Source organism: Sorex fumeus, unplaced genomic scaffold (genome assembly GCF_029834395.1).
Source record: "Sorex fumeus unplaced genomic scaffold, SorFum_2.1 ptg000002l, whole genome shotgun sequence".
NCBI lineage: Eukaryota > Metazoa > Chordata > Mammalia > Eulipotyphla > Soricidae > Sorex > Sorex fumeus.
Window position 1 is genome coordinate 4,826,517 of NW_026606059.1, and position 288,358 is coordinate 5,114,874.

General features: G+C 41.6%; 1 protein-coding gene and 1 non-coding gene across 2 annotated transcripts; both read left to right on the forward strand.

The window, feature by feature from the left end:
* Positions 1 to 9,959: 9,959 nt before the first annotated feature.
* Positions 9,960 to 234,224, forward strand: RP1 (RP1 axonemal microtubule associated). The gene is made up of 29 exons (XM_056112482.1): positions 9,960 to 10,523; positions 12,740 to 12,908; positions 39,062 to 39,225; positions 40,729 to 40,815; positions 45,330 to 45,462; positions 47,841 to 47,992; positions 52,692 to 52,770; positions 54,464 to 54,539; positions 55,199 to 55,275; positions 55,379 to 55,410; positions 55,570 to 55,699; positions 71,224 to 71,327; positions 73,295 to 73,471; positions 74,208 to 74,420; positions 81,889 to 82,066; positions 89,714 to 89,842; positions 99,069 to 99,268; positions 101,391 to 101,477; positions 109,916 to 110,048; positions 110,942 to 111,093; positions 115,601 to 115,755; positions 131,511 to 131,569; positions 131,874 to 131,918; positions 147,297 to 147,460; positions 188,084 to 188,303; positions 212,642 to 212,796; positions 219,590 to 219,668; positions 229,849 to 229,930; positions 234,146 to 234,224. Exons 1-29 carry the CDS (start codon positions 9,960 to 9,962, stop codon positions 234,222 to 234,224), a joined length of 4,074 nt encoding a protein of 1,357 aa, XP_055968457.1.
* On the forward strand, positions 135,713 to 135,786 carry TRNAI-AAU (transfer RNA isoleucine (anticodon AAU)). Its single transcript has one exon. It is a non-coding gene; the product is annotated as a tRNA-Ile (tRNA).
* Positions 234,225 to 288,358: the final 54,134 nt, after the last annotated feature.

Here is a 288,358-nt window from a genome sequence, read left to right on the forward strand (position 1 = left end):
GCACAATGGCCAAAAGAGAGGGGAGAGAGAGAGAGAGAGAGAGAGAGATTGACACAGAGGCAGTCTTGCTCAGGGGAGGGGGAGTTGGGAGTTGGGGGCTGGTAATGAACAACTAGTAAGAGAAAAGCTGTGAAATGTGCATTGGTGGAAGGATGAGTGTTGGAACACTATGACTGAAACCCGATCATGACCAGCTTTGTAATGCCAGGGTCTATGTCAGGGTGATTCAATAAAAATATTTAAAAAACAATTTCCTCGAGGCAGTGTACTAAGGACATACCATGGAACATTTACTTCAAGTCACTCTTTCTACTGGATGTTTTCAATAACTGATTTGAAATTTCAAGAACCGTATCAATCGAGGGGAAAAACTTTAAATCTATTGTCTACTCATGTAATTATTCTAAATAGAAGCTTTTTGCTTTATTGTTAAGTCAAAATATTTAGGAATGATTATTTGGGGTTATTGGTATAATTGTATAATTAGCTTAATTATACAATTAGAGAATTACTTCATTTTCTTTCACCAATAATGAAAGTAGTGTTTTCTTAAACGGTGAAATCAAATAAATTCCTTTATATTATCTTGAATCCCTCAAGGGAAGAGGTGAGTTGTCCCTAATGGATTTGCTTTATTATCCATTTCTTTGGCCCAGTGGTGGGTGTTGCTCAGGTGGCCAGAAGATCTGGGGATGGAAACTCAGGCTCCTGCAAGTCAAACTTGTATTCAGCCTGGGAGCTATCTCTGAAGCTTAAGAAAGTCATTTTTTAAAATTTTATTTTTATTATTATTATTTTTTATTAGTGAGACATCATGAGGTACAGTTGTAGATTTACAAATTTTTGTGCTTGGGTTTCAGTTATACAGTGATGGAGTACCCATCCTTCCACCAGTGCCCATCCTCCACCACCAAGGGTCCCAGCATCCCTCCCACCCCCCATCCCCCCATCCCCCCCTGCCTCTGTGGCAGGGCATTCCCTTTTGTTCTCTCTCTCCTTTTGGGTGCTGTGGTTTGCAAAAGAGGCATTGAGTGGCAGTCATGTTTGGTCTATAGTCTACTTTCAGCATGCTTCTCCCATCCTGGGAGGATCCTCCCATCACCCTTTATTTGGTGCTCCCTTCTCTATCTGAGCTTCCTTTTCCCCTAGCACATGTGGCTGACCTCCAAGTCGTGGAGCAAAATTCCTGGTACTAGTCTCGGCCACTCCTGGGTGTTAGTCTCCCATTTTGTTACTTTATGTTCCCCAGATGAATGCAATGTTTCTGTGTCTATCCCGTTCTAGAAAGTCATTTAGGAGCGATAGCACAGCGGTAGGGCGTTCGCCTTACAAGCGGCCAACATGGCCGACCCGAGTTCGATTCCTCCGCCCCTCTCAGAGAGCCCGGCAAGCTACCGAGAGTATTCGATATGCCAGACACAGTAACAACAAAGTCTCCAATGGAGACGTTACTGGGCCCGCTCGAGCAAATCGACGACCAACGGGAGGGCCTTTACCTTTACCTTTACCTTAATTTTTGTAACTACATATAGAAGTCTCACCAACTGATTAGAACTTAAAAACTCTAGCAACTAAATATATGCTTTCGTCAAACAATAAGAATGAAACATAAATTTTTGTATAGCTTATGAATTTCCAGAATATATGGAATTCTACTTCAATAACACTTTTCTCCATAAGAATGCAACAGAAATTCCAGAAGTTTATTATTATTCCCCTCTGCATTAATTGAGTCATTTGAATTTTAATTCTATTTAGATCAGTTTCATCTGATCAGTGACTGATAGCAATAGACAATTCCATTGTGACTGGAAGCCTAATTTTAATCTCACTATACCCCAACTATATTTAGATCTGGACTATATTACAGCTATAGATCTATGATTTCTATTTTGTGCATTTAATTATATGAGCAATAATACCTACTCTTTCATAATTCAACTCAGTGATCCCAAGACACAAATTACCTTGTCTACTTAAATTTTTCTAATTTCTCTCTCTTGTTTTGATCTTCCCTACCAACCTTCAGTACCATATTCATAATGACTTTTTGAATAGCACTATCAAAATATCTTTCTAGGATCTCAAAGTAGGCATGCTAAAAATGGAAAGAACTTATTCAAATGCTGACTTGACATTCTCTTTTTTCACATTGTCTATTATTGTTAATGATGCCACAATTTAGCCAGGCTTGAAAAATTTAGTTAACCGCTCAAATGAGGCATAGTAAGTGTTCAATAAAAGTGAAAATTTCTACAATCCTTCTTTGTCTCTCTTGCTTTATGCAGTTTTTGCTGAAACGTGCTTGATTCTGAATTCTGGTTTCAGTAGATTATTCAATTAATGCATTAAATAAATTACTTCTCTCCTTGCTTTTCACAACCAACCCTATTGCTAAGCCAGTCTACCTCTGAAATTTTGGGGAAATATTTCCAATTCTTTCTATTTCTGTTCTTATTACTCTAAGCCAGGCCCTGGACCTTTAAGCAGATCTGGTTAAAGAGTCAACACACAATTTCTGTCACCTCTTATTTCTCCAACCCATCTGCCACAGCAGTGCCAGGATATATTTTATGCTTGATGATGTCACGTCCTTGTCTTCATATCTTCAGCACATTATTATGCTCTATAGAATATACTTAAAGATCCTTTAGTTTGGCGTTTTTTGGTTTTTTTTTTTCTTTTTGGGTCGTCACACCTGATGATGCTCAGGGGTCACTCTTGGCTCTGCACTCAGGGATCATTCCTGGCGGTACTCAGGGTACTATATGGGATGCTGGGAATTGAACCCGGGTCAGCAGTGTGCAAGGCGAATGCCCTACCCGCTGTACTATTGCGCCAGCCCCTTAGTTTGGAGTTTTTCATCCTCTACAATATGGTCTCATCATGCGTGCTGGCACCAACATTGGAAAGCAACATCCTAAAGTGCTGAAGAGGCTTTACTGTAAACTAATTGTATCCTTTGGTCACTTACTATTTTCTCACCCCTGTATTTCTATTTGAAAAGTAAGGATAACAACAGCGTTTACTGCATAGAAAATTATAGGATTTTTATAACACACTATACATGACGCCTAGCACAAAGTAATCCATCAATCCATTACTAATTATTAATCAGTTCCATGACTACCACGGTGACAGCTTCTACTATTACTTCACCACCACCAGTACTACTGCTCCAACTACTACCACACTTCTACTTTGCTGACGTGTAGAGAAATTGATGTTTACTCACGGAAGTTGGTTTCAGTTCAGTGGTAGTTGGTAAATTTTAGAAATGAGGGGCTGGAGTGGTAGCACAGTGGGTAGGGCACTTGCCATGCTGGTGGCTGACCTAGATTCAATCCTCAGCATCCTGTCTAGTCCCCTAAGCCCTGTCAGGAGTGATCCCAAAGTGCAGAACCAGGGGGAAGCCCAGAACAGAGCGCAAAGAATGATAAAATGTCAGTCTCATCCTTTGGAAGCACAGAAACACCATTTTTTCTCTTTAGTAAGAGACTTGTGACTATCTAGGAGAGAAGTTATCTGGAATTGGCAAAGTACTTTCTCTCGGGAATTATACCAGGAAAGCAAGAAAATATAAGGTCAACTCAAAATCTGGAAGATTCCAGAAGTGGGAGCATGTTGGAACCTGGTTTGTTTCTGGTTGTGGTCCTCTTAGGGTGAATTCTGACTGGTGGCTACCATCAGTTTGGATTAAATTAATTGGCTGTACTCAATCCCTCAGAGGATATACCAAGAATAAATTCTAAGATATTAGTTTGTCTGCACAGAACGAGCTGGTTATTTATCCAGTGACATTTATGTGAATTATCCAAACAATTTAAAATATCTTTTTCTTTACGTGGAAACTTTCAAGATCTGGTGAGTACAAGACTATTTGAGACCTTTATTTGAAATGACCTGTCTAGCTAGTTGTACTTTCTGTCTACATTACCTACTTGTATTCTATCTTGTACCTCTGGAAAAAAGAATATTGTTGGTAATTATATTTTACTCAGATTCACTAGAAACCCTCATAAGTTTATACTTAAGTAGGAGGGAACTTTAGTACTTATACTTATCTTAATTTGTATAAGTTATTTTATATGTATAAGATAACCTTTTTTTATGGTTACAAAGGCACTATTTACTCACTTGAGAATTTTTTGCAGTAAATTACAGAAGAAGGAATCTGTTTCAACAATTCAACAATATTTGAATTCAACAATAATTCCACTACCACAGGAAGTAACTGTGTCATTTTTAATGAAGCTCTACCTTACTCCCATTACAGAATCATGGATGATATCTGTGAGATAAAATAATTTTTCTTGCAACATCAAATCTGTCAGGTGCCACAGAATTAACATTGTGCGTATATAACTCTTCTTACTTTATTTTCTATTTTATACTTCCTCTGAGTTGTGTGTATTGCTACTATGTGGTCAAAAATGAAAATGTAATTAGTGGAATGGTGTGCCTATAAATGACGGCTTATAAATCTGACTTTTCTTTTTGTCAAACAAGAGATGGAGAGAAAATTCAGTCCTTTAGTAAGGGCAATTACTTATTCAGTTCTCAGCATCCCAGACTTCTAGACTCTAATGCTGAGACTCACGTCGGCGGAGATGAGTAGAACCATGGCAGAGACTAGGGAAGCAAAGGGTTTTTAGAAACGCGCTTCCGTGAGTAAGTCAGAGGCAGAAGGGCAGTGCTGGCCGATTCCAGTCTCTGTGGCACACAGAGACACAGGGCCAGGGAATAAGGAGCACCGAAAGATACCAAACTCTTAGTCCCAGATCACGAGCCCGCAGCTTCACAGCAGTGGGGGCCCGCGTGGAGCAGTGCAGGGTCGGCAAGAAGGAATACGGGGCTGCTGATGGCTTTGGTGGTGCTGAGGAGTGTCACTGTCCATGGAGACCCCTAATGATGTGACTGAATTGCAACAGGGGTTTCCTTCTTCGTTTTAATTAATTAACTAATTAATTAATTAAGTATTTGGGGCACACCCAGCAGGACTTAGGGCTTCTTCCTGGCTCTGTATCAGGGACCACCTCTGGAGGGACTTGGGGCTGCTGAGGATTGAACCCAGGCTGACAGCACGCAAGGCAAACACCCTACCCGCTCTATGATTGCGTTTGCCTCGTGCTCACTGTTCTTCGTCAGTGAATCTGTTTCTTCCTTGGGGCTTCTCTCCTCTGCCTCTCGGCCTCAGACACCTCAGCTTTGCAGACTTTGGTCTCCAGATGAAATCTCTTCCTGGCCCCACCAGCCCCTCCACCATGCCCCCAGGCCCCAGATGTGCACAACCCTCAGCTAATATTCCTCAGTTGTGCTACTGAATGACTGTGACTTCCACGGAGGATACAGAGATGCATACAACGATGTCACGGCAAAGACTGACCCACTTCCCCTGGAAAGGTTGTGACCTGCACCCTCTTTCCCGATACAGTTACTGAGCTTAGTAAGGCACAAACATCCTTTTTTTTTTTTTGCTTTTTGGGTCACACCTGGTGATGCTCAGGGGTTACTCCTGGCTTTGCACCCAGGAATCACTCCTGGCAGTGCTCAGGTCGGCCGCATGCAAGGCAAACGCCCTACCCGCTGTGCTATTGCTCCAGCCCCGGCACAAACATCCTTTCATTCAATGGTGAAACTGAATCTTTACCAACACACACACACACACACACACACACACACACACATACACACACACACACACACACACAGAGCTTCCTCCAGGACCTTTAAGGAGCAAGCAGAGATCCTCACACACTTATTGTCTTAGTGTTTTGTTGTCAAACACTGTCAAACACTGTCCTCCCGTTGTTCATCGATTTGCTGAGCAGGTCCAGTAAAATCTCCATTTTGAGACTTGTTGTTACTGTGTTTGGCATATTGAATATACTCTCAGTATATACTCTTGCTGGGCTTTTCGAGAGGGGCAGAGGAATCGAACCTGGCTCGGTGGCCGGCCGGGCTGGCTTCGTGCAAGGCATGCAAGGCAAACGCCCTACCGCTGTGCTATTTCCCTAATCCAGTGCATCTATCTCGCTGAGGCAGGTACTTGTTCTGCAAATTGTTTCCCCACTGCTGGGCTTCAACGAATGACCCCACCCAGTAGGAAGCTAAAACCGAGAGCTCAGGGACAGCAGAGGTAAGGCAGGGACTACGAGGTCTCCTCTTCTCTTCAACCCTTTGTCCTTCTCCTGGTTCAGCATCAAATCTTCCTTCTCCTGGTCACTGTCACTGTCCTCCCGCTGTTCTTCGATTTGCTCGAGCGGGCCTAGTTAGGTCCCACCTTATCCCCTTCCAAAACAAAACCCCTCAGCGTCGGCTGCTCACTTTCTCCTCCATGTAGTGGTCCAGCTCAACAGCCTTCAGAGAGCACAAGCAGAAAAACCACCGAAATAAAAAGCTTCACAATGCATTTACTTAGAGATAAATATAATTTTCCTAAGATAGGTAGAGAAATGTGTCTGTAAAACTATTCACAGGCTGGGAATTGTGTCTTCAAAGAAACTATTCACAGGCTTGGCAACAGAGCATCTATGTAGGGTAACATAGGTGAGACCCCAGGTTTGATCTCAGCACGGCAGCCGGATCAAACCCCGCACCTAAAACAAAACAAAAACCCCCCAAACAACAGCAAAAGCTCAAAACCTAAGAACAACCAGAAAACCCATTCACATAAAATGTTTTCAAATAAATGTGTAAGAGAGCCCTTTTAAAAAAAAATTTCAAACAAGGGAAATCAGCATTTTTTAAAAATTCATAAATATGTTGCAGAAAAATGAGATTAATTCTAGTTTAGACTCCTTTGCTGAGCACAAGGAGGAATGTTGGTTTTCAGCCTCATGTTTCTCTCAGTCTTGTCAGATATGGGATCTTGGGATAGTACTTGCAGGGAATGTATTATGCTCTCCCAAATTCCCTATATCATGGCAACGATTCCTTAGAATGGAGGCAGTTTCATGCAGACATTGTTGTTTTTTTTTTAAGTCTTGAAGTCAAGTCAAGTCAAATATAAGTTTTGAAAAATGGCTTACAATTTTGATCAAAATTTAATTTAAAGTTTTTAATTTTAGTTGTTGGGACTTGATAATTGATCAGCACACAAATTGTTAAAAAAGCACTTGCAAATAAAACAAAGTCTATGCCAACTTGCTTTTAGATCTGAGATGTGCTTTTCTTGCAGAATGAGCATTGGTTTTTAGAGCTCCTGAATAGATACTTCTGAAATGTATGATACCTTCCAACATGATTATGTTCATATCAAATGGCTCTGACATTTTTTCTTTTTTAACTTTTAAAAAAATTTTTATTAGTGAGACGCCATGAGGTACAGTTGTAGACTTACAAAATTTTTGTGCTTGGGTTTCAATTATACAACGGTCGAATACCCATCCGTCCAACCAGTGCCCATTTCCCACCACCATAGATTCCAGTATCTCTCCCACCCCCCATTCCCCCCATTCCCCCATCCCACCCTGCCTCTGTGGCAGGGCATTCCCTTTTGTTCTCTCTCTCCTCTTGGGTGTTGTGGTTTGCAAAAGAGTGGCAATCATGTTCGGTCTATAGTCTACTTTCAGTATGCCAGAGAGCCCGTTTTCAAAAGGTAGATAGATAACAGTAGAATTCGAAAGTTCTTTATTTAAGTATGGAATTAACTCATCCGTCTTAGGGTTGGAAAGAGCGTGGGGATTAAGCAGCTTTTCCAAGGTCAGAGTGTAGTTCCGGTCAGTGGAGGATGAGAAGGTTGTCTTGCCCACTCTGTTGCAAGATGGGTTCCCAGCTCCTGATGTATCTTACTACAGTTGCCTTTGGTGGCTTCAGTACTATAATTACTTTCTTCCACTAGGGGAGGAAGTAGGGAAGACATATTTCCAGGGTGATCTTTGAATGCATTTTCCTAAATTATACATAAAGACTTCGAGTCAGCTAAGGGATAGATGAAGAATTTTAGCTAACAGCTTGCAGACTGTTAAGTGGGTGATTTGGGCTGGATTTATCGCTGACTTCTACTGACAAACATGCCTTTTTCTTCTCTGTAATAGAAGAATGGCATGTCTCTAGTTGGTTCAGCCTTGTTTCAAGGCTGCAGGGCACTCTTAATCTGTCAAAGACACTAATAAGTATGTGGATTTAAAGCAATGTAGTGGCCACCATATGCTCCACGCGCAGACAAGCCCACATAAGCCGTCCACAAGCCACTCAGCTGTCAGTCACTGAGAAATGAAAGAAGGAAACCTCCAGGTTTGGCAGGAAATGGCTCTTACAATCCCTTCCTGAAGATTTTGTTTTAAAATCATTCTGGAGGGCTGGAGAGAAGGACAGGGCCAAATAGCACATGCCATGTGTGTGGCCGACCCCGGTGGTCCTTCAAGCATTGCTGAGTGTGGCATCCTGAATACCACCAGGTAGTGACATTATCTGCTGCCCCCACAGGGCACTCCTGCCCCGATTCCTCAGCCCTCTGCATTAAACTACAGGTTCAGTTGGTCAAGAATCACCACTAGAGCACCATGGTGCCTTCCAGTCTCCACCCTCCTCTAGACCGCTCTGGGAGAACCAGCTTAGGACAATGCTGTCATTCATTCAACTTTTGTGTAAGGCAGCATTTCCCAAAGTAGGACTAGTACTATGTTAAAAGATTTATCTGCGAAGCAAACATCTTTCACTCTTAATACAGTCCTTGTTTAAGGATCGATATGACACAGTCTTACTAGAATTTAACATTGGGAAACTGTGTGAGAGATGAACTCTTGGGTACCATTCAAGAGATACTGAATTTTAACATTTTTTTCTTTTTGAGTCATGCCTGGCAATGCTCAGGGGTTACTTCTGGCTCTGCACTCAGAAATTACTCCGGGTGATTCTTGGGGGGCCATATGGGATGCCGAGGATCAAACTCTGGCCTGCCGCATGTAAGGCCAACACCCTACCTGCTGTCTTATCGCTCTGGCCCTGAGGTTTAATTTTTTTTTTTTTTTTGCTTTTGGGTCACACCCGTCGATGCACATGGGTTACTTCTGGCTCATTACTTCTGGTGGTGCTCCGGGGGGGGGGGGGGCATATGGGATGCTGGGAATCGAACCTGGGTCGGCCACGTGGAAGGCAAACACCCCACCAGCTGTGCTATCGCTCCAACCCCGGGTTTAACTTTTCGCATCCTCACTCCTCCACTTTGTGCTGGACAGTTCCCTGCAGAAGGATACTGATCCACTGCAAAATCCTCTTTTCTTATGGACTGATTTCTGATTGGTCTTTTTTGTTTGTTTTGTTTTGTGGTCACTCTCATCGGTGCTCAGGGCTTATCCCTGGCTGTGCTCGGGATATGTTTTATCCTCTGTTCTCTCTCTCTCTCTCTCTCTCTCTCTCTCTCTCTCTGGCAAATGAGAGGTGGTCTTCTTTAGTTAGGTCACTCTTGGCAACTAGAAAGATCCACTAATTTGGTTCTGCTCCCAGAACGTCTCACACTGGGCCGTGTGTACTACAGGAATTCCTTTTGTTTGGTTTACAAGTGTGTCCTCATGTAAACAGATGGCGCAGTGACTCTATTCCACAAATTGGCTTTGAATGACCACTTTTCAGTTATAAATACAGAACTATAAAACCCAGCGATGATGCTTGTGCAGTCTTCCAAGGCAAGTATATATCTGAATATATACATGAACTTACTGACATGGGCCCTTATTCGTGTCTTTTGAGTACCATCTTTGAATTGTAAATAGCCTTATTGAACTTCTGCCCATATTCCTTCCTGCAGCTCCCTTAAAACTAATTTTCCGAACAGGCCGTTATAAAGAAAGAATGAAATCCTGGGAGTAACTAGAACGTCACACTGGACTGACTTGCATGAACGTTTTTATTTTATATTGAAAAAAAAATAAATGTTTTTAATTTAATTTAATTTTTTTTGGGGGGGTGCAGTTATCTGGAAATGAAAACTCTTCCTCCCTCTCAGGTCCTGCAAAATGAGCGACGCCCCTTCCAGGGGCTGTTCCACGCCCCGCCGCCTTCCCTCGGACGCGCCAGTCCCGACCCCGCGCGCGCCGGGGGTCGCGCAGCCCGTGGTGGCCAAGCGGATCCGCGTCTACAAGAGCGGGGACCCGCACTTCGGCGGGGTCCGGGTGGTGGTCAACCCGCGGGCCGTGAAGACCTTCGAGGCCCTGCTGGACAGCCTGTCGGGGAAGGTGCCGCTGGCCTTCGGCGTGCGCAGCATCAGCACCCCGCGCGGCCGGCACGGCATCACGCGGCTGGAGCAGCTGCAGGACGGCGCGTCCTACCTGTGCTCGCCCGGCCGCCAGGTGCGGCCCCCGGACCCGGGTCCCGCGCGCCCGCCCCCTTCGCGCGCGCCCCTGGCCGGCCCGCCGCGCGCCCCGGCCCGCCTGCTGGTCTTCAGGAACGGGGACCCCCGGACCCGGCACGCCGTGCTCCTGTGCCGGAGGGCCACCCGGACCTTCGACGCGCTGCTGCAGCACCTGACGGACGTCGTGCGGTACCCGGTGGCCAGGCTCTACGCCACGGACGGGAGGAAGGTCGGTCCCTGGGGCGCGCGGGACGGGGCTCTGCTGCGCCCCGGGCCTGGGTGCGGTGCCGGAGTGCCAGGCGGGGAGGGTCTGGGCGCCGGGGTGTGCCAGGCGGCGAGTGTGCAAGTGTGCATCCGAGTGTGCATGTGTGGCAGCAGGCATGGGTCCATATGCACGCTAGCGTGTGTGTGTGTGCACATCTGCCAGTGGGTGTCCGTGCGTGCGGGTGTGAATGCCTGCTCTGCTCCCTCTTGCTCAGGTGTGGGCCTTCCTGGTGGACGCCAGGACACTAGGACATGCCGATTGATTTTCCCTGTCCCAGTCTGAGCACTGCTCTAAGCCTGTCGTCCTTCTTGAGGAGGGGTGGCAGATGGTAACACGCTGGGCCCTGGGTACTCCGAAGCATTTTCCGGGGGTCTCTTGAGGAGGATTGGGGCTCGGCCGGGGTAGCCACAAGAATGCACATTTCTGCCCTGGTGTCCCCGTCACACCGGTTCCCTGTTGGCGGAAGGTGGACTTTCAACCACTTCTGAGCCCCTGTGTGGGTTCAGGGCCTCACCCTGCACCCAACAGGGTAAGGAAGTGCCTTGCAGTGGAGCTAGAAGCCCTTCAGTCCTTCAGTTCTTCAGGGTGGGGATGGGGGAGGCCTGGGGGGGGAGAAGGAGCGTGCAGGGTGGCCAGGGAAAGGTGCTGGACCTAGATCTGCTGTGTCCAGGGGCTGGGGAGGTAAGACTGACCCTCAGTGGGGCTTCAGAGAGAGAGACAGACAGAGACAGACAAAGAGACAGAGAAAGAGAGGAGAGAGAGACAGAGAGGGAGAGAGGGAGTCAGAGAGATAGGGAAGGAGAGAAGGAGAGAGGGAGGGAGGGAGAGAGACAGAGACAGACAAAGAGACAGAGAAAGAGAGGAGGGAGAGACAGAGAGGGAGGGAGGGAGTCAGAGAGATAGGGAAGGAGAGAAGGAGAGAGGGAGGGAGGGAGAGAGACAGAGACAGACAGAGAGACAGAGAAAGAGAGGAGGGAGAGACAGAGAGGGAGGGAGGGAGTCAGAGAGATAGGGAAGGAGAGAAGGAGAGAGGGAGGGAGGGAGAGAGACAGAGACAGACAGAGAGACAGAGAAAGAGAGGAGGGAGAGACAGAGAGGGAGGGAGGGAGTCAGAGAGATAGGGAAGGAGAGAAGGAGAGAGGGAGGGAGGGAGAGAGACAGAGACAGACAGAGAGACAGAGAAAGAGAGGAGGGAGAGACAGAGAGGGAGGAAGGGAGTCAGAGAGATAGGGAAGGAGAGAAGGAGAGAGGGAGGGAGGGAGAGAGACAGAGACAGACAAAGAGACAAGAGAGAGACAGAGAGGGAGGGAATGAGTGGGAGAGATAGAGAGGGAGAGAGGGAGGGAGGGAGAGGGAGAGAGAGAGAAAGAGACAAAGAACAGAGAAAGACAGAGAGGGAGGAAGGGAGTGGGAGAGAGAAGGAGAAAGGAAGGGAGGGAGAGGGAAGGAGGGAGAGAGAGGAAGGAGAGGGAAAGGAAAAGAGATAAGAGAGAGACAGAGAGGGAGGGAAGGAGAGGGAGAAAGAGGGAAGGAGAGGGAGAGGGAGAGAGAGAGAGAGAGAGAGAGACGGAGGGAGGGAGGGGGGAGGGAGGAGAGAGGGGACAGGCCTGCTCAGCTCTGTCTCAGATTGTCTTTCCGGTGGTCTCTGGGTTTCTGGGGCGGGAATCCCACTCTCTCCGCTGGGTTAATTCTGGAAGGCCGTGAGCAGGAGAGCAGTGGCTCTCTGTGGGGAAGGGACTGGGCTGTCTAGAGCTGAGGCTGAGCCCATCACCAGAAGAGAAACAGGTGACCCTAAAATAATTTGAGTCTCCGGGGAAGAGCGTGGCCGGGTCAGTTCCAGGAATTGCACAGCCGGCAGCAACTGTGAGGTGGGACAGTCCTGCGGGAATTAAGCTGGGCGCCTCCATAGGGGGCTCTCAGGAGCTCTGGGAATGGTCCACCCAGGGTTCTAAAGGCTCTGCCTCGACCCCCTAGTGCGCTCTCCCCAGGGGTCACTAGCTGGGAAGGAAGTAGCCTCTGTCCAGTGCGGTGGGACTTCAGTTGTCTGCGTCCAGACCTGCTGCTGTTGCCGATGACTGTCAAGTCTGGAGTTCCCGGAGGAGTCGCCGAGTTATGAGATTGTCCAGGGGAAGGAGCAGACCCCCCTTTTCTTCCTTCCTCCTGAACCCTGTTTCCTCCAGGTCCCTAGCCTGCAGGCCGTGCTCCTGAGCTCCGGGGCTGTGGTGGCAGCCGGCAGAGAACCCTTTAAACCGGCCAACTATGACGTCCAGAAGTACCTGCTCCCTGCGAGGGCACTCGGAGTCACTCCCCGAGCGTTTCCCAAGGGGAATGCCAGGCCCGAAAAAAAGAGTAAGTTCCTCATCCTCTTTTACATCTGCAGAAACAAAATTCTCTGCTCAAACTACCCCTTTCTTCACCATCCAAGAGAAAACGGGGGGGGGGGGCGGGTTAAAGCATCCCCACGGGAAGCTAGTCATAATTATAGCTGAGAAGAGTCTCACACATGATCTGATCATGTCTAAAGCTCAGCAGCGTATGTTTCAATTGATGCATTTTGAAAAAAAAATCGCACATACTAATTATTTTAAAAATAAAAGGCGCCCCCATTTCTTGATTGGAGATGAATTTTATGGAATGTGCGTCAGTGACATCGCTGGTAGTTGCAGAATTTTTCTCTAAATTGTACTTGCAAGAGCAGAGCTGAGCTCAGCAGGTTTGTAGAATGAAAAATAAAAGAGTCTCTACATGAATATGCCATTTTCTGAAGTTATTCCTATGAAAATCCCAGGCCCTTTGATTTATGATTTAGTTTTTTTTTTTTAAAAGAAGGGGCTCATAGCTTTGCGTGCAGGAGGCCCAGGGTAGATTCCTGGCCTTGCATGGTTTCCCTCAAGCACTGCCGGGATGACCTCCAGGTGTGACTCAACCCCTGACTCCTCAAAAAAAAAATTAATGTAGCCAGTAATCTAGGCACATACCTTCTGGGGAAATGTTGCACAGTGGGTTGTGATCTTTTGGGTAGGAGGAGAATGCCTTGATGCCCAGGTTAAATTTCCTGGGAATCAGGGCTCACGGGACCCAGTAGGTGAGCTCTGTGATCAAGTAGTGATTGGCATTTGTACCTGAATTTCAGTTCTTGTTTTACTTAGATTAAAAAAAAATAATGTGAGTTTTCACAGTAATTCCTCTATTTTATGCAGAAGTGGGCAAAACTCATCTATTTATTGTTGTCATTTATTCAGTAAATAATATATAACATTAACTTTGGTATTTTGTAAGCAGTTATGTCAGATATCTACTACACATGCAGTGCAATTCTACTGCAGTCACTGTTCTATAATAATTTTGTTGCTTGTGTCTGACAGAGGATTCTGAGTATAATTTCCTTTTTGTATCTTCAGAGAATTTTAGGGTTTTGTTTTTACTTAAATTATGAGCTTAAACTTGACATTTAAGTTACAATTTTGATAAAAGTGTGCCAGAATAAGATACACTATTTCTAGGTTTATACCTGAACGTAAACTCCTCATAAGGATTTGATATGAGAACTTAATAAGTACAAGTAGTCTGATTATCTCTGGAAACACGTTAGATATTGGGCCTATGTTAGCTCATTCTCTTTTGTGCCTTATCTTAAATGAGCTATTGTATAAAGTTGATGTTAATTATAATAATTTCTAGATTAAGCTAACATTTTAAATAATTAGAAGAATACTTTTGCTTAATGCTATTGATGTCTCTTTTGGTCATGCCTCAGAAAATAATGTATAATTTTACTTTGAGTTAGTAGCAGCACTTGTGTAGATTCCAAATAAAGTCTTTTAATTTTTGTTGGAGTCTTTAGCCATTTCTACTGTATACCTTGCTTGGCAAAATTACCTAATAATCAAGTGCGTTAGATTAAAATTCCATAACTCTCCTCATTGAAGTAGATTTTTGAATTCTATTTTAAGAGTAATTTGTAGAAATATACCAGGTCCTACACAGAATTCAATAGAGTGGACATAAATAAATATATTAGTACATTTTATTATTAAACCTAGAAAATAAAGTCTTTGTATACTAATTATTTTTACTTTTTTCCCTTTTCTGCATCTCCTATTGGATATTTATAATTTTCTCTCTTCCATGCTGTGTTTTGTTATGGGATATCTTTCATTCTTAAAATCTGAAAGTGAGCACATGTGTGTCCTCAAGCTCAAAACCCCAGACTTTCTCCGTTTCTCCTGGCAAAATGAATAATAATGATGGCTGCTCAGATCATTCTTTTGCTTCTGAAAATTATTTGGCCTTAGAAAAAGAAGATTCTCAGAATTTATTGATAGGCCCTTCTGAAGATGATATTGAGAAATCAGTTATTTTTAATCAAGATGGCACGATGACAGTTGAGATGAAAGTTCGATTCAAAATAAAAGAGAAAGAAACCATAAAATGGACAACCACTGTCAGTCGAGCCGAACTTCCTAATAATGATGAAAAGAGTGAGATAAATAGTTTCCCAGGAAGAACAGGTGATGGATCACCTGGTTTTAAGATTGCAGCTTGCTCCTTGTCGCCAGTTGTTCCGCCTCTGGAGAAAGGCGGTAACCAGGCGAGCAGTTTGACAGAGGAGATGAAGACTCAGGTGGCCGGGCCAGAGGGAGCCAGCTGGGAGAATTCTGCTGTGGATGCAGACGCCATCCAGGGAACTGAGGCTCAAGCCAAGCGCTTTTATAGGCCTCCTACTCCCGCGCTGAGGAGAGTGAGACCCAAGAAGCCTCTGATAGGGAGTGTGACCGTCGTATCCGAAACGGAAATTCAAGAGAAAATGATTGCACAGGCCCAAGGAGAAGACAAATCCGAGTATCACATGTTCACACATTCTTGCAGCAAAATGTCGTCGGTATCTAGCAAACCAGTGCTCGTTCAGATCAAGGGCGGTGAGCAGGTGCAGTCAACCTTCGGAAGAAAACGGGAAAGTGGCGGGCTCGAGTCAAGCGTGGTAGGTGCTGGCGTTATGGGGATGAGTCGGGAGCTGTTAGAGCTGTCCCAGTTGAAGGGCTGTCCACTGGCAATACCAGGAAAACCAGCAGTGGAGGAAGGTATAAGTGACAGTATGGCACCAGACGACCCAGGTTGTATCAAGGACTTCAAGACTTACGGGAGCGGTGATGATACGTTCAATCCCGTCTTGGCAGACGCAACTCATTCTTCAAGTGGCAACTCTGGAGTTGACAGAGCTATTCCTGAAACCCCAGGTCCAGTAGGATTCTCTACTGTCACCTCAACCGTAGACAGACTAATTCGGGAATTTGAGCAGTGTAGTTTAACAACACTTCCCAAAAATGAAAAGCAAATGTCATCATCTGTTACCGACCAAGCAAACACGAGACATCTGCAACAAATGAAAAATTCCAACTACTGGAATAGGAAAATTGCCTGCAAAAAAGTCCCCGGTAGAAATGACAGATTAAGCAAAGGAGGTAGAAACATTCAAGGCACTGTACTGTCTGAGTCAGAGAGTGCCCTTAAAGGGGGGACACTTTGTGAAGGAGATTTCCATTCAAGCGATATGGTAATTGAATCGAGTGATTTTTGTTCCCCAAGTAATCCCAATACTGTGAATTCCAAGAATTTTCATAAAAAAGCTTTAAATACTATTCAAAACCCCAAGATGCAAGGACTTCTAGCCAAAAGGAAATCTAAACAAGTCAATAAAATAAGCTTCGGAGGATCTCCAAAAATAGAAGTTGGTCAAAAAGACAAAGTGTTTCCTTATAAAGAATTGAAATATTGCAAAAGTGCATTTGAAAATAAAAAATTACTCTGTGCTTTTAGCTTTCTTGAGCATAAACCAAATGTGTTTTGTGGGCCTTCAGCTCAAGCAGACATGCCTTCTCGCTATTCTTGGGGAGTGGTAAAGAAGAGTTTAGTTTCAAAAGTTAACGACTCCCACATAACTCTTAAAAGCCAGAAAAAACAGAAAGGGGATAAGTTAAAATCAGCTACCACTGCAAAAAGCCAGTACGCTGCATCTAGGTCAAATTCTTTGGCTTCAGACCGAGCTCTTTTTCCCGAGGATAGTGCCCATAACTCAGTCCAAAATTATATACAGAGATGGTTGCAGAACGTAGATCCACATTCATCCTTACAACAGCAAAAACCTGCTCCCTTGTACAAAAAGGAAAGTGGTTTTCCAGAAAATAATTCCCACGCAAGTTCTAGGAAAGGAAAGCAATTTGTCATGGAAGGTAAAAGCCAGAGAACTAAAACGGCCAGGTTGGTAGGAAGTAATCCAGGAGAAGAGATAGGTAGATCTTTTGAGAAGTCTAACAGTGAAGAACTTCCTGAAGAGCTCTGTGAAAGCTGTGTTGGATCTCTGACTGAGGCCGACTTACTTTCCCTGCATCAACATTGGGCTTGGCCACAGTCAGTTCTTGATGATCACAGTGCTGCAGGTAGAGTATCTGGTGAAAAGTCAGGACCAGTGGTAAATCTTTATCAGGAAACCAACCTAGCTACAAAAGGGCTAAGAGTGGAGACTGCTACTCAAGTCGATCTCCTTGAAGGAGGTGCCCCCAGAGAACTCAGATCAGCCCCACTGCCTCAACAACTGCCAGTCGCAGTTCCTGGTGATCACTGGACTCAAAGTGGCATCGTTCAACTGCTTGGTTCCTTTGCAAATGTTTCCTTCCCTTCTCCACTGTGTGGTCCATCCACTAATGTCCTTCTAGCGTGGCTGCTGGTTCTGAAACTAAGGGGAAGTATGAACAGCATCGGTAAAGGCAGTGCTCATCCGACTGCTGATAGGACGTCGGAAATATTGGCCCTGTTGGAGGTTCTCAAGCACATTGCTGTCACGGAGGAAGCGGATGACTTGAAGGCTGCTGTTGCCAAGTTAGTGGAGTCGACCACAAATCACTTGGGACTCGCTGAGAAGGAACAGGACGCGGTTCAGACAGACCCGTCTGAAAATGGCTCAGTATCCAACATGTCGGAAGTTACAAAGTGCACTGGAAATGAAAAAGCACAGAACATCTCTTCAGATGAAGATGACTCTGCCAGTGCAGGGTGTGTCCTTCAAGGCTATAATTCAGACGTAACTTGTTCTCCTGGTGTGATGGACAGTACTAACACGATTTCCTCTCCCACAGAGACACAGAATCCTCGGGACGTTTCCCTGCCTAATGATGCCAATACATTGCAGCAGGCCTCCACGAACAAGGCTGATGTTCCAGGAGAGTTTTGTTTACTTCCTGATGCTGGGACTTCCCAGGAGGACTATGAAGAAAGCCATACTGCTAAGGCATTTTGCCCAGTGGGTAATTCCCATAGTCCCACCAAAGACTGCAACACCATCGACATTTTAAATTTTGGAGAAAATACATATCTAGATAATTCGGAACTGACTCAGGAGTTAGAAAGAGATGATGAGATTCAGAAAGATCTAAATAGTTTGGAGAACTGTCAGTGTGGACTTGGCTTTAGCACTGTGGTCTCCCATGAAAATACCAGTAATTTCAGTTGCTGTGACTTCTCCCTTAAAGCCATGGAATCAGAATCTCATAAGGAACAAAGTGTTGAAAGTGAATTTCAAAATTGTTCCTTAAAGAAATTCTGGGATAAAAATGCATGTGTGTCCTTTGATAAGGAACAGTCAATGAATTCTGAAGAACCAGGCTCAATAACTAACAGAATGACATCAAGTGAAAGAAACAACATTCCACAATGGGACTCTTCTGAAGAGTTAGAAAACCAGGATAGTGATATATTATGCAATATAAGGGATTACCTAAGAGAGCAAGCCACCGAAGAGTCAGTTCACCAAGAGGCAGAGGCTGGTAAGAATTTGGAATTGATGGAAATCCCTAGTAGGAACATTGCAGAAGACACACGGAGTGGTGTCATGTACGGGGCAATCACCAGGAGGCTAGCAACACCACCATCCTTAATGTTTTGCTATGATTCCAAACAAAATACCAAAAAGCAGCTTATTGAAGGACGAACTGAAATGAAATTGAAAATGATGGGGGGAACCATGGAAATTGGAAGCCTTTCAGAGTTCTCTCCAGATCTTGCAACATGCTTCAAAAACCCAATGAATCCTGATTGGTTAGTCTCTAGGCAAGACAATGAGAAGCAACAGCCACGTAAAACGTCCAGTGATGGTCCCAAAGACCCGAGTGGAGTGATGACTCAGGAGAAAGAATACAGCAAAGGCTTTGTTAAAAAGACAATAGAAAAACTTTATGGTAAAGCAGATGTTACGAAACCACCTTTGTTTTGGGGATCTCTACACAGAGCTCAGGTTTGTCCACATAATCCTCTGGAGTTTCCATGTGCTGAGAAAGTCAGCCTTTGTGACTCTGAAGGCCAGGCATTTGACTCTTCTTTACAGATATCAAGCAGCTCATCTCTGTTGCAGAAATCCCAGGGAGAAAGACAGGTTGCATGCGATTTTAACGATGAAAGAGCCAATTATGAGAGAGACATAGTAGAACATGGTACAAAACAGGATCATAATAACAGAAGCCCACGTGGCGCAGAGGACGGGATTTTGATTGACAGAGGCAAATGGCTCCTGAAAGAAAATCATTTGCTAAGACTATCGTCCGAAAATTCCGGCCTGTGTGGCAATGCAGATACTGTGTCGATGGACACACTAGCTGATAATACCAGCAATGAGGTGCCATACTCGCATTTTGGAAATTTAGTCCCACGCCCAAGCATGGCCGAACTGTCCTCAGAACTGGAGGAACTCATTCAACCTCTGGAATCGAAATGTCGTTATTTTAACATGCCTCCTTACAGTGACTCTGAGACCTCTCACCAGGATTCAGCAAGCGTTCAAAATAAATCATTTGCTGAGGAGAGAATACCAAATGACTGTGCTGAGGAAAAGGGTGAGCCCAGACCGGAAAGGGTGTGTACATCAGTGACTCATATCTTAACTTCTGGCAACAAGGTCCATCCAGTGTCTGATCACACTGTTAAAAACCAACCAGTACCTGGTAGTAATGTACTTCCTGGTGCGTTTCAGGAAGGTGATTCTTTGGATAAACTCTATGCTATCTGTGGTCAACATTGCCCAATATTAACTGTTATTTTCCAGCCTATAAATGAGGAAGACAGGGGATTTGCCTATGGTAAAGTATCAGATATTGAAAATTCCTTGGGTTTCCACTTATGGATGAAAATAGGTTCATATTTATCAAACTCAAACAAAAATATGTTTAGAGATGAGAATAATAAAGCAAGTAAGAGAAAACCATTTACTGATAATCATATTAGCAACATGCTTGATTGGTTTTCTTTCAATAACACATTTGATTCGATGGCTAAAAGGGAGAAGTTCAGAAGAACTACCTTCTTGAAGTTTGAGGAAGAAAATAATTTAAAGAGATTTAAGTCATATTTAAAGAAAAAGTTTTGTGTGAATTTCTTGGACACAGCATTGTTTTCTGTGGATGACGTGAATTCAATGCACATCAACAAATCAGGCTCCAGTTGTCAGGGAAATGAAATATTTGAAGTGGTTGATGAGAATAACAACACATTAAATAACAGATTCCAGAGCCCAGGAACAAATCTCAACCAAATTGTAAGCGAAAATATCAGCTATCATTTCTTCTTTGAGATGCTTGATCAAGGCTTTCTATTTTGTCAAGTTGCGATATCATTGAATACGGGGAACACCAATATGTTTAAATATTTTATATATTTTAGGATGAAAATCTTTCCTCTGGGGAGAGTAAAACCAATGAAACATCGTCAGTCTTGAAAACATTATTGTGAAAGGAGATTTATAATCTCAATATTAGCACACTCTTAATTCGCCAGTACATTCTCCCCTTCCGCCCCATAATAGTATGAAAAAGCACAAGGAATAGATATGGACCTGATGATTTAATAAGAATTTCCTACTTCTTTGTAAATCTACAACTTTAAAAAAATAAAATAAAATAAAGGGGAAAAAAAAAAGAATTTCCTACTTCTTCAAAATGAACTTACCCAGACAGATTTCTCTTAGATTATTTAATTTGACATACTTCATTCTTCTGTTCTTAATTTTTCTAATTTACACAGTTTCCATTATTCCCCAAGTATTTTTGTGTTTTGTTTCCTGGACATAAATAGCATTCTGGATCAGTAATTTCTCTCATGGGTCAACATAGATGTCCTAAGTACAAAAGTATATATATTATGTGCACATATATTTATGTAATGAGTTCAGAGAAGAATGCAGGTTGACTATATTGTTGAACAAATTTGACAGACTCATGTGAACTTTACTGATTTGATGAAGGTATAAAAGTGACATGTCCATAATAGATTTCCAGTGCCCGATATTGAATCTTATTTACTTAGTGTATATGCGAAATGAATTTGAAAGTATCGCCACAGGACAGGATTCATCAGTTTCCTCATGATTGGAAATAGATACTGCATTACAAATAAATATACCTCTCTGATACTTTGCCTACAAATTGCTATTTTATAAATATTAGTAAAACATCAGGAAATTTCAATCGGTTCAAAAATGTAACAATTTACATTCTGAGAATTACATTAATGGGAGCTTAAATTTTATAATTTGTAAAATAAAAGATAAAGGTGATTTTAAAATTCTCAAAACTGAAATAGATCGATGTGAAGAGTAACTTGACAGATTTCTTTCTGTTTTCACCTGCATAATATAGGTTAGAATTAAATATGAATAAAAACATTGTGCCTAGAATGATAAGTACATTTGGTTAAACTGTGAATTGTGTGTTTTGAATTTACTTGGGGCACTTTGTAATTAAACCAGGAAAAATTTAAGATACTTTGTATCATGGTATAGTATCAATTTTTATAAAACATTGAGATCTTGAATGTTGTCTGGAACTGACTCAGTGTATGATGAGGAATGTTCTTGGAGTCTTTGCACATATGGGAGTCTTCGTAAGATAAAATGGGTATTGAGGACCTAAGTGTAATGAATTCATCAAAGATGACCTGCTATTTATTTCACCGGATGAAGACTACCTCTATGTATAGAGTGCTTGTTCATCCTGAGTAATGCGATCTTCTAATTGAACAATTTCAGGGGTTACTCCTGCCTCTTTGGTCAGAGCAAAAAGCTCTTACTCCTGGAGGTGCTCGGGAAATCCTATGGGATCCTATGAAAATTATCAAGTTCATGTTAACACCTGTGACTAGCAGTGACATAGTTTGGCAAAATGAAAGGTCTAAAATTGTGAAGAAATAGTAAAGAGAATAATTAATGTGAATTAATTTTCATGGGAATTCATTTTGTGCTCCCTGTAGGAATTGGACTCTGGTCGTCTTACAGTTTTATTTAATCATTTTTATTTAGTCTCTTCATGGAGACTGGGCTACAGATAAGAGATGTCCAAGCAGGAGGCAAAGTCCTTCAGTGGCGCATAGGAGGTGTTGTGTGAAGATTTGGGCAGCATCCTTTGTATCATGGTATAGTATTTGAAAATTAGTGCTGCAGGTGTTACTGGAGAAATGTGCAGGGCTGTGTAATAGACTTATTTAAAATGAACATGGAGGGGCCGGAGCGATAATACAGTGGGTAGGGCATTTGCCTTGCATGTGGCTGACCCAGGTTCAATCCCTGGGATCCCATAGGATTTCCCGAGCACCTCCAGGAGTAAGAGCTTTTTGCTCTGACCGAAGAGGCAGGAGTAACCCCTGAGCATCGCTGGGTGTGACCCAAAAAGCAATAAATAAATAAATAAATAAAATTAAATGAATAAAATGAATATGGACGCCTTGAGTTCTGGGACTGGGAACCATATCCTGTTCATGTGTGTATACCATGTGTTACCTGGGATAGGGCAAATACTCTGGAAATGTGTTCATTGACAAGAGTGTTGAAGGCAATTGTTTTTTATCTTATTAACGTCAGACCTGGGCTGGAGTGATAGCACAGAGGGTAGGCGTTAGCCTTGCACATGGCTGACCCGGCAGACCTGGTTCGATTCCTCCGCCCTTCTTGGAGAGCCCGGCAAGCTACCGAGAGTATCTTGCCCGTACGGCAAAGCCTGGCAAGCTCCCTGTGACGTATTCGACATGCCAAACACAGTTTCACAATGGAGACGATGAAACAACAAGTTTCACAATGGAGACGATACTGGGCCCACTCGAGCAAATTGATGAACATCGGGAGGACAGTGTTACAGTGATAACTTCAGACCTACAGATATTAAAATACTTTCAAAGATATCCAGGGTAGACCTGTTTCTGATGTTTACGGAGCAGTATCTTCACCGTCTGTAAAAATGACTGTGAAATGATTATTTTCTTTCAAAGGACCTGCCCTCCTAATAAGTTAATAAGATTAAAAAAAAAGACGTCCATAAAAAAGTCATATAAACGAAAGTTAAAAAAAATAAATAAAACTTTAGCGTTTAGAATTTTTAGGAATGTTATCCAGACTCTGACTCTTATTTTAGAAATGCCAGAGGCGAGGCGCTGGACTGCAGACTCAGAAGCCTCGCAGAGGACCAGGCGAGGGCTTGGGGGTGGGGGTGGGGTTGAGGGGGGAGCCGGAGGGTGCAGTTCCTGTGTACGCCACCAGATGGCAGTTGTGCAATGCCTTGGCAGAAGCTCGGCTGCCCTTGGGAAGGTGTGTCCAGTGAGTGGGCTTCTGGCATCTGCTTCAAAGGAAGCCGCGTGCCCAGTTGCGTAGTTGTCTTACAACTCCTAAACCCAGAAGGAACTGCAGTGCTCAGAACGAAAAGAACGATCTGGGGCTGGCTGGAGTTTTAAGTGTGTTGTTGAAAACCTGTGATGGACAGTTAGGAACATGCCCAGCCAGTAAGAGGAGTGGGTGCACTTGGCAAACGCAGACTTCAGCGTGACTTTCATCAGATGAGCTGAAAGGAACGGAGGAGGCTGATGCTTCACATCTGGACGCTGCTTCCCCTATTTTTCTTTTCTTTTCTTTTTCTCCCTTGTTTTGCATTGAGTTTATGTCTTCATTAGCTTTCTGCCAGGTTTGTGTAGACCATGGAAATCAACTGCTATTTTGCCTGGTACCTTCCAACCTTTTCCGTGACTGTACTGCCTTGTCTTGGTTTATTAGACAAACCTGGGGAAAAAACCTGTAAAAAATCAGTGTGTTGTGTTTTATCCAGGAACGTTGAAACACTGCTGTTACTTCTGATCAATGATACATGGTTTCATTTCAGCCTCAGTGTGAACTTTTGTACAACAAAAAATGTGAGTTTTGTCTTAAAAATACATTGTTCTCCAAGCCATGGAATAAAATTCCTGGTACTAATCTCGGCCACTCTTGGGTGTTAGTCTCCTATTTTGTTACTTTATGTTCCCCAGATGAATGCGATCTTTCTATGTCTATCCCTTTCTTTCTGACTCATTTCACTTAGCATGATACTTTTCATGTAGTACCACTTGTATGTAAATTTCATGAATTCATTTTTTTCTAACAGCTGCATAGTACTCCATTGTGTAGATGTACCAAAGTTTCTTTAACCAGTTCTCTGTTCTTGGGCACTCATGTTTTTTCCCAGATTCTGGCTATTGTAAAGAGTGCTGCAATGAACAAACAAGTGCAGATGTCACTTCGACTATACATTTTTGCCTCTCTGGGATATATTCCCAGGAGTGGTATTGCTGGGTCAAATGGGAGCTCAATTTCTAATTTTTTGAGAATCAGCCACACATGCTAGGGGAAAAGGGAGCTCAGATAAAGAAGGGAACACCAAATAAAAGGTGTTGGGAGGATCCTCCCAGGATGGGAGAAGCATGCTGAAAGTAGACTATAGACCAAACATGATTGCCACCCATTGCCTCTTTTGCAAACCACAGCACCCAAAAGGAGAGAGAGAACAAAAGGGAATGCCCTGCCACAGAGGCGGGGTGGCGGGAGGGGATGGGGATTATAGGGGGGTGGGTGGGATACTAGGAGCATTGGAGGTGGAGAATGGGCACTGGTGGAGGGATGGGTACTTGATCATTGTATAACTGAAACCCAAGCACAAAAATTTGTAAGTCTACAACTGTACCTCATGGTATCTCACTAATAAAAGTTAAAAAAATTAAAAAATTACCAGAAGTTTATTAAATAAAAGAATAGAAAGTCTAGAATTAGGCCCACATATAAAAAAATCATTGTTAGTAGCAAGGATCGACTGTTGAGAGTGGAGGGGTGTGACGAGAAATGACAACAGTCAGGAATCAGCAATGATCCCAACGTAAAACTCAGTTTGGGGCTGGTGGCTGCAACTCATTATTTGGGGGATGGGGTGGTAGGGCTAGAGGTTCCCAAGCAGTTCTTGGGGTCTTGGGGGCCATTCTTGGTGATTCTCAGTCAACCACGCTGGATGGCTCTGTGCTTGGGCCACGGGGTGTCCTTGGCGGTGACAGGGCTTCCTTCGCTACGTGCTCCAGTGAGCATGCACACCGTCTTGAACTGGGATTCGAGATGTCTGTCCTTTTTTTAAAAATTTATTTATTGACTCACCATGAGAACAGTCACAAAAACTTTCAGCTCCAGTCTCTGTCGGTCATACAATGATCAAACACCTGTCCCTTCACCAGTGCACATTTTCCACCACCAAGATCCCCAGTATAACCCTCCCTCCCTCTCTCTCTCTCTCTCTCTCTCTCTCTCTCTCTCTCTCCGTTGATCACATTCAGTATTACAACAAAAGACCCAACACTGTTATTTGGAATTTTCCCCAACATTCAGACCTGCCACAAAGACATCATTAGATAATTTGTTTTCTATTGCTGATTAGGAAGAGCATATGGTGTCGTGTGGCCACAATAGCGGCCACGCGAATTTGGATTTCTGATGTTTTAGTAATAAACCTAGAGGGATTATTGCCAGAAGCCCCTGGTTTCCGAGATTGCTATGTGTGCCTCTGGGAGATGCCTGTCCTTGACATAGAGCTATATCTCCAAACAAAAAGAAAAAAAATTGGGGGCTTTGGACTACTACTTGTGAACTCTGTGTTGCTTAATTGCCCCAGACGGTGCTTGGGGGGATTAATTCAGGGTCAGCTGTGTTCCAGGAAAACACCTTAATCCCTTTCTTACCTACCTGGCCACTGCCAACAACATATCTTGAATAGAAATGAAGTGAGTGAACCGTGCATTTTGCTTTCAAGATTTTCACACAGGTGTTGCCGCCTTGGCACGAACTCATCAAGTTTCCTTGCCTAGAAAATGGGGCGCTCACTTTAAGGTCTTTAGGAGGAGCTAAAAGATTGGGAAATGATCGTAGATGACGATTGTAAAGCTTTTGGCATCCAGCTCGGCACACAGTGCTGAATATCATTTTTGTTCATGTTTGGGCCACGCTCAGTGGTGCTCAGGGCTTACCCCTGGCTCTGAACTCAGGGAACAGTACTGGTAGGACCCTATGGAATGGTCTATACGGAATGCTGAGATCAAGCCTGGGGTGGCCACGTGCAAAGTAAGTACCCTACTGCTGTACTATTGCTCTGGCCCAACAGTGCTGAATATCTTTCAGCTAATCCTTTTTAAATGGGAAATTTATTGCATGCACTTCCATGAGAAAATGGGGACAATATGGTAGCCCCCAAAGTAATGAACACCTACCTTCCCATAGGAATTCTGTCTCCAAGTGTCAGCACCCACCCCTTCACACTGATGATTTCGAAAATGGGTGGAGAGCAGGAGGAAATGACCTACTAGGCAGAAGATGAAAAGTGCCCCATCCTCTCCCCATATGTCTGCTACAAACTTAATCAGTTTAGATAATTGGCTACATTTGATACTCTTAAAGAAGTTGGTGCTTCCCCTCTGTGTTTAGTTGCCAGTACTGGAAAAAAAAAAACCCAAAAAGCCAATATCCCCAAATCGTAAGACACAATAAAATCCATCCCTCCAAGGGCAGGGAGATGGCTGGACGTTCGGAGCATGTACTTTGTGTGTGTGTATTTCTGGGAACCCCAGTTCCAGCAGTGCTCCACTTTCTTCTGCCCCCTCCTCCACCAAGCACCAACGGTGTGACTCCCAAATAAAAAATGTCCTCCCAAAGTTGGTTGCTTTTCTAATCAAGAAGGTAGGATGCTCAGATATGCGAAAGAACTACAATTTCGACCATATTCTTAAGATCCTTTGCAAAGGTGACTGATACTTTGAATCCTTTGAACCCTACTTAGCGCCAAATATTTTTCTGGGTGCTTTATAGGTATCCTAGTCTTCACAATACTCCCTTGGGTGGTGGTTATTACGGCAGTATCTTACCTGGTGGGAGGAGGCCAAAGCTTGGGACTGTGCTTTATAGCATTCAAGAATTTTCTTGGGTCGTTTCAAGGAGCTCCACTTTCAACATATAAAGGCTTTATTTTCCAAGGACGTGTTATAAGGTCTTATAAAATATTTGTAGATAGCAAACTAGAGTATTCCTAAAATCGCTCTTTAAAACTAACAACAAACTCCACAAGGATAGTCTTAATATGTTTGATGGTTTAAGGTAGTACTATTGTTCTGAATGTAAAAAATCACGGTCACGGTCCTCCCATTGTTCATCAGTTTGCTCGAGTGGGCCCAGTAACGTCTTCATCGTGAGACTTGTTGTTACTGTGTTTGGCATATCGAATATATCATGGGTAGCTTGCCAGGCTTTGCCATGCAGGCTAGATACTCTTGGTAGCTTGCCGGACTCTCTGAGAGGAGCGGAGGAATCGAACCCGGGTTGGCCATGTTGGATGCGTGCAAGGCAAATGCCCTACCCGCTGTGCTATTGCTCCAGCCCGAATGTAAGCAATAGTTTTTTTAATTTTACTTTTAAACTTTTTTATTAGTGAATCACCGTGGGGGTACAGTTACAGACTTAAAAACTTTCGTGCTTGAGTTTCAGTCATACAATGATTGAGTACCCATCCCTCCACCAGTGCCCATTCTCCACCACCAATGATCCCAGTAGCCCTCCCCCCATCCCCACCTCCCCTCCCCCCCACCCCCAGACAGGGCATTCCCTTTTGTTCTCTCTTTCCTTTTGGGTGCTGTAGTTTGTACTAGTGGCCATTGTGTTTGATCTATAGTCTCTGAATGTAAACAATATTGAACATAGATTTTTAACTGCACTATAGTGGCTGAGTTTAAGAAATGGAATTCTTTCTTTCTTTTTTTTTTTTTTTGCTTTTTGGGTCACACCCGGCGATGCTCAGGGGTTACTCCTGGCTCATGCACTCAGGAATCGCTCCTGGCGGTGCTTGGGGGACCATATGGGATGCTGGGAATTGAACCTGTGTCAGCCATGTTGGCTGCGTGCAAGGCAAACGCCCTACCCGCTGTGCTATCGCTCCAGCCCCAATGGAATTCTTTCTAAAGGATATTACATCTTCTTCACTAACGTTGGAGTTGCTTAGTATACCCTGATTTTAGGTGAGCTCAGAACCCTTTTATTTAGCCTATAGTCAAGCCAAAATAATCTAACACAAAGCTATTTGACAATAAAGTGTTGACCATCTTATGAATTTATTGAATACTATATCGCATGTGAAGAAAACAGAATTGACTTATGGGTTCTCATTAACTTACACAGTTAAAAGCACACTGGCCTTAAAGAATGTTTGAAGTATTGAACTGAAATTAATAGTGGGTTGGTGGCTGTGCTGAAGTGATGCTGTTTTCTTTTTTTTCTTATTTGCCAGGTTTCTTTTTTATTTTTTCTCCCATATATTACAGATTTCTCTCTTTCTCGCTGTCATTTTTATTGTGGAGGTGGTAATACCTATAAACATAGATGAATAGAGCTAAATCTCTTGAAATTCCACAAAATTGAAAAACCTAGGGTAGGTTGATAAAGTAAATTTTCCCCCAAAACGATATCTTTCTTTTTTTTCACAGGTATATAAATTTATAATGTTCTGGATAATTCTGTGCCTATCTGTTTTAAAAGTTACATGCAACAGATGAGAGTCAGCTATTGTAAGAATGAAGATAATTAAAAGCATTTGAAGGGAGAAAAATATGAATAGGTCTATAAATGTAGGATAGTGTGTTTTATCCTAAGAAAGGGAATCTTGGCTTTATGTTAGAAAATGTTGGCTGCATGCAAGGCAAATGCCCTACCGCTGTGCTATCGCTCCAGCCCCGTATTACAGTATTAGCCCAGTATTACTGTATTAGCCCAGTATTACAGGTACTACTTAGGTAAGTATTACAGGTACTACTTAGGTAAGTGACTCTGTTTTCTTGATCACTGTGTGGCTGGTTGAGAGCTGAGATTCACTGCCCCAGTTGTCCTGCAAACTGTCATCCTGGGGAAAGAGCCAAGTGGAGAATCTGAAGCACAGTTCCCCAGAATGCATATCACTTACATTCCATTGTGATGTCAAAAAGCGATTAAGAGGAAGAAAGTTGTGTATCTGTAAATGTCACCTTTGTCTTTATGTATATTTCTGACATACCTATCTATATCTCTATATATTTGTGTATATCAATGTCTACTTTTCAATTTGTCCGGAGGTTAGAATAATAGAAAAACAACAAAAGATGATGGCCTGTAAATCATTGAGTTGCTTTCCCTCTTGAGAATAATCAGCTTTTACAAGTCTTTTCATCTTCTTGAGATATAGTGACACATGATGACATTGTATAAGGCATACAATGTGGAGATTTGGTTCACCTGTATTTCGGAGTGTAAGGTTTATTAATTCTTCACCTCAGATAATTACTCTTTTGTTGTTATGGCACACGAATGGGAGTCCAACTTGACTAGTAACTCCACATGTGCAAACCAAATCATTGTTGACTCCAGTCAACCATCCTTTTATTAGATTCTTCTACTTACTCATTTTGCAACAGAAAATTTGTGTCCTTTAATTAACATATTCTTAGGTTTCGCTCATCTCTTAACCCCTGACAACCATTTCTACTTTTTGTTCCTATGAGCTCAATGATTTAATATTTCATATTTAAGTAAAATCATAATACTTGTCTTTTTCTGTCTAATTTATTTTCTTTGACTCAATGTTCTCAAGATCCATCCCAATTCTCCCTCCCTCTCTCTCTCCCTCTCTCTCTCTCTCTCTCTCTCTCTCTCTCTTTCTCTCTCTCTCTCCCCCCCTTTTTGGCTTTTTGGGTCACAGTGTACCTTGGTCAAGGTATTACTTAGGTCATCTGGTTGGTGCTCGGTGATTATTAGGACTACACTGATAAGCTGTTGGGGACCTCTGGGTTGTAGCCCATCATGAGGGAACTTGCAGTGCTCTGGTTGAAACGAGTTTATAGTATGCAAGGCATGAGTCTTAATTCCTACACTTTCTCTCAGATTTTTTGTCAGTCTTTGAAATGTTAACATTCTCCTGTGTATTTAGTGATATCTCTGTATGCTGTTGATTTCCATTTCCTTGATAACTGAGGATGTTTGCTACTTATATCTTTTAGGATCTATGTTTTTTTGTTAGATGTTTGTAGTCCTGGGGTGCTAAGAATTCTTTAGATGTTTGAGGTATAAGACATTTGGATGTATGTTTTGCGCATATTTTCTCCTGGTCTATGGCTTGCATTTTTATTTTCTTACTGGTGAAACTTTCACTGGAGAAACTTTTTAATTCAGATAAACTTGAATTTATTTTTAAAAAAGTTATGTCTTTCAAGATATATCTAAAATGTCTGCCTAGTTCAATGACGTGTGTTTCTCTTACAATTTATTTGGGGAATTTCATGAGTTTTTATTTTTGTACAAAGTCTATTTGATTCTATTAAAGTTAAATTTTTATATGATGGGAGGTAAGAGTCTAGGTTAATTTTATTTCATATGGAAATACAATTTTTTTACCACTCTTTAAAAAATATTATTCTTTTCCCATTAGACGACTTTGAATTAAAAAAAAGAATAGTCTCATGGTTGAGGAAAATTAGTCAACCATGTATGTGGGGGAGATTTCTGTTCTCTTTATTGCATCGATCTTTCTGTCTATTGGTATGTCAAAACACACCGTGTTGATTGCTGGACCTTTAGAATAAGCCTTGAAATCTCACAGTGTGAATTTTCCCCACTTTGCTCTCTTTCACAATTGGCAGCTCTATGTTCTGTTGTTTCCCTCTTCACTAGACTCTGGAACTGACTAGTGACGGCCCAGCTACCTACCTTGGAATTTCCTCCCTGTGGTAGTTGAAATAGCTTTAGGATTTACATTGCTTGGTGAAAACAGAAATCACCGGAAGAGGCAGGTGGCAGGACTGTTCTTCTTAGAGGCAGCAGGTACAAGAGCCACCAAAAACCACACCTAACAGTCCTGCCCGTTGGCCAAGCAGTCTTGGACTCTCAAATTGACATTTGGCTACTTCAATGTCTGAGACCAGAAAAAAAAAATCTAGACTTTTCTGGCATGGCTTGAGAAACAGTTCTCTTCCACTAGTCCTTTATTTTATGTTACTCAGAATTTATTTATTTTATGGCTACTTCTGATTTCACGCAATCAATCTTTCTCAAACAATAGGGGTTGAGATGGAGTGATCTGCATGTTGCCATGTTTGGAACAAGGTTTTCCATGGTTTTTATTTGTGATTCTGAAATCTGGCGAAAACCAATATAAATATCCTTATTGACACTGTCCTAAAGCAGTGGCCACATCATTCTTGGGAGAGTAATCTCTCTTTACTCATTTCTTTTCATAGCTATGCATGTGAATTGTGATCACTCAGGCATGCATAGAAACAGGCGCTATAAATTTCATCTTGTGCTTCAGGAATGCTTAAACACTTTATTCTTTGAAATTTACAAAGTTAGCACCAGCAATTAACTTACTCCTTTTGTATGCTTGCCTATTAAAAATTAACATTTCTTCCCAGACCCAAAATGCTTTCACCCTATTTCAACATTGTCCAAAGTTTCAAGCATCAGAAATTTTAGTTCGAGATATAATCTACACATAATCATCTCAAAGATCACAAAATTTCTTCTTGTGATGTTTTCATATAATCTAAATCAGGTATGGTGGAGCCACAGGCTATGATCCATCTTGGACCGAAATTTCTCTCCATCTGTAAAGCTGTTAAACTGCAAACAGGTTTTCTGCGTCTAAAAGGCAGTGGAAAGCAGGCAAAGAATAGACATTTCCACTCCAAAAGGGAGAAATCAGGAGAAAAGCAAATCAAGCCCCAAGCAGTTCTTGAAGCACGGCAGGGAAATTCAGATTCCAGGGCCCTGAGAATAATCCTCAGAAGGGCTCTTGCTCTCTGCCCTTTCCAAGACAGCTCCTTCTCCAGACGGGGCTGAGTCCTCTCTTGAAGTCTGCCAGTTTGGGGAACCCACCCTTTTGACTTTCTGATTGTTTCTTTAAATTTTCTCCACTCGTAGACCCTTTCATCTGATGAAGTCAAATTCTTTGAAAGTCTTGTTGGTGTTGTGTCTGGGCATCTACAATTTTTTTTTTAGAAATGTTATTATTTATTTGTTTGTTTATTTTATTTTTGAGTCACACCCGGCGATGCACAGGGCTTACTCCTGGCTCTGCACTCAGGAATTACTCCTGGCGGTGCTGGGGGACCATATGGGAGGCTGGGAATCGAACCTGGGTCTGCCGCATGCAAGGCAAACGCCCTACCTGCTGTGCTATCGCTCCAGCCCCCACAATTTTAAAGAAAAGAATTCTCCAGAAATTCTTCCTGAATAATATCTCATCTCTTTGCTTTTGCTGAGTGGGACGTTTGGACTCAGAGTCCTCTGTCTAAACCATTTAGCAAATATTAAACATTTCTGCCACTCCAGGGCCCTATTTCCAGAACCTGAAAGATACATGGACAGTTTGAGAATTTTCTGAATTATCAAGTGCTGCTTTTTTTTTGTTTGTTTAACAATTCCTCCCTCAATTTGTCTCCTTCCTCTTGAAATTTATCAAAAGCACAAAAGATAAACCAGTCCACACCTTGACTTTGATTGGAAATCTCACAGTGAAACATCTGTTTCATCACTTACAAGTTCCTCTCCTCACCGAGAAATAGCAAGGTGTAATTCAGCCCAATTCCCTGTGGCTTTATGTCATAAATGGGTAATTAATTTTGCCAAATGCTTTTTGGGAGGGCATCTGTTTGAAATGATCACGTTATTTTATTCTGTTAATGTGATGCATCACATTGATTTTTTTAATTTAAAAAATTGCCAAGGTGTCAAAAATCAGATGGGCTGGTCACGTAATGAGATTTAAAGACGACCGCTGGACTAGAGCTGTTACCCACTGGATTCCACGGGATGTCAAAAGACCGCGTGGCCGCCCACCTACCAGATGGTCAGACTTCTTCGTGAAGATCATGAACGATCGGTTTGAGGCCCTTCATGTTCCTGGAGCGAACAGATGCCATTGGGCTACACTAGCATGCGACAGGGACAAATGGAGACGTTACTGTCGCCCACTCGAGCAAATCGACGATTAACGGGAAGTTAAGTGATTAAGTGATTAATGTGATGCATCACATTGATTTTTTTTTTAATTTAAAAAATAACAAAAACGCTTTCCTGGCCTAAGCCTAAAGCTGCATATGGTTAGCCTAATTTAATAATATGTCATTAAAGATATTTTCATTGATGTTCATGAGGGTTATGACTCTTTAGTTTTTCTACTCTACCTTTGTATGATCTGTTGTCGGGATATTGATTATCTTATGCAGTGAGTTGGGAAGTAGCCCAAAGGATTTATGTAGGGTTGACATTTTTTCCTTAAAGGTTTGGTAGAGAATTCACGATCTGGGGCTACAATTATTGGTAAAAAATGTTTTAACTCCAATTAAAAAATTTAAGGCTGGAGCGATAGCACAGCGGTAGGGCGTTTGCCTTGCACGCAGCCAACATGGCCTACCCGAGTTCGATTCCTCCGCCCCTCTCGGAGAGCCCGGCAAGCTACCGAGAGTATTCGATATGCCAGACACAGTAACAACAAAGTCTCCAATGGAGACATTACTGGGCCCGCTCGAGCAAATCGATGATCAACCGGAGGGCCTTTACTTTACTTACTTACTTAAAAAATTTAAGAATATATATGATTTTAAAATTGTCGATGTATTTTTACCCATTATGGAGAATTAAATCTTTTATCAAACTACTCGTCAACTTCTTTTTTGTGTGTGTGTGTGTTACACCCGGCGATGCACAGGGGTTCCTCCTGGAACTGCACTCAGGAATTACCCTTGGCGGTGCTTGGGGGACCATATGGGATGCCGGGGATCAAACCCGGGTCGGCCGCGTGCAAGGCAAACGCCCTACCCACTGTGCTATTGCTCCAGCCCCATTACTTGTCAACTTCTTACAGCTTATTTTTTTTCTCTAATCCTTTTACTCTCCCCTGGAGCCCAACCTTTCTTTCATGTTCTGAGAGGGTTTAGATATTGAGAAGGTTTCAAATGTTGCTTCCACCACCCTTTCCTGCTTTCATGATACTGAACTAGCTGGGCTAGGTGCTTTACAAATTCCCCGAATCCAGCTCATTATTTTCTTTGTTTCTGTTTTACAAAGATTATGTCACAAGGTATCGTACCGTTTTGTTAAATTTCTACAGATTACTTTTTTGCCTGCTTTTTAAAAAAAAAATCGTGATCATCGTGATGGATTTAAAAAATAAACTTTGGGGGTAACAAATTCTATTAGCTTTATTTACCTGGCCTCACTTGATTAAAACATTAAAATATTTTAGATATGTTATTTAGATACATATATTACTACCTTATATATTGCTCTCTTAGATATACATTACTACCTTATAAAGATTGTTAATTGATAGAGAACAAACACAATTATTTTTCCATGACACTGGGTAGCTACTAGTGACTGCATGACTTACATATTGACTGATTATAAGTTATAAACTAGAAGATGAATTTTAGTTCATATGTTAGATTTTAAAGGCATTTTTAAAACATCCCTTCCCAAGGTCAAGACTTTAATGATTTAAAGAGATGCGAAAACCAATGGTATCATATTTCATTATTTTCATTTATTTCTACTCCTATACCTTTCATTATTCTCCATTTTACTTGTTGGAAAATGCAATTTCTTTTCCTATTGATTTGGTCCTTGTACATTTAGCAAATATTGATTTTCTCCTGGACTCTTCTACTTCATTTTGAAGAAAGCAAAAGTTGGGGTGCTTTATTTCATTTTATTCAAACAAGCAGTAACGTACTAGTAATTCTACAGAAAATCACCTGAGCTCTGTAGTGTGTGATGGCAACTTTACTGCTTCTGCCTTTGTTAAAAACAGACTCTCATCCTCCTTTAATTCTTCAAAATTATTTGCATGCTCTTAGTCAACCGAGGTGATTTGGTAGCCTATTATAGACTTTACCATGTGAGACAAATAAGATAGACTTTCTTGCGTTAGTGCTAATTAAAAAAAACACATTAATTTAACTTGAATTTATTGAACAGTAAGACTTTAAGTCTAAAATTTGCACAGCTAAGATGAACTGGGAGTGATGTTACCCAGGCAGCCAAAGCAGGTATTCCTGGCTACGCTCCTGATCTCAAGAACCAGTAATAACTATTCAAACACAAGAAATGGCAAGAGAGTTTGGACAGCGAAGGGGTTGAAGTGCTCACTGCCTCAAAGAGAGGAGGGCAGAGTGCGCTAGATTGGGAAGAGAACCTTCATTACCCTGGCTGGCCCTGGGTCCCTAGAAGAATTGAAACAATGGGTGTTGGAGTGATAGTACAGCAGGTAGGGTGTTTGCCTTGCACATGGCCAACCTGAGTTCAACGGGAGCCCCCAGGGCTTCCTGAGCACAAGACCAGGAGCAAACCCTGAGCACAGCTGGAGGTGGCCCCCCCAAGACAAACAAAAGAATAGGAGAAATAGAAGACAATTTCAGTTGCAGATGGCATGAATTCATAAACAAAAGAAAAGAATCACGAAGACTCAACCAAAACCTAGCGATGGCACCGGAGCCAACAAGAATGGTTATTCTAAAAGACATGAGACCAACACAGACGTGAAGGCAAAGGAGGAAAGAACTGAATTCTTGGTGGGATCATAAATGGTGCAACCTCTATCCAGCCTGGAGGATCTTCCAAAGCGTTCAAACTGCATCGACCTGGTGATCCAGTGACTCCAGTTTTCAGGATCTATCCAGAAATGAAAGCTATAACTTGAACAATACATCTGCTCACCAGTGTTCAAAGCAGCGTTATTTACAAGTCAAATAATGGAACAACTTAAGCACCCCACTGTAAATGAGTGAGTAAAAATGTAATTGTGTGTATGAAAAATGGGAAGTCCTAAAGTCTTGGTGAGGCAGCACAGTAAGGAGCTGCTCTCCCCGACCCCCACACACGACCTACCCTGGTTGATCCCCATCACCCCGTATGTTTCCAAGCCTCGCAGGGTTTGAGCCCCATCACCGCAAGCCACGCCGGGAGTGATCCTTGAGTGCAGACCCCAGAGTGAATCCTGAGCACTGCTAGATGTCAATGCCCCCAAACAAAACATGGAGGTTACTCAGCCCTTAAAAATAAAATTCCATAATTTTCAACAGCATGCATTATTTTTAAGGAATTGTGCCATACGAGTTAAGTGAGATAAGCACTGTCCTATCATACAATACTGTAAAACAAAAACAAAAGAAGATTCATAGAAAAAAGATTTGTTTTGTGGCTAATTAAGAGGAAGATTCTGGGCTAGTAATTTAGGAAAAGAGAGTCAAAAGGCGAATTTTAGTAATAGGGTAGATTAGTACTAGGAATATTACCTAAACATGGTGACTAGGTAACACTGTTGTATAGATATTTTCATTTCATTTCATCATCCTGTTATTCGTCGATTGCCTCGAGCAGGCCCCAGTAACGTCTCTTTCATCCTAACCCTGAGATTATATTCAAGGCTCTTTAGGAGAATGAGACCCATCATTGTTACTGGTATTTGGCATATTTGGTACGCCACGGGGAGTTTGCCAGACTCTGCCCTGTGGGTAGGCTACATTCGATAGCCTGCAAGTTTGTCCAAAGTAGAAATAAGACAATAAGATGTCATAAAAAAAGGTTCTGTTAAGATGTCGTGTGGCCGCAAATGCGGCCGCGCGATTCCAGGATCTGGATTTTATAGTCTCTGAGTCTTGGCCGCTGATGGGATTACACGGCGCCAGGGGGCCAGGTGGTGGGTGTGACCCCCGCCTACTGGAATTTGGAGGATCTGGGTGGAAGATGCTCGACTCCAATTCGAGTAGGCTTGGAGGTCTCGGCCCCGGAACCCGCGTGGCTTTGTCCCTCTGCCAGTACCTTCATGTGTGCGGAGAGTGGTCTCAGCATGGTGGTGGCTGGTCCTGGAGGTCTTCGGCTGCCGTAGCCCTGGTCGGGGTGGGGAGGAAAGCTCAACCTTTATATATAGATATAAGAAAGATATAAGAAAGATATAAGAAAGATATAAGAAAGATATAAGAAAGATATAAGAAAGACAAGAAAATAAATCCTGAAAGTTCTCTAAAAAGGATAATTTTCCTGCCCTGCCTCCTTTTTCCTTTTTTAACAAAGTAAAAAAGATGAATAATAGTTGAATCTACGGTGCAATCATTTCACGGGGCACGCACATCAAATATGTATCCCGTATACATATGTATACACGCTGTATCCCTTCAACTGATAGAGTTAGATGTCAATTGTTTCTCAACAAAACTAAAAAAAAGGAGAGTAATATTTACTTCCAGACTGGGCACATGAAAATCAGTTTTAAATGTAGGAAATTAAACCTCTAGTTCTGAATTGTACCGACTCACGTTCTTAGTCTGACTTTGAGAGTACGTTTCCTAATTCCTTAATACTTCACTTTTCTTATTGATCAGCTCTTGGTATCTATTCCAAAGAAACCTGGCAAAATTATCCCTAGAGATCATTTTATACTACTTCCCCTGTGCTATAATGTTCAGTTTATGTTGTGTTCATCATGAATCATCTGCTTGCGAACATGTCTTTCATTCTTCTGAGAGATATAAAGTTTACTATTTGTGGAAGTTACTACATCTATTCATCAGTAATGATAGATAGCACAGATTCTGGGCCCGGAGTTATAGTACAGCAGTCAGGGCATGTGCCTTGTATGAGCCCACCTGTGTTAGACCCCCGGCATCCCCTACGGTGCCCTGAGCATCACCAGTAGTAGTTCCTGAGTGTAGAGCTAGGAGTAACTCTGAGCAATGACAGGTGTGACCTAAAAAATAGATATTTCAGATTCCTTTACTCTATATGATTTCAATCTGAAATACATTAATTACCACGTAACCTTTTATGTTGGAAAACACCAAGAATCTTAAACTGTGTAATTCTGCAGGCCCATACTATGTGACATATATTTGACTCCATATATATGAGTACTGGAGATTTATAAAAATCCTTATGCTCCTCCACCCAGATCCCCCATCTTCCAATACGTAGGTGTTATACCTACCAACTTCCCCGGCGCCATTACACGGCCAAGACCCAGAGACTATAAAACCCTGCTCCCTAAAGAGAACAGCAGAGTCTCCTGCCTCTGCACCTGGCTGTCCTCACTGGGGCCCCTTGGAGGAGGGTGGGTTGAGTTTCCCTCCCCAAACCGAGCAGAGCCCCGGCAGCTGAAGACCTCCAGTTCCAGTCACAGCCATGCTTAAGACCACTTTCCCCACATGTTCGGACGAGCCTCACACATGAAGGAACCAGCCGAGGAGCCCATGTGTGCGGGATCCAGGGCATAGATCTCCAAGCCTGCTCAGATTGGGATGGGGCCTCCTCCACCCAGATCCCCCATCTTCCAGTATGCAAGCGTTACACCCACCAACTGCCCATGGCACCGTGTAATCCCATCAACGGCCAAGACCCAGAGACTATAAAACCCAGCTCCCGGAAGCGACATCTTATTATCTCATTCTTACTTTGGACAAACTGGCAGGCTACGGAATGTAACCTGCCCACACGGCAGAGTCTGGCAAACTCCCCGTGGCGTATTCAATATGCCAAAACCCAGTAACCATGATGGGTCTTATTCTCCTGACCCTGAAAGAGCCTCGAACGTGGCACTTTTTAAAAATCTCAGGGCTAGGACGAAGGAGACATTAGTGGGGCCTGCTCGAGGCAATCGATGAACAACAGGAAGAAATGACAGTGATACTTGATGCTTAAATGTAAGTATGTAGGAAGTTTCTAGGAGTTCAGTAATGGCAGACCCTGGGAGGATAATGTTATTACCTTAGCGTTATTATTAAAGCCCTTCTTAGAGGCTGATGGATAGCCAAGTACACGTATGTGCAACTCACATGAGTACATGCTTTTCACGTGGGGGGCCTGGGTGTGAACTCTAGAACCTCATGATCCCAGGAGCAACATTTGAGCACTGCTGGTGTGTCCTCAAAATAAATAAAACCTGTCTAAGAAATTCTCATAGTTAAAGAGAATATAGTAATTTTATCTTAAAAGGCAAGTGCAAATTCTGTGTCACAGCATTTTTCTAGGGGAGATGTAGAAGTTCTGTCTATCATGAACTCTGCCATTCTGATAGTTGTAGTTTCAGAAGTCAAGTCGCTGATGCTGTGTGTTATTTGTGCTTCTCCAGCTAGTGGTTGGAAAGTTACCATCATCACCAGTGACTTGCCAAATGCAGGTACCAGCTCTCAGATTTATATTGTGCTGTACGGACAACACAGAAGTTCAGCTCCCATATATCTCTACGGAACAGATGGGGCGCAGTTCCAGAATGGCCGTGAAGACAGTTTTGCTGTGAGTAATAAAACCGAGTAACCTATGAATTTAAGTGAATTGTTGTAACGACAACGGGTTGTTCTTTAAGAAGGAATATAGGAATGTCACACACTGAACGAGGTATTTGTTATTATAATACCGTGTGTGTGTGTGTGTGTGTGTGTGTGTGTGTGTGTGTGTGATGCACTCAGCAGTACTCAGGGATCATTCTTGGTGATGCTCAGAAATCAAACCCAGGTTGGCTGCCTGCATGTGTGTGTGTGTGTGTGTGTGTGTGTGTGTGTGTGTGTGTGTGTGTGTTTCATAGTTTGGTTTTGGGGCCACATCTGGCGGTGCTCAAGGATTACTCCTGGCTCTGCGCTCGGGGATGACCCCTGACAGTATTTGGGGCACCATATGCAATTCTAGGGATCAAATCAGGGTTTGGTGTGTTTACCGTAAGTGTCTTAACGCCTAATGATCTCTGGTCCTGTGTGATGGAAATGTACCCTGGTATACATTCATTAGCAAAAGGACATTTCCCTTTCACTTCTCCTTTCTGTTTAGTCTTTGGATATATTGGGTCTGAATCTTTAAAGCATTTGTTCTCACAGTAATTTCAAATACAGTTGTTAGATGCCCAATTGAAATTATTTTCAACTTTAAGTACATAGAAATTTTATGGAACTGCAGCTAAAATTCTCCTCTGTGCTCTGCTTTCATTGTATCCTCTCTGCTTTTGTATATAGTTTCCCCCCATTGATTTAGAATTATGGTTTAATATTCCTAGCAATTTCTTTTATGACAAATAGGCTGCTCAAATAGATTGTTTAATTTACATGCATTTATGGATTTTTGCAGTTTCTTTTATCCAGTATTGATGTCTAGTTTTACTCTTGTTAGAAAATACTTGTTATATAATTTCATTAATTTCCAAAACTCGTTTTGTGACATAACATATGGTATATCTTGTAGAATATTCCTTGTGCACGTGAGAAAAGTGTGCATTATGTGGTTATTGAGTGGAATGTTCTAAAAATAGCTGCTGGATCTAGTTGGTATATAATATTGTTAAGTCCTCTATTTCCTTATTGATCTTCTGTCTAGTTGTTCTATGCATTATTCAAACTGAGGCATTAAGGTTTCCAACTATTATTTCCGACTGCCTATTTCTCTCTACTTGTTTCTGTAAATTTTTGCATTGTGCATTTTTGTTATCTATTATTAGATATATACAGTTGTATAGTTCTTTTTAATATATATTATTTATTCATGCTATCTCATTAATAACAAAAATCCATTAATGTTTAACTTGGGGTGGCTTCCTTAGTAAATGGGTTCATGGGATATGTGATGAATCTACTCACATCTCATTTAGCATCTTGGACTTGACACTGCTTGATCTTCAGAAATAAATGTTTATGATCCTTAAATATTCTTGGTGAATTGACTGTCTTATTAATATATAATGCCATAGTATGGGCTCTCTTAAGTGTATTTTGTAAAATCACATTGAAACACACCCTCTTGGTTGCTTTCCAGATCACAGTGGGAGACCTTGGCACTCTCTCTAAGATCCGTATTGGTCACACCAATTCTGGAGCCTCCCCTTCGTGGCACTGTAAGGAGGTAAAACACGTCCCTTGCAGAACCATCTGCTAATTCTATTCAGAAATCAAACCTAAGGAATCATTTCATGTTTATTGTAAGTTAATGGAACCACGCCTGGACCGGTTTTTAGTGTATTTCTGAAAGAAACAATATTGTATGATCTTACTAGTAGTTCAATTCTAATGAATTAAATGAAGAGTAGATTAAGCCCACACGAAATTAATTCCTAATTAATTGAGGGAAGCAATTTAATAAAATAATCTCGTCACCTCTTTGCAAAGAAGAAACCTTTGGGACTCTGGATAAACTGATATTCCTTCTTGATATGATACTACTAGTGATTGTTAAGGTGAATTGATGAGTATAAATCTGCTTCAGAAGATGAACCAGTGAAATATTAATATACTTGGCTAGACTGCTGATCTCAAATTTAGGCTGCTCATGATAGCATGGTAAAAACTCTTAGGGACTTTCAGGAACAATTTTTTTTTTGGTTTGGACCACACCTGTTGACGCTCATGCATTGCTCCTGTGCTCAGGGATTACACCTTGTGATGCTCAGGGGACCCTAGGCTGGCAGTGATTTAACTAGGGTTGGTCCAAGGCAACAGAAGTGCATTGACGCCTGTACTATCACTCTTTCCCGATGACGATCATGATCATCCTGTTGTTTGTCGATTGCCTCGAGCAGGCCCTAGTAACGTCTCCTTCGTCCTAGCCCAGAGATTTAAAACAGTGCCATATTCAAGGCCCTTTCAGGGTTAGGAGAATGAGACCCATCATTGTTACTGGTATTTGTCATATTGGGTACGCCATGGGGAATTTGCCAGACTCTGCCGTGTGGGCAGGTTACATTCAGTAGCCTGCCAGGTTGTCCAAAGCAATAATGAGATAATAAGATGTCCAGTAGCTGGGTTTTATAGTCTCTGGGTCTTGGCCGTTGATGGGATTACACGGTGCCAGGGGGCCAGTTGGTGGGTGTGACCCCGCCTACTGGAAGGTGGAGGCTCTGGGTGGAGGATGCTCAGCCCCGATCCGAGCAGGCTTGGAGATCTCAGCCCTGGGACCTGCATGCCTTTGTTCCTCTGCTGGTACTTTCATGCGTGTGGAGAGTGGTCTCAGCATGGTGGTGGCTGGTTCTGGAGGTCTTCGGCTGCTGGAGCCCTGGTCGGGGCGGGGAGGGAAACTCAACCTGATCCCTCCAAGGTGCCTCGGCGAGGACAGGCAGGCACGGGGGCAGGAGACTCTGCACTGTTTTCTTCCGGGAGCTGGATTTTATAGTCTCTGGGTCTTGGCCGTTGATGGGATTACACAGCACCAGGGGGCTAGTTGGTGGGTGTGACCCTTGGAGGGGTCAAGTTGAGTCTCCCTCCCCGCCCCAAGCAGAGCTCTGGCAGCTGAACACCTCCAGAACCAGCCACAACCATGCTGATACCACTCTCCACACATATGAAGGTACCAGCAAGGAACAAAGACATGTGGGTCTCGGGGCTGAGATCTCCAAGCCTGCTTGGATCGGGGTTGAGCATCCTCCACCCAGATCGTCCATCTTCCAGTAGGCAGTGGTCACTCTTTCCCAGGAACAAAAAACTTTACATTGATTAGAGTTAAAAGTTTTACACTGATTAGAAATTTTTATTTTGATTTAAAGATTCAATAGATGAAAATTTTTACTTCCTACCAAGGCTTTCCATAAATTGCAGATCTTTATTGTTGGAAGTCACATGGGTTATCATCTGTTTTTGTGTATGGTATCTTCTGATATTTTGATATAAAATGCCAATGGGTCTTTCAGCTGCTTTTCAAAATTTGAATACTATCTATTTAAATGCCTCATTTTCTTCTCAAACCTGTCTTCAGTTTTACAATATGTGAGAAACGAAATCAATGAAAAATTTATGGAAGATAATTAATTCCTTAAAAACATATATATTTTTTAGGGACAAAGAAATAGTATAGGAGAAAGGCACTTGTTTGTACACTGCTGACCCAGGTTTGATCTCTGGTAGGGCATATGTTCAGAAAGGATCCCTTAGCACAGAGCCAGGAGCAAGCCCTGGGCACAGCCAGGTGTGGTACAAGAACCAAAGGGAAAACAAACAAAAAGCATTTTTTAATTCCATCAGCAGAAAGGTATATTTGTCAGTAATGCTATATATTTTCCATGAAAGTGGCAAAGGATACTGTTGCGAAATGGAAAACAAAGCCCAATTTATAAAAATGCAGAACGCAGAACTGAGGATTCAAAATTCAGAGTCACCACCTGGATTTTAAAAGAAAGACTCTAATCTTCCCTTTCTTACAGAGCTTTTGAAGTCTGGTATCAGATTGATCCTGAAGTGATCATATATAATAACAACTTTGATTTTTCTCTTAGGAAGATAAATGAATTTGCAAAAACCGCTAATCCTTCTGCAATCACACCTGATGGAGAGACAATCACCAGCATTAAATTTATGACGAGATTGGGATGTTGTGCTAATGGTTGAGCAATGGGATAGATTATATAATAGTGTCAAGCTAGGAAATGAGGCTGAAGGTTTCTATTGCCTTTTTTGTCTGTGGCACGCATTCTGCGTGTGATATAAATTGTTTGTGAAGGGCTGCCCTCACCTGTTTATGCCTCGATTGGGGACAAGATGCTGCTGAGTTCCAGTGTGGCACAGTACCCTGAAGTATTTGGGAACTACACCACAGAGCTCAGAGAGTTACGCAGTGCCGGGGAACTGAACCCCAGGCCTGATGTGTGCAAGCCAACACTCCAGTCCTTTCAACTCTCTCCTTCACCACAGAAACATCATCTCAATTCAAAGCATTTTTCCCTGAGCATCTTAAACACTTACATAATTTACCCATTTGGCCAAATTGAGATGCTAGATAATGGGTTGGAAATTTTCAGTTCAACTCCCGTTATATAGTTTTGAAGTTGGAAATTTAAAATGATAACTAAGTCAATTTGTGACTCTAACATCAAGGGCATTGAATAAAAATACTTGAGTCCATTTTAGCAACATAATGCAACTTTCATTCAGCTCGAAAATGCTCATATTGTTTGTAGGACCTTAATCTTCAGCCTTTTCAGTTAATTTGGAGAAGATTACCAAAGCAAAAGTTTCTATGTTGATTTATTTTGTGTTTCTTAAATTATCTGCCTTGGGCTTTAATTAAAATAATCAAATCAAATAACGATGGCAGTAAAAGCAATCTTGTAAAAACATTTCTGTGTGTTTATCAGAGAATCCTTCTAAAAGCGTTATTTCTTCAGAATTACTTTTGATATATATTTGTGAATGCAAATTTGTGTACCATACAAAACTTGCAAAAATCAGTAAGTTTAGGATCTGAAAATATGTCTTAATAACACCATTATCTTCTTCAACTGATTGTAAAGTTTAAAGATTAAGTTGTAAAGTTTAAATTGTGGCACTTTAAAGAGAATAATTTTATTTTTACTAGTAAAATAATACCTCAATGAGTACTGTTACTTTTAAAAGAGTTAATAGTAGCTTATTCATGAAAGACTAAAGTTTAGAATCAGAAATCATAACTTGAGCCTTTTAAAAAATTTTGGGGGGGAGGTTTCACCTGGCAGTGTTGCTTAAGGCTTACTCCTGGCTCTGTGCTCAGGGATCACTCCTTGTGGGGTTTGGGGAAACTGTATGTGGTACCAAGGATCAAACTGGGGTCAGCCAGGTGCAAAGCTGCTATGCTATCTCTCTGGTCGACAATGTCTACTTCTTAATGCTTTTTCAAATTCATTTGCTCCCATCAGAATTTATTAACATCTTTGTTTTACTTTAGGACACTGTCACTGTCACTGTCCTCCTGATGTTCATCGATTTTCTCGAGCAGGTCCAGTAACGTCTCCATCGTGAGACATTGTTGTTACTGTGTTTGGCATATCGAATACGCCACAGGGCGCTTGCCAGGCTTTGCCGTGAGGGCAAGATACTCTCGGTAGCTTGCTGGGCTCTCCGAGAGGGGCGGAGGATTGAACCAGGGTCACATGCAAGGCAAATGCCCTACCCACTGTGCTATCGCTCCAGCCCCAGTTTAGAACAAATGGATTAGATATAATATCTTATAGCAGGTGCCCAAATCCATAATTAATTGCCCAGATTTCATTCAGTGCTAAAGATCCAAGAAGAAAATATGTCAGTTTGAATCTTAGTGAATGAAATATAAGTTCATCCTAATATTTTATAAAAATCTCATTGAGAAAAAAATCACTAAGGGTTTGGAATCAGAAAATAATTGATTAAAAATATAAACATCTCTAAATATAAAAATAGTACCAGCACTGAAAGTTTGGGAAGAAATTGGTGTATTTAGCAGTTAAAAACAGAAAGAAGAGAAATAATTTAAATTGATGACATGGAAAAAAAACAAAAGTTATCACTTTTAAATAATATTCAATGTCTGGCTTTAAAAGGTCATTTTTTCCTGAGCTCCATAGGTTTGCTGTAAAACTTACTTTATTCCTTGACAAGGTATTCTTATAATTGGTTCACACAATTATTTCTGTCATGTAGATACAAATGTGCAACAAGAGTTCTGGAAAGCAGTTTTATATTCCCGTGCAGCGATGGTTTGCACGAGATCAAGAAGATGGAGAAATCTGCCGAGAATTTCCTATTTTAAATGAAGGAAAACCTACTCTTCCAGGTACAAATCCAACTCCGGACATTACAGACGGATGTTATTTGCTTAAGTGTCAACCTACAGGGAACTTGACAAATACGAATGTATTGATGAAATTAATAAATGACTGATCACTTCTCATTGGGGTCACCTCTGGCAGTTCTCAGGCCTTACTCCTGGTTCTGCACTCCAGAATCACTCCTGGAGGTGCTCTGGGCCCAGCTTGGAGTGCCAGGGACAGAATCCAGGTTGGCCACGTGCAAAGCAAGCGCCCTACCCACTGGACTATTTCTCTGGCCCAGGGAGGCTCTTTTCTTACCAATTATCTCTGCAGGAATGACAGCTGAAATTTTTTTTGTGTGTGTGTGTTTCTGTTGTTTCATGTACTGACATAAGGAATATGTCGGTGTCAGTAGTTAGATTTTAGGAAGTTTGACTAAAATGCCTCAATGTGGATTTCCCTTTATCATCTTTTCCTATGTTAGTTAACATTTTCCCTAGTCTTCCAATTATGAATAATTTTGGATGATATTCTGGCTACTTTTACTTTTGAAGTCTTCACAGTGTTTCCCTTTGATGTTCATGGTACTTGTGTCCATTCACCCAACTTGGCTTCTTTTTAAGCTCCTGTGTCTGAGCTCCTGTGAGCTGCTAGGGTCAGAAACATTGAGTCCAAATTGGAAAATATCCGAGAATAAAAAACAGTATTCCGACTGCTGTGTTTTATTTGTATTTTTGGGGCAATACCCACCAGTGCTCAGGACTTACTCTGGGCTCTGTGCTCAGGGATCACTTCGGTCACATGCAAGGTGCCTTATGTCCTGCCCAACCTAGCTCTTACTGTCCTTTGCTTGTATTTTAGACTTTCATTTTCTTTCTGAGCCCTATGTTTTGCTTTACTTGTTAGCATCTTCATGTAGTTGTTCCATCTATTCTGTCAAGATTTTAAAACTGTGTTCAGTGGAGAGATTGGGCGACTGAGGGTATTGCATATTTTTAAAAAAAATTTTTATTAGTGAAACACCATGAGGTACAGTTGTAGACTTACAAATTTTTCTGCTTGGGTTTCAATTATACAATGATCAAACACCCATCCATCCACCAGTGCCCATTTTTCATCACCACTGATCCCAGTATCCTTCCCACCTCCCTTCCCCCCATCCCACCCTGTCTCTGTGACAGGGCATTCCCTTTTGTTCTCTCTCTCCTTTTGGGTGCTGTGGTTTGCAAGAGAGGCATTGAGTGGCAATCATGTTTGGCCTATAGTCTACTTTCTGCATGCTTCTCCCATCCTGGGTGGATCCTCCCAACACCCTTTATTTGGTGCTCCCTTCTCTATCTGAGCTCCCTTTTCCCCTAGCATGTGTGGCTGGCCTCCAAGCCATGGAGTAAACCTCCTGGTACTATTCTTGGGTGTTAGTCTTCTATTTTGTTTATGTTCCCCAGATGAATGCCATCTTTCTATGTCTGTCCCTCTCTTTCTGACTCATTTTGCTTAGCATGATACTTTCCATGTAGTACCGCTGTATTGAGTATCTTAACAGGAACTGCAACTCTTGATTCACTTAATCACTTAATCACTTAACTTCCCGTTAGTCATCGATTTGCTCGAGCGGGCGCCAGTAACGTCTCCATTTGTCCCTGTCACGTGCTAGTGTAGCCCAATGGCATCTGTTTGCTCCGGGAACATGAAGGGCCTCAAACCGATTGTTCATGATCTTGACGAAGAAATCTGACCATCTGGAAGGTGGGCGGCCACGCGGTCTTTTGACATCCTGTGGAATCCAGTCGGTAACAGCTCTAGTCCAGCGGTTGTCTTTAAATCTCATTATGTGACCAGCCCATCTGATTTTTGATACCTTGGCAAATGAGACAGCGTCCCTGATTCTTGATCGTCGACGGATGTCAGAACTCCGGATTCGTTCTCTCATTTGAGTGAAACGTGATATTCCAAGCATAGCTCTTTCTATTCTTCTTTGGGAGACCTGAATGGCGTTCTCATCTTGTTTGCGTAGGGCCCAGGTCTCTGAGGCATATGTTAATACAGGAAGAACAGTGGAATCAAAGAGATGTGCCCGGAGCCGGAGGTTCTTTGTCCTCTTAGCTATTTCTTCGACGTTCTTGAAGGCGTTCCAAGCTGCTCTCTTCCTCCTGCACAGCTCGGGTGCCAGGTCATTTGTCATGTTGACCTCTCGACCTAGGTACACATAGCTGTTGCATTCGGAGATGGTTGTTCCGTTGAGAGTGAATGGGGCGTCAGGAACAAGGCTGTTTCTCATAAACATTGTCTTTGTAAGATTCAGCTGTCTTCTTACGAAGACAACTCTTGATTAGATATGTATATTTCCTCTATCATATTTATAAGGCAGGCACTATTAAACTTGTTTTCCTTTTGTTATCAGTGATAACATATGAAGTGCATGTGACAACTGGTGACCTTTGGAATGCTGGAATATCAGCAAATGTCTATATCTCTATCTATGGAGAAAAGGGAGATACGGGATGCAGACAACTGCTGAAATCAAAGAACTCCTTGAAATTTCTAAGAGGACAAGTAAGTGAAAGTCCTTTGTTTCTTTTAAAGGGTGGCAAAAAAGAATACGTGACAATTGCCATCTGAGTTTCTTAAGAGCATAGTTTAGTAGTATTGAATATATTCACTTTGTTGTACAGGGGCACTCCAGAAGATAATCATCTTTATAAAACTGAAACTTTGGGAGACCTTGGCCCCAGAATAACAATAATAATTTTCTTCTTCTTCTTCTTCTTCTTCTTCTTCTTCTTCTTCTTCTTCTTCTTCTTCTTCTTCTTCTTCTTCTTCTTCTTCTTCTTCTTCTTCTTCTTCTTCTCCTTCTCCTCCTCCTCCTCCTCCTTCTCCTCCTCCTTCTCCTCCTTCTTCTCCTCCTCCTCCTCCTTCTTCTTATCCTCCTCCCTCCCCTCTCCCTCCCCCTCTCCCTCCTCCCCTTTCCTCCTCCCCCTCCCCCCTTCTCCTCCTCCTCATCTTCTTCTTCTTATTATTTCTTTTTTTTTTTGCTTTTTGGGTCACACCCAGTGATGCTCAGGGGTTACTCCTGGCTCTGCACTCAGGAATTACTCCTGGCGGTGCTCAGGGGAACATATGGGATGCCAAGGATTGAATCTGGGTCAGCCTCACGCAAGGCAAACACCCTACCCACTGTACTGTTGCTCCAGTCCGTGGAATACCTTCTTTAAACAAAAATCGAGAATACTGTTCCCCTCCCTTGATTATACTCTCAGGTGCTACTGTTTTCCTGGGTTATTCCAGTGTCTGGGCCTTGGGGAGCAGTTGGTATCACTTCCTTCAGGAAACACTACTCTAGATCTGAACAACTCCCCTTTCTTCCCTATTCCCAGTCCCTTAGAACCACATACTGTATTTTGTTTCTGTGCATTTGATTGCTTTTGGTATCATCTATTTAGAATCTTTTTGTGACTATCTTATTCACTAAGCACAATGCCCTCAGGATTTATCCATGTGGCTCTGGAGAGAAGTACAGTGGGTAGGGCATTTGTCTTGAATACAGTGGGTAGGGCATTTGTCTTGAATACAGGCAATTTAGGCTTGATCCCTAGAAATTCATATAGTTACTCATGTCTTGCCAGGAGTGATTCCTGAGCACAGAACCAGGAGTAAGCCCCTGAGTACTGCCAGGTGTAGCTCAGACCTCTCTCCTTCCCCCAAAAGATTCACCCATGTACAAAAGTGATAGCACTTTCTTCTTTTTTAAGACTGAGTAGTATTTCATTGTGTATGCATATATATATGTAGAGAGAGAGAGAGAGAGATCTATTTCTCTCTATCCTTTTATTTTCCTATTTATCTGCTGATGGACACTTTGTTTTTAAATTACTGGGTATTATGAATAATGTGGCTGTGAATATGGGTGTGCAAATATTTCTTTTATTCCTTCAATTAAGTTGTCTTACTATTTAGTCACAAATTAGGTTGCTGTTTTTATGACATACTTTTTTTTAATAATGATTGCATCATTTTACAATGTCATCAGCAATGTACAAGTCTTCCATTTTCTTCATGTCCTTGTCAACCTTTGTTATTTTTTTGTTTTATGACAGCAATCATTCCTAAGAAGAGTGAGGTGGTATCTCATTGTGGTTTTGCTTTACCTGTGTTTTGTTTGTTTCAGGGTCACACCTGGCAGTGGTCAGGGCTTAACTTGGCTCTGCACTCAGGGAATCATGCCTGGTGGGCTTCAAGGGCCGTAGGTAGTTGTTGGAGATTGAATCCAGTTGATGGTGTGCAAGGCAACTGTTCTACTGGACCTACTCTCTCTCTCTCTCTCTGGTCCCAGAAGTTCTAATATTTGACGTAGCCCTCTTGGTTTATCTTTCTGCTCTTGGTTTAATATCCAAGACATTCTTTGCCAAACGCAGTGTCCTAAAGCTTTTCTCCTGTGATTTCTGTTAGGACATTTTAATTTTGAATATTTAATGTATGTTGACATAATTTTTGTACAAATGATGAGTCCATTTTTATTTTAATTTTATGTGGCATGTAATGTTTGAAGACTGTCCTTTCCTGACTATTACCAGATTAGCAACCTTGTCAATATTTTCGCCAATTATGAGGATTTGCTTCTTAGTTCCCAATTTTAGAATATGTGGTTTAGTTTTTTTCCTTTCCCTGGTTCTTGATTTATACATTTAGTTTATTCATTTGACTTTTTAAATTCATTTGTTTTTTAGTGAAAGCATTTGTAGATGTACATGTCCTTTTTAGCAAAGATGTGTTATGTCCTTTTTTTGTTATGTCCTGTTAATTTTTGGGTTGAATATTTTTTGAATGTTACCCTTTCAGGAAAATTTAGTAGGAACGAACCCCCTTATCTTTTATTTATTCCTATTAAAGTGTTGCTTTACTTTTGAAGGGCAGTTACAGCTAAGACATAATTTTTGTTTATTGGATTTTCTTTTTTTCAGTTTGAACATATTAATTGCTTGCATAATGTCTACTCAGAAATCTCATAAATTAATAGACGCTCACAAGAACATTGCAAGTTACTTTTCTCAACTTACATTGTCCAGTGCTGAAACTGAATATATTCTTTCACTCTGACTAATATTAATATATAAATAAAAATTTTTAACTGAATGAAACAAAATCTATATTTTAGTAATGACAGCTTTTTATGAACCAAATATCTTTAAATGAACAAGTCAGGATATTTTTACCACACACACACACACACACACACACACACACACACACACACTTCTTTTTCTTAGTCTTCTTTATATAAATCACAAATATGATAGCCCATTTTCCCTGCCAGTCTTTTCTGTTATTGCACAGGGACCCCCTCCAATGACAATGGGATGACAGTGCTACTTGTTATCTTGTCCCAAGCAGCATCTTTTGTTAGTGCTAATGTTTGTTATAGTTAATAAGGTCTACTTATACAGAGAGGCAATGGTTATAAACAAACATAATTTTTGCCATAAATCTTGCTTCAATGACTTAACCTCATTCGTGCCATGGATATATTTTTCTTGCAGAGTGACTTTTTTTTTTCTTTTTGGGTCACACCTGGCGATGCACAGGGGTTACTCCTGGCTTTGCACTCTACTCCTGGCGGTGCTCAGGGGAACATATGGGATGCTGGGAATTGAACCTGGGTCAGACACGTGCAAGGCAAACGCCCTCCCCACTGTACTATCGCTCCAGACCCCAGCAGAGTGACTTTTAAGGATAAAATAAAATATACTGGAAAATACTCAAAACATATAAGATGTTATGCAAATATAAAGTGGTTTTTTAAATTTTTAAAAAAATTTTTATTAGTGAAACACCATGAGGTACAGTTGTAGACTTACAAATTTTTGTGCTTGGGTTTCAGTTATACAATGATCAAATACCCATCCCTCCACCAGTGCCCGTTTTCCACCACCATGGATAATATCCCTCCCACCCCCATCCCTCCCATCTCACCCTGCCTCTGTGGCAGGGCAATCCCCTGTGTTCTCTCTCTCGTTTTGGGTGTTGTGATCAGCAAAAGAGGCATTGAGTGGCAAACATGTTCAGTCCATAGTCTACTTTCGACATGCATCTCCCCTCCTGGGAGGATCCTCCAAACACCCTTTATTTGGTGCTCCCTTCTCTATCTGAGCTGCCCTTTCCCCTAGAATGCCCGGCTGGCCTCTAAGCCATGGAGTAATCCTCCCGGTGCTGGTCTCAGCTATTCTTGGGTATTAATCTCATATTTAGATTAATTTTAACTTATATTCCACAACATATTATTACAGCATTTGAACGTGTAGCATTAGTTTATGTTTTCTTAAGGGAATGCCTTCTTTTCAATTTTACCCATATTTTAAATATACAATGCTTTGGAGCAGGAAACAAACTAAAAGAAAAAAGAAAATTTTTTGTTGCAGTTGTGCATTAGGACTTTAAAGAAATGTTTTAGTTTCTAAAATTTTTGCATTAGTATCTTTTTTAAAAAAATTTTTGTTTTGCTCTTTTGGGGTCATACCAGGCAATGCTCAGGAGGTACTCCTGGCTCTGCGCTCAGGGTGGTGCTCAGGGGCCCATCTAGGATGCTGGCGATCCAACCTGGGTCAGCCGCGTGCAAGGCAAACGCCCTGCCCGCTGTCCTATCTCTCCAGTCCCTTGCTTTAGTATCTTAAAATTATTTTAAAACTTGTTTGTGAATGATTGATAAATATTGCTAAAACAGAATCCATCATGGATACATAGGAGTTGGTTGCATTCAAATGAATTAAAACTTTGGTGTATTTTTTTTATAGGATTCTTTTAAAAATTGGATCACTGTGGGATACATGTCTACAAAGTCGTTTGCGATTGGGTTTCAGTCATACAATGTTCCAACGCCCATCCCATCACCAGTGCACATTCTCTGCCACAATGTCCCCAGTTTCCCTTCTGTCTGCTCCCAACCCCTGTCCCCACAACCTGCCTCTATGGCAGATTTTTCCTTTCTCTCCATCTCTCTTATTTTACTTTTTGGTGTACATTTTCCCCATTAATTTATACTGTTATTATTTGAAAAAATTGCCCATTGAGCATCCCAAATTTATGTTTTGATACTGAAAAATTAGCAACAAAAATGTAATATTTGTTAAGTATTATTGTTTTACTATACCTAATGTACATAGATTTTGTATTTGTTGATAATTTTTTCACATTAACTTTTACTGTCTTAAAAATAAGACTTTGAGTTCAGAATAAGTGTACTTTTTTTTTTTGCCTATAGACTGACACCTTCTCCCTGGAAACAGTGTACCTTGGGACTTTGTCTAAGATTGCCATAGGTCATGACGGACTTGGCCCAGGTAAGTGTCTGGGACTTCAAATCTTTTTTCAGTTTATTCAGGGGACATCCAGTGTAAAACAATTTATTAAACATCATAATACATTCACCTGTAAGCATTGGGTATTTAAAATCTAAATATCAGATACTCTTTATATAGTATCTTTTCATTCTTTAAAATGACGTAAACTCTTCTAGCTGTTTGTGGTGGCTGAATACTAGGAAGAGTGATGCATAAAAAAACTGTAGAAATTTGGGGCTTGTCTGCTGAGATACAATGTAGCGTTCCAACATTTGGTCTTCCTGTTGGTTGTGAATTAAATTTATAGAGTCAGCTCCAATTCATGCAAAATTCCAAGTCAACTCTATTGCTATTCTGGAGAGAGCCCAGTGACTCTGACGCATGTTTGTCAGAATATTAAGGGATTTCCCGGCTCTTACATCTGACACTAATCCCATCGTGAAGATGGACTTCCCCCCACAAATGGACATTGCTAATTTTCATTAAGCTGTCATTTTGTAAATCCTCATAAAGTTTCTCTGTAAAAATGATATTTTCCCTTGAAGGAGACAATGAGACAAATGATTCTTAGTCTGTTTCTGTTAGGATTTAAGAATTCAGTGAAGAAAAACAGCTGTAACGGTGACATTCTAGCCTGAGAGAACTGTGTGAGGAAAGACACAGGTTTTAACCTGGCAGTGATTATTCAAAGTATAACTCCTGAATTATCAATTTTATGTAGGATCTTATTAAACTTTTCATTCTTGTTGTGTAGAGATAGCACAGTGGGTAGGGCTAATTGCCTTGCACACAATTGGCCGTGTTTTATGTCCAGCACTCCATATGGTCCCCTGAACAGTGCCAGGCATGATTCCTGAGTGCAGAGCCAGGAGTTAACCTTATAGTTAAACACTATGGGGTGTGGCCAACCCCACCAATATTAAAATTAAAAAATAGTTTTTGAGGATGACCAACCATTCTGGTTTTCTGGCTACTGATTTTAAAATAAGTACTTTAAAATCATCCAAAATCCTGTATTCTGGGAAACCATTTGTCCAGGTTCAAGAGGAACATTTATCACGTTAAGTTGCCTGTCCAGTGCCACTTAGATGCATGTTTGGTGAAAATTTGAATTTTAATAGTTTCCTACAAGTATATTTTGGAAATAGAGTGTGGATCACCCATGCGATTCTTTGGAAGATGCGAGGTCAGGGTTATCAGTACAGTTCATGAAATCAAAAGCAATTGTACTTTTGTTCTATTTTCAGCGATTTGAAAAATAATATTGAAGTAGATATCATAAAACAGAAGCTTTCAAATAAGCTGTGCTTTTATTACACGTTTAAAACTCTTTCAATGCTTCTTACGGTTTTCTTCTGTTCTTCCTTTTTATTTTAAAAATTTATTATTTTTATTGGTTTTGGGGACCCTCTGGGCAGTGCCCAGGATGTACTCTTGGCTCTGCTCCCAGACATCACTCCCAGGAGGCTTGGGGAGATACTGGGGTGCATGACCTGGGTCAACTAAACACCCCACCCCACCCCACCCCACTGTCCCATTACTCTGGTCCATCTCTTATCTGAAAAATCAAAACTTAAAGAATCACAACATACACAGGTGAATGTGGAAGGTGGTCCCTCCTTTTTAGAATGCGAGTTAATACCTGAGTCATACAAAGTCACATCATGTTTTTCTTTCTGACATTTATGTTTAGGAAATGGCTGGTTCCTTGAGGATGTCGTGATTATGGATCCCACAACAAACCATGAATATGCTTTCTTCTGTCACAGGTTTGTTGGCTTTTCCACCACACAAATTCATGTTATAATTCTTTTTTTTTTTTTATTAGTGAAACACCATGAGGTACAGTTGTAGATTTACAAATTTTTGTGCTTGGGTTTCGGTTCATGTTATAATTCTTAATCAGCTCCAGATTCATGTATTTCAACAACAGTGTAGCTAACTGAAATATTCCTATTATTTTATGTTTTGTTGATAAGTTTTGTAAACATTACCTTTAGGGGATGCTCCTATTCTGAAGAAACATACTATGTTTATCAGCACACCTAGTGACATAATTTAAGATTTTTAAAAAACGTGTATTAGAGTATTTCATCTTGTTGGTTTATTTATTTATTTTTTTGCTTAATTTTGCCAGAACCAGCTTACTCCTAGCTCTGTGCCCAGGAATCACACCTGGCATTGCTTGGGCCACCATATGTGGCATCCTGGATTAAACTCGGGTTGTCCTCATGCCAGGCAAATGCCCTCCTTATTGTATTTCCAGCCTCTTCTCATGGGTGTTTAAAATCTTACCCTTTCCCCATTTTTATTCAGGTTTCCCATGCCTTTCCCCAATTCCAGTTATCTATTACTTACTATTTGAGTAGAAAATTGCTAATTGTTTACACTAACCCAGAACATAGTCTATGCAGTTTTTCTTCCACAGATGGTTGGATCAAGGGGAAGATGATGGTAAAATTGCCAGAGAACTGTATGCCAGGGACAATGGTATTATCTACGCAAGTGAGTGTCACCTACGGAGTACTTGGAAGTCCTGTTCTATAATGATTAGGGAAAACATGGTATGAGTGAAATTAATGTTTCCTTCTTTCCTCTATTTCCTCAGAACAGAAGTTAGAAGTGAACAGAAAAGAAACAGTAAGTTTTTACTTCTGTTCTACCGTTGTTTCCTGCAGGGTAATATATCACATAGCTAGTTGAAGTATTGAAACAAATGGTGAAGTTTGGTAAGGGAAGGTGACTTTTAAGTGACATTTCTGTCTCCTCTCAGAGGTTCTTGTTTGCTTTTCTGTTTAGTGGGCTGCAGAAGGCTGGAAGTTTGCAAAGGGAAACACACTTCAGTTCTACAACAGACTCACTGAGGGCTTTGTCCGTCTACACCCAGATGGCACAGTTGATGCAGTTGGAGAGAAGGCAGACAAATATGGTAAAGTTTTTTGGGCCAAGTACATGGTGCTGTGGCAGGTTTGGGAGCTGGAAGAAGACGTGTTTACAGATCCAGTGTAGTTTTCTGGCGTTTTTGTTGTTGTGGTGCTGGGAATCAAATCAAGGGCCTCATATATGCAAGGCAATGAGTTCTCCCTTATGCTAATGGTAGGATAAGATTCGCCCTTATACCAGTGGTAGGATAAGATTCTTCCTTATACCAATCTAAAATATTGCTACCATGACACAACGTGCTTTAAGTATAAGAAAGCTATCATTTTCAGAAACGTACCCCAAGGAAAAATTTATATTTAGTATCATGTAATTGAAGACTGTAGTACTGTAGTCCCATTGTTCATGAATTTGCTTGAGTGGGCACCAGTAACGTCTCCATTGTGAGACTTGTTACTCTTTTTGGCATATCGAATATGCCATGGAGAGCTTGCCAGGCTCTGCCGTGTAGGTGGGATATTCTCAGTAGCATGCTGGGCTCTCTGAGAAAGACGGAGGAATAGACTCCAGGTCGGCCACGTGCGAGGCAAACGCCCTACCCGCTGTGCTATCACTCCAGACTAAAATGAAGAAAATTATGATTGCTTATAAAAAGCAGGAGTTATTGCTTTCAATATAGCCATTTAAGAAATTAAGTTTTTCCTACTATCTACTGCCTATTCTGTTTTCAACCCTGTTCAATAATTTGAGGACTTAAAAACAGCTAAGTGCTCACTGATTATATTAGATTTTATTTCCAAATATGGTCATAAAAATATTCTCCCATTGTTAAATCAGATATTGTGTAATATCTAATGTTTACCCTACTTACACAAAACCAGACAGCACTAAGTTGAAGACCAAGACTTTATCTTCGTTGGCTCCCCAAGGCTCAATAGTACAATATCATAAAGTGAAGACCCAGTGATCAGTGATACCAATGTATAAAATAGGTGTGCTAAATGAAGAGGATGGGGGTGGAGAGAGAGAGGAGAGAGAGAAAGAGAGAGCGAGTGAGAGAGCTTAGTATCATGGAATTGGAATGCTTTTTAGACACAAGTATTCTTTAAACACACTTGTTTCTAATGGGAACTTGCCACTCCTATATCAACAAATGAGGTCGAATTCCCTACTTCACAACACCAGCATTTTCTACATGTTTTGACTTCTAGAAAGCAGATGATACTACATTACAACTTCCAAGATTTGCTGTTTTACCTTTGCTTATAGTAATCCTTGGGAGCTAGAAGTCCATGCAGGAGGAAGTCCAGAGGGGCACCAAGTAGAAAGCTCTCGTCGACCAGATTAACTGAAGAGTTTGGAGAAAATTTTAACCTCAAGTTTTTTTTAGCACCTTAATATCCTGGTCCTATAATATATGAAGCAGAATGAGCAAATTTTAAAAAGATGTAAGATAGAATGAGTAATTCTCCTTACCATAATTGACATTTTTTCAACAGGAGGTCTTTTATGTGTGATAATTATTTGCAGCATTATTTCCAATGTTATGCTCAGTGGCCCATAAATTCACACTCATGAATCAGTTTTCACATGCTTCGAAAGTGTTGTGATGAATAAATCTGACCCGTAGACTCCTTTTCAGGAAAATATTTCCAGAACATCTTTCTGAGCTATATTGGTTTTTAATTTTCACTCTGCAGAACAGTGCTATTTTTTTATTACCCTGTGCCAATCCTTCTAATTAGCTACCAAGCTGATGATAAATTTAGCTACTTCCATACTCAGAGAATTAGGAACCCTCATTTCTCTGAGAACTACTGAACCATTTCTTGAATACTGGACTTAATAGCTGACTTGCAGCATGAGAAGATCTGAGAGACTTGGGGGAACGTCATTTAATGATCAGAAGCCCTCAGCTATTAAAAATAATACCGTTCCAGCATTTACAATGACTCGCACAAACAAGTCCTCTTGTTCTAGGGAGGGAATCTAGCGAAAGCTAGTCAGTTGTAAACACCAACCTTCTAGTGACTATTTCACTGCAGGGTAAGTGTCACAAAATTTCCATTCCCCAAATTTTACACGGCTGTCTTATTTTATATTAGTATTATTAAGGTAAAGGTAAAGGTAAAGGCCCTCCCGTTGATCGTCGATTTGCTCGAGCGGGCCCAGTAACGTCTCCATTGGAGACTTTGTTGTTACTGTGTCTGGCATATCCAATACTCTCGGTAGCTTGCCGGGCTCTCCGAGAGGGGCGGAGGAATCGAACTTGGGTCGGCCATGTTGGCCGCGTGTAAGGCGAACGCCCTACCCGCTGTGCTATCGCTCCAGCCCTTAGTATTATTAAAGGGGAGAAAATTCATAACCTCAATTCCTGCTTACTTGGCTTATATTATCAGATGTGAATGTTTGTATTGAGTCACCTGACTGTCGCATAGTATCTGTATCAGAGGCAGGGCTGAGAGCGTCTGAAGGATCAACACACAGAATGCAGAGAAACTGGATGGAGAGTCACACAGGGGCCTGGCTGAGAAAACTCTCAGGAACAAAGAAGTCATCACTTCAACTCTGTGGAAGGCAGCCTGTTAAAGATGCTTTGCCATTCAGTTAAAGATTCTTCTCCTGGGTGGGAAAAGGGGAGAAACAGAGTGTGCTCTGAGAAAAGGGATGGTAGGTCTGGGACCTGAGAGAGAGAATTCCCACCCAGTGTGGAAGCCTCTCCGGTGCAGATGACTGACAGGGCGTGAGTTAGACCAGGACTTGCTAACTTGACAGACTTGGTCTTCGTTGCACAACACGGACACACTCTGGCTTCCGGGGAGCATCGTTCCCAAGGTGAACACACCCAGGAGGATGGTTGTCTCCACCCAGCACCACCCGTGAGCTGCCGCAGCCCCGTCCCACTTGTCACCCAGAATCCAGCTGAGCAGTTTGACTTCTCACAGAATTCACTTGTGCATTGGATCCCATGAATTGTAGACTCTTAGGGCTTAAGTTCAACCAACACGGGCCCAAGCACATCTGGCCCAGGCCTGGAGTAATCGTGTAGGTGAGCACTGCCCAGTTTCAGTTCCACCCAGTAGTGGGGTGGAGGAGGTGTCTCAGACACAGCACTACCCCTAAGGCTCACCGTCTGTCTCTCCCCTGTTCCCCCAAGCTCATGGGCTCCACTCTGCCCAAGTAGACCCACTTGTCAGATAATCCGCAGGGTTTTACTAGCAGCCAGATCAGAACAGAAGTCAGTCGTCCCGAAGTGGGTGTACCACATTTACGCTCCAACCTAAGTTAAAGAAAACACAGTTCAATGGGTCTGAATAGTCTTAGTTTGGTGCCTTTCCCCACCAAGCCGAAGCGACTGACAGTGGATGATGCAGAGAGGGCCCAGCTGACCCAGGGCCACAGCTGGGAGAAAGCAATGGTAAAGGTAAGGTAAATCTGCCATTCTGGATGCACAGCTAGTAGTCAAGGGCCCAGAGGAGAGTCCTGTCCATCAGGGTGTGGCTCTGAGCAGACTTTCTGAAACTGGTTTTGTGAGGGTGAGACTGATGCCATGACAATCTGCAGCCAACATTAAGTCTTAACTAGGCCTCAGTTTCTGTTTCCCCAAAGCAGGACTTGCGATTTCTGGTAACTCTCAGTTGATTAATGTGCCTGGATAAGGAATCGGGCAGTTGGGTCTGGTCGGTCATGAGGGGTCAACTGTCCCCTCCTTAGAAATTGTTACTAACCATTGCCTAATTGCTGACCACTGTTGGAATAGGGCCAATGCTAAAAATAGACCAGGATATAAACTACTTCTTAACTCTGAACCCTACATAAAACTGCTTGTGATTTGGAGTCGAGGTCCTTGTCAAGACTCCACTGTGTTGGATGAGACTTGGACCCTAGCTTGAGCTAGTAATGGCTCATGCTAGTAATATAGTTCCTTTGCTTTTGCATTATCGTGTGTGGACTTGGGCTCTCCGCAATTGGGGATTTGAAACTTGGGAACAACAGTTTCAAATTATACTACAAAGCGACAGTGGTCAAAATTGTGTGGAAGTGGAATAAAGCTAGACTCTTGGACCGATTGAACAGAATGGAGAGCCCAGAGATAAAGCGTCAGGTTTACAGACTGCTAATCTATGACAAAGGAATTTGGCGCAGCAAGAAAAGCCTCTTCAACACATGGCACTGAACCAACAAATGTATAGGCACATACAAATAAGTAAATAAAACTGGACCTGTATTTGCACCATCCACAAAAGTTAACACAATGTGTACTGGAGACCTCAAGATTAGACCAGGATTCGTTCAATACATTGAAGAAAACATAGGTAAAAATTCCCAGTATATAGACCGTAGAGGTGTCTTCAGTAATTTGACTCCACTGGTAAAGATAAAAGAATACAAAAAGTAAACAACTATGATTGTATTAAGTTTACACATTTTTGCATGGCCAAAGAAACTCTAACCTCATTAGAATAGAAAGAGTCTTCTGAATAGGAGAAAATATTTGCATACAATGCTTCAGATCTGGGTGGATCTGGGTGGATCCACCACCCAGATCCTCCACTCAGATCCTCCAAATTCCAGTAGGCTGGGGTCACACTCACCAACTGGCCCCGTGGCGCAGTGTAATCCCATCGACGGCCAAGACCCAGAGACTATAAAACCCAGACTATAAAAACCAGCTCCCAGAACTGTTGTGCCCAGACATCTTATTATGACATCTTATTATCTCATTCGTACTTTGGACAAACTGGCAGGCTACCGAATGTAACCTGCTCACATGGCAGATTCTGGCAAACTCCCCATGGCATACCCAATATGCCAAATACCAGTAATAATGATGGGTCTCATTCTCCTAACTCTGAAAGAGCCTTGAATATGGCACTTTTAAAAAAATCTCAGGGCTAGGACGAAGGAGACGTTACTGGCACATGCTTGAGGCAATCGATGAACAACAGGGTGGTTGAGATCGTGATCGTGATGCTTCAGATAAACGGCTAATATGCAAAATGTGTAAAGTACTCAACTAGCTCAACAACCCAACAATAATCCCATCAAAATATGGAAAGGGAAGATAACGACACTTCTCTGAAGAAGACATAGGAATGGCTACTAGGCATATTCACTCATTATCAGTGAAATGCAAATCAAAAGAATAATGAGATATGTCGCACTAATGATAATGGCCTTTATAATAAAGACTGGAACCAACTGGTGTGGCAAGGATACAAGGAAGGAAAACTCATTGACTATTGCTAGAAATGTGGTGTCATTTAGCCTCTGTGGAAAATGGTGTGGAGATTCCTCAGAAAACGATGAGCAGAACTCTCAGATGATCCAGAAATTCCACTTCTTAGCATTGCCTCCCTGAACACACAAAAAACATTCATTTAAAATGATATTGCACACCTATATTCATTGCAGGGCTGGAGCAATAGCACAGTGGTAGGGTGTTTGCTTTGCATGCGGCCGGCCTGGCCGAGCCGGGTTCGAGTCCTCTGTCCCTCTCGGAGAGTCCAGCAAGCTACTGAGCGAATCTTGCCCACACGACAAAGCCTGGCAAGCTATCTGTGACGTATTCCATATGCCAAACACAGTAACATCAAGTCTCACAGTGGAGACATTACTGGGCCCACTCGAGCAAATCGATAAACAATGGGAGGACAGTGCTACAGTGCTATATTTATTACAGCAGTTCATATAATAACTGGGATATGGAAATAAGCCAAAAGTTCAATGGCAGATGAATGGATCAAAAAGTTATGGTAATATAGGCACAATGCAATATTATGAAGCTGTAAGAAAAGACGCAGTTTGCTGCCATGTGACGGGGCTGAAAGGTATTGTGCTAAGTGAAATTTGTGGAGGAGAACAAACACCAGATAGTCTGACCCATCTGTGGAATATAGAGAGAAAAGGGAACAGACTTCATGGAACAATGACGATCCCTTGGACTGGGCTATACACTGCAGCGGTGAAGACTGGTGGACAACGCAGAGGGGACTGGGAGTGATCTAAGGACAGAGATTGAAGGTCACAGGCACCTTGTGGTGTGCAGTAATTTTGTACATGGACAGTCTAAACTTTGGCACAGTTCTAATCAGATCACCTGAAGTATAACGGCAGTAAAGACAAAAGATGTTCTAGAATGACATTGATTTGAAAAGATGCATGTGCACCTGTGTTCATGACAGCGCTAAGTGAATATCCAGGATATGCAAATAACCCAATTGTTCAATGCCAGGTGAATGGGCGAGCTAGGCTGTTGTGTATTTACACAATGGAGCACTGTGTCATGGTAAGGAAAGAGCGAATCTTGCAGTTTGCTGCATCTGGATGCAACGAAAGCGTGATGTCAAGTGAAATAAGTCAGGGCCAGAAGGACAACTCCTGGATGACCTCCTTCTTTTATGGTAGATAGAGAAACAATACAAGAGAATAGACCGTATCTAGTGAGGATAAACCCTTAACCTTTGATCCCAAACTGAAATTACAAAGCCGTGGACAGGTGATAGGGGAGCGGGAAGGGGGTCAGGGAAAGGAAGACGAGAGGTGACTTAAAAAAAGTGGTGAGGTCAACACCCAATAGGAGAGAGAGAACAAAAGGGAATGCCCTGCCACAGAGGCAGGGTGGGATGGGGGGGATGGGTGTGGGAGGGATACTGGGATCCGTGGTGGTGGAAAATGGGCACTGGTGGAGGGATGGGTACTCGATCATTGTATAACTGAAACCCAAGCACAAAAGTTTGTAAATCTACAACTGTACCTCATGGTGTTTCACTAATTAAAAAAAAAAAGAAAAAAAAAGAAAGTGGTGAGGGGCTGGAGCAATAGCACAGCGGGAAGGGCGTTTGCCTGGCATGTGACCGACCCGGGTTCGATTCCCAGCATCCCATATGGTCCCCTGAGCACTGCCAGCAGTGATTCCTGAGTGCAGAGCCAGGAGTAACCCCTGTGCATGGCTAGGTGTGACCCAAAAAGCAAAAAAGAAAAAAAAAGAAAAAAAAAGAAAGAGGTGAAAGGTCTTGGTCAATTTATTGGTGGGAAAGATACAGCAACCAGGTATATTAATATCATAAAAATCAACATTACTGTAACTATCTTATCTAAACTATGATAAATATTAGAAAATTCTAGAACAAAAAAGCACCCCTACTAGTACCTGTTCTGCAATCTGAAAAAATATGGAGAGAATTTTCACTTTTGTAGGAATTGGAAGAAAAGTGAGAATCACCACCTTTCTTCGATAATTTTGGCTTGCATAGGCCTCAGAGGAACATCTCATTCTGCATTGCCCTTGTGGGCGAGGGTCCAGTAGGCTGTGAATCCACTCCGGTTCTCTGTACATCCTTTCTGCCTACATTCACAGAAACCTGGCTGACTGAGCTGAAGCTGCTGTTGCTTAGGAACTGCATATCTATATGATGTGCGGTATCTTCTTCCAGTTGGCTGTCGAATGAATAACGGCCTTGAAGTCACTAGGTCATAGGAAGGACTAGAGGAAGGCATAGCCAAGTACGAGTGATCAGCATCGGACTCGATCCCCTAATTTCTCTTGAACCTGGGGCATGGATTCTCAGGCTTTCCTCATTTTACTTCAAGCAGAGAAAGAAATTGTAGGCAGGTTCCATATGGCATCTCCATTTGGCTGCCCCGGGAAAAACCAGCCTCTGAGGCGTTTCAGTGTCGGGGGGCTGCTTACATCTGTCGTCACAGGATGCCGCTCAAGTGGGGCATGTGCAGGACCCACTATTTCTGACTTCTGTGTTGTTGGGCGGAAAATGGCGATCCCAGCAAAGGCAAGCCTGAGGTTTGGCTGTCAGAACGCATGTGACGTTTAAAATTTCAGACAGTGACCGAGGATCTTCGTAAACAACAGAGCAAAACATTTATCAGAGAGAGACATTCGGGGTTTTGCTCTCAAATCAAATTTTGATTATTTCACAGGTCCAGAAGAAATCCAGGAGGGAATTTTTGTTAAAATTGCATTAAATCTACATATTCACTTTAATCGATATCTTCAGGATATTTAACGTTTTCCTTGGAGGAGTTTGTTAGAAAAACGAACAGATAGACCAGGAATCAGGAATATGATTTCAATATATTTTTTTCTGTTGTTCAGGTGAAATGTTGGTAATTGGCATTCTCGACATTTTGATTTTGTAATTGTTATTATTATTTTTGGCTTTGGGTCACACCCAGCAGTGCTCAGAGCTCACTGCTGTTTCTGCACTTATGGATCCACTCCTGGTGGTATTAGGGGATAGACTACAGAGGGTGCCAGAGATGGAACTTGGGTCAGCTGAGGGCAAGTACAGTATCACAGAGGAACCAGTTGTACTATCGCTCTGGCTCATGACTTTGCAATTAATTACAAAAGTATCACTGTAGCACTGTCCTCCCGTTGTTCATCGATTTGCTCAAACGGGCAGGGCACCACTAATGTCTCACAACAAATTGTGAGACCTGTTGGTACTGTGTTTGGCATATCGAATACGTCACGGGTAGCTTGCCAGGCTTTGCTGTGCGGGCGAGATACTCTCGGTAGCTTGCCGGGCTCTCCTAGAGGGGCGGAGGAATCAAACCCAGTTCGGCCAAGTAGGCTGCGTGCAAGGCCTTATCCGCTGTGCTATTGCTCCAGCCAAATTATAAAAGTAATGAACTTAATGTTGTGTATTTATTTTTAAGAGTTATATATTTGAATAAAACAAAACAAACACTGTCCTCCTGTTGTTCATAGATTTGCTCGAGTGGGCACAGTAACGTCTCCATTATTTTGAGACTTGCTGTTACTGTGTTTGGCATATTGAATATGTCACGGGTAGCTTGCCAGGCTTTGCCGTGTGGGCGAGATACTCTCGGTAGCTTGCCGGGCTCTGAGGAATCGAACCCGGCTCCGCCAGGCTGGCTGAGCGCAAGGCAAATGCCCTACCTCTGTGCTATTGCTCCAGCCATATATTTGAATAGGAGTTTATAAATGCCTCTTCCCGTAACTATATACAAAATTGATTAAGAAAAAATGTCTAGATCACTGACAAATGGAAAAATCTGTTTGTTTTTTTTTTTAAAAACCTATGGAGTGAATTGGGAATATGGGTTCTATACCTGAACTGAGAACCTGTGATCAGTCTCTTGTAGAGCAAGTTAGGGTGACCCCCGAGCCCTGGCTGGGGTAGTGATCAGACTCCACTCTGGGAACTACCCCACCAGTCGATGGAAGCTCAAGATAAGAACCTGATTGAATTTAGAGATAAGCTTAGCTGGACTGTGTTTCTACGGCTGGCTGGGTCAGGACAGATGAGCAGATTCCTAAAAATCTCCTTTTGAAAAAGTTAAGGATGAGTAGAGACATGAATAGTAAGTTTTAAAATTTAGGTTACAATGGAACATGTTCCTTGTACATAATATCAAATTGAATGAATGATTGAACCCCTTTACTGACGGAATTAGAACCAGAAATCCTATATTCAAATTCGTTTAGGAAAAAATACTCTTCTGTTCTCCTGTGTTCCAGTTATTGAAGAATTTCAAATTAGCTGACAATAAGGGGCTAGCAAGGATGGCCTCCACTGTGCGGTGGGGGTTCGATTTCTTGCAAGGCAAGAAATAAATGAATCAACAAATTAACTGTAGATTAATTTGTAGACCGTAGATGAACGGAGGGGATAGAAGGGTTTAAACAGATGTGTAGTCAGTGATCAGACCAAGCATAGCCAGAGGTTAAAAAATGTTAATGTAACAACAACAATGTGTGAGGATTTGAGAGTGACAGTGAGAAAGTGTGGAAGTTTCTACTGAGTTTCCAGCGAAGCAGGAGTAGGTGAACAGCTTGCTGTACTTTGGGGAGTATCTACTTCAATTTAGACAATGTTCAGGCGGTTACTGGTTGGTTAAATGTTTTCAGTTTAAAGTAAATCTCTCATTCGCCTGAGAGATCTCTTCCCCTTATGTTTAAATTTTTCTCCAAATTGTACTTTGTGGAATTCCAGTGCACACGAAAGTTTCTTTATAATGACATATTTTTCAGCTACTGAAAGACTTAGATTTCCTGAAGGTATCGCTGATTTGATTATGATTTTAATTTTTATTTATTTACATATTTATTTTAAGGGTAGTATACCACTATTTATTCAGCCATTGATTAAGCTGATTGAATTGGGTACGAACGCCACCTGATTATGATTTTTTTTTTTTTGCAATTTGTGTATTTTTTTTTATTAGTGAAACACCATGAGGTACAGTTGTAGATTTACAAGTTTTTGTGCTTGGATCTCGGTCATACCACGATCAAATACCCATCCCTCCACCAGTGCCCATTTTCCACCACCAGGATAATATCCCTCCCCCCCCATCCTCCCATTGATTATGATTTTAATAACAAGATCTTGGAACCAAGACATACTATGCTCCAGCACTGGTTGCACCACTGAGGTGTCCAGCAACCTAGAGTGGATGATGTGTATATACGGAGAAGTGGACGACACAGAGGTGGTCCACTTCTCTCTATATACACAGTGAAATGCTAAGATTATTATTTTTATAGGAAAATGGACTTGATGAAGTGGTGGAGCGATAGCACAGCGGGTAGGGCGTTCGCCTTACAAGCGGCCAACATGGCCGACCCGAGTTCGATTCCTCCGCCCCTCTCGGAGAGCCCGGCAAACTACCGAGAGTATTCGATATGCCAGACACAGTAACAACAAAGTCTCCAATGGAGACGTTACTGGGCCCGCTCGAGCAAATCGATGATCAACGGGAGGGCCTTTACCTTTTACCTTTACCTATAGGAAAATGGATTTTATTTGTTCATTTTAAAATTTTATTTAAAGCCTGGCGAGCTCCCCGTGACGTATTCGATATGCCAAACACAGTAACAACAAGTCTCACGATGGAGCCGTTACTGGGCCTGCTTGAGCAAATCGATGAATAATGGGATGACCATGACCATGAATCACCGTGAGATATAGTTACAAGTTTTTATGTTTGAGCTACAATCACACAATGATCAAACACCCGTCCCTCCACCAGTGCACATTCCCCACTTCCAATATCCCCAATAATCCCCCCAATTTTCCACCTTCCAACTGCCTCTATGGCAGACAATATTCCCCATACTCTCTCTCTACTTTGGAGCATTATGGTTTGCAATACAGATACTGAGAGATTATCATGTTTGGTCCTTTATCTACTTTCAGCACACATCTCCCATCCCGACCGATTCCTCCAACCCTCATTTTCTTAGTGATCCCTTCTCTATCCCACCTGCCTTCTCCTCTCTGCTCATCAGGCAGGCTTCCAACTATGGAGCAAGCTAGGATTACTTTTAATTAAAGTTTACTAAATTATGCTTCTAAATCAAGGACATGCTGTACGGTATCAAACTTCTCAAAGTAGAAACCTTTTTTTTAAATTTTAGCAATAAGATTTTATGTATTCAGCACATATTTATAAAATGCTTACTGTAGATGAGACAATGCCTCAGGCATAGTACTAACAACTGCAAACAAATAAAGTGCCATCCCCTTATGGAGTTATATTTTATATTCTTAGTAAACATTAAAGAACTTATATATGAAATGAATGTGTTTATATAATTTTCTGATGATGATTGATTTCTGACCAAAGAACTGATAGAATAATGCCTTTTCAAATTTACAGATATAGATTTGATACTTATGAAATAATTAAGTGAACAGGAAGATGCAAACAATGGTGACCATTAGTAATAGGATACTTTCAGTAATACTCTTCTACTTTGCAAGTTCTTCCATCATTAACTCATTAGTTCACACAATTAGTGGATCAATGGAATTGATGGAATCAGTTAATGAACAACAGTCTTTTAAGAATTGTTGCACTGATTTTACTCTATTGAGGAAACAGAGACAAATTTATATAAAATAATTTGCACAGGAACTGGAGAGATAGTACAGTGGGTAGAGTACTTGCCTTGCATGTGGCCCCTGGATACTATCTCTGTAACCACAAGTATTTCCTTGGGGTCCATCAGGAGCGACCCCTAAGCAGAGCCAAGAATGAGCCTTGAACACCACTGGCTATAGCTCAAAAACAAAACAAAACAGCAACATAAAATAATAATGTGCACTGTCACTGTCACTGTCCTCCTGTTGTTCATCAATTTGCTCGAGCAGGCCCAGTAACGTCTCCATTGTGAGACTTGTTGTTACTGTGTCTGGCATATCGAACACGTCACGGGGAGCTCACCAGGCTTTGCTATGCGGATGAGATACTCTCAGTAGCTTGTCGGGCTCTCTGAGAGGGGTGGAGGAATCGAACTCGGGTCGGACTTGTTGACTGTGCGCAAGGCAAACGCCCTACCGGCTGTACTATCGTTCCAGTCCAATAATGTGCACAAAGTTATTTAATGAATCAATTTCAGAATCAATGATTGCTCCTTGATTTTTTCTTATTTTGAAAAACCACTCATATTTATAATTTCCAGGATTATTTGTAAGCACTCATCAACATGATTTAATTTTATGATGATTCTTAATTTTTTCCATGAGAATTGATTTTATTAAATACATAAAATTGACTTTGAGATTAGGCAGAATATCTTCTTTGTGAAGTGGCCTGCCAAATTAATACTAAGTCTTTCATTTTCAGAACTAGGAATGAGAGTTAATATAGCCATTTAAATATACAATAAAATCCTATTAAAATTTTGAGTACTATAGTTAACCTCTTTAATAGACCTTATTTTTTACTTTTAGGAATTGCCTTTGTGGTTAATAGGAATAAAAATGTAAAGGTACAATTTATTCACCATTTGTTAACTCTATACGGATGTAGTTATATATAATTATACAAAGCAGTCTATATAACTCTATGTAGCACAGCTGATAAGGCTTGTCTTTCACTCGATAGACCCTGGTTTCACCTCAAGGATTGCATATTGTTTCATGAGCAATGTCAGGAGTGATTCCAGAGCACAGAGCCAGGAGTAACCCTGTGTGGGTGTTGTCTAAACGCTAAAAATAAAGAAAACCCGATATTTTGATTTTTTTCCCCTTTTGGGTCACACTCGGTGATGCTCAGGGTTTACTCCTGGCTCATGCACTCAGGAATTACTCCTGGCAGTGCTTGGGGGAGCATATGGGATGCTGGGAATTGAACCCGGGTTGGCCACGTGTAAGGCCCTACCCGCTGTGCTATTGCTCCATCCCCAACCCAATATTCTGAGAGTAAGACAAAAATATTTTTAATGGCACACAGTTATAATTCTTCTCTTTCATTATTTCTATTGTTATTGATCTCATATTATGCCTCACTTGTGAATTATACTTGGGCATACGTATATAGTAGATAGCATCGATATGTCACTATCACTATCACTATCACTATCACTATCACTATCACTATCACTGTCCTCCCGTTGTTCATCGATTTGCTTGAGCGGGCCCAGTAATGTCTCCATCATGAGACTTGTTGTTACTGTGTTTGGCATATCGAAGACGTCATGGGGAGCTTGCCGGGCTTTGCCGCGCGGGCCAGATACTCTCGGTAGCTTGCCGGGCTCTCTGAGAGGGGCGGAGGAATCAAACTTGGGTTGGCCGTGTTGGCTGCATGCAAGGCAAACGCCCTACCCGCTGTGCTATCGCTCCAGCCCTAGCATTGATATGTAGTCATCTATATATCTATTTATAGATATATAGAGCCAGGAGTAAGTCACGCATGGCCAACAAAACAAAACAAAAGAATGTGTATCTTATACTATAAAAACATTAATTTTAATTCTTATGTACAACACACAGAGGCAAACCTTATCATCTTATTAGGGGAGGAAATAACTGATGCTTAATGAATAACCGATTTTAAAATCATCTTATTTCAATATACTCCTTGGGATAAATAAAAATACCTCTTCCTTTACCCATTAAGATGATCTGGCTTGGACTCTGTGAACTAAACTAATATAAAATCAATTGACCAAAAAAAAAGCAAGGTCTTTAATTTATGCTTTGGGCTCTAGAAATATTCAAAGTGCTGGAGCTCTTAAGGCTTGGCATTCAATCAATGGTCTGATCCCACTATCACATGGTCCCCTCCCCGCCTCCAGCCCCAATCCTGAGCACCTCTTCGCAGGGAATGAGTCCTGAGTAGGATGCTAGGAATGACCCTGAAAACTGTGAACAGTGCATGCTTTGTACATACACGTGGGAGAGAATCTAGTGATGAATAAGTCAGAGGGGATTACTATCGAAAGTTGATATGGCATTTCAACACGTAGTAACTTGGAAGAGAATTGACAAGACAAACGAGAAGGACTTGGAGTTTAACTGTTGGGAGGCAGCAAGTTGGGGCGTGCGGATGAGGGTGAGTACAGAGAAGTCAGTGTGTAAGTACGTTGTTCAGGCTCTGGGGACCAGTCTCCAGGGGGCTCTTCTCCAGGTAGCATCTTCCTGCTCAGGAAGTGGGCTGGGCTCTGCCCTTCCATGGGGAATTTGAGTCTAGCAGGAGGTGAAAGATAGGGATTTCATCCTCTTTCTGTTTTTTTCCCCGTTGCCTTCAGCTGAATGTAATCCTTATGCCAGATAAGGTACGTTTAGCAGTAGCACACTCTGAGCCCCTTCAATATTATGGATACACTCTAAGGTCACATCTGTGGTGTGGAGTTTCCCCAACAGCACGCCCACCTAACTTGGATCCAAATGAAGAAACAGTAGTATTGGCGTCTCTGAAATCATGTTTCCTGCAGCCACTATTTTGATTCCTAAAAGGTTTATAATAGTTGGCCTCATTGGGGGGGAGGGGGGAGTCTTAAATAATGCATACAAGATGCTTTATCTTCTTTCTTTGGTTTGACTCATCCTTGAGAATCGCCTGTTTGTAAAAGGAAAAATGACCTTCACTTATTGCTACACGAACAGATTCCTGAAAATTCATGGTTTGTCAGTGTTAAAGGTAAAGGTAAAGGCCCTCCCGTTGATCGTCGATTTGCTCGAGCGGGCCCAGTAACGTCTCCATTGGAGACTTTGTTGTTACTGTGTCTGGCATATCGAATACTCTCGGTAGCTTGCCGGGCTCTCCGAGAGGGGCGGAGGAATCGAACTCGGGTCGGCCATGTTGACCGCTTGTAAGGCAAACGCCCTACCGCTGTGCTATTGTTAGCTAGGAAATTTCTATGGTTGGTGGTTCATGCTTGGTGATGTAAAAAAAATTACGCAGCAGAGCAGGGTATATAAAAGCAGTGTTTGTTCTCTAAGCCAAGGAGGAGACAAACATCTAAGTTAGAGACGTTAGAAAGATATAAGGCAGATATTTTCAAAATAACCCTTATTTAAAATCTTTCGGACCTGCTCTTGACACTGTGCATTGGGGTGACTTCCAGTGGAGCTCAGGGATTTGAGGCTAGGGTCTGTACCTGGGTGCCAGCAGGCAGGTCAACTACCTTAACTTCTTCACTATCTCTCTGGCCCTGACATTTTACCTTTTGGCTAATTAAAAGCATTTAACTGAGAGAGATCATAACATATACTGTTAGGAGATTTGAGTGCATAATTGACTAAGAAGAAAAGCTTTAAAAATGAATGACTTGTTAATACTTAACATGTTTTCCAGGCCTCTTTGATGTTATTTTCCACAAAGGAGATATATGCATTTTTCAAAGTCATGAGATAAGGCACCTTTCACTTGCTCTTGACAATGGCTCTGTCACTGGGATGGTACGTAGTAACTTTTATCTTTATCATACATGTGTGTATAGACACCCTAGTATTGCATTTTATGGGGAATGCGTTTTTGCATTGGGTTCTTGTTTTCAAACATAGGCAGTTTATTTTAGTTTTATTTTTCTTTTTCGGTCACACCTGGCGATGCACAGGGGTTACTCCTGGCTCTGCACTCAGGAGTTACTCCTGGCGGTGCTCAGGGGACCTTATGGGATGCTGGGAATCGAACCTGAGTTGGCTGCGTGCAAGGCAAATGCCCTACCCGCTGGGCTATCTCTCCAGCCCCTGCCTTAGCTCTTTGATTGTTTTTGGCCATGCCTGGTAGTGCTGGGGCTTACTCCTGACTTTGACTTCAGGGATCCCTCCTGGTGGTTTGAGGGGGTGGCCTGCAGGAGTCCCAGGGAGCTCACTGTCTGCCTTGTTACTACTCCATTCTCCGAGGTCTAAACATTAATAATAAAAAGGTAGGCCAAAAATGAACAATAAACCACTCCTCTGATCATGCTCAAACTTTAATGAGTTTTTATATTTATTTATTTATTTATTTATTTATTTATTTCTGTTTCTGGGCCATACTTGGTGGTGCTCAGGGCTTCCTCCTGGCTCTGAGATCAATGATCACTCCAGCACGCTCAGAGGATCACATGGGGTGCTGGGCACCCAACCCGTGTTGGCTGCGCACAAGGCAAGGGCCTTACCCGCTGTACTATGGCTCTGATTGATTCCTGAGCCTTTAAGAGAAGACACTCTGACTTCTCAAGGGCCCCTTCAGGAGCTTTATTATTAATGGGAAAAGCTCAAATTTCACCCAAATATGCTTTGTATTGCTTTCTCAGCTTAAATGTTCCCTCCAGATTGGCTGCAGGTTTCCTGTAACTGTTATGAGACCCGTGTGGTTATTCAGAAGTCTTTCACCCTGGGCCTGAGTCTCACTTAGTTGCTGATGATCCTCTCAGTTCACCCACACGGCTTATGGCTGATGTATTCATCAAACACCATGGTTTCGCAGAGTGAAGAGTTTTGTTGTTTACTCTGCTGTTGGTGACCTCCTGTCCTTGCCTGAATCATTCAAGAGGCCCACGGTGTCCATGAGACGCAACCTTCCCCCTGGGGCACTGAGAGACATGGGATTAGACTGCACACAGTATCTGGCCTCCAGCGAGTATTTGTGTTCTAGAAAACAAAACTTTTGCAAACCACACACCCAAAAGGAGAGAGAGAACAGAGGGGAATGCCCTGCCACAGAGGCAGGGTGGGATGAGGGGGATATGGGGTGAAGGGATACTGGGATCCGTGGTGGTGGGAAATGGGCACTGGTGGAGGGATGGGTATTTGATCATTATATAATTGAAACCCAAGCACAAAATATGTATGTCTACAACTGTATCTCATGGTATTTTACTAAAAAAAAAACTAGTGAAATTTGTAACTAAATTTTAACCTTTAGTGTCAAATAATCTTGAATTAGAAAGATCTGTCTGAAATGGAAAACACACAGCAGCTAAGCACAGATCAGCAGTGCATTAAATTATCCTGCCCCCAGAGGAGTTTTCCCCTGCAGTCTACCCTGGGTTCCATGAAATGCAGGAAAGAAGAAAGTCCTTGGACCAGAACAGCGTAAATCAAGCCTGGGTATCAGCAACCGCATTATACAGGCCTGGTATTGCGTGGGGCCACCCGGACACTTTTGATCCAATTATTCTCTACAGCAAGGTCTAGAAGGACAGTCCAGTGGGGCGAGTGTTCGCCTTGGAGGCAGCTGATGCGGGTTCCGTCCCTGCACCCCTTATGGTCCTCTGGTACCCGCAGGGATGAACCCCCAGAGTCAGGAGTAAGGCCTGGACAGAGTGGGAATGGCCCCCACACAAACAAAAACCACTCCCTGTAGCTAATTCAGATGAGATGGGCGCTTTCAGAGTGGTGTGGCCGTCGGTTCCTGGCTCACTCCTGGTCCTCCTTAGGCTGCCGGTGGGCCTTCGGCGGAGCTGCGGGTGCTGCACCAGCCCAGCCGCGGGGCCATCCTGGAGTCTGCACGGGCTCCCGGGCACACCATCATTTTTGATCGCCAGGGCAGAAGAGCTGATGAATCTTCAGGGGGCTACGCAGACCTTTCCAAAGAATTTGTGGTGTTTGTCAAGGTAAGCGGATGGCAGTGGTGGGAGTTTTTCTGACTAAATAGCTTCCTTCAGTTGTGCTCAGAAAAGAACTTCCACCGACTAAAGAAGCAAGGCACCCTCTTTCCACTAGGTGCCTTTGACGCCTGTTCTCATCTGTTCTACCTGAACTTTGGAGGAGAGCAGTGATGGGGGTGCAGGGATTGGGTCTCACATCCAACTAAAGATGGGAATTTTCTTCATAACAATGTAGAGAATTTTGGGTCAGAGAAATAGCGCAGGAGGAAGGCGTTTGTTTGCCTTGCACAAGGCAGGCCAAGTGTTTGATCTCCTACAATGAATAATCACCTTTCTGAGCCCCCAAAGCCAGCAGTGATCCTTGAGCCCAGGGTAAGCCCTGAGCAGAGCTGAGTGTGGGTCTCCATCCCAAACAATCAAACAAAAAGAAGGCTCGAGAACCTAACACTTGGATATCCAAAAGAAGTATATTTAACTTTTCTAACACTTATACCCTTGGTCCTCCCATTGTTCATCGATTTGCTCGAGCGGGCTCAGTAACGTCTCCATTGTGAGACTTGTTGTTACTGTGTTTGGCAGTGCAGAGCCAGGAGTAACCCCTGTGCATCACTGGGTGTGACCCAAAAAGAAAAAAAATCCTCTTAGTATCCAATGTCCACTATTACACTTCAACAATAATGATTGTCATAAATAGAATGAACCCAAAATATCATTTAATTCGATTCTGTTTGTTACTTCAAAGGGTATATTTCTCAACAGTGCGGTGATTCTGTTGGCTACAAACCTATGCCAGGCCCTGTGTCTTCGGTCTGACGGGTCCTGCACCGGAGTGGGAAGTCAATCTGAAAACTCGTACTGGAAAGTGCATAAAATCAGCTCCGGCGTTTGCATGTTTGAAAGTCTGAAGCAGGCCCGGATGTATCTGCGGATTAAGGATGGCCAGTGTGATGGAACGGTGAGCAACTGCTCAGAGCTGTGTAACATGTTTGTACTGGTAACATGCTTCCTGCTCTTCATGAGGCAGGTCCTCAAATCACGCTTCAAGGAGCTTTGAGGATGGAGACTCTAGAACAATCTTTCTCAAAGTGGGCAGAGAAGCTCCCCACCTTGTAGACGGGGCCTCGAGAATAGTCCAGGAGAAGGTAGTAACTTCATGTACTATTGAGGAGAGCTTTCTGTTTCTTCACTTAATGAATATATATCCAAGGGAGTTCCAAGTAATTTTTTTTCCTATAAAGGGGAAAATAGATCAAATACATTTGGGAAACTCTGCTCTATATTATTGAGTCCAGCTTAATATTATTTCCTCAGTAATATTGCTTCTTTTGGTGCCTGAATTTCTACCATGAAAGCCCTTAATTTTGAGTTTGGGTCACACAAAAAAATTCTAAATAATAGGTGTCACAGACATAGTACAAAAGTTTACTGCATTTTTGGAGGGAAGGGTCTTGTTTCACACCCAGCAACACTCAGGCCTTACTCCTGGATCAGCATTCAGGATTACTGCTGGCGGTGCTTGGGGAACCATATGGGATGTTTGTGAAAGGTGGCCCTATCCACTGTGCTATCACTCTGGCCCCAAGGAGTTAACTTCTTACATGCAGCTAACCCTGATTCTAGTCCCAGAATTCCAGACCTCCCTGAGCATTGCAGGTGCAGCCCAGAGATTCCTGCACAGTCCTGGATGAATCCCTGGAACATCATTAGGATAGAGCAGGCTTTCTCTGGCACTGCAGGCCCCAAGGAGTACGGCATCTTTGGGCTTTCCCAATGACAGAGTCATCTGGTGGCTGAGATCAAAGGGAGGCGCCCTCGGTCTCCTGAGCACCACTTAGGATCCCCCATGACCAAAACTGGAAAACAATCTAAATGTTCATGTTTCCTTAATGTACTGAGTGTTAGGAAAGGATATATATGGAAGATAACTGACAATATCCTTTATGAGTCTGTAATTATACTGATTCAGCTGTAGTCCGACCTTTCCACACTCACAGTCGAAGTCGGCCAGCATTTGTGCTGCTTGGCTAATGTTTGGTGTTATTAGAATGATGTCATCAGCAAAAGCAGAGGTGGTGTAGTTGCCAGCCGTCTATCTTCACTCCCATTCCTTCCCATTCCAGTTGTTGCATGACGTTCTCGAGGGTGGCACTTGAAGAGTTTCGGTGAAATGGTATCACCCTGCCAAACTCCTCTCTTGACATCGATGATCACTTCTTTGTAGAATGGTGAGATCCTGGTGGTGAATCTGTAATACAGCTCATGGAGGATCCTGATGTATTGAGTTTGAATGCCCTATTTGGCTGGGGCTTTGATGACCTCTTCCATCTCAATAGAATCAAAGGCCTTCTTTAAATCAATGAACGTTAAACAGAGCGGCATCTTGAACTCCCGAGAAACCTCAATGAGCTTGTTGATAACAATGGTTATCGTGTGGATATGGTCGATGGTGCTGAATCCTTTGCGGAACCTGGCTTGCTCGCATGGTTGTCCTTCATCTAGTGTTCTGCCAATCCTATTCAGGATGACTCGAGTGAACAGCTTGTAGATGACAGACAACAGGCAGATCGGGTACAGTCCAATGTACAGTCCTGCTGGTTTTCCATTGGGATGGAACCTTGCATTCAGACAGGTAGCGTGTGAAGAGCCGAGCCAGTGTATTGATGAGTAACGACTGCAGATTCTTCGGTGTTCGGGTCTGACCTTGTCTGGGCCGGGTGCTGTTTGCTTCTTTACCGATGAAATGAGTGTGGAATGGTTGGACTACGGCTGAATCTTACGAAGACAATGTTTATGAGAAACAGCCTCTTTCCTGACGCTCCATTTGCTCTCAACGGAACGACCATCTCTGAATGCAACAGCTATGTGTACCTAGGTCGAGAAGTCAACATGACAAATGACCTGGCACCTGAGCTGTGCAGGAGGAAGAGAGCGGCTTGGAAAGCCTTCAAGAGCATCGAAGAAATAGCTAAGAGGATGAAGAACCTCCGGCTCTGGGCACATCTCTTTGATTCCACTGTTCTTCCTGCATTAACATACACCTCAGAGACCTGAGCCCTACAAAAACAGGATGAGAATGCTACCCGGGTCTCCCAAAGAGGAATTGAAAGAGCTATTCTTGGAGTATCACGCTTCACTCAAATGAGAGAAAGAATCTGGAGTTCTGACTGCCGTTGACGGTCAAGAATCAAGTCACTGTCTCGTTTGCCAAGGTATCGAAAATCAGATGGGCTGGTCGTGTAATGAGATTTGGAGACGACTGCTGGACTAAAGCCATTACTGACTAGATTTCACGGGATGTCAAAAGATTGCGTGGCCGCCCATCTATGAGATGGTCAGACTTCTTCATCAAGACCCTGAACAATCGGTTTGAGGCTCTTCGTGTTCCTAGAATGAGCAGATGCCATTGGGCTACATTAACACATGATAGGGACAGATGGAGGCATTACTGGCACCTGCTCGAGCAAATCGATGAGTAACGGGATGTCAAGTAATCAAGTAATCAATTATACTGATTGAGTGCATATAGTCAAAGACCTCCAGGACCAGCCACCACCATGCTGAGACCACTCTCCGCACACATGAAGGTACTGGCAGAGGGACAAAGTCACTCGGGTTCCGGGGCCGAGATCTCCAAGCCTACTCGGATTTGGGCCGAGCATCCTCCACCCAGATCCTCCAAATTCCAGTAGGCGGGGGTCGTACCCACCAACTGGCCCCCTGGCGCTGTGTAATCCCATCAGTGGCCAAGACTCAGAGACTATAAAAACCAGCTCCCAGAACCGACATCCTATTATGACATCTTATTATCTCATTCCTACTTTGGGCAAATTGGCAGGCTACCGAATGTAGCCTGCCCACACGGCAGAGTCTGGCAAACTCCCCGTGGCATACCCAATATGCCAAATGCCAGTAACAATGATGGGTCTCATTCTCCTAAAGAGCCTTGAATATAATCTCAGGGCTAGGATGAAGGAGACTTTACTGGGGCCTGCTCGAGGCAATCGATGATTAACAGGATGATTTGTGATTTGTGATTTGTTGTGATTTGTGAGTGCATATAAGATCACACATTTAATTTCCTGTTAATACTCTGTTTCTTGTTGTCTGAAGTTGTGATATAATACCGTAACTCATTGGTAAGCTGAGAGATGCTCCCTCCCTGCCTCTTATCCTCCCCTGTATGACATCAGACTCTAGGGTGAAGTTTGTGTGAGCTTCTCAGACCATCCATGGCTCTTTGAGTTTCTGAATTTGTTTTAGACTAACAAGGCTGAGATTGGTGAGTTCCACTGACGAATTGGTACAGGAAAGTTAAGCAAATTTTTACTCACATTTAATATACATTCATGACCTGAAGTAATGACCCTGCAAGGATGCCTCACGTAATTTCCGTATCTGAAAAGGCAGATCCGGCTCCACACTGAGCTTTGCCCATGAGACCCTCGATGCCCCACTGCTGCTCAGGTGGTTGTGCAGTTCCTAGAATTGGCCCAGACACTGACTGCTTCTTGGGAGAGGCTCCAACTGTTTTATAGACATCTCCTCTTTGTTTGTGATTGACTCAGAGCATCTAGCATCTTAAAGACATCTCACTCCCTTTCCAGAACTGACTCCCTATCTCCTGCTCATTCACTTCCCAGAATTAACTCATCTATAGAAAGCAGAAATATCCAACCTAAGTAACCCAGAGACACACAATAAAAGATTCCACCCAAACATGCCAAGTGGGTCTCTCTCTTTGGTGGTCTCTGCTGTGTTGTCTGACCAGTGGACTCTCTCCCAGTAAACTTTGCTTCCACCTAAACCATCCTGCTCTCCTGGAAAATTGTTTTATCACCCAGCCCTTGGGTCCATGTAGGTGCAGGTTTGAGCTCCTGTTCCCTTCAAACCATCTTGAAAGTGCTTAGTGAAGTGGATGATATTAAGTCTCAAGAAAGGGAGAACCATGCTTCAGAGACATAACAAAATACTTACAGTCTTTCAACTGTTATGAGCATTGAGATGAAATATAAGCAGCATAACTCCTCAGGCCAGGTAGAAAGTATGATGTATAATGCTCAATCATCCATGAAGTAAAAGCTTCATGCTATCAACGCACACTGAAATGCACAAATTTTTCCCTTCTGGCTTGTGTAGGAATAATCAGAGCTTTGAGAAGGATGGTGTGTTACCCTGTGGCACCTGCTTTGGGGTCCGTGTGTTTAAAGTTTGTGAGAGTGGGAAGGCATAGATAAGTGTCACTGCAAACTGGGAGTCACCTGATATTGGTAATTTGCCTCCAAAGAATGTGCTTATCACTTCCTAGTTAGCTGTTTCAACTTGAACAGTCATTTTCATACTCTTTGCAGACTTTTTCTTCCCTTGGCAATCTCTGAGGCTCTCTCTGTCTCTTCCATTTTCCATTCCCCAATGTGCAGCTTAAAGATAAGCTGAGCAAATTTTCTCTACAGATGTATGGGGAAATCTTATGTTTTTCTGCTTTATACTAGGGAATCTTGCTTTCTTCTTCCTATGTACTTTTGGGTCACTCAGTCATGTATGATTAGACTGAGAATCAGTCATTGGCATTCGAGTGAAAGAATTTGGTGAGCACAGGAAGATAGACAGAAATTTACCAAATTTGAAAGAGGAGACTTATGCAGCCACAGAAGAATTATTGGCATAATCAGTCGCTAGCAAAAGATCTGAGTGTGAACCCAGTTAAGGAACTTTCTCACCATTCAACAGACAGAGCCAAACCTAAGAGTGGGCCCATGGCACATGGTCAAAGGTCCATGATAAGGAAATGGGGACACTGGTCTGCTCCGTGAGGGGACAGGGTCTGCCTACCTGGGTGAGGTGATTCCAAACACCACAGCAAAGTTTTCGCCTTCGGGATATTTTTTACAGCTGCTTTTGGGACAACTTGTCTGGTGACAAGACAGTAGAATGAATGTATCTTGACCTAGAATGTGCCCAGACAAATGAGCTAATGGCTCCCTTTGGACAATCGTGGAAAGATTAGTCAGGGTTGAAGGATTTTCGAATTTAATGCCTTTCTCCTTCAGCATGGTCCAGGTGGGTCCTATACTAGTTTTTCAACAGGATAGAGTCCATGGCTGTGGTTTCCTACACCTGCCACCCAGTGAGGTTACTGAAGACTTCCTTCATGCCTCTGCTGTGTTGCTTGTTTTGTGCGTATTGGACTGATGTAATTAGCCAGGGCTGGAGGACGCTGAGGCCATCTCTTCATGTTGCCAACCATGAAAACAAATGCTGTTTAATCTTGACTCTGGTATGTGAGTGGCTACAAGCCTCCACAGAACTCAAAAGTATCTGACTTCTACTACTTCCATTTTAGGATTCTATTTTATTTTATTATTTTTATTTACCACTGATTCAGAAGATGCAGTGATTCGGTTGTGTGATTGAAATTCTTCTGAAATTTGGTAGTGTGTCTTTTTCAATCAAAGCACATCTGCTTTTATGACTTGGAAGAAATAGCATTGATACGTGGTGATCAAACATATCATTTGCACTTTCACTGTCTGATCATGAAGTACCAGGCTGGAAGAACATCTTGAAAACAGAATGGTAGCAATCAACTCTTGTTCTTTGGATTCTTAAGAACCGCACTCTGCATATCTGGGGAAGGATCTCAGGTCCTCAAACACAGAGTCAGAACTACTGTTTGAATCACTTCCCAGGCCCCAAGAATCGTCTTAATTACCCTGGTTTGCATGTATTAAGAGCTTTGGTAGATCTCTTTACAACCTCCACAGGTATTTAAGACACATTGAAAGGTAAATGGCAGCACTTGCTCCTGTCACTGTATCTTAAAAGGCACAACAGTGCCTCAGTCCTGGTAGCTAGACAACAAACTCTTATTTTATAAATGGAATAGAGCGAAATAAAGCATTAATATTTCTAATGTGCCTGCCATTGTATATTTGAAAATATTTCTATAAGCAAACACATTTACATTTAAATCAAGTGATGCTGATCCTGTAACAAATGTTTCTATTTCTGTCACCATAAAATTGTATGCTGTAGGAGTAAATCAATTTAATAGATTTTGATGTTATAGAGATTTGAGTTAGCAACAAACAGGATGTAGTTCACTTGGGAGAATTGGAAGGTTGTTAATTTAAAGGAGAAAAATAAGCTTCAAAGCAACATGGGTGGAACTCATCACTAACCAAGAACATAAAGCAAAAGCAAACATGCAGAATTTATAGAAAAGACAAACTAAAGAGTGATCAGTAGCCATACAAGCAAGAACTTATTTATTGGTAAGAATTTAATTTATAGAAACTAGAAAAGGTGGACGGAAAAAGGAAAATTTCCTCTTATCTCTCTGGGTTCTTCTCTAGCTGTTAGCACCAAAAAGAGAAAAAAAAAAGTAGACATTAGACATTCGACTTAGTTACAACTTAATTACATATCTATAAATAACTTACTCGGATAGTAAGTTCTGGTATAATAGGAGAATTCCAGGCTTTTATTCTCCAGCTAATAAATGAATTGGGGACCTGGGGCTTCAAAGACGGGACCAGAAGATGCTCTCGTGACAAGAAGAGGCATAAAATCTCTGATGGTCTAAGACTGTCCCTGGCCAGCCTAATCTATGTGACCCCCAAGTACCATGACAATAGAAAGTAAAAGTGAAGACAAAAATACATTATATGCGCTGGAAGCACATGTGAGCACTTTCGTATAGATTTTCCCTTGGAACAGCTGTTTTTGGAGACTGCAGTGAATGTGGCTAAGCTCTGTTTTCTTAGATAATTAAGAGAGTATTTAAATGCCTAAAAGGTGATTGGCTTGAGATTGAAAATTTAATTTACTCCTAGGAATTATTTTCTAGAAATACTAACTCTAATTAGAAAAAATTTACAGCAACAAAGTATGAAAAATTGTATATTAGATGATAAGTTTTTTAAAAAAGGGATGATGTTGATTATCTGAGATGATATAGATCTCTCCTGGCATTTAATTCTATAATTATTTATTAGTCTGAATAATTTGTATGACCTCTATTTACTGGTGAAATTTTGCTGTAAGAGTGGTGAATTGGCTTAAACGTAAGTAGGCATTTGGTAAAAATGCCCCCCTTTTTATCTGAATTTTAGGGTATTTTTCTAAAGGAAGATTTCACATTTCAGTGTTCTTTATTCCCCAAGGTAGAAAGCTTTGAAATGAAGTATAGCATGTTCTGTGTTCCCTTTATTTCCACTGCTCTGTCATCCAAGTGCTTCATAAGTGCTTGTCTCAGCGAATCATAAAGTCTCTTCCTGGAACAGGCTTAAGATATGCAATTTTTGAAAATTGTTCTGTATTTGTGGAGGGATTCGTAAACAAAGCAAAAATAACTTTCCTTGAAGGGACTGGCTTTAAATTCTGCCTTGTATTTACTCATATTAATTAACTCGCTTTGATTGTAGGGAACAGGAGACATTGACTGCCACTTTAAAATTAAGAAGAACTTAGAAAATGCATCTATCAGCCTGGAATCGGTGAAGAGCCCAGGGTTGTTTGTTGGACTTCAACCTGATGGAAAGACAAAGCCAGTTGTTTATACTAAGGATGCGAATGTTTTCTTTTTTCCACAACTCATCAAATGTACGTTTACTTAGAAATACTTTCATTTAGTTTGCTTTAGTGAAGGTGCGTGTGAAATGTCTGATCGTTTCATGGCATTTTTAGCAGACCAATCTATGTTCATCTTTTTTTTTTTTTTGGCTATTGCTGTTGTAGAGGCAATGGAAGACAGGAATGGGAACCCTCAGAGGTGACCACTTCTTTCCAATTCTCCGATATTTCATATTAAGTATAGTGTTATATCTGCAATTAGCTTCCTTCATAGTGTTCAAAATGGTGTGTATGTGTGTGCATTTGTGTGTAAATGTCCTGGTTGTGTATAAGCACAGATATATGTATTTTGTTAATTGAAGAGATACCCATTTACATAGAGAGTACCTGAGGCTGAAACTCTCAGTTTCAACGCCATTACTTCCTCCTCCTTGCCCAGTTTTTCTTGAGGTATATTTACAATATTGTGAGTAGGTTTGTGTATGTAATGTTGTAATACCACACCTTTCACCAATGTGTCAGTGTCCCTCTTCCATTGTGCCAAAGTCCCCTCCCGTCCATCCCATGTCCCTTGGAAAGCTCAGCTCCATGGTCTGATTTCCAAATTCTGTATCCTCTAGGCATGTATTAGTCACTTACTGTGTTTCTTTATATCCCACATATAAGAGTGATCATGCTGTGTTGGTCTCCCTCCCCCCCTGACTGACTTCACTCATCCTGGGACTTTCCAAATCCATCCACGCAGGAGCAAATTGCAGCATTTCATCTTTTCTGATAGCTGAGTGGTATTCCATTGTGCATGTACACCATAATTTCTTTTAAAAATTAATGAACTTATTTAATAAAATTGTCATTTTTAAAATTTTTGTTGAGCTACAAAGTTTACAATAATTAAAGTTTGCTACTTCATATTTGCTGAATAATGTACCCAACGCTGGAATAAAAATGAATGGAAAAGACTGAAATGTGAAGAGTTTGAATCTGGTTTCTCTTACATCTAAGTTCTAGCCCTTTAGCAAACTGCAATAAGGGTCCAAGGACTTTATTTTAACAGTTTAAGCTTAGACTACATTTTTCTCACACACAAAGTCAATGATACAGCTCTATTATGCTCTTAAATCACCCCAAATTCAATTGACTATGCAATTTTTACAAGTATCACAGATATTTGGTCAATGAAAATCTACAAGATTTTCTTATTTAATAGATAAAGCAAATATGTTGGACTCTTATTTTATTTATCTTCTTTATTAGTCTTTGCTTTATACTGATGTAAATAGTATCCTATAGAATATCACATATATACAATGGTTAGTATATTATATTCTGCACAAGATCATTTAAAGTAAGAACCAAGGAACTTGTTTTACCATGATGGTACATCGGATCCTGTTCTTTGTGCGACCTGCATCAATACCTTGCTAGCCTTTGGTTTGCATAATCGGAATTCTGCACTTCCTGGAGGAGTCGACCTCAACTCGCTGCCACCTAGGTCTCTATTCCCTTTACCCATTGGTGTTGACTCAGGCTGGCAATTAAAATCCAGCTCAACAAAATGGGTGTGCCGTTTGTTTCTGGAGCTCTGAAGGGAAATAGCTGATATGAAAAAAAAGCAGAAAGATCCAGGGTTGAGTAGAAGAGAAGACCACAAGAAAGAGTTATAGACAGAAATGATGCTGGTAGACTCAGGGAAGAGAGCTAATGCCAAGGAAGGAGGGATGAAGAGAAAGACGAGATAGCAATAATTAGAAAGGAGACACAAAGAAGGAAGAACAATCTACGTCAGTACATGATAGATGATGAAAGGCCATGTTTACGAACCTAGGGTGTTAGTACCAGTAGAACTAAAAGACATTAAATCATTTTTTTAGGGCTCTATATGTGATCTATTATAGAGTATGAATGACTTGAATTTTTAAAAATCTGTTTTTGAGCTGTAAGATAGTAAGATAGATAAGTTAAGCCAACTGATACTGGGCAGATTAGGTTTCTGTGTCTTGTGTAATCAGGATCGCAGGAATGCCATCGCTATCTACCCTTGAGAGCTGGGTAGAGAGTAAATATAGGTGGAAGTTCTTGATGCAGTAATAATAACTAACTTTTGTGGATGATTATTTCTTGTCAGAAACTATAAAGCATATGTTCTATCATTTAATTTCATTTGGAGTAGATATTTTAAGTTTTAGATGTCTTAAGTTTTTACTTTGATTATTTGACAGTGTTTTTTTAGAAAAGAATATTCCCAGTCTGAGGAAACAGTACAGTGGGTAGGGTAGTTGCTTGCAAGCATGTGGTACTCTATGCCCCATAGGGAATGAGCCCTGAGCACGGCCAGATTAAGAACCCTAAACCAAACCAAAACAAAACAAAACAAAACAAAAATAAAAAAGAGTACCCCCATTTTTTATGAATCAGTTTATAGTTAGTAGAGCTGGGGCTAATTTTTCTGATCCTAAATTTGTTAAACGGTCAATAGACATTTATAATATATTTATATATTTATTTATTTATTTTTTTTGCTTTTTGGGTCACACTCAGCGATGCACAGGGGTTACTCCTGGCTCTGCACTCAGGAGTTACTCCTGGCGGTACTCAGGGGACCATATGGGATACTGGGAATCGAACCCGGGTTGGCCCCGTGCAAGGCAAACTCCCTACCCACTGTGCTATCTCTCCAGCCCCTATATTTTTAATTTTTATTGTGCCAACAGCACATGTAATTCTAGAAAATTTTGAAGATATGCTCATACAGAAGTCTATCCAGAGGTAAAAAGTAGTGCAAAGCAAGTGCCGTACCCACAGTATTATTGTTTTGGGCCCTGGACCTGTACTCATATATTAATATTATAAAATTTATCTGAACCATAACTTAAATCACTTAGCAACACACATGGTATTAACATAGTATTTTATGATATTAATAATATAAATATAATTATGCTACAATTTCTAATAAGCTGTATTGATGTAGTTAGCATAAATTATTTAATCAGTCCCTAATGTTGGATATTTTACTGTTTATTATTGAAAATAAAGGTTGGATGACAATTCATCTATACACATACACCCCCACACATATATTTCCTCACTGGATTGAAACTGCTTTTTGGCACAAAATACAGAATTGAAATTATTCTCCAATTCGATAATGATAGACTTTCTAATGTCAATGTTTCATTATCATTCTATCAGTATCAGAAAGAAGAAGTGTGTTTTTGCACTAGTCATTAACCCTGCGGGAGTTAACACAGAGTCTTTTTGTCCTTGTTATACGAAGTTTTCTCTCACTCTCACTTTGTGCTATCAGGCACTAGGCTTATATATTAAGTCATCCCTATGATTATCAAATGCAAATTCCTGTGCTTAGCAAGCTCTTCCTACTTGGATTAATCCATGAGGACAATTATGACATCATCTTCTGTAAGTTAAGCATTTTTGAAGATTCTACTGAATACTAGAATTGCAATGATCTCCATTTCAATTAAAAACAACAAATGGAAATCAATATGAGAACAATAGTTCTCAAATAGAAGTAAAAATATGAGATCAGTAGGCATTTTCTGTGCTTCCCAGGACCTCAAAGCTAACTACACATTCTCTCCAGCGCACATGGATCATTCCTGAGAATAGACCACATGCTGTGACATAAAAGTGTCAATTAAGTCATGAATAGTAAAAGCTTATCAAGCATCTTTTTAGATGGCAATGGAATAATATTAGAAATTAAACACAAAGAGAGCTGGGAAAATGCAAATATAGAGAAACTAAACAACATGTTATTGAGGAAATCAAAATGAAATTTAAATAGTTCTATAAAACATATGAGAATGAAGACATGAGTAATAAGAACATATGAAACACAACAAAAGCAATACCAAAAGGGTAGTTTGTAGAAATATAGGCTTACAACTGGAAATAAGAAAAAGTTTAAACAAGCAATATAATTGCACACTTTAATGAACTGGAAAAAAAATCAAATGAAACCCCAAATCAGGGAAAGAGAGAAATAATAAAAATAAGAGCATGAATAATAAGACAATGCAAAAGATCAATAGACAAGTGCTTGTTCTTTGAAAAAATGAACAAGATTGACAAGCCCTCAGCTAGATTCATCAAAAAATGGAGAAAAAAGCTTATTAAACAGTATCAGAAATGAAAGGGAAGGAGGTACAACAGATATCACAGAAATACAGATGATATAAGTGATTACTTTTATGAGGAACTTTATGTCACCAAATTAGAGAACTTAGAAAACTTTGGAAAATGTTTAGAATCATATAAAAATTGAAATCGGAAAATTGTAAGCATGATATTTAAACAATCAATGGTATGCCTCCAAATAAAATCTCAGTGATTTAACTTGTCAACCCTATCAAACATTCAAAGATGATGTATCACCTCACACCTATGAGAATGGCTTACATTAAAAAACATACCATTAAAAACAAATTCAAATGTGCATAACGAAAAAAATTATTCACTGTTTGGGGCTGGAGCAATATCACAGTGGGTAGGGCATTTGCTTTTCATGCAGCTGACCCTGGGTTCGATTCCCAGCATCTCATATGGTCCCCTGAGAACCACCAGGAGTAATTCTTGAGTGCAGAGCCAGGAATAACCCCTGAGTATTGCTGGGTGTGACGCAAAAAGCAAAAAAAAAAAAATTCACTGTTGTCTGACTGAAACTGTTAGTCCCTATGGAAAATGGCAATTTCTCAAAAATTAAATATAGAGAGACGGGTAGGGTGCTTGCCTTGCATATTTCCAACCTGGATTTGATCCTGAACATGGCAAATGGTTCTCTGAACACCACAAAGAATAATTCCTGAACTCAGAGCCAGGAATTAGCCCTGAGCCAAGCTTGGTATGATGCCAAAACCAAAACTAAAACCAACCTCCCCACCCCCCCCAAATTATAATATGATTTAGAGATTCCATTTCTAAGTTACAATCAGTTAAGTAATTACTATCACTATTAACAGTTATTGAATAATTCGGTTATATTTTATAATACAAGTTAAAATATAATGCTATTATTAACAAAATACATATATACGTGTGTGTGTGTGTGTGTGTGTGTGTGTGTGTTTGTGTGTGCACTCAGGGGAATTCTACTCTGCTAAAAGAAAAAAAATAAAGTTGGATGAATGGAATAGGGGGTAAGGCCTTGCATGTGGCTGTCTCAGTTCAATCTCTAGTACTTTGTAAGGTCCCTGGACACGGTCAGGAATGATTCCTCAACCAAGAGCCAGAAGTTAGTCCTGAGAGTGGCCTGGGAGTGGCCTAGGACGGAATCCTCTCTGCCCCCCTCCACCAAAAGAGAAATAAAACCTTAAGTTTTGCTTCATGAATGGAATTAGAGTGTCATGTGGAGTAAAATAAATCAGAAGGATTAGGATAATTATACTGGGTGATCTCATTCATATGTGGTTCGTAAGGAAGCCAAGGGAGTGACTTGGGATGTCCAAAAAAAACCAAACCTTTAAACTGTGACTCAGACTGAGGTTACCAGATAGGGTGTGTGTGAATGTGGCAGAGAGTGGGGAAAGTGTGGACATTTTATGGAGGTGTGGTATGGTAGCATTGTATTGCTAAAGTAGATAGACATTTGCACTCTTGATAACCAAAGTTAGCTAAATAAACACAAGTTTAAAAATAATGCAAGGACTTTCAATATTTAAATTAAGAAATGATCTCTATAAGGATTGTTTAAGAACATGTACCAAATAATTCTGTATCTTCAAATAAATGAAACAAAATGACTGAAAATACTGATTATTATTTCCAATCTGTAGAAGTCACTATCACCTCCTTGCATTGATATGCTGTTAAATAGTCCAATATGTTATGGAAGGCTCATTAGATATTTTGTTAATGTATGAGAATTCAAGAACATAGAGTTATAGACAGGAAGGGGTTAGAATGTCTTTCTTTTAGATTCAGTAGGAATGAATCTATAAGAATAGATTTAAATTAATAAAATTAAAGAATTTAAAATTAATGGCCAAGCTCTCATGTCATAGGAAATGCTAAATCTAAACATATATTTAGGATATATTTGAATTTGGTATATATTAGATCTATATTTGGCATATAATTTGTATATTGTTGTATAACATATAGTAACAAAGCTGTGTCTTATGCATTGATTTATTCTTACGGCATAAAGACCATTTATTTTCTCTTTGTAAATCTTGCATTTCTTACATGTAAAAATGTGGGCACATAATTATGGGTTTCTTATTGAATCATAATAAATGCACCATAAATTAGAGATTTTTCCCTCTACCAGTTGTCTATTTACCCCGATTGGACATATTTATAGTTATTTCTGATCTCCCCTTTAAAATTTTAAAGTGACTTTATTGGAATAAATTCCCAGTGTCTAAACATTGTGTGGAAAATAACAAACTGTATGGGGAAATGTTTTTGTATAGAGTTCGCTTTTTAAAAACACATTACTGACTGAAATTACATCTTATAATACTTGCAGGCTAATCCTGGGACAAGCTATTCAGACACCAGCATCGTATAGTTTTTCCTATCACACATCTCCTTAGTACTGCTAATTCTGTTATCTACACTTGTATGATCATAAAAAGCATGTTAGCATGTTTTAAAAAGCATTGTTTGCAGTCGTGTTATGAAGAACTAATTGTCATTTTATTTACTTTTAATTTTACTTAAATTTTTGTTTTCATTTGGGGGCCATAACCGGTGGTGCTCAGGTCTAACTCCTGGCTCTGTGCCCAAGGATTACTCCTGGGTGCTTAAGGGACTATATGCAGTGCTGGGAATTGAATTTGGGTTTACCATCTCTAAGGCAAGAGCTTTAATCTGCTGTACTATCTTCAACCCAGCAGAAATCTAGCTCTTAGAAGTTATTACTTGGGTAATGATTTTAGTACTGTTAAAGTTGATAGTATTAATGTACGGTATTACTGTAGCCCACCAACACCAAAATACCTATGACCACTGTGACCAATATTCACCTATGACCAATATTCGCCACTGTCCCTTATTGTCCCTATGTTTGATAAAGTCCCTAAAATCTGACAATCATAGTGAATAAATTATTACTCCTTTAAAAGCTATACTATATCAGATACTTAATAATAAAATGCAAACTAATTAAAAATGGTTAAATAGCATTCATGATAAATACTGTAAAACAAGTCTACCAAGATTGGAGTCGTCAGTTTCTGAATGACACCAGAACAGTTTTATTCTCAAGGAAAGACAGAAAAATAGCAACTGCTTTCTTCGTTTATAGGTCTTTTTTTTATTCTCATATTTCAGCAGGGCAATGTGTAGTGTTTTTTGATACGTTATTCAGTTCCCTTCTTATGAAGGAAAAAAAATTAAAAATCAAATCCTATTTAAGATCTCCCAAAAACATTTTGGATAAGTCGTTTGATTCATACTGTAGCATTAAATTACTGCTTGTATTTACAAAGCAATGGACAGATTTTGTAGGAAGAGTACTCATGTGTATTTAGTATGCCGCTAAGAATAAAACTTCATTTAGGCATTGAACTTAAAAAGAATTGATTTAGTCACTGAAGTTAAAACAATAGCAAGGCATAAACTTGCATATCTGAGCATTTGGCGAGTTTTCTGAGAAGAAACAAATGACTTTTGAGAGGATGATTTCTTTAAAAGAAATCTTAATTTCAGTTGGCAGAGAAAACCCAATGGGTATGTCTGCATCATCTAACCAAGAGCTAGGAAAGAGCCATGAATCGAAAAACCAGCAAGAAATGCCATTACAAGCTGAGACCAAAGATTCCATGCTTTCAACTGCAAGTAAGCACCAACTTTTCCTTGTCTTCTTTTGAGATCTGCCTCTACTGCTTCTTTGTATTATTTTTATGATAGAGGTTTCACGATGCCCTGTGAACTTGGGTTTAAGGGCTCATCTTGCCTTATTTAAGAAAATTTCAAAATTTCAAAATGTGTTCCTTGAATTCAGTTTAGGAACTCATACATCAAGGAATGTGATCGATTTCTTGACACAAACATACATGCATGCATACATATATTGATATTTTGAATGTTATAGTTCAGTTTTACATTGTAAAGGATGCATTTATTTTGAAATGTGTTACCAAATATTATATTTATATTGCATTTATTTTGAAATGTGTTACCAAATATTATATTGAAATGTGTTACCAAATATTATATTGAAATGTGTTACCAAATATTATATTGATCCCTTGATATCCTGTTACTCACGAATTTTCTCAAGCGGGCACCAGTAGTGTCTCCATCTGTCCCTGTCATGTGCCAGTGTAGCCCAATCTGCTCGCTACAGGAACACGAAGAACCTCAAACTGTTTGCTCAGGGTCTTGACAAAGAAGTCTGAGGTGGGTGGCCACGCGATCTTTTGACATCCCATGGAATCCAGTCAGTAACGGCTCTAGTCCAGCGGTCGTCTCCAAATCCCATTACGTGTCCGGCCCATCTGATTTTCGACACCTTGGCAAACGAGACAGCGTCCCTGATTCTTGACCGTCGATGGAGGTCTGAACTCCGGATTCTTTCTCTCACTTGAGTGAAGCGTGATACTCCAAGCATAGCTCTTTTGATTCCTCTTTGGGTGACTCGAATAGCGTTCTCTTCCTGTTTTTATAGGACCCAGGTCTCTGAGGTGTATGTTAGTGCAGGAAGACCGGTGGAGTCGAAGAGATGTGCCCGGAGCCGTAGGTTCTTCGTCCGCTTAGCTATTAAGATCTGTAGCACTGTCCTCCCATTGTTCATCGATTTGCTCGAGTGGGCCCAATAACGTCTCCATTTTGAGACTTGTTGTTACTGTGTTTGGCATATTGAATACATCACAGGGAGCTTGCCAGGCTCTGCCGTGCGGGCGAGATATTCTAGGTAGCTTGCCAGGTTCTCCGAGAGGGGCAGAGGAATTGAACCCGGCTCTGCCAGACTGGGGCTTGCAAGGCAAAAGCCCTACCCACTGTGCTATCGCTCCAGCCCTATTAAGATCAATAATCTTAAATGTAATGTTTATTCCGGAACAATGATTATGAAAAATATTTAATAATGGCATTGTATTTGTCCATTGCTAAAAATATTTTATAAGGAACTGCAGAGTAGAACCATAGGTAGGACACTTACTTTGCATGCAGCCGAACTTAGTAATCCCCAGCACCGTATATGGTTTCCTGAGTCTGTCAGGAGTGAGCCCTCAGTGCAGTGCCGGGAGTAAGGCCAGAGAACTGCGGGGTCTGGCTCAAAGCCAAAAAAAAATTATAATAAATTCATGAATGCTAGAAAATTTGCACCAAAGCCTAAATAACAACAACAAAAATTATCTCTATTTCTACATTATAGAAATGGAGACATAAATTATACTAGAGGTTTCAAATTTTAGTTTCTATCTGTAGGTCTCAGTGTACAAAGGGCAGGGACTTAATCAACGCAAGCTTATGACCTGCATTTACTGGGAATTCCTCATAACTGGCATTTAGATATTTTACTCAGTTTATTTACTCCTGGGCTGGAGCGATAGCACAGCGGTAGGGCGTTTGCATTGCAAGCCCCGGCCTGGCCGAGCCGGGTTCAATTCCTCTGCTCCTCTCGGAGAGCCTGGCAAGCTACTGAGAGTATCTCGCCCGCACAGCAAAGCCTGGCAAGCTCCCCGTGATGTGTTCGATATGCCAAACACAGTAACTACAAGTCTCACGATGGAGACGTTACTGGGCCCGCTCGAGCAAATCGATGAACAACGGGAGGACAGTGCTACAGTGCTATCTGCAGGTCTCATCTCTTTCTTGCTCTAAGGTGTAGTACCTTCCATCTATCTGACTGGGAAGTATAGTGAATAATATTTGACAAATTTCATCATTTGGATTTCATCATATTTGGGTAAATAAAATTGTGGGCCCCTGTCTGAACAATATTTTTCAAGACCCATCTTGAGAGGTAGACAGATACATTATAATGTCGCCTTTGAAAAGGTTTACTGAAAATTAGTTTATTGAGTGTGCTCACTTTTCTTTCAGAGAGTAATGGAAAATAAATATCTCTTGCTGGCAACTCTATGAAACAGTCACATCAGCTAATGGGAAGGGCAATTAGCCCTTTGATTTGCTAGATTAAATTAAGCCCAATGTTGTCTTTCTGTGGCGTGTCATGAATCCACGGAGGAGTGTGACAAATTACACTTCATGAGACATGAGAAATACATGCGTAGTAGAAGTTTTTCATGAAAGCATAATTTAATCTTGGTCAAGATGGCCTTTTCAAGCAAAATTTAACTAGCTGAAAATAGCATGCTTGCAGAAATCTCCAGCTACTTTTTTGAGTAGCAAAATGCATAAGAGAATAGCTATAGATGTATATATATATATTGTGAAATTCTGTTGGTATAGAGCGAAGGATTTGAAAATGTTACCTGTGTTTACTTTGTACATTGTGATTGTCATGTTATCAGAGCAAGCACCTCTACATAGACCACAAAATTATCACTTTTCTTTTTGTGATAGAGCTAATTTAGATTTATTCTCTTGGCAAATTTTATGTTTGATGCAATATTGTCACCTATAGTCATTATACTGTGCTTTCTTTTTTTTCACTACTTGCAAGCTGGTATCCTTAAACATCTCCCCTGCCCCCCCCCCCCCCCCACACACACACACACACACACTTCCTATCCCCATTCTCTCCCTTCTTGGCCCTTTACAACTAACCCATTTCTATTTTTCATTATTTGGACTTCTAAAAATATTCCATATATAAATCCATATCATATAATAAATTTTTTTTATCTGGATTATCTCACATAGCATCCTCAAGTTTCGTTCCTATTGTACCAAATATCAGTTTTCTTTTTCATGGCTGAATAAAATTTGCACTTTCTAATTCTTCACATTATGTGGCTGCTTATTCTATTGTACACTTACACTGTCTGTATTCACTCATCTGTTGGTAGACAATATGTTTTTTCCCCTATCTTGACTACTGGGAATAATATTGCAATAAATACAAGAGTGAATGAATCTCATTGAAAGGCTGTTTTTATACCCGGAAAGGAAAAAACTGGATGATATGGTGACTCTATTTTCTTTCTTTCTTTCTTTCTTTCTTTCTTTCTTTCTCTTTCTCTCTCTTTCTCTCTTTCCCTCTCTCTTTCTTCTTTCTTTCTAGAAACTTCTGTATTGCTTTCTTCAGTGGCTAACCCTATTTGCCTGCCAATGTGCATCTCACAGAGATCCCTTTTCTCTGCGTCCTCTCCAGTCCTTGTCCTTTTTCTGTTGAGTAAAATTATTTTTACAGCTGTGACTTGATAACTTACTGGTTGTGATTTGCATTTCTCCTGGTGGAGATTAGTAAATTTTAGGAACTTTTCGTGTTTTTGCATGTCATCTGTATGTTTTATTTGGAAAATTGCGAACTCAGCTTGCTTTTCCGTTTTTAAAAATGAATTGCATTGTTGTTATTTAATGGTATGAGCAGTGGTCATTGAGTAGTCAGAGTATCTCATTATTAACTTGAAGGCGTATATGTGTATATTTTGGATATTAGCCCCTTCTCCAATTTTATTGTTTAATTTTGAGGGGGTCAGAACCTAAATTTTCAGTTAAATAATAGCAGACTAAGTCATTTTAAACATGACAAATTGGGGACTGGAGAAATTAGTACAGCAGGGTAAGGTGCACCTTGTGTGAGCCAGGTCTGGGTTTGATCCCTGACACCCCATATGGTCCCTCGGGCCTCCCAGGAGTGATCCCTGAGCACAGAGCCAGGAGTAATCCCTGAGCATTGCTGGGTGTTCTACTCCCTCCCCGCCCCCCGGCAAATTCTTCTTGAGATTAGTTCACAATTCTACTATGTTGTGATAGCTTTGATTTAAAAAAAAATATTGTTTACTGTTTTCTTTTTACCAGCTTGTTCTTCCTCTGTTTTGCATGGATGGCCTGCATCTTAAATCAGTAAACTAATAAATTCATGAATAAAACAAGAATAGCCAAGTTAATTTTGTAGAAATAGATATTCTTATATTGCACGAGACAAAGAAAATATATTTTATTTTTTATGGTTTTATAGATTTTTAAATTAGACTTAGATAATAACCGTTGTATACTGTGCTGTCAGATATGGGACATTTTACAGTTTTGCTTTATATTGAAACTTTTAAATCATAGTTCAGGTGATATGTTTACAGTGGTGTTAACTTGTGTGGTACTAACGTACAAAGCTACTACTGGACCATCATCACCACCAGGTTCGGAGTCATTTGAGTAAATTTAGATACTATTGATTTTATTTAAGGAGAACCCCAAATTTTCTGGCAATTAATTCATGTCCTCTCAAATAATCTCCTCATTTAGAGTCTTTTAAACTGCCAATAAACAAAAAGCAACTAGTTTGATGACTCTCGAATTGATGAATTTATGATCCTAGGCTAATGGAGGGTGATTCATTTCCAGACGATCATTGCATTAGATGGAAGTCATATTTAATTGATAACAGCACAAACTTAAAAACGTTCTGTCGTATGGATTAGACTATATTAAGCAATCAATAGTTGTAACATGAGGACATCTGACAATGTGTTATGTTTATGTAAATGTTAGAGCAAAGAGAGGCTCTTGAAACTACAACTTGTTTATGGAATAAGCACTATAGCACTGTCCTCCCGATGTTCATCAATTTGCTTGAGCGGGCACCAGTAACGTCTCACAACAAATTGTGAGACTTGCTGTTACTGTTTTTGGCACATCGAATACGTCACAGGTAGCTTGTCAGGCTTTGCTGTGCAGGTGAGATAATCTCGGGTAGTTTGCCGGGCTCTCCAAGAAGGGCAGAGGAATCCAACCTGGGTCGGCTGCATGCAAGGCAAATGCCTTACCAGCTATGCTATTGCTCCAGCCCTTATGGAATAAATCAAACAAAACATATAAGACACCTATAGTTGCCCCTTAAATTAAAACAAAGTGACAATGGATTCTGGACCTTATTCTAGACTGTTTTGTTACTGAGAGTCACTTTGTCATAGTTACAATAAGTCACTTATTGTCACTTTGTTAATTTTTCTGTGTTAATTGTTCCTGCTCTTCACAGTATCCACTGTTTCAGATCTCGCTTCAGGATTTGGGTTGACTCCATATTCCCCTGCATGTGGCAGTTAGACCAGTTCCCCTCCAGTTTGTCTAATGCTGGACAAGTCCTTAATGCTGGACATGGTCCTACTCGTACAGCGCGTCTTGTAGTTTCTTGGTCAACTGCTTATTCCCAGGTGCCAGCTGTTCTTCCAGTATGCCTGCTATTTCAATCCTTTGTTCATGCTAGACATCTGTGTTCCTTGTATTTGGAATTCAGTTCTCTTCCTCTCTCTGGAAAATTCTGTTCCATACTTGAACATTGAGAAGTATGAGGTTTCCTCTATGAAGTTTTATCTGCTCTCAAGTGAATCATAGTTAACCACTTTCATGGTTAAGCACTCCTTCTTCTCTGCCACATCTGAAGCTCACGACATTTCGTTTGTTTTCTCTGAAAATTTCTGAATGTTTGAAAACCAAACATGTACATATAGATTTATAAATATGTCACTATAATGGTACAGTGTGTCTTTGCAGAGTAAGACATCATTTATATTTAAAGATTTAACTCTGTGCCATTATTATAGAGAACTATGAACTTCATACAGTGCCCCTTAAACAGTTTTCATAAATACCCTGTTAGATGACTGAGAGTTATACGATATTAATCAAATTATTAGCATTTAAGAAGTATTTTCTGACCTCGATCGCTGGTAGTCGCAGATGCACTCCTGCACTTTTCTGCAGTTTTCCCTTCACGATTGTCCTCTTACCTATGGTCTAAAGAAATTTCTTCATGATTTTCCTCTTGCCTATTGTCTGAAGAAATTCAAAGTGCATTTTTTAAATCCCTGACTATCGTTGGGTAGAAATGACAGTCAGGGAGATCAGATGTTTCTTCAAATATTCACTTTTTGCAAATTAGATTGCTTATAAAATCTTGTTGGGTCAATTCTGTTTTATCTTTTTTATAACAAATATTGACATGACATCAAGAATGATGTGGGATTAAATCTTGCTGTGCTGGAGATTAAAAACATATTTTTACAGCTTGCAATAATGCTTAGCCCTCAAGTCTTTGCTAATTCACGTGCTTCATGGGGGCGATACTTCACAAGACCACTGTGGGGGTGAGATCTCAGTAACATGGTGGTGAGTATTAAGTGCTTAGGAAGGTATTAGCACAGTATGAGATTCTCTGTCCTGGTACACATGGACACCCCTCCGTCTAGAGGATTTATAATTAAGCATTCTATCATTTAATTATTCGGCACATTGGTTCGTCTCTGCCTCTTCCCCATCTTAAGAAATACTGACTCAATTACATTGTGGGATGACAAATGTCCATGAAGTGTTCAACTGAGAGTCTAGCATATAGGAGGGCTTAATAGATAGTTATTATTATTAACACTTTTAAAAGAAAAAAATTCCTGTTTCAATTACTCCGAAGAGCAAAGAGGAAGAAACTTAAAAAAATAAATGTCACTAATCTCGGCCATTCTTGGGTGTTAGTCTCCTATTTTGTTACTTTATGTTACCCAGATGAGTGCAGTCTTTCTATGTCTATCCCTTTCTTTCTGAGTCATTTTGCTTAACATGATGCTTTCCATGTAGTACCACTTGTATGTAAATTTCATGACTTCGTCTTTCCTAACATGGCGTGGAGGCCAGCCACACATGCTAGGGGGAAAGGGAGCTCAGATAGCGAAGGGAGCACCAAATAAAGGGTGTTGGGAGGATCCTCCCAGGATGGGAGAAGCATGCTGAAAGTAGACTATAGAACAAACATGATTGTCACCCATTGCCTCTTTTGCAAACCGCAACACCCAATAAGAGAGAGAGAACAAAAGGGAATGCCCTGCCACAGAGGCAGGGTGGGATGGGGGGGATGGGGAGTGGGAGGGATACTGGGATCCGTGGTGGTGGGAAATGGGCACTGGTGGAGGGGTGGGTACTTGATCAATGTATAATTGAAACCCAAGCACAAAAATTTGTAAGTCTACAACTATGCCTCATGATGTCTCACTAATAAAAATTGAAAAAATAAAAAATTTAAAAAAAAATTTAAAAAAGGTAAAAAAAAAGTCAGGTGTCAGATAGTACAGAGAGTTTACTTTGCATGAGTCTGACTCTGGTTTGATCCCTGGCACTGAGTATAATCCCCAGAGCATCACCAGGAGTGATCCCTGAGCACAGAGCCAGGAGAGATCCCTGCCCGAACACTGCATGTGCCACATAGCACTGTAGCACTGTCCTCTCGTTGTTCATTGATTTGCTCGAGCGGGCACCAGTAATGTCTCCATTGTGAGACTTGTTGTTACTGTTTTTGCCTTATCAAACATGCCACGGGGAGCTTGCCAGGCTCTGCCTTGCGGACGGGATATTCTCGGTAACTTGCGGGGCTCTCCGAGACAGACAGAGGAATCGAACCCGGGTCAGCTGTGTGCAAGGCAAACGCCCTACCCGCTGTGCTATCACTTGTGTGACATAACAAAACAAAACAAAACAAAACAAAAAGCAAAAAGAGTATCAGAGGCTGAAGAGATAATACAGTGGGTACTAGGTTAGGCCAGGGAATATACTACAGCTTGGATGAATGATGGAATTTGCAGTTCTGTGCTGAGGTTTCTCAGAAAGCAACCTGCATATTAGGAGAGAAGATTTTCTTAATTTGCCGTTTTTTTGTCCTATTTGAAAAGCTTGTTTTAGTTCCACCTTTTTCCAATTGCGTTAGGAAAGGCAGGCAGGTTGCTTTCTGGGAAAAAATCAGCACAGAGCTGCAAATTCCATCTTCTGTCCAACATGTGGTGTCGCCTTGCACAGAGCTCACAGGGCTTAGAGCCCTGGAAACCTGTGTGGTTTTTCTGAACCCTACCGGAAGTGATCCTTGGGTCCCTGAATTCAGAGTCAGGAGCAAACCCCAACTGGGCCTGATGTGACCCAGAAACCAAAGCAAAACAAACAAAAGGAATCTTAGTTCTTCCTTAGCAGTTAATTATTTGCATTATATTTATTTTAAAAACTGTTCTTTGTAGCAGAAACGAACTCAACGGATGCTGGGTTTGTTGTCATCTTTGTTGAAATGTTTTTGAGCGGAACATAGATGTTGCCTTAGGACTGCCTGTAGTTTCAAGTTGCAGGACTAAAGGTAGGGACGTCGTGTCTCGATTTCCTTTAAACCATTTAGCATGAGAAAATTGATCTCATTACCCAAGATCGGAAATACTCCTGAAGAATCAATGTGTCACTGACAGCCAAGACAGAGTCGTTGGGGATGCGCTCAGTGGCTCACACATGCTCCAGTGGTTCAGAGGAAGTAGCTGACTGAAGAGAAGCCAAGAAGACAGCGTCTTAGGGAGGGACCTTACTTCACAGGCAACTCTTCTAAACAAGAGGGGATTAGTGGGGACTGCACTGGATGGAAAGTGTCTGTGAAACAATAGTGCTGTCATACGCCAGTCTGTATAGTTTGCACCACAGAAACGATCACATTCGTGACACTGTAGCTTCGGTACCCAAGCCTTTGGGTTGCCTTACCCCAGCTGGACCTTTTCCAGAAATATTTCAGAAAATCTTCTCTCTTGAATTTGCCATTTTTCCCTCCTATTTGAAGAACTTGTTTTAATTCCACTTTACTTTCATTATCTGGAAGGCAGGTGGGTCGCTTTCTGAACGCCCTCAGCCAGCACTGCAAATTCTGTCACCAGTCCATCCTGTGGTAGTGAGTGAAAGACTGCTCAGCATTTCAGATGTATATTGTTCTCCTTTAATTTACTTCAGGATTTCCTTTCCCTTGGCCAGAACCTTGCCGTGAGGAGACAAGCACAAATCAACTCCCTAGCGCTGTGGCAGGTTCAGCCTCCCGGCCTCGCCCTACCCCCCTGCTTTGATGTCCTTGAGCTGCGTATGACAGAGATTTCTGTCAACCCGATGCTGCATCTGATCTGTCACTGAAGCCTTTTTTCTGGTTCCGCAGAAGAAATCAGGATTTCACAGAAGAGCGAGACTTTCCTGTCAGAAGATGAGTGGAAAGTGTTAGTGCTGACAGGGAACACAGGGACGCGAGCCAATGTCACCCTTTGGGTGTATGGAGATGAAGGTGTCGCTGGACCAATCAGTCTTAGCAAGGATGACCCTGAGAAGCCCTTCCTCGCGCAGCATGAGGATGAATTTCGGGTAAATAATATTGGCAGTTGTGTTGTTCTTTGAGCATTTTCAAAGCTATTTTTACGAGTCTGTGAGTACGTGCATGCATGCATACAGGCATTGTACAAGATAAAAACAGGGTGTTTTAGAATCCCTATCAATTATCCTAGGGCTAATCAAAGGAACTATTTTTTTCTCATCTTACATAAACAAGAAATATTGTAGAAGAGAATTGCTTTCCTTATAGACAATTTGTTTTAGGTCATTGATCTGAAACTTGCCCCATAAACCATTCATCTCAGTTCAAATTATATCCAGTTATAAACCATTTAGAAATTCATCTGGCAAAGAAAACCCTTCTAAATTTTTTTGCATCAAGTTTTATATTTTAGTTGCTCAACTCAGTCGTATGGGTGTGAAATCATTTTCTTGGCATCTTCAGAGGCTGTATTCTGCCTGTGCCCATTCAAATCTCTCTCATTCTCACCTAGAGAATTTGCAGTAGTGTCATTCCGAATATCACAAGTTCCATTTCCGGATCCTCCAGGCCTTGGACAAATTTTGATGAGACCAATTACATTTCACTTTACTAGTTCACCTCACCCACAGGATAAAAGCAATATGGATTCTTGATACAATCTAAAATAGTAGTTATCCTCTCTGGAGAATATTCCCATGCACCCCAAGGCTGGGTAGAAAATAGAGTTATTGAGGCCAATGTGAGTCATCAAGAAACTAAGGCTATTTACGGCGACAGACCAAGAAATAAATCATGCCCAGCGGTTTCTAGATCTTCAAACTTGAGACTGTTGTATGGTCTTTTCAGCAACACTTAGTTTGTAAATTAGCAAAGAAGCATTTAGTAAAGAAAGGCAGATATGTCATCCTGAGGTGTCGCTCTGCTTGATGCAGTCACGCCTTTAGACCATATTCACTTCAAATAATATTTTTGAATCTTATTGTTCAGAATTTAGAGTGTTTTTTTGATGAGGTTAGATCTATAGGTCACCCCCACCAAAGAGTACTATTACCCCTAATGTGAGCTTCTGGTATGTGTATTTGTGACTGGTAAAAGCCGTCAATGTTTTCCTGGGAAAATTTATCTAGGTCCAGTCTTGGAAGAAATAATCTAGATTCTCAGTATTCATCGCACATCCCAACTGCTGAGGGTGTTAAAAATTATGGGTGACCAGTTCCATTTCCAGTGATTCTGGCTAATCTTGTCTTGGGTCAAGTGTGGGTGATAGACTTTTAGAAGTGGCCCCAGGTGATACTCAAAGCCAAAGTTGAAAATCACAGTGATAACAATAAACTATAAATCAGGTAAGCAGAAGTTCTAGCTACCAGTTGGGATCAAAGTGATTCCAAAGCCAGTTCTCCCAAATGCCACCTGAACCTGAACCAACACATAATTTTGGGTATTTCAAAACTAAGTTTACATACTCTGTGTGCAGATTTATTTGTCTCCTTTGAGTTTTTTTTTCCTTTTTGGGTCACCAGTGATGTTCAGGGATTGCTCCTGGCTCTGCACTCAGTAATTACTCCTGGCAGTGCTTGGGAGACCAGATGGGATGCCAGGGATCGCACCCAGGTCAGCCACGTGCAAGGCAAATATTCTGCCTGCTATCCTATCGTTCCGGCCCCTCCTTTAAGTTTTGAACATCTATATTTTAGCCTATGAATAAAAGAAGAAAATTTTTAGACTAGAAAGAAGGTCTGTACTCACCAACACTTTTTTCCCCTAAGGTTTGCAGAAAGAGCTATGCTTAGTTTTGATGAAAAATCTCTTTTCTTTCCTTTAAAATAAGATCTTGTCTTTCTGTCATTGGGATTTAGCATAGAAGACCTTGGCTTCTCGTGAGTAATGTGTCGCTGTTTGAAAACTGAACATATGTTTGTTCTTTATCCTACTCTGCATCTGACTTCTGCATCATTTTTGTCAGGACTTGTGATACTTCTGTCTTATACTCGGTGGAGCCCACCGATCATTTGTGGAGTGATAACAGGATCTCTGGACTGAAAGCTTCATCTCTGGAGCTTTTGAGATCTTTTCAACTACTCGGAGCAAGAGAGTGCGTTTCAGAAGATGGAAAATATTTTTAAACATGCGTCATTGAAAATTTTCTAACTTTTTCCTTTGCATTTTATTTAGGTTGAGCTAAGGAACATTGGAGCAATATATAAGATAAGGATTGAACATGATGGATCTAGTGAACAACCCGAGTGGTGCTTAAAGAGGGTAAAACTTTTTATTTTGTGCTTAACAGTTATTCTATGATGGAAACAGTTAAGTGGGCTTTATAAAACAATGAGAAAAAGAATATTTTTCTAATTGCTTATTATAAATAATGTGAACAGAAGTTTTGCACGCAGCTCTGGAAACAAGTAGGCTGTATCCTTGTGGGTCACACCCGGCAATGCACAGGGGTTACTCCTTGCTCTGTGCTCAGGAATTACCCCTGATGGTGCTCAGGGGACCATATGGGATGCTGGGAATCGAACCCGGGTCGGCCACGTGCAAGGCAAACGCCCTACCCGCTGTGCTATTGCTCCAGCCCCTGATGGTCTTTGCTTTATCATGACATCTTCATTGCCACATTTACAAAGTCAGTCTGCATTTGTGAGATAGTGCTCTGTTCTCATAAATTTACCACCAACATTAGCACTCATTGGTAATATTTACATGAACCAATTATTCCTATAACGGATGCCACACCATGATTTTCTAATTCTGTCATTGCAGACTTGGCATTCTGCTCTAGGTCAGGCACAACTTTCCTTTTTCCTCTGCTTAAAATTATTAATTGATTATAACAATGTGAACTTGATGGATTTTAATTTTGTTTGATGGCCGACCCAAGTTCGATTCCTCTGCCCTTCTTGGAGAGCCCGGCAAGCTACCGAGAGTATCTGGGCTGCATGGCAAAGCCTGGCAAGCTACCCGTGACGTATTCAATATGCCAAACACAGTAACAAGTCTCACCATGGAGATGTTACTGGGCCTGCTCGAGCAAATCGATGAACAACGGGAGGACCGTGACCGTGACCGTATTTAATTGGGATTTACCATCACTTATTTTAATGGTAAAATTATCCAAGATTTGGCCAATGGAAACAGTTTACATAACATTCATACTCCTCTAGTTTTTTTTTTCCTTCCTGGCACAAAAATATGTTTCCAGCACAGCAAATGCTCCTTTTCCCTAGTCCCAGAGCGGGCTGTTTCTTAAGGAGCTCTGGTTCATGGACAAAGGTGCTTGGAATTTACTGTTCATGTAAGACGCACAGAGAATAGTTCCTTGGTGACAAGATCCCATAAAGCAATGAAACTTCCATTCCTTTCCCAGAGATTTGCAAAGCATGCCAATACACGGTTCTGAGATGCTCTCTGGTAACGAAGTCTGTTAAGTAGCATGTCCAAGCTAAGCTCTTCAGAGGACCGGATTTTTCAGGAAAATCTATTTGCAATCTCTAGAAATCAATACTGTGTATTATTAGAGAGGTTGAGGCATTTGAAGGCCAGTGAAGGGAAAAAATACAACCAGGAGGTAGAAGCAGCAGCAGTACATGCCAACTTCATTGCTTGGCGTTTGATCAGTGGACAGGTCATGGGGATACTTTCTAAGAGAAGTTGGTGTGGAGGCATGGTGCGTGTTTGTGCTCAGCACCGGGAGAGGGCAGGGGTGCTCTCAGGGGAGAGCGAGGTCTGAGAAGGGGGGCTTAGATATTGAGAGTATCTTGCAGCATCGCGTTGGGGATTTCTGTGTCCTAAAAAATAGCAACTGCAATGGGGGTCTTATGCCAACCAGAGCCTTTCTTGCCACCCTCTTTGGATGAGAATTCTGTGCTGTTCGCAAAACAGGTAGGCTCTAGAAAGCTAAAGATTTGCAAGTCGTGGCTAGTTTGGAAAACTTGTCATAAAAATATCATTGGTTTACTTCTCGTTATAAAATTTGAGTTTGCTGCTATTGAGCCTTTGGGATAATGGGTCTCAACAGCAATGAAAATATTAACAATCTGGGGACCAATATACAGAAGCCATTTTTTACTCATTCGTACAAGTATTCCATGTGGCAGCAGTTGGGAATAAAACATTGGGGAATATGTCATATTTGCATTAAAATTCAATCGAAGTTAACACTATATAAGGTTTCATAACGTGTGAGATTTTAAAGAATCACTAGCAAATGTGTTAATGCACTCTGTTCTTCTGATTTATAGTGATTTCTGGAAGTGTTGGTCAATATGAATTTGCAAATAAACATTTTCAATCTAGGAATCTGTAGGTGAATCTTTGAGGTGTATAATGGTGTAGTTAAGCAAATATGTTTAGCCACTACAATGATACACAATTACAATAAACGAGTTTCTGCTTTCAATCTGGAAAATATAACAGCAAACAGAATGAGAGAGCAGTTGAATCATATAGCTGTCCAAACCCTAAAAACAATAGCTTGAAGTAAGAAAGTTACATCTGTATCCTAGAAGAGTCGGGAGGTTTAGTGGAAATGGAAGGACCATCCCATATGGTCCCTGAGCACTGACAGGAGTAATTACTGAATGCAGAGCCAGGAATAAACACTGAGCATCTCTGGTCTTTGATCCAAAAACTAAAAAAAAATTTAAAAAGCCTAGAATTTATTGGCCACAGTTGCTTGATCTTGTTTAGGTAGGGTCAGTTGATAAACATGTTGACGTAGTGATATTTCATTACCGTGCACTCTTACTCAGATATGTGGAGACAATTTTGTGTACATGACTACCATCTTCTGTCTGACAATTAAATTTCAGTCATCATTTTTCTCAGCATCTCATACTTGTTCTGGGAGTTTATCCTTGCGCAATATAAAGTTTTATTTATCTACGAGTGGTTGAATAATTAAGTACTTTTTATATGGTATGTATGTCTTCTAATTAATGTACCCCCACCATTTTGGGGGTCACAGCAGCCTACGTTCAGGATTACTCTTGGTTCTGCTCAGGGACCACTCCTAGTGTTACTTGGGGAACCATATGTGCTGGGGATTGAACTCAGGTGAGCGGCATCCAAGGCAAAGGCTCCATTCACTGTACTCTCTCTCCATCCCTGTTTCCCTCTTTTAACCCACTTTTTTACTAGAACCAGTACAGTCTTTGTCAAAATAGCTATCTTTTAGTCAGGAACTGAGTGGTCCTGGGCCTCCTCCACCCAGATCCACCATCTTCCAGTATGTAGGCGTTACACCCACCAACTTCCCTGATGCTGTGTAATCCCACCAATGGCCAAGACCCAGCGACTATAGAACCCTGCTCCCAGAAGCTAGACATCTTATTATCTAGTTCTTACTCTGGTGAACCTGGCAGGCTACCAAATGTATCCTGCCCACACGGCAGAGTCTGGCAAACTCCCCGTGGCGTGTTCAATATGCCAAAAACCAGTAAAAATGATGGGTCTCATTCTCCTGGCCCTGAAAGAGTCTTGAATGTGGCACTTTCCAAAATCTCAGGGCTAGGACGAAGGAGACGTTACTGGTGCCTGCTTGAGGAAATCGATGAACAATAGGATGACAGTGATACAGTGATAGTCAGGAACCAAGACTATGTTCCTTGGGTGGGAAAGAGAGCAGGATGTGCCTGGGTAGGAAAGAGAGCAAAGACCTCTCTCTCCCTTTGGGGTTTTGGTACTAAGATCAGTAGCAGCACTTTAGCATAAAGGCATATACAGTCATCTCAGATTCAAAGTATTTTCCCAGGAAATGCTACAATACCCACTATGTGAGAGAGGTTCTGCCGGAAGCCCGAGCATGCCAACGTGACTAACGTGGGGTTAGTCAGGTTAGTAACGTGGGGTTAGTTGGTCATTTGGGGCACACTCAGGAACTTGGGTGCACAGCCCTTATTTAATCTCTGCCATGACTTGTCCCTTGTCCCTGGACTCACTGGGAGTGTTCCTGGGGGATCCCAAGCACCACCAGTGTGACCTGAGTGGTCCCTCGAACCTCAGGGCCCAAAGCTCAGGCCATTGGCCTCACACTGAAAGCAGGACCGGTTGGCCATGTGCTGCCACACTTACCTGGAGGCCTTCTGAGCCATCACTCGCAACGCCTCTTCCTCACAAAAAGTCTTGTTCTCAGAGTCTAGTCCAGAACTGACCCACTTATGGACTGGCCGTGCTTTAGTTCTCTTTAGAAAACTCATTTTAACTTTCATACTCGGTGAATATGTCACTCTGATGTCTTTCTTTCAGAGATTTGCTGTAGAATCTGCACAGGTTTCTTCCATTCCCTCAGGAACTAGAAAGCTTGGGTAGTTTGACTGAGGATTCATTAATCTCAGTGTTAAAATCAGATAGGTTCATTCTGGTAGTTCAATGCTATATGTACGTAATGACTTGCATGCTAATAATTTAGCAACTTGATTGACATTTCTTTTTTTTCTTTTTTTTTTTTTTTTGCTTTTTGGGTCACACCTAGTGATGCACAGGAGTTACACCTGGTTAATGCGCTCAGGAATTACTCCTGGCGGTGCTCAGGGGACCATATGGGATGCTGGGAATCGAACCCGGGTTGGCCGCATGCAAGGCAAACGCCCTACCCACTGTGCTATTGCTCCAGCCCTGACATTTCTTCTTCTTCTTTTTTTTAATTTTTATTAGTGAAACACCATGAGATACAGTTGTATACTTACAAATTTTTGTGCTTGGGTTTCAATTATACAATGGTCAAGTACCCATCCCTCCACCAGCGCCCATTTTCCACCACCACGGGTCCCAGTATCCCTCCCACCCCCCACCCTCCCATCCCATCCTGTCTCTGTGGCAGGGCATTCTGATTTGTTCTCTTTCTCCTTTTGGTTGTTGTGGTTTGCAAAAGAAGCATTGAGTGGCAATCATGTTTGGTCTATAGTCTACTTTCAGCATGCTTCTCCCATCCTGGAGGGTCCTCCCAACACCCTTTATTTGGTGCTCCCTTCTCTATCTGAGCTGCCTTTTCCCCTAGCATGTGTGGCTGGCCTCCAAGCCATGGAGAAAAACTCCTGGTACTAATCTCGGCCACTCCTGGGTGTTAGTCTCCCATTTTGTTGCTTTATGTTCCCCAGATGAATGCAATCTTTCTGTGTCTATCCAGCTCTTTCTGAGCCATTTCGCTTAACATGATACTTTCCATGTAGTACCACTTGTATGTAAATTTCAAGAATTCATCTTTTCTAACAGCTACATAGTACTCCATTGTGTAGATGTACCAAAGTTTTTTAACCAATCATCTGTTCTCAGGCACTCAGGTTTTTTCCATATTCTAGCTATTGTAGACAGTGCTGCAATGAACAAACAATTGCAGATATCATTTTGACTGTACTTTTTTGCCTCTCTGGGATATATTCCCAGGAATGGTATTGCTGGGTCAAATGGAAGCTCAATTTCTAGTTTTTTTGAGAACGTCCATACTGTTATCCAGAAGGGCTGAACCAGTAGGCATTACCACCAGCAGTGAAGGAGGGTCCTTTCTCGCCACATCCGCACCAACACAGGTTGCTTTTGTTCTTTTGTATGTGGGCCAGTCTCTGCGGTGTGAAATGATATCTCATTGTAGTTTTGATCTGCCTCTCCCTGATGATTAATGATGTGGAGCATTTTTTCATATGTCTTTTAGCCATTTGGATTTCTTCTTTGAGAAAGTTTCTGTTCATTTTGTTGCCCCATTTTTTTTTGATGGGGTTGGATGTTTTCTTCTTGTGAGTTCAACCAGTACTTTGTATATCCTTGATATCAAGCCCTTGTGGTTGACATTTCTTAAACTAATTTAGGAATTTTAGGCTTCTGAGAAACCAAGAATCAATTTCTAAGGAAATGCTTTCTTGGGAAATAACTAATATTTTCTGTCTAGATCAACAGGGGATGCCCAGCAAATGACCTTATGGAACTTTCTATTCAGGCATTCCTGCAATTGTTTCTGTATCATTTGAAAATTACATGAAGACTGTCTGTGATAATGACACTGCTATTCCTTAAATATTTGATTTGTTTAAAATATGAGGTATGTTAATAAAAATGATTAAGGATTAGCAGTGTTATTATCACATGCAATGGCTGAATAGATAGGTCATAAGCTCATTTTCTGGGAACCCCCTGTTTTCTATACCTCTCTAAATGAAAGGTTTGGATATAATATCAGTCCTTTTTTATCCTTCCTCATCAGACTGATGCTTTCTTATGTGATATTATTTCTAATATCAAATATCTTATTTGATATTTTTATTTCTTATGTTCACATTTGGTATCTAGTAAAAGCCAGAACTCTGAGTCCTTTTGGAGAGATGAGAAGTACAGCAGCTGCTGCGCCAAGCTCAGGTGTAGCAAGAACGCCGCTTCCCTCTCATGATCAAAGGCTACCTTTGGTGGTCTGAGCAGATGCAGAGGTCTGCCATCACTAGGGTGCATGTATGGAAGGCCAATTTTTATCCGTTTCTTCTCTATTACAAGCGGCCAACATGGCCGACCCGAGTTCGATTCCTCCGCCCCTCTCGGAGAGCCCGGCAAGCTACCGAGAGTATTCGATATGCCAGACACAGTAACAACAAAGTCTCCAATGGAGACGTTACTGGGCCCGCTCGAGCAAATCGACGATCAACGGGAGGGCCTTTACCTTTTTTACCTTAAAAAATAAGGAGCGATAGCACAGCAGGTAGGGCGTTCGCCTTACAAGCGGCCAACATGGCCGACCCGAGTTCGATTCCTCCGCCCCTCTCGGAGAGCCCGGCAAGCTACCGGGAGTATTCGATATGCCAGACACAGTAACAACAAAGTCTCCAATGGAGACGTTACTGGGCCCGCTCGAGCAAAAAATAAGGCTCAGCAATACTTGTCCTGATTGTCACAAGTTGTGAGCATCAGGAAAAATGAAATAAAGCATGAACAAGTCCTTGTTTCCCACCTCTGGTTTTTGGTTCCTCTGAGTTGATGGTGTCGCATGTACCTGGTTACCTATATCAGAAGTTTTCCATTTTTTTCTTGATTATTCATTTTCTTTACCACCAAACTCCAACCCTCTGAAATCCTCTATTGACTCTCTCTAGATCCTGGACTTTGCCTTTTGTTTTATTTTATTGTCATCTCTTTAGTCTTTAGTGGGTGGGGCTGGAGCGATAGCACAGTGGGTAGGGTGTTTGCCTGCATGTGGCTGACCCGGGTTTGATTTCTCTGCCCCTCTCAGAGAGCCTGGCAAGCTACCGAGAGTATCCCACCCACACGGCAGAGCCTGGCAAGCTCCCTGTGACGTATTTGATATGCCAAAAACAGTAACAACAAGTCTCACAATGTTGACGTTACTGGCGCCCACTTTAGCAAATCGATGAACAACGGGAGGACAGTGCTACAGTGCTACTTTATTCTACACGGCTAGGTTTTCTCTTTGGTTTACTGCAAGTTTTCCAAATATCTCTCCAGCTCTTTTTGTCCTCTAATATCAAGTCTCCAAAGAGCAGCTGGAATGATTCATTAAAAATAGCAACTTGACCTTCTCTTTCCCCCTTTATCTAGTCCCTGTCCACCTCGTTCTCCTCTTTGACCTCTTTCCAAACCACTCTGCCCTTGTGAATTATGCCTCAATTACACGGATCTTCCAGTCTTAGATGGATTTCACCAATCTAAAGTATTCCCCCAAATGCTCTCAGTGAACTTGGTTTATTTCCCTTATAATGTGTTGCTTATTTGATATTTTTATTTCTGTTTGAGATCTATCCATTAGGAACTGAGAAGCAAGATAGCAGAAACGTAATACAAATCCAACTACAAGAATAGTGGTAGATGTCGGAAAACGTTTTGTGGAATAGATAATTGGTGTAAGACACTTTGGTTACTTAGCAAGTATTTATAGCATATGTGAAATAGTTTGTAAATTAAAAGTACAAAATTAAAGATCACTCATGCTTACTTGGTGCTTAAGGAGTAGAGGGTAATCTGCATGGCATTTCTAGGGGTTTCCCCAAGCTACCCCAGGCGGGGCTTTTACGTAGGTAAGAGTCATTTGCTAGGGTGGTTGCCAAGGGGGTAGAATTGGGATTGGTTGATGATCCTCTTTGGAATTCCTCTCTTTGGCATTTTTTTCCAGTTGGAACTTGTCTCAAATGGGGTTCCCGTCTTCTCTGGGTCTGTTGGCACCAGGTGAAAAGTCATATAAGGCCTCAGTTCCTGTGTCCCCAAGGTGGGCTTTCTGCAGCCTTGGGGCTGTTGGTTTTATTACATCCTAGGAATTCCACTAGAGGTTGGAGCAATAGCACAGCAGTAGGGCATTTGCCTTGCACGCAGCCAACATGGCCGACCCAAGTTCGATTCCTCCGCCCCTCTTGGAGAGCCCGGCAAGCTACCGAGAGTATCTCTCCCGCACGGCAGAGCCTGGCAAGCTCCCCGTGAAGTATTCGATATGCCAAACACAGTAACAACAAAATCTCCAATGGAGACGTTACTGGGCCCGCTGGAGCAAATCGATGAACAATGGGAGGGCCTTTACCTTTTTACCTTTAGGAATTCCACTGCCATGGCGATCCTTCTCTGTCTAGATACCTACGTCACTACTAAGCAAGAGAACTACCATGTCTGTTAACCAGCGTGGGCCATGCATTTTAGCTGAGACAGGTATACAACTCATGCCGTAAAATCTCTGAAAATCTGGAAATCTTTGTCCTTGTTCCTTCTCATCTTAGGTGACCCTGCAACATCTGAGAAGCAAGAAGGCCCTGGATTTTGTGGCCAATGTATGCTTATCTCGGATCCGAGCAGACGGGGACATTGTCTGTGAGCTTCCCGTGGTTAACAGAGGACAAGCCGTGTTTCCATGTGAGTTGCTAGTCTTCACTGCTAAACATTGCAGATGCCATTTTCTTACAGCTACACAAATTGATTCCTAAACCACATAGTTACAGAATATTTATTCTAATTCAAAGAGGATGGTTTCATCATCGATAAGTGATGTGTTCTGCATCACAGCATGAATTACTAGTGGATTTGGATTAACCATAATCGCAAAAAAAATTGCTGAGTCTCCCATAGTCTCAGGACTAAAGTTAGAGGAGAAGAAACTGTCCTGCTAGGGCTTCATCCGGCCAGGCCACTACTTCATGTCATCATCTCTCTTTTGGTATCATTCCTCATCAAATCTTACATTGTCTCAAATTTTAAGCATCGTGTAAAATAGCATTGTCATCTTTGCTACTACTAAAACACACAGTACATTTCCAGCTGTCTAATACAAAATCATGTCTTTTAAAATTGTTCAGTCTTTCTTCATTCATTCATTCATCATCCTGTTATTCGTCAATTGCCTCGAGCAGGCCCCAGTAACGTCTCTTTCATCCTAGCCCTGAGATTATATTCAAGGCTCTTTCGGAGAATGAGACCCATCATTGTTACTGGTACTTGGCATATTTGGTACGCCACGGGGAGTTTGCCAGACTCTGCCCTGTGCCCTGCCAGACTCAGTCTTTCTTAAATACCTATAAACCCTCTGGGCATTTGCTTAGGACCGTAAAATGCCCGTTTATAATGAAATCAAAACCCAAAAGGTGAAATCTATCTCTGCAGATATAGAAAGTTTAGATTCAGTCACTTCTCTCATATGTTCTGTTCCTTTGTTTTTGTGGTTTTCTTTCCTGACCCATGGTTCTGGATTCTGCTTGTCCGGATTCCAAAGTGATGGGTTTCCTCTGGCTTGTCTCTCTTTGCTTTGCCAGTGGTGAGATACCAAGTGGACGTCCATACTGGGGAACTGAAGCAAGCAGAAACGGAGTCTGAAGTTTTCCTGTGTCTCTATGGGGAGAGAGGAGATTCTGGCCTTAGGCTGCTGCGCCAATCTGACATGCCTGCAAAATTTCGAAGAGGACAGGTGAGTTTGCCCAATAACTTCCTGGTGTTCTTAGCAATCTCTCTGTAGGTGGTTGTACAAGGTGATTGGAAATTTATTTAATTTTACATTTTTAAATTTATTTATGAGGATGGCACACCTGGCAGTGCTCAGACACTACTCTAGGGTTAGTTCTTAAGGGTCTCTCCCAGCATTGCTCTGGGAATCATGTGATTGATGCTAGGTAGTGCCTCTTTCATGGTGAGCTCTGCCCTGGTCTTTTGCACTTCCTCTCCGGGCTGCTGGTTTGCAACTTAAAAAAGTATTTGCCACCCTTGTACTGTTTACTAGGGCATCTTTTCCTTATTTTTATTTATTTATTTACAAAAATTTTTATTAGTGAAACACCATGAGGTACAGTTGTAGACTTACAAATTTTTGTGCTTGGGTTTCAGTTATACAATGATCGAGTATCCATCCCTCCACCAGTGCCCATTCTCCACTAATCCCAGTATCCCTCCCACCCCCATCCCCCCATCCTACCCTACCTCTGTGGCAGGGCACTCCCTTTTGTTCTTTCTCTCCTTTTGGGTGCTGTGGTTTGCAAAAGAGGCATTGAGTGGCAATCATGTTAGGTCTAGAGTCTACTTTCAGCATGCTTCTCCCATCCTGGGAGGATCCTTCCAACACCCTTTATTTGGTGCTCCCTTCTCTATCTGAGCTGCCTTTACCCTAGAGTGTGCGGTTGGCCTCCAAGCCATGGAGTAAACCTCCTGGTATTTATCCTTATTTTTATTTTTAACTAATTTAGATTGGCTTACAATATTATGGAAATTCAGGAGTTGAGCTTAACATTTGAATATGCATGCAACTTTTAATACTCACACCATCCAAATCCCAAGCTTTTGTTATCTTTAGCACATTTTCCTGTCTTGATTCTTCATATACTTTGTTTTAGGAATTGTTCTCGAAAGAAAAATGACCCACACTACGTAGCAATGAATAATCGAACAAAGAAAAGTAGATGAAAATTAGTGATAGTGTAAGAGAATGAAAAAACGAGTTGAGATGGTATCAGGGGAAAATATATATGAATACACTCTGTTGGGGAAGGTACAAAGGTACAGAGAATTATTTTATAAAGTGAGGCCATACTCCCTGTTTCACATAGTAACACTATAGAGCTTCTTTTTTTTTTTTTAACATTTTTAACACAGCCAAATGTGTTATTTTCACACCTAAAAGTACTCACTATTTTCCTTTTGTTCTTTATGTATAAATGTCTATGTAGGTACTAAATGTTTGAGGTGTTCCAATGAAACATAATAATCCCAGTTAATTTTTAATATTTTATGAAATATGCAGAAAGTATTATATTGGGCTTTAAATTGAAGAATAAGAATTATATAAAAATATATGTGCTCCATACCTATAAGTCTTTTTCTTCTGTCATTCTCTTTGCTGTTGGATTCACATCTTGGGTTTGGGTGCTCAATGAAGATCTCATATTTGGTTGCAGTTTTCACCCAGGGGATGCAGACTTGTGGTGCCGGGAACAAACCCCCGTAGTGACTCGAGGTTGCATTGGTTGCAGCAACAGGATCAAACTCACAGCCTCAAATATGTCAGATAGATTCTCTACCAGGAAGCTACATCCCCTGGACCCATAAGGATGTATTTTTTATTAAAATAAAATTTCTAAATCAGACTGAGGCTGCAATTTCTCAAACACTGTTTTTTTAGTTTATGAAATATTTTGAAATATCCACCATCTTATTTTGGTTGTTGTTATCACTGTGGATTATGCAAGCTTTCATGAGAACAAAGAGGGAATAATAGATGTGTTTCAGATGAGGATAAAACAAAATTATCTCTAACTTTTGCTGTCATCAGTGAATTGCTAATTTTGAGCAGAAACCAAATTCCAGACAGAGATATTATTAATATGATGCTGAGTGATCAGTGGCATTTTTCCCTTTAAGGATCCTCCCTGCTTTCCTTGAGTCCCATACTCTTACCCCAGCCCTTTGTGACATATGGTGAATCTGTCATTTCTTCCCACTGCCAGCGTGCAGTACTGTGTGAAGTTACTCGCTGAAATTTCACAAGTCCTCTTCATGATGAAGCTTTCTTCAGACCACTACTGCAGGTGGCATTTACTAGAGGGTTGCAGGGTATGTTGCAGACAGATTTAAACAGGTTAGGAAGTATCATTGCAATCAGTATTTGAATAAGCGATGAATGTGGGCTTAGGGGTTTCTTTTGAAGTTTAGAGTCAGAGATATAAAAGTGCTTTCCTTCCCTGGTTCATTTTATTTTATTTCATTCTATCTTATTTTATTTTTATTAGTGAAACACCATACGTACAGTGGTCGGTTTACAAACTTTCGTGCTTGGGTTTCAGTTATACAATGAATGAATACCCATCCCTCCACCAGTGCCCATTTTCCACCACCAATGATCCCATTAGCCCTTCCACCACCCACCCCATCCCCTCCCCACCTCTGTGGCAGAACATTCCCTTTTGCTCTCTCTTTTCTTTAGGGTGTTGTAGTTTGCAATAGAGGTATTAAGTAGCCACCGTGTTCGGACTATAGTCTACTTTCTGCACGCATCTTGCATCCTGAGTGAGTCCTCCAAACATCTTTTACTTGGTGTTCCCTTCTCTATCTGAGCTGCCTTTTCCCCCAGCATGTACTGCTGGATTCCAAACCCTGAAGCAGACCTCCAGGTACTTATCTCAAATATTCTTGGATGTTTGTCTCCCATTCTGTTACTTTATATTCCCCAGTTGAGTGCAATCTTTCTATGTCTGTCCCTCTCTTTCTGGATCATTTCACTTAGCATGGTACTTTCCATGTAGAACCACTTGTATGTAAATTTCATGACTTCATCTTTTCTAACAGCTGCATAGTATTCCATTGTGTAGACGTACCAACATTTCTTTAGCCTGGTTCATTTTAGATTCCACATTTTCTGTTGTTTTCCTCAACACACCCAGTATTATAAAATGCTGAAAGTTTTCAAGTGTTTTGAAGTCAAGAAACGGGACAGTCTCTTCTAGGACCAGAATGACTTCACAGCAGCCACTCTTGCATCACTAGGCACTGATGGTTGGTTGTTAGTTTCTCCACGAGGCGTTCAGGGGTATAATCAATTGGTAGCAGCATACAAAATAGACATAGTTTAATAGTATTTCAAAAATTTTCTTTGAGCATGTGGCCAAAGCAATAGTTGAGCAGGTAAGGCGCTTTCCCTGTAGGAAAATGACTTGGGTTTGATCACTGGTACCACATTTGGCTCCCCGAGCCTTTCCAGGAGTGATCCCTGGGTGCAGAGCCAGGAGTAAGCACTGAGCAAAAAGTGGGGAAAAGATGGGAAAAGAAAAAGAAAATAAACAAGAAAATCAAGCTATGGAGGGAGCTCAGAGGTCAGGGGCACATGCCTTGCCCAGGCATGGACTGAGGTCATGCCAATTCCTGGCATTTCATAGCATCCCCAGAACACTGCCAGGAGTAACTCCTGAGTGCAGAGCCAGGAGGAGCCCTCAGCATCGCTGGGTGTGCCCATAAGCCCTCCCCCCCCCAAAAAAAAACCTCAGTTGGAATCAAGAATTCCAACTGAGCTCGTGTAGCTTCCATCTAAAATGGATGTCCAAACTGCAATGTAACTGGTTGTTCAGGCAGGCAACAGGAAACGCACCCAATGTGGTATTTGCGTTTTATCACCAGGAAGGCAGCTGGAGTTCACAGTTATGACTTATTCCTGGGCACATAGAGACTTCATGAGATTTTTTCAGCCCTTCCCTGGGTAATTTTAAGGTATTTGTTCTTAGTGACACTGTGAAAAAGTCATGTGAAGAAGTTCTTTTGGTCCAACTACGGTAGCTTTTATTTGAAGTTCCATACCTCTCTGGGAATGTCACGATGTGCATAAATGACTCTGTTTAATAAATGAAGATTGATAAATGAAGATTCTACGATGGTCTTTCATGATAAATCCAAGAATGTGCTGTGTACTGTATACAGAGGAAAATATGATATAGGAGAAGGGTTTGGAGGAAGGGAGGGAGGAAGGTAAATGGAAAGGTAAGAGAGAAAGAAAAAAATGTGTCCCCGCACACCTCCTGGTTTCTCAGCATCCCTAGAAATTAAATGTTCTGCGTGTGAGGTCATTTTTTTTGTTGGCCTGACAAGTTAATGAACTGCAGGGCAGAGTCAGGAATCCAAGCAAGAAAAAAGCACAGATGGAAACCTCTGTGAATGCAGGATTTGTTTATTTATAACACTGGATATTACTACGAGTGGAGAAAACAAAAAAGAAGAAGAAAAGCACAGCTAGAAATACATTTTAATCGATGCAAATCATTTGCTTCTTTTTCCTTTCCCGGTTACCCTTGCAGTTCCTAAGGATGGTGCATTTTCTCTTGGAGGATTTGATGCTGCTTCCGGCAGCGCTTGGCCTGTTACTGTGGCCTATACTTGTGTCTGCGACTCAGAGATTTTTGCATTTTTTCTTTTTTCTTTTTTTTTCAAATCTCCCATTTCAGAAGGACACATTTCACATCGAAGCAGTGTCGCTCGGGAAACTGCAGAAGGTGCTGCTGCGCTGTGATGCGACGGACAGATCCCAGTATTGGCACTGCGAGAAGGTCGTTGTGCGGGAACCTGGCCTTGCAGTGGAGTCCGTCTTCCTGTGTGAGAGGTAGCCAGCTCCCCGCCCTGCTCAGCAGGGTGTGCTCTGGGCCCTGGGGTGCGGATCTGTGCGTGTGCGTGTGCGTGTGCACAAGGGGATTCGTGTCATTCACTGCGTGTTCTACTCCCTGGTTCAGTCAACTCTCAGCTAACCCTTGTGAGGAAATCTTATGTAATTACTTGCTATTTCAATTCTATATGTCCCAAGAGGACCATCAACATGAGAAATTGTTGCATAGATTGTGATAATTACTAGAATGCCGTGTTATAATCTTTTCTGAAGCCAGAAGAAGCCGGGAGAGAATTCTCTTACTAGGACATGAAAAAGAGAAGCTAGTTAGAGCTGACTTCTCCAGAGTTTCACACGGGTGACTTCAAAAGGAGACTTCCTTCTTTTCAGACTTGGTTCCCCTGTGTTAAGGGCTTCATCTCCCTTATTTCATGTCCTGACATCTGAAAATTGACATCTTAGATTTTTTTCAACTTATTGAATCACTGTGAGATTCAAAATTGTTCCTGAGTTTCAGTTGTAGAATGTTTGAGCACCCATTCATTCACCCACTCGTTCACAGATTCGAATTCCCTCCCCTTGTGTCCTCAGTTTCCCTCCTGTCCCCCTTCGGCTTGCATCTATAGCAGACACAGTTCCTTTTAAACACTGTGGCTTGCAAGAGTGTTACGGAAAGGGTATCATGAGTATCACTTTACCTCCTTTCAGCTCCCAGTTCTTGTTCAGGGTGACCATTTCCCTCTATCATTGTCATATCGGTCCCTTCTCTGTCCTAACTACCCTCCTCACACGGTGACAAAAGCATCCTACTAAGGACCACTCCTCCCTGAACACAGACTGACCCGAACTCATTGGAGTGATATATTGACAACCTCTGAAAGCAAAAGTCTCAGTACTGCAGGATCTAAGTTGCCAGCTGATGTTCATTTATTGTTGCTTGGGGTATTGGTACAGGAGAGAGGATTGATTCCAGACCCATGAACAGGACTGAATAAGAGGTTTCTACAGAAAAACCCAACCCACTGTAGACTTGAGAGCAATCCATCTTGGGTTCCATTTAGAAATTCCAAATCTTCATTGCTGGGGGATAACCCTACAGTTTGCTTCCAATGATCAATAGGAAACTAGAGGATTAAAGACTTAAGTAAACAGAGAGGAGCTGAAAAATTTAAGGGTGTGGGTTTGAAAATGCCAAAACCCAATGACCACTTTTATAATAAGCAAAAAGTATGGCAAAAAAAATAAAGTTTATTTCTAAGAATTTCAAACACCAAAGCTGACAGGGAACAAGGGGAATCACTGTGGCTCTCCTTCCTTTTGCCCTTGCAGCCATTAAATTCCAGCAGTTCCTTTTCCACAGCACCTTCTGCAGGCATTTCTTTTCTGTTATCTCTTCCCCACTACAGAGTCCTTGCTGTCAAGCTGCGGTGCTGACTGGTCTTCAATTGACTTCTTTCTCTTGTCCCATCTCACCTGTTCACCACTTCTAGGATAACCCCACCTTGGTATTTCCAAATAGTATTCCCATTATTGCTCATCTTTTCCTTATTCTGTTTTTCTTTATTCTAGTTTGAACTTTATTCTGTAATCTTTTATTGTCTCATTTTGCCTTAAAACTTTTCAAGGAAAAAAAAATTAGTGTGTTTCAGAAGCATCTTATTTCTTTTGATTTTTTTTCAGCCATACCCAGTGGTATGGCTCAGGGCTTAGTCCTAGCTCTGTGCTGGAGGTCATTTCTGGGTAGGGCTTGGGGGAGCATATGAAGTGCCAGGGATTGACTCTGGTTGGCCATGTGCAAGGAAAGTGCCTCATCTGATGTACTATCTCTCTGTCCCCTTATTTTATTTTATTTTTTTAGGGTGCCTGTTTAGTAGCAGTTAGGAGGACAGAGGTCACTACAGAGGAAAACTGGCTTACATGGAGGGTCTGATGGTTTGGTGCCAAAGGTGGGACGGGGAATGAGGAAGTGAATATTTTGTGCCAGGGATCACCCTTTTTTTTAAAAAACGTTTTATTGAATCACCGTGAAATAGTTACAAGCTTTCATGTTTGGGTTACAATCACTCAATGATCAAACACCCATCCCTCCACCAGTGCACATTCCCCACCACCAATATCCCTGGTATACCCCGATATACCATTTCCTACCCTTCCCCTGCCTCCATGGCAGACAATATTCCCCATACACATTCTCTCTCTCTCTCTCTTTCTCTCTCTCTCTCTCTCTCTCTCCCTCTCCCTCTCTCCTTTGGGGCATTATGGTTTGCAATACAGACCCTAGAGGTTATTATGTTTGGTCCTTTATCTACTTTCTGCATACATCTCCCATCCCAACTGGTTCCTCAAGCCATCATTTTCTTAGTGCTGGGGATCACTCTTAAAGAAGACTCCAGCTTTTGGGGTTCTTTCTCCAGACCCCAAATCACTGTTTTAATAGTGTCATCTCTCTGTTCAAAAACCTTTATTAACCAATATTCCCCCATGAAGAAACAACCGGCATGACTGTCACTGTCGCTGTCCTCCCATTGTTCATCGATTTTCTCGAGCGGGCCCAGTAATGTCTCGAGTGTGACACTTATGATTGTGTTTGACATATCAAATATGTCACGGGGAGCTTGCCAGGCTTTGTCTTGCGGGTGAGATACTCTCGGTAGCTTGCCAGGCTCTCCAAGAGGGGCGGAGGAATCGAACTCGGGTCAGCCTTGTCAGCCGCATGCAAAGCAAACACCCTACTGCTGTGCTATTGTTCCAGCCCAACCAGCACTACATCAATAATAAAAAAACAAAAGAAAAAGCAAAAACACTTTATTCTGTTCCAATCTAAGGATTTATACTATTTAGTGCTATTTTTCTTTCTTTCTTTTTAAAATTATTTGGTGTATATGTAGTTTATTTTATTTCACTTTTCTTTTTTGCTTTTTGTGTCACACCCAGCGATGCTCAGGGGTTACACCTTGCTCTGCACTCAGGAATTACTCCTGGGGACCATATGGGATGCCAGGGATTGAACCTGGTCTGCCGCATGCAAAGGAAAATGCCCTACCCACTGTACTATCGCTTCAGTCCTGGCCATTTTTCCTTTTTCCATTTAATTTTTTATCACTATCCTTTCTGAGATCTTACGGAAATTCATCAGTTGTCACCACTTGATTGTGTTCTATCAAGAATTGCTTCGGTTGACTTTTGAAATGAGCTATTCTTTAGTCTGGAATATTTTTCCTTACTCAACTCAGGACCATAATCTTGTCCAGCCTGCAGTTTACTGTTCCAGTTTACTGTTAGTCTGAGCTCTTTGGCCAGTCTGGAAATGGTGACTGTCTCCTACCAATGTTCATTTAGAATTTGGCGTATTGGACAACTTAGGGGGAAGGGCAGCAGCTGCATTTTATTCCCCAGGTTGAAGGACTGGGGGCTGATTTTATCTGTTTTTTTTTCCCTTAGGTTTTGGTATACTTAGTCATGTTAACTCAATTGGTTTTCTAGAGTGAACCTGCCAGGGCAGAACTTTGATCTCTGTCATACGCTTCATGGCTATGCAGACTTAACACACAGTGCATGCTGCTCTCGATGTCAGTTCCCCACTACCTCCTTCCCTTACCTAGGACTCGGTTCCACAACTCTGCTTTGCCCTTGCTAGGAAGGAAAGTGATTGCAGTCCTTAATTCAGTTTTAGTGGATTGGAGCTGCAACATTTTAAATCAGAAAATATGTTAAACAGTTCAAAGGAATAGAACAGCCATGCACATATGACATGTGCTAACAGTTTATCTTCTGCACTCTGCAAGTCCCAGAGAAATGATTATCAATACTTCTCGAGACAGTACCGAGGTGAAGAACTCAAATCGCAAAGACTCTCCATCTCTGCAGTGATTGAGAGGTAAAGCAGCTCATACTTTCTCACTTCTTAAGCTTAAAGAGGGAGTAAAGCACTACAGGTTGCTTTTTTTTCAATACATAAAGACCATTCATGGTTACGTCCATGTCCCAAGAGCCCTCTTTCTGGGTAGAAGTCAAGGACAACCCTGTCGCAGGCAGATGCTGGTCTAGAAGGCTGCATTGATTCAGGAGGAATCCCGGGCAGCTCTGAGCAGCTGAGAGAGTGTGTCTCGCCAGGTTTCCGCTCAGACCAGGTATGAGAACTGGCAAAGGGGGATGAAGAGGATGAATAACGTTTCCTGGAATGTGGACAGCTAAAATATTCAGGTGAATGTACCAGGAAAAGACAATTTCAGATCTGGAGACAGTGGGATAGGGATTTGCACATGGTTGACTGGGTTTGAACCCTGACACCATGTATAATCCTCTGATCCCTCCTGGGAGTGATTACTAAGTACAGAGTCAGAAGTAAACCCTGAGCACCACTGGGTGTGCCCCCAAGCCAAAATCAATCCATGAATAGAAATCTTTAAGGAATATAAATGCATTTTCAGTCATGTTCCTTGCTACTTCTTCAAGGTACAAACATTTATCTACAGTTTGATTAGGGCAGAGACTACCAAGTGTTTGGTTATATTTTTTAAAAGAGGAAAGTATTTCATAAACAAAAAGCATAACTATAGGGATAAGATACTTTTGTACATCACAGATTCTTCCTAAGAGGATTCTCATCCCCTCTTCTCTAATTGAACACCCACATCCTTATGGTTATATCTTATTTCTATACTAATGGTTTTATTTTCCTGTCATTTTGGATATTTAATATAGACAGCACACACAGCAATGAATTTCTAGCATTTGCACACAAAGCATCCTAACTGATATTTGGAATAAGCAAAATTTGCATTTGAATCAGGTAAAGCATTCAGCAACTGACAATGACTTGAAGGCAACATTCTTATTTGCAATTTATACTTTTTTCTTGGGCTGGAGCAATAGCACAGCAGGTAGGGCATTTGCCTTGCATGCTTCCAACCTGGTTGACCCCAGTTCGATTCCTCTGCCCCTCTTGGAGAGCTCAGCAAGCTACCGAGAGTATCTCGCCCGCACGGCAAAGCCTAGCAAGCTCCCCGTGACGTATTCGATATGCCAAACACAGTAACAAGTCTCACAATGGAGATGTTACTGGGCCCATTCGAGCAAATCGATGAACAATGGGAGGATAGTGATAGTGATAGTGAGTTTTTCCTAGAACTGCCATCACAAATGACCACATATTGGTGACTTGAAACACCAGAAATAGACTTTCTCACAATTGCGAAGGCTGGAAGTCGGAAAGCCAAGCTTTCGAGAAGGATCTTGGCTTTCTCTCTCATGCCCCTGGTGGGTGGATGGTTGCCATGGTCTGGGGCCACAGTGTTAGCCGCTGCCACAATCTTACTGTTCCTGTTCTCAGCTGCAGCCTTTAAACGTTGTCAGTCGTCGCGTGACTGCTTTCTCTTTATGCATGGGTCTATGTACCTTCTCTCCAATGCTTTTTCAGTTTCTCAGCTTTCTTTCTATAAGGGCACTCATCTTTATTCTGACTCACCCTTTTCCAATATGCTTTCCTCTTAGATTAATTATTGCTGTGAAACCCAAATATCATCATATCGGACGTCTTAAGTGGGCATGATCACTTGATCACTTGACATCCCGTTACTCATCGATTTGCTCAAGTGGGCACCAGTAAGGTCTCCATTCATTCCTGTCATGTGCTAGTGTAGCCCGATGGCATCTGGCCATTCTAGAAACATGAAGAGCCTCAAATCAATTGTTCAGGGTCTTGACAAAGTCTGACCATCTCGTGGGTGGTGGCCACGTGGTCTTTTGATATCCTGTGGAATCCAGTTGGTAATGGCTCTAGTCCAGCGGTCTTCTCTGAATCCCATTACGTGTCCAGTCCATCTGATTTTAGATGTCTTGGCAAACAAAACAGTGTCCCTGATTCTTGACCGTTGACGGAGGTCGGAACTCCGAATTCTTTCTCTCATTTGAGTGAAGTGGGTTACTCCAAGCATAGCTCTTTTGATTCCTCTTTGGGAGTCCCCCCCTACCCTGCCTGTCTGCTTCCATCAACTGAGAATAGGGATTCCACACAGAATACCCACCCTACTGATACCAGATAAATACCTCACCGATGAACCTCCACTACATCCACTATCTCCACTACCCAGCCGCCGCCACGCTTCAGGACGCTTTTCAGACTGTGCAGCCACTCATACCCATCTTGCAGGTTTGCAGCACCATATTTTATAGGGTTCAAATATGGTTTGAACCATGGGAACACCTGCAAGGGCAATTAAAGGCCTCCCCAAAAGCCTTTATCCCTCTCGGAGAGCATGGCTAGCTACCGAGAGTATCCCGCCTGCACGGCAGAGCCTGGCAAGCTATCCATGGCGTATTCGATATGCCAAAACCAGTAAGTACAGTGGGTCTCATTCCCCTGACCCTGAGAGAGCTACCAATATGACAGCATGAAGAAGGATGAGAAAGTGGGCATGAGTTTGGACAAAACACTGTTCAATCCAGCACATTATTTGATTGGATCCCACAAAGCGGTAGTCACTACCAGGTTTACTAGCATCAAACTGGAGAACTCTAGGCATTTCTAGATGTTCCCACAGACATTGCAGGATTGTAAATGTGAGGCCTTGACCCCAATAGTGGAATTCTTAAGCAGAGGCACCTACATCTGTGGAGACAGTGTCATTAATGAAGATCTTAATCTGTTTGGTCTAGGGGAGTCTTGGTTTGAGGCTGGCTGATAGCATAGTTCTCCAAGCTGAAGATGAAGAGTCCCAGAGACCTCTTCCCAACCCCCAACAGGAAAATGCTGTTGATGTGAGCCTGCGGGAGCACCTTTCTTTGAAATAACTGAATAACAGTCTCACCTAAGGCAATTCTAAATGGCGTGGTTGCAAGGAACAGAAAAGTGAACTGTGACAAAACGTGGCAACAAATGCCATTTTTCTTGATTTTCAAGGGGAGCACGGGAGGTGCTTTGTCTTCTCCAGCCCAGCTGTTGGCTGGTTGTGAGTGACCTGGTGTATGGCGAGCATGAGTTGGCTCAGTGTTCTTCAGAGTCAGCATTGCAGGGGACACGTTGGAAGTACTCCAGCTTCATTGCCGATTCAAGTTCCTTACTTTTTCCCTCTTTTTTAGAGAAAGGCTGAGATAATTTCTTTTGTGCAAACATGACAAAAAAAATGTCCAAACTCATCTCCGTTATGAGTAGACATACCATCAACTAATCCTGGATGATGGTGGTAGGTGAAATGCCGCCTCCTTTTCAGGACCTTGCTCATTACTTCCTACTCCTCAATGCCTTCTTCCCCGATCGCTGTAACGAGGGTCATTGCTCTGCTAAAACATTCGTGACCCTGTCAGAATGCAAGGCAAGACAGGCCTTGCATGCTGGCATGACAATCTGGAATCATCCATGGCAGCTAAAGCAAACCTCAGGCACACACTTTGGTAGTGGCCAGGTCTGAAGTCTGGCAGACACGGTCCTTCTGCCTCTCAGCTTTCTTCTTAGCTGGTGGGTGTGATGTCATCAGGGTCCCCGGAGGATCCTTGAGCCTCCCTGCAAGAGCCTGGACTCAGCTAGGGCCCCCCCCCAGGGGTGTTACTGATGAAGGAGCATGGATTCTGTCACCTCTGACAGAAAGCCTTTTCTGAGTTCATGGTTGAACTGTTACTCCCTACAACAAAGTACACGTGTTATGAAACTGCACTTACTGTCCTCGGTTATAGTGGTGTGTTCCTGCATTGGTCCTCTTTTCTCCTCAATGCTCAACAGGTGTTCCTCAGATCACACTGCTAACTTCTCTTTTCCCCTGCAGTCCCCATTCTAGATCCTGGGGAAGTCCCGGTCATGTCTTCATTCAGTTGAACTGAAGGTCAAAATCCTAAAGAAATCATGTCAAATGAGGGATTTAGAATTAGAATATGGAATGTAGATGTTTTCAGTATATCTCACCTCACTAAGGTATGCACAAACAAAATGATCACATAGTGATCGCATATTTAATTGCTAATTAATCCCATACTAAAGTGACCCTAAGAATTAGCCTAGGAATGTAAAAAATGACTATTGTCCACCTGGTAGAAGTTCTTATGAAAATATGATTATTTGTCTCAGAATATCTGAGTCTTGAGAAACGAGGTTGGCCCATTGCTCTCAAGGAGGGAGTTTTCTCTGGTTCTGTCTCTGTGGCATCAAGTATTGGTGGGGCTGGATCTTGATGCCAGTAATTCATAAGCAGAAGCAAGGCTGCTACTCACCTTTCTGCCCTCCCATCATAGTTATTCACAAAGCATTTCCCTCACTTCACTGCCTCTGCCTGCTCTTGTGGTTCTTCAGCAATTTTACACATGAAGCTTCGTGCTTTTAGGAGTTGCAATCAAGGCCCGTCTGTGTTCTTAACTTAGAGCCAAACATAGCTTGGTGCTCAGGAAGTGTGTGCTAAATTGGTGAACGTGTGAATCAATCAAAATCAAATTCTTATACAAAGCAGGGCTGAGATTAATATGGCTTGTTCTAGTGGCAGGAAATGTAAAATATAGGGTGTTCTATCTAAATGCAGTGGTTGGGTGTGCATCCCTATCGTGGTAGAGACCTTTGACACCTTGACCATGTGGGAAAATATTAGTTTGTGGTGTCAGATTTAGAATAAATGCATGTCATTTCTCTTTCCACATTCCTACCCCTGTCTTCCAACTCTTCCCAGTAAAGGACGTGTTTCTTCCTTCCCAGGAAATTCTCCAGAGAAACCCTCTTTGACCACACGAACCTTGGTTCATATTTTGTCCTTCCCTCTCTGCTTATTGAAATTCTTCTACGTTAAGGTACAGGACAAAGTTATCCTTGCCATAAAGCTTTTTCTGATTTCCAACCAGAAGTGAGCTCATCTTTACTGCCTTTTAAATTCTCCAATTCTTTTGGTTAGTATTCTAAGTAATACCACACGTTGTATTCCACTGTTAGTAAATTAGGTCATCTTGTGTGCTAGATAAAATCCTCTTAGGGATAGAAAGTCTCAAACATGTGATTTTATTGACTCTTAGATCAAGCAAGGGTTCGATCAATATGCAAAGGAAGAAAGAAGGACAGAATGAATGTGGGGAACCAGGGATTGAGGGTGGGATTGGGAAGGGCCGATGGGAATTAATTAGAAAATTTGGAAAACGTCTTCGATATCACTGAGTCGTTATATGAGTTCTTCCCTGAACATAATTCTTCCATTAAAATGAAAATTATTTAAATATTTGCATGTTTTAAAAATAATTCAGCCTATGTACCAATGGTTTTATTTCCTTTTCTAGGGCAAAGGGAAAATGTTATAGGTAGGAAAGGATGTTGGAATTTTTATCAAGTACAGAAATATAAAATACTATTTTTAAAGAGAGAAGCGAATAATAAAAATTATCATGAGACAGTGAGCAATCATTTAACTTCACTGACTTTTTTTTCCCTAAAAGAGGCCACTATTAATCATTCCTTGCTATTCTGAGCATGCATTTGTGCTGCTGCAGATTTCAGTCTCTTCTTTGTCACTTGTGCCATTCCTTGGTTGGAAAATGACAAGTTGTGATGGTGGGAAACTGACAGAATGAGGCCCAGGAATGAGTCTTGCCCGTTTTTTGCAATGAGGATGGAGGCATAGAGGCTTCTTACGAGCATTTAGTAGTTCTTTTGTCATTTTCCATGTGAATGAGCGGTTGCCACATTTAAATTGTATTTCAGGCAAAAATGATCTCATCCTCCCTTTAATGCCCGCTTTCCCACCCAACACAGCCAAAATATTTTAGAACTTCATGCTCAAATACATCTATGTTTGTCCAATGCACAAAGACTTAGATACATTATTTCTGCATTTGTGTTTTCTAATTAATCCCATGAATGGGAACTACTGGTGATTTGAGACTATTGCTTTGCTGGTGCCTGCATAATAAAAAAGCAATTTTTTTATTTGCTTTGTATTCCATTCCCTTAATATCTTTATGTCTTTCTTAAACTATATTATTCAACTAGTTCTATCTAGTCACTGACATGGGAGCAGTCTCTGTTCTAATCCAAATAAAAACAATAACAACAATAAAATCATGCACAGTCCCCAGTGATGAGTCTCTTTTGCAGCATATTCTGGGATAGGAGTTGAAGGCTGGGTGTGAAAGTGTCTTGGCAGATCAATAGATACAGAGGAAAATGTGCCTGTGTTCAAATATGTCTCCTGCAGAGCAATTAGAACCTATTATTTGGAAATGATTCGTGAATGAAGATCTGGTAGCCATTATAAAATACCATTAAAAAATACCTATAGAATATTCTGTACATTGGGAATTAACATTTCACTCAATTTATTTATTTTTCCATTGGGGGCCATACCCTGCTATTTTCGGGGATTAGCTCTGAACTCAGGCATGACTCCTGGTAGGCTCAGGGTCTATAGGAGGTGCTGGGGATTGAACCCGGGTTGGCTGCTCCAGCCCAATGTTTTACTCATGTTGAATATTCATGCCTGTTTGCCCAATGTTTTATTTGTAATCCAGAATAACATCTGGGATTTTCAAAGTAAGTAACAGCCTGCTGGGTATTATTTAACCTACCAGTGTACTTGTAAGTATATTTTATTAAGCAGTAGTTAAATATCAAAAGTAACAAGAAAAAAATGATATGTTTTTCTTCGATTTCCCTCTTCGTCTTTGAAGCTGTGTGCCGTTAACAACTATATTATAGACACCCAAAACAAAGAACACACACAATGATCTATGTATTGCAACTAAGACAGTGGACTGAATTTGTGCGAAAAAAAAGGTATTTAGAGACTTTTCTTTTACCAAAAAAGTATGTTATATTTGATATGCCAAACACAGTAACAACAAAGTCTCCAATGGAGACGTTACTGGGCCCGCTCGAGCAAATCGATGAACAACGGGAGGACAGTGACAGTGATATCAAATAAAAAGGAAAGTCTTAAAATAAAAATGAAATCTTAAGGGGAAATACTTTCAAATGTCACTATTGAAAAGTAGGTCAAATTTAAATGCCTACTTTATTTTCCTTTTCCTGTGGAGTAGAAGCCAGAGGGCCAGAGAGGTAGTAGAGGGGTTAAGGCAGTTTCCTTGCACATGGCCCATCCCAGTTTGATCTCTACTACCCCAGGCAGTCCCCTGAATGCTATCAAGAGTGATCCCTGAGCACGGAGCCAGGAATAAGCCCTGAGCAAGATGGGTGGAACCTTAAAAACAACAGCAATAACAAAAGAAGCTAAGACTCAAAGTGGAATCTATTAAATATCTTGAATACAGTAAAAGAAATATTCAACAGAATGTAAATGAAAAATTAGGACATGATTCATTTCCCAAATATATTTGGAACTCCTAAAGCTTCCTGGGTCTGGCACATTTCGCAACTTGGGGAAATTTCTGGCTGTCATTTCTTTAGGTAAGAAATCTGCCCTTTCTTTCTTTTCTTCTGGTATCTCTGTGTTGTGAAAGTTTTCCTTTTGATGCCGTTTCAGATAGTTCTGCCATTACCGCTATTGTCTTTTTTATTCTTTTCCTTTTGCCCATTTCTGTTTTTTTTTTGTAGCGTTAATTCCTTTATTTTTGAATACTTTGATTCAGCTCTTTTGCTATTCCCATTCTGCGTTCAGCTCCTGTTCCGTATCTTTGTCATTAAAATGCTGTATTCGTTAGTTATATGATTTATTTTGGACTTTGTATCAAAATTTCTCCCACACGCTCTTTGTTGACGTTCTCTTCCACGAACTTGCTCATTTCCAAGAGTAATTCCAACTCTTGCTTTGAAGTCTTCTTCAGGGAGACTGCATCCCTCTTTCATAGCCTGCATTCTTGCCAGGCTGTCTCACTGATCCATCGTCATCTCCTCATAATGTGTTGATCCCTCGGAAGCCAGCCTGGGACTATGTTTCAGCATGTCTGTGTGGTGAGCAGGTGACAAAGTCACCAGTGACAAGCGGCTGTCAGGTTCTCATGGAGAACTGGGGGTAGGTTGGTGAACTCATGCATGTGAGTTTAAGAGGAGCTGGGGCCCAGATCCAGCCGGCAGCGGTGTTCTCTCTGGGACTGCCAAGGAGTCTCGCTACTCAAATGCCACCTAGGGAGCAGAATAGGCATTAGAATCTCTAACTAAAGAGCTATTCTTTGAGAAACGCAAGAGGTGTTTTCCCTCTCGCCGTGTATGGTTTATGAATCCGTAGAAATTATCTTAGGTATCCAGTTCTCAAACGTTTCTGAGGCTTTTAGGGCCATGTCCTTGCTTTAGTATATAATATGTTCTGAAAATTAAACAAGAAAAAACCGTAAGTCACACCAGAGATTTTCTCTCAGTGAACTAAGTAAGTGACAAGACTCTCATGTGTTTAGAACATTTGTTAATTGGTCAGCTAGTAAACCTTTGTTGCTTTCAGTGATTAGAAATTTTCTTGAGATTTTTTTTTCTTTTTGGGTCACACCTGACGATGCTCAGGGGTTACTCCTGGCTCTACCTTCAGGAATTACTGCTAGTGGTGCTCAAGGGACCATCTGGGATGCTGGGAATAGAACCCGGGTCGGTTGCATGCAAGGCAAATGCTCTACCCGCTGTACTATCACTCTAGCCCCTAGAGGAGAATTTTTTTAGAATGTAGAATTTTTTAAAGGACAACTGAAACTTTGATTTCATGAAATCCAAAAATGAGGGGCCAAGTGATAGCATAGTAGGTAGAGGACTTGCTTTGCACACAGTACACCAGTGTTTGATTTTCAGCATTTCCCTGTGGTTCTCTGGGCCCACCAGGAGTGATTCCTGAGCACAGAGTGAGGAGAACCCCCCCTGAGCACCTTTGCATGTGGCCCCCAAAACAAACAAAGAACTCAAAAAGAACAAAGCTAGACATTACAATCTAGAAGATCACCCGAGAGTCATTGACTCACTTTGTATTTTCAAGTGGTCTCTTAACCAAAAATCTCGGTTTTTCTCTCTGTCGACAAAATTCTTCTGGAATGTTCTTATCTCCCATATGTTTGGTTTGCATCTAATTTTGAGATACAAAGTGTCACTTAACCTTAACTACAATGTACCGGGAGGTCTCAGTTTACAGTGACATTTGATGACATTTTGGTCAACATTTTGAAAGAACATCAAATTGGCTGACCTGGGTTCAGACATCCATCGGTGCATCAGTCAGCTAGAATGAGAGTCAGAATCTCAGGTACAAACATTGCTATGCAAGCCTGCAATAATAGGGGGAGGTGACAATCATCCAAAAATATTTTTTACGATGCCAATTATGCACAGGGTATTGTGTTTGGCAATAGTGAAATACATGAACAACAGTAAAATACACTAACCACTTATAACATATCAGATAACAAACTTTTTTTTGGAGGGGTCAAGAGGTTCTAAATATATATATATATATTTTTTAATTTTATTTTTGAATCACTGTTAGATACAGATTTATAAAGCTGATCATAGTTGGGTTTCAGTCATACAGTGTCCCAACACCCACCCCACCACCAGGGTACATTTTCCACCACCCGTGTCCCCAGGTTCCCTCCCGCTACCCTTCCTGTCTGTCATGCAGGCACTTTCCTTCAGTCTGTCTGTCTGTCTGTTTCTCCTTCTTGGGACATTACGGTTTGCAATACAGGTACTAAGAAGCTATTCTTTACATCTTTATATCAAAGAAACATTGTAGATATCTATTTACTGCAAAATGGGATGCATAAGCCAGAATAAAACAATACTGAAGGGCTGGAGTGATAGCACAGCGGGTAGGGTGTTTGCCTTGCATGCAGCCGACCCGAGTTCGATTCCCAGCATTCCCATATGGTCCCCTGAGCACCGCCAGGAGTGACTCCTGGGTGCAGAGCCAGGAGTAACCCCTGTGCATCGCCGGGTGTGGCTCAAAAAGCAATAAATAAATAAACAAATAAATAAAATCAAAACAATACTGAATAATTAGGAAATAGGTAAGTATGAAGTCTGGAGGAGGAAAAATACTGTGGGATGATGTGGCAGGTAGAAAACTGGATCTCTCGGAGCTTTTAAGATCTGAACACGTCAGCTGAGTGCTCACTGCTCACTTACATTCGAGTCGCTGGTATCATCTGGTGACCGCAAAGCCAGTGGGCAGGCCTAGTCCCAGAGCTCAGCCTCTGAGTTTCCTGGCAGGCTCGTTCCCGCATGGGACCCACTCCTTGCTCTCTTTGGGCGCATCTTCCTGTGCAATCACCAAATGCGATCACAGCTCTGGACCACTGCCACGTTGTCTCTCCCTCTGGGACCATCCTTGCCTCTTCCAGACATCTTCAAACATCCGCTTACCATTCAATCTTCTATAACAAAGTGTTCAAGTCTCACCTCTTCACTGAACTTTCTTCTTCATTCCTTCTTCTTCCCGCTCTTGCCAATCACCATTCGTCTGTCCTCATCTCCATCTGCATCTCCACACCATTGACGCTTGGTCCTATCTTTACATATCCATTTCCTACCACACTCTGAGTGCCTTCAGTTCAGGCTTCTGGTCTCTGTTTTTCTTCTTGCATCCCCAGAAAGTGCCCTGCCCCAGGACTTTCTGTGGTTATTGAATAGATCAGGGAGAAAATGGAAGTATGTCTAAATAAGGAATAACAATAACTTTGATTATGGTATAATAGTAAGACTTATATACTAATTAATAATGTCACTGTTGCTGTTCTAGGGGCCGGAGCGATAGCACAGCAGGTAGGGCGTATCCCTTGCATGTGGCCTACCCAGGTTCGATCCCCGGCATCCCATATGGTCCCCCAAGCACCGCCAGGAGTAGTTCCTGAGTGCAAAGCCAGGAGTAACCCCTGAGCATTGCTGGGTGTGACCCAAAAAAGAAAAAAAAATAAATGAAATAAATTGGCTTCTTTAAAAAAAATACTAATAATGTCACTGTCACTGTCCTCCCATTGTTCATCGATTTGCTCGAATGGGCCCAGTAACATTGTGAGACTTGTTGCTTTTTTTGGCATATGGAATACATCAGGGGTAGCTTGCCAGGCTTTGCTGTGCGGGTGAGATACTCTCAGTAGCTTGCCGGGCTCTCCGAGAGGGGCAGAGGAATCGAACCTGGGTCTCCTGGGTTGGCTGCATGCAAAGCAAATGCCCTACCCGGTGTGCTATTGCTCCAGCCCACTAATTAATAATACATAAAATATTTTTACATCACCATTCATTTCAGCTTCACCACATCTCTGTGAAGAAGGGGATCTAGAGAAGGAATCTAGTCAGAAGGGAGCAGGAGTAGAGAGCCACATAAGTAATGACATTGGCTTGCTAAATTTAGTCCAGGTGTTTCTGCAACAAAGATGCTGTATCACAGGAGTTGGAAAGCTGCTGGATGCAATCGCTCAGGTCTTTTAATTAATCATGTTGTTAGTGGATATGTTGATATTGGTGGGATTTAACTTAGTGGGTCAAGTTCCCCTCAAGTCTTGGGGCAGGCCGTGTTATCAAGGTTAGTGCAGGTGTCAGACACTGAGTGTTTGCTTGTGTTGCAGCTTAGTCTGGGGCTATTCCAGTGGCACTGAAGACGCAGATTCCAACGCCATTGTTTGAGAACTGACAAACTGGAGAGGGAGCTAGTTAGCATACTAGGCTAGCAATTCGTATACTCTATTCTTGAAGCCACCGTTCTGATGTCATTCTTACCGTCATGTGGAGTGCACAGAAGACTGGAATGCACTTGACATTCTAAAAGCTATTTTTATAGTTATCATTTAACTTGCAAAATTAATGCAGAATCAAGCTTAATGTAAAAATTACCAAAAAATTAATTTTTCCCCTTTTCTTTCCTCAGATGGCTTCCCTTTATGTCTGCGGGCATAATTCATTCAGAAATTGAACTTTATCTGCAAGGTGAGAATCATTGAGAACATATGAAGAAAGTACAAGATAATTCTGGTACAACTGGACACCAAGGAACATTCTCCAGTTTCCCAGAATGTCCCTTTTGATTAACATTGGATTTATAGTTGCTCCTCACATTGAAAATAAATGCATATATAAAGACATATCTTGGCAATGGCGTTTATCCTACGGTAGTTAAGATCAACCTAAGGATTCACTGTGAAAGAGTTAAATTCACACTTCTTTTTTTCTCCCACTTATAATGTCATCAGACTGATCTATTATTAACTGCACTTCACTTTTATTTTTGCAGAAATGCAAATAAATCATCAACCTAAAATACAAGAGGAAGCAAATGGTAAATGTTGTTACCACTTTTCATCTTTTTCGCGTCTAAAATCTTTCTTCTTTTTCAATATTACCTTTCTCCAAAAATTTATAGTATATCCTTGTTGAGGTTAATATTGATTGAAGATAATTGACATGACTAGAGGAGCAAACATCTAATTTTAATTATATTTGTAAAGAAACTAACATGAGCAATATTAGTCTAACAGATGTTTCTACATATTTTTCTCTTCAGTAAGTATTTGGGGATGAAATCATCTTTTTCAAATGATTAATTTCTATCAAATGCAGTTTTTAATAAACTAATATTACATACTGATATCTCAGTTTTCTTTTTATGTCCAGATGAGCTTTTCCATTAGATTGTCTTCCAATCAATCTGTAACTTTGTTATGAATATTTTATGTTCTAAAGTGGAACTGAATAAACAGATAAATTTAGATTACTAATTACATACCAGTGAACAAACATTTATGTTTTTAAAAAAACGTTTTACTGTATGACTCAATTTGAAATTAGACAAGGGTTAATTAATGCTAACATTATTATATTCATAAAATTCTCTGCTGATGGGATTTGCCCAAATGCAAACACTTCATGTCCACTCCAACCCCGTTCAACTAGCTTTTGCATTTGCCGAAATTAAAAACTATATTTTTTGCTTCTATTTTAAATTTTTCTTTTTCTTTTTGTAGTGCTGGACATGAAACCCAGGGCTTCCCACCTGCAAGGCCAGTGCTCTGCCCCTGAGCTAGATCCCTGAGCTTATTTAATTTTATATATTTATTTATAAAGGAAAGCCAGTGTCTGTGTCAGGCTGTAAATAAGGGTCTAATTTTGCTAGTGATGGAGGAACTCTTAGTAATTTTCATAGGCCTTTAAAGATTTGTGTCTTACAACATATCCGTAAGTTTTTTTCTTTCTGCTTCTTGGGTCACACCCAGCGATGCTCAGGGGTTACTCCTGGCTCTGCACTCAGGAATTACTCCTGGTGGTGCTCGGGGGACCATATGGGATGCTGAAAATCGAACCCGGGTTGACGGCATGCAAGGCAAATGCTCTCTTTGCTGTTATTGCTCCAGCCCCAAATATCTGTAATTAATATGGTAAATTACCCATTATTTTCAGAACGTGGTGAGGTATATATGAATAATATAAATAATACAGTCTGACAGTTTTAAAGTGAAGATTTTAATTAAGGATGAAAAAGTTTTCAGTCCTAAATTGATAACAACCATTAAAATGAGGGAGTTTATGTAGACGCTAGTGGGACATACTCTAACAATGTAATTTTCATCAAAAATATTCCAAAATATTTCGTAATTATTTTATTTTTGGCTGATTTTTAAAACTCATGAAAATATCTTAAATTTTTATTATATATCTAGATTAATCACAGATCTTTATCATGAGATACTGTCATTATTTGTGATTGTCCCTTTTCCTTTTAACCTCATTTTTAAATTCTAAAGAATGTGACATAATAAACTTTCTTTAGATCCGTTTTGAATGATCTGTAATGACAGCCGTATTTTATGTGAGTAGTGACGTAACTTTCCTTGTCCTAAATGTTATTTAGTTGTCTGGCACACGTGGAATAGAAGCAGTAATGGTGACATTTAGAGTGAACACTGATACTATTTGCTATGAATGGTTTAAATAGTGTAATAAATCTTTGGGGGATGGCCAGGGGGGCCCCGATGGATCTTCCCCTAGCTGCCTGTGATTCGGGGCGCTCCCCCAACCGGGGCGGCCCGGGCCATGGGGCAGACGGTGGACGAAGCGAGGGCCAGGCTGGTTGGTGATCAGTGGCCGTTTATTCCATTCTTCCCACGAGCCTGCCCCAGTCTCTCTGAGCCTCCTATTCTGGTCTCACACAGCTCCTCATTCCCGTCTCCTCCTGTCTCTACCGCTCAGCTCTCTGTGCTCCATCTCGTAGCTTGGGATCTCTGTTTCTCCACATGCTCCTGTATTCTTCTTCTACATTCTTCTCTCTGTCCCCCTTGCTAGCCTCTCTGCAGTCCATCTTGCCACCCTGCTCTTTTCTCTCTCCAGCTCTTGTCTTTCCAACTCCCCAGCACTCTGGGTTGACGCTGCACCCAGTCAGGTAGCAAAATCAACATAAGAAAGTCCTTCCTGGCTGCCCCAGGCAAAATACCTCCTAAGGTGTTTTTCTCCTTGACTCAGTCCAATAACTATCAACATCTTAATACTAGTTATTTTTGTATCGACACAGTAAGAGATACCATTGAAGCTTGGAGGGCAGCTCTCCTGGGAACATCTTGCCACAGACTCAGACTACAGAGTTCAGACCAGATTAATCATTCCTAACCCTAGCAGGGTCCGAGTCTAGTTATTACTTTTTGGATCATGACAGCATTTGTCCATGACCAAGCTCTTAACTTATAGTTAAGCATTGTGACACTTTGGCCAGGCCCATCTCGATGCCAGGGTAGCACATAGCTTACCGCTTGCCCTGGTTCCATCCAGTCCCTTGTCGGGACCCTGCTTTTGGGGATGCTAAAGGAAGTAAAGGCAGCTGAGGCTTAGGTGAGAGAACAGATGCCCAGGAGGGAAATATCACTGAGAGTCACATTACAAAAGCATAGCCTATAATGTCTTCTTGTGTCCATAGAAAAAGGACATTGCTCTGAATAAACTATGCAAAGGACTTAGGGAGAAGAGAAAAATAATATTTGCAAGTCAACAGAGCACAAAGAAAGAAGTTACAAATAAACACAGAGGAATGGGAGCACTGTGATGGGAGTAACCCGATATACCTAAACTACCTGAGGCTATGAAGGAAGGACAAAACAGTGTTATCCTACAAAATATTTCAGATATATTAATTTATTTAATTCACAGGTAACCATGAGGTAGATGGCATCATTATTCCACGTCTGCAGGCAATAAAATGGAATGGCATTTTTTTTAACTTGCCTAAAGTCACATAAATGGTCCCATACATGTTTAGATCCTGAATCCAAATGGTTTAGAATGTGTATGAATGTCTTTTATGTCTTTGGATTTATTTTGTTGCATTATTTTTTTAAGAACTTGATATTTAGCCTTTAACCCTGTTGTAGACCCAACTGAAAGTATTTTTAACCATCAAGGGATTCTACATTTGTTACTATTCTTATTTATCTTTTATAAAATACCAAAAACCTTTGTGGAAATACACTTGGTTTATTGCAACGATACTTATTTTTGTCATCATTATTATTTTTTGTCAGTGGGAAGTTTTTATTTCCTTGAGAAGGAAATGTCATACAAAAGTTATTTTTTTTCTCCAAATTCTCCAGACTTTCATATATTATTTTTAAGTTGGTTTCAAAAATATCCCAGAAAGCTGGCTAGAAGCATTTGAGACCTCATTAAGTCAGAAAGTCAGTAAAGGAAAGAACTGGTGTGGATTTAGCTCTCAGTCATCCTTAGAACCCGCTCCTCCTTGAAGACACAGCCTCCGACATGGACTCAAATCTTCCTAATTCAAGGGCCTTTGAAATTCTTGAAACACCTTCTTGTGTATTTACGACCAATGCCAACCCTACCGGATCGTTATTAGTCACTTGGTGGAGTGTCTGTGGGTCAGTGTTTCAGATAAGCATCTATGAGTTTTGTGGCTGACATGTCATGGCTCGCTGCATTAGTCCCGGTACAGTCTGGAACTGGAGTGTCATGTACCAGCGGGTGTCAAAGGGACGAGAGAAGTCCATGCACAGACAAGGTTGGAACCCGTGGGAGGAAGATGAGGTCTTCTCAGCAGATGCCAGATTTTTTTTTAAAAATTTTTATTAGGCTGGCCGGTTAGCTCAGTTGGTTAGAGCGTGGTGCTAATAACGCCAAGGTCGCGGGTTCGATCCCCGTACGGGCCACTAATCCTTTGGCAGGAGCGATAGCACAGCGGGTAGGGCATTCGCCTTACAAGCGGCCAACATGGTCGACCCGAGTTCGATTCCTCCGCCCCTCTCGGAGAGCCCGGCAAGCTACCGAGAGTATTCAATATGCCAGACACAGTAACAACAAAGTCTCCAATGGAGATGTTACTGGGCCCGCTCGAGCAAATCGATGATCAACGGGAGGGCCTTTACCTTTTACCTATTAGTGAAACACCATGAGGTACAGTTGTAGACTTAGAAATTTTTGTGCTCAGGTTTCAGTTATACAATGATCGAGTACCCATCCCTCCACCAGTGCCCATTTCCCACCACCACGGATCCTAGTATCCCTCCCACCCCCTAATCCCCCTATACCACCCTGTCTCTGTGGCAGGGCATTCCCTTTTGTTCTCTCTCTCCTTTTGGGTGTTGTGGTCTGCAAAAGAGGCATTGAGTGGCAATCATGTTTGGTATAGAGTCTACTTTCAGCATGCATCTCCCATCCTGAGTGGATCTTCCCAACACCCTTTATTTGGTGCTGCCTTCTCTATCTGAGCTGCTGTTACCCCTAGAGTGTGCAAGATGCCAGATTCTTGCTGAGACTTTTGTTTCCAGGAAACCTCCTCAAGGATTTTCTGGGGAAGAAGTGTCTGCCCTGCACGCTACTGATCCCGGTTCGATTCCCAGCATCCCACATGGTCCCCGAGTACCACCAGGAGTAATTCCTGAGTGCAGAGCCAGGAGTAACCCCTGAGCATCGCTGAGTGTGACTCCTCCCTCCATAAAAAAGACGAAAAAAGCCAAGGATTTTCCCCCTGGAAAAGCACTGAGGGAATGGGTGTAATGCTTCCCACTGTCATTGTTTAACTTTTGTCACTTTGTTTCCTAATCTCAACTGGCCAGTCTTTCCATAGTCATCTGTGCTGCATTAGTTCTAGAACATTCATTCACACTTTTCTCTGGTTGAGGCAGAATGCCTAGAATTCACAAGCTAATGGGATAGAATCGACGGGACTCTTCAGTAATGCTGTGAGTTGAGTTTCTTCGGAGTTCCCAAGAGCTCTGCAGAAACACTGGTGAGGAAAGTGATTTTTAAGCATATGATACTTCAATACGTTGAAGTATCGTATACTTAAAAATCAACTGACAATAACTTTGTAAATCATAGTTCTTTAATAAAAACTTAAAAAAAATGAAAAAGAAATATTGCCACAAAGAAACTACTCTTAACCGATTTGCCTTTAGAGACTGGATATCACCAAATGTCCCCTGGGGGCAAAAAAATCTACCTTCCCTCCAACCTTGGTTGAGAACTGACTGAGAGAATAGTGACCAGGGCAAATCTCTGTGCCTTGGTTTCTTTATTGTAAGATTAAAAACAATAATAGAAACCACTGGGTAGTAATGAAGATTAGTTAAAGTAATATCTATAAAGCACCCTGGCTGTTTTAGGGAGGGGTTGGGCCATACCCAGTGGTTCTTAGGGGCCACTCCTGGCTCTGTCCTCGGGAGTTACTTGTTGATTGTGCATTGGGAACCACGTGGTTCTGAGGATTGAACCTGGGGTCAGCCATACACAAAGGAAGCAACTCAAAACTCTGTACTCCCTCTCTGGCCCTAAAGCACCTCAAAGAAAACCTGGTACACCCGATGTATCCAGTGAAAGTTCAATTTTATTGTGTTTATCTTCTTTTTTTGGAGACCACATCTAGCAGCTCTCTGGGGCTACTCAAGAACAGTGCTCAGGGGTTGCATCCTATAGTACTCAGGAGGATGTAGCTTGCCTAAGATAGAATTTGGGCTTCCTGCATGCAAAGCTTATGATCATCTGTTTCTCTGACCCTACTGTTCATTTCTAAAGATTATTTTCTCTTTTGATGATAAAATTCATCACGAGTCTTGAGTATCTGTGGGAGTTCCAGCCATCATTAGGCTGGTTCTTCTCTTGAGCCCTGTAAAGTAGAAGAATATCCTTTAACCATCCTTAGAAACAAAAAGTAGCACACACTGCACTGTCCTCCCATTGTTCATCGATTTTCTCAAGCAGGCACCAGTAACGTCTCCATTGTGAGACTGGTTACTGTTTTTGGCATATTGAATACCTCACAGGTAGCTTTGCCTGGCTCTGCCGTTGGGGCAGAATATTCTCTGTAGCTTGCTGGACTCTCCGAGAGGGGCAGATGAATCGAACCCAGGTCAGCTGTGTGCAAGGTAAACACCCTACCTGCTATACTATCGCTCCGGCCCAGAAACAAAAAAGTAATACAAAGAATTAAAGAAATCACAAGAGACTCATCCTAAAGCAATAGCAACACAAAATAATGAACAGATTCATTTCTCTTAGTGTTTTGTGGTTGTTTTCTGGACTCAAAGAGGAAGGAAAAAGGAACATTGTTTAAAACCATTTATTCTGGGGAGCACAACTATTGCTAATTCTGCATTAAATTTATCCCATCTCCTGTTAGCTGGAATATAATTTCCCTTTTGCTTTATGAATATAATAGGATTAATGATATTTGTCTCTTGGAAGAATAAAAAATTGGTGAAAAGCTCAAAATTAAAAAAAAAACTTATGATCCACTTATGAGGTTTTATTTTGAAACCCTTGTGAGTTTATACATAGAATTGTTTGAAGATAAAATTATCAAAAATTCTGACAAAGAAGCAAATTATTTTACTTACAATGTCTTTGCTAACTCTCATTTACATATATTTGCATGCCTTCAAAATGTGGGTATAAGGTCAAACGTTATTTCTACTATGTTTGTGTTATTAATAAGGTCAATATTATGTTTATTATCTTTGTGCTATTAAGAAGATTGATTATTAGGTAAATAACAGTGTCCTTGTACTTTGTAAAAAGTTGGCACTTTATCAGAAGGACTCTCCCTTTTCATGATATAATGATATATTTTACTGAAAAAATGGTATATTCTACCGAAATATTAATAATACCGTATTTTTTCCCTGCAAACATGCAGATGTTCTTTTCAAAATGCACCTTAATTCATTTAGGGAAGGTTACGATAAACCAGGATTATAGTACATATTGTGACCACAGTATATATAATATCTATATAGGTTTTGGGTCACACCAGGCCATGTTCAAGGCTTACTCCTCCTGAGCACAGACCCAGGAGTAAGTCCCAAGCAAGGCAGAATATGGCTCCATCCCCTCCATAACAAAAATTAATCAAGCAGCATTTATTTATTTAATTTTATTTTTTTATTAGCGAAACACCACGAGGTACAGTTATAGACTTACAAATTTTTGTGCTTGGGTTTCAGTTATACAATGATCAAGTACCCATCCCTCCACCAGCGCCCATCCTCCACCACCACGGGTCCCAGTATCCCTCCCACCCCCCACCCCCCATCCCACCCTGCCTCTGTGGCAGGGCATTCCCTTTTGTTCTCTCTCTCTCTGCTTTTGGGTTCTGTGGTTTGCAAGAGAGGCATTGAGTGGCAATCGTAAGATCAAAGTGGATTAAAGACCTCAACATCAGACCGGAATCCATAAGGTACATTGAAGAAAAAGTTGGCAAAACCCTCCATGACATTGAAGCTAATGGTATCTTCAAAGATGTCACGTCACTGGCCACGCAAGTGAAAACAGAGATAGACAAATGGAACTATCTTAAACTAAGAAGCTTCTGCACCTCCAAAGAAACAGTGACCAAAATTCAAGCAGCATTTATAAGCTGGGTGCATCTATAGGAAGAGCGGGGGAGTACTTACTTCATACCTAAGAGTTCCAAGTGCACTCGGTATCCCTCACAGACCTGGAGATGGATTCACTCTAGTCACAGGAAAAGACGCTCTGAAGATGCTTTTAGAGGTGCTCACTTTCAAGCTGACTTGGACACTTAGCTGAAGGCCAGATTCTCACTTGGGGATATGAAGGGTGGAGAGAAGAATAGGAGAGAGATCTTTCTGACAGACTCTAAGCAAAGACCCGGAATAGGAAGAAGCCTTGGAGGAGCGGGGAAGGATGGTGAGGGATCGTGTGTGTGAGAAAGGGCTTCCCGGGACAGAGGCAGTGCTGAGAAATTGTGGACTGCCTGCATCAGGCCGAGAAACACGGGGAACTGAGCACATCACGGGCACGTAAGCACAGATCTCTGGTAAAAGTGGCTGCTCAGATGCACCGAGAGAGACACTTGCTTTGGTCCTGACTTCTTGAAGGGGCAGAGGACAGGTGGAAGGAAGGAATGAGAGAGGCACCACCTGGATTCTGGGGAAACCCTGAGAGGGTTCTGGGACATCCAAGGATCTGGCAGACTCAGGTGTCTGATGGAAGGCATCTTGGACTTACAACCTCTCCAGTTAAGAGTGGAACAAACATTTCATATCTCCATTTATGCTGTCTCCACCCAGTTATCTTCAGGACTGTGAGGGCAGGGGGGTTGCCTGCATCAGTTATTTGGATCTCCCATTCTTTCTGGTTCTCCTATGCCCTCCCCGGCCTTCCTTCTAAGGCGACCATCTCAGGTATATGCTTGCTCTCTGCTGGGCCATCAGGCAAAGCTTATCTTTCCCATCGTTTTTACTGTGCACGGTGGTGATTTTTGGTTTTGTGATCTTCCCTCAGTATGCTCAACTTAGCAATCACAGTGTCAAACCTAACTGACAGGAATTTCTTTAGGCATTCAGTGGGCAAGTGCCAAGTCTCCGAAAACAGGTCCAGGTACAGCAGATGCTTCTGTATTCAACAGCAGGGTCAATTTTCATAGTAATCAGAATCAGATACCTACGCACCACCTATGGAATATTGTCTAAAGCCCAGTGGATTTGGGCTACACCCGGTGTTGCTCAGGGCTTACTCCTGGCTCTGCACTCTGACCTCTGTCCAGTGGGGGTTGGGGGCAGAGAATAAGACAGACAATCAGAAAAACACACAGGGACTGTCCAAGCTTTAGGGTCACCTGGGCAAGGAAGAGAGAGTCATAGCAGAGGCAATCTGTGGGAACCTTAAAGTGTGACGTCATGACAACTTCCTACTCTGTTGCCACCTATGTTATCCTCTACATCTCGAAGATCCTAAACTGTTTCATTTTGCTCTTTCCTGGGCTCTTTTTTTTTTTTTGCTTTCAATCATATTCTAAAAGACTTTAGAACTTTTGCCCAGGGGGCCTTGACTTTGTTGTTGTTGTTGTTGCTAGGGGGATGATTTCCCACAGAATATGAAGAATAAGGTAATGGTCAAATGTTAAGATCTAAGGAAGGGCTATTGAACTTTTACTAGCCAGAGGGACTTTGTCTACCAGAAATAACTGATCTGTGCCTTCTGAAACTAAACCCTCCGTTAGAGAAAGCTTTGGGCCAGGAAAGGTTAATATCTATTTAACCTGCTATCCACTTCTTCCATGGGAAATGAAACTAAAAAACATGAATGGCATGTATTAGTAAAAATATAATAGAAAAATCATTTTTGGGATGGGCATAGGGGTAGACCTAGTTAAGCACTTTGCAGGGGGCTTTGGGGCCACTCCCTGGCAGTGTTACTCTGTCTACCAGCCTAGAAAGTGCAGTGCAGGGCTGAAAGTGCTGTTGTGTATTAAGAACTCAGGGACTGTCAGGGTCATGCATCCACTAGGACCCCTGTATGCAAGGCTCACCCCCTGAACCACTGAGTTCTCTCCTAAGTCCCAGGCACGACACTTTCCTGTCACATATTTTCTTTTTTTCCCCCTTTATTTATTTAAAATTTTTTTTATTAGTGAAACATCATGAGGTACAGTTGTAGATTTACAAACTTTTGTGCTTGGGTTTCAATTATACAATGATCAAATACCTGGGGTGGGAGGGATACTGGAACTCCTGTCACCTATTTTCAAGTCACAGCTCCACTTTTCTTTGTCACACACGAAACTCCCCAAAACACAGTGCCTGGGAACAGCGATCCGTTATTATCGTTCCTCTTTCAGGAGGTTGCCATGGGCCAATGAGGGGGACATTTTCCTGGAACCTCTAGTGAGTTTAGTCAGTTGGTTCTGAACTTGTAGACAATTTAAGGTAGGACTGGGCTGGGGTTCCAAGAAACTTCTCCACACTGTCAGCTCTTGAGGCTAAGGCAGCAGGGGGGGGGGGGGGACAAGAATGGGCTTCTCGTGGGCCTTGGGTTTCCAAAGCTTGGCTCTCAGGTCAGATAAGGAACACCCCAAAAAGCGGTGTCATAGCAGGCCTGAGCTGAACCAGACTGGGCTGTGTCAGAATTCCTTGCAGCATTGTGTTGTTTGAGGATGGCGTAGACACAAAGGAGGGGAGGGGAAGAAGACTTCTCTGATTTATTTATTTGTTTATTTACCTCTTTATTTTTGGGTCTCCCGAGAGGTTCAGGAGACCTGGGAACTCTCTGGAAATTCTTGGCCTGGTCCAGCTAGAAGATCAGACACTGTCAGGGCTGGTGGATGGGGCACTGCTTGGGTTCGAGATGGTATGGGTAAGCCTGGAGGGCGTGTGAGACTTCCAGGGCCAGTGCACTGTCAGGGATTGTCGGGGTCAGGTACAAGCAAGGCGCGTTCCCCGACTCTTGCACCCTCTGGTTTCTTCTAGAACAGAAAAGCCATCACTTTGCAAAAGCGTGTGTGTGTGTGGGTGGAGAGATATCAGTGAGGCCATCTTTAAATAAGGCAGATCTGGCACAGCAAAATAGCTCTGTCTGTTCAGGCTGCCTTGTGAAACAGACCTGATATTTATGGATTCGTGGAGGCAAAACTGAAAAGTGTGACATAAGCTGGGAACTCAATGGGGGTTAATAGCTCTCCATGCTTTGCTGAAGTCGGAACCAGCGTGTGTCCCAGTGCAGAGGCTGACTTTGAGTCATATCAGTTATCTAGGGCAGGAGGCAGCAAACTTTTATAATCAGGAGCCAGATGCTGTGCTATACTTATTATTATTATTTTTTTGCTTTTCGGGTCACACCCAGCGATGCACAGGGGTTCCTCCTGGTTCATGCACTCAGGAATGACTCCTAGCCGTGCTCGGGGGACCATATGGGATGCTGGGAATCGAACCCGGGTCAGCCGCGTGCAAGGCAAACGCCCTACCCGCTGTGCTATGGCTCCAGCCCCTGTGCTATACTTTTTAAGCTTTGCTGGTCACGTGATCTTTGCTTTGGCCCTTTGCCTGGCTGTTGTGGCTTGTGAGCATCCGAAGCGAAAACATAAAATTTTGTGTTTTAAAATTTCAAATTTGGGGGAATATTATAGCAGTGACCTCTGTTTGAAAAAGTTCTGCTATAAAAAAAAAGAAAACTTTTTGTGAAAACTACATATTGAGTTTTAGTCTTTATCTGTGTTGAAATATTTAAAAGTTAACAAGATTTGGGGCTGGAGCGATAGCACAGCGGGTAAGGAGTTTGCCTTGCACGCGGCCGACCCGGGTTCGATTCCCAGCATCCCATATGGTCCCCTGAGCACCGCCAGGAGTAACTCCTGAGTGCAGAGCCAGGAGGAACCCCTGTGGATGGCCAGGGTGACCCAAAAAGCAAAAAAAAAAAAGATTCCAGAACTTCGGGGGCTGGAGCGATAGCACAGCAGGGAGGGCATTTGCCTGGCACGCAGCCAACCCGGGTTCAATTCCCAGCATCCCATATGGTCCCCTGAGCACCGCCAGGAGTAACTCCTGAGTGCAGAGCCAGGAGGAACCCCTGTGCATCACCAGGTGTGACCCAAAAAGCAAAAAAAAAAAAAGCTAACAAAAAAAAGCTAACAAGATAGGGGCCGGAGTGACTACAGATAAATAAAATCTTAATTACAAAACCATGCCTATATTCAGGGTGGATTTGTCTAATGAGCCATGATTTGTCAAGCTCTGGTGGGTGACCTCTCCATGAATAGAACGCCTAGCCTGTAAGTCATTTGCTAGTGAATCATTAGCAAATGGTATCAGTTAAGATCTATAAGTTCTGTCTATTTTAATTTGATAATTTGCCTCAAACAGTGCTTTAGAGAACTGTTGGATGTAGCTCACAGTCCTTGTACCTAGTTGGATGTAGATCACAGTGCTTGTACCTAATATGCACTCTTAATAGATAGAAATAAGCTAGCAAACGTATTGATCAGCTTCTGTTAGCACTATTTCCTTCAGCTCAAGATTTTCTAATTAATTGCATATGTACTGGTTGCAGTAGCTACCAAACAAAGATAAAATAGGGAGCGTGTATTTCAAATGCAAATTCTAGTAAATTATTTTGCTCACAAAAGTAAAACTTTTTTTTTTTTTTGCTTTTTGGGTCACACCTGGCGATGCACAGGGGTTCCTCCTGGCTCTGCACTCAGGAGTTACTCCTGGCGGTGCTCAGGGGACCATATGGGATGCTGGGAATCGAACCCGGTCACCACGTGCAAGGCAAACGCCCTACCCGCTGTGCTATCTCTCCAGCCCGAAAGTAAAACTTTTTATTTAAAACTTCTCTCCAGCTGTTGTAGAATATACCTAGATAATTTTTTGTTTGTTTCTTAATTTGGGGGGCACATCTGGTGGTGTTTAGGGTTTACTCCTGGCTCTGCACTCAGGCATCACTCTTGGGGTAGCGTGTAGAGTGCTGGGGTTCAAACCTAGGTTGGTTGCCTGTGGGCAAATGCCCCAGATGCTGGACTATCACTCTGGCCCCTATCTTGTTAACTTTTAAATGTTTCAACACAAATGAAAAATAAGCCTCAATATGTAGATTCCACAAAAAGTTTTCTTCTTTCTGTAGCAGAACTTTTTCAAACAGAGGTCAGTGCTGTAGTATCTCCCCAAATTTAAATTTGAGAGCTGACAAGAGTAATGAAACGGACGGTTCAAGGTAGATTGTCAACCATGAATTATTGCATGGTCAACAGACTTTTAAAAAGTCTTTTTAGGGACTGGAGCCTTGGTAGAGCAGTATGGCGATCACCTTGCATGTGACTGGCAAAAAGAAAAAAACCTTTCAAAATGCTGGTGAGTATAAGATAAATATTTAGACTTCAATTACCAGACATTCTCTTTGTTCCTTTGGGAGCTTCAAGATAATAGAAGTGATTTTCCGAAAGAGTTAATGGGTGACAGTTTCTTTATGCCTCCGGGGTGAAGAAGGCAGCTGAAGGAGAGGAGAAAAGAGGAACAGATAGACAGAATGTCTGATCTCATTTTCTTCTATTCTTCAGCAAAGTGAAACAAACACTAAGAAATGCAGCAGAAAACTTATGACTGCGACACATACAGCAAGCAATACAGGGCTATCAACATATTTTTAGCTCTGATAAAAATGAACTGTGTCTCAGCACAGTAAAAAGTTTAATCCTAAATGCAGAGTCTCCTTCTTTGTTATCATCTGCAAATAAATGTTTGGCTTTTGTGTGTGTGTTTGTTTTAGGACGTTGGTTCTTCTATGAGGTTAAGTGATCTTATTAAAAATTATCTTATAGAAAATATTGCATGATATCTATGTGTTTTCCAATGGTAGAAAAGAAGATTATTTTTCCCCGGCCCCACCTCCAGTGGAAAATCAACCACTGAAGACATTTCACCAGTTGTTTCGTCCTTGGCTCCTATTCTGGTGACATGCTAATTCCGAGTGGATGTACAAAGCTGTTTATAGATCAGTGGCTCATTTATTTGTCTCGATTGTAGTAAGATTTTAAAGCCCTTGCACACCTAATTCTTCTCTATGTCTCCAAGGAAATGTGATATAAAATCCCTTGGCTGTCCTTGATGACAGAAAAAGAGGTTAGGATAAGATAGAAAAGAAGATCTAAAATATGGAATGGTGGGCCAGAGAGATCGTGCAAGGATAACTTGCCTTGCGTGTAACTATAGTCCCTGCAACCCAGGTTTGAATCCCAGGCACCATGCTCAATCCCCTAAATGCTCCCAGATCTCTCCTGAGCAGAGAGCCAGGAATAACCCCAGGTGTGGCACAACTGCCAAGAAATAAATTATTTTATTTTATTTTTAAATTTTTATTAGTGAAACGCCACGAGGTACAGTTGTAGACTTACAAATTTTTGTGCTTGGGTTTCAGTTATATAATGATCAAGTACCCATCCCTCCACCAGCGCCCATTTTCCACCACCACGGGTCCCAGTATCCCTCCCACCCCCATCTCCCCCATCCCACCCTGCCTCTGTGGCAGGGCATTCCCTTTTGTTCTCTCTCTCTTATTGGGTGTTGTGGTTTGCAAAAGAGGCAATGGGTGACAATCATGTTTAGTCTATAGTCTACTTTCAGCATGCTTCTCCCATCCTGGGAGGAAGAAATAAATAATTTTAAAAGTGGAATAAAATTCTTTAATTCCTTGAGTGGTGAATCAGAGCATAAGAGGGAGATTTCCTGTAAGAATATCTGGAAAGTTTTTTTGATAGGCATCCAGTTTTCTATTTGCATGTTTCTTGCTTTCTCACATAAAAAGAAGTTGCTACCAGGTAGAAGCAGGGAATACACCCTCTTTGAATGCTATTCCTTTGGCATTTTGATGCAGAGGGTTCCGTTCAAGCTTAGCGAATGTGTTGTGATGTCAAATTTACTCAAGGAACATTTAATTAAAGTGGCTAGAGATATTTAAAAGTGTCCACATATATAAACTTCATGTAGTGTATGTATGTGGAGTTATATATTAAAAAGAAATCTCTTTGAGGAGGAGTTACTGAGAGATCAGGTGATCTGAGCCGTGGGAGGTCTTTACCATATTTTTTAAATCTGAAAAAAAACACAACAAGATAGTGTGTGCATTGCAGCACTGTTTACAATAGCTAGAATCTGGAAAAAATCTGAGTGCCCAAGAACAGATGACTGGTTAAAGAAGCTTTGGTACATCTACACAATGAAATACTATGTAGCTGTCAGAAAGGATGAAGTCATGAAATTTACATACAAGTGGTACTACATGGAAAGTATCATGCAAATGAGTCAGAAAGAGAGGGATAGACATAGAAAGATTGCATTCATCTGGGGGATATAAAGTAACAAAATAGGAGACTAAACCCAAGAATAGCTGAGATAAGTACCAGGAGGATTACTCCATGGCTTTGAGGACAGCCACACACACTAGGGGAAAAGGCAGCTCAGATAGAGAAGGGAGCACCAAATAAAGGGTGTTGGGAGGTTCCTCTCAGGATGGGAAATGCGTGATGAGAGTAGACTATAGTCCGAACAAGATTGCCACTCAATGCCTCTTTTGCAAACCACAGCACTCAAAAGGAGAGAGAGAACAAAAGGGAATGCCCTGCCACAGAGGTAGGGTGGGATGGGGGGAAGGGGAGATGGAGGGTGGGAGGGATACTGGGATCCATGGTAGTGGAGAATGGGCACTGGTGGAGGGATGGGGACTCGATCATTGTATAACTGAAACCCAAACGCAGAAATTTGTAAGTCTACAACTGTACCTTATGGTGTTTCACTAACAAAAATTTAAGGGGAAAAAAAGATAGTGTGTGCATTGGGGACTTTTGAAAATAACAAAAAATGCATTTGGGTAAGTGGTAATGAGCCCTGGCTCTCTTGTGGACTGGATTGTAGCTTCTGTTTTTCCTTTGCAGAAGGAGATTGGAGGGTGACTGTTCTCACTGGAGATCACGAGAATGCTGGTACCACAGCCACGGTATTCCTTTACGTCTATGGAGAGACGAGATGCTCAGGGCCCATTATTTTGGGGTCCGGAAGACACCAGCTGTTTACTCCCAACACCGCAGATATTTTCAAGGTGAGACCTACGCTTGCCAATTGCTGGCTAGGGTCTCCTATGAGGTACCGGCATGACATGCTGGAATTGCTTGGTTGTTCACTTTGGCCCTACCTTTGCTTTCCATTTTCTTGGTAAACATGAATCTTTTATCCTTAGAACTTTGGGAACCAGGACAAATCACAGAAAATTGATGGGAGGAGGGCTTCTCCCACTTTATTTGCATAAAGGCAACCTGGCGTGTATAGTTTGAAATGTTTAAAAATTAGAATAGAGGGACCAGAGCAATAAGACAGCAGGCAAAACACTTGTCTTGCACGCGACTGACGTGGGTTCAATCCCCAGCATCTTGTATGGTCCCCAAGCACCGCCAGGGGTAATTTCTGAGCGCAGAGCCAGAAGTAACCCCTGAGCACCACTGGGTCTGACCAAAAAAGCCAAAGAACAAAATAACAACCTGCCACCCCTAAAAATTAGAGTAGAAAAGTTTATCCCTAAATTGCCATCAAGACAAATATTTCGAGTTTTGTTTGGGAAGTGATATTTCCAGAACATTTGGGGAGGCTTCAAAATATCTGGGGGATGAGGGTATGCTAAGAATTCCTAAGAAGACCTTTGCCCCCTCCAAGGGAGTCTCGGCCACAAGGCCCAGGGAGTCAGCACTAAGAGCCACAGACATGGTGTTGCTAGACTCTGCCGTGTTGGGAGTCCCAGGTCACCTCATGGTACTTGGGGCCTGGGGGTTCTTCCGTGCAGTGCCTGAGGAAATGACTGCATGCGAGACACACGCATCTATTTCTATTAGTTTTGAATGTTTTCTTTCTAGTACTTATCCATGTCGCTGAATCATCATGCCGGGATACTACAGATACTATCAGAAAGGTAATGAAGCCTAATGGCGCCAACATAGTTGGTTGATTGGCTATAGTTCAAACTGAGAGGTTGGTTGGCTACAATTCAAATTCTGATTGTGCCACTTCCTAGCATGGTGACCTAGACAAGTTGCTTGAGTAATGTGTGCATTAATAACCCATATGTGAAAGCATTCTCAAGAGGATTTAATAAATAAACCCATGTAGAGTTGTTAGTGTAGTGAGTGGAATGTTTGAATAATGAGTGCTATTTATATTTTGGTGCATAAGTAATTTTGTGATCTCTTAGTTATGCAGGGGGCTCTAAGTGTTTCTAATGATGATTTTTTTACTGATTAAAATATTGAATATATGAAACCATAGGCAAATCAAATACTTGGTCATTACTGGACATTAAAATCTCTTTGGGGACTTTGCTATTGTAAGTACTATTTATGGACATGAACATATTTTTGGCCTAGTTTCTTTCTTTTTTCACTATGCCAGAAGTCTTGCTCTGTCCCATTTAATCTTTATATTTTGCTCTATTTTATGGAATTTTCTCTCCATTAAATCTATTTGTGCTTCTGATCTCTATAATTTGCCAAAGAGCAATAAGATCTGACGTGATGTAAATATGACTTTGGACCTAAAATATGTCACGTGACCAAGTGAGACGAGCCAAGTGATGTCACGGACACCTTGGTGGTCTTGTTGTTGTCAGAACTGTGGACACTTCCATGTGCATAAGTGGTTCATGTTGTAGGTAGCGATGTGGGACAACGCCATCATTTTATAGCATCTTCAGACTCACTCAAAGGTCTTCAGGGACACGAGATTGGCAGATGGTCTAGACAGCAGAAGGATTCTGGCTTGGAAAGAGATCTCAGGATGTTGCATTACTTTAGGTCACGCCCTTCTATAGCTATGACTATGCAGAGTGAGCTCTACAGGAACTCCAAAGTGTCAGTTAATCTCAAGCTGGAAGAAAAAAATGAAGCATCTTCCTTTGACCAAGAGAAAGATTAAAGCAGTGGTCAGTACAGCAGAAAGCTTGAAGAAAGGAAGTAGAGACGTGCTGTAGCCACAGATGTGGGACCTCACTTAATTGCTAGCTCTGCAATTTCATCCATGAACTGACGTTGACAAAACACCTGTGACTATGCCTTGAAAGCCTGAAAGTTTAATGAAAACGACTTTGCTGAAAATGGTTGAGTTTTTGCTGCCTTCTCTTTGGGGCATTCATTGTTGAATTTGTGGTTATTCTTACTTGGGTTCGGGCGAGGGAGGAAGAGCACCACAGAGGCAGCCCCTGGCCGCCATGGCTACTGTTTACTTCCAAACCTGCCCAGAGATTCGCCAAGATTTTTATGGCGTTTTTGCAAATTGAAACACTAAATACTACTCCTCATTGTTTGGGAGAAGAGAGTGGTTAAACTCTTCACCCCTGGAAAGTAGTTTCCTGCTTCTGGTTTACTCTTGTATATAGTCAGTTAATTATGTAGATGAATAAGTTTAATATTTGTTATGCACTCGCAGGACACTTGCACCGTCTTATTTATATCATTTTAGGTCCAGAAATTGAATTTCACAGTGAATTTTTTTCCTTTTAAGAAATAATTTATATCAGCAGGGGCTACAGCGCCCATGTTTGAACTGAGTCTCATCTTTTCTATCTAAATGATATGCATAATCTACTTAACATTTCTGAGCTTTAATTTTCTCACTTGTAAAATGGGGACAACAATATTTGCTGATTTCTCATGTTTACTGAAAGAGTTGAAATTTGAAGTATTTTATGTAAAGCTTCACCATTCTTGTATTTCTAGCTCTGAGGCTTTTATCATTATGGACACAAGTCCGTCTTCTAAGAGGTGGGATTTAAGATAATTTGGGGGTTGGATGGGAGCAGGGAGACAGCTCGGCAGATGGCTCAGGCGGCCGAGACAAGGTGTGTGTGGAAGTTAGTCTGGAGTTCGGCGTGGGTGGGAGCCGAGGGGCCGAGCAGGCTGGCGAGCTGGGGCAGGGCAGTGGCTGCCAGACCTACACAGGCGCATCTCTCGGGCCTCTGTGGCTGCTTAGAGTTGAGACGGGCTTGTAAACCTGTGTGTATTGGCCAGTGGGCAAGTGGTGCCAGAATTCTATCTTGATTGGCACAGTTTCTATAACTTTTTTCTTTAAATCTTTTTTCTCCTTCCTCTTTTTTATTCTTTTCTTTTCTCTTCTCTTTTCTTTTCCTCCCTCCCTCCCTCCCTCCCTTCCTTCCTTCCTTCCTTCCTTCCTTCCTTCCTTCCTTCCTTCCATCCCTCCTCTCCTTCCCTCTCTCCTTCCTTCCTTCCTTCCTTCCTTCCTTCCTTCCTTCCTTCCTTCCTTCCTTCCTTCCTTCCTTCCTTCCATCCCTCCTCTCCTTCCTTCCTTCCTTCCTTCCTTCCTTCCTTCCTTCCTTTTTTCTTCTCTCCTTCTCTCCTTCCCTCCCCCCCTCTTTCCCTCCCTTCTTCTCTCCTTCCCTCCCTCCTTTTCTCCTTCCCTCCCTCCTTCCCTCCTTCCCTCCCTCCCTTCCTCCCTCCCTCCCTTCTTCCCTCCCTCCCTCGCTCCTTTGCTTCCTCCCTCCTTCCCTCCTTCTCTTCTTTCCTGGGGTTCCTCCCAGCCATGCTCAGAAGGTCTGAATGCCTTTCCTGACAAAACTCGGTCCACTGGACAGGATGGTGCAGTTTTCAGCCCTGCAGTGCCTGGGCTTCAGGGATTGCACTTGGAACTGTGAGGCTGCTGGACACGTGGCAGTAACTGGAGTGAAACGCAAGGCCTTGCATATTAAAGGCACCTGCCTGCTTAACCTCTTTGCCCCTTCTTTTCTTTTAATAAATAAATGAGTCAATTAATCAATGAAAGATGATTCTGCTGGGTCACTGGGGATCTGCAGCATTTGCAGTGTCCTTTGAGACAGTGGACTTTCCTGTGGACAACTGGATTGTTTTCCTCAGCCATAAAATGGAAGTTTTTTGTTTTTAAGTGACATCTACAATTGGACACTAAATTTTTATGCATGAATTTTTACTAAGAAACAAGTAGGGTAGAGGGGATGTCTCTCAGTGGGAGAGTGCTCACCTTGTACATTGTAAAGTTTGCGTTTGGTTTCTTGAGGAAAGAAGGAAGGAAAGAAGGAGGGGGGAAGGAGGAAGAAAGGAAGGAAGGAGGAAGGAAGGAAGGAAGGAAGGAAGGAAGGAAGGAAGGAAGGAAGGGAAGAAGGGAGGAAGGAAGGAAGGGGAGAAGGAAGGGAGGAATGGAGGAAGACAGAAAGGGAGGAAGGAAAGAAGAAGGAAGGAAAGCCGGAAGGAAGAAAGGAGGAAGAAAGAAGAAAGGAAGGAAAGAAGGAAGGGAGGAAGGGGGAAGGAAGAAAGGAAGGAAGGAGGAAGGAGAGAAATGAAGAGTAAAGAAAGATAAGGAAGAATGAATGAAAGAAAGAAAAGGAATGAAAAAGAGAAGAAAAAGCAGTAGAATTATCATGGTAAAAGTATAAGAAACTATAGGAAACAAAACACCAAAGAACGAGAAATGTATATATATATATATCTGCTGGAGGTATAGTACAGCAGATACGCTGTACTATATCTCACGGAAATAGTATTTTGTCTGCATTGTTTCCCATAGGTTTCCCTAAATCTTGCATTTAGTCCCTGGCTCTGCATAATGTCCTCTGAGGCCTACCAGAAATTTAGCAGGAGCACAGAGCTTACACAGCGCCAGGGGGCCAGTTGGTGGGTGTGACCCCCGCCTACTGGAATTTGGAGGATCTGGGTGGAGGATGCCCAGCCCCAATCCGAGTAGGCCTGGAGATCTCGGCCCTGGAACCCGCGTGGCTTTGTCCCTCTGCCAGTACCTTCATGTGTGCGGAGAGTGGTCTCAGCATGGTGGTGGCTGGTCCTGGAGGTCTTCGGCTGCCGGAGCCCTGGTCGGGGCGGGGAGGAAAAACTCAACCCGCTCCCCTCCAAGGGGCCCCGGCGAGGACAGCCAGGCGCGGGGGCAGGAGACTGGACAAACTGGCAGGCTACCGAATGTAGCCCGCCCACACGGCAGAGTCTGGCAAACTCCCCGTGGCGTACCCAATATGCCAAATACCAGTAACAATGATGGGTCTCATTCTCCTAAAGAGCCTTGAATATAATCTCAGGGCTAGGATGAAGGAGACGTTACTGGGGCCTGCTCGAGGCAATCGACAAATAACAGGATGATTTGTATAATTTGTGTGACAGAGCTAGGAGTAAACTTCAAGCAGCCAGATGTTGCTCCCACATCTGTAGCACTGTAGCACTGTCCTCCCATTGTTCATCGATTTGCTTGAGCAGGCCCAGTAACGTCTCCATGGTGAGGCTTGTTGTTACTGTGTTTGGCATCTCAAGATACGCCACGGGGAGCTTGCCAGGCTCTGCCGTGCTCCCACAACAAAGTAAAATAACTATGAAAAGCAAATGAGTACTCTACAGAAGAACTAAATTTTCTCAAAGAAATAAGTATTTTTAAAAAAGTATTATTGGGGCTGGAGAGATAGCACAGCGGGTAGGGCGTTTGCCTTGCACGCGGCCAACCCGGGTTCGATTCCCAGCATTCCATATGGTCCCCTGAGCACCGCCAGGAGTAATTCCTGAGTGCAAAGCCAGGAGGAACCCCTGTGCATCGCCAGGTGTGACCCAAAAAGCAAAAAAAAAAGTATTATAAAAAAGATAGCAATTGCTATTTATTGTAGAACTACCAAAATATTAAAGTATGCCCTTAAATAATCGAAAGAGAAACTAGTGAATAGATAAAATGAATTGTTACTTGAACGTTTTAATTATCAAAATGTATACAGGAACCATTCTTCATCTTTTGGTTGTCATTTAAGTTAGTAAAAATAAATGATAAAGTTGTTCATATCCTGGCTTCACAATATTACCTCAACTTGATATGTTTCTTACCTTTAGCTGTATCTTCACTTCCTATGTACAACCTTAGTGTGTATGATATATTTTGTAAATCTATTTTTCTATTGGACTTGGGTAGCTAAAGCTATTAATATTTTACATGCAATTATTATATTCAGTAGTTAGATTTTGCTTTTTCCTGCATTAGTGGGATCTCTAAATAATAGGATTATGAAAATGAATATTTTGAAATTGTTATTCATTTAGATTTTTTTTAAAATACAAACTCAGCAAGACCTTAATAGTGTTATTTGTTATTATAAAATAAAGCAAAATATAAAATAAGAAACTACAAAGTGGCTCATTTTAGTGCTACATAAAATTAATAATAAATTTTAATTTTAACAAAAAGTTAAATAAGTCTCACTCTATACCATATATTTATTCAATACTTTATGGAGAAATTCTTTGGAAGATAATATGCCAACACGTTGAGTCTTTTTAAGATGCATGGATATTTAATGCATACGTGTCTTTATAATTAAAGTAGGTGTCTTATTAAGATGCTTCTTACAGTTTAGTCTAATCTATCACTTTCTTCTCTACTTAACAATCACTGTCCTCTGACTATGTTAGCACCAGCCTCATTTAAAGTAACCATTACATTTATGGAACTAAAGTCTACCACTGATTTTTGCTTTTTATTCCTCCCATTTATTTTTTCTTCCCTTTTCCCTTGTTTTTGGCTTTCCTGGATCTCATTGAACTTTTAAGATGAATCCTGTAACTGTGTTGCATCTGAGTTTTGATTTTATTAAGGCTTTGTGTCGTCTTCAGAGTAAGGATTTTCCCCTTTCTTTTCAAAACATGGTTTTCTTGCCTTTCTTCCCCCCCGGACTTGCAATTTTTAAAGAATTAAGTTGGGTGTGTTAAATAGAACAGGAGGCACCTAGGCAGAATCTGTTTGTGCTGAGAGAACTGTGCACCTTCTTGCAGCTTCATTTATTCAGAAGCGTCTTTGCAAATGTTAGCAGCAGCGGGACTGGAAGTCAAGCCCATTGTTCCCCTCAGCGTGTCACACGTCCATCTTCCTCTACCAGTACCTCTGCTTAGGATGCAGCCTAATTTGTCCCACTGTTCCGCTCTCTCTTGAGTGACTCGAGGTTCCTGTTCAGAAGGGGCTTTGTCTGTCCCCAAGTCTCCAGGCTCAATTCCGCTGTTCTTTTTTCTGAGGGCTTGTGAATGCTTTGAGGAAGGGTTGGGCTGTCTTCTGGATCTCCCAAGGGAACCTTCCTCTTGCTCAGGCCCTGAGAATCTAAGTGCCTGGCTAGGATGTTCCCAAGCGTTGCCGCTGTTCTCCAGATACAGGCTGCGTCTAGCACGTTTCTGCTCATGGGTCAAAGTCAAGCTACTTCATCCTTTCCCCCTTTTCCTTGCAGTGCAAAAGCAGCGGCTGTCCAGAGCACCCTCAGGTGCATATTTCAACAGCTCCTTCATTTGAAGATGAAACCTTCTGTGTAAAGAGGACTAGGAGAAATAAGTGTGGGCAGAGGGCTTCGGCAAATGTTGCTTCTTCCCTTCACCATTATTGGGAGGGAATCCTCCTGAGTGATATCCTTAATTTTTTTCTGCACAAATCTAGAGCATTCCTGAAGAAAAGGCTTGTCATAAGATACATAGTCTTCTGACTCACGTTCAGCCTTTGGCAATTTGTTGGAAATTTCTAGGTGAATTAATTGCCTGTCTTACATGAGATCTGTTGGCATCTGTCCCAGATAAGCAAACGGTTGGGCCTTGCTTTCTCGCTGCAAAAATCTGTCTCTCCAGATTTGGGGTTAGTTTGCATCCTGGAACCTTGACCTGCAGAAAATTCATACCTTTGACTTTGTAAAAGTTTTCTTTGCTGTGAAGGGAAAGGGTGACACTCCAACTCTCTGCATCCCTAAATTCAAGCTAAGAATATCTATATGAGTAGGCAGATTTATTTATTGCCTTTTTGTTAAGAGTATGATTTTGTAAACCATTGTCCCTGAAAAGGTAACAGTAAAATTTTAAATGTCTGTGTCTCATTAAGCCATTGGACAAATAACATATTCTTTAGAAACTTAAATTTGCCATGATCCATTTTGTCTGAGGTTGGAGAAAGAGAAATGAAAGTTATATTCAGGAAAGAATTTCTAAATCATAAAAGTTCATTATGCTTTCTCTGACAATCTTAAAAAAATTTGGTAAACTTTCTGCATATCCTGATTTAGATAAAATTATTGAGTAAGAAAATATGATTGATATTTTATAGAAACTATCAGGAAAATGCATATCAAAGTAAAAATGAGATATTCCCCCATACCTGTGAGTGGGCTACATCAAAAAGACCCAAAACAACAAGTTTTGGGAGTGGTGTGGTGAAAAAGGAATCCTCAAAAGCTATGGAGATTTACATTGGCTCAGTCTCTCTGGGAAACAATATGGCCACATCTCAAAATAATAAAACTGGGCCTATAATATGATTCCACTGTTAGATATTTAGCCAAAGAACACAGAAATAATTAACTGAAAAAATATTTGCTTGTTATGTACACTGCAACACTATTTACAATATCCAAGGTTTGGAAGCAAACCAAATATGCAATGAAAGATAGCTGGATAAAGGAGTCAGTCTGTATGTACAATGGAATGCTCCTAATCCGTAAAAGATATGGAATTGGACCATTTATCACAACCTGGATGGAATTGGAGGGCTTGTCAAGTTAACTGAAGCAATTTGGAAGAAAGAAAAGTAATGGATGCGCTCACCCTGATTTAGGATATAGAGAAGCAAGGCAAGGGGCCAGGAGAAACTCTGGGAGACTTAATCAGGACTCAGACAGTGGGACTGAGAGTACCTGAGAGGCCCCGGAGAGAAGACATCAAAGCATGGAAGAGGAGTAATGAATGGAGAAGAGAGCTGTTGGTACTTTTGTGGTGCAGTGACACATCTATTGGAAAGGAAAAATTGTACTTCTAAAATACACACCCTCATGGAAAATAACAATACCTCAACAAAAAGGAAATCACGCAACATTAAAAAGCAAAGTTTTAAATAATTAGAACAAAAGCAAAGTGAGAACTCTATTCAGATGTGAATTTGTAGTAGGAAACCCAGAAAAGCCCAATCAAATGAAGGACAGAGAAAAAAAATCTCAACAAGATTTTTTAATCCAGTTTCTCAAAGAGCATTTTAAGAATGGCTAATTGTTTTTTCCTTCCTGAGCATGGGCTCTTCTAAGGGTATTATTTATTTTGTTGTAGTTAAGCAGATGCAATCAATATTTGTAACTGTGCTGAAACCTCTGACAAGTATGGAACTATAAAATAAAAAACAATCACATTGAAGAGAAAGGATATATACTCATGGAACAGGTAGCTTGCCATAAATTTTTTGAGTTAGTACCCCATCAGCAGTGTAGATAAAAATGTTACAGGTACTTAAAGCAAGAATCTATGGCTTTCTCTTGGGACTGGCTAAGGCAAAATCTTTCATGGGTGTAGATAAGTGGACCTTTCAGCTGGGAGGAGGTTGTTCTAGAAGTGTCCTTGTGTAAAAGTCAGGTAGCTTACTAAGCTCAGGGAGAAAAGAACTTTTTTACTCTTTAGAATCACAGTTCTTTTCCCCCTGGTTTCCTTTGTACTTCTCAAATCAGCAGCAGTTATATCTGTGCTGAGTATGCCCAATATTTTCTTAAACTTGTTCTGCTACCAAGATCGCAAACTATTATAGCAAAAAATAAAATAAAATAAAATAAAAAGCTCACTGGCAACTCTGGTTTACATTTTAGTATAATTAGAGCCCAGTTTTCAATTCAATTTTAAATATTGCTTTGGGAATCTGATAGATGAAGAGGATTCTCTGCAAATTTGATCTTCACTGCCTCGTGGAGAAGATAAGAGAAAGACACAGACAACATTTTGGAGCATTGAAAAGACTAAAACGGATATTATGGAGGAACACAAGAAAGAGGGGTGGTTGCTGCCTTGCTTCACAGGAGATGGTCCGGAGTCCGCGAAGAACCCAGAGCATCATTTGAACTTCCGTACAAGAACCTGATGTTCTATGGGACATGCTGAAGAAAGATAAAGAGTCACAAAAACTATTTGTCAAATAATGGAACTACGCTATATCCACCCTCAAATGCAATGTAGGGAAGGATGCTGAGAAAGTTCCTTAAAATAATAAAATTTTTGATAAAAAATATTGGGCACTCAAAAATTTTTAGATCATCTGGATTACAGTTTTGATAAGTTTTAAACATATTTGCTTGTGGTTGGGACAGACCCAGCAGAGCTCAGGGATTAATCCTGGCACAATGCTCAGTGATTATTCCTGTTACTGTGCTCAGGGAGCACTCCTGATGGGACTCAGGAGACCATCAAGGGTGCAGGGGATCAAACCTGGGTTGGCCCCATGCAAAGCAAGCACTGTGCCATTTCTCTGGCCCAGATAATTTTAATTTTTATTAAGTTATGATTTTTGATTTTATGATGTATTATTTTTCTCTGCCAAGACTTTTAACTATCTTCTCTTACTTCAATAAATGAATTTATGTACTAATTACATATCTGTTTGGCTATTTATTAGTAGTGCTAAGCTATTTTTCAAACTAAATATCTGTATTACAGCAGAAATTTTTTCTTGACATCCTTCACTAAATTTGAATACTGGCTCCAGAATTGGATAGATAAATTAGTACTTTCAGTCTTTTCACTGATATAGAAGTTAATAAAAAAAAACAAGAATCCAGATAAAGCAAACTGATTCTGTGAAAGATGTTTTATCGAACTTCATGAACAAAATAAGCCAGCTGAATAACTACATATTAAAGGCATTTACATATTTGTCAATGCATTTTTACAGATGCCAGTAACTTTCCAAACCAGAATGCACAGGTCTACAAGTGTTCATTAATGAGTTCATTCAAACATTCAAAGACAGAACTATGCTAATTCTCTCCAACCTCTTGTAGAGGATAGGAGACTAAGTACTTCCTGACTAATTAAGTCAGAATTACCTTAATTCCAAAGCCAAGCAAGACATCACAAGAAATGAAAACTTCATTCCAATATTGCAGATGAGCATGGAAGGCAAAATTCTCAACGAAATATTAGCAAATTTATTCTAACAATCTATTAAAAGATAAATACAATTATGATCAGCTGGAATTTATCCCAGGTATAGAATGCTGATTCAACATTCAAAAATCAATTTGTATAGGGGCCCGGGAGGGAGTGTATAGGGGTGGAATGCATACTCCGTAGCGTAAGTGAGGCCCCTGAGTTTGATCCCTGGGATCACATGGCCCTTAGCACAGCCACACAGAGCCCAGATGACCCTGAGCACCACAGCACTGGCTCACGCATGGAGACAGGGATTCTACTCCCAGCTGGACATTTCTGAGAGTGGTCTTGGGTTCCTGGGCACCAACACGGAGGCTCCAACCAAACAACCCTAACAAATGAACAAAGAATCAGTTTCTGTCATCCAGTCCATCAACAGACTATTCAAAATTACATGATCATCGCATGAACATGTAAGACTTTTTAAAATTTTATTTTTTTGTTTTTTCTTTATGTTTTTAATTGAATCACTGTGAGATACTTACAAAGCTTTCATATTTTAGTTTCAGTCAGACAATGATCGAATACCCATCCCACCAGTGCACATTTTCCACCACCAATGTCCCTAGTAACCCTACTCCTTCTCCACCCCTCCCCCATATTTATGGCAAACAATTCCCCCCCATACTCTCTCTCTACTTTTGGGCATGATGGTTTGCAATACAGATACTGAGAGACCATCATGTTTAGTAACTTATCTACTTTCAGCACACATCTCCCATCCCGAACGATCCCTCTGACCATCACTGACTTAGTGATCCCTTCTCTATCCCAGCTGTCTTCTCCCTCAGTGCATGAGTCAGGTTGTCAAACGTGGAGCAATATTCCTGGCCTCTGTGTCTACTGTCCTTGGGTGTCAAAGGCTTTTCTTTTAGGAAAAATGACTGTTGACCCACTAAAACACACAATGCTGATATTACTACTTACTAGGGACAGAGGAAATCTTCTCTGATTTGCTGGACAATTTCTACAAAAGTCATAGAGTAAACATCAAATTTAATGATGAAAAACTGAAAACTTTCCCAGTGAGATCAGGTAGAAACAAACAAGAATGTCTTGCTCCAACACTCCTTTCCAATAATGTTTTGGAAGTTTTGACTAAGATGCAACCGAAATAAAATGAAACGATGGTATACAGATTAGTAAGAAAGAAATAAAACTATCTTTGATGATAAATTTAAAAAAAATTTTTGATGATAAATTGATGATTTTTTTTTGTTTGTGGATTTTTTGTTGATGATTTTTGTTGATGCTTTTTGTTTGTTGATGACAAATTTTTTGATGATAAATTGTCTATGATATGATTACCTTGTTATCAAAATGAGAAAAATGTAAATACTAAGTAGTTATATACAGCAAGGCAGGCGAGATCCAAGATTAAAGTACAAAACTCAGTTGCTTAACCACATGTCAATAGTATAGAAGTAGAATCTGAAAACACACACAGTAGTGCTCCCCAATAAAGAAGGATAAATCTAGCAACGTATATAAGATCAACAGGAGAAAAACTATCCTCCCCTCCCACCCTGCTTACTTCCAGGGGTCCCAAAGCTATGCCCCCTCCCACAGCTGCTGCCATGTAGATTCATCACTGGCTTTGCTCTACGGAGTCATGACTAATTCTCTGAAGGCTGCAAGCCAAGCAGCTAAAATTCATGGACTCACTGGTCCCCATGGCTGCAAACTCTGGGGCGCCCTGGGGAGGCAGGTGGGCTGGTACCTGCCATGCTGAAGTCAGCCAGATGCAACCACTCTCCTCTGCTGAAGCTACATCAAGGGCTCCATTTCACTGCTTCACTAATATTCTCTACAGGGATCCAAACTGTGAATAATTTCACGAGGCTGGAGTGATAGCACAGCGGTAGGGCGTTTGCCTTGTGCGCACCAGCTTGGCCAAGCCGGGTTTGATTTGTCCACCCCTCTCGGAGAGCCCGGCAAGCTACCTGTGACATATTCAGTATGTCAAACACAGTTACAACAAGTCTCAAAATGGAGATGTTACTGGGCCCGCTCAGCCAATTGATAAACAACGGGAGGACAGTGACAGTGACAGTGACTCGCTGCCCAGGCTGAGAACTCTGGTGTCTTCTCAAAGTCGGGGGAGATGGCCTTTTCCCTTCTACTTCTGGAAGTCCTGGCAGCCGTGCCCACCTCCATATTGCCACCATGTCAATTCATTGGCCCAGACGACAGGTCCTTCAAGTCTCTGAGACACCTGGGATGGCCAAGACTCTCATTACTGGAATTCCCATAGGAACACCCCATATTAGATGGGAAAATAACATAGAAGCCAACTAAACTTAACACACAAAAACAACAACATAGGGGACACAAGTAGCAACAAGCAGCATAGTAAATTTTTTTTCTTTGTGGGTCACATCTGACAGTGCAGAAGGGTGACTCCTGGCTCAGCACTCAGGGATTACTCCTGGTGTTGCTCGGGGGACCATATGGGATGCTGGGAATCGAACCCAGGTTGACCGCTTGCAAGGCAAATGCCCTACCCGCTGTGCTATCTCTCCAGCCCCCAGCATAGTAAATTTTTAGCCAAAGACTGAACCTCGTGATGAGACAGAGCGATCTTCATATAAAAATTGATTTTTATATTTATCAATTTAATATTTGAAGCTTTGTTATCTAATCGATTTAAACTCTAGAATTGCATCAATAGGTGTGGGTGGATTTTGTCTACATCAAAATTAATTTAAAAATTAAAAATAATAAGATACCCCGCATGGCAAAGCCTGGCAAGCTACCCGTGATGTATTCGATATGCCAAACAGAGTAACAAGTGTCAAAATGGAGATGTTACTGGACCCGCTTGAACAAATCAATGAACAATGGGAGGACAGTGACAGCGACAGTGACCATACAAAAAATATAAAAATGCATTTGCTCTGATAGAGAACTAAGTAAACAGAAATTACATGTTTTGGGGTAGAAATGCTTAATAATGTCATGATATCAGTTTTTCCCTTCTTGATCTGTGTATGCCATGTGATCTCAATTTTAAGAAATTGAGATTTTTGGTGGCTGGGGAGATAATACAGTAGGTCAGGTGTTTGTCTTGTGTATGACAGGCTTGAGTTTGATCCCTGACTCACCTATGGTCCCCCAAGGCTGCCCGGAGTAATCCCTGAATGATAAGTACCCTGAGTACTACTGAATGTGACTACAAAACAACAACGACAAAATAAACAAAATAACAAAACAAGAAAAAAAATCTCCTAAAGTTTTGATAATATAAACAAGCTAACTCTTATTCTGATATAAAGACACAAAAGATCAAGAATCACTTGATCACTTGACTTCCCGTTAATCGTCGATTTGCTTGAGCGGGCACCAGTAATGTCTCCATTTGTCCCTGTTGCATGCTAGTGTAGCCCAATGGCGTCTGTTCATTCTAGGAACATGAAGAGCCTCAAACCGATTGTTCAGGATCTTGATGAAGAAGTATGACCATCTGGTAGGTGGGCGGCCATGCGGTCTTTTGACATGCTGTGGAATTTAGTTGGTAAGGGCTCTAGTCCAGCTGTCATCTCTAATTCTCATTATGTGACCAGTGCATCTGATTTTTGACGCCTTGGCAAATGAGACAGCATCCCTGATTCTTGATCATTGATGGAGGTCGGAACTCCGGATTCTTTCTTTCATTTGAGTGAAACGTGATACTTCAAACATAACTCTTTTAATTCCTCTTTGGGAGACCCAATAGTGTTCTCATCCTGTTTGAGTAGGGCTCAGGTCTCTGAGGCATATGTTAATGCAGGAAGTGCAGTGGAATCAAAGAGATGTGCCCGGAGCCGGAGGTTCTTCGTCCTCTTAGCTATTTCTTCGACGTTCTTGAAGGCGTTCCAAGCCGCTCTCTTCCTCCTGCGCAGCTCGGGTGCCAGGTCATTTGTCATGTTGACCTCTCGACCTAGGTACACATAGCTGTTGCATTCGGAGATGGTCGTTCCATTGAGAGCGAATGGGGCGTCAGGAACGAGGCTGTTTCTCATAAACATTGTCTTCGTAAGATTCAGCTGTAGTCCTACCTTTCCACACTCACGGTCAAAGTCGGCCAGCATTTGTGCCGCTTGGCTAATGTTTGGTGTTATTAAAACAATGTCATCAGCAAAGCGGAGGTGGTGTAGTTGCCGACCATCTATCTTCACTCCCATTCCTTCCCATTCCAGTCGTCACATGATTTTCTTGAGGGTGGCAAGAATAGCTAACACAATATTAGAGATTAGAGGAATGTCTTCTCCTGTATTCAAGAGTCGTTGCAAGGCTATAGTAGACAGTGTGCTATTGGCAGAAGAATGGTCAAATAAATAAATGAATGAAACAGAATCGAGAATGCAGGTATAGATCCACATAAACAGTCAACTGATCCTTGTTAATGAAGTGAAAGCCGTACAGTAAGAAATGACTTCTCAATAAATGACTTCTCAATAAATGACTTCTCAATAAATGCTTTTGAAATAATTGGACATCCACATCCAAAAATTAAAAAGTGAATTTGGAACACACTTTACATTCCTCACAAAAATTAGCTCAAAATAAACGATAGTCCTAAATGCAAAACACGAAAGTTGAAAGTTCTAGGAAGTAACAAGGGAAAGCCTACACGACTTTCTGTCTGGTGCTGACTTCTTTGAGATGCACGGAAAAGGCACCATAAAAGAAATATTGGAGCAAAAGAATGAGGGTAAAAGCTAAAACTTGGAAGAAAATATTAGCAAATGACAGTCTCATGGAAGAATTTTTTTAAAATAAATCCAAAACTCAAAAAAATCGATAATGTTTAAAAATGGCCAAAGTCCTTAAGGTACCTCACCATGGATACATAGATGAAAAGTGTAAAGACCGTCCACATGACATGCCATCAGAGAGATGTAAATGAAAAGAACAGAGGTGACACCACACACCAGCTAGAGTGGCAGAGTTCAGAACTAATAATACCAAACGGTGCTGAGGGTGAGAGCAGCCAGAAGTCTTACTTGGGGATAAGAAAATGGTACAGCCATTTTGGAAGACAGCTTGGCAGCTTCTTACATCACTAAACATACTCTTACCATATGCTCCATCATTTGCATTCTTACTATTTACCCAAAGAAACCGAAAACTTCTGTGCGCACAAAAATTTGCACGTGTATGTTTATAGCACTTTATTCATAATTGTCAAAACTTAGAAGCAACTTAAAAGCCTTTCAGTAGGTGAATGGATGAAGGGTGGTACACCTAATTATTGGAACATTATTCAGTACTAAAAAAAAAAAACTTCTGCCGTGTAGGAATCTTAAATGCATTTTACTGAATGAATCTAAAGAGGATAAAGCTACATATGTTATAATTCCACCAGCACGATAATTTGGTAAAGGCAAAGCTTTCGCAATTATCAGGGGTTGGGTGGTAAGGAGGAATTAATAGGGAGAGCAGAAACAATTCTAGGGTAGAGGAACATCCTTTATGTGATTTCATAACGATGAATTCACATGATACATTTGTGCAAACTCTCAGTGCACATAACAGCAAGACTGAACTGTGCCGTGCGCTGTGAGCCTTGGGTGAGTATGACGAGTTTTTGGGTGTGGTAGAAACATCACTCAATTGAGGATTCCTGATTATGGGAGGGTTCGTGATGGGAGGACGTTGGAAAATCTTTCTACTTTCAGCTCAGAAGGCTGCGAACCTTCAACCTTCTTGATGAAAATGAAAACAAAGTTGCAGTGTAATTTTTATGCATAACATGAATTCTCTTAAGTTAGAAGGCCTTTGGAGATGTTACTGGCGCCCGCTCGAGCAAATCGATGAATCACAGGCAGTCAAGTGATCAAGTGATCAAGTGATGATAACGCATACATGCAATTTTTCATCTATCTATTATCCACCTATATGTCTTATTTAATCAAGTTTCTGGCCATCTGTTCTACCCATTTTTTGATTGGGTTGTTTCCTTTGTTGTTAAGTTCTATCAGTGCTTTATATATTTTGGATATTAACCCTTGGTCTCATGTGACGTGAGAAAATATTTTCTCTCCAATTTGTGGGTGTTTTTTTAATAACAAAATTAAAAAATTGTTGAAAAAAATTTAGAAGGCCTTACCTACTGTCTTTATACCCTGTGAAACTACAGCAAGTTAAATTTTACCCCCAAACCGCCAAACTTGGTGCAACCGGACTGTATAAGTACATTAGACATTGTATGCTTTGTTAATATATTAGTTACGATATTTGTTAATGGTACCAGCTGTGTGTTCATGTGGCAGAGCCTTACAGGATATATGTTGAGTGTTGAAAGACAAATCCTGACTCTTCTGAGTGTAGACCACCCTTATCTTCTATAGAATATTTCTGACGCAAAAAAAAAGTATTTTTGTTTTGGTTTTTCTAAACCTAGTTTTACTTGAAGATCTTAATATATATATATGTATAAATATGTGTGTGCATATGTGTGTGTTGTGTGTGTATGTTTTGTGTGTGTGTATTTTACTAATGAATCATACACCTTTAATCTCAGGTAAGTCTCATTAAACACACACAGAGTCAGCTCTCTCTGTGAGGTTACCTGACTACTTCTTAGTACAGAACTCTGCTTTTTGACAAACTGTCTGACACTGAATTTTAGGTTTAAATTTTCAGAGTTCTCATTTTTTTCACCCTACATTTATTTCATGAACATAGTTTTTAAAATTCTACACCTTGTTATATGTGTGTTTTAGAAGTTCATAATGTTTATTACCAATGATTTGATGAGTTTTTGATTAGAAAGCAGAATATTACTATCATAGAAATGGATATTAGCTTATATATTATCCAGTATTTAATTATTTGATTTTTACTGAATATTTTGTTGCCAATAATGGATTAGAAGAATGTTTTGTATCTTGAAGGAAGACCAAATCCTTTTCATCCTGAAACAACACTAGTTTTCTAAATTAATTTTTATTAGTGAAACACCATGAAGTAGAGTTGTAGACTTACAAATTTTTGTGCTTGGGTTTCGATTATACAATGATCAAATACCCATCCCTCCACCAGTGTCCATTTTTCACCACCATGGATCCCAATATCCCTCCCACCCCCATCCTCCCCATCCCACCCTGCCTCTGTGGTAGGGCATTCCCTTTGAAACAACACTATTGCTTAGGTCACTAAATGCTGATTTATGTGATGACCCAAATACACTGGAGTGTCACAGCTAAAGTTACCTTCGACATTAAAATCTGTTTTGCTCAGAATTAACTGCATCCCGCAACTGCCAAGAGAGTAAAGAGAAATACATTTGCATTCCCTTGTATCCACCAGAGAGTTGACATCTGCCTGAGACTTGAATAAATGTTATTTAATACTAAAATTGATCACTTCTAAGGGGGCATTCGTTCTCATCTTTGGAGAATGCTTGGTTGTACCATGGATTGTAACACTTACTTGGTTATTATGAGTAAGGTTCCCGTACTCAGGATTCTTAAATCTAGAAGGCATGCAGAAAATTCTATGTCCTTCATTTTTCTGTTGGGATCAATATTTTTTCCCTAACAGCATTATCGTATGTAACTAAAAATTGGATTATTTAAAGAATACTCTCAAATGAGAGAGCAGGTGGAAGTCTGTAGCTCTGATCCACAGAGTCTGTGGCCCCCACGTATTCCCAGATATAGGCTATGTTCTTTATGTTCTCAGTAGCTGCAACAAAGAACAGTCCTCATTCTACCTACAACTTCAATACGCTGAAGTTTGTATGTTCTATCTGCTAGTATCATCTGTACTACAAAAGAAATGATAAATACCACTTGGAATGCTTTTGAAAACAATGATTGATCCATGAATCTAAAAGCGATAGTTATGGAAAATATTTAAATAATTAAAAATTGATCCAATGATTATAGTCTGCTATTTGAGCTTCATTACTTAAAAGATTGTCTACGTTTTCCTGTCTTTATTTCTAAACTCTGGACAAGAACATTGGCTTCTTTTGTTGCTTTCACTGAGAAAGAAATGGAGGTCTATCCAAGATCAAGATTCATTGGACCTATTTCTAAAATTTAGATGTTCTAAAGTGTGACTGTCAACAACAATACCTTAAATTGTCGTCAACACTTCTTTTTGCTTGTTTTGAGGGCAATACCCTACAGTGCTCCAGACCTAAGTCCATTTTAGGCCTGGGGATTGCTCTTTGTGGGATTGAATCTGGGCCTTTTGCATACAAATATGTGCTTCAGTCCATTACAATATCTTCAGTCCCAAACAACTCAAATTCTTACCATAGGTTCTCTTCCTTCATTCTGCAATGAAAAACTTGAATTAGAATCATTGAGTGTTATATCAGTGTCTTCAAAGTAGCCCAATTCTTGCAGATTGTTAAAATAACCTGATCAGATAGTATCAACAATAGGAAGAAATAGTCTACCAATGGCACTTGAATGATATAAAGGATGGATTAATGTAGCATGTAAGTAGCAGAAAACTTTGTTCATGAAAGCCTTAAATTAAACCATATTCCCTCTACTTATATCAACATTATGCCAGAAATATACTGTAAACAAAGATAACTGTGTCTTTCACAGTCATTGTATTGAAATACATACATCTATCAGTGACGTGCTTAGGAAAGAACCAGTACTCTTTCCTAGTGTTAACTGTCCAAGTTTCTACCTTCATGTCAAGAACAATACACATGACATTGCTTTGATCAGGTCGATGCTGAAAATTAAGCAGCAACTTCAGCTGTATTACTGAAAGTAGGAATAAAAACATGTCATTTGCCATGCAGTGTGATAGGGAGAGCATTTTCTTCTAAATTGCAGTGTGAGAGAGAAAGCAGAAAAACGTTTGACAGTATTCCAGTTGGCAAATGGTAGCATTCTAATAAGTCAATACTGCTGAAACTTCAACGTCAAAGCTTGTCTGGAAGTGAAATAAATCAATGGAGGTGCAGACCAATGAACACAGTCACCCTTTGAAACAGAATGCACATATGTGTTTGGGGCACATATGAGTAACCTTTCAAAATAATACACACGTCTGAACATATGCTCCAGTGGAGAGCATTAAAATCACTGCCATGGTTTTACAAAATAAGTAAACATAATTTACATTTGGCACAAGTGTGAGCTTGTAATTATCTTGGAATAAAAAATACTAAGTGACATTTTGAAATGAGTTGCATGCTTATGACTGCTTCTCATGAGGAAATGGGAAGGAAGGGGATTGTTTTGATGTCAGCACACAGGTTCAAATTCCAAATATTCAGAAGGCCATTTTCTGAACATTTGGAATATTTACTTCCATTCCCTTGCATAAAATAGCTGATACTTAAGAAAACATATTCTTAAGACCCTACCTCTTTTTTAATTGTTATAATCTTTATTGTTATAATTTTATAACATTATAACCATGTTATGTTATATAACTTTTCCTTATTGTTATAATTATTACTAATTATTATTAAATGTAATTGTCAAATTGTTCTTCCCAAAGAACATTCAAATCTAACCTAAATCCTACTTGAGAGGCATAAAGTCTCTTTCATAACTTACCACAGATTGAATTAATTTTCCTCCTTTTGGAAGGCAGCAGGAAAATAAATTGACTGTTAACTACGGTTCCCAAGTAAATCCCACCAAGATCTGTGTGTTCTTTTCTCAGAAAGATAAATTTTTTGTTATTGCAGGAAATGAAAAATATAATGCTTGCCCTGTTCTTGTAGAAAATCCCCCTTCAAACATGTGCTGTCTTACTGTTTCATGTTCTCACTGGCGAAGAGAGAAGATTGTCCAGCAAGGTGTGGGAGAAGCACAGGATCACTCTGGCTAATTGTTAGAAAAGTGGGTCCCAGGCAGAGCTGCCACATGAAATACAGAGGCAGAGGGTCAAAGCCATAGGGGTCTGTTCAGATTAGTAAGCAGTGATCTGTTGCAGTTGCCTATAAACAACTGAAATGCATTTTCCTAGAGGCTGGAAGCCCAGGGTCATTATGCAAGTCTAGCTGGGTCCCTGAAGGGGCCTTCCCCGGGTGGCAGATAACAGACTGCTCACTGCTCTGTGTCTGGAAGAGGAAAAATGCTCCCTGGTGTCTTAGTAACAAAGGACACCAACCCCACTCAGGATACCATTGTTGTTCTTATGAACTAATTCCTAAAGTCATTGTGTAAGAATTTCATTATAGGAATCGGTGGTGGTGAAGGTTATAAACTTTACTGGAAAGTACAGTTTTGTAGAGAGAGCATTGAATGAGCATCGATTGAATTATCTCTGGATTTTTTTTGTACCTTAAAATTGCCCTGTTTGCTTATTTCAAAAGACCCCAAATTCAAAATAGCTTAGAGACGGGAGACGCCCTCTGATAATGACTAACGTATAATAACATTTAGTCCTATCCCCTTTGCTTTGTGGTGATGTGGAGCTGTCTTGCTTTCCTAGCCATCCTGAGAGCTTCTGGCCTGAGCCAGAGAGTCTGCCTCTGATTTCTGCTGCCTCCTTCTCAGAGGAGCTCTTGCTAAACATTTTCTAGCAATGGATCCCTCACAAATCCAGCATTATCACTGATACCACTTGTAATTTTAAGCACAAAATGTGTCATAGCTTGGCACTCTACGCTGCTTTAAGTCAACATTTTCTGTAGCTTCACAGCCTGTTCCTATAGAAATGCCGTCTCTATAACTGGGATTTTGTTGTTCATGGTGTTTCTTGGAGGGCCACGCCCAGTGATACTCAGGGTTTCCAACTGATTCTGTGCTCAGGGATCACTCTTAGCAGAACTCAGAACCAGGGCACTGAACCAGGCTCACTGCATGCAAGGCAAACACCTTATTCTCTGCATGATTTCTCTAGTCCCCCTGATACTTTAAGATTTGAGCCCATAACTGCACTATATGTTTCCTGAAGAAAAGGAACATACATTATTCTGTAAATACTGATATCCCCATACTCAGGACAGACCCTCAAATATATGTGAAATCGGTAAATCTGGTGTCACTTTTAAGAACATATTCCTAAGTTTAGCTATATTCAGCCATTTAAAAATCATGACTTAACTTATTTAAATTTGATTTTTTATTACTGTTGATGTTTCAGGATAGCCATGTTGCTACATCACTTCTGATTACAGAGTCCGTCATCTCTCCATCACTAGGTTTCCTGTCACTCCCATCACCCACCTAACACAGTTCCCAACTTGGCAAACTCATCTATTATATTAGAAAACAAAAGTATAAACCATATTCTCACTTATCCCCCCAACCCCCAAATTTCAGCTATGTTAATATCAGTTTCTTGAATTCTGGTGATAATTCATTCTTACTGATACACTTGACTTTCAGATAGATTATTTGGTATCAGTGTTTCTGTGCCTTAGAGGAGATAGTACAGCAGAAGGGTCCCTTGCCTGGCATGCAGCTCGATCACTAGCACCCACTGGGCACCCAGTTCTCCAAGAGTGAGCCCCGAGCTAAGAGAGAGACATGCCCCCTCCCCCACAAAATTAGAACTAACACTTGTTTTTTGGTGAGAATGTTATTGGACGTAATTGTAAGATGGTGCTAAGCAGAAAGTGAGTCCAACTTTGCACAACTTGCAGACCAGGAAAGTGAGTCCCAGCTCAAGCATGAACGCGAAGACTTACTGAACTCAGTTACAGCTATATCACCTCTAATGGTCCAGTAAACAAGTGTGTGTGTTGGAAGACTTCAAAATTTGGCCCACCGCCTTCTTTTTATTAAAAAATCACTTGGTCACTTGACATCCCGTTACTCATTTGCTGGAACGGGCGCCAGTAATGTCTCCGTTTGTCCCTGTCTCATGCTAGTGTAGCCCAAGGGCGTCTGCTCGCTCCAGGAACACGAAGAGCCTCAAACTGTTTGTTCAGGATCTTGACAAAGAAGTCTGACCATTTTGTAGGTGGGTGGCCACGCGATCTTTTAACGTCCCATGGAATCCAGTCAGTAAAAAAAATAAATCTACTTAAATAAACGTCCTCAAAATCTACCTTCTTACAACATGGAAAGTATCATGCTAAGCGAAATGAGTCAGAAAGAGAGGGATAGACATAGAAAGATTGCATTCATCTGGGGGATATAAAGTAACAAAGTATGAGATTAATACCCAAGAATAGCTGAGATCAGCACCAGGAGGATTACTCCATAATTTAGAGGCCAGCCGGGTATCCTAGAGGAAAGGGCTGTTCAGATAGAGAAGGGAGCACCAAATAAAGGGTGTTTGGAGGATCCTCCCAGGAGGGGAGATGCATGTCGAAAGTGGACTATGGACTGAACATGTTTGCCACTCAATGCCTCTTTTGCAGACCACAACACCCAAAAGGAGAGAGAGAACACAGGGGATTGCCCTGCCACAGAGACGGGGGGGATGGGGGGATGGGGGTGGGAGGGATATTATCCATGGTGGTGGAAAATGGGCACTGGTGGAGGGATGGGTATCTGATCATTGTATAATCAAACCCAAGCACAAAAAATCATAAATCTACAACTGTAAAAAAAAAAAATCTACCTTCTTGAGGTGAACTGACAACGTTCATCACCCCCCATTGTCCTGAGACTGACTGTCTTGAGTTCTGTGCTCCTCCCGCCCCCAGGGGGCAGTATTGCTCACTATGGAAAATGCTGATTTCCATGATTCACAGAAAATATTTTCCCTTTCTGTAACTGGACAGAGAGTCAGAATTGGCAGCAACCTCACATACGCAGAAAAGTCCAGAGCTCAGTTAAGTCACACAGATTTGACAAGACTGAATTTCATGAACAGCTCACGAGAGTATCTGAGGTGTGTGTCTAAACAATGCTGCTCTGAGTTTAGCATTTCTCTGTAGGTTTCTGCAGCCTTTTCCTTCCCGAAAAAACAGTTCTGACCCAAGACAGTGTGGCAGCTTATCTTTCATGTCATATTTTGTGTCAGCACACCTGTGCTTTCCTGCTTAATGTAGTACTATGTCACTGTCCTGTCACTGTCCTCCCGTTGTTCATCGATTTGCTCGAGCGGGCCCAGTAACGTCTCCATTGGAAATTTTGTTGTTACTGTGTTTGGCATTTCGAATACGTCACGGGGAGCTTGCCAGACTCTGCCATGCGGGCGAGGTTCTCTTGTTAGCTTGCCAGGCTCTCCGAGAGGGGCGGAGGAATCGAACTCGGGTTGGCCATGTTGGCTGCGTGCAAGGCAAACGCCCTACTGCTGTGCTATCGTAGTGGCAGTATTTACAAAACTGTGAATCGAGGCCCTGGAGGAATGCATAGGTGCAGTAAAATGGACCCAACCGTCCACTTCAACTTGTAGAAAAATGGGGAAAGGACTTCCTCTTGTCAAATGTAAGATACTTGAACTAAATTAGCTTTTACTTTGTTTAAGCATTGGCTCTTACTAATGAAACAATCGTTTCTTGGAGCGTACTAGGATATGGGTGAGCTAGCTCTTCCAGGCAGACGTCTTCACACCCACCACATTCACTGATAGGTCAGACTGTGTCTCAGTAGGCAGAAAGTGAAGGAGTAAGAAGGAGGAAATGAGGAACTCTTGGAGGTCTGCATGCCCCAAGCAGGCTTGTTTGCTTGGGATTTGGTTTGTCTTATCTTCTTATGTGGACCAGCTTAACTCTCAGGGTGTGTGCTGTGGTTATAAATGACATGCACCGAAAATCTGGCTGTCCTGAGTTAAGGTTTCTGCTCTGGAACTCAGTGGCCATGGACTTTAGGGGGAAAGATAATCTCTCTGAAATCCAATTTCTTCTTTTGCAAAATGCGAGAGTTTCGTGCATTGCAGAGAGCAGAGGCAGATTTATAACAACGTGTGAAATGTTTGGCAGAAAAAAATCTCTTTCTTTCAACAAACAACAGTTTTTGTTTGTGTCACGGTTATTAAACCAGCCAAACGCTTGAATCTTTTCTTGCTATTGGTGTTAAGATCGGGTTACTCTTGTTTTGGGGCAGGGGGCAGAGTTTGGTTGGTGTGTGATACCCGGGTTTAGGGTTTTCCGTCCGCCCGCAGAGAGACCAATTCCACACCTGAGAATGCAAAAGGCAAAGGATCTTTATTGCTGGCTCCAACTAGGGTCCGAATCTCATCCAACGCAGTGGAATCTTGACAAGGACCCCGACTCCTAGTTACAGGGGGTTTATATATGATTTGGTTACGTAAGCACTGCAACATCCGTTGTATAACTGTTTTCCCAAGAACTAACAGGAGTTTCCTAATCTGGCTGAGGTTTAGGGTATGGGGCATTATTTGATTGGCCCTACCCACCTGCCGGGCTTGGGGACTTTCCACCCTGGCGTGATTGGTTGCCCCCAGCTGGTGGTTTCAGGTGAAGCCAGGCCCGTCCTCTGGGAAATGGAAACTTAGGCCTAGTTAACTTTTCAGTCGGCCTGAGGCCTGTCATGGCAGCACTTCTGCCCTCACAGGTGGAGCTCAGGAAGAGCACTGGGGCCATACCAGGCTTCCTGCCCAGCTCTATTTGGGCACTCTCAAGGCCAAATTTGTTAGCACTGAAAGGCACGAGTGTTAAACCCAGGACTGCTCTGTGGACTGTGTGGTACCAGGGATCACACTCAGGGCCTTGCACACATTAATGGTCAGTTCTACCATTTGAGCTATCTCTCAAGCCCTAAGATCAGATTCGTTTATATAAAAAAACAAAAACAACAACAACAAGAAACACCTCAAAGCTGCTCTTATTATAATTTGGAAATAAGTTGACTTATTTTTCCGAGAAACTCATGGATCACTAAGATTAAAAATACTGCATCAGGGGCTGGAGCAATAGCACAGCGAGTAGGGCATTTGCCTTGCACGCGGCTGACCTGGGTTCCACCCCCAGCATCCCATATGATTCTCCGAGCACTGCCAGGAGCAATTCCTGAGTGCATAAGCCAGGAGTAACCATTTCATTTCATTTTTTTCATTTCATCATCCTGTTATTCGTCGATTGCCTCGAGCAGGCCCCAGTAACGTCTCTTTCATCCTAGCCCTGAGATTATATTCAGGGCTCTTTAGGAGAATGAGACCCATCATTGTTACTGGTATTTGGCATATTTGCCAGACTCTGCCCTGTGGGCAGGCTACATTCGATAGCCTGCAAGTTTTTATGACATCTTATTGTCTCATTCCTACTTTGGACAAACTTGCAGGAGTAACCAACAACAACAACAACAAAAAAACCACATCAGCCTAGGATGACGGATCAACCAACATAACTCCAAGGTTAAAAAGCGCCCAAACAACATGTCCTTGAAATAATTCAGAATAACTGTACAGTCCCTTGGAAGTAATTCAGACTCTAGGACTGTGTAGCGTAGGGCTCGCTGGTGGTTACTCTCTCCAGTGGGAATCAGCTGCATGATTTGGGTGATCATTAGAACATATAAAACCTGGTACTTCCAGAGTTCATGAGTCAATTCTGTAGCAAATAGACCCTGTAACAAGACCCTGCTGGCACGAGGCAGAGACTGGGATTCAGTTCCCTGTGTTGTCTCCTGAAGCAAGGCCCTTCTGGCTGTTGTGTTCTCAATACTCTCTCAGGTGTGCTGATACTTAACATGCTTTCAAGGGGCAGAATTTTAACTTTGTTAAGCTGACATTTGATGCTGCTCAAGTTGTGTCTGCTGCTTTGTTTCCTTGGAAGGCTTCGCCGTTGATTACAAACCGATGGTGCCCCTGGGCCCATTGAAAACAGTGGAAATTCTGCCTAAAAAGAATCTGAGCATCTGGTCCAGGCTTTTATTTTGTACTTCAGGTAGTTTTACAGCCAGGGAGAGCTCCCTCCTCCTTTGATTCCACCACCACAGAATTCAATCTTTCCTGACTGAGTTGTTTTTATAATTCAGATTAATAGAATATTTTCAAAATATTGTATGGCATACATGTTAAATGACCCCAAGACTTTGAAAAACTTTTTATTTAGATCTCAAGTCTAAATTGTCCAAAAGTACTCTTTTGGAAGCATAAGATGCATTAATTATTTTTGTTGTGTTGATGGTTTTATGAGTGCATACATATATTAAAATATCAAATTTGTATATTAAATATGTGAAGTTTTACTGTATCAGTTATAGCTCAAAACTTTAAATAATCAGGGGCTGGAGCAATAGCACAGCAGGTAGGGCGTTTGCCTTGCACGCGGCCAACCCAGGTTCGATTCCCAGCATCCCATGTGGTAAATCAAATAGATAACTTATAAGCCACTATGTAATATTTGCTCCATCAAAGAGAAGTATTCATTTTTAATATACTATCTTATGTATATATTCAATATCCATCTACTGTACTCAAGAAAATGAGCTTGATAACAATACCCCTAATGAAAGATATGAATATTGAGGCATATTACAAAAGAAGTCTGAGATTTTCTTCAAGGTCTAAAGAATCCATTTGTAGAACTGAAGGATCCATTTGTAGAACTCTTAATGACAGATAGAAGATGGGGTTGATAGCATTGGAAGCTAGTTTTCAGTCATTTAAGTCTTGGAACATTTTCACAGCTAAAAAATGTATGTGTGTGTGTGTGTGTATGAGAGAGAGACAGAAAGAGATAGAGAATGAAGATTAATAGTTCAAAGATTTTAAAATTTAAAAAACAGAAGTCTTCATTGAAATTCTATTTGTCAATGTTATTTTCAGAAAAAGAGTTCATATTTGGCTCAGTTATATCTAATTTTAGTAATGGGAATTAGCTTATGTCTAGACATGCAAATTTTGCCTTTGATTCTAGTGGTAATATTACTTCGCAAATTTCAATACAACATGAATATGAACCTGATGTGTAGCGATATATCCCAATTTGACCATAACACAGTCTGAGTGTTATAGATTTCCTGTCTTGTCAGCTTTGTGATGGCTGTTAAGTCTAACTCTGTCTGTCACAGGTGTAAATATGAAACCATGGGGGATTTAGCTTATAAGAAAAGGTATATTCTTAAAAATAAAATCTCCACTTTCTACTTAGAAACAGTTCCAATGAGAGACGGGGTTAGCGTTTAATAAAGACTCTGAGGCTGCTGCGAGATTTACTTTATGAACGAAATTTTCGAAAGATTTGCTCTAAACTGCAAAAGGAGCAAATTAAGATCACATAAAAAAGAGCAGAGGAATCATTCAAAAAGGATGTCCATAAAGAGAAATCCTTGCACAACTGGAAACACGTGGGAAAGGTAATGGTTATTAAAAGTAAGGGAGAAAGAAGAGTTTGAGGATTAGAGTTCTTGATTGGGTCAAATGAACAATACGCGCAAAGCCCACGAAAAATAGAACAACTTCTGTAGCATGACTAGACTTCAAGAAGGTTCGCCCAAGGAATTGAGGATATATTTAGATAAAGGATACAGCATGGAGTGTCAAATTCTGTACATATTCAGATTCCTCCAACCTTCCATTTCATTTGAACGCCCTAATGAAGGACACAATCTTTTATGATCCAGAATGACACTTGAGGTTTTCCATTTTTTTGGGTTTTACTTTATTTAAACTCCACGTTTTGCAAAATTGTTTATAACACAGTTGTTACAGGCATTCAATGTTCTGACACCAACTGTACCACTCTATCCTCTACCATGTTCCCATGTTACCAACCCCCCACCCCACACCTACTTCTTCACAACCATGCTGTTGTTCGTCGATTGACTCAAGCAGGCCACAGTAACATCTCCTTCATCCTGGCCCTGAGATTTTTTTAAAAAGTGCCGCATTCGAGGCTCTATCAGGGTCAGGAGAATGAGACCCATCATTGTTACTGGTATTTGGCATATTGGGTACGACACGGGGAGTTTGCCAGACTCTGCCGTGTGGGCAGGTTACATTCGGTAGCCTGCCAGGTTGTCCAAAGTAGAAATGAGATAATTAGATGTCCGCTTCCGGGAGCTGGGTTTTATAGTCTCTGGGTCTTGGCCGTTGATGGGATTACACGGCACCAGGGGGCCAGTTGGTGGGTTTGACCCCTGCCTACTGGAATTTGGAGGATCTGGGTGGAGGATGCTCAGCCCCGATCCGAGCAGGCTTGGAGATCTCAGTCCTGAGACCCGCATGCCTTTGTTCCTCTGCCGGTACCTTCATGTGTGTGGAGAGTGGCCTCAGCATGGTGGTGGCTGGTTCTGGAGGTCTTTGGCTGCCGGAGCCCTGGTTGGGGTGGGGAGGGAAACTCAACCCGCTCCCCTCCAAGGGGGAGCAAGCACAAAATCATTTATTTTATATTGCTTGTTACAATTAAATGGCTAATAGAATTATCAAAACTTACTCAGTAAAATAAAATTTATGAAACTTGTTACATCTCAACCTGAGGTCGTTACACAGCGTTGTGTTGTGAGGGTTTGATAAGTTGTTTGTTGTTTGTTGCTAATGGAACCCTCTGTGTTATTGTTTTTGTTTGTTGAGCTTAGTTGGCTTCTATATTCCTTTCACATCTTTTTTGATGTACAACTCCTGGGTGTTAGTATTGTAGAATATGTAGTTGTCACCCTAGGGTCTGTAGAACTGAGTTTACATGACAATGGGTGTGGGATGTGGGTGTGGCTACCTGGATTTCTGGAAGTACAGAGGAGTGGGAGGAGATTGTCCGGACTCAGGAGATAACACCATAATTCTCAGCCTGAAAACCGATGTACCTGGAATGTTCATCACTTTGGCATTTTGTAGAGATTGGTTGAGAAGCTGTGGGGTTGGACCACTGGCATGGTGGCATCTGTGGGGAGCGGATGCTGTTGTGTGAGACTTTTTTAAAAATATTTATTTATTTTTTAATAGTGAGGCACCATGAGGTACAGTTGTAGACTTACACATTTTTGTGCTTGGGTTTCGATTATACAATGATCAAACACCCATCCCTCCACCAGTGCGCATTTCCCACCGCCACGGATCCCAGCATCCCCTCCCCCCCCCCCAGCCCCCATCCCACCCTGCCTCTGTGGCAGGGCATTTCCCTCTCTCTCCTTTTGAGTGCCATGGTCAGCAAAAGAGGCATTGAGTGGCAATCATGCTTGGTCGACAGTCTACCCTCAGCATGCTCTCCCATCATGGGCGGATCCTCCCAACACCCTTTATTTGGTGTTCCCTTCTCTTTCTGAGCTCCCCCTTCCCCTAACATGTGTGGTTGTCCTCCGGGTCATTGAGTAAAATTCCTGGTACTAATCTCTGCCAGACTTGGGTGTTAGTTTCCTATTTTGTTACTTTATGTTCCCCAGATGAATGCAATCTTTCTATGTCTATCCCTTTCTTTCTGAGTCATTTCGCTTAACATGATACTTTCCATGTAGTACCACTTGTATGTAAACTTCATGACTTCGTCTTTTCTAACAGCTACATAGTACTCCATTGTGTAGTGTGAGACTTTGGGGGAACTCTGCTTGCTCCCTTTCCAAGGGCACACCAGAACTTTCAGCCACGAGGCTGGTGTACCCATACATTTTAGCAGGCTGGCTTGTATCTCGTCAGAGAATTAGTCGTGAAACTGAAGAGCTGGGCTGATGGATGAATCTAAATCATGACAGATGTGTGGGATGTCAACACTTGGGTATTTTAAATGAACTTTTTGCTTTCACTTTTACCCTCTTAGAATCTCCTTTTGCAGAGTAAATCTTCTAAATGCATAAACCAGATCTTGTTCTCTGCAGTTATAACCCTCCATGTGATGGAGCCCGAGGGATAGTATTTTCCACTCTATCTCCTTGACCTTCTCCCATTTTTTCCTCCTCTACCAGGATAGTCTGGAGAACTTCTGCTTCCAGTTTAAACACACCAAACTCATTCTCACTTTAGGGTCTTCAAATGATGATGCTAGCTGTCACTCGGTTTTCTCCCATAAAGTCTATCCAGCTGAATATGCTTTGGTTATTTGGATCTCAGTCTGAAGGTTACTGTCTTAGAGAATTCTTGACTTGGACATTCAATCTAGATGTCACCCACTTGGTCTTGGTACAATACATCCTTGAAGTGCATGTCACAGTCATTGGCATCTTTCTCATTTGGGTCAGTTGTGCCGCCTTTCGCATTATTGTCATTCTTGTCCAGTTGGCAATGTACATGACAAAGGTAAGTCCCCAGTTTATAAACTAGTGTCTTTTAGAGTCTAGTAGACCCTCAAGAAAGGGGGTGAAGATGGATTAAGTGAGTGGAAGAATGATTAAGAGCTGGGTGACATCAAAGATAAAAGAGATGTAGCCACATTAGGATTAATATATTGGGCATGTTTTTGGAAGAGGTTCGGTCAATGTGGAACTTTGCTTAGATTCAGGAGAACAGACTGATGAGGAACGTTTGCGTTGTCAGGATCTGGAGGACAGCCGGAATTGAAAGGAACATGCAGGGCAGTGAATAGTCTTGGATGAAACTAAACAGTTGCGTTTTGCTAATGGCAGAAACATTTGAAAACTACACAAAATGTTTGGTGACTCTGTGGAAAAGAAATGTATTGTGGAATAATTATGCAAAAATAAAACTATGTTTAATAGCGATAGCACAGCGGGTAGGGCGTCTGCCTTGCACGCAGCCAACATGGCCGACCCGAGTTCGATTCCTCCGCCCCTCTCGGAGAGCCCGGCAAGCTACCGAGAGTATTCGATATGCCAGACACAGTAACAACAAAGTCTCCAATGGAGACGTTACTGGGCCCGCTCGAGCAAATCGATGATCAACGGGAGGGCCTTTGCTTTACTTAATATAGAAGGAATGATTGCAGTTAATATTCCAAACAATTTACACAGCATTAATTTTGTTGTTGCTGTTAATTGACTCCAGAATACCTTATTATTTCATCTGTTAATTTTACTGATATTGGCACAGATACGAAGCAAAGGATTTATCTCTAAAAATAATATGCACTCTTTGCTTTAATTTCACAGACTTGGGCTGTACTGTTATAAAGTTCTGCTTATATAGGAAGCACATAATTAACATAAAATCATTTTATTTTCACGAAAAATATGGAAATAATTTCAGAATTGAGATATACTGATACTCCTCACAGAATTTGTTTCTCCTGCTGTAAAAGTTTACCAACTTAAAGGCTCATAAACAGTTTTTCTATAAAATAGGAAAAACTAAAGCATATAAAGTCAAAAGTGCTTGTCATTTTAAACATTTAAAATATGTTAATAACACGATGTTAATAACAATAGCTTAAATCACTTTCTCATGCCAGGGTCATCTTAAGCTGCCCTGCTGAAAATAAATTTGATTGACAGTTTTGAGCCAAATGTGCACTAGAGGGCTGAATCCTTAATCTACATGCTTCCCATGCAACCTCGGACCAGCGACTTCAGCTCAATTTCCTCAACTGTGAAATGGATTCAATAAACAGTGTCTTTTGCAAAATTGCAAATTGTAGTTGAAATGAGTCTTTTACTAATCATGGCCTGTTCTGACAGGACATTTCCTGTCCTCTCACTTCTGTTTACCCCCAAGAAATACTATTTCATATTAAAAAAATCCATGCAATTTATTTCAGTTGAAACTTTTTGTTCTGAGGGAAATCAAGCTCAAAACAAACTCATGAAGATTCAGTGAATGAAAAAAATATGTTGACCCCGAACACGGAGACTGAGAGCAAGCCTCCCCAAGCAGAAGGACGGCTGAGTCAAACTGAGGCCATTTAGCATTCCTTGAGGAGAGGTGGTGGGAATTGGAGCATGGGGTGTAGCTCTGTGTGAGTTCTCTTAAGTCAAGGTATGCACACTCTGGAAAAACAAAACAAAACAAAACAAAAACAGCTACCCATCCCTTCCTTGTAGGATGGTTTTAAGAGTTAATTACCGTTTGCTCTGCTTTCTCTTCAAACAAGGGGACCTTGGTTGCAGGATGTTAGGACATGTCAACTTGCAGGCACCATGGAGGAAAACCATGGGACAGAAAGGAAGAAAGTGGCAGTGTGGGGGCACATTCTGGGGGCTGGAGATGGGAAGCCCTCCAGCGGGAGTGGAGAGGACCCCATGCCACCAGTGCTTCTGGCAACCAATATCACAGAGCAGAGAGAGGGACAGTTCTCCAGGGGGAACACTGCTCCTGTCTGTGCAGGACACTTCTTAGGACACTGGTTATCCTTGCAAAAAGAAAAGAAGTCCTGGTCTCCAGGAAGCCACAGAACCGTCTCCATAAGGAGAAAATACACCCAGTCGGAGCAGGATGGAGATGGAGTAAAATTGGAAATGACTTAAAAACAACGAAAGGAGCAGCAGAGTTAAAATGTCTACTTAATCACGCCAGTGAGACATTATACAGCCAAACATTGGATCAGTGTGTGGGATGAGAGAGAATGGGAGGTGAAGGAGGAGGGAGAGAGAGAGAAAGGAGAGGAGCGAGAGAGAAAAGAGGAGGAAAAAAGGAGCTGAGAAGGCAAGGGAGAGACTCAAGAACAAAACGATAGCATGATGTTTCAGAATGAGATTTTAAAGAAAATGCATGAAAGGTGACAGAGTATGACAGAATACAGGCTTTAAATTTCTTTTTATAAATGAAGAAACTTTTTATAAATGAAGGGGCCTATCAAATTCAATACAGACCAGTTAAAAGAGACCTGAGTCCCGAACCAGCCTGTCTGCTTCTTTTGTCACTGACCCTGCAGGTGTCTGGCCAAAAGAGATGCTTCCTAACAATATAAATAACTTCACACCCAGTGAGTATTTCCACTAATTTCGATCGATTTTTATATTGTCTGAAAACTTCTGCTAAGCCTGGCTTCAGTTCCATATACTAGGACTGTGCAGTGAAAACCAGTTTGGTCATTTCCAAATTCTGCTTTCTCATACATAGACAGGAGGGCACAAATATTCATCTTTTTTTTTTATTAGTGAAACACCATGAGGTACAGTTGTAGACTTACAAGTTGTTGTGCTTGGGTTTCAGTTATGCAATGACCGAGTACCCATCCCACCACCGGTGCCCATTCTCCACCCCCACCAATCCCAGTATCCCTCCCACACCCCCAACCCCCATCCCACCCTGCATCTGTGTCAGGGCACTCCCTTTTGTTCTATCTCGCCTTTTGGGTGCTGTGGTCTGCAGAAGAGACATTGGGTGGCAATCATGTTCAGTCTATGGTCTACTTTCATCGTGCATCTCCCATCCTGGGCAGATCGTCCCAGCACCCTTTATTTGGTGCTCCCTTTTCTATCTGAGCTGCCTTTACCCCTGGAGTGTGCGGCTGGCCTCTAAGCCATGGAGTGAACAACCTGGTATTTATCACAGCTGTTCTCGGGTGTTAGTCTCTTATTTTGTTACCTTATGTTACCCAGATGAATGCAAACAAAGATTCATCTTTTAATTTGGTTGTGAGCATGATCCTGTCAGTGTCAAAGGCCTCAAGAGTTGACGATGTCTTAAATACTAAGAAAAAGAGGGAACGCAACCCATTGGGGTAGAATAGAAAAATCAGTCTCGTGCTAATTCTGACTTCGAAATGACGCACGTTCTTGTCTTTGATCACTAACTGTCCTGATAGCTGCACTTTGTATTACCTAGAGCTTACCCTGTGTGCATACTTGCTGCTTGTGCCCGTGAGAGGACCCAGGCTACCTGCTGCGAAATTTATTCCGCATCTTCAAGCAGGAATACCCAGGATTGTTCTGGACTATGCTTTTGCTGTCTTTCACTCATGCTAGCTTCAAAAACGCCAAGGGTGATGGTGAAGGACAAAGGGGGGGGAAGTTTCAGGGGGATTGTGTCGGCTGAGCAGGAATAACCCCTTTTAGAGTAGCAATAATAATCATAAGAGTTAATTGAAACACTTTGAGGCTATGAGCTGTCATGAATTAGTAATGATATTCAAAAGAGAAAAGTGAACGTATAATGCATAAAATGTAGTGGTAATACAGAGTATATATATATATATATATATATATATATATAAATAGTATATGTTTAGTTATTTATTGATTTTAATAACAATGGAGAGTCAATAAATGGGATTCTATAAAGCCCTGTGCCATTAAATTTTTTAATAAATTCATCCCCCTAAAATGATATAAACAATCTGAAAAATGCAGTAGAAAAAATTACCAAGGGAGAAGTATATTTGACTAGAAAAAGGTTATCTTCAATGTGTTTGCCAAAATTTTGGACAATTTTGATGTCATTTAGGATGGCATACATTTATTACCTGGGACATAAAAGCAAGGAACTAGGAAAAAATCATCAATATTTAATTTAAATAATGACCAAATTTCATCATTCCTACGTTTTGAATTGTTTATATATTCTGTAGATGCAAATGTATTTAAATTCAAATAACATATTTATTTTTATAAGTATCTTGACTATATGAATAGTTTTTAAATTTTAATTATGTATTTGTTCATCAGTGCAAAATATTTATGCTTGTCTGTATGGGGAGGAAATGAATAAAATGCAGAGAATCACGAGGAATTGTACTTCAGGGAATAGGAGGTGCTACACCCAAATGAGGAAGGGGTCCCACATAACTGGGCCCCCGAAGCATTTCCAACAGTCAACAGAAGCAGGGAGGTCTAGCAGTTTGATTCAAAATGGTGAATTAGCCAAATGCCTGCGAGAAGCGCGAACTAATGCAGACAAAATCTCTCATCTCCCAGGAGATGGAACTCTAGATGACCTCGCTAATTAGAACAAAATGCTGGAAAGAACACGCTTAACATTTCTTTTTCTATTTTTTTTTTTACTTTTGGCCCCTACCTGGCAGTGCTCAGAGCTTACTCCTGACTCTACACTCATGGATCATTCCTGTCAGGGCTCAGGGAGCTGTAAGAGATACTGGGATCGAACCCAAGTTGACCATGTGCAAGACGAGTGCTCTACCTGCTGTTTCATTGTTCCAGCCCCTTAGACTATTTTTATTTAAAATATATATATATCCGCAGGAAGTTGCAAAAATGATACAGAGGCATAACAAGTACTTGTCACCCAGTTTTATCCATTGTTTTCTTTATCTTACATAGTTCAGTTCATATGAATCATGACTTGACTTTGGGGCCATCAGTGTGTGTATTTATGTGTCATTTCTTTTTAGACTTTCAGATTCATATCACTCCACCACAATGAAAATGCAGAGGTGTTTGTCCTGCCACCCCCAGTTATTTTTTATTCCTTGTTCCTGTCGCGTTGGAGGCATGGTTCCTTCCCACTAATTCATTCCGCAACCATGTACTTATCTCTTCATCTCAAAAGTGGATCTAATTAACCCATGACACTATTTTATTTCAGGTATGATATTTAATAATTGTCCAGTCAAAATGATCAACACAATAATTCTACTTGACGGATCATCTTATAGAGTTAAATTATTTTCTTGCGATATGAAAATTGTATCATCTTTCATGATGATAATATTGGAGGACATAAATATATCTCCTCTCACAGACACCACAAATCTTCAGCTGCCTAATAAGGAAATGGTCTAAAATTGAAGACAAGGAGAAGGGCCAGAGCTACTCTCTTGCAGGCCGGGCATTAGTCTTTCATCTGATGACCAGGCACTACATATGTTTTTCCGAGCATCACCAGAAGTGACCCCTGAACTCAGAGACAGAAGCAAGCATTGAGGAATGCTATAGATCTCCTTAAAGATTTCAAATTTACAATTGAATATTATTAACCATAAGTCACATACTGTACATCACATCCCCATGACTTTAGATCCTGTTCATCTATTTCTACTCTGGCAATCAGCATTCTGTTTTCTGTAGGTATGAATTTAGGTTTTATTTTTTCTTTTTGGGTCACACCCACCGATGCACAGGGGTTCCACCTGACTCTGCACTCAGGAGTTACTCCTGGTGGTGCTCAAGGGACCATATGGGATGCTGGAAATCGAACCCGGGTCGGCTGTGTCCAAGACAAATGCCCTACCTACTGTGCTATTTCTCCAGCCTCATGAATTTAGTTTTTTAAAAACTTGGTTATATGCTACATATTAGAACGGTCATAGTCATGTGATCATCTTTCTCTGTCAGACTCATTGCATTCAACATATTGTACTCCAAGTCCATAAATTGTATTACAAAGGGCAGGTTTTTTTATGTTGCTAAAAAATATACCGCTGTGTACGTATAAGCATATATCCATCCACAACTTCATGCATTCATAACTTCTTTATATATCATCCACTCATGGGCCTTAGCATGTTTTCATATAGTTTTCATATAGCGTTTGCCTTGCATGCGGTCGATCTGGCCGAGTTGGGCTCTATTCCTCCGCCTCTCTCGGAGAGCCTGGCAAGCTACCAAGAGTATCCCGCCTGCATGGCAAAGCCTGGCAAGCTACCCATGACATATCCGATATGCCAAACACAGTAACAACAAGTCTCATAGTGGAGAGGTTACTGGGCCCGCTTGAGCAAATCGATGAACAATGGGAGGACAGTGCTACCTCACTGTGGAAACCACTCACCACTCAAGTGTACCGGGACTCTGTCCAGTAGGATTTGTGTCGGACAGAGGAGGAAGGATTCAACAGCTCAGCTCCACACTGCTGAGTTCTCTTTGTAGGACCCACCAAACCCAAGAACATTTTGACATTACATAGATAGAAAATTTACTACCAATGAGCATCCCCCAATTCTATGAACAAAGCCGCTATTTTCACAGAAAGAAGTAGTAGGTGACCTTCATAAGCTCTGACACAGCATCTTCCTGTGGTGATGCTGTATCAATCAAGCTGTGGGGAGAAGACCAGATATTCTCATGATGATATATTATCTAGGCATGTTAATCACTTAATCACTTTTTTTTTCATTTTTCATTTCATCATCCTGTTATTCGTCGATTGCCTCGAGCAGTAACATCTCTTTCATCCGAACCCTGAGATTACATTCAAGGCTCTTTAGGAGAATGAGACCCATCATTGTTACTGGTATTTGGCATATTGGGTACGCCACAGGGAGTTTGCCAGACTCTGCCGTGTGGGCAGGCTACATTCAGTAGCCTACCAGTTTGTCAAAGTAGGAATGAGATGATAAGATGTCATAAAAGATGTTCTGATAAGATGTCACGCGGCCGCAAATGCGGCCGCGCGGTTCCAGGAACTGGATTTTATAGTCTCTGGGTCTTGGCCGTTGATGGGATTACACAGCGCCAGGGGGCCAGGTGGTGGGTGTGACCCCCGCCTACTGGAATTTGGAGGATCTGGGTGGAGGATGCTTGACTCCAATCCGAGTAGGCTGGGAGATCTCGGCCCCGGAACCCGCGTGGATTTGTCCCTCTGCCAGTACCTTCAGGTGTGTGGAGAGTGGTCTCAGCATGGTGGTGGCTGGTCCTGGAGGTCTTCGGCTGCCGAGAGCCCTGGTTGGGGCGGGGAGGAAAGCTCAACCCGATCCCCTCCAACGGGCCCTGGCGAGGAACAACTTAATCACTTAACTTCCCATTAATCGTCGATTTGCTCGAGCGGGCGCCAGTAATGTCTCCATCTGTCCCTGTCGTGTGCTAGTGTAGCCCAATGGCGTCTGTTTGCTCTAGGAACATGAAGAGCCTCAAACCGATCGTTCATGATCTTGATGAAGAAGTCTGACTGGGCTGCCACGCGGTCTTTTGACATCCCATGGAATCCAGTCGGTAACAGCTCTAGTCCAGCGGTCGTCTTTAAATCTCATTACGTGACCAGCCCATCTGAATTTTGACACCTTGGCAAACAAGACAGCGTCCCTGATTCTTGATCGTCAACGGATGTCGGAACTCCGGATTTTTTCTGTCATTTGAGTGAATCGTGATATTCCAAGCGTAGCTCTTTCGATTCCTCTTTGAGAGACCCGAATAGCGTTCTCATCCTCCTTTCGTAGGGCCCAGGTCTCTGAGGCATATGTTAATGCAGGAAGAACAGTGGAATCAAAGAGATATGTTAACATATCTAGGCATGTTAACATAGGAAAATCAGCCTCATTTGAGCAAGGGGACTTACTCAAAATTGCACCAGTCCCGAAGAGCAAACAAATTCTCTTGTTGGTAACTGAGGTAAAGCCAAAATACCCAGTCAGAGAGGGGTTGGATGTGCATTTGGCTCTGAGGTGAAGGAAGAGTCTTTACTCCAAAGGACCTGGGTTGTGGCCTGCGTTGCCCCCACCCCTGCCAGCAGCTAGCCTGGAGGCAGAGTCCTGCAGAGCAGGGAGCAGCCTGACCAGCCTGCACTCTAGTGGGGAGGCCCTATGCGGAGAGAGCGATGAGCTGAAGCATGAAATTGGCGACCAGAAATTGGCTTTGTTTTAATTTGTTAGATTTGTGTTCATTTATTATGGCAGCAGTGGAAAAGTAATGTAGCATATAATTGCTATTTAAAAAACAGAACCACAGTCAGACATTTTCCAAATAAAAAGTCTTACTCTTGGGGCCAGAGAGATAGCACAGCAGGCAAGGCATTTGTCTCTTGCATGGCCGGCCCATGTTCCATCCCCGGCTCCCCCGTGTGGTCCTCTGCCACCTGCCAGGAGAGATCCCCGAATGCTGCGCCAGGAGTAAGTCCTTCTTGCTCTCTCTCTCCCTCTCCCTCGCCCCCACTCCCTCTATGTGTATTTCTGAATATAGTGAATGAGACTTTAGAATATTTACTTTGTCAGGTAAGCAGGTGTTTAGTGAGGTGCAAAGGAGTATAAGGCAGAATTAGTTGTTAATCATATTGCTGATACTTCAGCAAAAATGTGTCTAATGCAAATCCCTCCCTCCCTCCCTCCCTCCCTCCCTCCCTCCCTCCCTTCCTTCCTTCCTTCCTTCCTTCCTTCCTTCCTTCCTTCCTTCCTTCCTTCCTTCTCTCCCTCCCCCCTCCATCCCTCCCTCCGTCCCTCCCTCCCCCCTCCATTCCTCCCTCCTTCCCTCCCATCCTCCCATTCTCCCTCCTTCCCTCCTTCCTTCCTTCCTTCCTTCCTTCCTTCCTTCCTTCCTTCCTTCCTTCCTTCCTTCCTTTCTCCCTTCCTCTCCTTCTTTAATTTTTGTGTCACACCCGACAGTGCTCAGAGCTTATTCCTTATTCTGTGCTCAGAGATATTCCTGGCACTACTTGGAGGACTGTGCTATCGCTCCATCAGGTTGGAGCGATAGCACAGTGGGTAGGGCGTTCGCCTTACAAGCGGCCAACATGGCCGACCCGAGTTCGATTCCTCCGCCCCTCTCGGAGAGCCCGGCAAGCTACCAAGAGTATCTCGCCCGCACGGCAGAGCCTGGCAAGCTACCCGTGATGTATTCGATATGCCAGACACAGTAACAACAAAGTCTCCAATGGAGACGTTACTGGGCCCGCTCGAGCAAATCGACGATCAACGGGAGGGCCTTTACCTTTACCTTTACTTGGAGGACCATGCGTGATAGTGAGAATGGAACCAAGTGGAAGGCGAAAACATTAAGCCCTGTATTATCCCTGAGGCTCTGTCACTCTATTTCAAGCTACCTGGTTAGTCCTAGCTTAAATTCATAAGTGTGTATGACTTCTTGCCATCAGGTTTCAATTTATAAAAGTTTAATTATATAGACACCAGAAAATCTGACTTATAATTACTCAGGTCTAACTATTGGATATTTAGCATATTTTGGTACTTAAAATAAAACATTATCTTGCGATATAATAAAAGAGTTGTTGAAAAAGGATATAATGAGAGTTAGTTGGATTTATTTCTATTGGTTTGTCTATTCTCAACTGTTTCCTGCTTCACCATATGTAGAAGTATCTCAGGTATTATGAGTTATGAGAGTTTGTGGTATTATGAGAAATTAGGAGTGAGCTAGAGAAAAGGTATATATTAAATTAAAAATAAAATAATAATTGTAATTTGAAAAAATTAAATCAGAGATTTATGATCGATTTTCCCCTTCTCTTTTCCATTACAGATTAATCTTAAAGATGTTGGTGAAATCTATAAAATACGAATTGGACATGACAATAGTGGGCAGGATCCCAGGTGGTATCTGGAAGAAATTCGACTAGAAAATATAGACACAAATGAGCTGTTTTATTTCCCTGTTAATTCCTGGATAGCTGAAAATGAAAATGATGGTGATCTATGGAAAGAAATGCCCATTGTGAGAACTCACAAGGCACCGTTGCCAGGTATGATTTCATTAGTGATTTCTGTAGAGAATTTAAAATGACTGAGAGAGACTTAAACATGAAAGCTTAGCAACTTTTCCCACAGTGATTCAATAAATAAATATAAAAAAATAAATAAAAAAATTAAGGTGGAGTTCATGCCCAATTCATTCAGCTAATCAATGGCTGAATAAATAGCAGTACTCCTAAAAAAAAAAGACTGAGAGTGTCTTGAGAGATAGCTCCAGGGCTGCAGTGCTCGTGTTGCTAGCATGAATTCAGTCCTTGATCTGCATGACCTCTTCCCTTAGCATCCAATGAGGTGGTTCTGGTGGGCCCCAGTCCCACTGGGTCTAAGGAGCACTGTATCAGCAGGCCTGAGCACTGAACCATCTGGCTGATTGTCTGAGTATCACTGAGCATCACCCCTGGGCTCCCCTAGCACTGCTGGGAGGAGCTTCCCAAATTTAAATTAGTTGAAATGATTTAGATTCAAGGTCTACAGAACTGCAAAGAACCATCAGCCATGTGTCTAATGCTTACCAGGCCATATATTCTTTCAAAAACTGCTCAATTTTGCCAGTACAGTGAGTAGCTTCTACGGATCATAAACAAACTAATGGCATGGCGGTATTTCAATACAAATTCATTAATTAGACTCTGATATCAAAATTTCATATGAATTGCATTTTCCCCAAGACATAGTTTTGTTTTAACCTTTTAGAGAAAGAAAATATTCTTAGCTCTTAAATAGTTCAAAAACAATTACTGCAGAGGTGGTTGACTCTTGAGAGTGGAAGTGGATATGCAAGGGTACATACTTCTACATGCATGTTCTGCTATGTGGTGTGCCTTTGCTCTGGGCATGCTATGTTGTCAGTGCCAACAAACATGGATTTAACAACACTTGAATTTCATGAGTCGTCTTGTCATGTTTATTAAGAACGAACTCACACATTACCTTAAAATTTTCTTCCTCCATTTCTCTTTCTATCTCTGTTAAATAACCAACCTATTTTTTCTCACTGCTGTAGGGAAAATACTTTCCAAAAAAGTACCAATGGTGTCTGTTACAAATGACATAAGTTTGTGGTGTGTGTGTGTGTGTGTGTGTGTGTGTGTGTGCATGAATGTGTGGGTACGTGTGTGCACGTGTCTGTTTTCTGGGTTCTCAATACTTCTGTAATGAATTTGGGCCTTTTGTTCTTCATCTAAAGAGAAAGATTTTTCGCCGCTCTGGAAGCACACACTCTGTGTTAGTCTTGGTTTAACAATATTTATTTGTACCATCCTGAGCCAGTAACTTATCCTTTCTCTGTAAAATAGTCTCATCTATCAAACAGGGATAAAAATATGTGCCGATCATAATGCTGAAAGACACAATAACTAATACCCGAATCCCAGAAGCCAAAATCCTGTGAGTGTTCAGTTCTCAAAGTCCCAAATCCCTAAGATATATAGGAATGTTGGAGTTTTGTGATTTTTAAACTTTTAGGATCTCGACTTTTTTTTAGGGAGTGTTGGGTTACACTCAGCTGTGTTCAGGGCTGACTCTTGACTCTGCGGTCAGGGATCAATATTGGCAGGGCTTGGAGGACCATAGGAGTTACCGGGGACCAAGCCCAGGTCAGCTACATGCCAGTCACGTGCTGCCCACTGCAGTAGCTCCAGCCCAGGATTTTGACTTTTGAGGTACAAGTACTTGGGGTTGTGTCTCTTGAAATCGTGATCCAAGCTCAGGAAAAATAGTGCCTATGTCATAGGATTGTTTTATATTCATGAGAGGATGTACTTAGTCTTATGATAAGGCACCAGGAGTACTTAGTACATAGGAATCATGAAATAAATAGTAGCTCTTTTTCTCATAATATTAAGTATATTTTCAACCCTAACGTTTTCACATGGTACTCATCTAGTATCAACTTCACTATTTCTTGTATTTTTTCCTCCATTCCTATTACTGTCTCTGTGTAAACTCAAAAAAGGGGCACAGCACAGCGGCGGTGGCTCTATCTCTCCCGCCGCCCATGTTCGGTAGTCTCATGCCGCTTCCCCCACCCCGGGGAGGTCGATGCAGATGGGCAGGCAAAGGAAGGAAATGAGGGCCAGGCTGGTTGGTCTTAGTCGCCGTTTATTCCAATCCTATCTCCATCCACACCAGTCTCTCTTCTCTGCCTCTGCCTCCTGCTTCTTCCTCCCCCATGCTACTTCATTCTCCTTCTCCATCCCCCTTCATCCTCCTTCTCTGGAGTCTGGATTCTGATCCTGATCTCCTTTCTCCTCCTTCTGCTCCCCCAGCCCACTCTTACAGTCTAGTTAAATCCCAAAGCATGAGGGGTTGGGGTAATGATTACACATAGGTGCGGTCACAATCAATAGGAGTAGAATTCTTTTCCTCAGGAAAAGCTGCTCTTAGGACAGATCCTCTCTCAGCAGGACGACCCACCCAAGAGCAGAATCCCATGGGTGTGTTTCTCCTCTCCTTGTCCGACAAGCATATAAGCATATATAATATAAATCATTTTGTATGGATACAGTAAGAAATACCTTAAACTTATAGAATTGCCCTCCTAGGTCCATCTCAATCTCAGACTACAGTGCTCAGGCCAGATAGTCTTTCCCACCCCTAGCAGGATCCTAGCAGTGTTAAGCCTAAAATATTTGGAGCTATATTCCAACAGTCTCTACCTTGATCCTCTTCCCTTGAGTATAGGAGGTTAAGTGTTTGATTTCTTCATGCAATTTTGTGCCTCTATCTGACTTCTATCATTTACTCTTTCCAGAAAGATAATACTTAATCTGACTTCCTCTCCTTTGCCTCACTTGGTATTCCACTAGACTATTCCCTGCCTCCTCCTTTTCAGTAGCCAATTCTTGGCTCATTTGTTATTCCATAAGCAGGCTGGGCCTACCCAGATCTGCCCGGTTTCCATGGCCTCAGTTCTCATCCTCGGTCAGTGACTCCCTTCTCTTTTCCCTTCTGGTCAGGTTTCTTCCTTTTGTCTTTCTTCCACATGATTCTCCCTGTCACTCACTGTCTCTGAACTCACCAGGCCTGGCCCAAGAAACCAGGTTTTTCTAACCTTACTTAGAAAGTCTAATATTTTTCTCTACCAATTTATTTCTTCATTTACATTTTGCTCTTGTTCTTCTTAATCTTCTTTTCCTGTTGTTTGTGGGCCACTCTAGCATTGCTTAGGACTTACTCTTGGCGCTGTGTTCAGGGATCACTCCTGGCAGTGCTCAGAAGAGCACATGCTGCAAAGGGAATCAGATCCAGACTGGTTTAGTGTAAGGCAAGTGCACTATTCACTCAACTATTTCTCCAGCCCCTCTTTATCAGTTTCTTATTGATTAGTTTATGTCTCCATATTTTATATTTCTTAATCCCTGTTCTAAAACATGATGCAGAATATGTGACCCGTGTGGCAATAATAATACTTGTTGATTACTCCAGAAACAGCAAAAAATGCAAGACCCATCTTTTGAAAGGAGATGCATTAAGTACTACTAACTCTTCGTATTTGTTTTTATTTATTTATTTATTTATTTATTTATTTATTTATTTGGGCCACACCCAGAGGCACTTGGGGGTTGGTTACTCCTGGCTCTACACTCAGGAATCACACCAGGAGGTGCTTGAGGGACCACATGGGGTGCCGGGGATTAAACTTGGGTCAGCCTTATGCAAGGCAAACACCTTACCTGCTATACTATGGCTCCAGCTCTGTCTTTGTATTTTGAGTGTTTGTGAAATCATTTTCTCACATGAAATCTCCATCGAAACATAAACTCCAAGCTCTGTGTTCTGAACTCATCGCATCAATAACTGAAGTTATCAGCCCCGGCCCTAGGAATAGTTGCAGTTAACCTGCATTCATGAGCGGGGAGAGGAGATGCCCAGGTGCACACAGAAGCCGTTTGATACAGAAAAGGTAAAATGATCCTAGTAAATTTGGAGTTGCAGGGGTTGGAGCGATAACACAGCGGGTAGGGCATTGGCCTTGCACGCAACCAACATGGCCAACACAGGTTCGATTCCCAGCACCCCATATGGTCCCCGGAGCACCGCCAGGAGCAATTCCTGAGTGCATGAGCCAGGAGTAACCCCTGAGCATCACCGGGTGTGACCCCCCCCCCCCCCAAAGAATTTGGAGTTGCAGTTTTTACTCTGAATAGACAGAACTTACAGACACTTTTCTTACAGGCTTTGTGATTTGATGTTGCCTGGGGGCCACACCCTACAGTGCTGAGGGCTTACTCCTGCCTCTGCACTCAGGGCTCACTCCTGGTGGTGGCCAGGGGACCATACGCGGTGCAACGAATCAAATCCAGGTCGGCCACATGGAAAGGCAAGCACCTACGCAATGTACTATTTCTCTAGCCCTTAATTATGCTTTTCACCCAGTTGCTAACTTTGTTTTAAAAAAATCTATTCTAGTTCTTAAAAATATAGAGAAGGTATTTGAAATTCAAGATACCAGTAACAAGCGGGAGAAATTTTAGCTATCTCAACTTTTAGTTTTAATAGGATAAATTGTTTTAACCTTTAATTTCATCTGTATTCACACTGTACTAGATAACTACATTTATATTTCTTTTAATTGCCTATTTGACATATGTATAATTTGCTGTATGCCAAAATATGCAGTAAGCAGTTGTATGGGTTTTAAAATCCAAAGGTACTAAGCAAAAGTATATACCATCATGCTTTAAATGAATGATTTTGGGTCCACTCAACTAGAACTAGGAAAGGCTCAGAATGTCTCTCTTTTATCTTTCTGTTTATTTTTTTCCCCACATGAGCCAATGAAACTTTATTCATTAGCATTTCCCATTCAAAAGGGTAATTTCTTACCTGAAATACATCAACCAGTCCTTAAAGCATTTCTCCTAGAAAACAATAAATGTAATACACAATACATAGTAATATGATTCACTCTTTTCACTTAAAAAAATTTGTTTTTTCTTTTCACTTTTTAATGGTCATGACAAACTAATCCCTTGCCCTTTTCCTACATGGAACATTTGCTTGTGCAATGAAAAACACACACATGGGGGCTGGAGCGATAGCACAGCGGGTAGGGTGTTTGCCTTGCACACAGCCAACATGGCCGACACAGGTTTGATTCCCAGCATCCCATATGGTCCCCCGAGCACCGCCAAGAGTGATTCCTGAAAGCAGAGCCAGGAGTAACCCTGAGCATCGCCGGGTGTGACCCCAAAAGCAAAAATATAAATAAATAAATAAAGTTTAAACACACACACACACAACACTGTCCTCCCGTTGTTCATCAATTTTGCTTGAGCGGGCCCAGTAATGTCTCCATCTTGAGACTTCTTGTTACTGTGTTTGGCATTTGGAATACGCCACGGGTGGCTTGTCAGGCTTTGCCGTGCAGGCGAGATACTCTCAGTATCTTGCCGGGCTCTTGGAGAGATCTTTTCATTGCTCTCAAGGTCTATTGTGCAATGAAAAGATCGTTAAAATAAGAAAATAAAAGTAATAGCACCTTAATGCTTAGGAATTTTTGAGGGACCCAAACCCCCCGCAAGAAAGGCATAGCCTTGCCTGCTGAGTATCGAGTCTGGAAAGTATTCCTGGGGAGATCAAGAGGGTCATGTCTTTATTCCTGGGATACTCAAGAAACCACAGAAAATTAAAACCTCTGAATTGATGGACGCTTCTCTGGTTTGGGTTTGAAAGGAGATAAAAAAGAGGGACTGATCTTCAAAGTTTGAGAATTATCCATCCATTTGTCTGCACATCTGAAGATGACCACAGGAAGACCTTCAAAATGTTGTGTAGAAATATTTTAAAAATTAATACTTGGGCTGCCAGGCTGAAAGGGTCTGGACATTCTTGAGCGTTGTATTGTTTTTAATTTAGTACCGGAAAGAGAGTCGGTTCTCTGCGCTGGAGGCAATTAATTCTGTGATTTTTGCTTCTTTTTTTTTTCTTCAAAAGATTACTACAAACGTTTCAAAAGGAAAGGAATTTTAAGACAATTGGTCTATAAATCATTGCTTTTCAGTGGCTGAGCTAAACCAGTTGGTGAAACCAGAGCCATTTCCTCTTAGAGACCAGCACTGCCAAGCTAAACCTATCCACAGTTGCACACGTGTGTGAATTTATGGACAGGCATGCACACCCTTTTACATCTTCCTCTGATTTGTTTTCCACATGCTATGTTTGTGGGGAATCAAAGAGATGTGCCCAGAGCCAGAGGTTCTTCGTCCTCTTACCTATTTCTTCGACGTTCTTAAAGGCGTTCCAAGCCACTCTCTTCCTCCTGCGCAGTTCGGGTGCCAGGTCATTTGTCAGGTCATTTGATTCCACTGTTCTTCCTGCATTAACATATGCCTCAGAGACCTGGGCCCTACGCAAACAGGATGAGAACGCTATTCAGGTCTCCCAAAGAAGAATAGAAAGAGCTATGCTTGGAATATCACGTTTCACTCAAATGAGAGAAAGAATCCGGAGTTCTGACATCCGTCGAACTCCTGTCTCATGACAGAGACATGACATCTGTCTCATTTGCCAAGGTGTCAAAAATCAGATGGGCTGGTCACGTAATGAGATTTAAAGACGACCCCTGGACTAGAGCTGTTACCAACTGGATTCCACGGGATGTCAAAAGACCGCGTGGCCGCCCACCTACCAGATGGTCAGACTTCTTCGTCAAGATCATGAACGATCGGTTTGAGGCCCTTCATGTTCCCGGAGCGAAGAGATGCCATTGGACTACACTAGCACGCGACAGGGACAAATGGAGACGTTACTGGCACCCGCTCGAGCAAATCGACGACTAACGGGAAGTTAAGTGATGATTAAGTGATGTTTGTGGGGGAAAGCGCCAGCCTCTTCACTGGTTGGTCATCATTAAGAATACTTCTTTCCTTCTTTGGGGCGTGAGGGGCAGGGGCTTAGGCCCTATTTCTGGGTGCTCAGGACTTACTCCTGCTCTTGGAAGGGCTTGGGGGACCCTCCGTGGTGTCGAGGATTGAGCCCAGATCAGCTGCAGGCAAGGCAAATGTCTTACCCTGGACTACTTATTTTCACCCCCTCAGCTCGGGGAAACCATGCAGTGTCAGGAATAAGAACTCCGGGCTCTGCAGATACGTATAGAAGTAAAATTCCAAACTGAGGGGTCAGAGAGATAGTACATTTGCCTTGCACGTGGCCGACCCAGGTTCTCTCTTGACACCCCATATGGTCTTCCTGATACCACCAGGAGTGATCTCTGATCACAGAGCCAGGAGAAAGCCCTGAGCTCCGCAGGGCGTGGCCCCCAAACACACACAAAACAAAAACAGTTCGCCAAATGAATGGGCTTAATCCACAGGGTTCCATATAAGTCTGGCTCCAACTTTCTTTAGGAAATAGTGGAAGATGAGTTTTAGGGCTGCAGCAACAGGAAAATTTTTTATTATAAGTTCTGTCAAGTGCATAGACAGTGTCTCCTGAGGTTTATTTCAAATAAATAAGCATATAAGAAGGTATGAAAGAACATTCTTAATTAGAAATATCCATCCACTAGATTTTACTGAGAAAAATAGATGTCTTTCTGAAACAGTTCAAACAAGGACAGCAAGTTTTGGATACCAACAGCTTGACTGTTTCAAAGATTTCAGAAACAATCCAGCGTTCTTGAATTCCATTGTCTCTGCCACCTTACCCATGTGCCCAGGGAAACTTTGGGCTTCAGAGCAAGACAGATGCTTGGTGACTTCTTTGGAGCTCTGAGACGAGACCTAGTCTATATCACGGGCTCCCTGAGGCTTAGTCCTGTCACCTCGAAACAGGGCACACAACACCTGTCACTCACGTGGTCACCACTGGAATCAATGGCCAAGCCAGAACGTTTTTCAGAGAGAAGAAAGGGAAGTAGGGGTAACTCCCTGGGGTAGAGGACACCCTCAAGGCCTGCTCCCAGCACTCAGGTAAAAGAGGATTCCCAGAATTCCATGGATTCACTCATTTAGCTGAGCCTTTTTCTTGAACTCTTGCCTCCTTCACAGAAGACTCCCCCAAAAGGCACCTCAGAACGTGACAAGGCGGCTCTCGAACCCAGCCCCCGAGCGTCTCTGCGTCTCTCTCTCCTCTGCTCTCAATCCTCCAAAGTTTTCCCAACTTGCTCTTAGTAGAGGGCTGGAGTGATAGCACAGCGGTAGGGCGTTTGCCTTGCGTGCAGCCAGCCCTGCCAAGCCAGGTTCGATTCCTTTGCCCCTCTCAGAGAGCCTGGCAAGCTACCTGTGGCATATTCAATATGCCAAACACAGTAACAAGAAGTCTCACAATGGAGACGTTATTGGGCCTGCTTGAGCAAATTGGTGAACAATGGGAGGACAGTTTGCTTTTTTTTTTGAGTAGAAGCCAAAATTCTCTCGGTATCCGGCAACGCTTGCCTCCACTCCAGTCTCGGGCCCCCAGAAGGCAGTGGGCGGGTCAGCAGCCTGGCCCCGTGGAGCCCACCAGAGCCCGTGTTTGCCTGTGCTGGGGCAGCTCCTTCATCTGCTTTTCTCAGGGGACCTTCCTGCTCGCCTGCTATGAGCTCTGAAGAATTCCACTTCCTTCCCACAAAAGCTCTTCTGTGCCTTTGATTGGGGTGTTGGATCTGAATTTCAGATCCCAGAGATGGAGAGACCAAATTCATACATGATAATACAAACTTAAAGGAACTTGACTGCTACCTCGAGCCAGAGTCCAAGTCTCACTCAGTGAAGTCTTGACAAGGATCCCGATTCCACATCACAAGCAGTTTCTATAGGGTTCGAAGTTTCAAAGTTAAGCAAGCACTGTGGCAACAGTGGTCAGGCAACAGCTAAACAATAGTTTCCAATAACAGTAATAGTTTTATGATTACATAGGCTGCCCATTCCTTACAGTTAAAAAGAGATAATTTCTAGAGCACGTTAACTGAGGCACAGTGATTGATTGAGCCTACTTGCTGGGCCCAGAAACTTTCCCAGGTGGGTTCAGGTTGACCAGTTACACATTGTTTCATTGCTGGGAAACTGAGTCTGATTCATTTCCAGCAACTGAATCTGAGGCCTACCTGATTCTTCTCATTTCTGCCATCTTTCATGGTGTCAGTTATGCCCACTCCCAAGAGGGGCTCAGAGAGCCCTGGGGTCATTCCCGGTGGTTCTTGCTGCCTGGGGTGAGGACCCCAATGCTGCTGAGGAATTCAAGATGTTCCCAAACACGCCTATCTGCCAGATTCTGCCTTTTCAGAGGTCGGATCACCGTTTTCACCCACGACTCCACATGCAGAGTCAGCCTCAAGCTGCTGGCTCTAGACCCCAGCTTCAGTGCGGCCCAAGGGCCCTGCCCATGTTTAACGACCAATCTTGTGGACCATCAGTCTCTGACAGCATTTCCTGGGCAACTTGTTGTATCAATGTGATCGCACTACCAGGAGTGCCGAGGAAGCTTAATTCGCGGTGACCTGAGCGAATGTACTAAAACAGTTCATAAATTAAGTTAAATTACGGATTGAGCTGAGGGGTCTGTGGTAGAGAAGGAAGCTCAACCGTGCTGCTACAGAAAATCCCAAGTGCTGGGGCAGACACTCACTCTCCCAAGCTAGTGCAGGTAGCACAGGGGGCGCTCAGTGGCCCGGCAGGTGCCCATGTGCAGATCTGAGGACCAGGACCAAACACATGCCATGAGGAAGCCCACGGGTAGAAACTCCCTCTGTTTTTTGGACTGTGTTCAGGAAACATCAGCTGCAATCTCCGTTCCCTAAAAATATTGTGTGCATCTTGGCCGGAGACAGGACTGACATGTAAAACCTTAGAGTGCTTTCCCAAAATTTTGATGATCTGTATTATTTGTTAATGCCAGCCAAGGTGGGGAGAGGGTGATGTGTCTCCAGGTCGGGGAAAAGGGGCCGCAAGATCATGGTGCTGTGGTCATTTGACAGCTGGACAGCTCTGTCAAATCTGCATGCACACATGTGCACATCTGCCCGCCACAATCGCAGGGAGGCATGTTATTCCAGAGAAGGTCCTGAGGCGATGCATAACGAGAATTCGAACCACATGCCCCGAAAGCAGCAGGGAATTCTGCAACATTAGGGAAACAACTGGGAGAATGGTGTTTTTACATGACTACGTATGTGATAAACAGAGCATGTTTTTTTAGCAAATGAGAACTCTGATGGTGGAACTAAAAGAGAGTAATACGACTGGGCCACACAACACAAACAGATGAGGGTTATTTACATATTCATTTATTTTATGACTTTTGTTAAAATTAATAATATTGCATTTAGGCAACACGGTTACAAAAATGCTAACATTTGTGGTTTTCTTTTTATTCTTTTTAAAATAATTTTTATTTAATGAAAGAAACTGGGGTTTACAAAGTTATTTATAGCTGAGTTTTAGACATATAATATTTCAACACTAACCCTACCACCAGTGTCAACTTCCTTTCACCAGGGTTCCCAGACTCCCTCCACACCCTCAACCCTCAGCCTGTTCTCTGCCTGTCAACTTGACACACATTGCCAAGTTCCAGTGTTGCAGGTTAGAGCTCATGTTTTGAGAGCTATTGAGTCTGGGTTTTGGGTCTGTGGTACACCACTCACCCATACCTCCTGCATAACTGATGCCTGTTCACCCATTCCTTCCTGTTCTCTTCTCTCCCCCTTGATTTGTTTCTGTCTCTGTCTTCCCTCTAAACACTAGGGTCAAGGGTGATCGAGGCATCACCCTTTTACTACAATACGCTTGCTTATGATTTTCTTCAAAAAATGTTAAATTTTTTAAATTAAAAAATTCAAATGCACCATCATTTACAATACTATTCATGGTAGGGTTTCATGCACCACCACGTCTTTCACAGATTGTCTACTTCCCCCACAATCCTCCGAGAGTTGTCCTGCCCCTCTCTGCACTGCCCCACCCCACCCCCTACCACAGCACTGTAGCACTGCGTCTCCGTTGTTCATGGATTTGCTCTAGCGGGCACCAGTAACGTCTCTATTGTGAGACTTGTTACTGTTTTTGGCATATTGAAAATACTCCACGAGGAGCTTGCCAGGCTCTGCCATGCAGGCGGGATACTCTCGGTAGCTTGCCGGGCTCTCTGAGAGGCGCAGAGGAATCGAATCCAGGTCGGCCACATGCAAGGCAAATGCCCTACCTGCTGTGCTATTGCTCCGGCCCATAGTAAACTAAAAACCAGTTCTTATTTTCTGCTGTTTTCAGGCATTTGTTACCTTGTTACTATGGTTTTTTGTTTTTAATATCTTACACATGAGGGAGATAATTCTTATCTATCCCTATCCTCCTGATTAATTTCATTGATCATGATACTCTCCAGATCCATGTGGCAGCAAATCGCATGGTTTTCTCTTTTCTTATATCTGAATAGTATTCCATTGTGTACATGAATCATAGTTTCTCTATCCAGTCATCTGTTCTTGAACACGTGGGTTGTTTCTAGATTTTAGCATTTGTGAATGGTGCTGTGATGAACATAAAAGTGCAAGTATCTTTTCTGGATCGAGTTTCTTGGCCTTTGGAGTTGATACCAAGTCGTGGGTCCTATGGGTCATATGGAAGCTCAATTTCTAGTTTTCTTCTTTCCCTTCTGTTTCATAATTTGCCTGTGGAAAAGTTGTGGACTTCGCGCATTGTTTTTGCCACTTTACTGCACAAGTCAATTGTTTCTAGGAGGTTCTTTTGTAGAGTCTTTGGGCCTTTAGTAGAGTTTGGCACCGTATTTGGCACCTTATGAGAAGCCTTCAAAATCTCTCTCGTGCCTGATTGCAGTGGCATGGACTTCCGGCATTATATTGAATAGAGCTGGTGGGAGTGGGTGCTGATGTAGGAGAGAAGGCTTTCCATTTCCACCAATGAATATAACGCATGCCCTGACTTGTGTAAAATGGCTTTAGATATCTTAAGGGAAGTTCCTTCAGCTGTCATTTATTGGGAGGTTTTTTTAAAAAATTTTTATTAGTGAAACACCATGAGGTACAGTTGTAGACTTACAAATTTTTGTGCTTGGGTTTCAATTATACAATGATCAAATACCCATCCCTCCACCAGTGCCCATTTTCCACCACCACTGATCCCAGCATCCCTCCCACCCCCCAACCTCCTCATCCCACCCTGCCTCTGTGGCAGGGCATTCCCTTTTGTTCTCTCTCTCCTTTTGGGCGCTGTGGTTTGCAACAGAGGCATTGAGTGGCAATCATTTAATCACAAATTGTTGTTGATTTTTGTCCAATGCTTCTTTTGTGTTTTTTGATAAGACCATATGACTTTCATGTTTCCTTACACTGATGTGCTATACTACATTGATTGACTAGAGCATATTAAACCATCCTTGCATCCTCAAGATAAATCGTACTTGGTCCTAGTGAATGATCTTTTGGTGTACTGCTGAATTTGGTTTGCTAATGTTTTGTTGAGGATCCTTGCATATATGTTTGTCAGGGGTATAGATCCTATAGTTTTCTTAGTTTTTGATTATATTTCTGTGTGCTTGTGGTGTTTGGGTAATGTTGGTCACATGAAAGCTGTTTGGGAGAATTCCTGTTTCCTCAGCTGAGAGAAACATTGGCAGTAGCTCTTCTGGAAAGGTCTGGAAGAGCGCAAGTGTAAATCCATTTGGGAGTGGGTTTTTGTTTTGGGAAAGAATTTCGATTACTGTTTTGTTTTCCTTGAAAGTAATTGGCCTGTTGAGGAGATCTGTTCCTGTTGATTCAAACTTGGGAGTTTATAGGAATCCAAAAATTCACCCATTTCTTCTAGGATCTCAAGATTTGTGACATACACCTCCAAAGTAATCCCTGGTGATCATTGGATGTCAGTGGAATCCGTTGCAAAATCTCTTTCACTTCTGACTTGTGTAGAGTTTTCTCCTTTTCTTTGTGAGTTATGATTTCTCAATTTTGTTTGTTTCCTCAAAGAACCAGCTCTTGAGGCTGGAGAGAATATAGCAGGTTAAGCACTGGCTTGCTCATAGCCAAGCCAGGTTCAAAATCTGACAGCCCGTTTGGTCCCCCAGGCCCAACCAGAAGTGACACTGAGTGCTGAGCCAGGACTAAGCCCTGAGCACCACCACCACGTGTGGTCCTCAAACAAACAGTCCAATTCTTGGTTTTGTGATCTTTTGAATTGTCTTCCTGGGTTTCCATTTTATTAATTTCTGATCTAAAGCTTTTCTTGTTCTTGTTTTGTTTTGGGGGCCATACCTAAAGGCCCTAAAGTTTTGTGTGATTGTGAGACGTATCTTGTCAATTCAAGAAGCTCCCTGAATATTTCTCATGAAGCTAGTTTTAAAACGGAAGTTCTGAAGTCATCGCTTGTTCATGAATTTTTGTATTTTTCCTTCCAAACTGAATGATAATCTAGTTGAATCAGTATTCTTGGTGGGGTGTTCTTTTTGCTCAGCTTAAAAAAACTCTGTATTCCATTAGTCTCTTTTGGCTTGTGAGTCTTGTTTAATAGACCTGCAGTGAATCTTAGGGGAGTTGCTTTGTGTATGAGCTTCTTCTTTGATCTTGCTGCTTGCAATATTCTGTCTCTGTCTTTGCTTTCTGTTATTTTGAATATAATGTATCCTGTAATTTTTTTTACATCCCTTTGGCGGGGATCTCTCAAGCTTCTTGACTCTGGGCCATGGGCTCCTTCACTCTTGGAAAATTTTACTGATAACATTTTCGGACTACAGATTTTCCATCAAAATCTCTTTTCTATTTTTCAGACCTTCATTGATTCTTATATTATTCCTCCTGAACTCATTCCATAGTTCTCTGATGTCCTGTTAATTTATTTTCAGACTTTTACCCATCTTCTGTTTGTTTTCTAGAGGTTTTCTACATCCAATCTTGGACTTCACTCATTTTTTTCTTCAGCTATTATTACTATGCTGTTGAGACCTTCCTTTCATTGAGTTTTTTTTTTTAATTTTAATTTACCTGTCATACTCTTAATTTCTATCACTTCTGGCTGTATTTTTTAAAAATTTCTTCTCTCATTTTTTGGGGGTACTGGTACTACTTTTTAAAAAACTTATTAAACATTTGTAACATGTTGTCCCTAAAGTCTTTATCTGAGAGGATATAGAGTGGTTTGGCTCTGGTAGAACCTTCTGGGCCACTGTCTTTTTTTTTCTTCTTATATTTATTTATTGAATCACTGTGGGACAAGTTACAAAGCTTTCAGGTTTAAGTCTCGGTCATACAATTATCAAACACCTTTCCCTTAACCAGTACTTATTTTTCACCACCAAGAACCCCATTATACCCCCCCTCCCACCCCTCCCAATGCCTGTGAGGCAGATGATTTCTATTTAACTCTTCTCTACATTGATTACATTCATTATTTCGACAAAAGATGCACCATTCTTGTTTAGAATTCCCCCCCACCCCCCAACAATCAGAATTGCTGAAAAGGCATTGTGAAATACTTTGTTTTCTATAGCTGGTTATGAGAATCATATAATGTCACGGTGGCCGCTCTTGCTTTTGGCTGCTCTTGATTTTGGATTTCTGCAAAGAGCCAGATAATCACGAGATTGGTTTCTGTGCATCTGGTGTTATGGCTGTGCTGGAGAGCCGCTCGTGGAGGGCGACTCGTGACCTCGGTAGGGCGTGAAGGACGAGCTGGTACCTCCTCCCTTCCCATGAGACTGCAGTTGCCCCGTCACCACTGGCTCATGCCTGGCTTTCCAATAAGCTCTGAAGCGGTGGCCACCTTGTATGCGGTCTAGATGCATTTCTGCCAAAAGCTGCTGAGTTTTGGGATTTGTTTCTGAGTCTCTGGGATCATGGCTGTTAATCAGCTTGATCAGGAGCCAGAGAGGCCGTTTGTAGGCAGCGACTCGGGGTCTTGTTGGGATGGGGAGGAAAGGGCCGATCCACCCCCATCTGGTGAGGCCCCTCATGTCTCGTCACTGCAGGCCCAAACCTGACTGTCCAGTGGCCTCTGGAGGATGGCAGTCACCAGACCACCAAGGGGAACAGACCAAAGCATGAAACCTATTCCCACCTGGAGTGGCCCAGCGCCAGTAACCTACTGCAGGAACAGGACGCATTTCTGCTAAAAGCCTTTGGGTTCTGAGATTCGTTTCTGAGTCTCTGGGATCATGGCCATTTAGCAGCTCGATCAGGAACTAGAGAGGCTATGCCTCCAATTACATAGCTGAGCTGGAGGTGGTTTGTGGATGTGTCTCCCACATACCAAACTTTTTTGGGCCATTATCTTTACTATTTGGGCCTGGTCAGATTTTACACAGTTTCCCCATTGTGTCTATAATTCTTGGGGGAAATGTTTTTCAGTCACTCATGTGAGAGCACTCTATTTCAACAGCTAGAGGAAGTGAAGGGTAGCCAGGATTATAGACTTCCATGCTGGTGTTGGTGTCTTCAGTATGAAGTTTTAAAGAAAAGAAGTCTTGATTAAGTATTTCTGAAATGAAGGTATTTCTGAAATTCAGGGCTCCATCTGGTTCCCTTTGTTAATTGAATAAGCTCCAGAAGCTTCTGGAAAGAAGCTGGCAGACCACCTGACAAGTGGAACTCCTCTGGAGCAGGAGGTCACGTTTACGGTTGTGATGCACAAAGAAACTGTGTCCTCACCACACCACCCAAGTGCTCAAGACCTTCCCGTCTGTCCTTAGGTCACCCGCTCCTTCTCTCCCAACCACTCTCATGCCAACAGCAAGAGTTTGTCATCATTCAACAGTGTCTTCTTTTGTTCAATAGCCCTTGTTCTGTTTCTCTGTTTTTCACAGATGTATGAGGCTATCCAGTATTTGTCCTTCTCTCTCTCTCTGGCATATTTTGCTCTCCTGATACCTTCCAATTCCATCCAGGTCATAACAAATGGCAAGATCTCACCTTTTCCTATCACTGTATCACTGTCATCTCGTTAATTGGAGAATTACTTGAACGGGCACCAGTAACATCTCTATTCCTCCCAGCCCTGAGATTTAAGCAACCTCTTCTTACTCGTCTTTTCCCAACAATTGGAGGCTCTTTCAGGGTCAGGGGAATGAGACCTATTGTTGGTACTGTATTTGGCATATAGAATACGCCATGGGGAGCTTGCCAGGCTCTGCCCATGCGGGCCGGATACTCGGTAGTTTGCCGGGCTCTCCAAGAGGCATAAATGTCCATCTTTTCTTATATCTGTATAAAATTTCATTGTGTATAATACCACGACTTCTTTACTCACTCCTCTGTCATTGGACAATTGGGTTGTTTCCATATTGTGGCCGTCCTGTTTAGTGCTATAAGAAGCATACACTGCAAACCTCCTTCCAAGTTAATGTTTTGAGTTGTGGAGGGTTGAGAGCATGAGTAGATGCCAAGCAGCAGAATCACTGTGTCGTAGGAAAGCTCTAGTCTTTCTTCTTAAAAGTCTCTAGACTGTTTTTCATGGAGGCTGAATCACAACAACCGCTCATTGCTTCCAGTGTTCATCATAGGTCTTTCTCACCTGCATGAATATAAATTCTCACTGTCTCTTCAACTTGCATTTCTCTGATAGTAATTGAGGATGAACGTTTTTATTCACAAATTGACTCAACATCCATATGTCTCCTTTGGGGATGTGTCTGTTCATCTTCTGAGAGGGCGTTTAGGATGAGCTCATTTAGGAGGTCTTTCTAGTACGTTGTGGCAAGATCTCCTTAACAAGATTAGTTGCTGCTTCTCTTCTTCAAACACCCCATAGACTGATGGATGCCTTGGATAGGGTACAAGTTTGGAGAGCCACATTCTATTGGCAAATGCAGATCTAAAGCTAGAAAACAAAGCTCATGGACACAAGGCTGTTTGGAACCTAAAATAAAGAGAGGAATAAAAGGGGAGTCAGGAGCATGAGGAGTCTGTAAGGGAGACCACATTTGGGGTGTAAGGAAACCATGACACTTTGTTCAGTGTTTCTTTTTAATTTCAAAGATCTTCTTTGCTTATTAAATGATTCGTGAATGAGGCAGCATCCTATAAGGAACTAGAACGGTGGTAAAGACATGCAAAACGTAAAGCTTTCATACTCAAAGAAGAGGATGGTGTTAGTCTCCTTTTTTGTTACTTTATGTTCCCCAGATGAGATTAGTACCAGGAATTTTACTCCATGGCTTGGAGGCCAGCCACACATGCTAGGGGAAAAGGGAGCTCAGATAGAGAAGGGAGCACCAAATAAAGGGTGTTGGGAGGATCCTCCCAGGATGGGAGAAGCGTGCTGAAAGTAGACTATAGACCAAACATGACTGCTACTCAATGCCTCTTTTGCAAACCACAACACCCAAAAGGAGAGAGAGAACAAAAGGGAATGCCCTGCCACAGAGGCAGGGTGGGATGGGGGGATGGGGGGTGGGAGGGATACTGGGATCCGTGGTGGTGGGAAATGGGCACTGGTGGAGGGATGGGTACTTGATCATTGTATAATTGAAACCCAAGCACAAAAATTTGTAAGTCTACAACTGTACCTCATGGTGTCTCACTAATAAAAATTAAAAAAAAAAAAGGAGAGGATGGAACAAAAAAAAATGTTGCTGTCAAAGCCATCTTCCCTTGGAGAAGATCCAGGGTTCATATGTGGATCATAGTGATGACCAGGAGTATCTACGTTGATGGCTCTGAAATTTGGCTTAAGTGGCCTGAGAGATATTATATTGGAGAAAGTGTTTGCATTGCAAAGAGCCTGCAAAGGGCTGCCCCAATCCCCCCAGAAGAGATCCCTGAGTACCACAGGTATGGCCCAACAACAAAATAAAGAGAAAACAAAAGTTCCACTTGGGGAGAGGCTGAACTGCTGTCAGTTTAGGAATAAAATTCTGATAAAGGTTGACTCCAACTTTGGAACTCTGTTTTGTTTTTCAGTGTTTCTGTCTGGGAGGGAAGAATACTCAGTCACCTCCTGCCCCTCTCTCTTGCAATGAGACCAGCTCCCAGCTGGAGCCCAAAGTCATCGATCTCAGATTCCCTTTTCAGGCCCAGCCTCAGGTGTCTGCAGCTCCTAGGGCTGAGCCCTAACGTGGACTCCCTGGTGGTAGGGACCCTGAACCAGGGCTGGAATCAGCATCATCACTGAGATTTCATTTGGCTTATTTCTGATCTACAGGAACTCACTGAACTCTTAGAGATTTGGCTGCCCCCAATGTCTCGGCTTTCCCCTGCGAGGTCTGCAATCTATGCAGTCCTCACTCATTTGAAAAAATTTTTCGTTTTTCACATCTGTGATTTCTGTGCTATTTTATCTTCATCGAGGCATTATGGTTTATAAACTTCACATGTCTTGTCCACAACACTTCCACCCTCAGAGTACCCACACCCCTCCCCCAAAGTCTCAGTGGTTGCTCCCCTGCACCTAGACTCAGTTCCGAAGACTGACTGTCCAGTTTCGTGGCCGGGGGCCATTTGTTGCTCCATTACTGTGTATCTTTTAATTCCATGTATGACAGAGCTCACCGGTCTCTTTTCCTTTCCTTCTAACTCACTTCATTAGCATGACGCCCTCTAATTCCACCCATGTTGTGAATTCCATGATTTTATGCTTCCCTACAGTGTCCAAATATACCACAACTTCTTGATCCATTCATGTACAGTTGAACATTTGGGTTGTTCCCATATCTTAGTTATTGTATACACAGCACTGCTATGAATAGAGGTGTGCATAGGCCCTTTTGAATTCATGTTTTTGTGTTTAGAGGGTAGATGCCGAGAAGTGGTTATCACTAGTCGCATGCTACTTTTAGTGTTACTTTTGCCCATTGTTCTGTGACTCTCGTGGCAGCTCAGAATCTTTTCCAGTTCTGGGCATCCTACTGGCCTTGGGCCGTAAACTCTCAGGAGGACAGATATGTGGATTGATGCATTGTGACAAATGACATGTTAATAAGCAATTTGAGTTGCAAGGAATTTTTTAGCTGATTTTTGATTGTCTTTGAAGGGGATCTCCCCACCCTTGCTCCATTCTGCCAGGGTTTCTGGGTGCATTTGGTTTCCACCCTCTTAACTTATGCTGAAGGAAACACACCACCCACGGTGTCTTTGGTTTCCTTCCTCTAAACTTTTAGTTTAATTTTTTTAAGGTATTGGGATATTTTAGTTTATTTTTTTAATTTTTTATTATTGAATCTCTGTGAGATACCAAAGCTTGGTTGGGTTTCAGTCATACAGTATTCCAACACCCATTCTTCCTCCAGTGTACATTTCCCACCACCAATGGCTCCAGATTCCCTTCCCAACCTTCCCCACCCTGTCTCAATGGCAAATTCTGTCCTTCTCTCTCTCTCTCTCTCTCTCTCTGTTTCTCTCTCCCTCCCCCCTCCCCTTTGTATCACCCTCTCTCTCCTTTTCGGCATTATGGTTTACAATACAGACATTGAGAGGTTTAGTTTAAAAGCTTAAAAATTTTTTCAGGCATGAGAAGTTGTATTTGATTCTTTATTTAGGCCCCCTCCTCAGTCATGTGGTGTTTTCAATATGTTGAATGACAGAAATTGCAAGTGGGTGCCTTTCTCAAGCTTGCTGTCCCAAGAGCATATGCACGTATACAGCTCTATGTTTACAGTAGTCATCACAGACCAAGGTCTCCTGAATGAGGGAGATCTTAGGAATACTATATGGAGGGATTAATGCTTTGTGTTTATGCTGACAAGTTATGGTTAACAAATGCTGGGCATAGACTCTGACCCACAATGTTTGAAATACGGCCTGCAGGTAAAACTTCTGAAAGACTTTGATGTCACTAATGAGAGGAGTCTGAGTCGCATTACGTAGGCCACACACCGATAAGCCCGAAGAATGCTGAGTTCTGACAGTGACACTGTCCTAACATTCCCCAAGAAATGGGGAAATTGTTAAAATGAAAATATAGTTAAGCCACAGGACGACAGTGTTGAAGGTGATGTTATGAACACAAGTGGAAAGCGATTTCCCCCAAATGGCGAGAATACATCGTAGAGCTTTCAGATGAACTGGATGAGACTTGGGGTAAATGGGAAGACAAGCATTTGATTCTGTGCTTGTGGCAGGCTGAGAGTGAGCAAAGCTTCCTGGAGCAGCTGAATCTGCTGACTATCAGAAAGCAACATCTAGCATAATCTGTAGTAAAAAGAACACTCAGATCTTTTGGCAGAAATGCTCAACATATACGGATGATCCAACTCTTTGAGATACTTTTAACTAAATGAGGCTGATGGAAAAATTAACAACTCAAATTTGGTACTTTAAGGGTGCTTTTGCAGTTGCAATGACTGATTCATCATCATTTTCTTTGAATCTGCTTGTAATCTTCCATTCCGTGTACTGATTACCCATTCTTATCGTTGGGGGTGGGACAGCAGATCCCAACGTGTCATCAGGAGTCTTCGGGGTCCCTCCTAGTTACTCTTAGTCAACCAGCTGGAGACTCAATGCAAGGGCCAAAGGACGCAGTCCTGCTCAGGCCCTATGCCTCGGGGCGAGGGGCAGATTCTACCCAACAGTGCTTGGGCACCAGGTGGTAATGGGTATCAATCCAGGGTTGCGCTTATGCCAAGGACGTCCCATAACCCCTGCACTATCTCTTGATCCCAACCCATGCCTATATCTCTCATGTATTTGAGCTAATTTTCTGTTCTTTTCAAGCTCACATTTCAGATTTAGCATTGCGTTCCCTCTGGTCACCTCCTTATACATGGGGGTGGATGATCAAAGTTTGATGAAACTTTTAGATTTTGTTAGTCTTTGTTTTTACAACATAATGCCAGTCTGTTAGCTAGAATATGGAATCCCGCCTTTAAGTCAGCAATATTAAACCCAAGGAGAGGGACTAAGAATTTTCTGTGATCTTCATCTGTTCAGACTCTTTTTAAAGTACATATTGAGGGTGCATCCAAGAAATGTATTAAACTGTCTCTTCCTCTTGAGTTAGAGAAGAATTTTATATTGCCTTAAGGGCCAATGAAAAGAGTTGGTGAATACACTGGCATGAACTTTGTTTTTTTTTTTTTTTAAAAATCCACCTGTCAAAAACTATAGCAATTACATAGTGAATCTTATTACTACAATGAGAGAAGAGTCAATATACAGATTCCATCAAATTGTCTGTGTTTTTTTGGGGGGGCAGGTGGAATCATATGACTGTTAATAATACAACTTAACTTATGGTTCAGTTATCTGTGGTTTGAGAATAAAATGCAATGCTCAACAACGATAACCACTTTTATTTATATTTTTAATGGCAAGCTAGGGCTTTCAGTGTTTCACTGTGTATATAATTAAACTTTATTCACAGCAACTTCTAGAAACGGTGTTGAGAAATGCTTGAGGTGGTGCAGGTAACTGGCAAAGGTTATACATAAAACATTAACATGTACAGCTATTCTATAACCTTTTTTCCTCCCTTCCTTCCTTCCTTCCTTCCTTCCTTCCTTCCTTCCTTCCTTCCTTCCTTCCTCTCCTTCCTTCCTTCCTTCCTTCCTTCCTTCCTTCCTTCCTTCCTTCCTTCCTCTCCTTCCTCCCCTTCCTCTCTCTCCTTCCTTCCTTCCTTCCTTCCTTCCTTCCTTCCTTCCTTCCTTCCTTCCTTCCTGCCACACCCGGTGGTGCTCAGGTCTTCCTGGCTCTGAGTACAGTAATCTCTCCCCATGGGGCTTGGAGGACCATTTGGGATACTGGGGATTAAACCCAGGTCTGCTGCGTGCAAGGAAAGCACTTACTGCTGCACTATTTCTTCTGCTGCTCCAACTTTATTATCAGATAAACCCAGCCCCAGCTGAAATTGTCTTAAGCTGAAGGCTCAGGAGCTACTGAACGCCTGGAGTCCTGTGTTTTCCATGTAGAAGCCATCTGGGTCCCTGCAGTGCTCAGTCCTCCGAGGCTGCTGGGAGGGGCTCCCGGGCACCGTGACTGACCCCACCTTAAACTGAAGACGCACTGAGTACCCTTACCTTAGTGAACGATGGAATTGGTCCCAATTTACCTTAAACAGGCTCATACTTGAGTAGCTTGCGGTTGAGCAACAACAACAGTTTATTTTATTTTTATTAATTCATGATTTCTTTCTGCCACACCTGCAGTGCTTAGAGATCACTCCTGACTCTGTGCTTGGGGTCACTCCCAGCAATGCTTGGAGGATCAGATGGTGACCGAGATTGAACCAGGCAGCCTCTTCCCGCCCTCTCCCCTGACACACACACACATACACACACACACACACACACACACACACACACACACAAAGCATGAGGCCATTGAACTTTATTTCTAGACCTCTTTTATAATAATGTTGAATATCTCATGTAATTTGCTGAACGCGAAAATGAAAGTATAAAACGGAATGCTCTAAGGTCAGAGAGGGAGTACAGGGTTAAGGCATTGGCTTTGTGCATGGCCAACCCTGACTCCATTTCTGGTACCTCATAGGATTCCCCGAGCCCTCCACAAGTGGTCCCTGAGTGCAGAGCCAGGAGGAAGTCCCGAGTACAGCCAGGTGTATCCCCTCCTGTCTCCCCCACCAAAAAACAGAATTCTCTAATTCAAATTTTCCGCTTTACATTTTATTGAATGTGTATCCCTTTCACATCACCAAAAAGTTGGAAAATCACAAACTAAGCTATAATAAATTGGAAACTATCTGTACAGTGGTAATGAGAGTATTGAGGGCTATTTTATGTGTTATAAATGTATCTTCTAAACAATTTTGGATACATACATTTTTAAAAAATCTTGAAGTGGGGGCTGGAGCAATAGCACAGCGGGTAGGGTGTTTGCCTGGACACGTAGCCGACCTAGGTTCAGTTCCCAGCATCCCATATGGTCCCTTGAGCACCGCCAGGAGTAATTCCTGAGTGCATGAACCAGGAGTAACTCCTGTGCATCGCCAGGTGTGACCCAAAAAGAAAAAACAAAAACAAAAAATCTTGAATATAAATTTATATTATTATTTTGGTTCTGGGGGCATACACTGCAGTACTCAAGGGCTAATTATGGCCTCATTGCATTTTAGGAATCCGTTGTTATCTTTACATGGAAGTTTTCTTTATTATATTTTATTTTACTTTATTATATTTTATTTATTAGCTTATTTGCAGTGCCAAAAACTAGCCACAGGCACTCATGCAAGGCAAGTTCTTGTCTATTGGACTATATTCCTGGCCTTGATATATTATTTTTTGTCTTAATATTAAAAACGTCTTATTGAAAACTTGTGATCAAGTTCCTTCTTCAAGTAAAATTAAGAAATCTTTTCAGAAAAATGATTCATGGTTTCTCTGTAAAATCTTTCAGTTATAATTGTCCATATAGTTGTTTTCACAAAGAATTCTGTCATCATGTTGGATGAACTTTAGGTCAGAAAGTTACACAGGCTACGTGACTAGATCTTTGTAATTTAAAAGATTTCTTTGAGTTTCTGAAATTAACATGATATGTTCTAATTTTCTGCTTTAAGTTCAGCTGTGTTTCACTCTGGGGTATTTCAGAATATGTGAGACTGTGCAAAGAAATGGATTTATCTTCTCTGCTTACACCGTTTCCCAATATACCACATTTGTCTTCTTAAAGGTCAGGCATGATAGAAACAGGCGATGTTTCTCACTTACCTTGTTTTCTTACTTGTTGAATTTTCATGTCTGAGTTCTTTGGAAAATGTTAATGTGAATTTCTATAAATGTAGCTGTTCAATTGCACAATCTATGATTTATATAGAGTTCCAAGTTTTTGGACTAAAAAGTACTCCTTGGATCCAAGATATTATTCATATTAGGAGTATCAGTAAGAGCAATCTATTTTTTCTAATTAGTGATTTCTACCAATGACTCAGAAATCACCTTAATTCTGAAGTTAAATATAGTAGATTATAATTTGCTGGTATCTCATTGTGCTTTTTTTAAAAAAAATCTATATGTGCCTTAGATATAAATTTGCATCTCTCCAAGATCTTTGTATCTTCTCTCTCTCTAGAGAGCTATTAAAAATATCCATGATTGGACTAGCAATATCCATGAAGTAATAGCACCAGTGGCCAACTGTGATTAAAGCAGTCAAACTTTAGGGGGAAAATTGCCCTTTCATCTAATTAAGGAAGAAGAGAGCTTATTCTTTTTCTTTTCAAATACAACTTCTCATAATAACTGTGCAAGTGTAGTAGTTAATTGAAGTCTGTAATTGCTAACTCTATTTTGAAAGAGTAGTTCTGGGAATAGCTAAAGTCTACAGAAGAAGAGTAAACATAAAATATATTTGATCAGGGGCACATATAACAAATGACCATGGCCAGGTTCCATAAAGCGATGCATATCAAGGAGCTGAAACCAATTCTGGTTCCCTTCTAGTGTATTGAAGTACATTCAAAGATATCATAAAATTGAGAATGATAATGCCATATGTCTGACATTTCAGTGGTGGTTTACAATATCTACATGCTCACGGGCAGGAAGCCGGGTGCAGAGACAGAATCTAATGTATTTATCAACCTCATCGGCACCAGAGGAGATTCGGGGAATCGAAGGCTTCATCAATCAAAAAATAACAAAGTCAAGTTTCGGCGTGGTCAGGTAATGGAAAGATCTTTATTTATTTTTATTTTTATTTTTGCTTTTTGGGTCACACCTGGCGATGCACAGGGGTTACTCCTGGCTCTGCACTCAGGAGTTACTCCTGGCAGTGCTCAGGGGACCATATGGGATGCTGGGAATAGAACCCAGGTTGGCCATGTGCAAGGCAAACGCCCTACCCGCTGTGCTATCTCTCCAGCCCTGGAAAGATCTTTATTGATTCTTGTCACTAGCCCTCCTATATTTTAACTAAGAACAAAACCAAAGAGCAGGAAGTCCCCAGATGTGCACCTGATCCCAATTAGGATGTACAGGGAGAGGTGATTACTGCTTGGGGTGCGTCTTTTGATTCTGGAGTTGAGCAGAGGTGGGACTTTATCCAGGTAGACTGCAATCATAGACTCCAGGTTTTTAATTCTATAGAAAGTCAACAACAACAGCAAAGCCAGTCAAGATTCTACTTCTGACAATGAGAAATGTTTGGTAACATCTTTTACATTGGTTTTAAAGTTATTCTAGAGCTACCGAAGGAGGACCTACGGGTCCAAGATCCTGCAAAGAAGGAACCTGATAATTCTGCATTGCATACCACGTGTAGGTGAAGCAAAAAACCAAGCAGAAAGTGGCAGAAGAGAGATGGAGATGCTGTACAGAGATATAAGAACTCTCAGGAGGCTGGGGCTCAGTCTGAGAGACCCTCACAGCCCCTCTCCTGACTCCCCACCTTGAAGGTGTGAGCTTGGTGCATTTCCTCTCAAGCTGGAGCTTGGATGGGTCCTACAGGTCATTAACAGCCAGTCCATCCCGTGATGCTCAGGGAAGGAGGGTGGAATTGCCAGAACAGAGAATGGACGCTCTTCCTAGACTCACTGCTATAACGGTTTCTCTCGGATCCCAGACGACAGGCTGGACACTGATACCAACAGTGGCTCAACATGGTTGGAAAAGGGACCCCGTGTCCCAGAACAAGGGCAGAGCGGGTCCTTCCTGCCGTCAGGCTCACCTACTCCAAATCCGTTGTACAGTTGCTTCAGTGCTGGCCATTAAAAACCTCATCTGAAAAGTGACAAAACACTGTTGAAGAATATTAAAAGATGAAAATAATAGAGTTATCATGTTCCTAAATTGGAGGACTCAATATTATGAAGTTCTTACTTCTCTCCTATTTATCTTTAGTTTGATGTAATATCATCAATGTAGACCAATTCAATGCTTTACCAATCAAAATCTCAGAAATATTTTTAATGATCATTTTCCATTTTGATAATTTTTGTGAAAACATAGAGTCGAATTTCTCCCAAATAAGCTTGAATACTATTGGAAAAATAAACAAAGCTGGAGGGCTAAAATTACTAGATATCAAGACTTACTTCAAAGCTAAGGTAATTAAGATCAATAATTCATCGGAGGCAATACTAATAAATAAGAGAGAAAATAGAACAAAAAATATAAATCTTTATATTAGTTTCAAAACTGATATTTTAAAAATAATTTCTGAAAGGCAAATGAATATCAAATAGGAAAAATTAGAAATTGTAAACAAATTATCTAGAATATATAAGACAATCTTCATGAACGTGGGTTATATTAATATTTTTAAACACTTTTAGTCATGGTAAAACATTGAAACTGTGGAATTCACCCGCAGCCATTTTGAAGTACATAATTCAGTGGCATTGAATACATTCAGACGGCAAAGCATCCCCTCCATTAAACTCCAGAAATGTCTTCGTCTTGCATACCTGAAACCCTGTGTCAGTGAAATAATAATTCCCTTCCCTCGTCCTCTTTCCTTGGCCCAGCTCCTAGTAATCCTCATTCTTCTCTTTATTTTATGACTTAGACTCCCTGAAGAATCCTAAGTGTTGGCTTCTTGCTATTGGCTGATTTCACTTAGCAGGTTGTTTTCAGTATCCATTCATGTCCTGCCTGTCTGCAAATTTGCTTTTAAAAAAAGATTGAATAAAATGCCATTGTCTATATATCCCGTATTCTGTTTGTTGGCACATCTGTTCCTTGAAAAATTCGGCCCAGGTGGCTTTTGTCTTTTGGTTAATGATGCTGCTAGGAACAGGGGCATCCAAGTATAGATTTATATTTCAAAAACAAATACAACAAACAGACAGGAGATAATATAGTGGCTAGTGTGGCTCCCTAATCAGCAAGGGTGACTCTAGAACCCCCAACATAGATCACTGGTAGGTTCCCATCCCCCAACCTCCAAATACCACTTAGGAACCCACTCCCCTTCCCCCCAAAATAAAAAATATGAAATATAAGAAAAAATTATACATCATACAGTCTTTATCACAGCAGAGCCCAGCAAGCTACCTGTAGCGTATTCGATATGCCAAAAACAGTAACAGTAACGGGTCTCATTCCCCTGACCCTGAAAGAGCCTCCAATATGGCACCATTGTGAAGGAAGAGAAAGGAGAGGCTGCTAAAATCTCAGGGCTGGGACCAATGGAGATGTTACTGGTGCCCACTCAAGTAAATCAATGAACAATGCGGGATGATAGTGATACAATGATACCATCTTTATATTAAAAGCTCTGTTCCTTAATATAAAATGAGCAGTAAAAAGACGAGACACAAAACAGTGGGATAGAAAAGAAGGTCAAATATATGTGAGCCAAGAACTTGTTTCTAGTTTTCATATAGAGCACATGCAAATCAAAATAAAAAGACAGACAACACAATTTAAAATATAAGCATGGCATTTGACATGAGAACTAAACACTAGACATGGAAAATGGTTCTGACTTTGCCAGTAAGCAGGACAACACAATCGAAATCATAGTGAAATGTCACTGTGAGCAATTAAATAACTAAGCATATATAAAAAGGAATGATGACACAAGCACTGTGTAGCCTGTGGAGACCCTTGATCTTTTGTACCCGAGTAGAGTGTAGATAAGAAAATTGAGACTATCTACTAAAGCTGCATCATGTGGTAGAAACAACTGAGCACAAAGATACACACATAAAGAAAAAAGCACAAAAACATTATGAATTGTGTTATTTGCAATAACCCCATACCTGCAAAAGACTATTGTTTATCATTAGACTAAATAAATATTAAGGATTAATATTCAGAAATCAAAATCTGGACAAAATACTGTTAAAGACACATGATTGAATCTCACAAAGGTTGACAGAAATAAAAAACCAGACCGACAGAAAGAAAAATGAAACCAACATGGTTTTGTTTATAAGAGCAGGCCCAGAAAATACGAGTAAGAGTGATTAAATGTCAAGATAGCAAAATAGTTGTACCTTCAGGGGAGATAATGATTGGGATGGAGGCTCCTGGAGTCGTTATTCACATTACATGTGGGGACTGAGTTTGTGCATTTGGAACTTGCACAGCTTATCTTTAGTTAACAGCAGTTTATATCTATCTATCTATCTATCTATCTATCTCTAGAGGGGGTGCCAGTAACGTCTCCATTGGTCCCAGCCCTGAGATTTTAGCAGCCTCTCCTTACTCGTCTCTCCCAATGCTGCCATATTGGAGGCTTTTTCAGGGTCAGGGGAATGAGACCTGTTATTGTTACTGTTTTTGGCATATCGAATATGCCACGGGTAGCTTGCCAGGCTCGGCAGTGCATATGTATAATATATATTTAATATATATTTATAATGTATAAATATATATAGTTAGCTGGTTAGTCAGCTAGCATTTCAGTGATTTCTGCTCTAAGTCTTATTATTTCACTCCCTTTCCTTTCTTTTTGCTTTTACATCCCTATGTTGGTATTTTTCAATTTTGCTTTGATTTGTTGGTTTGAGACCACACCCAGTGGTGCTCAGGGCTTACTCCTGGCTCTGCACCCAGGAATCACTGGTGGCAGTGCTCCGGGGATCCTGGGAACAAACTCAGGTCAGCCTTACCCGCTGTACTATCACTCCTAAACTTTATGGTTTTAATATATAGATTATTCAGAAGCCATAACTACTAAGAAACAGATAGCAATGGCAATTTGCAGACAGCATGCATTCTGGTTGCGGACAGCCTGGGTTTGAGCCCTGGTTTGGTCACTCACCAGCTGATAAACTGTGGCTCGTAGATAATTTGATAATATGATAATAAAATATATGATATATAATTTGATAATGTGGATAATAAAATATATGATAATAAAAGATAATATGGTATTGAAAGTAAGAAAATGAATATTGCTAATTTCATGGATCCTTTTGAGTGTTAAATGTGTGAGTACAGGAAAAACAGAATACATTAAAGAATGGACTATACTAGCTTGTGTAAACACACAAAAAATAAAAGGCAGGTGGTCTATCTCTCCCGCCACCCGCGTTCGGTAGTCTCAGGCCGTTTCCCCACTCCAGGGAGGTGGATGGCGATGGTCAGGTGAGGGAAGGAAATGAGGGCCAGGCTGGTTGGTCTTAGCAGCAGTTTATTACATGGAAGAGATATATGTCATGGAGGCCTCAGGAATCCTCAAGCACGTGCACCTTTGTTCTCTTAGCTTCTGTCCTCAGCCCCATCTTCCCAGGTCCTCTGATGCACGTGTCCCCCAGAGAGCCCTGAAATCTCCCTTATATAGATCATAGTACCTCTAAAGGGCGCAATATAGTGATGTCATCAAAAGGAGTTACAGAAAGAACATAGAGGCAAACCATACATTGTTTCTTTACATCCCCAGGCCAGTAATCCTTTTACAAACTACAAACACTTGGATTAGCACAACAAAGACCAGTCTAATAGAGCTTGGAATCTACATCTCCAAAATCAGTCAGCTTAGAGCCAGGCATCTACATCCCAAAGACCAGGCTTGGCTTAGCACCTGGGATCTGCATACCTAAGGCCATCTAGCTCCTGTGAGATAAGAGAAACTGCCTCAATATACTGAAATCATTTACTGAAGGCAGTTTGAAGGGGAGAAAGTTCAGTCTCAACCAAGCTAGTCAGGACACAAAGGAAAACTGCTTCTAGGATGTGTTTCTCCTCTCCTTGTCCAACCAACATATAAGCATACATAATATTAATCATTTTGTATGGACACAGTAAGAAATACTTTGAGCTTATAGAATTGCTCTCCTAGGGCCATCTCGATCTCAGACTGCAGTGCTCAGGCCAGATATCTTTCCTGTTTCTAGCAGTGGGGTCCTAGTCTCATCGTTACTTTTAGATCATGACAGCATTTGCCTATGATCAAACTCTTCTTAACTTATAGTTAAGAATTGTGGCACCTTGGCCTGACCCATCTCGATGCCAGGGTAGCACATAACTTACCGGCTTGCCCTGGTTCCATCCAGTCCCACATCGGGACCCTGCCCTTGGGTGCTAAGAAGTGAGGGCAACTGGGATTTAAGTTGAGAAGGCAGATGCCCAGGAGTGAATAATATTCAGGGCTAATCAATTCCTAAGTTACAAAGCATATTAATTAATTGTCTTCCTGTATCTATACAAAAAGGACATTGCATTAAACTATTCAAAAGACATGAGGAGAGGAGAAAGGCAATATTAACTTACAGTACTAGTTTCAGTGTCTAAGAAGGATGAGACCTTACAAATTGGTTGGGAAAGAGAGCATAGATGTGATTACAGACAGACAAAGTAATGGGAGTGACTTGGGAGCACTGTGATAGATGCAACCTGATAAACCTAAGATCCGTGTACTCCAACACTAGCTAATACTATTACTAGTAGTTGTAGATTTAATGTGATTCACGATCATGATCACGACCATCCTGTTATTCATCGATTGCCTCGAGCAGGCCCCAGTAACGTCTCCTTTGTCCTAGACCTGAGATTTTTTAAAAAGTTCCATATTCAAGGCTCTTTCAGAGTTAGGAGAATGAGACCCTTCATTGTTACTGATATTTGGCATATTGGGTATGCCACGGGGAGTTTGCCAGACTCTACCGTGTGGGCAGGTTGCATTCGGTAGCTTGCCAGTTTGTCCAAAGTAGGAATGAGATGATAAGATATCACGCGGCCGCAAATGTGGCCACGCGCTTCCGGGAGCTGGGTTTTATAGTCTCTGATTCTTGGTCGTTGATGGGATTACATGGCGCCAGGGGGCCAGTTGGTGGGTGTGACCCCCACCTACTGGAATTTGGAGGATCTGAGTGGAGGATGCTCAGCCCCAATCCGAGTAGGCTTGGAGATCTCAGCCCCGGGACCCGCTTGCCTTTGCTCCTCTGCCAGTACCTTCAGGTGTGCGGAGAGTGGTCTCAGCATGGTGGTGGCTGGTTCTGGAGGTCTTCGGCTGCTGGAGCCCTTGTCGGGGCGGGGAGGAAAACTCAACCTGCTCCCCTCCAAGAGGCCCCCGGCGAGGACAGCCAGGTGCAGGGGCAGGAGACAATATTTAATGTGATTAAATATTAAAAATCTCGGAATGGAGAGATAATACAGAAGGTAAGGAGGTGGACTTGCATCTACTGACTGGGCTTCAATCCCTGGCATCACGTATGGTCTCATCGGAGCATACCATGAGTGATCCCTGAGCACAAAACCAGGAGTCATCCTTTAGCACTACTTGATGTGGCAGAGAAACAAACAAAAAATGGCTGTGAAGAGCAAGAATTTTATATTATGCATTGTGAGGGCTTTGTACAAAAATGTAGTAAGTGCTATGCTGTGCAATTATAAAATAACTTTTATGCTATTGAAAAACATCAGTTGGTGGTCTTTATAGTAGTAATAATATTAAGGTAATAATAATAGCAATAAAGTAATTTAGTAATATTATACTAATGTAGTAGTTTTTCTTCGAGAAACAAAATGTCATAATGGTCCTTCAATTTACTTATTCACTGTATAGGTTGATATATTTTCCATTGAGGCTGTAACTCTTGGAAAATTGAAGAAAGTTGTAATAAGCCATGATGGAACTGGTCCAGGTAAGATTTATCTTTTTGGTAGGAAGTTTGTTTTGCAAATTTACTAAAAATGTCATAAATATAGGTGAAATATAATGTAAATGCACAGGTCATGGGAAGCTAAGAAAAATTGAAAGAACTCAGCTGTATCAACAAAAAGTGACAAAGGTCCAGGAAGTTCCCCAGCTACATTAGAACTTTTCAATCTGTATGAAGATCTTAGAATGGTTAGTGAAAGTCCGAGGAATCAAGATATCAAGCCGAGATGGGTGGAAGAGAAACAAGTTTATATACAAGGTCCAGGAGTTCAACTCTTGGGTCTGAACAAAGGGTCCATTCTGCCGCTAGGTCTTTTAAGTGGAAGCAAGCCAGCCAGCAAGCAAGTGAGTATATACAGCAAAATTGTTCTTAAGTTGACCAGGTTATCAAGACAAAGGATTCTGAATAGAACTAACGGCTCTATGTTGCCTGTCTCAGCCTGGTTCTCTGGGCCTCTTTGTGCTTGCAATCCATCACCACCTTCTGTCACAGCCCTCAGTGCCCGTGAATTTCCACCAGTTTCCCTCACAAAACAACAATCACATCTATGTGTATTAATCTGACTGGGACATTTAAAAAGAGAATCAATAAGTCTGGAGAGATTGATGTAAAAACAAAAGAACTCAATCAAATAGAAATACAGGAGCTATGGCTTGGAAGCCGGCCTCACATGCTGGAGGAAAAGGCAGCTGGGATGGAGAAGGGACCACTAAGTCAATGATGCTTGGAGGGCTCGCTCGGGACTGGAGATGCATGCTGAGAGTAGACTATGGGTCGAACATGATGGCCACTTACTACCTGTATTGCAAACCATAACACCCAAACACAGAGAGAGGGAGTAAGAGAAAATGTGCCTGCCACAGGGGCAGGGGTGGGAAGGGTTAGGGGTGGCAGGAGGGTTATTGGGAACATTGGTGGTGGAGTGATGGGTACTCGATCATTGTATGGGTGAAACGTAATCGCGAAAGTTTGTAAGTCTATAACTGTCTCTCATGGTGATTCATTTAAAAAAAATTAAAATGAAATAGAAAAAAATTAAAAAGAAATAAAGGAGCTAAAGTCTCAACAGCAGAATGGATAAAACTGAAAATTGTGACACTGGCCTTGAAGATAGATAGCTCCAGAATTTATCACATACTGAGAAACAATTTGAATATCCACAAATTTACAAAAATAGAAATCATATCAAGTATCTTTTCAGATCACAATACTATGAAGGCATTATAACATTTGGAAATTAGGTCAAACAAGAAATCAAAGAAATGGGAATTCTTCCTAGCGGTTTCAATGAAGCCGATATTACCATAAATGCAAAAGCAGAAAAATATATTACCAAAAGGTAAAATTACAGAACAACATCTTTGATGAACATTTATACAAAGATCCTCAAAAAATCCCAGTGAAGTTGGTGGGCCCCCACAGGTGACCTATGTGAGATGGAGAGAGATGGCCACTTTCTCCTGATCTGCCTCTGACACCCAGGACTGACTAGGAAGGTGGGACTGAGAAAGTCTGCCATGAATCCCTGTGTGGCAGGGGCCAGAGCCCTGCCAGCCCCACTAGGTGACCATCAAGCCACACATGATGTCCACTTGACCTTCTCAGCACGCGACTTAATTTCCACCACCCGATTTCTCAGGGAGTCATGGACTCAGGCTGGCCAATGAATTGCTTTTTGCAGGAGAGTAAAGGCATTGCCCAGGCCTTACAAGTCTTTGTCCTTCTCACGGAAAATAATCTCAGGAATAGATGGGCAGCGAAATGAAGACAGATTTTATTTGGAGGTTATTGTGAAAAGGGAGGAGGAAGATAAAGGGAGAGAGAAAGAAGAATACACTCAAGAAGGAAAGTGTGAACTTTTCCAAAGACAGAAAGAGTCCAAATACACATCTCAAGGCGGGGGAGATGAAGGTGAGCTTGCCCAACCGTGTGCTTGGGCACCACAGGTTCTACATGTGCTGGGCCATGTGGGCACAAGCAGCACATGGGCTCTGACAGCATATATGTGCACTTCCTTTGTTCAAGAGTATTTTACAGCGTTTCTCCAACCTGCCCCATGTGAGGCTTTCTAGCTAGGTAGGAGTCCAGTTGCTAGGGTTTTGCCAAAGGGGTAGAGTTGGGAGTGGTTGATGATCTGTGAAATTCTTTTCCTTAGCCTTTGTTCCTGCTGAAGCTTTTCTCGGATTGAGGGGAGAAAGTGTCCAGGCTTCTCTGGTTATGTTGGTTGGCACCAGGTGAAATCTTAGGCTCCTGAGCTCACTGGGCTCTTTGTGGTCTTGTGGCTACTGGCATTATTACTTCCTAGGAATTCCACTGTCATGGGAATCCTTCCCTATCTACCAGCCTACACCACTAGTAAACTGAATCCACACACAAATCAATAAATTTAATACCCCATAAAGAGAAAAAGAAAGATAAAAACCATATAATCAACAGGGAAGTCACATTACAGTGACAGATCTATGGAAAACTTTAAACAGGATTTGATCCTTCATGATAAATTCCCTTCACAAAATAAGAATAGAAAAGATGTACCTCAAGACAGGTATAGCCATTTACAGCAAACCCACAGCCAACATCATCCTCACGGGTGAAACATTGAAAGCCTTCCCACTGAGAGCAGGCGTGAAGCAAGGATTTCCACATTCTCCAATCACATTCATATAGTTTGGAAAGTGAAAGTCCTCACCACAGCTATTAAGAAGTAAAAGAAATCAAAGGGATTTAAATTGGAAAAGAAGTTAAACTATCACTATCTGCAGAGGACAGGATATCATACATAGAAAACCCTAAACACTCCACTAGAAATGCATAGATACAATAATTCAATATAGAAAAGTGCAGTCTACAAAGTCAATACGCAAAAATCTGTTGCATTTATATATGGAAATAATGAACCAGAAGAGAAAAAATAGAAAAGATAACTTTATTAAAATTGTATCTAAACATCAAATACTAAAGGGTGTTGGGAAGATCTGCCCAGGACGGGAGATGCATGCTGAAAGTAGACTCTAGACCGAACACGATTGCCACCCAATACCTCTTCTGCCAAACCACAGCACCCAAAAGGAGAGAACAAAAGGGAGTGCCTTACCACAGAGGCAGGGTGGGATGGGGGATGGGGGTGGGTGGGAGGAATACTGGGATTGGTAGGGGTGGAGAATGAGCACTGGTGGTGGGATGGATACTCGATCATTGTATAATTGAAACCCAAGCACAAAATCTTGTAAGTCTACAACTGTATCTCATGGTATTTCACTAATAAAAAAAATCAACTTAACAATAGATGTGAAAGATTTAAACATTGAAAACGTTGATTCGCTATTGAAAGAAATAGGTGAGGACTTCAGGAAATTAAAAACAAAATGTGTCCATAGATTTAAAAAAAAGTAGCACTGTCAAAATGACCATCCTATCCAAAGCATTATAAAGAGGACATTCTATGAAACTTTTTATGGAATCGCAAAACCCCCTGAATAGCTTGAACTATTCTGAGGGGGAAAAATAGGACAGGAGAACTGTGTTTCCTGACTTTAAATTATATTATAGTAATCAAAGAAATTCTGTTTTCAGTGGGAATTGGTAAAAGGAGCCCTCCTTTACTGTTGGTGAAAATATTGTCTGGCTCAGTCTCAGTGGAAAGCTGTTTAGAGGAGTTTCCAAGGAAGTCATAGCAGACCTTCCAGATGACTCAGTGATTCCACTTCTTGGCATCTACCCCGCAAACACTAAAACATTATTTTAAAAAGATTCACATATACCTGCGTTCATTGCAATGTCCAGTACAGTAGCCCAAATATGAAAACAATCTGAGTGCCCAAGGACAGAGAAAAGAATATATGGTATACACATTGGGATGGGCTGTAGCGATAGCCCACTGGGTAGGGCATTTTCCTTGCATGCAGCTGACCCAGGTTCAATTCCTCTTCCCCTCTCTGAGAGCCCGGCAAGCTACCCGAGAGTATCCTGCCCACACGACAGAGCCTGGCAAGCTACCTGTGACTTATTTGATATGCCAAAAGCAGTAACAAGTCTCACAATGGAGATATTACTGGTGCCCACTTGAGCAAATCGATGAACAACGGGAGGACAGAGCTACACAGTAGCATATTATGCAGCACCAAGGAAAGATAAAATTGTGCCATTCGCTGAAATGTGGGTGGATCTGAAAGTTTACATGAAATAAGTCAGAGGCTTGTGACTGAAATCTCCAGGTTCCCATGGAATTTGGGGTGGGTGACCTCCTCCTATCTCCCTGTGCTTCCTGCAGCCTGGCAGCCATACTCAGGAACTGCCTCTGGCACCATATAAGTTCATGAATGGCCATGATCCAGCTCCCAAGTCGGGCTCTTGGAAGAGAGCAACACGGAATGATACACCATAGAGATGCCCCCACACCCTAACGTCACCATCTAGTTAAAAAATTTCTTTCAAAATTAACCTCTATTCCTGGAGCATGCAGCCTCATTTGCTCCACTGATGTACCAAGAGTGACACACCACCTTTGGTGAACTATAAAGTAGAAGGCAACCCATCTCAAAGATATATATATATATATATATATATATATATATATATATTATATAAAGTAAAAGTAAAGTAAAAGTAAAGGCCCTCCTGTTGATCATCCATTTGCTCGAGCGGGCCCAGTAATGTCTCCATTGGAGACTTTGTTGTTACTGTGTTTGGCATATCGAATAGGTCATGGGGAGCTTGCCAGGCCCTGCCGTGCGGGCGAGATACTCTCGGTAACTTGCCGGGCTCTCCGAGAGGGGCGGAGGAATCGAACTCAGGTAGGACATGTTGGCTGCGTGCAAGGCAAACGCCTTACTACTGTGCTATCGCTATATAAATAAATATATATATATATATATACACATACTAAGCACACAAGGCTCAACCTTTAACAACATATTAGTAGTAATCTCTTATACAAGGGCTTAATGGCTCTAGGGTGAAGTACAACAATCTTCACACACTTTTCTCTAAGGAAATTTTTTTGGATCAGTTTTAGTAAATTATTCATAACAAAAAATACAAAATAAGTTATTTAAGTCCTGATTTGGGAGCAGGTTTTGGAAGTCAGGGTGGAAATCTTTGAAATACGGTGGTGGATAGGTATAATGATGGCAGGTGTTGTAATATTGAATGTAACAAATTATTGTGAACAACTTAATAAAAATAAAATTCAACTTAAAACAAGAAAAAAAGAGAAATAAGTCAGAGGAAGAAGGACAAATACAGGAGATGTCCCTCATTGAGATATAGGGAGAATACAAAGGAAAAGAAATAAAAAAGACATGTTTTGGGATTGGGATTACAAAATAGTTTGCTGAGCACTGAGGGGATGAGTGGATGAAAGTGAAGACAGGACCAGAGATTGCTTGGAGACTACAGTGAAAGGTTGTGAGCACTTTGGAGGAGGTAGGTGTAATAATTTTATAACTCATATTGTACACTTTAACATTATTATAACCATCTTACCTAAGCTGCAGCAAACTTTAAAAAATAGAATTAAAATTAAAGTATAGATGCTTACTTGAACACAGTTGCATCTGTGAATGTCTAATTGCGAATGGAATTAATAGAAAGCTTCAGTAGAGTTCAGCATTTCCAGCAAAATTTGCAAATAGGATGTTTGGAAATTATTTTTAACCAAACCTTATACACCCATTTTCAGATGATTAAGTGGTTCATCTGGAATAAGCTACGATTTTCTTCTGAAGGGCATTCTGATTCATGTGGTCCCCTGACTGTTTAAAAATACTGCTTTCTGATGTAATGGCTCTTTGCTGTACTCCAAGCACATCAGCTAGAGGCTGTGCATTCACATGTTAACTAGACACGGGCCTCTCTCCTCAGGCAGGCCTAGTGGAGGAAGACAGTTAGAAAATATGCTTCTATCTCAGTTATATAGTCTGAAAATGAGTGTCCTTACACCTTATGCAAAAATGCCTGGTCCAGTTCAAAAGAGCACAATGTTCTTCCTCAAGAAAAGAGGAAAGGACCTACAGAAGAAGGTGTGGGGGTGGGGCGTAGTTGAGGGAGAGACTGAATGTTGGACCAGGTTATGTTAAAACACTTGAGAAGTGTGAGGTTATTCTCTAATTTATGTGGTGGTACAGCTCTTTGAAACTTAGTTAAAGAAAACAGAAAGCAAATAGTAAAATAGGATTTCACTCCATTTTACTAAGTTCTTTTCAATAATTTGCACGTTTTTACTGAAGAAAAACTAATTAATGTGAAAAACCAATGAGATGGGGGCTGTTATTTCCTCTCTTTATTTTTTCACATTTGTATCATATATAATTTGATAACCCAAGTTGAGCCTAGAACATCACTAAAACCAGTGATTCTTCAACCTCTGTGTGCTTTGTTTACATACTCACCCAAAGTAACACTCCTGAATATTTTATTTATCATTTATTTTAAAAATGCTCTTTCTCCTATAAGAGTCTTGCTAATTAATAGATATTCCTGAAAAGACACTTGATCATTTTAATGCTCTTTATTTGCATTCTCTGGTCAAACGTTCTCTGGTTTTTAGAAAGAGTTGGTATTCTTTTATTTGTTTTTTGATCATCAGTTGAATCTCCTGTCCTGTAGAAACACACATATTTGATTACACTGTATAGAATAAAGGCAAAGACAGCTAATCAAATGCTTTAAAAAGGGTTTTAAAAGGTACAATCTTATTTCACAGTCTGGCAATGATCCTAATGTCAACCTTTGGGGTGGCTTTGCCCCAACCAATACTCAGCAATCAATTTACCTTATTCATCTTATTACACAGCCTCTGAGATTGTGACCTCTCTGAGAACTCAGATCTGGTCATATCACATGGAAAGGGGATCAATCCTCAGCAACAATGTCTTTTAAGTCCATGAAGTGCAAACCACACTTAGGCCTCTGTTATTTGCTGAGAAATACGGTGATGCAGTTATCCACAGCTGCAAAGATTCCTGGGGGGTCTGATACCCTCCCTGGGTTGAAATGATTTATGGAGGAGAGAACAGTTAGCAGTTAGGTTTATAATATTTTTTTCCAGTTGGTAGTACCCGCTAACAAACTTAAGTTCTTAATTTGAATGTAGTTGGAGTTTTAACAGTGTGGTATTTATCCTAGTCACCAGCAAATTTTGTATCTTAAGAAGGCTTCTTCAAAAGAGAAGGAAAGGAATCAAGGGTGTAAGAAGAAGAGAAAGAGCCCATTGCCTCTTTTGCAAACCACAACACCCAGTAAGAGAGAGAGAACACAAGGGAATGCCCTGCCACAGAGGCAGGGTGGGATGGGGGATGGGGGTGGGAGGGATACTGGGATCCGTGGTGGTGGGAAATGGGCACTGTTGGAGGGATGGGTACTTGATCATTGTATAATTGAAACCCAAGCACAAAAATGTGTAAGTCTGCAACTGTACCTCATGATGTCTCACTATTAAAAATTTAAAAAAAAAAGAAGAGAAAGGGAAGTAATGGGCTAACAGGACTCTGGGCTTCAGCTAGATTGCTGATATGGGAGTGGGGAACAGCCGTAGACCCAAAGCACAGACTCAACAACACTGAAGACATGAGATGCAAGCTGTAATGTGCCTGTTGAGATGACAGGCAGGGGTAGGGCAGGGTGGGGCTGGAATACGGAAACACTGGTGGAGGAAAGTTGACATTAGTGGCGGTGGGCTTTATATTGAAACATTATATGCCTAAAACTCGACTGTTAATAACTTTGTAAATGACAGTTCTTTCATTACATTTAAAATTGTACAACCAACAAAAAAAGTTTTGAAAAAAGACCACGATAAAACAATTTTAAAATGGAAGGAAAGAGAACGCTTTCTCTATTCTGAGAGTCTTCTGATAGATGCCAAGAAGAGAGATGGGCATGCATGCATATGTATTCATGTATCTTTATGTATACTGGAATAGAAAATTATTTCTCTAAGTGTTAGACATTTACTCCATTTGTATGTGATTGTTATGGTTGACATGAGGATAGAATCAGCTGTCACCTTTTTCCGTGTGAATGACTAACTGTGCTACTAATGTCACTTACTCTTTTATTAAGAGCTTGCCCTCATCAGAATAAGACAGCCCTTGTTCTGAATAATTTACAAATACAAAAAATTTGATTTAGTTAAATAATACTATTTTAAATAAACAATGTGGTTAAGGTTGCTGCAATTTGTTAATTATAATGGAAAAAATGCAGACTTCACTGATAGCTCTTCAGCACATAAATGACTGCCACAGAGACACATCCTGATGAGGGAACAATGACTACTTTCTGGAATGTTTGCTGGGTAAGTGCCTCGCTGCCCATCTGTTATATAGTTTGTGCACAGACAGAAAACCCTGTCCTGATTCCCTGCCTCCTATTCATAAACCGATGGAACATCTTATGCAAATGTGTTACTCAAAGATAAAAGCGCATCAATAACAAATAAATACAAGATAATGCCAGGAGTGAAGTTCAAATCAAGTATCAATGGATTTATCGAAGAACTGTTTGACCATGGGACTGTTAATTCTTTGGGAGATGTCAAATAAGTATCCAAGACCCTTAGTGAAGAGGACTGAGTCCACAGAAGAGGTGGTGGTTTTGAGAAAAAGAAGGAACATCGCAGAGGCAGCGATGCTAGTAAACTCTTCCCATTAATGCAACTCCAGGAAATACTTTATGAGAGTGAAAGCACGGAAGATAAGATGCTGGAAACTCATCAGAACTTGGAGTTTGAGGATTTACTAAGACATAGAAAAAATGCTTGTTTTCATTATTTATTTATTTATTTATTTATTTTTTTATTTTGGGCTGGAGCGATAGCACAGCGGGCAGGGCGTTTGCCTTGCATGCGACCGACCCAGGTTCAATTCCTTCGTCCCTCTCAGAGAGCCTGGCAAGCTATCGAGAGTATCCTACCCGCACAGCAGAGCCTGACAAGTTCCCCGTGGCATATTCAATATGCCAAAAACAGTAACAAGTCTCACAGTGGAGACGTTACTGGTGCCACTTGAGCAAATCAATGAACAATGACAGGACGGTGCTACAGTGCTATTTATTTATTTAGTTTTTGGACCACACCTGGCTATGCTGAGGGCTGACTTCTGGCTCTTCGCTTACGAATCATGCTTGGCAGGGCTTGTAGGATCATATAGGTTGTCAGGGATCAAACCTGGGGCAGCTATTTGCAGTGCAAGTGCCTTACCCAATGAACCATCTCACTGGCCCCTAAGATGCTTGCTTTGAATTGCAAACTACAAACTGTAGGATAATCCTGGTTTGCCCTCTCTCTCCCTTGCCTCAGGGAGCTTAGCTTTATTGGGTTATACCATTCACAGTGCCCCCGAGGCACTCCCATTCCTCTGTGTTTGTCTTTAACCTCTTTTTCCTTAACTGTATTAACAAATGCAAAGGGTACGTTGACTTTTCAGTTTTCACCACTAAGGATGATGGGGTTCTTGATGGAGAGAGCTGAGTACACTGGTGAGGGGTGTGGCGTTCGAATTATGTACACAGGAAACCATCATTAACAGTACTGTAACTCACAGAACCTCAATCAATAAAAAACAACAGTTTTAAAAAAAAAAGAATGATGGGTTAACCCCCCACCCACAGCAGCACTGCTGTGTGTGCTCCTGGTGCTTCCAAGGACAGCCGTGCAAGAAACTAACTGTGCCCTTGGTCACGAACACCCACCCATCCGAGTAAGGCCAGGGCTGCGACCTTGGTCTTGAACCCCCCCACCCATCTAAACCATGCCACGTGTGGTCCTCTTCTTTTATTTTCTTTCTCGAAAGAATTACAATTAACTGTGTTATCTTTACAGTGTGATCTCAGTGTATCAATCCTCTATAACAGTGCACTGAAACGCATTCGTATGAATTTATCATTGACCTATAAGTGATTATCAAATCATGAAACAAGGCTTGTGTCCTCGATAGGGAATCTTCTTTATTCCTCTGCTTCTACAACTCTGAGTGATTAGGTCAGCCCTCTCCTTCGCTTTCATCTTTCCATTGGTGTAAATTGGTTGCGCATATCTTTGTACCCAAATGGCCTGACAAGTATGCTTTTATAAAGAACGGTTGACAAGTCTCTGAATAAAATCACAATATTCGTCTATTTTATGCTAAAGAGTCTAAGTGTTCTCCTTTGTCCATTGACACAGGTAATGGATGGTTTCTTGAGAGCGCCATTGTTCAGTCTGAAGAGGAAGATGACAGTCAGCTTGTGCTGTTTCACTGCCACAGGTGTGCTGCTCCTTCAGGCCTCATGAGGCAAAATCATGGTCCCTGTGTCCTCTTCTTTTCAGCTAGGTCATAAGCCTGTCTTGTGCTTTCAGGCCAAAACATTTCCTTCTTTAACATCAGAGCAGATCTCCCTCTCCCAGAGATTTTGTTTCAACCCTAAAATCTCCTTTATTTGTAATGCTTCATACTTTTTCCCTTCCAGGAGAAGCATGGTGACATGGAAAGAAAACTAGGCTAAGATTTAGGTCAGGGATTCTTGAAACTACCTGTTAGCTTGAGGGGAAATATTTTTTTTCCAATGTCTCTGTGGTTCAATTTCCTCATATGTTAAGCAGGAAAAAATAAAACCTGTTTCTTAGAATTGATTTGAATTAAGTGATTAAGTGATAAAATCAGATGCAGTTACGTGTGTGAACTGTGATTGCTAAAGGAATTGTAAAGACAGTGTAGATACAATCTGAAGAGGATATCTGTGCCACAGAGGCAATTCCTCATTCATTAGACATTCATGAGTGAATTTTAAAATTCTGTTGTCAAAATTTATGATGAAAGTGATTAAATCACACCTCCAGACTTTATACAGATTTTATCTATAAAATAGCAACTAAACCTTGGTCAAAAGATATTGTAAGTAAAAAATATAAAATTAAATTACAATAGCACAGCAGTAAGGCATTTGCCTTGCCCACAGTTGGCCCTGCCCAGCCAAGCCGGGTTCGATTCCTCCGCCCGTCTCGGAGAGCCCGGCAAGCTACCGAGAGTATCTCGCCCACATGGCAAAGCCTGGCAAGCTCCCCGTGACGTATTCGATATGTCAAAAACAGTAACAACAAGTCTCACAATGGAGACGTTACTGGTCCTGCTCGAGCAAATCGTTGAACAACGGGAGTACAGTGACAGTAACATAAATAAATCTGAGATTTTTTTTTTTTTAGTTATTGTACAATTAGCAATTTGCCACCTTCCATGTCAAGAAAGAGCTCAAACAAATAAAGTCACTGGTAAGGCAAGACAGTTTATTCTGCAAGGTTTTAGCAAGTAATCCATGAGACCAACCATTAGGGGCCTAAGAGTCACGATAGAGACCTTTGTGTGAGTTCAGGTGCTGAGGGTAGCTGTGTTCAACAGACTCTTTGAATCATGCGCTGTGTTATTCACTTACCTGCTGATTTATGAGGAAGCATTGTGTAGTCACACTATGTCCACACTATGCCAAGTCCTGGATATGTAGATATAAGAGACAGAGCACTCCGCGTATGTGCTCGCTCAAGAAACTCCCACTTGGTAGTACGCTAGGGAGAGAGAAAGTGGCACTAATTGAGATGGAGTGTGGCCTGAGTTGAGTGGGTGTTCTAGCATCACAGTCTTCTAAAGAAGTCACTCTCACAGTGTACAGAAACAGAGTGGGGTGAATTTTACCTTAATTCAATAGTAGTTTAATCCTAGAAAGCATCCATTCTTTTTTTTTTTTTTGCATCCATTCTTTTGAAACTTTCTAAGGAGCTGTATTTGGTTCATAGAACAGAAAAAAATTGAAGCACACTATTTTTGATTCATTGCTTGTTTTCTTACTCTATTGTTTTATTACTTATTTATTTACACACATAATATATACAATACATACAATATTATATATTATTTGTTTATTACTTACAGTATTTAGAATTCCTGTGGATCATCATTATTGCCATTTTGTGACTTTCAAACTCTGAGAAGAGATCTGATGTATTTAATTTTGTAAGAAATCCTTTCATGCATTCATGGGGGGAATGAATACAGCAGAGATTGAAGGTGTTCAGAACTGGAGTTCAGTTTCAACCCTTTCACTGCGGAGTGTTAGGAGTCTTCATTTATTCTTATAACAAATGGCAAGAATGGCATCTCTTTCATAGGGCTGTTTGAGTATGTTGACAATAGACAAAATGTACCTAAAAAAAGATCTTGAAGTTATTGGAGACTTGATGATGATACATGTTGTGGAAGACAAGCAGTTTTCAATCAAAGAAATCTTTATACCTCCTGCTGGTGAGAGAACCAAGGGACTCTCTAGACCCTCTCTTCGGAGACACTAATCTTTCATGGCACACAACCCTCATGATGTCCGTGTCACAGGTAATTTCAACATATGGATTCGACAGGGAGGCACACGTTCCATCACTACAGAACTATACATCACAGGCTTTGTTGAGATTGATTTCATGCATGTAAATAATGAAAACCCACCCAAGGTCATTCTGAAGATCCAGTTGTATCTATTCAACAATTAATAAATCAGATAGATTGCCTATCAAGGTCCAAAGTACTTCAAAAAGCTGTTTGAAATGAAATACTTTTACAGCCAAAGAGCATGAGATGAAGAGGGAATAGTTTTAGGTTTAGGGAACCTACCTACGGTGAGTGGGAAGAGGTCAGTGACAAAATCATTTCCTTTGATAAATGGAAACAATTTTCCTAGGACAGGCCAGAAAATTCCATGTCTTTGAGGGGGAGATTGAAGCTGTACTTATCAACAGGGGCTTGAACCCTGCTTAGATTCGGCAGAAAATCTTGGAGTGACAAATGCCCCCATTTGGCCCTTGACTCTGTCTTTTTAACATATGTAGATAAAGATCATCTTTTGAATTTGCTGAAATGAATAATATTAAAATGAATGTTATGGGCCAGAGTGATGATACAGTGGGTAGGGCACTAGCCTTGCCTATGACCCATCTGGGTTCAAGCCCTGAAATCCCATATGGTTCCCAGAGCCTTCCAGGAGTGATCCCTGAACACAGAGATAGGTGTAAACCCTGAGCACCATCTGGTATGGCCAAAAAAAATTAGATTAAAAAATTTATGTCATCTTTTTCTTTTTGTTTGTATATGGTAAGTGTCATAGTTCTCTTAAAAAGTGCTCCTCTAGGTGACGAAGAGAGCACAGCAGGGAAGGCTTTTGCCTTGCACACAGTTGGCCCCAGTGTGATCTCTGGTACCTGCTATGGTTCCCTGAACACTCTCTGGAGTCATCCTTGAGCTCAGAGCCAGGAGTAAGCTCTTAGCACTGCTGGGTTTGCCCCTCTCCAAAATATAAAACGAAACAAAACCCAAAATCCTCCAAATCCCCAAATAAGTGATTTTCTAGAACCTGAAGTTTTACCTCTTCACTTAATCACTTAACTTCCCGTTAGTCATCGATTTGCTCGAGCAGGCACCAGTAACGTCTCCATTCGTCCCTGTCGCGTGCCAGTGTAGCCCAATGGCATCTGTTCGCTCTGGGAACATGAAGAGCCTCAAACCGATCGTTCATGATCTTGACGAAGAAGTCTGACCATCTGGTAGGTGGGCGGCCACGCGGTCTTTTGACATCCCATGGAATCCAGTCGGTAACAGCTCTAGTCCAGCGGTCGTCTTTAAATCTCATTACGTGACCAGCCCATCTGATTTTTGACATCTTGGCAAACGAGACAGCATCCCTGATTCTTGATCGTCGATGGATGTCGGAACTCTGGATTCTTTCTCTCATTTGAGTGAAACTTTATATTCCAAGCATAGCTCTTTCAATTCCTCTTTGGGAGATCCGAATAGCATTCTCATCCTGTTTGCATAGGGCCCAGGTCTCTGAGGCATATGTTAATGCAGGAAGAACAGTGGAATCAAAGAGACGTGCCCAGAGCTGGACTTTCTTCGTCCTCTTAGCTATTTCTTCGACGTTCTTGAAGGCGTTCCAAGCTGCTCTCTTTCTCCTGCGCAGCTCGGGTGCCAGGTTATTTGTCATGTTGACTTCTCGACCTAGGTACACATAGCTGTTGCATTTGGAGATGGTCATTCCGTTGAGAGCGAATGGGGCATCAGGAACGAGGCTGTTTCTCATAAACATTGTCTAAGAAAAGAAAAGAAACAAACAAAAAACCCTGCAAATAAGGAAATTCCAAATAAAGAATATTTGCTGATTTAAACTACACTAGAATACTTCTAATGTTACTATAGAATATTTGCATCTATATGAACTTGAAACTTGACAGTTAATCAAATGTGTTTTGGTGTTGCACTCCTAAAGATAATTCAGTATGGATTAAAATCTAGAAGCTAGAATACTTTTAAACAAAGAGAAACCCAATTTTTGTGTTTTCCCCTGAAGGCCTATTCACATGCTTTCTCCGTGCTATTTCCTGCTATATGTAATACGTCTTCTTTAAATACTCTCACCTATTGTTACGTTCCCTCTTTCCATGACAGGTGGCTGGATGAGTACCAAGATGACGGCAAGACTGAGAGGGTACTACTCCCAGAAAGTAGTTCCAGCATCAGCCCTTGAGGAGGGTCTAGCTCTGTGTCCTCCTGAAGGGACCAACTTGTCACTGCGCTGTGACTGCAAACGTTTTCACTGTGGCAGTGTTTGTGTTCTCCCTGTATTGGAGCAAACCTGGAAGAATCAGGCGGTGTTGGATGAATATGTCGCTTTAAGAACTTCAAAGGTTGAAACATCAGCCAGCAGTTATCCAAGACCAGGTTACAGTATCTGCACAGATTGTTCCTTCTTTCTCTTCTCATTTATTCTTTCAGAGAATCTAATACCTGCTAAGTGTACTGAAATGAAGTAATTAATGTGGGATATCTTAGGGTTTAATAAAGGTGACACATTACTATTCAAAATATACTAATTTTAAAATGGGACTATTCCTTGATAATGGTATGCTTCTCAGCATTAGGTTGTAATATGAAGAAGGGAATATCAGAAGGAAATTTTTCTTTTCATTAAATTTGTGTTCCCAGGAACTTCACTGTGTCTTTTGTAAGATGTTGACTGAGGTCATAGGCGACAACAGCACAGAGTTGTACAGGGAATATATGCAGTGATGATATCCTTCAGCTACTACTTCTTCCTGTTATCTTCCCATGCTTCGCATCCAAGTGTCCCTCCAGCAGTTTCTCCCAGTGCTTTCGACTGGCACTGGAGATAACTTCATTTGTCTGAGAAGGAGAAGCTCTCACATGCCAAGTACAGCAAAGAGACCTCTTCTTGAGTCTCATTTATACCAAAGTAAGATGAACACTTCCATCCTCCAAATCCCGCAGAAGAGCAACTAAGGCTTGAAGGGCTTGTGTGAAGTCTTGGAATGAAATTCCAAGGACAGGAGCATAGGAGCCCAATGAACTCATTCTCCAAATATACCAACAACTTGTTGTCTCATGATTGTTTCCACTTAATTTGAGATGTTTCCATGAAATTATTTAGCAGGTGCCACTTGGAGGAGGGTGGGTTGAGTTTCCCTCCCCACCCTGAGCAGAGCCCCGGCAGCTGAAGTCCTGTGGTTCCTGCCACAGCCATGCTTAGGACCACTCTCCACATGTTCGGATGAGCCTCACACATGAAGGAACCCAGGAGCCCAGGTGTGCAGGACCCAGGGCGTAGGTCTCCAAGCCTGCTCGGATTGGGACTGGGCCTCCTCCACCCAGATCCCCCATCTTCCAGCATGTAGGCCTTACACCCACCAACTGCCTCTGGTGCCATGTAATCCCATCAATGGCCAAGACCCAGAGACTATAAAATCCAACTTCTGAAAGAGAACAGCACAGAGTCTCCTGCCCCTGCACCTGGCTGTCCTCACTGGGGCTCCTTGAAGGAGGGTGGGTTGAGTTTCCCTCCCGACCCCAAGCAGAGCCCCGGCAGCTGAAGACCTCCGGTTCCAGCCACAGCCATGCTTAAGACCAATCACCAAATAAAGGGTAAATAAATAGAATCTGTTGTTACCATGGGTCGCTTTTCAACAGCTCATGATTAAGATGAACCCAACCCTTCGAAGTGGTACATTTTGCATCTGAGTTAGAAAATAAACTAATGGAAGAACTCAGTGATCTGCAGTCAGAATTATTTTCTAGACCACGCTTGCTGCCAGAATTGTCAGTATGGGTATATTTCACTCAGGATCTGGGAAACTCAGAGAATCTAGTTTTCCAGTCTGTGATGACTATTATCGCATGGTGCCCGATATTAATGTAAAAGTGGATACCGGAACATCCTATTATGATGCAGGTGTTTGTTAGCGATCTCCTGATTTTCACATACGTCAGGCACTGATGATAAACCGGCAAGCAACACAGCTGTTTCCTTCCCCCCTGTGGGGACTTATGCCCCGGTGGGGACCTGGGCAGACAATCCATGATTGAACATTGAGCAGCACCGCATGTGGCTAAATTATCAGCCTTTTGGAGGGAGAGATCATTTTGTGTTCCTCTTCATGTATTTAGTTTTTGGCATGCTGCCTGCCTCTTAGTAAGTGCTCTGTGTCTATTAAATGTATGAATCATCCCTGCCTTACAATGCCCCTCTTAAATGATTAAAATATTAAATTGTACCTGATTCCGCTCGTATTGGTATGGAATGAATACTCGCAAACAATTGCACTCAGTTCCTCTATTTTTACAAGCTTCGACAACAGTATATTTCAACTCTAAATATAAGCTTGCCTTTCCATTTCCTAGTGCTCACTCCTCCAAATAGACTTGTGCTGAATATTCTCCAGTTTTACTCAGTGGCATGTTTACTCCTTCTTTTGACAGGGAGATAGTATAACCAATTCATTTTTTGTAGATTTTTTATTTCATTATCGTGGCAATCATTTTCTTAAACATTGTCTATATTCTAGAACCAGGTCAATTTGACCCCTTTTCATAACGGCTGTTCTCTGAGAACTGGAAAGCTTAAATGAGAAGGCAGATGTCTTTCTGAGATTGCTAATGAGATCTAAATAGTTGACTTTGTACAGAACACTAAGAAAGCCAAGGACTCCTAAAGTCAAAGATAAGTGAGGGAAAAAAATGTTTTTGTTTTGTGAATTAAAACCATTAATCCAAAAACCTTCCATGTATATATCTTGTAAATTCTGGGGATGACTGATGCTAAAACAAGGCCCAGCAACAGAATGAAACGTATTCATGGAGGATTCCAAGTTCTGGCTGGATCCCAATGTCAGTTGGTATTTGCTGAATCTTAGGAAATGACAACATGGAGTGAAGAGCACTTTTATGTGATAGATAAACTCTTTATTTTCACTAGCAAATTATAGTGAAGGTGTAATGATATGAATGGCCTTCTGATTCTAATGTGTTTTAATAGCACAGCGGTAGGGCATTTGCCTTGCACGCAGCCAACATGGCCGACCTGAGTTCGATTCCTCTGCCCCTCTCGGAGAGCCCAGCAAGCTACCGAGAGTATCTCGCCCGCACGGCAGAGGCTGGCAAGCTCCCCATGACGTATTCAATATGCCAGACACAGTAACAACAAAGTCTCCAATGGAGACGTTACTGGGCCCGCTCGAGCAAATCGATGATCAACGGGAGGGCCTTTAATAGAAATACCCTGTGCAAACTTAGATGATATTTAAGACGATGCAACGTCCTTGTGATCTAAAAAAAAAAATACAGTGCCTTAGAGAAGCAAATTCACTGTTCTTAAATAAGGTGAAAGTCTTTCCAGAAGGCTCACCAGGGTTAGGTGATAATGCTTTTCCATAACTTCATTTAATGTTACTTTTACCATACAGAGATGTCTCTGAAACCCAACCATTTACAATCTAGAAATTTATATTTATAATTGCTGCCACGTGATTTCTCATGATATTCCAAATGAGGAATGGGAAATAAATTCTCTAGTGTAGGTAGGCTTGAATGACAGGTAGGCTTGAATGGTGGTGGGAAAATTCGAGCAAAACATAATGCCTAAAATTAGAGATTATTGGGGAAGTTGTCTGCCATAGAGGCAGGGTGAGGACTGGGACTTGGGGGGTGGGAGGATACTGGGGACATTGGTGGTAGAAAATGTGCGCTGCTTGAGGGATGGGTGTTCCATCATTGTATGGCTAAATCTCAAATATGAAAGCTTTGTAACTCTATCTCACGATGATACGATAAAATAAAAAAAGTAAAAATAAAATAAAGTTACTTTTGCAAAGAAATACTGTATACTGGGCCTTCCCTCATGCCAAAATATTTAAAGTAGAGGTTCATTTAAATTCTCTCAGGAAGTAGAATAAAATATTTTATGCCATATTCCTAAATTCTGAATTAATCTTGATTCAGGCGCAGAAAAAGTTCAAAGTCCTCCAATATCACATCAACTTTCATGTGTGATTTCAATGCCTCTGTGAGAACTACTATGTCTCTTCACATGCTAAACCATCGTTCTAAGACTAAGACGAATTGCGAGCTTAGCAAAATCAACTGATTGAGATATTGAGAACATCGTCAGTTAACTGCTTATTTGTGTTGTCTCATTTGCTTGAAGGTTCTTCCCTCCTTGATTAGAAAACACCTGCTCATTTTGGACACTTGAAGTCCTCATCATCAGTTTGGATAACTCCTCCATGATTTCATATCACACTATCCCTTCTTTCTATCTAAAATGCTCATTTCCAGATGAGAGATGTTTGCTGAAAGTAGAAAAAGGACCAAACCTGATAACCTCTCAGTATCTGTGTGGCAAACCACAATGGTCCCAAGTAGAGAGAAAGAAGGCAATTGTCTGCTGTAGAGGCAGGGGGTGTTATAGGGTGTTGGTGGAAGAAGGGATACTGGGGACATTGGTGGTGGAAAATGTGTACTGGTTGAGGGATGGATGTTCGATCCTTGTATGACTGAAAATCAATCATGAAAGCTTTGTAACTGCATTTTATCGTAATTCAACCACTTGATCACTTGATCACGTGACATCCCATTACTCATAGATTTTCATGAGCAGGCGCCATTAACATCTCCATTTGTCCCTGTTGTGTGCTAGTGTAGCCCAATGGCTTCTGCTTATTCTAGGAACACGAACAGCCTCAAACTGATTGTTCAGGGTCTTGATGAAGAAGTCTGATCATCTCATAGGTGGGCAGCCACGCGGTCTTTTGACGTTTCGTGGAATCCAGTTGGTAATGACTCTAGTCCAGCGGTAGTCCCCAAATCTCACTACATGTCCAGCCCATCTGATTTTCAACGCCTTGGCAAATGAGACAGCATCCCTGATTTTGGATCTTCGACAGAGGTTGGAATTCCAGATTCTTTCTCTCACTTGAGTGAAATGTGATACTCTAAGCATAGCTCTTTTGATTCCTCTTTGGGAGACCTGAATAGCGTTCTCATCCTGTTTCCATAGGGCCCAGGTTTCTGAGGCATATGTTATTGCAGGAAGAACAGTGGAATCAAAGAGATGTGGCCGGAGCTGGAGGTTCTTCATTCTCTTAGCTATTTCTTCGACATTCTAGAAGGCCTTCCATGCCACACTCTTCCTCCTGTGAAGCTCAGGTGCCAGGTCATTCGTCATGTTGACTTCTCGATCTAGGTACACATAGCTGTTGCATTTGGAGATGTTCATTCCGTTGAGAGCAAATGGAGCTTCAGGAATGAGACTGTTTCTCATAAACATTGTCTTTGTGAGATTCAACTGTAGTCTGACCTTTTTACACTCATAGTCTAAGTCAGCCAGCATTTGTGCCACCTGGCTAATGTTCGGTGTTATTAGAACAATCTCATCAGCAAAGTGGAGGTGATGTAGTTGCCGACCATCTAGCTTCACTTCCATTCCTTCCCATTCCAGTCATTGCATGATGTTCTTGAGGGTGGCACTGAAGAGTTTTGGTGAAATGGTATCACCCTGCTGAACCCCTCTCTTAACATGAATGATCACTTTCTTATAGAATGGTGAGATCCTGGTAGTGAATCCATAATACAACTTACAGAGTATCCTGATGTATTGAGTTTGAACGCCCTGATTGGCTAGGGCTTCAATGACTGCTTCAGTCTCAACAGAATCAAAGGCCTTCTTTAAATCAATGAACGTTAGACAGAGCAGCATCTTGAACTCCCGAGAAACCTCAATGAGCTTGGTTATCGTGTGGATATGGTCAATTGTGCTGAATCCTTTTTGGAACCTGGCTTGCTTGCATAGCTGTCCTTCATCTAGTGTTTTGCCAATCCTATTCAGGATGACTTGAGTGACAAGCTTGCAGATTACAGACAATAGGCAGATCAGGTGATAGTTGCCAATGTTGTGGATGTCTTCCTTCTTGTAAAGTAGTACAGTCCTGCTGGTTTTCCATTGGGACAGCACCTTGCATTCAGACAGATAGCGTGTAAAAAGCCAAGCCAGTGTATTGATGAGTACTGAGGGCAAGTGTTCGGGTCAGACCTTGTCTGGGCCAGGTGCTGTTCGCTTCTTTACTGACAAAATGCCCTGCTGGATTTCAGAAGGGGAACATTGGGACATATCCATCATGCGGAATTTGGTATGTGGGCAGGGGGACATGGCTATTAAAGAGATATGAGTAGAAGTCATGGATAATCTTCTCCATTGCCCTTCTGGACGATGTGATAGATCCATCAGGATATCAGAGGGCAGTCATCTTGGTCTTGTAGTTAGTGAAGGATAGGCATGTGTTGTGAATGCTTTTCCCAACTTCTGCCGCATCTGCCAGCACTGCTGCTCTTCTCTCTTTGAGGTCTTCCTTGATCGCTTCTCTGCACTGCTTTGCAATCTTGGATGTTCGCTTGTACATGCCTGAGGCTTGCGTTAAGTCATGTTGGCAAATGAGCTCAAGAGTTTTCGAAGACAGGCATCTTTTTGTGGCTATCTCTCTCTCGGCGTTCCTCGCACAATCATGGAGATGCTGAATCAGTCGATCGTAATCTTCATCAATGTTCTCAATGATGGCATCTTCTCATGTTGCTGCAATAGTACCGAAGAACTCCCAGTTGGTGGTTGTTCTGGGAATTCTCTTCTTAAACTTTGCAGCCCTTTATCCCCGCTCAGTGAAGTAGAATTTTGCATGAAGGAAACAGTGGTTTGATCCTGTTTGGAATTTTGGGACAACAGCGACATCGATCAGGCAAAACCCTGGATTGAATATACTGTGGTCAATTTCATTGTGGAACCATCCACTGGGAAACTCCCATGTCAAACGTTTAGATTTGGCCTTCTGGAACTGTGAGTTACCATGGATGGTCTTGATCGACATGATGAACTCAGTCTCTCACCCTGTTCGTTCCATTCTAGGCCATGGGTCCCGATGTCGAGTTCTTCGGCTGATCTTCTCGGTCCTATCTTGGCATTAAAATCACCGACAATGATCTTGTAGAAGGTGTGGACTTCTTTATAGAACTTCTCTAGCTCCATGTAGAATTTCTCAATTTCTCCTTCATCATAATTGGATGTAGTGCATAGACAATGAAGATAGAAACTGCCAGCAGTGAGCCACATCTATTCAAGTGTAAGTGTATGATTCGGGTTGTTAGGCATTTGAATGAATCAATGCTCATGGCCAAGTTCGTGTTGACAAGGACACTAACACCACTGACGCCTCTTTTGTCGCATGATCCGAGGAAGAGTTCTTCTCCAGTGTTGAAAACGTCGTGATGTGATTGATGCCTTCTCATCTCAGTCAGACTAATGATGTTGTACTTCATCTTTTGCGCTTGTACCATCAGGTCCTCGATGGATGCATCCAATGCCAGCATACGTGCATTGAAAGTACAGTCATTTTTGTCCTTATTCATTTTGGCAGCCTAGTTCAGCCTTGAGATTTTATCAGTCTCTCTTTCCTCATCTTTCTTAATGCTGCCATATTGGTGGCTCTTTCAGAGTGAGGGGAATGAGACCCATTGTATTTACTGGTTTTGGCATATCAAATATGCCACGGATAGCTTGCCAGGCTCTGCTGTGTGGGTGGGATATTCTCAGTAGCTTGCCAAGCTCTATGCGAAGGATAGAGGATTTTAGGGTGGCCTCTATTCACTCTTGCAGGTGTTCCCATGGTTCAAACCATATTTGAACCCCATCAAATATGGTGCAGTAATCTTGGAAGATGGGTATTAAGTGTCTTTTGATATGTCCCGAGGCCACTGGTCCAGAAAGCATTCTAGAGTGTGGAGGTGGCTGGGTAGTGGAGGTCTGATGATGAGGTATTTATCTGGTACCAGTAGGGTGGGTCTTCTGAGTATAATCCCTGAGTCGCAGGAGGTTGGTGGAAGCAGACAGGACAGGGTAGGGTGGGGCTTCTGGTTTTAATCCCTTGGTCACCAGAGATTGGTGGGAGCAGGCAGAGGATCTCTGTTTCCAGGTTCTCTTGAGCCTGGAGTCCAAGGTCACAGAGTTCCGCTTACCTGGTTCTGTGGAGCTTCACTAGTGCATGAGTTTCAGCCCGAACGTCCGGAAAGTGTCCTGGAGAATTCTGGCGGCTGGCTAGTGGAGGTACCTCCACTAATTCAACCAAAAAATGAATAAAATGCTCGTTTCCTAAGTATCTGAGTTCACAAATTCAGAAGTATAAAATATGACCTTGTTTTTTTTCTCTGTATACCAGCTTTAAGTCTGGATCAAAGTCTCCATACACAGACTTGGTAGGAAATTCTGGAATAGTCATGTCATCTTCTGCTCAAGAGAGCACCGCACCCTACAGACTTATGTTCTGTTACAGTGAGAGGGAAATGCTTCTCCTCCTGACAACTCATTATCTCTGCTAAATGTGTTCACTTTGTGATTTTATGTCATACATGAGCTGCAAAAATGTTATCAAGGTCTCAGTTCACTCCTTTCCAGATGCCCTGCATCTCTCTCCTGAAAAGTTTGCATGTCTCTGAGGGACTCTTTACACAAAGAGGACATGTGTCATAGGGACCCCACTTCTCTGGAGTTCACAAGCCTTTCTGGTAAAAGAATTAACTTATCCTTACCCTGTTGCTTTTCAAAACTCATTCTTTCTTTCTCTCTTTACATCAGCACAATCAACACACGCCCTCTTTCGACCTTTTGATTTTTCTAGAAGATAGAGTTTTGTTCCTGATGTGAACATGCTAACAGCAGAGAGGAGAATACTTCTCCTGGCAGAATACTCTGTCCTAACTCAAATCAACAGGGAAAGAAGCTTGTACTCTCCAATCTCAGTGAAAGCAAGAGGCAGTGAAGACCCAGAGATGCTCCAATATGTGGTATATCCCACCTGGATCAATTGTTCCAGAAGGTGTGTGGGGCTGTGTGCTGTCAAATCTTAGCAAGTGACAAGAAAAGAAAAGCTCCCAGAAGGCGTGTAGCTCACCATGAAGTCCAAGGGCTGTATTCTTGATTCCAGTCACCTACTTGGAGTTTGGCAGGAAAAGAGGAGGGCTAAGATAAGGCAGACACTGTGTGGAAGAGTTAAGTCCAGAATGTTCTCTTCGTTAAGCCTTAAAGAATCCCCACAAATAGCTTGTCAAGGAAAATGGACAGTGCCCGGTGAAAGCAAAGGTAAGCCATAAACAAAAATAAACACTAAGAGCAGCAGAAATAACGGACAGCAGAGCAAGATCTGCAAATCCTTTGGATATTGGAATAGTCAACAGAGATAGTTAAAAATCTATAGTACTATGTTTTTAAAAAGTAAAGGCTTGAAAGCACATCTTTTGGTTCGGTTTTGTAAATTTATCTATCATATTGAAAACAGAACCAAGTAAGGCTTATAGGAATTTTAAAATATAGTGCTTAAAATGTGAAACTGAGTATTTTGGTATTTGCTATTAAGCAGACTGAAGAGCTAAAGAAAATTTGTTAACTGTAATATAAATAGGTCAGTAGGAATTTTCTAGAAGGTCTTTGGGAAGGACAAAGAGTTGTTATGTCTGACAGGGAGACTAAAAAGGCTGAGAATAAAATGATAAATTCTTATCTGTTTCATCCAGTTTCAAGAAGAACTTTTAAATAATATAAAATAGTGTCTGAAGAGATAATGGTTGAGAATTTTATATAAATGTTGAAAATATCATTTTGGGGGGCTGAAGTGATAGTTTAGTGTGTAAAGCACTTCTCTTGCATGTGGGTTCCTGGATCAATTCTAGCACCACAAATGGTCCCCTGATATCTACCAAGAGTGATCTCTAAGTACACATCCAGGAATAAGACAGGTGTGCTTCCCAAAACTAAAAACTCACTTCACAAATATATCAGTTCCTAAAGGAACCAACAAAACTCAAACAGTGCATGCTGAAAAATAGCCTACTTGCTAGAGCAGATATAATAACAAGTGTCTAGCATCTAAAACATACATACTAACAAAGAGCCTGAACAAAATCCTAGTTCACTTTCAAAGGAGTTATAAAATTTTCTAGTCACAAAACACACACTCCCAAAATTAGGTAGAAAACGATGTCTTTTCAAACACACGACGCACAAATTGTGAGAGTTTTCCCTAGTCTCTCACTAAATATCAATTTCAGAGAGAATGAATGCGATTCCAGATGGAAGAATTGAGATACAAGGAGGAATGACATTCATAGAAAGCGATAGCTGTGTAGAAAAGATAAAACAAGACATCAATTGAATCCATGTTATAAGAGGAAGCAGCAAATAATATAGAGTCTTTGAGTTGAAAAGAAAAGTGAGACACTATTCTAACGCCCTTATACTGTCTATAATGAAAATAAAGAGATTTGATTAAGCATGCATATTTGAGTTTCTAGTGCAGCTAATGGAAGAAGTATTTTCGAGCAAGCAAAGTGAGATGAAAAGACTTAATCTCCCCGGAAACTACTGCTCACTTACACGCGCCATCATGGGGTGATGGCTAACTGACCACATGAAGTTTCTGTTTTGGGACTTGCCTGCCTTCTTCATCTGTGCCTTTGGGCTCTATCTCAATCCTTAGCTCAAAATAGAAACCCTCTTTTTCTTCTGTTTACTTTAGAATTTACAAATTTACATCCATGCAGAATCTCCATATAAATGGCCTTCAATTAATTCTTTTCTCCTTCTCAATCAGTAGTCTATCCCATACAGTTTAAGTGTGTAGGCTATGGGTTCAAGTAATTATACTCCGTAACATTCACACAGGAATATTATATAAAATTATACTGCATACAATTATACTCCAAGTATAAAATTATACTCCATAATAGTCACACGACAATGGATTTTTCTAATAATGCTTTACTCAGAATATATAGAATCAGCACATGTTTGCAATATTAAATTAGTATATAAGTTGCCATATGGCCGCAAATAACATGATGTAAAATTAAACAATCACAAGTTAAGATGCATGGCACTGGAAGATCTAAATGCATACCTATGTTGATATTTTTTAAGACACTAAACAGAAAAAAATCATAAAATGGTTAAAGGACACTGCTAAAGAAGAAACTAAGCAGAAAAGTATAAAACCTATAACTAAACAATACTAAATGAATGTTTGAAATACATTGAATATCATAAATATTGAGAATGTGTTGTGATATAAAACAGAAGTGAAACAAATGAGCTTCAGATAAGTAACAGATGAATTTGTAACGATTGAAGAAGCTAGAAACACAAATATATAAGAACAATTCCATTAATATAATTTTTAAAAACAAGCAAGGCATTTAAACTATAATATTCAATTATGTGAATTAATCACTCGATCACTTGACTTCCCGTTAATTGTCAAGTTGCTCAAGTGGGCGCCAGTAACGTCTCCATCTGTCCCTGTCACATGCTAGTGTAGCCCAATGGCATCTGTTCGTTCTAGGAATGGAATTATATTAGTGTGAATTAATATAATCTTTAAATATGTGAATTGGACTGTTTTATGAAGGTCTAGAAATGGTGACCAAAAGTTAATCAGAAAGTATTTTTTTTTAAATTTTTTGCTTTTGGGGTCACACCTGGCGATGCAGAGGGGTTACTCCTGGCTCATGCACTCGGGAATTACTCCTGGAGGTGCTCAGGGGACCATATGGGATGCTGGGAATCCAACTGTGTGCAAGGCAAAATGCCCTACCTGCTGTACTATCACCCCAGCCCCCGGAAAGTCTTGATGTTTGCAAGTGGAGCCTCAGTCCAGGAAGATTCCAGACATCTGGCAGTTGATCTTTTTTTAAGATGGTTACGGGGAATTGACTTCCTAATTCTCCACGTCATTTGAACTTGCTTTTGTTGCAAATAATAATAAGCACAAAACTCATCCTGTGAACCAACTGTAGCTATGCAAGTCAGTGCCATCAAGTGCAGTTACAACGTTGTACAATCATCACAACTATATATTTCTAGAACCTTCTCATCCTCCCCAACAAAACTATACTCCATAAATAATATCTCCTTTTTGCCCTCTTCCCACTAGATCCTAGAATCCTCTAGTCCCCTTTGTGTCTTTATGACTTTGCCTCTTCTCGACAAAAATTATTTAAAACTAAAAGTTACCTCGAAGGAGGAAAGATCGTGAAGGAGAAGATGAAGAAGAGAAGGAGAATCCAGTCTTATGCTATTTGGTTTTCTATCATTGAATGTAATAGAAATAAAATTAAGAATGAATAGTTCACTGGTGTTTGTGTATGATATTGCTAGACAGTTATTTCATAGCACCCAGTGTCCTCAGCCTCCCGGTCTGTCCCTGTGCCACCTCAGCCAACTCCCTCATCTCCTCTTCCTTTTCCTGGTGCCTAGAAGTCCTCTCTGCTGGAGCAGCTCTCACAGGCTTCCCATTCTTCACACCCCTCCCACCCCTCCACCTCCCACTCCTTTAACTCCGGCATCCGAGACAGGCTGGCACAGCCACTGATCTGGAGCAGAAGCTTGTTCTTTTACATGACTTTGCCTGATGAAATGAGCACGTAAACAAAACTCACTTAAAAATTTTTATTTCGTTAAAGAACTGTGACTTCAAGGTTATTGATAGTTGAATTTTAGGCATATGATCTTTCCTTCCTTCCTTCCTTGATTCCTTCCTTGATTCCTTCCTTCCTTGATTCCTTCCTTCCTTGATTCCTTCCTTCCTTGATTCCTTCCTTCCTTGATTCCTTCCTTCCTTGATTCCTTCCTTCCTTGATTCCTTCCTTCCTTCCTTCCTTCCTTCCTTCCTTCCTTCCTTCCTTTAAATTTTTTAATGAAACACCGTGAGATTGAATTACAGACTTACACATTTTCGTGATTACATTTCAGTCATGCAATGGTGAATACCCACCCCTCCACCAGTGCCCATTCTCCACCACCAATGTTTCCAGCATCTCTCCCACCACCCCCGTCCCCCCTCCCCTCTCCCCGGCCTCTGTGGCAGGTACATAGGTACATTTCCTTTCACTCTCTCTTCCTCTCTCTCCTTTAGGGTGTTATGGTTTGCAATTCAGGTAATACGTGGCCATCATGCTCGGTCTATAGTCTACTTTCAGCACACATCTCCCATCCCAAGCGAGGCTTCCAAGCATCCTTTGCTTGGTGGTCCCTTCTCTATCTGAGCTGCCTTTCCCCCCAGCATTTGAGGCCAGCTTCCAAGTGGAGGAATTTTCCTGGCCTTTATCCCTACTATCTCCCATTATTGTTACTTTATATTCCACAAATGAGTACAGTCCTTCTATGTCTGTCCCTCTTTTTCTGACTCATTTCACTCAGCATGATACTCTCCATGTCAATCCACTTATAGGCATATAATATTTCACATCAATCCCACCACCAGTGTCAACTCCCCCCCATCACCAGTGTTCCCAGATTCCTTCTCCACTCCCATTCCCCTTCCCCAGCTCCCTCTTGCCATCTTGAGAGGCAAATTACAAAGTTCCAGTAATTATTTGAAGCTGAAATTCATGTTTTCCGTGTTTTTGATTCTGATTTTGGAGGACGCAGCTATATCATACTTCCACCCGACCAGTGTCACTGAAACCTAAAGCCTTGTCCCATTCCCCCATTACTTCCCATTGTCGTTGTCTTCCTGCCTTGATTTCTCTTCTTCTCTGTCCTTCTCTCTAAACACCGAGGTCAAGGGTGATCTAGGCATTCCCCCTTAACTACAACCCATTGAAACGAGAAAACCTAAGTCTGCTTACTCAGGACTCGCTGTAGTAGAAACTGGCTCTCTTCACTTGCCTTTGATTAGAAGCTTGCTGAGTCAGGCAGAAGTGGGGAGACGCACTAGCCCTACCATTGAGGGAAAGGAAGGTTTTACACGTGCTCCAGCTTCTCACTATTGGCTTGAGCTGGACTCAAAGAAAGTGTTCTTTGAGTTTAGGAGTATTTCTTTTGCTATTTCTGACTGATTCTGAATTGCAGGAAGGGAAAAGTTTAGGAGAACTTAATTATTGATCAAGTCTTGGACATTGGTAGCTGCTTTTAACTAAGCTGTGGCTTGGCCTCTGAACACCTTCCTGAGAGGTTTTGTGTCCAAGTTCAATGGTTGGCCAGAGTGGTAGTAGAGCGATTAAGGGCGTTTGCCTCGTGCATGTGGTCAACCCAGATTTAATCCCCACTCCTGAGTGCCCAGGAGTGATTCCTGGGTGCACAACCAAGAAAAGCCCTGAGCACTGCAGGGTGTAGCCTCCAAATCAAAAGAAATTAAACAATGAAAAGTTCTATTGTCACGGAGATGCTGCTCTTCTATGCGTGTCTATTCAGTCTTTTGATAAGAACTCTGTTTGGATTTGGGCTCATTTCTATTTCAGATGCTTTCTTTCTATTTCATTCCTCAAGTTTTGTTTCTATTTCAACACGAAAAAAAGGGAATGCTAAAGAAATAGTAACAACAAAGTCTCCAATAGAGACGTTACTGGGCCTGCTTGAGCAAATCGATGATCAACGGGAGGGCCTTTACTTTTACTTTACTTTACTTAAAGAAATAGAACTCAATACCCTGGCGCACAGTGGCAGATTCTTGCCCTTGGATTACAAAACTTATTACCAAGTGGGGGATGGGTGAGACCACCATGTTACAGTGATGTGGGGACACAGGCGATGTGTCAAAGGCACACTGATATGGTGGGAACAGTGGTTTTGTTCATCAATGCCATGCACCTCAATACTACTGTAACCACCTACAATAATAATCAAAGTTCCACACTCTGTTAGACTCCACAAAAATAAATAAAATTATTTGCCCAGAGTCACCTGTCCAAATCCATAATGTCTTGTTGCTAATAACTGGCTATTATTGTTTTGTTTTGAATCATGAAAAGATCGGTTAATGTCCTGTCATTTCTAAGTAACAGTTGTTTGGAGACTATGATGAGGAGATTTTGGTAATTCCTTTTGCATTCCATATTCTGCCTTTAAAAAAGAGTCTTCAATAATGCCTGAGCAAGAGGGTTTTTTTTTCTGTCCTCTGAGTGATTCTGATCAAGATGTTATTTCCAACCCAACCTAGAGAAAAGCCAGTGGAGGAAGCTGATTGAATTGTAGAGCACTGGGCCCCTCAACATGCAAGCAGCAGACTTCCTGCAGAACTTTGGCCGGCTTACTCCTTTGTGGGCAGGAAAGAGTCTGTGAGTCTAAGAGGGCAGAGGCTCCTGGACTGTCATTTGTGTCCCCTTGAACTGGAAACTCCATCACCACAATTTCAGTTAGTGGGACTGAGTTCGACACATCACTACCCATTTTATAACTGCTGCTTCTGACAGTGTGTGCACATGTGCGTTTGTGCTGCCTGAGGTTGGAAATCCCAGAACCCTAAGGATTTCCCATTCACCCCTGGGTTTTGTCTGTTTGTTTATTTTATTGACTCACCGTGAGACACAGTTACAAAGCTTTCATGTTTGAGTTTCAGTCATACACTGATTGAACACCCATCCCCCCACCAGTGATCATTCTCCACAACCAATGTCCCCAGTACACCCCCACCTTCCTACCCCTCCCCCTGCCTCTGTGGCAGACAATTTCCCCCATACTTTCTCTCTACTTTGGGGCATTATGGTTTGCAACACAGATACTGAGAAGCCATCACATTTGGTCCTCTATCTACTTCCAGCACACATCTCCCATCCCAAGTGATCCCTCCAACCCTCATTGACTCAGTGATCCCTTCTCTATCCCAGCTACCTTCTCCCCCAGCTCAGGAGGCAGGCTGCCAAGTGGGGAGCAATATTCCTGTCCCTTGTCATTGGCCCCTGTTTTATCTTTGAAACCATCCCTGAGTGTGGGGACAATGCAAAGCAGGCATCACTCAGACGGTGCCACTTTGGGCCGTATTTGGCCTTGTTTATTTCTTGCCAAATATCCTGAGCTCAGAACAGATGTAAAGAATAAGTTTTCCAAATGGACGGAGCTCAAGAAAGGAAAGACTGCAGATGCCTAACCAAAAACACGTATAACATTTCACGGCCAATCGGGTGAAAGGTGTAGCCTTATCAATTTAACCAGACCACTGGAAATAGCATTTGCTTTAAATTCTTCGAAGTATGGCAGCACAAAGAGACAGAAGAAGGTTCACAAGGTGGCAGAGAGTAGGCCACCTGCTTCTTCCAGAGTTGTTCTTGACTAGCTGCTAATTAAAATTCCCTTTCAGATATTTCCACACGATTTTGCACACTCAAACAGAATGAAGCCCAGTTGTCAAGTATCTGGTCATCAGCATATAGATACATGATGGCATCCAGTATGTGGCCAAGTCCAATCTTTGCCTACATGAAATGCTCCGTGAAGCAAGGCTAGACATCACTAGTTCTCCTGGACCTAGACTGGGAGCAATCTCCAGGACATATTTATTGTTGCTGTTCTTTGTAACAGTCAAGATATGGGAACAACTCAAATGCCTAACTATGAACAGAGGATAAGCATGTGGTGTGTATTCACAATAGAATACTGCTCAGCTGGAAGAAAACATGAAAGCTTGCCATTTTCAATAATATGAGCGGTGCTGGAGAAGGTGATGTTAAATGAAATAAATCAGAAGGGAAAAACAAACACTGGATGTTTTCATTCATATATGGCATATGAAGAATCAAAGCAAAGAAACAAAGACATTCTGACTGAGGATTTGAGGTTATCAGAGGTGAAGGGCTGGAAGCAGGAGGGCTCAGATGGACTTTGATGGAGGGACGCTGGTTCTTTGGTGGTGGCAGAGAGAGTAACATCTTTTTGAAGAGGTCCGGAAGTGTATTCTTCAAACATACACCATCCTGTAAGGAAGTACTATCTAAATGGAAAATCAGAAAATGTACAGTGATTGAAGAGGCAAAGATTTGTTTTCTGTGAGTTAACAGAAATGCAGAACAATCGTGGATAGTGAAAAAAGCTCCAAAGTATTTAAGTAATTTAAGCCATTTCAACTCTCCTGTGATGTCATCATCAACATATGGTGCTGAAAGACATTGCTCAAAGCAAAAGTGGTCTTTAATATAGTGAATATTGAGTACAGGAAGCGTAAGACTTAATTTCCATTTCTTAAAGGTTTATTTAAAAAATCATGGCCGTCAACATAAAGCTATTAAATGCTGTATCAAGTAGAAGTGCTATAATCTGGGAAACTGCTTTCCGAACACTTTCCCTAAGATCTTACCATTTCCTAAAGTCCTATTTTTTAATACTTTAGAATTAAAAAATACATATTTTAGATTATCCTTGAAATTCAAATTACTCCATTGTTTTCATGTGTTTGTTGATTAAAAAACACTGTTAATATTAATATTTCAGGAATACCGTGTTACTACACCCCACCAACCACCCTATCAATCTCTCTCCACCATTGCCACCAAGACCCCCATGAATCCGGTGCTGTAAGCTGACTCTCAGGGTCTATTATCAGTGGCCATTGTTTGCTCTCTTACTAGAAGATGTTCTTCGAGCCTATATATGAGAGGGATCATTTGATATTTGTCTTCGCTTTATGATCTTTCCACCTTCATCTGTTTTTTTTTTGTTTTCTTATATTTATTTATTGAATCACTGTGGGGAAAGTTACTAAGCTTTTAAGATTAAGTCTCAGTCAGAAAATGACCAAACACCTTTCCCTTCACCAGTACTTATTTTTTACCACCAATATGCCCCCTCCCATCCTCCCAATGCCTGTGAGGCAGATGATTTCTACTTAACTCTCTCTCTTCTTTGATTACATTCATTACTTTGACAAAAGATGCACCATTATTGTTTAGAATATCCCCCCAACAATCAGAATTGCTGAAAAGGCATTCTGAAATTTTTTTTTGATTTCTGATATTTTACTAGGTAAGTCTGGAGGGATTTCTGCAAAGAGCAAGGTAATTATGAGATTGGTTTCTGTGCGTCTGGTGTTATGGCCATGCCAGAGAGCCGCTCATGGGGGACAACTCATGACCTCAGTAGGGCATGAAAGACCAGCTGGTACCGTCCCCCTTTCCCATGAGACTGCAGTTGTCCCGTCACCACCGCCTCATACCTGGCTTTCCAATAAGCTCTGAGGCAGTGGACACCTTGCTGCCTGGGGTTAAGAAGGCAGAAGGGAGCAACACCCTTTCCCTCCCGAGGAGGCATGGTGCCGTAGTTTAATGCATGGTCCATTCACTTTCCACCTTCATCTATTTTGTAGTGTAAAAATTTCGTTTTATTTTTTCTTTCTTTCCTTTCCTGTTTTTCTTTTCTTTTCTTTTTTTTTGAGGGGGCCACACCTACTTCTGCACAAGGCTTGATCCTGGATCTATTTCCAGGGATCACTCCTAGAAGGCTCAGAGGATTGTCTGGGGTGCCTACATTAGAATCTCAGTTAGCTATGTGCAAGGCAAACACCTTAACGTCTTCAAAATCTTTCTGGTTCCTGCATTTTTCTTTGAAGCTAAGCAGTTTTTCACTGTGTACCACAACTTCTTTGTACACTCATCTGTTCTTGGGCGTTTAGACCATTTCACTTGATCACTTGACTTCCCGTTAATCGTCAATTTGCTCAAGCGGGCACCAGTAACATCTCCATTCGTCCCTGTCGTGTTCCAGTGTCAGTGTAGCCCAATGGCGTCTGCTCCTTCTAGGAACACAAAGACCCTCAAACCGATTGTTCATCTTGTCTGACCATCTTGTAGGTGGGCAGCCACACGATCTTTTGATGTCCCATGGAATCCAGTCGGGATTGGCTCTAGTCCAGCGGTTGTCTCCAAATCTCATTACGTGTTCAGACCGTCTGATTTTTGACACCTTGGCAAATGAGGCAAACGAGATAGTATCCCTGATTCTTGATTGTCAATGGAGGTCGGAACTCCGGATTCTTTCTCTCATTTGAATGAAACGTGATACTCCAAGCATAGCTCTTTCAATTCCTCTTTGGGAGACCTGAATAGCGTTCTCATCCTGTTTTCGTAGGGCCCAGGTCTCTGAGGCGTATATTAATGCAGGAAGAACAGTGGAATCAAAGAGATGTGCCCAGAGCCGGAGGTTCTTTGTTCTCTTAGCTATTTCTTCGATGCTCTTGAAGGCGTTCCAAGCTGCTCTCTTCCTCCTGCGCAACTCAGGGGCCAGGTCATTCATCATGTTGACTTCTCGACCTAGGTACACATAGCTGTTGCATTCGGAGATGGTCATTCCATTGAGAGTGAATGGAACGTCAGGAATGAGACTGTTTATAGATCTTTTATTTATTTTTAATTAAAAATTTTTAAATTGAATCACTAAGATACATAGAATTACAAGGTTATTCATGACTGAATTTCTGTCATACAATGTTCTAACACCCATCCCTTCACCAGTGCACATTTCCCATCACCAATGTCCCCACTTTTTCTTCTCCAACACTGTTGACCAGCCCCCAAAGCCTGTCTCTAGAGCAGACACCTCTCTCTCTCTCTCTCTCTCTCTCTCTCTCTCATTTTCATTTTTAGGCACTGTGGTTTGCAATATCATCTCATGCCACAGAGACTGGCATAACCAACAAGAACCACAGTAGTGCTGACGTGGATGTGGCGAGAAAGGGCCTCTCATTCATTGCTGGCGGAAATGCTGATTGGTCCAACCTTTCTAGAAAATAATAGGGACATTCTTCAAAAAACTAGAAATTGAGTTTCCCTATGGCCCAGCAATACCTATATACATAGAAACAGCGTAGTGGCCCAAAATCACAATGCAGAAAAGTCATCTGCACTCTAATGTTCATTGTAGCATCAACCTTTTTATTAAGGCACTGTGGTTTACAATGTTATTCATAGTTGAGTTTCAAGTATACAGTGTTCAAATGCCAATCCTTACACCACCAGAGTCTCCTTCCATCCATCAATGTCTCCAGTTTCCTTCTCATGCCCAGTCTGCTTACTTGGCAAACACAATTTAAGTTTGGTTGTTGTAGTTTGAATCTCATGGTTTCAGTTTAGCGGATTCTGTGGTTCAGACATGCACATAGGCTCCATCTCTATATTGCCCGTGTGCCCAAGTGTGCCCTCCCCTCTGCCTGTGACTTCAGTACAGCAATGAATAAGAGACCGCAAATATTTTTTGGAATGTTTTTGTGCTCTCAGGGTAGATGCAAAGAAGTAAAACAGCTGTATCATATGGAAACCAAATTATTAGTATTTTGAGATATCTTAGCTTCTACAGAGGTTGAACCTAATGCCAACCCCACAAACAGTGGAAGAGGGTCTGTTTTTCGCCACTTTCCAAAGCAGCTCTGATTTTACCGGTTTCATTGATGTATGCCATTCTCACCAGTGTGTAGTGGTAACCCATTGTCATTTTGATTTGCATTTTATTCAATATAAGTGATGAAGAGTGTTCTTTTATCCATCTACTCACTGTATATCGACTTTAAATAAGGGTATATTCAGCTCCTTTCCCCACTTTTTGAGGGGGTTGTTTGTTTTATTGTTATTAAATTTAATGAGTGCTTCATGAATCTTTCATATTAGTCCTTTGTCAAATAAGTAAGGAACAAATATTTTCTCCCACTTGATAGGGTGTCTTTTTATGCTAGTCATCATTTCCTTCACAGTGGAGAGTTCTTTTCTTCGATATAGTGTTGTTTACTTTTGCTTCTGTTTCCTCTGCCAATGTCATTGAATCATTGAGGATGCCTCTGAAGTTGTTTTTATGAAGCGTTCTACTGATATTTTGTTTATTTGTCTATTTTTTGGCCACCCCTAGCTCTGCTCAAGACTTACTTCTGCCACTACACTCAGGGACTACTCGGAGGAAGAGGGTGGGGGATGGGTGATCCATGGGAGTAATGGGAATCGAACCCAGGTTGGCTGTTGCATGCACCCTACCTGCTATGCTATAGCTCTGGGCTCACCTACCTACATTTCCATGCCACATTTTGTGGAGTTGGATCTAATATTAAGACGTTTAATTAATTTTGAATTGACTTTTGTATATGATGTCAGAGACAGGTCTAGATTTTTTTTCAAGGAGGCTAACCAGTTTTTCTAATAGCAATTGTTAAATAAGATTTTCTTTCTCCACTCCTACATCTAGCTCCTTTGTCTTTGTCAACCATTAACTGACCAGATATCTGAGGGTTTGTCATTGGATTCTCAGTTCTTTTCATTGATCTGAGAGTCTGATTTTATTCCAGTACCACACAGTTTTGATTACGACAGCTTTATAGGAAGCAGAGGAGGAAAAAGAGAAAACTTAGAGCAGGAATCAACAATACATAAAAGGCCCTCCCGTTGTTCATCGATTTGCTCGAGCGGGCCCAGTAATGTCTCCATTGGAGACTTTGTTGTTACTGTGTCTGGCATATCGAATACATCACAGGGAGCTTGCCGGGCTCTGCCGTGCGGGCGAGATACTCTCGGTAGCTCGCCAGGCTCTCCAAGAGGGGCGGAGGAATCGAACTTGGGTCGGCCATGTTGGCTGCGTGCAAGGCAAACGCCCTACTGCTATGCTATCGCTCCAGCCCAACAATACATAAATAAGATAAAAAAAATAAACAAAGCATCAAGAACCAGTGAATGGGTTTCTCAATAAAATTAAGACTATCAACAGATTCTTAGCTAAATTCAAATTAAAAAAAAAGAAAAAAAATATTAATAAATTGGACCGGAAATGAAAGGACAAAGGTTATTAAATAAAACAGTTATCACAGGCTGCCTGGCACCGCTCTCCGGATTCACATCTAAGTCTCTGAGGAGACGGAAACCAAGCGGCTACAGTAGACAGGTATACTGGCTCTCCTGGCTGGAACCCGGGGGTGCCCTTGGGAGGGCAGGCTGAGTCCCCATCCTGCCCAAGCCCCGGGACACAACCCATAGCTGCTGCCCCACCCAGAACCCAATTCCACTTTGTCATGAATACCCTCTGCCGAGACACCAAGCCGCAACCATTCCAGGTACGCGCTAGTTTCTGTGCTGAGAACTCTGGGGCCTTCTCTGAGTGGGGCGGGGGTCCACCCCCGACCCCCAGTACTCCAAGACAACCTCGCCCACTTCCCTCAACCACTGGTTTGCTAACTCATGGCCCAGTTCTAGAGATCCAGAAGTTTTGTACTCCGTAGCCACTTCCGCGGCCTGCAGCACCTCCAAATTACACAGACTGACATTCCTGTAGTGAATGGGGCATCCTGATGCCCCATTCGCGCTCAACGGAACGACCATCTCCGAATGCAACAGCTATGTGTACCTAGGTCAAGAAGTCAACATGACAAATGACCTGGCACCCGAGCTGCGCAGGAGGAAGAGAGCGGCTTGGAACACCTTCAAGAACGTCGAAGAAATAGCTAAGAGGACGAAGAACCTCCGGCTCCGGGCACATCTCTTTGATTCCACTGTTCTTCCTGCATTAACATATGCCTCAGAGACCTGGGCCCTACGCAAACAAGATGAGAACGCTATTCAGGTCTCCCAAAGAAGAATAGAAAGAGCTATGCTTGGAATATCACGTTTCACTCAAATGAGAGAAAGAATCTGGAGTTCTGACATCCGTCGACGATCAAGGATCAGGGACGCTGTCTCATTTGCCAAGGTGTCGAAAATCAGATGGGCTGGTCACATAATGAGATTTAAAGACGACCGTTGGACTAGAGCTGTTACTGACTGGATTCCATGGGATGTCAAAAGACCGCGTGGCTGCCCACCTACCAGATGGTCAGACTTCTTCGTCAAGATCATGAACGATTGGTTTGAGGCTCTTCATGTTCCCAGAGCGAACAGATACAGATGCCATTGGGCTACACTAGCACGCAACAGGGACAAATGGTGACGTTACTGGCACCCACTCGAGAAAATCGATGACTAAAGGGAAGTTAAGTGATTAAGTAAGTGATTAAGTGACATCCCTGTAGGAGCACACCCAATAAAATGGAAAAGTAACATAGAAACCGACTAAAATGGACCAGCAAAAAAAACCATCACACAGAAAGCTCAGCGAGCAGCCAACAGCTTAGTTAAACATCAGCCAAGGATGTAACTACCCAGTGGTAAGAACAATTTTCACAAGCTTTCTTTCACTGAAGTAGTTTTGATAATTTCTTTGGTCATTTAATTGTAACAAGCAGTCGAAAATAAATGATCATGTGCCTGCTAACGGGACACGCTTGGGAGTGGTTGGGAAAATGGGGAGGGAATATCACTCTTGCGGTGGGATTGCTGTGGGGGAAATTTAAAGCCATAAGAACTGTATTATTAACAACTTGGTAAATCACAGTGTTTCAATTTTTTTTAAGTTTCACAGAAATTTAAAATATTATTATGAAAATTCTATTAACAGCTTTATGCCATGGAATTGGAAAGTCTTGAAGAAATGAACACATATTTCCATAGCATATACCACAATTTCTTTATCCGTTGGACAAATACCCATAGTTGGACATTTAAGCTGCTTTCCTATTTTGGATATTATATTAAAAGTTGTAATGAATATAGACATGCATATATCCTTTTGAATTAAAGTTTTGTATCTTGGAAGCAACCCAAATGTCTAGCAACAGACGAATAGGTGAAGAAAGTGTGGCATGTATACACAATGGATTTATTCAGCCACAAGGAAAAATTAAGTCATGCAGTTTGCAGGAACTTGGCTGGAATTTGAAGCTATTGTGCTGTGCAAAATAAGCTAGTCAGAAGGACAATTACAGGATGATTTCACACATTTGTGGTATATGCTGAAGAAAACCAATGGTAAACATAATATCAATCAATAAGAAATCCTGTACTCTGGAATAAAGACCTAAGAATGCCAGGCCTAGGAGGTGTGGGAAGAATCTCTTAGTTTGATTGGAAGTAGCGCAGGAGTGGAGTGTAAGAAACACAGTGATCGTGGCTAAGAGATGTGACATTCTGCACCAAAACCATACCTGCCCATCAACAAATTATGAGAGGATTGGTGGGGGGGTGAGGAAGGTCAGAGAAGTGGTGATGGCAATATCTTTGTACATCACTGTATCACTGTATCACTGTCATCCAGTTGTTCATTGATTTACTCAAGCGGGAGCCAGTGATTTCGCCATTCGTCCCAGCCCTGAGATTTTAGCAGCATGTCCTTACTCATCTTTTCCAACGCTACCATATTGGAGGCTCTTTCAGGGTCAGGGGAATGAGACCCGTTATTGTTACTGTTTTTGGCATATCGAAAATGCCATGGGGAGATTGCCAGGCTCTGTTGTGCCTTTGTATATCAATACTTGGAGGGCTGGAGCGATAGCACAGCTGTAGGGCGTTTGCCTTACAAGCAGCCTACATGGCCGACCCGAGTTCGATTCCTCTGCCCCTCTCTGAGAGCCCAGCAAGCTACCGAGAGTATCTCGCCCACACGGCAGAGCCTGGCAAGCTACACATGACATATTCGATATGCCAAACACAGTAACAACAAGTCTCATGATGGAGACGTTACTGGGCCCGCTCGAGCAAATCGATGAACAACGGGAGGACCGTGACCGTGACCGTGACTTGTTACCTAAGCTATATTTAAAAAATGGATGTATTTTTTGAATCTCATGAGAAAGTTTTCTTTTTTTGGGGGGGGGGAGGGAATATTTGGGTCACACTCAGTGATGCTCAGGGGTTACACCTGGCTCTGCACTCAGTAATCACTCCTGGCGGTGCCAGGAATCACATCCAGGTCGGCCATGCACGAGGCAAATGCCCTACCATGATCTACTATCACTCTGGCCCCCAATTTTTGGAAACCTATAACCACTGAAGACTAACTAAAGAGAAAGCAGAACACTTGTACCAATCAATCACTAACATGGAAATAGAAACACTTATCAAAAGTCTTGCCCCCAGCAAAAGCACAGGCTCAGATCAATTCACTAGTGAGTTCTTCAACACCTTCAAAGATGAAAAGAAATCATACTTTCTATCTTTCTAGACTCTTCTAGAAAATTGAAGAAATAGGAATCCTCCCAAACAGCTTCTCTAGGCAGATATTACCTGATGTCAGGAGCAGAGACCTCCACTACAAAAAAAAAATTACAGACCAGTACCCAAATGACATAGATGCAACGATCCTCAAAATTCTTAGCAATCAGTACAATAATAGCATCATACACCATGATCAAGTAGGATTTATTCTAGGGAAAAAGGGATGGTTCAGTAGACACTGTCAATTAATGTGATGGACCACATTTTTTGATGCACTTCTTGAGTACAGGGAGAGATTTAAAAAAATCGTATAATCCTACCAAAAAGTAAAAAGAAAGCATTAGACAAGATCCTAACATGTTTACCCGAAAAGCTTCCAACAAAATGGGTATAGAATGAACTTTGCTATATAATAAAGGTCCACAGCTAAAACTATACTCTACGGAGAAAAAACTTTCAATCGTTCCTCTAAAATCAGGTACAAGACAAGGATGTCCACTCTCACCACTTTTATTTGACATAGTTTTGGGAGTCCTGACTGAAAACTAGGCAAAAAAGAGATATTAAGAGGATTCAAAGTATAAAAATGATAAACTGTCACCATTAATAGATGACATATTATACATAGAAAACCCTAAAGATTATGCAAAAAATCCTCCCAGAAACAATAATCATATACAGTAAGGTGGTAGAATATAAAATCAAAGATAAATCTATTGTGTTTCAATATGCAAACGATGATCTTGAAGAAAAGAATGAAAATCATATTCACAAGAGAGCTCCCCCAACACATATTGAGTAACTGAGAATCAAATTAACAAAGGAGGTGAGGGAGCCTGAGAGACAGTATAGCAGATAAGGTGCACCCAGATTTAATCTCCGGCATCCCATATGGTCCTCCAGCACCTCTACAAGTCATTCTTGAGCACAGAGCTAGGAGTACCCCTTTAGCATCACTGGGTGTGCCCTCCTCCCCCCCCAAAAAAAAGCTGAACAAAAAACAAAGGAGGTAATAGATTCACACAAAAGACTATAACCTACTATTGAAAGAAATAGAAGACACATGGGCAGGAGGGACAGTACAGCAGGTAGGGCACTTGTCCTGCAGATGACCCATCTGGGTTTGATCCCTGGCATCCCCATTTGGTCCCTGGAGCATGGCCAACGGTAATTCCTGAGTGCAGAGCCAGGAGTAACCCGTAAGCATCGCAGGACGTGGCCCCCAAACCAAGTAAATAATTAAATTGTTTTTTTTTAAAAAAGAAGACAAACATATTTGTCATGAAATTGACAGATTTACATTGTTAAATGCTTGTTCTAACCAAACTACTCTACCAATTTAGTGCAGTACCCATAAAAATCCCCAGAACATTTTTCAGGGGACACAGGCCAAATTATAGACTATTTCATATGGGTGTGATAAAATTTATAGGAAACTATAAATAGCTAAAACATTCCTGAGGAAAAGAGAATGGGTGATTTCTCCCTCTGACATTAAATGATACAGCTTCCCTGCTTTCAATGGTTAAACTAACTACAGTTCATTTCTGTTGCTTATATAATCTCAACAAACTCTGACTCCTTTAATTTAAAGGCTACTTTTAAAATAGAATTTTTAATTAATGTTAGATGGCATGAATAGTTATTTGGAGTTTTATAGTTCAAAAATCATCTTTGTAATTAGAGAAGTAGCTTCTGCTTACAATTACTCATGGCCAAGATACCAGTCATACTACTAACTTTATATTTTAAATTAAAATATGGCCTCTGATGACTATAATTCTTCAAATCTTAGTCTCTATAGAGTATGGAATTTTGTGGAGTTTTTCGTTTTGTTTTAATTTTTGAATTTTGAGCCGCACCCAGGAGTGCTCAGGGCTTACATCTGGTTTGGGGCCAGGGAATCCTCTTGGCAGTGCTCAAGTGAGCATCCATGGTGCTGGAGACAGACCTGGCTGGTTTAGCTATATACAAAGAAGCATCTTTCCAGCTGTCCTGTCACTCCTGCTCAGCGGATGGTATTTTAGGTAGTGAGAGCTATCGTTGGGTTTGATTCCCAGTGTGACCACTTAGCACTTGAGTGACACAGGACCAAGAGGTCCAAGTAACATCATCTGGGAAGGAGCAGTAATTAATACTCATTGGGTATAATAGGGAAGGGCTTGTAATAGGAACCCCCAAAATACCAACAATTATGAGCATATTTATACATTAAGTATGAGAAACTTTCCTGAGAGGATATTTTTCTCAATCACAGTGAATTGGATGATTGTCAGAGTGAAATTTCCAGAATACATTAATATATTTAAAGTAAAACATGATCCAATGCAAGAATACAGTGAGCCTTGCAAACACTATTTCTAGGTGTTTTCTTTTTCTCTTATTGAGGGCTATGCCCAGGGCTTACTTCTGGCTTTGCACTCGGGAATTACTACTGGCAGTGCTTGGAGGACCACATGGGATGCCGAGGATGAAACCCACATTGGCCAACGCAGGGCAAGCACCTTACAAACTGTACTATCTCCCCAGCACCTCCTCCCTGCCCTGTGCTACCTCCACTATTTTAAGTTGCAGGATGTCTGTGGATTTATATGCTTCATTCATTTATTGGGGGGATTTGGAAGAGTTGGGGGTGTTGTCTTTTCTTAAATTGAGGTTTAATCGACATGCGACAACGATTCAACATCTGTAGACATAAGGACATAATCAGCACTGTAAGTCAAACCACTCGCCACTGGTGCCCAGATACAGTTACAAATTTTGCTCTGGCTGTGAGCTCTTTCAGTGATTTACTTTTTTATTTTTTTATTATTTTTTTATTAGTGAAACACCATGAGGTACAGTTATAGACTTATAAATTTTTGTGCTTGGGTTTCAGTTATACAATGATCAAGTACCCATCCCTCCACCAGTGCCCATCCTCCACAGCTTTCATATGTGCAATACTCTATTGTTGCCTCTGGCATAGGCATTTTCTTATATATTATCCCCCAAGATTTAAGTTATAATTGCATGTTTGTATTCCTTAACCTTTCATCCATTTTTGTGGTTTTTGAAAACAATAAACAGAAGTTTAATCTAAATCATCTATAGATATGCCAGTCACCAAACTATATCTTCTAAAACCAGCACCAAACGATCTTATATTAAAAACACAAATTATATCATTTGCAGGCTTAGTCAAACAAATTTGACTAGAATGGCAATCACTTAAAATCATTTTAGTAAAAAGGAGGCATTTTAAAGAAATGGGATTTCACTCATGTTTCATAATTTATCTGTTTAAACATTACCCTTTCACACCGATATTGTTTCTATATTTGCACTACAAAGAGTTCCAATGACAAGGACACAGTCCCTCCCAGCCTAGAACAGGGCCAGAGAAGCACATGGACCCTAAGCATGTCTACTGTTGAATACTTGAGAAGGAATGGGGAATTTTGAAAGAACATAGAGAGCTTGTGCAGAGAATGATGAAGGTAAAATGTGAATTACAGGACATAATTTGTAGTAAAGGAGAATTGTTTTAGTCATTAACCTTAATTTAATTTATTTCTTTTTCTTTTTTTATTGAATCACTTTTTATTGTAATTTGAGATACAGAGCTGGAGCGATAGCACAGCGGTAGGGCGTTTGCCTTGCAAGCGGCCAACATGGCCGACCCGAGTTCGATTCCTCCGCCCCTCTCGGAGAGCCCGGCAAGCTACCGAGAGTATCTCGCCCGTGTGGCAGAGCCTGGCAAGCCACCCGTGACGTATTCGATATGCCAGACACAGTAACAACAAAAGTCTCCAATGGAGACGTTACTGGGCCCACTCGAGCAAATCGACGATCAACGGGAGGGCCTTTACCTTTACCTTTACCATGTTTGAGTTTCAGTCATACAATAATCGAACATTTATCCCTCCATCAGTGCACATTCTCCACTACCAATGTCCCCAGTATCCCCTCTCATCCCAACCCTCCCCTTGCCTCTCTGGCAGACAGTTTCTCCCATACGCTCTATTTTGGGGTATTATGGTTTGCAGTACAGATACTGAGAGGCTATCACGTTTGGGCCTTTAACTACTTTCAGCACATATCTCCCATCCTGAATGACCCCTCCATCCATCATTGACTTAGTGATCCCTTCTGTATCCGAGTTGATTCCACAAATGAGTGCAGTCCTTCTGTGTCTGTCCCTCTCTTTCTGAATCATTTCACTTAGCATGATACTCTCCATGATCATCCATTTATATGCAAGTTTCATGACTTCATCTTAAGGAGGAAAATTTGATCACTCGACTTCCTGTTAATCATTGATTTGCTTGAGCGGGCTCCAGTAACGCCCCCACTTGTCCCTGTCATGTGCTAGTGTAGTCCAATGGCGTCTGTTCATTCTAGGAACACGAAGAGCCTCAAACTGATCATTCAGGGTCTTGACGAAGAAGTTTGCCCATCTTGTAGGTGGGTGGCCATGCGGTCTTTTGATGTCCCGTGGAATCCAGTTGGTAAAGGCTCTAGTCCAGCGGTCATCCCCAAATCACATTACGTGTCCAGCCCATCTGATTTTCGATGCCTTGGCAAATGAGACAGCATCCCTGATTCTTGACCAACAAAGGAGGTCGGAACTCTGGATTCTTTCTCTCATTTGAGTGAAACGTGATACTCCAAGTATAGCTCTTTCAATTCCTCTTTGGGAGACCTGAATAGCGTTCTCATCCTGTTTTTGTAGGGTCCAGGTCTCTGAGGCATATGTTAATGCAGGAAGAACAGTGGAATCAAAGAGATGTGCCCAGAGCCGGAGGTTCTTCGTTCTCTTAGCTATTTCTTCGACGCTCTTGAAGGCGTTCCAAGCCGCTCTCTTCCTCCTGCGCAACTCAGGGGCCAGGTCATTCGTCATGTTGACTTCTCGATCTAGGTACACATAACTGTTGCATTCAGAGATGGTCGTTCCGTTGAGAGTGAATGGAATGTCAGGAACGAGACCGTTTCTCATTAACATTGTCTTCATGAGATTCAGTTGTAGTCCAACCTTTCCACACTCACAGTCCAAGTCAGCCAGCATTTGTGCAGCTTGGCTAATGTGTGGTGTTATTGGAATGATGTCATCAGCAAAGCAGAGGAAAATTTAAATCAAGAAATTTAAGTTAAAGACATATTTTATTTTGAACATGTCAGAAATTTGCTACAAAAATCTATCGATTTGATATAATTTCTGTACATTGCTGTACAGGAAACACATTTTCCTGAGTCATCAAAAGTCCTATGACATAGATTGATGATATTATTTTGTTTCATAAGCTCACTTTCATTTAACTTGATAGAATTGAGTTTCTGCTGTAATGACCAATATCCCAGTTAATAGTGATGAGGCATAATTGCATTTAATGTGAAAAATTTTCCAGTTTATTATAAAAGATGATTTAATTGGTCTGAGCATTGTTGTCTCAAATGTTTAAACCATTTAAAAAATAACCTTTATTAAGATGTAGTACACATAACATGCAACTACCATATCATTTTACTCTTCACATTCTTGGAAGTATTTTCAAGTGTGTAGAGAATTCCCATGTGTCTTTACCCATCCTCCCTGGCCTCTTTCATTACCAACACATCCTGAGACATTTGTTACAGGTGAACCTACAGGAATGCATTGTTACCACCCAAAGTACATATTCAGAGTAACTGGAGCAATAATACTGCTAAGGCACTTACTCTGGATGTGATCCCCACAATCCCATATGGTCCCCCGAGCCCAGCCCGGACTAATCTCTGAGTCCAGGCCTGGCAATAATGTTCAAAAACAGCCAGGTATGTCCCGCAAGTAAAATAAATAAATAAATAAATAAATAAATAAAAAAGAAAGAAAGAAAGAAAGAAAGAAAGTAAAGGAACCAAAATATTGAAGGTAAGGGTAATTTTATCCAGAATATTTGAAGCGTATAATAGTTTAGTGTTTGGATATAGATTTCCATTAGATCACACTTCTCTTTGGTAAGTTGTACCTAGTGATCATTGGTGAGTTCTCTCTGCTGGCACTATAGCTGTAGGTGTACTGTAAATAATTGGATCTTGAGTGATCTTCCTTAATTAGAAATTTTAATATTCCAAATTAAGGATCCAGAAAAGTTTTAATTACATCTTTAAGTAGAAAAGTTAGCTTGTGAATCTATTTAAAATTCTTGTGTGATATTACTTACCTTAATCTGTTTTCAACTTTGTATACTCTCTTATGGAAAAATATATTGTTATGCTTGAAATTCCTTGATGATGAAAAATATTTAAGAGCATTTGTATCATCTGGCAGAGATAGATTGTTCCATTTGTTCCATTAAGATAGTTGTAGACTGCGGAAGCTCAAGAATGTAAGAGATCCCATGTTTATGGTTTAAGAGAAGGAATCTGTGGATTTTTCTTTTCATCAGCCGCCTGGAAAATATTGTTCTTCTTGGAGTTACCAGTGAATTCCTTGGAAGTCACTAAGAGCTGTTTTCTTTTTATATTGTTGAAACCCAACAGCAAAAAAATTAAAAAAAATTAAATTTAAAAGGATTGTTTATGAGAAAGGTTGGGTGTACTTTGGAGTCTGGCAGTTTACATGCCTTTGGCTCATTTTAAAATTAAAAGTATCAGCACCGCACATGTGTGTGTGTGTGTGTGTGTGTGTGTGAGCATGAGCGTTACATTGGTAGCACATTGATCCACTACTTTACAGAGCAGAGCAGATGGTCAACACCATAGCATATCCTTGGCCTTCCTTCAGCATCTCTGTGTCATCCATTTGGAGCTGTGCTGTACCTCATCCCATGGCTTCCATCTGTTCACTCATCAGCCGCCATTGCTAGTGTCATCTGCTCACAAAAAACTTGCTGGAGGGTTTCTTTCTGCCCCCACTTCCCCATTCAATAGCTTCTCTTTTTCATAGTGAACTAAAATCTGGCTAACATCCCCCATTTTTTCTTTTATTATTGGTGTGATACCTGGTAATGCTCAGAGGTTACTCCTACCCCCAGATCTGAACTCAGGTGGTGACTGGCGGGCACCCTCATCACTCCTGGTGGTGCTCAACGGACCCTGTGAGCTGTCAGGATGGAACCTGCATCAGCTGTGTGCAAGGTAAGCCTCCTATCCACTGTACTATCTCTCTGGCCCAATAGCCACAAGTTTTATTCTTCTAGGTTGTTAAGGGATCGTTTCTTTTGAAACCCATTGGGCCTTCATATCAGCCAACCTGGATAATATTGTTCTTCTTAGAGTTACCAGTGAATTCCTTGGAAGTCACTAAGAGCTTGTTCATTGACCTTATCTTTACATTTATATGCATTGACCATTTTCATAATTCTTTTGCCCAATAAATTTTTAGGAAGGCTGTTCTAGACATCAAGAAGGCTGCCCTTCAAAAGATTACATAATAGGTGGTTAGCAAATTAGAACCGATTAGACCACATAACAGTCCTTCATCCAGCTGGCATATCTTTATCTTTAGATTGTGTCTTTGAACAGACCCTAATATTTTGTGAAGAAGAAGATTGAAGAGGAGGAGAAAAAAGAGAAGGAGGAGGAGGAGGAGGAGAAGGGAGGAGGGGGAGGTTAAATCTAGTCAGGACTGCAATGATAAAATAATAAAATAATATTCCCTAGTAGGACCCTCCTCCTGAACCCCCTGCCACTGTGTTTCCATGGTTCTCCACTCTTCCCCAGTTAATTCCTACACCAAATATGAAGGTCAGAGTCTTCCCTGATGGTAACTCAGTCTCTTCTATTGTGGCCACAGAGCATTTCCTCTTCTGGGAGAAGCATAAAAAGTTGAAGTTCAAGAATCTCTCCATGAATAGATCTTGACCCTGAACAACTGTTCCTGCGGAACAGCCCTCTCAGTGGTCTTTCCTCACACTCCCAGGAACAGGACAGAGTAACTGCAAATAAGACAAGTGTTTCTCTTGGAATGTCGAATTTATAAATCGGCTATGGGTTTATAGTAGGGTTCCCACAAATGTCTAAGTTCGGAGAATTTCATAAGGGATGGAAGCCGTTAGATTTAATGAGTCTCATAGTCTTCTAGTCAGAGGTGTCTGCTTCAAATCATCCTCAGTTGGAGAAAACTCAGCAAACTGATCATTCATACCTTTTGGCTTCATAGTGTGGGGTTTACTGCATAGTTGTACTTACATAGGTAATTTCGCTGGCCACTTAGGAATACTCCAAGCTTACTCGGATCAGGGCTGAGTATCCTTCACCCAGATCCTCCGAATTCCAGTAGGCGGGGGTCACACCCACCAACTGGCCCCCTGGCGCCGTGTAATCCCATCAACGGCCAAGACTCAGAGACTATAAAAACCAACTCCCGGAACCGCTTATTATGACATCTTATTATGACATCTTATTATCCCGGACATCTTATTATGACATCTAATTATCTCATTCCTACTTTGGACAAACTGGCAGGCTACTGAATGTAATCTGCCCACACCCCAGAGTCTGGCAAATTCTCCGTGGCGTACCCAATATGCCAAATACCAGTAACAATGATGGGTCTCATTCTCCTAAAGAGCCTTGAATATTGCACTTTCTTAAAAATCTCAGGGCTAGGATGAAGGAGACGTTACTGGGGCCTGCTCGAGGCAATCGACGAATAACAGGATGGTCGTGATTCGTGATTCGTGACTTAGGAATACAATTTTATACCTATGGCAGAAGGAGGGGTGGGTAAATTGGGGAGTGGATACTGGGGACATTGGTGGTGGAGGATGTGCACTGGTGTAGGGGTGGGTGTTCGATCATTGCATGACTGAAATTCAATCATGGAAGTTTTGTAACTGTAGCTCATGGTGATTCAATAAAAGATTTATAGAAGAGATACTATTCATTCTTTTTTATATAAGCTCTTGCCTGAAAATTATGATCTTAAACTGTTCATTTTCTGTAAATCCAAACATTACTTCCCGAATGAATAGTGATGTTTTATCAATTTTACAATTGTGTTCAATACTCAAAACAGTCGGGAACAACACTGAGGCGCTGAGGTTTCATAGAAAGCATCCTTGTTATCAAGAATGGAACATAAATGCTACGTTGTCACTAGAATATTGTGCTGCCTTTATAAAGATTTCATGGGACTGAGAGTACTCATTTCCAAAAGGAAAGTGGCTACTCAGCGGACTGTCATCTTTAATTGGGAGACAATAACAGTGCTATCTTCAATAGAGCTTAGTCAATTCAGAAGGGAATCAAATTGCTGACATGACAATATAGAGTATAGGATTATGATAGTAGCAATTAAGAGAGATAAGAAATTGAAACTTTTCGAAGCTTGATTTGATGTAAAATTTTTATAAGTTCTGAATGTTATGGAGGAAATACTATAGCCTAGAAATGAAACTTGAAAAAACAATATCAAAAGGCCCAAACTCAGATGAGTTTACCCAAAATAGCAAAGTATTAAAAAATATGTTTATCGAAGAACATCTTAAAATTAATGAGTAGGAGGGAAGCTGGTGCAAATGTGTCTCTGTTGTATATGTATGCAGTGTAAATTGCCAGAGGAAAGCTGTGACTTCAGGAAGCAAAGTTATAAAAAGCCATCTTGACTGCAAGCCTAAGCATAGGCTACCACAAAATATTGTATCAAAGATCTCCCAGGTATTATTCACTGTAGGTGTACACTGCATGTATTGTGCATGGCAAGGTCAAACACCGTCACAATATTACTGTTCAAAGCCCCTTTGATTCTCAAGAACAAGAAGACAAGGGGTACTGTTAGCTTGCAAGATGTTCTCTACCATGAGTGGGTTGATGCAAAATTTATTTTCTTCCTAAACTAAGATTGCAAAGACATATCAAAAAAAAAAGTAAAAGGAATTATATGATACTGAGATGTAGATTTAGAATTGAATCCAACACTAGGAAAAGCAAGGACTTTAATGGGGGGTCCTGGAGAAAGCATGCTAATCAATCCAGGAGAAGAATGTGTAATTCCCCTGAAAACCATATTTGTCTTATTAAAAAGATGAGGGTCATCAAAGAAAATGGATATCATTCATTCTGAGAATCTTGCCACTTATACCTGTGGGGAAAGCAAGAGATTCCTCCTTCTACTGTAGGTGGCAAATAAACAAATTAACATTTGTTCTCCACACACATAAAGGTACCGGCAGAGGAACAAAGGTATGCGGGTCTCGGGGCTGAGATCTCCAAGCCTGCTCGGATCGGGGCTGAGCATCCTCCACCCAGATCCTCCAAATTCCAGTAGGCAGGGGTCACACCCACCAACTGGCCCCCTGGTGCCATGTAATCCCATCAGCGGCCAAGACTCAGAGACTATAAAAACCAGTTCCCAGAACCACGTGGCCGCATTTGCGGCCACGCGACATCTTATTATGACATCTTATTATCTCATTCCTACTTTGGACAAACTGGCAGGCTTCGAATGTAACCTGCCCATATGGCAGAGTCTGGCAAACTCCCTGTGGCATATGGCTGGAGCGATAGCACAGCGGGTACGGTGTTTGCCTTGCACGCAGCCAACATGGCCGACCCGAGTTCGATTCCTCCGCCCCTCTCGGAGAGCCCAGCAAGCTACCGAGAGTATCTCGCCCGCATGGCAGAGCCTGGCAAGTTCCCCGTGACATATTCGATATGCCAGACACAGTAACAACAAAGTCTCCAATGGAGACGTTACTGGGCCCGCTCGAGCAAATCGATGATCAACGGGAGGGCCTTTACTTTTTACCCAATATGCCAAACACCAGTAAGAATGATGGGTCTCATTCTCCTAACTCTGAAAGAGCCTTGAATATGGCGCTTTTTAAAAAATCTCAGGGCTAGGACGAAGGAGACGTTACTGGGGCCTGCACGAGGCAATCGACAAATAACAGGATGGTCGTGATCGTGATCGTGATTGAACATCATATAGAAAAACAAGAGAAAAATACAAGAAAAACAAAATAGGAGACTAATTCCCAAGTATCTTTTCCAAAAGGGTAACCTCCAACCAGCTTTCAGAGATACTCCAGTGAAATGATCCTGATGCCAGAGACATATTTTGGGATTGGCAGATTTTTGTTTATCCTACATTTCCATGTCACATTCCCCGTTATTTTCCAGTATGGATTTAAATAGGCACTCTGTTATCTTATACTTTATAAAATTTCTTAATCTTGTAAAGAAATTTTTGTAAATTTGTGATTTAACTTTTCTGGTAACGGCACTTCTATTAACAAAATCTATAATCTCCAATTAGAGTGTGCTCTCCAGTTAGTTTTCAATGTGTTGTCTGAACTCCAGAAATCCTCCACACTGTGTGTTGGTTCCATCTTCCTCACAATCAGAGCAGATTGGCTAGGCAGATTGAAGCAATGGAAAAAACACCTACCTCCTCCTTTGTTAGGGAATGATTATTTTTCCTACAACTGGTCCAAATAACGGTGACATAGATAATGTTTTGATTGATAGCAGATCTCTAACTTAATGTTCAAATGGCCTTAGTAAATAATTTTATGTTCTCATAAAAATGTGAGCCCAGTTTTCTGGGGTCCTGGGAAGAAAGGATTGAGATAATGTACATAAAATTGCTCTTAAATGTGGAAGTATTAATGCTGGTAGTAAACTTAATGATTGCTTTATAATTTTTGACCTTATTCTGTGCATAGGTGTCTCTCTCTGGCATAGTTAATGACAGTGGTAGATGGTTGTTGGAAGCTTCATAACTGTTCCCCTTTTGAGCATAAACTATTGTTAACATTTGTTTTACTATACTCTTGACAGAAAACTTTCATAACTACAAAGAGTTGGGCTGCACACCAGATTCACTAAATTAAAATACTTTATTTTTTATTGTATTAGAATTATACGAATAAGTTGTCTACGGATTAAAATTCATGATTGTTATGTGGCTATCACTGTGGGTCACCATGGACACGTTGGAGTAATCTGAATTTCCTGCATTCTAGAAATCCTTGAGTTCCCGCCCCCCCCCCCCCCCCGCCCCCAAGTAATAGGTTAGCACTGCACTGTCCTCCTGTTGTTCATTGTTTTGCTTGAGCGGGCCCAGTAACATCTCCATTGTGAGACTTGTTGTTATTGTGTTTGACATACTGAATACATCTTGGGTAGTTTGCCAGGCTTTGCCGTGAGGGCGAGATACTTTCGGTAGCTTGCCGGGCTCTCTGAGAGGGGCAGAGGAATCAAACTCGGGTCGATCGTGTCAGCCGCTTACAAGGCAAACGCCCTACCCGCTGTGCCATCGCTCCAGCCAGCCAGTGCACTAATAGGTTAATAGTGAAATATAACTCCCTTTTTCTCTCTCTCTATATATATATGTATATGTTGTGTGTATATATACATGTATATATATATGTAACTATATGCTTCAGATGAATGTTCAATTGGTGGTAATATAATTTGTTAAGTATTTAATATATGAATCATTCACAAAATTATAAAGCCACAGAATTAAGCTGTTTAATGATAGTACAAGAGTGATCAAATAAAAATCTCAACATTGTCACCAAAACTTGAATGACACTGCTAGAATTTCTGGGCTTGAGAGCGCAGAATTATAGATGGTGTTAGGATATATTTCATGACTCCATATCTTCACTACAGAAGATTTAATGAAGAGAGAACAACTTAGTTAAATCCCGTTTGTTGTGGTGGTACATCTCAGCAGTTGATAGGAGTTGAAGAGCAATTTATTAAAACATTATTAAAACTTGACCACTTTTTGACTACCTGGCCAGACTTTTTGACATCTGGACTTAATGGGCTCATTGCTACTATTTGCAAGATCCTCTTTGTAGACATGTTGGAAATGAACTACAGGCAGGATGAGCAATAAGCCAGAGGTCCTGAGAGACCTCGTCTCCAGAGGCACCAAAAGCAACAGAACTACCTAGAGAATCTGTGAATGTCCTGAAAGTTGTGTGTCATCCCTATTAATGGGCTCTGAAGTGTTTTCAAAACTCATGATTGTATCAGAGTATGCTATAAAGTGGAAACTAAGGCACCTAGGGGAACTTTCTGTGCAATGCATGTGTCCAATTTGTGTCTGAAAATCTGTGCTGCCTTTAAAGCTTAGTCTTGCCTTGTTTCCTTTCCTGCATGTAAGATAAAAGTGTCCAGATGGTATGTTGCATTGATAAGAAACTTAAATATTGTGAATCACTTAATGTCTAACAAATTGGCTTTCTCAGGGCTTTTAATTTAAAAAGAGTCCTTAATTGGGTAAATAGTTAAATACATCTCTTCAACAAGTTTCTACAATCTGTCTATAGGCAACACTGCAACAGTGATAATAACTACCACAAAGGGAAACCACTGGACTCTGTTCAACTTTCTATAAGTATCATATTAAAAACAATGCTTACAGGCGCAAGGAAAAGAAAGGACTAAGGAGGATTTCTTTTCATTAGCTTTAGGAAAACATGCAAAGGTCTCAAGACAACTCCGGATGGCCGACTGCCTTAAGAACTTCATGTCTTGAGTGATTTGAATGGTTCACCAGCTTTGTCATTTCTATTTGTCCAGGGATTGGATCATAGAAAAAAATGCACATCTTTTGGCTAGCAATCTTTTATAATACACCAATGTTATAAAAAGCAATTAATTCAAGTAGCCCAAAACAATTTAATGTAGTTTATATTAGGCTTCACCAATATTAACCAACCTAATTCCTCTAGCTGGAAAACTAGCAGTTTTTTTTTTTTTGGTTTTGGGCCACATCCAGCTGTGTTCAAGGCTGCCTCTTGCTCTGAGCTCAGGGATCACTCCAAGCGGGCTCAAGGGACTATACAGGATGCCAGTGATTGAACCTGGGCCAGTTGTGTGTAAGGCAAGTGCTCCCCCAGCTGTGTTATTTCTCTGGCACTTATAAGTAGTTTTCTAATAGTAGCTATTGGTGTGTAAGTTGTTCATTGTTCTAGTTTTGTATTTTCATTGGGCACACCTGGTGGTGCCCAGGGCTTACTCCCAGATCTGCACTCAGAATCGGTCCTGGTGGTGCTCAGGAGACCATCTGGGGTGCTAGGGATTGAACCTGGGGTGTTTCCATGCAAGGCAAGTGCCCTACCCATTATGTTATCTCTGCCCTCTTCAATTAGTCTTCCAGATAAAATAGTCCACGCCACTCTCAACTTCAAGTTGCATTCCTTCAAAGCACTCTTACAAAAACCCATGACATGCTATAAATCTCAGCTGTCTTGTGTCGCTAGTCTGATATATGTTTTCAAAGGCTTGATGACCACTAAATCAGTATAAAATTTTGTGCTAAAATAATTCTAATCAACTCCTATCAACTGCTGAGATGTACCACCACAACAAACAGGATTTAACAAACAATTGATAAGTTGATATGTTGGTAGCTTTGGGGGATTATGATTGATTAATGTGAAAATACAACTGAGCCCCAAATTCCTCCTTTGGAGGAGGGATTTTATAATGCCTAATTTGAAGGGCTTTTCTGAGGTTCAAATGAAGAACACTTACAACTACTCAGCATAGTGTCTGGTTCATGATATGGCAAACTAAAAACTGAAGCTGTTCATATAACTGGCCTCTACAATTGTATTAATATGTCCACTTTCTTTCATCTACAATCTGTTAATAACTTGAAGTGTAAACAACATGTTGGAGACTCTTGAAAATCTAAGTCATATATGAGAGTTCACCAATATCAGAGATCTGTCCTCATATAAAACACACATACAAAATATGAGGGCATATTAACTGTAGTTGCTAGAGTCTTGATCTCTAAACAGAGATGGGAATCTGCAGAGAGAAAATTTGAAAATATTTATCAAGTAGAAACAATAGTAAACACGGAAAAAGTACCAACTAAGCTTTGGAAACGAGCTCTCTTCAGAATCACTTTGAAAACGTAGCATTTCCCAATATTAACGATGGGGCAGAATTTCATCTTTACAAAATTCTAAGAGAGTGAAATCCCAGATAAAATCTTATAACATAGAAATGATAAAGACAGGGAAGTAAATAAATCAAGGGGAAGTACAAGGAGGCAGACAGAGGTAATAGGAAGAGGGTGAAGGGCCTTGGGCACAGCAGTGATATAGGGGTTTTATATAAAATCACTGAGACAACATTACCGTAAGCATGAGTCCAAACAAAAACCAAACTGAAAAATGTGCCTGTCGAGGAGGCAGGCTGGGCTTGGCAGGGGGTGGGAGGGATGTAGGAACACTGGCCGAGGGAAGGTGACACTGGTTGTGGGATTGAAGTTGGAATATTCTGAAACACTACTCTAAGTCACTTTATAGATTACTATGCCTTAAGGGCTGGAGTGATAGCATAGCAGATAGGGCGTTTTCTTTGAACTCGGCCGACCCCAGCTGACCCAAGTTCGATTCCTCCACCTTTGATTCCTCTGCCCCTCTCGGAGAGCCTGGCATGTACCGAGAGTATCTCGCCCGCACGACAAAGCCTGGCAAACTACCCGTTACGTATTTAATGTGCCAAACACAGTAACAACAAGTCTTACAATGTTATTGGGCCCACTCAAGCAGATCAAGGAAGAATGGGAGGACAGTGAAATTGACAGAATGAAATAAATAAATAGTACATAGAAATAAAAAAGATTAAATTTGTGACTATGGGGCTGGAGTCATAGTACAGTGGGTAAGGCACTTGCTTTGCATGCAGCTGATGTGGGTTCAATTTCCAGCTCCCCAAATGGTCGCCTGAGCCCACCAGGAGTGATCCCTGAACGCAGAGCCAGGAGTTAACCCTGAACAGTGTCAGGTGTTGCCAAAATCCAAAAATAAATACAGTAATCAAATTCAATTTTATATTTTCTTGAGTCCTAAATTGAAGATATATGATTTATTGTAATTCAGTGGTGCTATTAAAAATGTTTACATCATACTTTACATGTTTCTTAAAACGTATTAAAATTGCTAGATTATGCTATCTGTCCAAACTTGAGGAAAAAATTGTAATAACATTAATAAAAGATATTTCTGATACTTTTACTTTAGTGCTACTCAGCAATATGGATAAAACTATGTTTTAAAATATTAAGAGATTAGAACACCTCAGCACTTAGGTTTTTTTTTCTGTCTTTTAAAAAGTCATTGTTATTGTAGGATATGTGTGAATTTGCACGGCAGAGCCTTGCAAGCTCCCCGTGGCATATTCGATATGCCAAAAACAGTAACAAAAAATGGGTCTCTTTCCCCTGACCCTGAAAGAGCCTCCAATATGGCAGCGTTGGGAAAGACGAGTAAGGACAGGCTGCTAAAATCTCAGGGCTGGGACCAATGGAGATGTCACTGGCACCTGCTTGAGTAAATCGATGAACAACAGGATGACAGTGATGACAGTGATGTATGAATTGGGTATAAATCAGGCTATATATGAATTGACTAGGACGGGGCATAACAGAGGTGTCAAGTCACTAATTGTTTCATCCTAATAAAGTTGAAATTGTCTTCACCCCCAATTCATATGTTGATGTCCTATACCTGCTGCCTTAAAATAACTAAATCTTGGTGCCTTAATTAAAAACAAAACATTAAGTCAAAAAAAAAAAAAAAGAAAGAAGGAAAGAAGAGAAGGGCAAGAGTGGGTTGTGGCCTGTTGGGCTCCCAGTAGTCAATAAATCTCTTACTGGAGTGTCTCCTCAGGCAAGCCCCTTTAGCACTAGAACCTGGGCGAAGTTTCCTGCGGGCTGTGTGCAGAGAGATGGGTGGGCGCAGTGATGCCTACTGGGAAGAAAACGCAGGAACCTGTGCTAGCCCAAAGGCATGAAGACCTCTGAGCACGGGAGCTGGAGAGGGGAGTGGGAAACCTTTCAATGCAGAATTCCAGGGCTGCCTGCCCCACTGCCACTGAAACAAAGGTCAACTAAAAATATCCAAAGAGACCATTCTCGGCCGCGCTCCCTGGCAACCACCCTAGCAACAGACACAGCGAGGAGACAGTTGGGGAAAACTATATAAAGTAACTTGGAGAGGGAAAGGAGCTCATTTCCCCCACGTAGCTGCTGGGATGTGGACTGATTATAGGTCACACTCCCTTTCTCCTCCCCGCCCCCGCCCCCCCACCGTGGGACAGTGGCCTGCATAGCTGCCCCAGACAGGAAATTGATGGTATGCACACATCTTCCCTCTTGGGAATTCATTGCAGATCTATTTGGGATATGTCCTTGGCTTGCTCCACTCTGGAGAAGCCTCTCTCTTAATCTCTCTCTCTTCCCCGCTCTCTCTCTGACGGGCACACACCCACCCACACCTTATCCATTGATTTATTTTACTGTACACGCCATGATTTGCAATAATGATAATTACAGGGTTTCATGCATGGAAGGTTCCAACACCACACCCACCGCCAGAGGGTCCCAGTGACCAACCCAGCCCATTCCCATCCTAGTCCCCCAACCTCCCCCCACAGTGATCTGCATCCTGCTAAAAGTTTAGGTCTTTAGCAAGGTTAGGTCTCAGTTTCTAAAGAAACTTGCTTCTTTACTGTTTCTTTTTATACCACAAATGAGAAGACTCATTCTGTATCTGTTCGTCTCCTTCTGACTGACTTCACTCAGCATGATAAAGTATCTCTTTCTCTTTCCCAAATAAATTTATCCTCACTCCTGAGATTTCTTGCCCCTAAGAAAAGGTGACATTCCCCAAAGCCACAATCTCAAACCTGGGTTCTAAGACTCCTCCTGAAAATTCTTTTCAGTGGGGCAAAGGCGACAGACCCAAATGTCTGGGCAAGGTTAGGACCAACTTTCCTTTTCTGCAAAGAGCCATCCCTTGCTCCAGCCTCAGTGCGTGAGTCCCGGAGAAGTTGGCTGACGGGATCATCTTCCACGCTGCACAGAGCAAGTGGGTTTCGGATGCAGCTTGCTGACTGCTGCAGGTGGAGATGAGAACACTCCTGCATACAGGAGTCTGATCTCCCTCCTGCTCCCCTGGGCGACAAAGAGGTGTGCAAAGAAAAGCTGTAGATTTCCTTGTCATTGAAAATTAGGTTTCCTTCTGTCCCATTTGTAAGCTACTAAGATTTAAAATCTATTCTAATCCTTCTTCATGGCTCTATGGACATACGTGGGCTGAATGCGGAATCTGTAGAGGCTCTGGCATTGAGCAGGCTTCTGTTTCCCCTTTCAGAGCCTCTGCCGGGTTCCTTGACAGCAATCCTGTTTCACAGATAGAGACCAGAGAGGAACAGATAGGGCAGGATAAGGGATATGCTCCTTGGTGAGGCACCATGTGGTATGGAAGGTCACAGGGATGCCTGGATGGTGCCTAGTAACAAGCCCCGCAGCTGGATCATGACACCAGAAGAGAATGATTGTAGGATAACATTGGTTTGTCCTTTCTACCTTGCTACAGGGAGGTTAAGTTTATTGTGTAACTCTCATCACAGTGCTCCCATTCCTCTGTGTTTATTTGTAATCTCTGTTTTTTAAAAAAAACATTTCGTATTGTCTGTTATGAAGAACTGCTGAACATGCTTACAAAAAAGTGTTCATATAGGAAACAGAGCATCAAAGAAATAGCTAAGAGAATGAAGAACCCCCGGCTCTGGACACATCTCTTCGATTCCACTGTTCTTCCTGCATTAACATATGCCCCAGAGACCTGGGTTCTACGAAAACAGGATGAGAACGTTATTCGGGTCTCCCAAAGAGGAATCGAAAGAGCTATGCTTGAAGTATCACACGTCACTAAAGTAAGAGAAAGAATCCGGAGTTCTGACCTCTGTCATCAATCAAGAATCAGGGATGCTGTCCCGTTTGCCAAGGCATCGAAAATCAGATGGGCTGGACATGTAATGAGATTTGGAGATGACCGCTGGACTAGAGCCGTTACCAACTGTATTCCACGGGATGTCAAAAGACCGCATGGCCACCCACCTATGAGATGGTCAGACTTCTTTGTCAAGACCCTGAACGATAAGTTCGAGGCTCTTCATGTTCCTAGAACGAACAGACGGCATTGGGCTACACTAGCATGCGACAGGGACAAATGGAGATGATACCGGCGCCTGCTTGGGCAAGTCGATGAGTAACGGGATGTCAAGTGATGAAGTGATAGGAAACAATGTGAAGATGGTTCTATTTTGGCAGGAACCATTAAGACATTCTATAGGATATCGCTAACATGTTGTTAAAGTTTGGGTGGTGTGAGCTTTGGTATACATATCTGAAAATATGTATATATGCATCTAAACATATATATTTCCCTCTATGATTTGTTGCCTACTATCTGAATCCCATCAAATGTGGTGTGGTAATTATGGAGAATGGGTAGGGAGTGTTTTATAATGTATCGTGTGGCCCATTTTGTGACCACGCAGTCCAGGAATATGTTCACTGGTATGTGAGGCTCAGCCTGAGCACGTGGGGAGTGGCCTTGAGCATGGCGGCAGTTGGGTTGTGGAGGTTTTTGGCTGCCGGATTTGGGTCTCTTGAGGCAGGGAGGGCTCTCACCCAGCCCCTTCTAGGGCACCTCGCGTGAAACAGCCTGGCACGGAGTCTGATGGGAACCTCATGTTATACTCCCTTTCAGGAGAAGCAGCCTTGTGATGTGGACTGTGCCAAATGCCGAGATTATCTGGTGCCAGCAGGAGGTAGCTTATGGGTGTGACCCCTGGGTTGCCGGAGTCTGGGGAAAGTGGGCAGAGGATTTCCACTCCTGGTCCCGTTGAGACCAGAGTTCAAAGTCACAAAGTTCTGCATTGCTGGGTTTCATAGGACTTCACTCATAGGCGAGGCTCAGCCAAAATGCATGGGGAATGGCCTTGAGTGTAGCACAGATTCTCCCCTCTGTGCTACAGACCCTAACTGTATCTTTAGATCTCTTTTAAGATTTATGGGTCTCTGAAATAAGACCAAAAAATGAACTTATATAGCTGCGTCAGAAGTGGTTTGTGGGTGTGTCTCCCACATACCTAACTTTTGGCTGTTTAATTTCTTGGTAAACTTGGTCCCAAGTTGTTGGGGTCTTACAAAGGCACAGCAGCAATTTGGGGATATCTGGAAGTCTGAAGGCACCATCAGGTTGCTAATGCATTCGCCTCACCTGATTGACCTGTTGGCGACATCATACCCCCATAACCTCTTTGTGCACTGCTTTCTAACTGGTCAATCACCTTTATCTCCTAATCAGACTCTGTTAACTTGTAAATGTTGCTTTTCTCTTCTCCTTAAGTCCTTTGCATAGTTAATTCAGAGCAATGTCCTTTTTTGTATGGACACAGGAAAATAGTTAATAATATGCTTTTGTAACTTGGGAGTTAATTGACTCTGAATGATATTCAATCCTGGGCATCTTTCTTCTCAATTTAAGCCTCAGCTACCCTTACATCCTAGCACCCCAAGAGCAGGGTTCTGATGAGGGACTGGATGGACCCAGGGCAAGCAGTGAGCTACCCTCGCATCGAAATGGGCCAGGGAAAAGTTCCATAATACTTAACTATAAGTTAAGAGTATGGTCATGGACAAATTCTGTCATGATAAAAAAAATGACAGGTGTATTAGGACCCTACTAGGGTTAGGAAAGTCTAATCTGGACTGAGCAATGTATTCTGAGATCTATAGTGAGATGTTCCCAGGAGAGCCACCCTAAAAGCGTAATGGATCTCTTACTGTGTCCATACAAAATAACTAGTATTAAGGAGTAGAATTGAGATGTTAATTAAGATGTTAGTTAAGTTATTGGACTAAGGAAAGAGAAACACCCCTAAGTGGTATTTTGCCCTTGAGTGGAAGAAGGGCTTCCTTCTATATGTTGACTGAGCTACTGGACAGGGTGTGGTGGCTACCCCCAATGTGGGAGTTGGAGACGAACTAGGGAGAGACCAGGGCTTCGAGATGGAGCGCAGAGAGATGAGCAGGAGAGACAGGAGGAGACGGGAACGAGTGGCAGTGGGAGACTAGAAGGGGGAGCTTAGTGAGACTGGAACAGACGCATGGGGAGAACGGAATAAACGGCAACTGATCATCAACCAGCCTGCCTTGTTTCCTCCTTTGTCTGGCCATGGCATTGGCCATCCCAGGTAGGGGAGCGACCCAAGACCACCGAATGCAGGTGGGGAGAAAGAGCCGCAGGATTTTCCTAGCTGCCTGGTGATTACACAAATGATCTCAACAACTTGTCCTCCATTTTTAGGGCCCACATTCTTGAAGCATAATGAAGAAATGCTCACCCACCCACCGTTGATTAAAAGGTATAAAAGGGGAAGGGCTTCACTCTTTACAATAGCCAGAAACTGAAAGAAACCTGAATGCCCACGAACAGATGACTGGTTAAAGAAACTTTGGTACATCTACACAATGGAGTACTATGTAGCTCTTAGAAAAGATGAAGTCATGAAATTTACATACAAGTGGTACAATATGGAAAGTATCATGCTAAGCGAAATGAGTCAGAAAGAGAGGGATAGACATAGAAAGATTGCATTCATCTGGGGGATATAAAGTAACAAAGTATGAGATTAATACCCAAGAATAGCTGAGATCAGCACCAGGAGGATTACTCCATAACTTAGAGGCCAGCCGGGTATCCTAGAGGAAAGGGCAGTTCAGATAGAGAAGGGAGCACCAAATAAAGGATGTTTGGAGGATCCTCCCAGGAGGGGAGATGCATGTCGAAAGTAGACTATGGACTGAACATGTTTGCCACTCACTGCCTCTTTTGCAGACCACAACACCCAAAAGGAGAGAGAGAACACAGGGGTTTGCCCTGCCACAGAGACAGGGGGGATGGGGGGATGGAGGTGGGAGGGATATTGGGATCCGTGGTGGTGGAAAATGGGCACTGGTGGAGGGATGGGTATCTGATCATTGTATAATTGAAACCCAAGCACAAAAAATTGTAAATCTACAACTGTAAAAAAAATAAAATAAAATAAAGGGGGGAAAAAAAGGGGAAGGGCTTCAGCCCTTCTTCTAAATTCTGTTTTAAGAGATGTCTTCCCTAACCCAGGAGCTTCCCTGTCTTACTCTCCAAGTCTGATTGTTTTATTAAACTCAGCCATTCCTGTCCCTTGCTTTTGATTTTGACAGCTTGAAGATAAAAACCTGACCCCCACAATCACTGCAATATCACTGTAGTTAAATATATATATATATGTATATATACACATATATATATATGTTGTTGCAACAGCTCACAAGCAGTGGAATGCTTAGTGAAGCTTTAAGTGGAGAACCCAAGTCTCCAAGTCTCCAAAAACGCTGAGCATCACAAGAGAGGCTCTGTTTAAGATGCCCTAGCCCTTATCCCAGTGAGTTGAGAGTTCTGGATCAAGACTCAAAGAGTCTGATGTATAATCCTGACTTGTTTCTAACTAGCTGTTAACCCACAAGCCACTGACTTAAAATACTGTGCTTAAATTTCTGAAGAAAAAAAAATTTAATAGAAGTAGTAGAAATTTTGAACTGTGTTGAATGATGTATTTAGGAATTGTAGGAAATGAATGCAAGACATAACTTACAAGAAGTCTACCAAAAAGTCCCCAAACTGCATCATTTATTCTTAAGATGCAGTTTTAAAAAGTTTAAATAATTATCTGCAGGCTGACCACACCACTTTGTGATGGTTTAGATACATGAGGACATTTCATGTGTAGCTACTAATTTTAACTTTACTGTTCTAGATTAATTCCATTTTGTTCTTAATAACATGCAATAATTTTGCATGCAGTATTTAATTATCATGTCTCTAAATAATGGAAACAAAACTATTTAAATAGAACTGCATTTGTTTAATCTTTTAATTTAATCTGTATCTGTCTATTGTTATTACTATTGTTATCAAAAGAAATATGATCCCCTCCCTTTTGCTAGTTTAAGTAGAGAATTATACATGATAGAATTTAAGCTTATGACTGTAAAGCTCTGTTCTCAAAGCAAGTGAAGAAGGAGAGAGAGAGAGAGAGAGAGAGAGAGAGAGAGAGAGAGAGAGAGAGAGAGAAAGCCCAAGGAACTGCATGAGAGTTTATAAGTTTATAAGTTAAGAGATTTGAATTCAGCATGGCAATTGTGATGTTCTTCATCATCATCAGTGTTTATTGAAGAATGATGATGAACTTTCTCTGGACTTACTTATGAATAACATAAGGGGATAAATGTGAGAGGAAAAATAATAAGATATTCAAGGCAAGGTGTTTCCTTGCTAGAGACCACCCTGGGTTTGATCCCCACACCTCATATGGCCCACACAGTCCAGCCAGGAGTAACCTGAGCGCAGACCCAGGAATAATCCCTAAGGACTACAGGTTGTGTCCACAAACAAATCCAAATATTTTAGAGTCTTCTAGACTTTCCAGATTTTTGTACTTTAAACTGCCTGTATTTATTTTTTTGCTTTTTGGGTCATACCCGGCGATGCACAGGGGTTACTTCTGGCTCACGCGCTCAGGAATTACTCCTGGCAGTGCTCGGGGGACCATATGGGATGCTAGGAATTAAACCCAGGTCGGTCACGTGCAAGGCAAACACCCTACCCGCTGTGCTATCACTCCAGCCTCCTGCTTGTATTTTCAGTATTGAGATAAGAAAAACCAAGCTCCACGGCAAATACTATTTTCATTTTTTTTAAATTTCAATTAATTTGCTTATCTATTTGGTGGTGGGCCCTCCCATGAAGTTCTCAGGGGGTTCTGGGGTCATTCCCCATGACACTTGGTCAACTAGTCCAAAAGCTCAGTGCTCAAGTACCAGGATGCAGCTCAGGGCTGCAGCTTTGGACCACCACGGTCGCACTTGACACTGAGGGTCCAGGTTACCCAGTGGTGCTCAGGACCTTAGTTGGAACCTACTTGACAGACGCCCTAACTTCCATACTATCTTCTTGCTCTTGTTTTTGTTTAAATTTGTAAGTGGTTCCCACCCCAAATTAGTAAATTTTGGGCTGTATAAGTGAATGTGGGTGGAAGGAAGGGGGAATCATAGAATTTGGTTTTAAAATGGACTTAGGGAGTTAGAGAGACAATGCAGTGGGTAGGGCATCTGCTTGGCATGTGACTGACCCAGATTTGATCTCCAGCAACACACAGGGTCCCCTGAGCCCTGCCAGGAGTGATTTCTGAGAAAAGAAGGAGAAATAAGCCCTGAGTACAGTTCCCCAAAATGAATTTATTATCAGTAAATGTTTCGTTTGCATTCTTATTTTACAAGTCCAGGATTAGATACAAATTTCTCTGGCAAAAAAGGAATTGTAAGTGGAAAAACCATATTTTGTGTTTTGGCCCAGCCCTGAGAGTGCTCAGGGCTTATTCCCGCCTCTGGGATCAGGGGTCACTCCTCACAATACTTGGGGGACCCTAAGTGCTGCCAGGGGTCAGACCCAACTGGACACAAGCAAGGTAAGACCTACATGCTGTGCAAACTGTTCTGTCTGTGAAAAGAAAGTTTAAGAAGCTCTGCTTTAGACTATCCAAACATAGAGGTAAAGAACTCATAATTTCTTTGAAGTAGAATGAGAAGAAATTAAGTTGATTTTCCCAATTACTTAAAAAATGTGTTACTCTAAAATATATTAAAGGAACTCTGAATCAGGTGGCCAATTAGAGTTATTAGAGTCAACCATGAGTATATTTTATTAGACGTTTATGGTCAGTGTGGGGGCCACAGGTAGCTGTGCTCACAGCTTACTACTGACTCTGCACTGAGGGGTCATTTCTGCTAGGTTCAAGGGACCTTATGGAGGTGGCAGGGATTGGACCACTTTCAAATTCTACCTACTGTGCTATCTCTCTGTCCTCCTCCCCAAAATGACTGTAGCACTGTAGCACTGCCTTCCCGTTGTTCATCGATTTGCTCAAGCGGGCACCAGTAATGTCTCACAACAAATCGTGAGACTTGTTGTCACTGTTTTTGGCATATGGAATAAATACACTACGGGGAGTTTGCCAGGTTTTGCCATGTGGGCGAGCTACTCTCAGTAGCTTGCCGGGCTCTCTGAGAGAAGCGGAGGAATCGAACTTGGGTCAGCAGTGCTTGCAAGGTAAACGCTCTACCCGCTGTGCTGTGCTATTGCTCCAGCCCCCCAAAATGACTATTTAAAAAAATATTTCCTAGTAATTGGATCACATGGTGAGTGAGAAGTATGTTCTCTACCTTTCCCAGTATTATGATTCTACTCAACCCTGAAAAAGTTGGTTGTACAAATAAATTGTCCCCTGTCATTGCATTCTGTGAATGAATATGCATGCAGGGGTGATAACTTCAGGAGAAATCCAATTTTATTTTTTTTGCCTGATAGTTACCTTCAATCACTAAAAGCCTTGGGGTTTTTCCTGTGCTGACAGTTGAAGTTCTCCCTTTTCTTCACAGTGTCTCCCCCCTTCAGAGTCACTCAGCTTTAATTCTACTTTGCACATTGGATACCAGTGTAGGAAAGTGTTTCAGCAGAGGATAATGGACCAGGTGAGAAGTTTGAGGGAGTAGAGTTTGAATACACATACTCATGAACACGGAGAAGCAAAGTGTGCATAGTAGGTTAGCTCAGTGTACCTTCATGCTCACTCACATCAGAGAACTGAGAGTGTGATTTCTTGCTAAACAGTAGACAATAAGCCTGTTGGCATATCTCATTTAGCTTGGGGGAAAAATGGCCTCCCGTGTTGAGAGAAATGTGTCACTCTCAAGCCAGGCGGAAACATTTAGGCCAATATGCCTCTCTGATTTTGGAGTCGAGCTTTATGTTTCAATTTATCAGTGTGAATTTTGACCCCAATAGGGGAGTTATGCTCCTACAGATCACAAACAGTAAGGATGCAACACAAGTTTCAAAATGTGATTGATTTTGAAACTTGTGTATTTATTTTTTTGCCAGCAACTTATTTTGGACTCTTCGGGATCTTGGCATTCAGCGCCAGCATTTTGGCAGAGGATGTTATTTTCTATCGCATGAGGAGCTATTTCCTCTTACTGCCCATGCATATTTTGAAAATCAAAGACTTAATTATTTATCATCGAATGTAAAGAAATAAAAAGAACCATTTGCGCTATTAGAATTTCCACCAAAAGAAGACAGTGGTATTAACATCGGACTCAATGTTAGCCATGTTTCATTTTCAGAAAAGTTGCAATAATATCTGACCTCTCACATGTTTTCATTTTTTTGGTATTTCTTTTGTCTGGTATATTTCAAGGTAGTCAAGATACAGATTATTGTATTTACTTGTCCGTTATTTTCCAAGATAGTCAAGATACAGATTCTTATATTTAGAGATGTATGGCTCTAGAGTCAAGTTTTTTGTTTTTCTGTTACCATTTTTTAAAAAAAGTTTTCCTTTTGGCTATATGTTCCAAAGGCAGTAACGTATCAGGTTCAGACACATTCAATCCAATTCAGGATTTCTTCTGATTTAACCCAAAAGGGAAGCTCTGCTTTTTCTCACTAAGGGTATATTCACAGAGTTGTGTGAACCAAGCTGGGGGTCTCTCGTCATGGGACAACCAAACACTTACTCAGCCTCAGTGCCTTGGGTGAGAGGGTCACTGTTCCATGCTCCAGAGAAATGTGGATTCTGGGCTTCCTTCAGCGCCAAGCAAAAAGAAGGGAAAATCTGTGACTGAAGTCAGCTGGTCACCTCCCGTTAAGAAGTTACCTGGAAGCAATATCATCTCTCCTCGGGGCTGGAGTGATAGCACAGCGGGTAGGGCATTTGCCTTGCACGCGGCCAACCCAGGTTCGATTCCCAGCATACCATATAGTCTTCGAGCACTGCCAGGAGTAATTCCTGAGTGCAGAGCCAGGATAAAGCCCTGCGCATCACCAGGTGTGACCCAAAAAGCCGGAGAAAAAAAAAGACTTAAAAATATCATCTCTCCTCTCCTCATGTAGGAATCTGTCTCCTCAGCCCAGCTGAGGCTTCCAGCACCTAGCAAACTCTGAGGGGATGGAAACAGTTAGCTGGCACGGTGCCACCTGAAGTAAAATCAAGCCATCAGAGAAGAGCAATACCAGATAACTGGCTATCTTTAACATGGCTTGAAATACTAAATAAAATTAGAAATGACAAATAATCAGAATACTCATAGGTACATCTTCACAGACCATCCATCTTTAAAAATAAACGCTCAAGTAAGCAAACCAAGGGGAATGATATTGGTACCACAGTCATAAAAACATGCATCTCGTTGGCTAATGAGAAAATAAGCCAACATCCATGTAACTGCATTCTCTGAGCTGGGCTCTGGGCACTTCCTGACTAGCAAGAAGAAGCTGCATAGCTTTCTTACACGCCCAGGCGTCAAAGCAGCCAGTCGTGACACTGATTGGTCCAGATGATGTGGGCCAAAATAGCAAATAGTTTCACCACATTAAACCCAGTTTGTTGCAGAGTGTGTTTTTATTTCTCTTGGTCGTTTCTTTTCCTTATTTGACATACTAATTTCATTAGAGCATTAAAGGTGTATTTCCTGAGGAAGCATCGTCATGTTTTCAGGAAACAAACAAGCTGCTCCCTGCCTTTCAACCAGATAATTGCTTCCTTGTGAGATTGTTTAAAGGAAGGACAAACTTCGGGCTTCTGTTATGTATTACTTATAACCGGATCAGTAAGTTCTCAAAGATTTCCCTGAAGTTACAATGCCACTAAAAAGAATATCATCTTTGTTACTTGGAACTCAATTTTCATTTTTTATTTTTATTTAGCTAAGGGGGGAAAACACAGTTTCCACTATGAAAGACTGTTTTCAATAGGATCCTAAATGCACCTTTCTAGGACTACCAAAAAATTTCAAGACACGTTCAATAGAACCCAGAAACAAAAAAATTTATATGATTCCTTTCTAATTCTGTGCAAATTATTTTAAGTTTATCTCACTATCTTGTTTTATGCAATGGTAATTTTTATTATAGATATTTACTCTTATAAAATATTTTTTAATATTTTCTACTTCCTAATGAATATAAACTTATTTACACTCAAGATTAAACTAAAACAAATGTTTACACTTTATGAGAACTATTATAGAACATGGAGCAAAGAGAAATAAACACATCTAAGCAATGGGATATTAGGTGTGCGGCTCATTCTCTCCATCTCTGGTTTCCTACCACTCATTCCACTCTCGAGGGACTGCAAAGAAAATGATGCTTTAGGCAGAGGTGCTGGCAGGGGACGTATGTAGCCAACTCCCTTGTGAATCCTTCAGAACCCTCACAATTTGTCCTAAGACTTTCTGATCCCCAATGCCTCCCCCATACCCTTACACACACACACACACACACACACACACACACACACACACACACACAGAGTTTCCTGCACATATTTTAATACCAACCCAAGCACCTTTCTGAGACTGATATGCTGTTACTGCCAATGCTCATCTCACTAATATACGTTTCCCTTTCTATCTGCACTGTACTCATTTGCGGGGCAATTTTTAAGACCCCCTCCTTCCAGAACATTCAGCCTGGACTTCCCTTGCACACGCTCATTCTTCCCTCCTCTGAACTCCAGTGTTTCGACACATCCTTGGTCACTCATTTTGATCCTTACATCCTGTCATGAATTCCAGGATGCTTCGAATCCAGCAAACAGGACACAGTGCAATAGGAAGGGGAAAGATCGTGAACATGACAACTTCCCTGACACTTAGACCCATGAATACTGTTCTTTGCAACCTTAGAACTAGTCACCTTCTTAGAACTTAGAAGCAGGAACAGTGAGTGAGATGGACAGACCGTCCTGCCAACTGATTGCTTCCAGAGTTGAGTGACGCCCTTGGGATGAGAAAGTCTGCTGTCTGGAAAATATTAAATAAAAAAACCCTAAGAATTACGGTATTTGCATCTACACAATGGAGTACTATGTAGCTGTTAGAAAAGATGAAGTCATGAAATTTACATACAAGTGGTACAACATGGAAAGTATCATGCTAAGCGAAATGAGTCAGAAAGAGAGGGATAGATATAGAAAGATTGCATTCATCTGGGGGATATAAAGTAACAAAATATGAGATTAATACCCAAGAATAGCTGAGATCAGCACCAGGAGGATTACTCCATAGCTTAGTGGCCAGCCGGGCATTCTAGAGGAAAGGGCAGCTCAGATAGAGAAGGGAGCACCAAATAAAGGGTGTTTGGAGGATCCTCCCAGGAGGGGAGATGCATGTCGAAAGTAGACTATGGACTGAACATGTTTGCCACTCAATGCCTCTTTTGCAGACCACAACACCCAAAAGGAGAGAGAGAACACAGGGGATTGCCCTGCCACAGAGGAAGGGTGGGATGGGGGGGATGGGGGTGGGAGGAATATTATCCATGGTGGTGGAAAATGGGCACTGGTGGAGGGATGGGATGGGTATTTGATCATTGTATAATCGAAACCCAAGCACAAAAAATTGTAAATCTAAAAAAAAAGAATTACGGTATTTGGTTCCACAGGCTAGGAGGTTGGAGGTCACCACTCTGTCCAATGAAAAAATAAATACTAGCACATTTTTTTGTAAGCTAAATAGACAAAGGGATGCCCTCAGCACCCCTTGGAGCTACCAATGGCGGGACAGAGATGCACATCTGTTCAGAGACGGTACTTGGGAGCTGACCTCTCACAGTG

Bases quoted from the DNA above. Each gene is read 5' to 3' on its own strand.
- RP1 (XM_056112482.1), top strand. From the start codon at position 9,960: ATGAGCGACGCCCCTTCCAGGGGCTGTTCCACGCCCCGCCGCCTTCCC. The intron at 12,909-39,061 runs GTAAGTTCCTCA...GTGCTTCTCCAG, and splicing joins TGCCAGGCCCGAAAAAAAGA to CTAGTGGTTGGAAAGTTACC. The intron at 131,570-131,873 runs GTGAGAATCATT...TTATTTTTGCAG, and splicing joins AATTGAACTTTATCTGCAAG to AAATGCAAATAAATCATCAA.